At 40.2% G+C, this 236,364-nt stretch overlaps 15 protein-coding genes and 2 long non-coding RNA genes across 22 annotated transcripts; 9 read left to right on the forward strand and 8 right to left on the reverse strand.

Annotated features, from left to right (window-relative positions):
• Window positions 1-2,939: 2,939 nt before the first annotated feature.
• Window positions 2,940-6,621, reverse strand: LOC145432901 (uncharacterized). 2 transcript variants are annotated; one of them, XM_080309734.1, is made up of 5 exons: window positions 6,487-6,621; window positions 6,270-6,404; window positions 5,647-5,751; window positions 4,699-4,828; window positions 2,940-3,311 (listed from the first exon to the last, which is right to left on the reverse strand). In XM_080309734.1, exons 1-5 carry the CDS (start codon window positions 6,619-6,621, stop codon window positions 2,959-2,961), a joined length of 858 nt encoding a protein of 285 aa, XP_080165860.1. In that variant the 3' UTR covers window positions 2,940-2,958. The 2 variants fall into 2 exon arrangements, with proteins under 2 accessions (XP_080165860.1, XP_080165861.1); XM_080309735.1 differs by having other exon boundaries at window positions 5,647-5,739; window positions 6,264-6,404.
• A 5,670-nt stretch (window positions 6,622-12,291) lies between these two features.
• On the forward strand, window positions 12,292-25,190 carry LOC145432916 (GTP-binding protein 4-like). The gene is made up of 13 exons (XM_080309750.1): window positions 12,292-12,469; window positions 12,804-12,974; window positions 14,205-14,308; window positions 15,077-15,314; window positions 16,110-16,394; window positions 17,362-17,482; window positions 17,896-18,041; window positions 19,305-19,491; window positions 20,646-20,812; window positions 21,851-21,949; window positions 24,044-24,148; window positions 24,673-24,810; window positions 24,994-25,190. The coding sequence occupies exons 1-13, from the start codon at window positions 12,422-12,424 to the stop codon at window positions 25,144-25,146; spliced, it is 1,962 nt and encodes a 653-aa protein (XP_080165876.1). The 5' UTR covers window positions 12,292-12,421; the 3' UTR covers window positions 25,147-25,190.
• Window positions 25,191-26,785: 1,595 nt separating this feature from the next.
• On the reverse strand, window positions 26,786-29,059 carry LOC145432926 (nuclear cap-binding protein subunit 2-like). Its single transcript, XM_080309765.1, has 3 exons — window positions 28,692-29,059; window positions 28,379-28,517; window positions 26,786-27,110 (listed from the first exon to the last, which is right to left on the reverse strand). Exons 1-3 carry the CDS (start codon window positions 28,970-28,972, stop codon window positions 27,009-27,011), a joined length of 522 nt encoding a protein of 173 aa, XP_080165891.1. The 5' UTR covers window positions 28,973-29,059; the 3' UTR covers window positions 26,786-27,008.
• A 596-nt stretch (window positions 29,060-29,655) lies between these two features.
• On the forward strand, window positions 29,656-32,959 carry LOC145432925 (large ribosomal subunit protein uL13m-like). The gene is made up of 7 exons (XM_080309764.1): window positions 29,656-29,857; window positions 29,920-30,002; window positions 30,080-30,214; window positions 30,482-30,542; window positions 31,070-31,162; window positions 31,879-32,000; window positions 32,653-32,959. The coding sequence occupies exons 1-7, from the start codon at window positions 29,834-29,836 to the stop codon at window positions 32,675-32,677; spliced, it is 543 nt and encodes a 180-aa protein (XP_080165890.1). The 5' UTR covers window positions 29,656-29,833; the 3' UTR covers window positions 32,678-32,959.
• A 961-nt stretch (window positions 32,960-33,920) lies between these two features.
• Window positions 33,921-67,553, reverse strand: LOC145432918 (uncharacterized). 2 transcript variants are annotated; one of them, XM_080309753.1, is made up of 15 exons: window positions 67,427-67,553; window positions 66,674-66,712; window positions 45,641-45,763; window positions 45,311-45,394; window positions 43,878-43,934; window positions 42,068-42,106; window positions 41,158-41,294; window positions 40,356-40,420; window positions 39,273-39,595; window positions 37,982-38,096; window positions 37,744-37,797; window positions 37,614-37,659; window positions 36,457-36,643; window positions 35,523-35,687; window positions 33,921-35,156 (listed from the first exon to the last, which is right to left on the reverse strand). In XM_080309753.1, the coding sequence occupies exons 2-15, from the start codon at window positions 66,701-66,703 to the stop codon at window positions 34,968-34,970; spliced, it is 1,614 nt and encodes a 537-aa protein (XP_080165879.1). In that variant the 5' UTR covers window positions 66,704-66,712; window positions 67,427-67,553; the 3' UTR covers window positions 33,921-34,967. The 2 variants fall into 2 exon arrangements, with proteins under 2 accessions (XP_080165879.1, XP_080165880.1); XM_080309754.1 differs by having other exon boundaries at window positions 66,674-66,719.
• On the forward strand, window positions 60,399-66,204 carry LOC145432923 (uncharacterized). The gene is made up of 4 exons (XM_080309762.1): window positions 60,399-60,653; window positions 62,589-62,790; window positions 63,513-63,625; window positions 64,790-66,204. Exons 1-4 carry the CDS (start codon window positions 60,485-60,487, stop codon window positions 65,203-65,205), a joined length of 900 nt encoding a protein of 299 aa, XP_080165888.1. The 5' UTR covers window positions 60,399-60,484; the 3' UTR covers window positions 65,206-66,204.
• A 12,865-nt stretch (window positions 67,554-80,418) lies between the features above and the next one.
• Window positions 80,419-96,249, forward strand: LOC145432919 (sodium-dependent glucose transporter 1A-like). Of its 2 annotated transcripts, none has more exons than XM_080309755.1 (12): window positions 80,419-80,607; window positions 84,564-84,655; window positions 85,320-85,497; window positions 85,883-85,999; window positions 86,595-86,702; window positions 88,567-88,698; window positions 90,603-90,737; window positions 92,667-92,809; window positions 93,576-93,713; window positions 94,507-94,600; window positions 94,703-94,836; window positions 95,244-96,249. In XM_080309755.1, the coding sequence occupies exons 1-12, from the start codon at window positions 80,580-80,582 to the stop codon at window positions 95,418-95,420; spliced, it is 1,476 nt and encodes a 491-aa protein (XP_080165881.1). In that variant the 5' UTR covers window positions 80,419-80,579; the 3' UTR covers window positions 95,421-96,249. The 2 variants fall into 2 exon arrangements, with proteins under 2 accessions (XP_080165881.1, XP_080165882.1); XM_080309756.1 differs by lacking the exon at window positions 80,419-80,607 and adding an exon at window positions 84,434-84,453.
• A 2,103-nt stretch (window positions 96,250-98,352) lies between these two features.
• Window positions 98,353-103,118, forward strand: LOC145432924 (solute carrier family 60 member 1-like). Its single transcript, XM_080309763.1, has 4 exons — window positions 98,353-99,256; window positions 100,151-100,328; window positions 100,646-100,762; window positions 102,476-103,118. The coding sequence occupies exons 1-4, from the start codon at window positions 98,972-98,974 to the stop codon at window positions 102,595-102,597; spliced, it is 702 nt and encodes a 233-aa protein (XP_080165889.1). The 5' UTR covers window positions 98,353-98,971; the 3' UTR covers window positions 102,598-103,118.
• Window positions 103,119-104,476: 1,358 nt separating this feature from the next.
• On the forward strand, window positions 104,477-150,102 carry LOC145432920 (solute carrier family 60 member 1-like). Of its 2 annotated transcripts, none has more exons than XM_080309758.1 (12): window positions 104,477-107,348; window positions 107,720-107,802; window positions 110,239-110,416; window positions 110,830-110,946; window positions 111,775-111,882; window positions 112,195-112,293; window positions 116,941-117,081; window positions 127,148-127,290; window positions 129,037-129,174; window positions 129,914-130,007; window positions 149,677-149,810; window positions 149,877-150,102. In XM_080309758.1, exons 1-12 carry the CDS (start codon window positions 107,318-107,320, stop codon window positions 149,961-149,963), a joined length of 1,353 nt encoding a protein of 450 aa, XP_080165884.1. In that variant the 5' UTR covers window positions 104,477-107,317; the 3' UTR covers window positions 149,964-150,102. The 2 variants fall into 2 exon arrangements, with proteins under 2 accessions (XP_080165884.1, XP_080165883.1); XM_080309757.1 differs by lacking the exons at window positions 149,677-149,810; window positions 149,877-150,102 and adding exons at window positions 130,103-130,236; window positions 130,317-130,601.
• On the reverse strand, window positions 134,754-136,868 carry LOC145432927 (C-type lectin BfL-2-like). The gene is made up of 3 exons (XM_080309766.1): window positions 136,767-136,868; window positions 135,388-135,526; window positions 134,754-135,229 (listed from the first exon to the last, which is right to left on the reverse strand). The coding sequence occupies exons 1-3, from the start codon at window positions 136,837-136,839 to the stop codon at window positions 134,959-134,961; spliced, it is 483 nt and encodes a 160-aa protein (XP_080165892.1). The 5' UTR covers window positions 136,840-136,868; the 3' UTR covers window positions 134,754-134,958.
• LOC145432902 (uncharacterized) lies at window positions 145,658-146,843 on the reverse strand. Its single transcript, XR_013912997.1, has 2 exons — window positions 146,388-146,843; window positions 145,658-145,911 (listed from the first exon to the last, which is right to left on the reverse strand). It is a non-coding gene; the product is annotated as an uncharacterized LOC145432902 (long non-coding RNA).
• Window positions 150,103-151,519: 1,417 nt separating the features above from the next.
• Window positions 151,520-170,477, forward strand: LOC145432921 (solute carrier family 60 member 1-like). 2 transcript variants are annotated; one of them, XM_080309759.1, is made up of 12 exons: window positions 151,520-151,660; window positions 153,238-153,320; window positions 155,863-156,040; window positions 156,442-156,558; window positions 160,057-160,164; window positions 160,490-160,588; window positions 162,673-162,810; window positions 165,300-165,439; window positions 168,975-169,112; window positions 169,777-169,870; window positions 169,967-170,100; window positions 170,181-170,477. In XM_080309759.1, exons 1-12 carry the CDS (start codon window positions 151,630-151,632, stop codon window positions 170,265-170,267), a joined length of 1,347 nt encoding a protein of 448 aa, XP_080165885.1. In that variant the 5' UTR covers window positions 151,520-151,629; the 3' UTR covers window positions 170,268-170,477. The 2 variants fall into 2 exon arrangements, 1 of the variants encoding a protein (XP_080165885.1); XR_013912999.1 differs by lacking the exon at window positions 169,777-169,870.
• On the reverse strand, window positions 159,777-162,195 carry LOC145432933 (uncharacterized). The gene is made up of 2 exons (XR_013913004.1): window positions 161,677-162,195; window positions 159,777-159,916 (listed from the first exon to the last, which is right to left on the reverse strand). It is a non-coding gene; the product is annotated as an uncharacterized LOC145432933 (long non-coding RNA).
• An 8,969-nt stretch (window positions 170,478-179,446) lies between the features above and the next one.
• LOC145432903 (solute carrier family 60 member 1-like) lies at window positions 179,447-198,206 on the reverse strand. Its single transcript, XM_080309736.1, has 12 exons — window positions 197,567-198,206; window positions 195,259-195,341; window positions 193,457-193,634; window positions 193,037-193,153; window positions 190,434-190,541; window positions 190,008-190,106; window positions 187,584-187,721; window positions 184,008-184,147; window positions 180,798-180,935; window positions 180,055-180,148; window positions 179,825-179,958; window positions 179,447-179,744 (listed from the first exon to the last, which is right to left on the reverse strand). The coding sequence occupies exons 1-12, from the start codon at window positions 197,595-197,597 to the stop codon at window positions 179,658-179,660; spliced, it is 1,347 nt and encodes a 448-aa protein (XP_080165862.1). The 5' UTR covers window positions 197,598-198,206; the 3' UTR covers window positions 179,447-179,657.
• A 1,574-nt stretch (window positions 198,207-199,780) lies between these two features.
• On the forward strand, window positions 199,781-209,725 carry LOC145459956 (solute carrier family 60 member 1-like). Its single transcript, XM_080338415.1, has 11 exons — window positions 199,781-200,298; window positions 203,029-203,114; window positions 204,991-205,168; window positions 205,224-205,340; window positions 206,023-206,130; window positions 206,240-206,329; window positions 206,755-206,886; window positions 207,320-207,462; window positions 207,791-207,928; window positions 209,143-209,236; window positions 209,595-209,725. Exons 1-11 carry the CDS (start codon window positions 200,274-200,276, stop codon window positions 209,723-209,725), a joined length of 1,242 nt encoding a protein of 413 aa, XP_080194541.1. The 5' UTR covers window positions 199,781-200,273.
• Window positions 209,726-213,321: 3,596 nt separating this feature from the next.
• Window positions 213,322-215,028, reverse strand: LOC145432905 (uncharacterized). The gene has a single exon (XM_080309739.1). It carries the CDS (start codon window positions 214,856-214,858, stop codon window positions 213,449-213,451), a length of 1,410 nt encoding a protein of 469 aa, XP_080165865.1. The 5' UTR covers window positions 214,859-215,028; the 3' UTR covers window positions 213,322-213,448.
• A 4,585-nt stretch (window positions 215,029-219,613) lies between these two features.
• LOC145432904 (sodium-dependent glucose transporter 1C-like) lies at window positions 219,614-234,596 on the forward strand. The gene is made up of 12 exons (XM_080309738.1): window positions 219,614-219,941; window positions 220,470-220,567; window positions 221,426-221,603; window positions 221,711-221,827; window positions 229,441-229,548; window positions 229,754-229,879; window positions 230,589-230,726; window positions 230,787-230,929; window positions 233,006-233,143; window positions 233,554-233,647; window positions 234,156-234,289; window positions 234,355-234,596. The coding sequence occupies exons 1-12, from the start codon at window positions 219,914-219,916 to the stop codon at window positions 234,535-234,537; spliced, it is 1,485 nt and encodes a 494-aa protein (XP_080165864.1). The 5' UTR covers window positions 219,614-219,913; the 3' UTR covers window positions 234,538-234,596.
• Window positions 234,597-236,364: the final 1,768 nt, after the last annotated feature.

Raw genomic sequence — 236,364 nt, forward strand, 5'->3', positions numbered from 1 at the left:
TGGCGCTCTTTCGAGTTGTGCTTTTGTGGTTATGGTATTCAATGACGATCTGAGGTTGGAGTCGCTCTCGAAATGCGGCGTTTGAGCAAGCGTTTTCCGAGTCATGCCGTGGGCACTGGCCAGACTCAAGGCCTTACTCATTCTCTCTTTTACGGTTTGGCCGTGAATATATTGTGGAAATTGCGCTGTGAGCATGTTTGGTGCCTGAATTCACAATTTCAATTAGAATTAAGATTAGGTTTGCCATACGTCTGGCATTTCACCATTGAAACTGCGTCCGGGAGGAATTTCTAAAATATGCGTAAATGTCCGGAATTTTGAAGACTTGAAGTAAGCTCATAATTTTTTCGTAAATCAACCTAAACAATTTATTTTTGGGCCAATTTATGCTACATGAAATGTTTCTTCGCGCTGCGCGCGATTTAGGAACACAAATTTTGGTTTTGATAAGTCATCAGTAATCAATCAATCGATCAGGTTTATTGATATTTTCATCGTTTCAAAAACATCACAAGAGGGCGATACAATGAAAAGATAGGAAGGTGTCGAAACAACTTGGAGTAGCCTTTAAGATCAGACAGCCTAGGCGAAGTAAATAAGAGGCATGCACATTGCACATTGCACACTGAATGAAAAGTAACGCAGAGAATATAAGACGCAAGCGACAAAATGAGATGGTATGTGGCGGAGGGCGAGGTCGGTGTTAGGTCGTGGTCCGGAAATCCTGAAGACTGGCTAGTAATCCAATAAAAGCAGTTTGTGCTTATGCCTGAAGACTTCAGGATGATACATCCAGCGTATAATTCAAATCTGTCTTGACGTAATTGAAGGCAATACTATGCAGCCAACATCACATCCAAACCCGCGGATTGCCAGATCGCGAGCATAATTAACAAAACCGCATGGGCCTACGTCTGCAAGCAGTCATCTAATCTATCGAGTGAAGACTCGAAACCGAGCAACGCTCGAAATCCCAACAGAATCCCAAACGCTCTCTCGAATCGAGCTGGTCATCATTATGACTGAAGGCAATTAGGCGCGACAAGTAGTCGGATGGTGAATTTTGTGATGGTGCCTCATCGTTTGTAGTCACATCCGCGGGGGAGACGGGGGTTAGGAACCGCAACCCCGTCCTCCTGGTAGGCTACTAAGCCACTTTCCAAGCACAGTCTCCCATTTCAAATTGGTCTCTGAAAAGGAATGGCAATGAGTAGGCCTATTCATTATAACTGTCTTCGCCTTGCGCGAAAATCATAAATTAATGGTCTTGTTCTTCTAACACTCAAATGATGCACTGATCATTTTGTGCACCTGGATTTCCTACGCAGTTAGATGTGCAAAGTAGTAATATTTGTTGCTATGACCCCGAAGGCCAGCAGACTAGAATGTAGACCAGGCACGGGCAACATACGGCCCGCGAGGGATTTTGTCCGGCTCGCGGACAGTTTTCCGTCTAACTTGATGTGGCTCGCGGCCACGGTTTGCCGAGATACCCGACTACCAGCCCAAACGTTAAATTTTAGTGACTATATATTATTATATACGTGTGTGCGTCGCGTGCGAGAGTGTAGCTTACGCGTAAGTTCGTCGAAGCGAGAAGACTTGCATTATCAGTATTTACTAGGGATGGTGTGAACGTGAGGTTCACGTTCGCGTTCTGTGTGTGAACCTCGGAACATTTGAGGTTCGCGTTCACAACAGAACCTTGGTAGGTTCTGCACTGTGAACCTTTTTCATATATTGCAATTTTCACTTCATTATAACATCTTTGGTTCAAAGTTATTGACTTTCAACGGCGGGCCACTCTATGCATGGAGCTGGCAGCATAAACATTCAACACTAAACGAGCATGCCCTTGACAATCTCAAAAAATTTACTTGTACTGTTACAAAAGTTTGCTCGAAATATCCAGCTTTCCGTTTGTGCATATTTAGTGTCTCTGTGCTGTGAGCTTAACCCGCAATCGCATGACATCAAGAGCGAAATACACTGTATTTTGGGAGCGAGTGATCCTTATTCAACCAATCAATGAGATTGATATAGTCTTCTGATGTAAAAATCTAGCTGGCGTACGGGGTCAATCTTGACTACATATGTATACTGTATCATAAAAACCAAATCCGTGCGACTAGGGTGTTGGCTATACTGCTGTATAACTTGTTAATGGCGTAATATCGGTAGTAAGTATAGAAACCCATCCATGTGGCAATACTCAGACTCCGAATACATTGTCCGATCAGGTCGAAATTGTTGGCAAAGCGACGCAAGATACTGATTTTACGGGATTATTATATCATTTGATTGCCTCAGTTGATACATTTGGCGACGTTTAAAACGTCAATATGTACTTAAGTACTGAGCTATTATGTGGCCCCGAGTCGTCGCTCGGTATCGTGTATACAGTAGATTAAAATAGGCAATCACCTAATTGAAATATGGGGTTGAAATTAGCAATATGGCGTCACGTGACGTCATGAGATTCACGTTCGTGTTCACACGAACCTAAACCTTTCAGAGGTTCACGATCACACGAACCTGAACCTTTCAGAGGTTCACACCATCCCTAGTATTTACCTCGCACTCGACCCTAATGAATTAGATACCTTGGTAAATGTGGGGTACCCGGCTAATCAAAAGCCTTGAAATCTTAATTAAGGTTTGCACCGTGTGTTAATTGATCAGACAGAAGCATGACGGCGCCTGCATGACAAGGCTGTTCTCAAATCCACATTGCCTTCGTCATTATCGGCGAGAAATGGTTTCGAAGTGACATTACTGTCGAATTACATTCATTAAACACGATTTATTCCTTGAATATGTGGATAAATGGCGAATAATATACTTTATTTTCCTATATCCGGCTCGCAGACTGGGGAGGTTGCCCGCCCAGGGTAGTAAACCACTGCAATACCTCACTCGTATTTCACCAGACACACCGCTCAATTCGATACATTTTATTCACACAGCTTGAAACAGACTGCTGTTCTCCTGCACCCATCTCTTGAGAGACTGCGCCGGCACGTTCTCCAATCCAAAGCCGACCAAAACCGAGGTCACAAACGCCACGGTCAAACTCGACAACGCGCCCTTTTCAACACATTTCCCGATGTACTTCAGCGCCGCGGCCTTCTGATTCGACGCCGGGCTTAATACTGTATCGCAACTGTACAAAATCAAGTCCGAGACCGCGTCTTCAATAGGCGAAGCACCGTAAAGTCCAAGCAGGCGGCCGAAGAAGCGGTAAAGATTTGTCTCGCCGCTGACGGCGGTTCGCAGACACGGGTCTACATGCAGGGAGGGCAGGTTTCCGGCTGAAAAAAATTCGCGTTTCATTCGCTTCCCTTCATACGTCATAGTTGGACAAGCATATAATTATAGTGGTGCAATAAGCAGAGGTGGTCAAAGTAGTCACCGTCGCTACTCAAGTAGAAGTAGAAGTAACGCCGGAATTTCTACTCAAGTAGAAGTAAGAGTGGTGGTTCACAAGTAAGTAAGTAGGTATTTTACGCTTATTTTTGCCTACAAAACTGAAAACTGTCAAGTAGAAGTAGAAGTAGTCTAAAATCATAACTACTTGAAAAGTAGTGTGAGTAGGCAAAATCTACTTCAAGTACTTCAAAAAGTAGAAGTACTTCGTTTCTGACCACCTCTGGTAATAAGAGAGAAAAGCCTGCGTGGGTGACCGATTTCAAAGACTGCTCCAAGTCGTTTTGACACCTTCCTATCATTTTATTCTAACGAAGTCTTCTGGTGTTTAAAAGTGATGAAATTATTAATAAACTGATAATGATGCCGGTGATTCTAGTCTCATTTGTGAAATGTTCAGAGGTGGTCAGTAACGAAGTACTTATACTTTTTGAAGTACTTGAAGTAGATTTTGCCTACTCACACTACTTTTGAAAAAAACGACTCAAGTCGAGTCACCGAAAAATCGCGACTCGTGTCCGACTCTAGTCGAGTCATGACCCGAGTCATTACAACATTGGGCAAAACTAGGTGTGTAATACTTACTTTACTACATGCTTGTGAATCGACATTTCTACTTCCACTTGAGTACTGACGATGACTACTTCTGACCAACTCTGGAAAATTATCAACGGTCTCATTTTAATTCTGGTTCAATTTCTGCGTTTCTCGAAAATGGTACAGGAGAACTGTGTAGTGCAAAACGAGCCAGATTTGCTGTACATGCGAGAATTAAACTGAACTCTAATTTTTTGTTTCTTTCTAATTTGGGTTAATGTAATTCTAGTGCTAATTTAATTTGACAGAAACAAATATGTACATTTTATGCGGACCATAAAGAATATAACACCCTTTATACAGCACATAAAAATAATTTGATATTTCTCGATTGTGCCTATTTCATTGCACTTTTGACAATAGGACGCTCAGTCGATCACGGCTTCACAGAAATATCAGTTCCACTAACGTACACAGATTTGCACTATGATTCGTGCTGCGACAACGCGGCCAATCGAGATTTCAAGGCTTCAACATTGGAAACTACTATCAAAACTATAATTTTTGTTGATAAATTTACCAATATGGGCAAGAATCGCATCATTTCAGTACTCGAACAAATCATCTTTCACTACGCGACTCGAATCATTAGAATTAACACTCTATTCAAATTACAGTACTAAAATCAATGTGCCCGTCCCTACACTATCTGTGCCGACTGTGCGTAATTACAACCTGTCGTCCATATGATGGTAACGATGAGCCGGAAAGGGTGACGGTCTTCGTGCGATACTTGTCGCGTTAAGGAATTGGAAAGCGGCGACTTCACAGACGAGTGAGTGTGAAACTTCCACCATGTAGAGACCTACAATGAAAATAATGCGCTTATTGTTATTCATCCAGCCCGTAGCAGATTCGTACAAACTAATGAATTCTCAAAATACGCTTTAGAACTAGATTACTCACTTTTCAAAACTCACAACTAGAACTACGCAAAAAAGCAGTCAATAAACTAGATTGATAGCTTGCACAAGTGTCTGAATAGTATCTAGAACTAATGACCTTTAAAAATGCACAACTAACTAAAACAAAACTAATCATATTTAATTCTGAAACAACTCATTAACTTTTATATAATTGGAATCAGATCTGTTTTCAAAATCAGTCAGTAAATCAGTGTAAGTCGGAAACGGGAGGGCTTTTGACCCAAAAACTCCATCCCCTGGCTACGACACTGTCAGTCAGTACATCAGTACAAGTTGGAGATGAGAGGGGTTTCGACCCCAAAAATCAACCCCTGGCTACAAGAACATTAGGCTACACAACAGAACACCGTAATCATGATTCTCGCCAAACGATGGCATGCATTTTTTAGTAGTTTGGCAACTGATCTTTTTAGAATATTTTTGAAACGCGCTACTAGAACTAGAACTACTGGTATTCGCTTTTCAAAATCCTCAACTAGAACTACCAACTTTTCAAAGTCCGCAACTGCAACTAGAACTACTATATAATATATAATATATACTGCTACTATAGAGCTATATAGAACTACTCAAAAAAGCCGTAGTTATTTGACCGTCAACTAACTAGACCAGTTGCACAAGTCTGAATAGCATCACAAGAGGATTTGTGTGATAAAAAGAGTCATGAGATCGAACTTGAAACTTGTTCAAATCTCACCTGTTTATCTTCCAGAAGCTTTTTCACATGGCCCAGCCAGCTTGGGGGCTGCGATGGATCAGCCCGAATCACAATATCCAAAGGAGTGTCTCTCTGAAAGCATAGGTTACACCAATGTTGATTCAATAACATGACAGGCATGGAAAAAAGCATTTCCAAATATTATAATTAAACCTAACTTAAACGATCCAGAATCTTGTTCATCCTGACGAGCAGAAGAGCAAGCATAAGAGTCCTAAAAGCAATAGACCAATTCATCAATTTAAGTAAACATACCACTATAGCTATATACCGGTATGTATAGGCTGGCGGTACATAATGTATAGCGGTTGTAGACTCAATCAATCAGGTTTACTAATATTTTCGTTTCAAAACACCACAAAACTGCGATACAATGAAAAGATAGGAAGGTGTCGAAACAACTTAGAGTAGGTACGGTAGCCTTTAAGATCAGACACCAACCTTAGCCTAGGCGAAGTAAAGAAGAGGCACGCCTGTTAAAATTTAGGTCATTTCCGCAGAAGCATATTAGTAATAGGCAATTTTTTCATGTTCTGTACCACGATTTTGCTATCAAGAGGTGGGGTTAAACGTCAAGTTACATCGAAAGTTCTTACGTTGAGCAACTGCTGGATGCAGGACTCGTCAAGAGAAGATTGTTGAGACTCTCCGAGTCTAGACGAAGCGTCTATGATCAAAGAATCTAGTTTCTTTAGCAAATTCTCTTGCCTCTCCTCAAGTGATGCTTCGCTGCTCACCTAAAAGTGAATAAGCACTTGAAAGCTTACTACACAGTGTCATCGGGTGTGCTACCTATGCTCTATGCATGCTGCATCGTACCTTATTGTTACTGTTATTTGCGTTAGGATCGGGGTACAAACGGTTGCTGTGATACATAACGTCTGAAAGCATGACATGGCCTTCCAAGTCGTAATGCCTGTTAACTTCGTACATCGTCCCAATAGCAGCCATCATAAAAATGCTTTTAGTAGGCTTAGCATATTTTGGAAATGTAATAAGAGGACACTTTTTCAGAAATTTGCAACTTGCAAAACCCTTGAATTTTTCCCACTTCGTGATTGGTTGACTAAAAAAAAAAAGGTCATCACCTCCGCTCAGAGCTCAAAATAACGTTTTTCACTCCACATTGCCAGGTGGATGACTAAAAAAAAAAAAGGTCTTCTTTTCGCTCAGAGCTAAAATCACCGCTTTTCCCTCCGAAATACCCGCCGGAGCTTCACTTCTGCGCTAATTTGCGGCATATCACTCGGAATTTCCTCTAAATCTGACCTTAATTTTCAAAAAAGAGGACAAAATCTCAAAAATGAGGACAAAAGGGCGTCCTCCGAGGACACTTTCAAAAAAGTCAAAAAAGAGGACAAATCGTATGGTAAGCCTAGCTTTTAGCAAATATATCGCTTCACCCTGTCGCCGATTTTTTAAAATAAAATCACAGTGGTTGTTGTCGAGGGGTGTCTCTATTTTAGCAGTCACCAATGTCATCATCATCATCATATTTGTCAACATTTTCATCAAATCAAATAACCACAAGGTTTTTATCTACATGTCGCTAGATGTTCCGACAAATTACCCGACATAAGGTTACGCATTCGTGCGTCACAGACGACGCAAATTTGTCGAGAAATCTGTCGGGCAAAATTGTGTCGCGAGGTTACTCGATAAAACAGCAGGGGAAATCGCGTATATCGGGTAACGGAAATGTTCGTCCTGAGATTTTAGTTTGGTTTAGGTACTTCCATGGCTGTATAATTGATTTTAAGTCAGTTTTATAACATTATAAGTGACTTTTAGCACCTGTGGATATAATTATATCATAGCCTTTATAAAGGCTATGATTATATCGTCGAATGGCAATATGTCTAAAGTACCGTACGAAACGAACCTGATATGGAAGAGTCAATTTAGCTTCCGATACAAAACATCCCGCTTTGCCAAACATATTATAATTTAGGCTGTAAAAATCTTTGTTGTAGCATATTTGTGAACTTCAAGTGTTCACTAAGGTTATTCACGTTGAGAACCGGTCCTATTCGGATATACATGGCACATCAATAGGCTGCCTAAAGTTTTACAGTTCCAAACGACTCCTTCATCATCATCATCATTGGTTTATTAGCAATTTTATCAGTTCAATACACCACAAAAAATGCGATACAATGAAAAGACAGGAAGATGTCGAAGCGACAAGGAGCAGTCTATGGAATCTGACACCCACCTTGGCCTAGGCGATGTAAAGAGGAGGCATGCACACTGAATGAAAGTAAAGAAGATAGTATAGAAAAAGAATGCGACAAGAAATAGGGCGGCATGTCATGGGAAGCGAGATCGATAGGTCAGTCGTGGTCCGGTAATCTTGAGGATGGACTGTATTTATTTAGTAGTAATTGTTTGTATTTCGACTTGAATGTGGACATGCTCGTCGACTGTCTGATGGCCGGCGGGATACTGTTCCACACATCAGGTCCGGCATATTTGATGGAGCGATGATCTTTTCGGTCGATCATATGATATTTGGACGACGTGGACGCGCGTGTGTTGTACTTGTGCGCTTTTGATTCAGAGGTAAAGAAGTCATTGAAATATTCGGGGCAACGACCGCAGTGAAACTGATACATAAACTTGGCGATTTCTAGTTTCCGCATATCTTCTATGTTTAGGACGCCAAATCTCTTCAGCAGCGACTTATTGGATGGGCAGCCAGGCCCTTTTGGAGCCCTAGCTATGATTCGGAGTACTTTATGCTGTAGTTTCTGCAGTGGCTTGAGTGCAGTTTTACTGGCAGCCCCCCAACAGAGGATGCCATAATGTAACTTCGATTGGATTAAGGATTTGCGGTGATATGCGTTCTTATCTGCCTCTGACAACTATGCAATGGAAAACATCACATGGATGAATGGTAATAAACTAATTATAAACTGTCGAATGTAATGCAATGTGTAGTTTCGTTGTGACATGTGAAACGGCGAATCTGTCGGGTAAGCTGCAGAGATGAGCGGATTTGAAATTTCTATGTCCTAATCCAATCCAAACCTTCAAATCCAAATCCTAATCCATAACTTTTTCATATTCAAGTCCATGTCTAATCCTACTGGAAATTCAGAAAAAATACTAATTTATGCAATGGTGGGATTCGAAAATTTTCTTTCACAACCAACGATTCACTTGATTCAAGATAACTTAGTAACCATAATTACATTAATAACTGATCTGAAAAAAGTTTGTCGCCATTCGCCACACGACATTTCATCTCCCTAATTTTTCCTATCGTTCGTTGGATTATTTTAATTTTATTTTATTTTATTTTATATTTTTTCATTAGTTATCGACTGTGAAAATTGCTCCTGTCCCGGGTGGCTCGGCTCTGAAGACTATGTCATATCGAGCCTCCCGTCTACCTTGCATGTCGCATTTCACTGTTACATTTTTTGTAGTGTTATGTTGATATGTAATGTATACGAATAAAGATTCTCTCTCTCTCTCTCTCTCTCTCTCCCTAACTAATCAACCTAACTAAGAGATCTATCGACTACTCGGGACCTATCATCTGGAATGCATTACCACCACATATCCGTGAATTGCCTTATAATAGATTCAAAAAACCCCTACTTGATCACCTCTTGTCGTTACACTAACACTGTTGCCCTACCTCGCCCAGACATTGCTTCATTGATCATTTGCCACCATTGTTTAATTTTTTTTTCTATTTTCCTTTCACTAAACATTTCTTTACAGCCAGACTGTTCAGAGTCAAGTGTACCTGTTTGATGCTGGTGTGATCAGACTAGATGACCTTCACGGTCTTATCGATCATTCCTATCTAATACCGAATACTGTGCACGCATATTTTCTGTACCACCATCACTGCCGTTTATTATGTATTTTGGTTCGATGAAAATAAAGACTCTCTCTCTGTCTCCCAGAAAATCTGTAAATCCAATCCAAATCCTAATCCGTTCTGAAAAAAATGTCTAATCCAAATCCGACAAAATTTCACAAATCCTGTTTTTTCAAAACCTAACCCTAATCCATGCTCAATGCTCATCTCTGGTAAGCTGTCGCCATTCGGCGAGTCCCCCTACGTAATAATCATTGTCGGGTAAATATAATCGACATGTAGATAGCTGTAGATAGCTTTACATGATAGTAAAAAATTTCGCGTCCCCCTTATTGTTATATCACAAAATCCAACCGGGATGCTAGCAACCCCAACAGTTTGTTTGATAGTATGAAAGGTTATAACTGTTGATGAGAGAATTAAAAATATGAAATCCGGTGTAATAGAGAAACACGCGTGAATTGCAGGTAAAATTTTTGCAGGAACATTTTTTCAGTTTGCCGCTTCTTCGGGCCCCCTTCAGAGCTTTCACGCCCCCAGGTTGGGAACCACTGTGCTAGTTGATTTCAGTTTAAAAGTATTGTCGTAGTTGTTGTTGTTCAAAATAAGCCATTCCTGTGCCCAACATCACAATTTCCCATTATAGCTGATACGACTTCGGCGATGGTATAATAGCATATGTCTTTAGCTGGTGGAGGATGATGACTTCGAAAATGAAAGGAGCGTGATTATACATCGTTAAGTCATGTTCATATGTCACACATATAACATTATTTATCAACCTAATGCCGGTGCGTACTGCACCTCTGAGATATATAAACACCGCACATCCGGTGGTTTCCAACCTTCCAGGTTCGCGACTCCATTTCCAATTTGAAAATGTTCCGTGGAGCAGCTTAAAATTTGATGAACTGATTACTAATTAAAGGTCGGCATATTCGCTCAGACTTACTCACACTCACGGCCTATTTCGGAAGCTGCGGATTACGTTCAACATCTTCGCGAATCCCAGAATAAAGGCAACCTTCCCCTAGGTTGAGAACCACTATCTTTGAATAAAGCATCCAAACCGCCTAAACCGACCATATGAATATACGGTCATATTGTAATTGCGATTACAATTAGAGTAATTTTTGTAAATGAATGTTATTTTCATTTATTTTTGATCGCAGTTTTTGCGAGGGTGGTAGTCCCAACAATGAAACCAATATAAATGATAGTAAATCGCGCGCGGCGCGAAGAAAAATTTCATGTAGCATAAATCAGTCCAAAAATAATATTGTTTGTGTCGATGAACGAAAAAGTTATGATCAAGCTTATTACTTCAAGCCTTCAAAATTCCGGACATTTATAAGAATATTTTATAAATTACCCCGGACGCAGTTTTAACAGAGAAATTCCGGACGTATATGGCAATTCTAGTGCCTGATGTCACAGTCTTCTTCGATGTTATTTTTTCTTCGTTGGTCCTTTTTTCGAAACAAGTTCTTGCTCTTTTTCATTCTTTATCGGGTCGTTTTTCTGGGCTTTTTTCCGCCGTAAGGAAAACGACGGGGACGATAGAGCCCAGAATATCTAGCTCAGTGAGAATAACCTTAGAGGACGTGAATCGAACCCGGGCAGCCTGCTTGGAAGGCTCCGACGTTCGCAACTACGCCATCTCCCTGAGTAATAAGTTTCAGAGAATAATGGATGGGAAATTATTCTCATAGTTTAGCAGCCTATTTATGAGTACTGAAACCATAGCCTTTCTTAGCAAATGGGCCATTACATACACAGACAACCGATGTTCACATCACTACCTCTTCAAATTTCTTGAAATTTGGTGCACGCACAGATTAGCTAATTCCAAACAGGATGAACTTTATTTTATGAAAATTGGACTTTGGGGTCACTTTGAAAATTGACAATTTTCTGCACATTTTGGGTCTGCACTTCTCAGGTTTTATCAATGAAATATTCAGAAAGGTGTAGCTAGATGTTAGACGACAGTTGAGATAAGGCACTTGAATTTATCTGAAGCTTGTCTGATCGTCTATATTTCCAGGCGAAATTAAATACCCTGTGGGGTATTCTTATAAAATAAAGTTTATCCTATTTGGAATTAGCTCATCTGTGCGTGTACCAAATTTCAGGAGATTTGAAGAGGTAGTGATGTGAACATCGGTTGTCTGTGTGTGTGGAATGGCAGGGATGAGCGGATTTGAAATTTCTACGTCCTAATCCAATCCAAATCCGAACCTTCAAATCCAAATCCTAATCCTAATCCATAACTTTTTCATGTTCAAGTCCATGTCCAATCCTAATCCGATTCCAACTGGAAATTCAGAAAAAAACTAATTTATACAATGGAGGGATTCGAAAATTTTCTTTCACAGCCAACGATTCACTTGATTCAAGATAACCTAGTAACCATAAGTACATTAATAACTGATCTGAATAAAGTTTGTCGCCATTCGCCACACGACATTTCAATCTTCCAGAAAATACTTAAATTCAATTCAAATCCTAATCCGTTCTGGAAAAAATGTATAATCCAAATCCAATCCAAATCCGACAAAATTTCACAAATCCTGTTTTTTCAAAACCTAATCCTAATCCATGCTCATCTCTGTGGAATGGCCCAAATGCAATGGTTATACACCAAAAATTTACCGGCGTCAAAGTATAAATAACTAACCTACGGTAGGTAGGTTAGTTATCTATAGTCAAAGCAAGTACGATGTTGTTTGCATCTCTATTTTAGGGGCGCCCTTCGAATCACGCTTTAGTACCGTCACGCAACAATGAATCTGAAGTGTCGCACGTGTACAGTTCAATATTTCGCAACCTGTGGCCGACGAGATTATGCAGGGGATCTGAATGATATCGCGCTCAGTTTAGAAGTTCTGCTATATTTGAAAGAGAGAGAATAGCGCGATGTCTCTTTACAATTTCAAAAAAATCACGGTCGTTCCAACTTCACAAGTAAGCACACATTTTTCTGAAATGGATTTCGATATTTTATGATTCACGATAGTGACTGTACCAGTGCTGTACCTCTCACTTACTTGATGCTTATGGCTTTCGACCAGATAACTTCTTTGGATGATCAATGTCATAATTTTCTTGAAGACATAAAACGGTGTTTGTGGTATGATATTTCGTGCAATCAATTTTACACTGTGTCAAAGTCAATAATTTCGATTGAAATGACATATTCAAATGTGAAAGTATATATATACAGTTGTGGAATATATATTGAAATTTTTCTTTCCGAATGTTTCCAAATGTTTTGAGCTGATGATGTTTTATTAATCAGGACTTTATCGACATAACACTATCGAAGACCCAGCGAAAGACGCCGACTGTCGTCCATAAAAGTTACGCAATATCGCGGATACGAGGATTTTATCTTCGAAAAGTGCGATTCACCCAACAGAACTATCATGATCGATTAGCGATGATTTTAACGGAGTTTCCCAAGCTTGAGGTAACTTTCCAAGAATGCCTATAATACAATTTTGTTGAAAAATGTATATTGAGAAGTGATACATTTTGTCCTACGACGCCAACCGTCTCCCCTGTAAAGCTTTCATAATTACTTGTCACCCAGACTGGAATCGGTGGTTGTTTTCGACAACATGTTGTGCGTGACAGACGGAATTCTCGCGTGATTTAAAAATTTCATCCGTGTGACGGAAATATTTTGTGCCCTGATTCTATACTGAATTACGGTATTTATTGAAACGACACAACGTGCTAAAATAGACCTGGTATACGCCGGACTAGGGTTACGCCGTATATTCGCTGTTGCACAAATGCCACTCTTGCTTGCGTTCACTGTAAAGCGCAAGCAAGCGTCTCATTTTGGATCTGAACTCTGGTATCGCTTTGTGACGTCAGCATAATTCATTAATTGGCGTGATCTGATATAAATGCTCGCGTGACACTGCGTGTGCCGTTGCCACCGATTCCACTCTGGCTTGTCACATTTAGCTTATATAATTGCACAACAAATGCGTTGGGCAATTCCACAAAATTTCCACGTAAAATCAGAGATTGTCTTCAAGTCAAGACAATATTAACAACATATCGCCGCAGTGGAATCAAAGTAGCTTATATCCAGTTTTCAAATTTTGAAGGTTCATTTGAAAAAAACACTTTTGAAAAAATTTTTCAATTTCTTTTAGTGATGTCTTGGCCATGGTTATGTCGGTCTCAGTGTTTCAAAGTTAATCGGGGCCAATATATGGCTGAAACAAGATGAAAACTTCACGTTGAGTTAATTTTCTCAAAATGTGCGAAACAGACATAAGCTACTTTGCTTCCACTGCGTCGATATGTTCAGTTCAAATCGAAGTTCCTTCCGATAAGCATGAGAATAGCAAACGTCTGTTCACTAAGTTTGACTCATATTGCGCTTTTGCACCATACAGTTCTTAGCATTTTCAGGAACATTTTCAGGAAAACCATAAATTCGATTAGAAGTGAAATGAAAGCATAGGTGCATGTGCATTTAAAAAATTTGGTAGGGGATAGATTTCTAGCATTTTTCTCTAATTAGTTTATTTAAACAACTACAATTATCTATTATTCCAAGTCTGCTTTAGAAACCCGACTCCTTTCAATGAAAATAATTTCAATATTTGAAGTGAGCAAACTGTGGCGTGAATTCTGCTGATGTGCATAGTTTCAGTCTTGTGATTCTCTCTCTTTATAGGACGTGCATCCGTTCTATGCTGATCTGATGAATGTCCTCTACGACAAGGATCACTACAAGTTGGCGCTCGGTCAGATAAACACTGCCAAACATCTTATCGACAAGTAAGATCGCTTATTGGTGCAAAGAACTGATGTCTCTCGCTGCATTTGTGAGCACTACATCCATTGTCACAGTGCTGAAAAAATATCGATTTTTCTTTCAAATTTCATCGACTATCCCATGAATTGTCCCATGGTTTAAAAACATTTGGCTCATTTCCAATTATATTTAACAATTTCATGAGATAGCCAGTGAACTTTGAAATATTTTTTACACTGTCTATACTTTTACAGGTTGCGAGCCAAATTCGGTGTTCACTGCTTTTTAGACAGCCTAATAATTTTATCATCCACCCGACATTTGAGCATGCAACATTTTGGCATGTGACACTCGGCCATGCGCCTCATAACGCCTGACCCTAACCCCAAAATTAATTCTTACCCTAACCCTGGAGTTTTCCGACTACTATTCGTGAAAGACCAATCTTGAAACTAGTACTACGCCAACCAAGTGTGTGCCTATAGGTATAGTTTGAGCACCATCTGAAAATAGTACACTAAGATTAAGCGCTCCCTTTTGTCTCGATTGTTCGAAATTTCATGCCGGCGACGTCATGCTTTGTGACATGATTGTTGACATACAACAAATGTTCTTTCCAATTCTTTACTAGCGTCAGTCGAAAATAATCTGGTTCAATACAAAACTACATTGTCGCGTATTCATAAGGTCTGTCCTTATTTTTTAATGAATTGAATGTTGACCAAGCCACCAAGTTTCATGTCTTGATCCAGGTTAATCAGGCGTTTTGCAATCGTATAATTTCTCTCTAGTGTGGGCCGTGACTACGGTCGCTTACTGAAGTACGGAGACTCGCTCTATCGCTGCAAGCAACTGAAAAGGGCCGCGCTGGGACGCATGTGCACCATAATGAAACGACAGAAGCAGAGCCTGGAGTATTTAGAAGAAGTCCGCCAGCACATGTCGCGATTGCCGAGCATCGACCCCAACACGAGGACGCTACTGATTAGCGGCTTTCCTAACGTCGGGAAGTCTAGTTTAATTAATAAGGTGAGGGTGATCTAATTCCAATTGAATTGCTCAAGTAATTTAGCACACGGTGACGTCAAAACGGTATGAGTGATTTGGAAATTTGTTGAAATATGTACCATTTATGCGATCGCAATGAATGCAATTTGCCTGATCCGACCAATCTAGGTTTCAAGGCTGGCACAGTTTAAAATGGTATTGTAGCGTATTTACATAACATGTCTGCACGATGATGACTTAGTAAAACCGAGATATGATGAGGATCTATTTTTACTGGATCGATAGGCCTGAGTGCAGATTCTCACAAAAATACCTCGACTTCATTAAGGCCGGGCAAAATTGAGCGCCTGATTGACTCGCTTCCGAATCGAGTGCTGTGCGCGAGCATTCGAATGCCGCTTCTTTTAATGTCATACGAGCATGAATAATGTAGGAAACTAGAATATGTACCGTTTATGCGATCGCAATGAAAACTCTGCCAGTTCTACATTCCGGGATAAGTTTGTATTTTTTCGACCAATGGCTTCACAGCTTTTCTAAATTAGATTACATTTAGAGTTATAGCTAAACAGGTTTTAACAAATTATATTGCATTTAAAATTACGGAGTTCCCAAAAACTAGAATTGAATTCAAGTCCGAATTTGAACGGAATTCAACAACATTCGCACTCCACAGTTCTCGTGTGGCGTTCTCAGGAGAACCAGGAATCACGGATGAATTGAAATGAGGGCATAGAGGCATTTCACAATTAACATTAAGAATCGGATTACCTGATCCCGTACATCCCCAGCAGCAATTCCTTTTCCCCTTCTCAGGTCACCAGAGCGGAAGTCGACGTTCAACCGTACGCCTTCACCACCAAGTCGTTATTCGTCGGCCACATGGATTACAAGTATCTCAGATGGCAAGTCATCGACACTCCCGGCATTCTGGACCATCCCCTGGAAGAACGTAACACCATCGAGATGTTGTCCATAACCGCGTTGGCTCATCTCCGATCGGCCGTCATCTACGTGATGGACATTTCCGAACAGTGCGGGCAGCCACTGGAAGCTCAGCTACAGTTATTTAACAACATAAAGCCGTTGTTTGCTAATAAGGTGAGCTGTCTGTGACTAGGGCTGGCCACGATGATTCGACTGTAGTGGTTAGAGATGGTTTTTCGGGTACTGAAATTATAGGGGATAGGAGACCAAGTTGAGACACTTTTCTGCTATTTCAACTCCACTCAAAGAGTAATGCCTTCTGAGGAATAATTTTGGTACCAATGGAATGCCTGTGTGTACTATTTATGACTATCTCTTGAGTTACATTGAATAACATACTTTGGATTTCTTGGCCCTTGAAAATCCTTGCTCAAATGTCTCAACTTACCCCCAGGTGAGGGTAAGATAAGACACAGTGTTCCAGATGAGACACCAAACATGCGGTGCTAACATTGCACTCTACCAGCTCCAGTAATGTAATTTTGTTTTATAATATGAAGTACTATGGTCGGTATGCCCTTACAAACACAAATTCACATAATTGACACAGACTATGAAAGTATAGTTTTTAGCATTTTTCTACCCATCCTCAAATCTGTTTGCCCTGTTAATATGGTAGGACTATAGAATGACAATATGGGAATGACATAAATGAAGGAATCTGTCCATCAGAAAATTGTTCTATGAAAAAATTGCATGTCTCATCTTGGCCTCCTCTCCACTACACGCCTTGGCAGTAAAAGTTAGTCTATGTTGCAAATTTGGTTTCGCTATGTCCTTCAATTTGAGACAACATCGTTTTTAGAGTGCAGTGCCCCTTTAACTCTTAGTGCTAAGGAGCGTATAATTTCAGTACTCGAAAAAATCACGTCTCACTACCCGACTCGAAGCATTGAGCCCAGCCCTAATCGCTACTTCATGACTCGCGATGCACGATGATGATTCATGAAATCCGAACAAAACATGAGGATTCGTTTTCATTTGGATCGATAGGCCTGAGTGCATTTGCCACGTCGCGAGATACTGTCGTGTACGCATTGCTGTTGAACCACGCTGGAGCCGAGTTCTCTGTGTCTTTCAGCCACTTTTTGTGATGGCCAACAAGATCGATATTATTTCGAAAGAAGATTTGAACGCGGAAACGAGTAAAATTTTTCAAGATATTGAAGAGGGCGGCGTGCCCGTTTTTTGGACTAGTACAGGTAACATTTCATCGGGCTAAAGTTGTACCAATAAAAAATTCTCAGCTTCTTCCAAATTAAGATTATAAGTAGAATTATTATATTCACCAAAGTTTGAAAATAAATTCAATCCTGAATTAGGAGGAAATATACAACAAAAAGCAAGTTCAATTCACATCAAAACAGAGTTCGTTCTCATAAGCACGAGAACGGCAGCTGTCGGTGTGCTCTTGAACTGTAGCTTTTTCTGGAACACAGCGTAGAATATCCACTGAAAGATTCGAATTTATTAATATAATATTTCTATATATATATTTAATAGTAAGATAGTACATTTTTAATGCCTAATTCGCTGGAAATCTTTTGTGGCATTACTGTGATTTTGTTTTGATTAATTTCCTAACGTGACGTGTAATGGATTTTGCTTGGTACAGTTACCGGCGAAGGTATCATGGAGTTGCGGGAGGCGGCTTGCGACAAACTCTTGCTGCAACGCGTTGGCGCGAAAATGAGAGGAAAGAAAGTCGGTAACGTTCTGAACAGGCTGCGCGTGGCTCAACCGGCACGCAGAGACGACAAGGTGATCATTTTTTTCCAGTATTGAATTTTTATGTGGAATCAATGTAGCTTACAGTATGTACTTTTTCAAATTTTGAGATCCACTTTTGAAACCTGAAATTTGCAAAATGGACATTAGCTACTTCTATTCTCCCGCAACGATATTTTTTGATACGGCTGTTGGCATACAAAATCTGCGAACCTAGTTTGTGTCGACAGAACGAGTTCTTGTATAATCTAAAAAATAGTAGGCTACAGTGTCAGCCGAAAATATTTGGCTTTATTTCAAAGTAATATGTATATTATTCCATTGTATACCTTGTGGATGTCTGCACGATGATGAATTTGTAAATCTCAGAAATGATGAGGATTATATTTACTGGATCGATAGGCCTGAGTGCAGATTGTCACGATAATATCGAATTCATCAAATTTTGCATCGATCGTCTTCAGAACCGCTGAACCTTTTTCATTACTCAATGTCGGGGCAGGGGCGGCCAACCTGCGGCCGTAGAAGGAAATTTGTGCGACCGTGGACACGTAATTCAATCAGTATGTGTTGGCCGCCGTCGACATGCAGTTGGAATTTACGAATTGACTCTCGAATTTCTTGAGAGATTTTGACTGATCTTGAAATTTTCTTCGTGCTGCGCGCGATTCAATGTGAATTCATTTTTGGATGTTCATATATAGTAGCGGCCTTTCCAATCACCGCCCACAGTACAGATTCGAACAGCAGAGGAAAATGAAGCGCCCCATATTAAAATATGAACTAGCAATTGTGTGCTCCTCAGTATACCGACAATCCTGATGGGAGATCAAGAAATAACGACATGCAACAAAGTGACTAATAACAATTGGCCCACCCGAAGACGCATCATCATTTATAACTTGCCCTAAATTTTTGAAAACACCCCCCCCCCCGTCCATCAACTTCACAAGTCAATCTGGTCACATTGACTAAGAAAGGATAAATGTTTGATAGAAATGTATAAAACACTAATATTTATGACGAAATTCATTAGTGAAACTGAAAATAACTCGCGACTTCGGTGCTTATAGTAAGCCTACACCCGTAACAGACACTTTACATGGGTATTTGGTGTCCAGCTAGCTCATTACGACTATGTCCTGAAATGCGGCCGTGAATGTCAAAAAGGTAGTCCACTTCTGCTCAATCTACCTAATATATATAGAACAATCTTGAGGGTGTGCGTTGCGACCCGTGCCAAGTGACGATGGTTTTAGCCTAACACTTTTTTCACCCCGGTTTGCTGTATTTTAGGCCCGACCTCCGTGCATTCCGGCCAGCGTCCTGGCCCGGCGTGCCGCCGCAGCCAACGGAGAGGAATTGGACCCATTGCTTGGCGACGAGCCGGTCGCCATGGACACGGAAGGAGGGGCCAAAACGAAAAAGACGGAGCGAGATTTGGAGATCGCGATGGAGGAGGAGTATATTCTCAACTTGCAGAGTAAGAGAATGTTGCCTTAGACTAGGACAACTAAAACGCTGCTGTTCGACCTATTTTTGGAGTGGTGCGCCCTACAAAGTTGTAGCTCTGACCGATGCACCCCCCTGTCAGGTCATAAATAGGCTGGGCAAAATCGAGGACCTGAGTGATTCGATTCTGAATCACGTAAAATGCTTTGAGTCAAGTCGAGTATCACTCATTATGATGTCACAACAGAAGGTACTATGTCAAAGTTCAAATATGCACCTTTTATGCCACCACGAAGAACCTAATGCCTGTTATCCGTCACATTAACGATACTTCGGCCAATCAAGGTTTCATGGCTTCATCAGTGGAAAATATAGTATCAAACCAATAATTCTCATTAGCAAATTAACTTTCAGTTGCGAGGAGCGTATAATTTCAGTACTCGAAAAAATCGTATTTTACTACTCGACACGAATCATTGAAATTAATACTCGATTCACGTTCGAGCACTCGAATCATTGTGCCCAGCCATAGTCATAAACTGAGTGCGTCAGCTTCAGTTTCATCTGGCTCCCCGATATCAGCCCGTTACAGAGACTGAATTTGGATGGGCAAAATGTTTCGCATATGCACCCTTGACCCTTGGGTCTACCACGCACACTGGCTGAGCAGCAATGAATTTTTAATTTTAGTAGCGAAATGCCAGTAGTCTTCGACAAAATTTTCAGGTCCTCCAATTTTGATTAGAATTAGAGTAACAGTTGCACGTTTTTTCCAAATAAGGTCAATCCAAATGTAGAGTAACAAATACAACAAAAGTTAACTTTAAGCTTTTCTGGTTTCATGAACTAATTAGTCAAAAATGTTGAACATTGCGGCTCGACTGTTCTATTGAAATTTTATTCTATTTCTTTTGTTGTTACGGAAGTTTTTTGTGGCCCCCATGAAAAAGCCTCAGCCATGCCCCACAGGTTGGGAACCCCTGCGCTGCACAGTTCTGTAGCCTTGTCAGGATAAGCAAACATTGGATTAAAATTCAAACCAAGAGCATAAAACATTCCGCAAATTTGATTAGAATTAGATTACCCACATTTCGCTTCAACTAGTGCAATTAGACAGCTAGAATTATCGAATTCGAGTCGAATTTGTCGGGAATTTTATTTTGTATTTTTTTCTGCCGCCTGCAGAATGGTGGGATCTCAAGAATCCGGAAGAGAAGGAAGACGTGCTGCCAGAGATTTGGGAGGGTCACAATATCGCGGACTTCATCGATCCCGAGATCATGCACAAGTTGAAGGCCTTGGAGAAGGAAGAAGAGGAGAGAGAAGAAGCCGGACTTTACGATAACGACGAGGTGGGCTACTTTGCTCGCTTTGACGCTATTTCGCTATTCCAAAGAATAACATAGCGATCAAAATCAAACCATTTTCGGCGGACACATTCAGGGTAATCATTAGCATTGCAGAAAGCGGGTTTGAAACCGGCACGCCCCCTTTATGATAGTGAAAAATTTCACCCCAGCCTGCCGTGATATCACAAGATACCGAAGGGAGCAATCAGAATGTTTGCAATCCCAACGGATAGTTTGATGGCATTGGGTGTTATGGCCGTAGACGAGAGAATTCTCAAAAAAAAATGTCAGTTCACTGTGGCTTAGCGCTCCCCCCCCCCCCCTTCAGACGCTTCCACGCCCCCAGTTTGAGAACCACCGACTTGAAAAGCCTACATGTTATGCCTCTAAATCTGTAAAAAGATAGAAAACGCCATATGAGTGTCAAAGTACATGAAGTAACTTTGTTACGACGTGAAATTTTGTCGCAGCTCGTCACGAGACTTAGGTAAATCCAATCCTAATCCCTCAAATTTCCAAAATACGGTTTTCTCAAATCCTGACCCGTGCTCATCTCTGTAGCATTGGTAGAGAATTGAAAAGTGCTTTGCATGCCAACAATCTCCGGGATGAAATTTGAATAACGAGGGCGGACAGATGGCTTCAGCTCGATGTACAATTTTTAGATTGTACGCGAACTATTTTTGATGCCATACACTAGGTTTGTGTAGTTTGATAGAAGTCGACTCCAAGGCACATAAATAAACGTGTCTCGCTGAAGCGAAATCCATCGTCTTGTTGGTAAATTTCTGCACAAATAGTATGAATCTTTGAATATTTGTCAATGGCAGAGTTCATAGTCATTGCCTGTTCCGATTCAGGCTTTGAGGGATGAGTCAAGGGCCGTCTTTTCTCTAGGCATTAGACCTGTGTACTAACGAATCTAGGGACATGCTGTTTGGTCCTGCAAACGTTTTGTTTTTCTACCTGCGTAACCACATTGTATCCATATTCATTGCCGTGTTGACTATTCTCAATTCGAATACTTTTCTGTATATCTAGTCTTCTGAGGATGAGGAAACCAAAGAGATTCGACAGCTGGCCGCGAGGATTCGCGAAAAGAAGAAACTGCGAATGATCGAGGGTCACGCAAAGCGAACGGTAACGCTTCCGCACCGCATATCTTTTATAGATTTTTCTCGTTTTCCGGTTGCATGCAGTTCTGTACTCGGAGGTGGGCAGTCAATAGACTGCTTTACTCTTGAAAGAGTTCTTGATTAGCGTTGGCCACCTTGTACTGCTTGCTCGAGTGGATATGTTTGGCTACTCTCACTTCAGCTTGCCAATTTCTTGCGCAAAACTTACGACTTTTAATTCCAAGTAGATATGGTACGCGGGGCCAGTTGAAAATTGCATTTCTAGTTTTTAGGCAAAACTGCTTGCTTTCTGGATTTTAAAAAGTAGACAGTGGTTTTGGGGTGTGTCTACCTCACTTTAACAAGTGAAGTCGTTATAGCAACTGTACTTAATACCATTCCCTGTATCATGATGATTTTTTTTTTCGAAACTTTCATTGATTTGAAGTGTCACACTTCGTCAAGCCGCTTTCTTTAGGGTGATTTGTCATCCTTTTTCAAGATATCACAATTATCCTCCTAGGATATCCAAGTGACCTTCTTTGTGGCTATTTGTCCTCGTAGCTTCGACAGCCACGCGGCTGCACAGTAGGGCGGTTCAAAAATAACCTTTTTTCCTGAATCTTGCTGGTTACTTGATTAAATCGTTAGGTTGCCTCAAAAAACGACGCACACCAAATTTGAATTCATTCCAACCAATATTCGCGGATTTCGTAGAGTTTGAAAATTTTTAATTTGCCTGAAAATGCAAAAAAAAAATTTTTTCCAATTTTCCCTCGATCCATATGAAATTGTTGCGCTGTCTTCAAAAACGATGGAAAACAAATTTGACTCAATTCCAAGCTGCAGAAGCGGAGTTATTCAAGTTTTTTGATGATAATTCTGGGATGATCCCTCAATCAAGGATAATCCCAGAATTATCAAAGAAAAACTGAAATAACTCCACTTCTACGGCTTCGAATTGAGTCAAATTTGTTTTGCATCGTTTTTGAAGACAGCGCAACAATTTCATGGGGTTGGCATAAAAATTTGAAAAATTTTTTTTTTTGCATTTTTAGGCAAATTAAAAATTTTCAAACTCTACGAAATCCGCGAATATTGGTTGGAATGAATTCAAATTTGGTGTGCGTCGTTTTTTGAGGCAACCTAACGATTTAATCAAGTAACCAGCAAGATTCAGGAAAAAAGGTTATTTTTGAACCGCCCTACTGCACAGGCACAACTGAAAAACGCCATAAATGACGCGATATCACTATTTGGACGGCGAGGATCACTAAAAATTTATGTTGGACCTGGTCTTCCGGGAGTCGAGTTTAAGGAAATGACCTTTCTTGCTCAACGCGACATTGTTTCCGGTCAAAATTTTCAAATCACCCGATTTCATGAGTTTTGTGATTTGTAGAAAGTGCCCACTTTTCCAGATCGCAAAATAGGGTAAACCTAACTTTCCGCGACTAATCTTGACCACCTCTGTCTGTATTTCTTCAGCATGATTTCTCGTTTATTTATATGTTTTACGATTTGTCCACGAGTAGCATGCGCTGTGACGAGAACTTGCAACTGATATCGGGTTTGTGATGAGCATGTGGATCGATAGCTGAGATTGTGGATCGATAGCTGAGATTGTTATCAGATATACGCATCATGAACCGGAGTTAAGACAACTAGAACATTTTTTGGCTTTACCAAATGAGATTGGCAATATGATGACAGCTACATTTTTTCAAACTAAGTTATGATTAGAATTACCGAATTCGTCAATGGTAATGGTATTGAATTTAAAATTGGAAGAAATACGACGAAAATCATGTTCACTTCATATCAAATCAGGTTTCGTTCTCATCAGCACGAAAATGACAAATGTCTGTACGTCGACTGTCGAGCTTGGTTTGTTCCGTACGATACAGTCCTTACCAGAAATTAGATTACCAAAATTTCCTAGTTGTCCATGTCTGTCCTGAACTTGCTTTGCTTTGCTCTTACATTTGTTGTTTGCAGAGTTGCCTTAAACACTTGAATTTTACTTGCTTGCACGGTTCTAATGCCGCTTCTTCGGTGTGATTTATCGACAGTTGTTGTTGAATGGTAGAAGAAAACATTCCAGCGTTTGTCGTTGCAGGTTGAAAAGCCGCAAGTTACCAGAAAAGTGACTTCGACGAATAAGACAGCTGGAGAAATCGAAAAGAAAATGGGAGAGCTGGGTGTTGATTTGAGAGGGCGACAGGTATTGTCGCCGTTCATTCTTCGTGTATCTGCTGACGTGTCGACTTCAATCAGTAGCACTGGTAGTGATACTCGCAGCGATATTTGGTGACGAGATATTCGTACAATATTGTTTCCCTATCTTTACTACTTTGGTGTTGAGCTTCTTGGAGGTGCATGACTTTATTATCGAATTTAATAATACGTTCATAAATCCGAATATTTTCAGCGGTCATCGTCAGCAACTAATATGGAATTAGAAAAAACATTGTATATCTACAATCGTATCACAAAATATGACTTTGAATGGTGTTTTCAAGCTTCTACTTTATTTTTACGTATGCGAGTTTTTGTAAATTCAATTTTGCGTTAGTTTGCATCGATTCTGTGCGGTGAATTATAGCAATAGCCCAGTATGTTACAGATAGGGCTGGGCACAATAGTTCGAGTACTCGAATTCAAACAGAGTATTACTTGCTACGATTCGAGTGGAGTGGGCGAATATAATTTCTTTGTATCATGTGATTATACGCTTATTTCTCGCAGGGTCATTTCCGATCTCGAAGTAAAACGCGCGGACTGAAGAGAAAGAGAGACCCGTCTGCCATGGACACTTCCACCACGCGGTCACAGTCCAGGAGCAAGTCTAGGACGCGAGACGACAGCGGCATAAGAGACCCGAAGGTTTGTGTGTCAACTTGTGGAGAAATACTGCCGTTTATCGTACGTGCAGTCGGTGTCGGAAACTTGGTGCTACTTTTTCGGAAGTGCGCGAATCGGTTTTTCGTGCTTGCGCTACGGCCTACTGCTTCTTCGCGCTCCAGTACCTGCGATGACTGTTTTGACCTTATGCATTTCTAACCTCAGATGATGGCCAAGGCGAAGAAGCTCGCGAAGACAGCTCAGCGCAAGATGATCAGGCAGGGCAAAGCGGGAGAGTCCGATCGTCACATCCACGAGAAGAAACCTCGGCATCTTTATTCGGGCAAGAGGGGAGTCGGGAAGACGGACCGTCGCTAATTTATCGCCGCGTTTTCTGTGTAATAAACAGATTTATTATTCGATTCGTGATTTTTCAGTATGTTGTCAGTAGTTCAGTGACTTGGATATGACTTCTCTCGATATTTTGTCGATGGAATTCCTTCGTTGCCCGTTAATCATTTTTGTTAGTTGCATGCAATGATAGGACAAGTAAGGTGTGTGTCCGTTAGGGTTACCTTATTTTCTCTGGAAGGATTCGTATTCAGTGGGAGTCGAGTTGGAAAGATGACCTTTTTTCTTTAGCCAGCCGACTACAAGCTCTTTATGAATTAACCAATTTTTCCGGATTTCACTCCTGTCTTGTAAGTCTGAAAATTTGTAAAAAGTGTCCTGTTCAGATTCCCAAAATATGGTAACCCTAGTGTTAGTATACCCGCAGTTTAGACGTAACGACATCACTTTCGACGAGGTTTAGTGCGTATCACCAGAGTTGTCACAACTCAATCTAACTTCTTTAGTTTTGACTCGAGTCATTCTCAATTCACCACCGAGTCCAAAGTCGAGCAAAGGATCGAGTCTGGGTCATGGTATTATGACTCGAGTCCAAGTCGTTATGTTGACTGCTCAGTTTCTCGTTAAATAAAGTCTTGTTAAACCCACTTTTTATAACTATGTTTATATTGAATGCTTGGCAATTATAATATACTAATTCTCCTCACCTTTACCAGTTTCCGGTTGCATTTTCAAGTAGGCCTACCAGTACGAACAGACGAAATCCCAACAGGGCGGTTACTTGACAATTCTTCGAAATTACAATGAAATGTCGGTCTTGGCCGTCTGAGTTGTGACTTGGCTGGAGTCATGCGCAATGACTCGAGTCAATGGACAGATTGACTCGCGTCGAGTCATTTCCGTATTTTGAAAAAAATGACTCAAGTCGAGTCATCAGAAATCGTGACTCAAGTGATTACAACCCTGTGTATCACAAGATCAGGGGGAGAAGATCGTAATTCCTCACCTGCAGATTTTGAGCATGACATTGATTTCTACCAATTTACGATCTGGAAACAGTCGTGCCCTGAGCTGTAGGTTGATTGAACTCCTATTAAATTCTTCATAGAAGAACTCTGATAACTCCAACCTTCATGTATGCTTATTGCATTTTTGGTTATTATTTTAACCAAGTGAATAAAGCTTGTGAAGAACTTGATAACTTCTGCAACCAAGTCGTCACCAGGGTTGTTGTAACCAATTCACCAGTAAATTCTACTTTACAGTTTTGACTGCAGTCATTTTCACGTTCAAGTCATTGTGTTCACTGATATTCTCAAGAGGTATTCATAATATGCTATCTTTCCTCACTTCACACGGTCTCTGGCTCTATTATACAAACAGCAGTACTGATAGACTAAATACCAATATTGTGGTAGCTTACCATTCTTTGAAGTTACAACGAAATGACTTTTCGAGTCTCCATTTACAAATGATTCGAGTTGTTACAACCCTGGACGTCACTGCTTGTACAGCTGTGAATACTCGACTGTACTGCCAACTGGTGGGTATAATCAGCGAATGTATAAAGTATGTACAAATGGTGCATTGATCCTAGTATTCTAAAATTGTGGGTGATCATTCTTCAAATTCATAAAGGTCGCTTGAACACGAAATACAGTCGCCCTGCTGCGCGAAGTCGGTCATTTATTTCAAAGAGTATCAAAACGTACACACTGTCTGTCCTCGATGCAATTCTAGATTTGCGCACGTGTGGCCGAATCCATAAAAAGTCATCGGCCGTGCTAGAAGAATATTGCAAGTTCTTCTATCTCATAGCGAAACGATGTCGACAAATAACATCTGAGCGGCCTGCGGAAGTGATACGAGTTTCATTTCTCTGTCGGCTATCAGTTTTTGGGGTTGAATTTTGGTGTCTTTTGCTTCAACTGCGCCCTGACACCGAACCCACCGCGTCCTGGGTCGTAGTCAGATCGGTATTCGTCACGCACCTGAAACAGAGATGAGGAAACAAGTGTTGAAACTGCAGAGAACAGACTACTTAAAAGGATTGTAATGACTCGACTTGACTCGAGTCATTGCGCATGACTCGAACCAAGTCATATGACTCGAGACTCAGACTGCCAAGAACAACATTTCATTGTAATTTCGAAGTATAGTGAAGTAACCACACTATTGGGATTTCGTCTATTGGTACTGGAACTTGAAAATGCGACCAGAAACTGCTACAAGTGAGAAAAATTGGTATATTATAAATGCGAACCATTCGTTATCACCAAACAGAGTTATAAAAAGTTGGCTCAACAAGACTTCAACTCGAAACTGAGCAGTCAACACAATGACTTGGACTCGAGTCATAACACGATGACTCAAGACTATACCCTCCGCTCGCCGATTGGACTCGGACCTGACTCAGTGGTGAATTGAAAATGACTCGAGTCAAAACTATAAAAGCGAGATTGACTTGTGACTTGGTTACAACCCTGGACTGCTGGTGTGGTTGACGGCAGAAATGATCAAAAGTAGTCAATGTTTGCACTCAAGTGTGATGTACAGTTCTACAGCGATCTACAACACAGTCAATACTACGGAAGTGGGAGTAGAAAATGAAGATTAAAGTATTCTAGTGTTTAAAAGTAGATTTTGTTTATGTATGGTAGCCTATACTTTTCATAGTCAATCGGAGGTCGCTGGTTTCAAATTTGCAGGGTGCATATATTCAGGATTCGCGCCTGACGCCAAGGTTGTGACCAAGTCACAAGTCAATCTCACTTAAATAATTTCAATATATTAATTTAATAAATCAATTTAATAATACATAAATTGACTCGAGTCGCGTCATTACAAGCCTGCATGACGCTACAAATCGGTAATATTTTCAAAAATAGAATCAGTTACCAGTATAGCCTAAATGACAATGGTTACATCCAATATGGAATCGGTGTCTCGTGCACAGCAAAGATTATACTGACTACACACAGGTGTGACGCTGAGAACCGTCTTGGCACACCAAAGATATACCGCTAAACGTACCGGGATTCCAACCTGGGGTTGCATTCCTGATTGGAATCGCTGGCCTTTTTGCCTGATATATCAGGTGAGCAGCGATGATTTTCCAAGTTGAAGTAATTTAATAAAAAATAATTAAAAAATAAAATATAGTGTGAGCACAGGACGCCGATTCCAAACAGGGTTGCATTGAATATTGATTCAGGCCATTACCACATTAGCAGTAGTATTTACTACTTGTAATACTCACTTGACCGCCAGATTTTCCCCGTCCAAATTGCCTTCCTTCTTTAAAGCCTGCGTCCCAATCTGTTCGTACAACACGGTCATCAAGTCTGGTTCCATTGATATAGCGAATGGCGTTGGCGGCATCATCTCGTCTATAGTATCTGTTAGAATAGGCCCGTGGCACCACAAGTTACATGTGGAGCAAACATAGGATTTTTAAAAAATACGTCAATAGTTCAGACTTGGTATGCCTAAATTAAATCACTGATGATCACATTTAGAGTGAAATAGGCGATGATGCTCGATGCATCAACATGTAAATGTTTGAAACATACTCAACGAAGCAGAAACCGCAGGGGGTTTTCTTGAATTTGTCGAGACCCATAACAACCCGTTTAATATCTCCACATTTCCCGAAGAGCTCGTAGATTTGTTCCTCCGTAGTGTAGTAAGACAAGTTCCCGACGTACAGCGTGCAAGTAGTCAACAATGCCTTCTCTTGGTCCTTCTTTGTTCCCTTGAAGTGTTGATCCCTGTATTGCGTCAAATCTACGTACGGATCTTTCGCGAGTGGCCTCAATATTGTCTTCTCCATAATATCGGATTCCATGACCATGCCTACAGCTATACGACCAGCAGTTACGAAGAATAATGTGATCGAAATAGCAAAACAGAGATATTCTCTATAGCGAATGTGTGTCTCACTCCAAATACATTCTAAATACTAAATTGCGGAACTGGCGGATCTATCGGCTCAATGAATATATTAGAAACATAACGGAATAGACACGGTGATGTCATACTTTGCTAACCAAAAGAATAAATACCAGGCTATTGAAAATTTCTTCCCCGATCAAGAGTTGAAAAGTCATGCGCCAAACACCAGAGATGAGCATGGATTAGGATTAGGTTTTGAAAAAACAGGATTTGTGAAGTTTTGTCGGATTTGGATTGGATTTGGTTCAGACATCTTTTTCAGAACGGATTAGGACTTGGATTGGATTTACCTATTTTCTGGGAGATTGAAATGTCGTGTGGCGAATGGCGACAAACTTTAGTCAGATCATTTATTATTGTACTTATGGTTACTAAGTTATCTTGAATCATTTGAATCGTTGGTTGTGAAAGAAAATTTTTGAATCCCTCCATTGCATAAATTAGTATTTTTTCTGAATTTCTAGTTGGAATCGGATTAGGATTGGACATGGACTTGAATATGAAAAAGATATGGATTAGGATTTGGATTTGAAGGTTCGGATTTGGACTGGATTAGGACATAGAAATTTCAAATCCACTCATCTCTGCTAAACACCGTCACCGTCAGTGTATGGTCCGGTTGTTTTGTACTTTTGCAAGTCGTCAGATTCAGACGGAAACAGTGCTAGTGTGCTACTGCTACAGCATAGTACAATACAAACAGGGTATACCTATACGCGTACCGGCGTACGCTTTGATTTCTAGGTGAGATATTGGTGAGATGTCTCTCGGACGTTCGAACCAGGTGAGAAATATATGATGCATCATAGGCAGTCAATTTTGGTAACACATAACCTTGCTATTCAGCAATGGGCAACATTTTCAAGAGCCTGGTATATACTCAACGCTTATAAGCAACCTGCAGGTGGCATTGCTGCAATTACTGCCAAGTATGCTGGCCTATATTATAGTTAGAATTAGAGTTATCATGCTCATGTAGCGGATAAATTAATGATTTAAATTCCAGATATCTTGAAGGACGACACAAGCCAATTTTCCATCCTCAAAGTGACGTTGGCGACCACGTGGTTATAGTAAACGCTAAAGAAATCGCGTTGTCTGGGAATAAATGGGAACAAAAGACATTTTCTTCTCACACTGGGTAACATAAATATGGCTTAGTACGTTCAGTTTTATCTTTCACTATATTCATGTGATAGAAAGGTTAATTTGAGATTCGAATCCCAAATGATACTTTGAACTCAGATGTGACTGACTTTGTTGCTATACTTGCTATACTGTAATTTTTGCTTAATCATTTCGGGGAAAAGTCATAACTTGATGTGTACAAGCGCAGCATATACGGTGAATATTATATCATTTTCCTACTATAAAAGCAATTAGAAATATTTTCTTGACCACATTTCAGGAGAAGAAAAGGGTTCCTGCAGATGCAAGCCTACCAAATTCATGAAATCGACTCGACGTGGGTGAGATTGATTTCGTATTATATGGTTTTAAATGACATCAGTGGATCGCTGCTGCAGTATTGGATGAGCCAGAGTCCGACTCGAGTCCAGTGTGCAATGGCTCGATATGACTTGTGACTCGGCTGACTCCACGGTAGTGACTTCTTTCCAACACTGGCTTCAGAAACTTCTTTCTCAATAACCCTTGAGCAATGTTCCCTCTAATTTTTCATGCGCCTGTGCACACTCACCAACTCATTGCACGTTCTCTTTGATAAGAGTGCGTAACATAGGGTTGCCACGTCAAGTACAATGTGTGTTGTTGACTAAAAAAAAACTACGATTTTCGTTGATAAATCAACTGTAGTGACAAGGGCCATATAATTTGAGTACATACTCAAAACAACCATCTCTCGCTAACTGACTTGAATAACTACAATTAAGACTCAATTTAGATTTGAACTCAAATCATGTTACCTAGCCCTGGTAGCTAGTAGCTTCTCACTTCCATCACCTTGACTTACCGTGAAACAATGATTTCGATTCAGATCACAAGAAAATATGTGTACAGCGCTCTTCCAAAGACCAGCATGAAACACAGGCGGGGCATGTTCACCCGGTGTCACGTTTTTGAGGATGAAGTGAGTAATCATAATCGTCGTAATCTTTTCTGTGATTTCAGCTCTGGTTGACTCATTCCATTATAATTTAGCAAATTTTTTCACTTTTGTAATGCATACCCTCAGAACTGTCCAATATTTACAAATGTTGTTCTTTTTTGAATTCTAGGTACATTGAAAAAAATGAAAAAATTTCCAGCGGTTCAAAAGATATTGCTATTCAAAATTGCAAAGACATTGAACTGCTGCCCACCACAACTACTATTATGACCAATTATGCAATGGAAAGACAAATTTATTTGTGATTTCGTTGTGGTTAATTTGAAAATCCTATTTTTTATCAATCATGCACTGCTTCAAAGTACATTTTGCAATAACATGGATATTCAATTTCGCATGCCCCTCAATCTTTTTTCTTCTGTAACTTTTTTCCTATGAGTTTAGAGAGAAAAAGTTGATTTTTTTCAATTGTATAATTGGACATTTTAATTGATTCTCCACCATCATTAAAGCAAAAAATATGGATTTTAAAGATTTTTGCATGCAGCGCCACCTAGTGACAAGAAATTTTTTAATCGCATTATCTTCTGAACCGCTGGAAATTTTTCAATTCAATTTTTTTAATGTATCCGGAATTCAAAAAAAGAACAACATTTGTAAATATCGGACAATTCTGAGAGTATACATTACAGCCCTTACTAAGTTATAATGGAATTAACCGGTTGTATTTTGAACAGAACGTTCCTCAAGAAATCCTTGAAAATATCGTGGGAGAAATACCGGCGCCGCGCAGGATTCCGAAATCGATTTGGGATTACTCTGAAGAAGAAGTGAACGCGTTTCCCAAGTTGTGGATACAGTGAGTGGGAATTTTTGGGTTGACATCACACTTTAAAAGAAATACTGGTCACTGGTCAGTCATTAGAACTTGAAAAATATTAGCAGGGTTGTTCGAAAATAACTTTTTACCCGGATTCCGGGAATTCATCGAATAAATTATTAGGTTGCCTAAGAAACGCTGCACACCAAATTCGGCTCGATTTCAACTGATCGACGCGAAAACTCAGGAGTTTAAAAATTTTGAATTTATTACAGAAAATTTTGTATCAATTTTTCAAATTTCTTTGTAAACCCCATGAAATTGTTGTCTGCTTAAACGATGCAAAACAAATTTGACGCTATTCCAACCCGTAGAAGTTATTTGAGTTTTCATTCATAATTCCGGGACTACCCCACCGTGCAGGCTATTTTTTTGCAAATCCAAAATTTTCAACTGCAATAACTTCCCTTCTACCGGTTGGAAGTTAGCAAAAATTGTTTGGCATCGTTGTTTTAGACAGATTAATAATTTTATGCATCCCCTTGACCTATTCTACTTTTTGAAACTGCTTAAGTAGATTTCATTTCTTATGTTTTCTACTTCCACTTAGAGTAGTTTTGATGCGCCTTTCTACTTGTATAGCAACGTTTACTACTCTGAACACCTCTGATATTGTGCCCCTCACTTACAGACCCCATGACTATATAAGAAGATGATCTGCCTGGCTTCTGTGGAAGACGATCTTCACGCAGCAAACAGCTGTAAGGAAAAGTGTACCGGGCACTTTTACGAGTCTATCGTTCATTACAAATGCATTCGCAAATGTCGCCGACCTGACAGAATGGTCCTTGTAGAAGACTCCTGGCCCCGTTTTATCTGGACCGGTGTGTGGCCTGTATTTGGTCAATTGTGGAGAGGAACGATTCCACAATCCTATAAAACGATCTTTTGATATCAGATTGAAGGCAGTATATTGAATAAAAGTTTTTGCGTGCAAAGTTTGATTGCGGAAGGATTCTTTTGAATTGGAAGCGCCGAATTTCCATGTAAATAATTACGATATGTATCTTGAAACTTCAATTCCTTACCAGAAGTGACTATGAGTTTTGACTGGTTTATTTGAGCTTGCTTGCTGCTTTGTAGATTGTGCAATAGGGCTGTTCAAAAATAACCCTTTTTCCTGAATCTTGCTGGCAACGTGATTAAATCTTTAGGTTGCCTTAAAAAACGTCGCAAGCCAAATTTGAATTCATTCCAACCAATATTCGCGGGTTTGTATAGTTTGAAAATTTTGAATTTGCCCAAAAATAAAAAAAACAATTTTTTTCAAATTTTTCCGCCAACCCCATGGAATTGTTGCGCTGTCTTCAGAAACTATACAAAACAAATTTGACTCAATTCCAAGCCGTATAAGCGGAGTTATTCCAGTTTTTCGGTGATAATTCATAAATTATAGACTATATTGAAGGGATGTGATGGTGCTCTTTCAAGACTATCTTCTGCAATTCTAAATTGTCATTGGAAAACAAGAATGTATAAAGTAGACAGGGTTGTAACTGAGTCACGAGTCAATCTCACTTTTATGGCTTTAGCAGGCTTTTTTCAACTCTGCTTGGTGCTACTGGATGCCTTGCATTCATCATACTCTAATTTTCCCCACTTACTAGTACCTGTACCGATAATTCGTTAACTTTACTACTCAATGACTTTACAATGAAACGTTGGTCTTGGCCGTCAGAGTCTCGAGACATGCGCAATGACTCAAGTACAAGTCGCGGCTGTACACAGATTGACTCAAGTCGAGTAATTTTCCGAATTTCGAGAAAATGACTTGAGTCACCAAAAAATCGTGACTCGAGTCATTACAACCCTGCAGGGGAAATAGAGCAATCGCTAAAAACTACTGGAATACTACGTCGCTGCACAGTGGAAATCTATGAATACAAAACATCCACAATATACATATCTTACAAAGTTTATTGTGACACTAAACCATTTTGAATCCGAGTGCAAAAACAAACGCCATAAGCATCCGCTGAGTCACACACAATAATCAAGGCTCGACTAAATAAAATCGTTGGAACTTATTTGTAGTGAGATCACTATAAGAGCCACAAATCGTTTATCAAGAACTTGAGGAAGCACTTCACAATGATCGACAAGTCCACATTATTTCATTGATGATTTGTTAACAATCTACGCTGGTCAAGTGGTCAATCATCAACGTTGCAAGCATGATACATAGGCTACTACATTTCTCATATCATAGCACTGTAAGACTTTATGGTTGCATAATTCTGCGGGTGTTACTGGTAGAGCTGAGCACAATGTTTCGAGTCTAGTAATAAGAGACGATTCTTTCGAGTACTGAAATCATGTGTGCCTTGCCATCAACATCAAAAACTGACTTAACAGTTTCGATAGTATTTTCTGCTGTACAAGCCTTATCGCAGCACACGAAAGATGAACTAGAAAGCCACGCTCGTTAGTGGATATGGTATTTCTACGAAGTGGTGATCAACACACGGCATTGACACAAAGTAGAATGAAATAGGTACGGTCAAAAAGACACAAAACTATCTTTAAACAGATGTAGAGCGGGCACTATACTTTTTGTGGTAGCATGAAAGGTATATATTTCATCTTTACACATATTTCATACTGAATTACAAGTGATACTTTAATACTCGATTACGATTCGAATCACCCGAGGCCCTACCAGATAACTTTGCCAGACAATTGTATTTGCAACACAGAGCGAGTAAATGTAAGTCACAAAATAACGACACGTCCAATGTCCACTTTCAGTTCAAGATATCCAGCACAAGACATATCCATGAATCATGTTTATCATATCAATTTAAAAGCTGCAGGAACTAGTATTACACGGAACATAAACAGAAGTGCAACGTAGCATCGATCAAATCACATCCCATAGTAAATCGCTGTTAGGAAACACCGTATATCATGCAAAAGATAGTAGAGTGAATAGTACAATGCGAAAAGTTACACGTCTTTCTCGATCTTGACTTTGGAAAGATCGAAGAACGACACCGGCGCTTTCGAATCGGACGCGTTGCCCTGTCCAGCCCCGAATGCCCCGGGCACCAGAATGATGGCACCCTCAACTTGCTTCAACGAATAACGAGACCGGTCGTAGGGCAAGCCAGACTCGTCGCGAAGCGAGTCGAATATCTGGAAATAAGTGGATAGGTTGGTGCTTCTTCGGTATACGCTCCGCAACAAAACAAGCGCTCCCCATGACAGCATTAAACGTTTCCCATGAACACGTCAAAATAAATTGTTAGGTAGGGTGAGATCCGAAAAAGGGAACACTTTTGAGAAATTGAGCAAAATGCATGTAGTCTAATTCTCATATCTGATTTTCCTGATTTTCTGATTTGATAAGAACTGGACTTGATTTTTGTTGTATTTCTTTCCAATCATGAATTTTATTCAATTTTTAGGATTTTGAGAAATCAGCAATTCTAATTCCGAGCTGAAAATTTTCTAGTTTTCCATGTTCAACTATGACATCACCATCGTGTAAGCATCACTCACTTGCTGGTAAAGCTGATTGTATCTGGCTTGAATGCCGCTTTTGGTGGCCTCCAGTTCTTTTTTCGCCGACATCAAATCCCTGCGTTTTTCGTTCAGTTCCTCGATGTCCATCTCCATTGACGAGATTGTTTCGATCTTCCTTTTGCGGCAGTTTTGAGCGGCAACCTGGATTTTACGTTGTACATTTATATTGCTTTCACGTAATATCAGTTTTCAAGTGATGACAGCACTACTTCAAGTAGATGCAGAAAGGGAAAGGTCTGAAAAGTACTCAAGTAGCTACAAATATTTGACTTGTCAGGGGTAATTGTGTGCAACTCGTAGAGATTTCAAAAACTCTGTAAATCAACAGTCATATCACCGATCATGACGTCACAGGCACTGCAAACCAGGGTTTTTTGGTGACCCGACTTGACTCGAGTCATATTTACAAATGCGTAAAATGACTCGACTCGAGTCAATTTGTGTTTTGGCTTGACTTGTACTCGAGTCATTGTGCACGACTCGAACCAAGTCATATGACTCGAGACTCGGACTGCCAAGACAGTTATTTCATTGTAACTTCGAAAAATCCACCACACTCTTGGTATTTCGTCTATCAGTCCTGATACTTGGAAATAGGGCAAGAAACTGTTAGGACTGAGGAAAATTACGACATTATGAATGCGAGTCATTCTATGTCACTCGAGCAGAGTTGAAAAAGAGGATTGGACCGGATTGAATTCAAAACTGAACAGTGAACACAATGACTTGGACTCGAGTCACAACACTATAACTCGGACACTGCCCTCTACTCACTGACTTGGAGTTGACTCGGTGGGGAATTGAAAATGACTCGACTTGACTCGAGTCAAAACTATAAAAGTGACTCGGAACCTCGGACTTGGTTACAACCCTGCTGCCAACTGTTAAGTAGTGTAGAAGTAGTCGTTACCTTATTTTTCCCGCGTCTTCGGATGTCCCTCACGAGCGACTGCTGCTCTGCGTTGAGATTGGCTCGGTTCAGAAGCTCGTTGTATTCCTCCACCGGAGTGTTGATGATCTCCTCCAGAGTGAGCGAGATGTTCAGCTCCCTGGCTTTCTTCTTGTCGCGAGACTCGCGCTGCTTCATCTTCTTGATTCTGGAAACGTAATTTAAACTCGGTTTTCAAACTTTTTTGACAGTCTTCATATTTATTGTACTAGTTCATGTCACTATCATGACTAAACGATGTATACATAGTTATTTGAAGAGCGTCTTGGAGGCAGAGAACATCAATAAACAATTGAACAATATATTCATATTGAAATGAACCCATATATTTACGGCTGACATTCGTGATACGGTTGTTGATACACAATGCTGTTTCCAATTCTCTACCAGTTGCTGACGATTACCCCTGACGAGTGTCAGCCGAAAATATTTGGGTTCATTTCAATATGAATATACAATTCAAGCATATAGTTATTTGATTAAAATTCCCTACAATAAGAAGTAGCGCACAAAACCTGTGACGTGATAAGCGTCAGCATCACGATTTTACTAATAATTATAATAATAATACTTAACAGTTTTCAGTTTTTTAGGCAAAACTAGGCCTAGAACGGACTTGGACAATTAGACAATTCTAGTTGTCTAATTAGAGCAAAAAGCCAGTAATCTAATTCTAATCTAATTTAATTTAGGTTTTTCTGAAAATGCTTGTACAAACTACTAATCTAGATAGTTTGGACGGCTTTTTGGGCAGTTCTAGTTTTGTTGTGACTTTTGAAATCCGAGTGGTTCTAGTTGTGAATTTTGAAAATCCAAAAGTTTGTAAAAGTCTGGAACTGTACAGTGCAAAACGAACCAAGCTCGGTGTACAGACATTTGTCGTTCTCATGCGTATGAAAATGAACTTTGATATGATATGAACCAAGCTTGATAGTCGTTGCAGTTCTTTTTAATTAAGAATTTCATTCAATTTCCAAGTTTTTGAGAATTCAGTAAGTCGAATTCTAATCTAATTCGCGAAAGCTGAAAATTTTCTAGCTATCCAACAGCGGGCCGCTATAAGTTGGGTACCTTGTGCTATGTGTGATTGAAGAAGTCAAGGTGACTAAAAATTTTACCTTTCTTGCTGTTGGCGAGCGGTAAGTGGTGTGTTGTTTGTCTCGACTGAAAGCAAAAGACAGGGTTTAATATGTGATAGAGTGAACGCATCTTGAGTTGTCTGTATCTTGCAATTGGCAATACACTTACCGTGTGAGATTTCATGAATGTCGAGGTCCACCTCCATGATTTTATCCGCGTATCCTGGAAATCAAAATCAAACGATAGCAATCAACTTCACATATCACCGACATAAAATTGAATAATTCATATCGAAATAAACCCAAATATTCCCGACTGTCACTCGTCAGGGGTAATCGTCATCAACTAGTAGAGAATTGGACACAACATTGTATATCAACAATCTATCACCAGAACACAGACTTACCGCTATCCAATGATTCTGACTCAGAGCACACCCCCATCGCAGCCTGACTCATAGTTTCCATTCCAAGGGGTGGAGGAACATATGGGGCACTGGCTGGGTCCATATAAGGTCCGGGCTGAAATTAACAATACTGCTATCAGGAATTTCAATGTTTCACTAAACTTTTCTATGAAACTAAAATTAAACTGAGGTTGGATCAAGCTAAAAAGGTCATAAGCTCCAACACAGTTTGTGCGTGCAAAAAAAAACATTCTAGGAGGACCTTTCGTACCTCATTGTAATGGTATTGGACGCAATTCCTATCGTTAACTTACAAGGTATGACACAGTACATTGTTTTAACACAAGATGAGTGATTACGGAGAAACAATGACGGACATCTACACGTAGAACAGAATGCTAAAGAAAGTTTAGCCTTTCAGCATAAAAAGTGAAATTGCACTTAAAAGTGAGCCCTATATGTGAGTGTTACACTGTAATATGGTAAACAGTATTTGTTGAATCGCTTGGTGTCGCAATATGTACTGAACAACTAACTTGAACGTATAACTTTTTTGCGATCAGTGCCAATTGCTGCAGTATAGCACAGCTGAAGTTCATTTAGTACCCAACGGCCAACAACAGTACAGGATTTTTTTATGCATTGTCTCTCTTTACTCATGACCATAAAACGAACTAGTGATTTTCCTTAATTCAGCCAAAAGTGAGAGGAACCAAGGTGTCTTAATGAAGCGGAGGCGACTGTATATATGATTTTGCCTATTTATTGCTGTTAATCAAACTGTACAAAGCAAAAGGATTAAAAAACAACAGACAAACGATAACTAAATTTGACAGGTATAGTTTCATCAAATAATCATTAAAAAATATATCATTAAAATTGGGTTAACATATTTTGAGATCTGGAAAGGAGTACACTTTTCACAAGTTTCACATTACCAGAAAACTGCCGATTCTAAATTTTTATGGGAAATCCTGTTGTGTTGACTAAAAAAAAGGGCAGTTCTTCAGTTCTACTCCCGAGAGACCCGCTCGGACATCCACAGAGTCATTCATGGACATTTTTTAGTTGTGCCTGTCCATTAGCCTGGCTGTGAAAGCTATAAAGGAGGACGAATTCCCAAAAAGGAGGACATTAAGGGGTCCTCGGATGACATTTCAATTTCCTGCAGGACCTAATTATGGTAACCCTATTAAAAATCATCATTGAAAATTTTTCAACGTTGTAATCATTAAAAATTATTTGGAAACATCTTTTTCACCATAAAAGCGCAGCTAAATCAATCTATTACCTGTCTCTGCATGTTATTCATGATGTCCAGCTCCGCCAAAACATCAGTCAGGTTAGTCGTGGGTTCGTCACCGTCCAAAAACCACCCCCCGGGGGCAGAAACTTGCTCCGCGTTTAACGGCGGGGCATTCGGGACGCCGGTCACGTTGTCGAGTTGAAGCAGCAAGTCGTTCTGTTGCTGGGTCATCATCATCTCTGTCAGCTTGACCTCCTCAAGGCTGGCAGGGCTTAACTTGTTGATGGGATCCGTAGGGAATGCGGTGGCATGGTCGCTCTGTTCGTTATAGGGTGGGGTTGGGAAATTGGGGTATGGAATGTTAACGTCTGGAAAATTACATTGATTTAGAATAGCATATTTGAAGAGAGTCTTGGGCTGCAGAACTTGAATTGAATGATATATATTGAAATAAACCGTAATATTCCAGTTTCCAGTCATCAAGCATGTCCGGGTTTCAGCAAATGCAAACAATTTCTACTGAATGAATACTAGTCAGCCCTCAATCACGAACCGACATATCGACATATCACGGCATGTTCCACTTTTTTGTCGCTTGTCCTTTTATATTCTCTTCCTTTACTTTTCGTTCAGTGTGCGTGCCTCCTATTTACATCGCGTAGGCCCAGGTGGGTGACTGATTCCAAAGACTACTCCAAGTCGTTTCGACACCTTCCTATCTTTTCATTGTATCGCAGTCTTGTGGGTTGTGAAATGATGAAATTGTTAATAAACTCATACTGATATTACGTCGTTACGACATAGATTTATTGTTCATTACTGTATAGTCAATTCATGCCGTTTTTAATATCTTTTATCGAGAATCTAGACCCATTTTCAGAAATTGGTTCGAGTAGTTTGTTCTTCCAAACATTAAAAGAGCTTCTTGGAGGTACAGAACTTCAATACACATATGAATAGTATATTCATATTGAAATGAACCCGAATATTTTCGGCTGACACTCGTCAGAGGTAATCGTCAGCAACTAGTAGAGAATTGGAAAGAACATTGTATATCAACAATCGTATCACAAAATATGACGTCACCAGCATGAAATTTCGTATATCAAACAGCAAAAATGCACTTACACTGTTCCTTAGCAACTGGTTTTTGCTCAGGCATCTGGATCTGAGATGAGCCGTTGAAAACGTCACTGAAAGAAATTTCAAAGACTGTTTTTTCAAATTTTACAAAAAAATTGAGTTCATTTGTTCACTCCACACCCATCCATAAATATCGGAATCATATGTAGCTTTCTGAAGAGCTTATAACACCATATTTTACTTGAAAGTTGTAACTCGTAACGACTCGTGTAGCAATTTTTCGGTGACTCGACTTGACTCCGGTCACTATTTTTAACACAGAAAATGACTCGACTTGAGTCACGTTGTATATTGAGTCAACTTGTACTCGAGTCATTCTATATGACTTGATTCATTTCGGTCATATCTGTTTGAATAAACATGTTAAGAAATATATTGAGCATTATCGTGTTAAGACTCGAGTCTGTGAGACATTCAATATCACCCAAGCAGAGTTCTAAAAATGTGAGTCCCACATTACTTGAACTAGAGTCTGAACACTGAACACCATGACTTGGACTCGGACTTAAGAGTCAACACTGTGTCTCCGACTTGGACCTTTGCGCCCTCACTTGAACTCGGACTTGACTCGGTGGTGAATTGAAAATGACTCGACATGACCCGAGTCAAACTGTAAAATTAATATTGCCTTGTGACTCGGAGCCTTGTCACTTGATTACAGCCCTGAGATGTGTACATGCCGCTGGACAAGGAAGGTGCAGATATAGCCTGGGAAGGCTTTCCAAGTCTAAGTCATCCATCCAGTATAATCCTAGTAAGATTGTAAGTCAATAGCGATATGAATTACCTTTGATATTGACTAGCCTGAAACGGCGTATGTTGTGTCATCGGGCTCGCAGACATTTCTTGTTTGGCGCACTCGCCAGAATCAAGAGCGAGGTAAGCTTCAGACAACGTAGCAATGTCATCCCAGAGCTCTTTATTCTGAATTGATTACAAATTTTACATGCGGTGGTCAAAGTGATCATGGTAGAAGTTATCTTGTGAATTTCTACTCAATTATAAGTAGAAATAACAGTTTCAGAGACATGTCAACATTACTTCAAGTGGAAGTGGAATATAAATGGTCTAAAATGCTGAAATAGGTAGTTTCAAAAAGTAGATTTGGGCGAGGGATCGTGTACTTTTAGCAGTTATGACAGTACAAAAAGGTACATCGGTATGAATTTCGAAAATACATTCAGTTACGTTGAGAGGCCTACAGGGATGTTTCACGAAGTTCCTATGACAATTTCACTCATAATAGTGATGAAAACTTATCACAAAACCTTGAGTGTAAAAAGTATGTGATTTTGCTTAAAAACATGAACTTAAAAAATTTGTAACGGATTATATCTATAGTAACAAATGATTGTTTCAGTCACAAAAGTGATGCAAAATTATCACAAAACCACTTTCCAAAATGCAAATTGTAAAAAGTAATTAATTTTGCCTTCCAAGCTGTTCAAGTAGAAGTGAAAATAGTGTAGGCCTGCAACCATAATCACTTGACTCACTTGACCGTCGGTGTTGGTAAAATTACTGGTAATGATTTTGAAAGAAGTTCATGATCCGCAATGTATGAGTTTGACTTTAGAATATAAGAAAGCGTGTAGCGAAATGTGTACACAGTTGCTGAACGCCAATATTTAATTATTAAATCAATAAGAGTGTGCAATTGGAAGAATCATGATCATTTATGGTTTAAATATACTTACTATGGTGTCTGTGTTGTCACCATTTATGAGTTGAATACCCTGCAAAAGAAATAAAAGACCATTATGGCACTTGAACTGATCACGAGGCGAGCGAGCAGTAACTTTCACTTGTCATAACACATCTCTTGTTTAAACAAATTTATTCTTGAATTGAATCCCGTCTTTTGGGTACGGTATTATCATCACAATCCTTTCATTAAATCCACACAAAGCGGCATTCGAACTTAACAATGCCGTTCTGGCTTACATAACTTTGATGCGGGTTCGAAAAAACAGGTGCGCATGCTTGAGTAATACATATCAATCGGCCCTTATCGATTAGTATGGTTGATAAGGTCAGTAATAAGTCCAGCGATTTCACATTTCTAGAAAACAATGTAAAGTGCTACGAATTATCTATCAAACGTCGTGATAGTGTTGAATATTTTGCCCCGAAATTTATGACAAGCACAACGAATGTAATATTCAATTGTGGATTGAAGTTCGGTACCTCCAAAAAGCTATCCAAAAATAACGACTTTGATAATCTTATGTCGATTCAACCAAATCGAAATAACTGAATCTCTGTAGCCTATGCCAAGTAAAAGATGTTTGATTGAGATTAACTTTTGCCCGGGGGCTATAGGCCTAAGAGCAAAATAATAGGCCTACTTTTTGATGTATTGACCGGAGTAGCATTACTTTGTACTACACGTTTCTTGTGCTGCGGTACGACCAATTGAGGTTTACAGTGGAAAATAGTATCAAAACTATAATTCTCATTGATAAATTTACTCTTATACTCTTACTGACAAGGAGCATAGAATTTCAGTACTGGAAAAAATTATGTCTTACTACTCTACTCAAATCATTAGAATTAATACCAGGTTCAGATTCGAGTGCTCAATCTTTGTTTCCAGCCCGACTTATTGCTTGATTAGGGGCAATAACGTTCCCCACCCTTTTGGTAGAGTCAAATTCATCACTATTCCGACTGTTAATTTGGAATGGACGCCTTCAATCGCGAAACTATCTGAGATAATTGTGATTGAGATAAATGTTATCAACAATGTGTAAATGACATAATTGGTTGAAATTGGCGCGTTGTGGGAGTGAATGAACATGCTTTAATCAATCTAAATCAGTGGTTCCCAACCTTTTTCGACCCATCGCCCCCTTTTCAAGGTCAACACCGATCATCGCCCCCCAAATTTTGTGCACCGATAATTGGGCATACAGGCTGTAATCACCGGCGGGTTGACTAAAAAAAAAAAAAAGGTCATCTTTCTCTGCTCAGAGCTGAAAATAACGTTTTTTCTCTCCGAATGGCTAGGTGGATGACTAAAAAAAAAAAAAAAGGTCAGCCGTTTTGACGCGTCATCGCCCCCCTATCGCCCCCTTCGCTATTTTCGCCCCCCGTCGCCCCCTTTGTCTATTTTCGCCCCCCTATCGCCCCCTTCGTAATTTTCGCCCCCCTAGATCGCCAAATCGCCCCCTGGGGGGCGATATCGCCCACGTTGGGAACCACTGATCTAAATCGTAATTCGCCAAGACTTTCTGCAACACAACAAATAGATTAAATACTGGGCGTTTTAGTTTCACTCAACAGGTTAAATCAAAGGAAATGCCACTGATATTTTGACCAATCATCTTGTCATCTCATCTCCCCATGCATACAATATCGCTCTACATTAATCTAAATGCTTCAATATAGTAGGGAATTTTTCTTTATTTACCAGGTAATCATAGAGACACTTTCCAATATTATTATGCGGTAACCATCAAGCAATAAAAATGCAACAATACTCATCAAAGGATAACCGGACAGTACCTGAGGGTCCGATGTAATTCCAGATTCCAAAAATTCATCGAGATTGAATTCAGGAGTCTAAAGAGAAGTTGATTTCTTTGAAAACTTTAATTCGTTCAGTCTCCCATGTTCTAGGCCTAGATTCTTGATTTAACACGTAGAATTTTCGATTGCAGGTTACGTAAATAACAGAAGATAATGGACTTTTTGGCGGTCTATCCACGCCAAAATGCCATGAAATAACACTACTGTACCCGTTGCTGCTAAGTGCTCACTAGGTTTGTTCAAAAATAACTTTTTTTCTTCAAGTGTTACTGGCAATTCAATAAAATTGTTAGGTTGGCTAAAAAATTATGCATAACAAATTTGGCTAAATGACAAGGGTGGAAGCGAATTTATTGGAGTAAAAAATTTATTGATTTGATAAAAAATAGTATTTACGGTTGGAAATTCTTCAATTGTTCATGTTACAACCACCCACGGTAAATACTATTTTTCAAATCCAAAATTTTAAACATCAATAACTTCGCTTCCACTGGTTGTAATTGTGCCAAATTTGCTCTACATCGTTTTTTAGAAAACTTAACAATTTCATGGGTTTGTCAGTAAAATTTGAAAATATTTTTTTGAACATATTTGAGATCTTTTAACTTCAATGGCTTCGCTTCTACAGGTTGTATTTGAGCCAGATTTAATGTGTTGAAATCGCAATAAAATTGAAACAAAAATATTATCTATGAACAACCCTACTGCCCATTGCTCAATCACAGCTTAAATAGTGACAATTGTTGCCCTACTGTGTAACTAGAGGTAGTTAAAGTAGTCAGCTTTCTGCTCAAGTAGAAGTAGAAGTAGCACCATGAATTTCACTCAGTGACCAGATCTTTCAGTAACAAAGTACTTCTACTCTTCAAATTACTCCAAGTAGGTTTTGCCAACTTTAGGGTCACCATATGTGCACATTTAGGAGGATCTGCCCTCCTTTTTCAGCTAAATTGAAAAATACCTGCAGGGACCCCTAAATGTCCTCTTTTTGGGAATTCGTCAACCTTTATAAAAAAAAAATTAGAATCATAGTTTTCTCGTCTGCTAAACCAACTTTTGTGATTTGTAAAAGTGTCCTCATTACCGGATCCCAAAATATGGTAACCCTAGCTTCTTGTACTACTTACTCAAGAGGTTATGGTGTTACACTACTTATACTAATGACTACAAATATGGGAATCTTGAAAATAGATTCAGTCACCATGATACAGGACCTATTTCCCACATAAAAGTGATGCAAACATATCACAAAACTGCTTCCTACTTTTCAAAATACAGAGTGTCAAAATTGAGTAGTTTTACCTAAAAACGTGTTCAAGTAGGAGTGGTTCGATAGAAGTACTTCATTACTGACGATCTTTGTATGCAAATCGGTATAATAGGCTTAAAAACAAGACATATGACGTCACCTCATTGTTGTTCACTGCAGTAGTTACGACATTGGTCCGTGAAATCGGGAGAAACTCTCCTGTCTCGCCGTCAACGATGTAATCCTGAAATGTAACAATGGAAATGAATACTTTATATAAAAAACGTAAATATTATTTAAATATTAAAAAAAAAAAATAGAATAAAAATAAATAAATAAATAAAAATAATCTCGACATTTTCATTGGGGATTGTGGACGTATCAGTTTTACTGTGAATAAAGAAAAATACTGATGAAAATGTTAAAAAGTCGAAAAAAGACTCTGCTGAACAATTACGAGTGGCTTGCAATGGAGGACCGCGAACCTTACCTGAGATTCAAATCCAAACTTGTTCGGAACGTCGACTTCTTTACTGTTCTTGATTGGCTCAAAAAGCGGCCAGTTCACTCCCAGATCTATATTTTGCTGATACAAAGCATTCAATTCCATACCCTGTAACACAGAAAGAAAGCACGTATTATATATGGCACAAGACTTTTCGTGTCGAGTAGTTGCAACACCTTCCTATCATTTCATTATATCGTAATCTTGTGGTGTGTAATCTGATGAACATTTCAATGACTGCCAGACTGATAGCCGAGGTGTCTGGGTAGCCGAGATGGCAACAGCGGTCATTTGGAACAGGTTAGCGCCAGTAAGCAACAAGTTTCGCAAAAGGACAAGATAGTTTGAGGGTGTTACAAATTCAAAGGCGCTTTGGAATTACAACAATCAATGCGTGGTGTTTCAGTAACGTTCCAATCAGGAGCGCAATTGCCTTCATACGTTACGGAGAACTATCCGAATTCGCCGCGTAACTGAAGCCGGTACCTTCAACGCAGAATATAATAAAATTGATAGTCAGCCCTCAAGATCACCGGACCTCCTACTGACATATTGACCTCGCCTATAGAGCACACGGGTCATTCATTTTATTCGCTATAGTATGTTATGTTATCCCTTATTTCTTTCCACCTAATGTGCATGTCTCTTATTTACATCGCCTATGCTCAGGTGGGTGTCTGATTTCAAAGGCAAACTACAAGTCGTTTCGACACCTTCTTATCTTTTTATTGTATCGCAGTGCTGTGGTGTTTTGAAACGATAAAATCGTTCATGAACGGATACTGAAGGCAGAAGCCACAGGATAGAATATATAGATACTAGTCAGCGCTCGAGATTATACCAGACCATAATCTGATATATCGACCTCTAAGATAAATCTTCGCTTAAGTTGTAGTATAGGTAATCTGTGTCAAACTCAAACTATACCCTATTGAATAATATATTAATATTGACATAAACCCGAATATTGTAGGCTGACACTCGTCAGGGGCACTGGTCAGCCACTACATAGTATTCAGGTTTATTTCAGTACGAATATATTATTCAATTGTATACTGAAGTTTTGAGTCCCTATGAGTCTCTACAAACTATATTCTATTGAATAATACATTGATAATGAAATAAACCTGAACATTGTCAGCTGGCACACATCAGGGGCAATCGTCCGCAAATAGTATTCGGGTTTAGTTCAAAATGAATATATTATTCAACTGTACACTGAATTTCTGCGTCTCCGAGAGCATCTTCAAACTATATACTGTTGCCGCACATTGCACATTGTGCCCGATCCATGGTACGAAATATTGTCACACATTTTGAGCGCGATTTTCGTCACTGAGGATATGGGCTACGTTTACCCGTAGGCGGTAATTATGAATCAAAATAACGGTTTGCCAATCGTGCTCAGCGGGACTTGGCTACTTGTCCGAAAATAAGGCATCTAGGAAAAGCACTTTCGACTGTGGTCGTGGTGGATAATCAGGAAACACCGCGGATTAAACGTGTCTCGGTATTGATTTGGAGATTACGATTTAAATAAAGACAACTCGAGACACGACACGAAAGAAAAATATTGCGCGTCTAAAAACGTCACGATTAAAAACACTCAGCCAACGGACGACTATTTACTACAACACGACATTTCGGATGGGCGAGGTTTTCACCTGTGAAAACTCTACAGCAGGGGTCACCAACCCGGTGCCCGCGGGCACCAGGTAGCCCGCGAGGACTAGATGAGTAGCCCGCGACCCCATTCTGAAAATAGGTGGAATAGCAGCATTTACTAATATTCGTCAGATTATTACCAGTGAGCTTTTAGATGTATAGATTGATTGATTCAGCTATTCTTGTTTAAAACACACTAACATGTAACTTACATATATAAACACTTAAAAATATCTTCAATTACAATTAGTAATATATAGATGTATGTGATAGAATCACCAGAAATTCAAGATACGGCGCATTGCCTATACAGGCGACATGACGGAATGCCGTTCACGGTCTTCTTGAAATGGTGGAGGGTTCCGTTACGATAGCTCGACGACCAGGACAATGCCGAAGTAGTAAACAATATTACTATTCGGAGTCAGATAACCGTGATGTACTAGCAGATTTTCAATATCTGTATACCCATTACGTATTGCATCTTTTGGCACAGCTTGTATCGATTACACTCAACGCAGTTTAATATGCCATGCTTGTAACTTTCTGTAATCGTTGCTGCTGTCCGGTATGATGAAATCTTGTCATTTCTGGATGCTGAACAGTTGGAGATTGAAATTGTAACTATGCATAATGACCCCCACCTCAGTCTGCAGCAAACGTTTGGTGCATTATTGTTGATACGGAAAAGTACAGTGGTGTATGTGCAGCAGCTATGAAGGTTGCAAGCGTCTATGGTTCAACTTATCGTTGTGAATCAGCCTTTTCGGACATGAACTTCATCAAAAACAAACACAAAACACGGTTAATTAATGCACATCTGGAATACTAGCTCAGAGTTGCAGTGTCAAGTTAAATACCAGAGTAGGGAGCGCACTAGTTGATATCATACAATGCCAGGCTTCCGACTGACTGCTATAGAAACAGATAACATGATGTCCAGTCATGCCCAGTGCTATGAATATCAAAGTGGAAATTCAGTGTGGTACGGGTAAACGACGGGAGTAAATAGTAGCCCGCCGCTTCAATCATTACGCAAAAGTAGCCCTCGGTTGCAGAAAGGTTGGTGACCCCTGCTCTACAGCAAGTCCGCCGGATTGCTAGTCTGCGCTCGAGATTACCGGGCCAATATCTGACGTCAACTTATTCGCCTACCGACCCATTTCGTTTCCTTTTCATCGGACTTGGAAACTATGCCGGTAATCTAACTCTAATCTAATTTGCGAAAAATGTTTCTATATGCTCTCATTAAAAATCTTAATATAATTTCTGGTTTCCCTGCAAATGCTATACAGGTCAGCCTTGGCAAACGGGAAAATTTTCAGCTTTCTAAATCAGATTAGAATCATCACTATAGGCTACAGCTCTTTTTCAAAATTAGACTAGAACTAGAATGATCACTGTGGCGAGATGATGCACAGTTGCAACGCCAATGGGTTGCGGGTTCGAGTCCGACTATAGATAACTAACCTACGGAACAATGCCGATTTTCAAACTTCGAGGTGTCTTTTAAGGGGGTTCCGTTGCCCTGATTAGATTTTAATGTATATTTGCGGAATCAGTGCGACAGTAGCTTTCAAATATGATCAACTTTATTGAATTTAAGCACGCGGATCGGCAGCCATAGGATTAGCGATTATGTTGCGTTCAGATTGCTGAACAGTAATTACCTACGGGCAAGCAAGCGTGACGACGGGTGTTGCGTATCTATCCGTAGGTTAGTTATCCATAGTCCGACCGAGATCGACTCCAGAATTCCGACCTAGGTTCCTCCTCGCAATCTGATCCGAGCGAGCGGTGTCTTAAAAAAGCCTAGAAGATGGCCGTGCTACAAGTCGGCAGATACGGAATCAAAAAACAAGACAATCGACCAGGTATAAATGATAATTGTAGTCGACAAACAACATGAATAACACACAAAGCGGCATTTCGCTCTAATTAGTCAAATTACGCAACTAGTGGCCAAAATCTGCCACAGAGGAACTGCAGCCTACAGCACGAAACGAGGCAAGCTTGTAACCTACAATGCATAAAATCGCCATTCTCGTGCTTATCAGCATGAACTCTGAATCCCTACGAATAGGGCTGGGCACAATGATTCGAGTACTCGAATCTGAATCGAGTAATTATTTTAATGATTCGAGTCGAGTAGCAAAAGACGATTTTTCGAGTACTGATATTATACGCTCCTCGCTACTGAAAGTTGTTTTATCAACGAGAATTACGGTTTCAATACTATTTTTCACTGTGGTAGCCTTGAAACCTTGATTGACCGCATCGTAGCATACGAAACATATGTTACAAAGTTACGGCCGTTACTGGAAAGACATTTTCGAAGTCGTGATCCTCTCACTACTTTGTCACAAAGTGCAATGAAATCGACAGGGTCGAAGAAATACCGAAGTATGTTTAATGTGATGGATAACAGACATTATAATCTTTGTGGTGGCACAAAAGGTACATATTTGAACTTTTACATATTACATTTTGTTGCGACGTCATAATGAGTGATGCTCGAATACTTGACTTGACTCGACTCGAAGCATGATACGGGATTCAGATTCGAATCACTCAGGTACTCGATTTTGCCCAGCCTTAGCTACGAATTGGACTTGAATTTCGTTATATTTCTTTCTAATTCGCGATTATATTCCAAACTCTAAATCTAATTTGGGAAAACCGTGTAGCTACCATTCCAACTCTAATCCTATTTGAGAAAGCGGAAAATCTCCGTGTTGTTCAACTCTAAAGAGCGTTTTCGAGGTACAGAACTTCAGTATACAACTGAATGATATATTCACCGTGAAATAAACCTACTCTGCGCTCCGCATTACTGGACCACGAGCAGACCTATCTGTTTCGTCGCTGACACACACGCTTCATTTTCATCACCTGTCCTTTTTATGTCATCTTCTTTTACTTTTCATTCGGTGTATAATGTACTGCACGTGCACATACGCTATATTACATGTTGTAGGCCATTTTGGATGTTTCATGGAAAGACTACGAGCCGTTTCAACTCCTTCCAATCTGCTCGATTTATTACAATCTTGTGGTGTTTTGAAATGATGATTACTATTTACGAACTGAACTGATAGCGTCCTCGTGTCTTGCACCAGTCACCTCACCGGTAAAGGGGCAATCCTTTCTCCCACTTGACCCGAAATGCCAAACGCAACAGGCTGAATAAGTCCACACGCATGCAAGGTGCATGCACATTGCATAACTCATTCACACATACATGTGATTAAACACTGCGTAGTGTAATTGGCATTGCCTCGTTGCCGTTATTGATTGCTGTGATTGATTGCTAGTAATGAGATTGACCAGCGTTCGTCATATCCATGACCAAAGCGATGCGTCTTCTGTATGAGCTGTCTACAAACTGGTAGTATTCCATCAATACAACGTACCCCGGAGCAGACTTGGATTATGTAATAGTTCTAGTTGTTCATCTAATCTAAAGCTAATTTGTGGAATGTCTTTACGCTGTAGTTTTAATTCTAATCTAACTTCTGGTTTGCCAGAAAACGCTACATGATAACTGTATAGTTCGAAACGAGCCAAGCTTGGCGTACAGGCATTTTCCATTATCAGGTTTACAAAAATAAACTCTGGTTTTATATGAACTTGATTTTTGCTGTGTCTCGATCTAATTCTGAAATGAAATAAATTGCCAAGTTATTGTGAATTCAGTAATTTTGAATAAACTATTCATCTGTAATTCCAACTCTAACGTAGCTTGTGAATGCTCAAAATGATTTAGAAGTTCATCTCTGCTCGGATTGCTGTATAGTCCCTGCTCGGCGTCAAGCTGCGACCTCGCCCGGCACCAGCTTTTACAATACTGCCTTTTTGAAGAGATATCACAATATTTCGTACACGGTTGATTGATCGATAATATATCCGTGCGGATCCTTTTTCGTACGACCGTAGATATCTAACTCATAGTCAAACACTATCTTTCAACTGCTATTATATCAGGTATGAGAAGTCAAATAAAGCGCTTCAATAGATTGTATTCCAATAGCATGATAATTTCAGAACGGCGCCTGCAGAAATGTAGGTGATAGTTCATCCGACGCATATCCTCAAAGCGTGATCGATGATACTGATTATGTCAACGTTCGGTGGGTGTTGCCGACATTGTGCAGATAGCGGATTCATCCCACTACATTTACCGGCCAATCGCATAACAGTAACGGCATAACGTTGATATCTTACTAGTAGATAGCACGTCAGTGCCGTGTCGATATACTGACCCATGGTCTAGTAGCCCACGATTGACCTCAACAGGGATAGAATTATTGATGAAAATAATTTAATAACGCGAAGAGACGCTAACGACAACGCGCAATCATGTGTGCGGTATCGGGTTAGCGTCGGAGTGATGTCTACAGAGGCTTTTGACCTTTACTGAAGTGGCGAACTCCGGATTTTTGCTCAGTCACAAGACATTTTACCACATTACACATCAAATACAATGCTACAGAATACCTATGCACAAGATGAACTGTGCATCAACAACAGTGTTGCAAAAGTAAATCCATTAAAACATGATTTTTCACACAAAACAACAAGATTGAAATGAATATTTGCTGCGGATCAGTGTAACTTCTGCCGTATGAGTTGGGTGTGTCGTGTGTGTCTTCACCTCAAGCGAACCCTTGGAGTAGCCTACGTGTGAGCCCGGTTAAGAAGCACTGCGTTTGGACATGGTACAATGAAAGACTACAGTTGAGCGATTTTATATCCCACACACTAAACTGTCAAAGGTGGTCAGTAACGAAGTACTTCTACTTTTTGGAAGTACTCAAGTAGTTTTCCTCTACTTCTGGTACTTACTCAAGTAGATCTTTTTTTCGCTACTTCTACTTCGTAATATTTTGTGAACTACTTACTTACTTTTCGCTATTTTCAGTTTGTCAAGTAGAAGTAGTTTAATCCCCAATAAGAAAGATAGCCTAAGGAATTTCGGGGCTGTTTTCACGTAGTACCAACCATTAATTTTCACAAAAGTCATGTAATACCCAGAATTGTCGTTGCGCTTCGCGCACAGTAGATATGGAGTGGCAAATATGTTTTAACGAAAGTATCCCTGAATATAATTTAGATACCGGGTTGCGTGGTCCATCTCAGTAAGTATGGCCGCACATAACGTTTGAGATGGAGGATTCTTTTTTTTTTAACTATCGTTTCGCAATCTAGCAATAACCTATTATACCTAGCAGCCCATGACGTGGAAAAGTGGACTTTGACTTTTTTAACGTTAGACCTGCTTTAGCAGACCACCGTTGAAACTTTCTGGACAATCATCATTGGTTTATTAGCAATTTTTATCAGTTCAATACACCACAAAAATGCGATACAATGACAAAAGACATGAAATATATTTCCCGCCTTTTAGAAGTAGTATTTGTATATTTCTTTCAATTACGAGTATTATACGTTGAGTTCTAATTATAGTTTCAATTCTTTTGTCAGGAAAACATACATGTTGATGTTGAAGTATAAAAGCAAGTGTAGTAATGCCCTATATTTTCCGAAAATAAAGCTACATACTATGGTATTTTTACGATCTGCCATATTTTTAATTAACTAATTGACTAATCGCGCAAAGTGTTAAAGCATCCGACACAACTTCTCCGTATTGTTCTTCGACTGAACTAGGGGCCTTATAATATGGGGGAGGGCGCCATGCCATGATATTCTCTAAAACGGGATGTTCGAGTAAACAAAGAATTAATATGGCATTTCCATATCAATACTATCATTTACATCCCATGATGTGGACGACTGTTTATTTTGTCAAGAATTGACACCTCCTCGTCCTCCTGGGATGCATCAATATGAATCAAGCTCTCTACACCTTCCGCATATCTCAATTTGCAGCTTTTGACAAACCATGTGAACGAATTAAGATCGTTTTCACTACTTACTTACTTGAGTAGACTTAAATTCAGTCAATTCTACTTCTACTTCAAGTAGTTTTAGGTTGCTTATGAAGGAAGTACTTCTCCTCGTACTCGAGTAGATTTTTTCGTCGCTACTACTACTTCTACTTGAGTAGCTTTCTTGACTACTTTGACCACCTCTGTAATCTGCACGGGCTGTACCGAAGACAGCGGTGGTCAGTAACGAAGTGCACTCCAAGTTGTTATGGTTTTAGACCAGTGGTTCTCAACCTTTTTTAGACACGCCCCCCCTTTATGATAGTGAAAAATTTCGCGCCCCCCTTATCGTCACATAACAATCACAAATACCAACCGGGATGCTAGCAGCCCCAACAGATCGTTTGATGACATGGGAGGTTATGACTGTTGATGAGAGAATTCAAAATATGAAAATCGGTCTGTATATAGAGAAACATGCGTGAATTGGAGGTAAATCGCGCAGAGCGCGAAAAAAAATCAGTTGACCGCTTTTTCGCGCCCCCCTTCAGATGCTTTCACGCACCCCAAGGGGGGTGCGCCCCCAGGTTGAGAACCACTGTTTTAGACTAGTTCTACTTCAGTGACGACGATGACTACTGCGGCCAACTCTGACTAGAGACCAGGATGGCCCCTGGAAATAAACGCTGAGCTGCCGCGACAACCGAATATCTCAGCTGTTAAAAGTATTGAAAATCTTCTAATTATACCGCCTTAGAACATCCTTCATATGGCCAACTATACAAGGCCATGAATGGCAAGATTGGTTTTTAACCTGGGTTCAAGCGAACTCCATGGGTTCGATGAGACAGTGTTAAGGGGTTCGGTGGAGGTCAAGAGACAAGCCCGACTCGCACAGCAGTCACGCCACACTGAAATGCAGTAAATACTCAATATCACCTGTCTGTAGTGCGGGAATCTCGTTTTAGTAGCTTAGTACTTTTCACGCTGCTGTTGTTGCACAGGTCATTTTCTGCACCAGAAGTATTCTACGGTAATGTATTAGATGTGTGGTAGACTTTTGTTATTGTGTTTCCACCAAAATTCGGGGTTCACCGAAGGCTTGTAGTTACTAAGACTGCAGAAACAATAGAACTACTTTCTTGTGGGCTGAATACTTTGTCATAATTACATTCTGGGTTGATTCTAATTTTTACAAGTTCACCTGCCCGAGTGCCCGTCTGTGTAAAAACGATCTAAAAGTCGAAGACAGATAAGTTTCAATTGATTTATTAGAACTAATATAAAATCAAACAATTTGTGTTTTTGCGACGAGATGCAATCAATCAGTAAGGTATTACTAAAGCGGAACAGTACATTTTTGTCTCGTATCACCAAATATCAACTATAAACAGCTTCAACGTAACACAACGCAAGGGCACCAGGAGTAAATAGGCGCCTTCTTGCTTCAAAATAACTTCAATCCAAATAAGGGGTTACGAAACGAAAGAGCGATCGAGGCGAACATTTAAATGAGATAGCAACAATATAAACAGAGATGTTTCAATGAAGAATTGACAAGTAGCCATCACTTACGACGTCAGATGGAAGCCTACGGACCAACTATTGTCAGCATCTCAAGTATTTGCGTGAAATGAGCAAATACGAAGTTTCAGTTTCGCTGACATTTGCCATGTGAACATTAACCCGAATCAATCATTCTACGAACCCTTATGTATCAGAAATTGACTTTTTTTGCGAGTAGAGAACTTTCAGAAATATCAGAACTACAGCCTTATTATAGCCTGTCTACGAACCTCTAGACATGAAATTATAAGTGACACAGCAAGACTCAGCACTGTGGTCGAGGCAGTGGTAGTGCTGACGATTCACTCGGACATTCTCATCTCGACAATACTTTCAAATGCAAGACAAACGATAAGAGTGGAAGGAGACATACATCAAGTTACACTTGTAGAAAACAAAGTCATAGAAACGACACAAAAGATCAATGAAAAAATACAAGCTTATCATACACTGATGCACGTATGCAGACGGAAAAGGAAAATAGTTGGACACACACAAGCCACGTCTGAATACACAAAACAAAGTATTCGTTTTCCGAAGAAATATTAGTTATATTACCAACGCTAGTTTTAGCGAGCACTGACAAGCCTTCTCTAGAGGTTAGTGCACGAATAAAGCAGAGGGTAGCATATTCTTACTTTCAGAGAGGACATATACACATCTTTATCTACATACACGGTAACCATGGTGCTGTGCATTACACCCGAATTTGATAGCATATTATTGATTACCTGTAGAATCACAGTCAATACCGTGGTCAGGTTGTAAATGTCATGTGTCACTCTGTGCTACTGATAAACGGATGGGCATTGCTGTGCTATGACAATAGCAGGGCAACAGATTTTCTGGAATTTGTTCGATTATGGCAGTATAATTGAAGCAGCATGAAGGATATGCTTCATTAGAAAGATTCAGAGGGGAATAAATGACCAAACTCCTGTGTCTAGAACTTCTGAACCAGCAGAAACGTAAAGACTCGGGGTGTTATAGCGAAATGAGTGATCAGAGAAGAGATTGAAGTAAAAGTTTTTATATTCGGTTCCGAATCATGAAGGTCAGAATTCAAATCCAAAAATGGCCACTTTTAGGAACTATTATATCATCAGCCAAGCTCGAAAGATTTGTAGTGAAACATCCAAATTGGCAGCAGAGTCATTGAACTTTAGATTATATTGCGTCAAAGATATTGTCAAACCAAGCAATGAGCTGCCATTCATTTCTACAGGCCGTCAAATGACACCAGTAACCAAGAATAGGTCATGGATTGGGTTTGGAAAAGAACATAAATCACAATCGATAATTTTGAGGTAGGTGAAAATTGAAATTTGTTATCCATCAAGACGTATCTATTGGACATAAATCGCTAACTGATAGCTCACCAAGTAAGTCTGGGAAAAATTGAGTATCTGAGTAGCATATTCGAGTATTGCTCAATGCTCATTATGACGTCCCGAGAGTTAAATACACGTAAAGTTCAGTTATGTAGGCCTACCTTTTATGCGACCACAAAGAACATTATGTCGTTCCACATCACATAAAAGATAATTTGGTATTTTTTCAAGCATGCTTATTCCAAAATGACTTTTTTTCTGAAATGTACTGGCTACCTGATAAAATTGTTAGATTACCTAATTTAAGCCTAGACACCAAATTTAGATTAATTCCAACCAGTAGCCGCATTGCTACAGAAGAAAGTTTCTATTTATTATATAAAAATTGATGACGGTGAAAGTCAGTTGCGTATCCTAAAAATTGATACATTTTTTTTTAATTTTCTGTTCACCCCATGAAAGTGTTAGGTTGTCCATAGAAACGATGTGCACCAAGTTTGACTCAATTCCAACCAGTGGAAGCGGAGTTATCGCCGTCGACAAAATTTGGATGGTGGCCAATTCTTCAATTATTATACTATTTTATTCGAGTCCAAATTTTTCGACGGCAATAACTCCGCTTCTACGGATTGGAATTGAGTCAAACTTGGTGCACATCGTTTCTATGGACAACCCAACACTTCTACGGGGTGAACAGAAAATTTTGAATTTTTTTTTCATCAATTTTATATAATGAACAGAAACATTCTTCTGTAGCAATGCGGCTACTGGTTGGAATTGAACCAAATTTCGCGTCTAGGCTTAAATTTGGTAACCTAACAATTTTATCAAGTAGCCAGTACAATTTAAGAAAAAAATTCATTTTTGAACACCCCTAATGTGTAGCTTCACTTTGTACTGAAGGGTTCATATGTTACGATACAACCCATCAAAGTTTTCGCATTGGAAAATAGTATCGAAACCACAATTCTCGTTGATAATTAACTCTCAGTGGTAAGGATCGTGTAATGCAGTAGTCGAGCAATTCCATCTGTCAATACTCGACTCATTACAATTAATTCTCGAATCATTGTGCTTAGCCCTAATTTCAAGTCGAATCAGCAACTATTTGAGATATCAACTCCGCAAGACAATCTATGCGATTGGTCTCTACGCAGTCTATGCACTGATCGCTTCAAACAACGTACAGAAAACAACATACATAGTACCAGTACTTCAGTGCAACGTCATACACCAGTAGCAGCTCACAGTATTACACCACATGGCAAATATCATTAGCCATGAAGTATCCAGGCCGGCGCCTGTTCAATTTTGCAAAAGTCTTGCCTCGCCAGGCTTAATTACAAAGAATGATTTCCCGTTGTGCACCGACTGTCCTCGATATGTTATCAAAGTAAGATACATCGAGTGGTTTGATAACAAATGAGTCGAATGTATCCAACTGTTGACGAGATCTATCTCCTTCAGATTCGTGACAATCAATACCTTCATCCATAGACGATGAAACAGACGACTCGGTGCTAGTTGAGATGTGCCTGGACCGCGGAGGAACAGATATAACACGCGTAGATACTTCATGTCGCGAACGAATTGCGTAACTTGTAGTTTGGGCCGTCACTTGGACTTCTGGTGGGGTGCGAGACGAGTTATAATAATTGTGATCGTGAAGGTGATTATTATTTGTAACTCTCGGCAGATTGTTACTATGAGTTCTATTTGCTTGACCGCGCACAACTTGTTCATAAGATGGCGGAGGGAGGGATGGAAAAAGCGTATCTTCTTCATGGTTTTGACCGGCCCATTCGTTAAACTCAATCATTTCTAATCTAGCTGTTGTTGTTGGATCATCAGCAACTTCGGTTGCTAATTCAGACTGTGTTGAATTCGTGTAATTCTGACTGCTGGAAGGTACAGGCAGAAAAAGCTCTGAGCTTTGGATAGCTTCTGACAGAATATCTGACGTACCCCATGCAGGTATATTATCAATTGATTTAGCGACACCAGAAGCTCCGTTTACAAAAGAATCGTAATCGGAGATGAACTGTTGCCAGTTTAGATCGGAAAAAGTCTGCTCCAAAGTAGCAGTGTTATTGCTTGACAATAAACTGTTGATATCATCTTCCTCCATATTTCCAGGCAAGAAATTATTGAATATATCCAAATTCTCATCACCCACGAGAGGTTGACTGAACCCGCCAACGGCACCATCAGTTGCAGAATTTCTTAATACTTGTAATCCACCGTGAGATAGCGATCCAGATGGTTCGGACATTCCCAATACCATTGTGATAACCCCGTCATCAACGACGGTACTTCTTGAAACACTGGTACGCAGCTGGGGTATAGGATACTGTGACCTAACATCTTGCATTATTCTGTTATATTCATCGGCCAACGGATCATATCCAGCATGAAATGGCTTTCTGAATTGGCCGTTTGATGGCACTGAGACAGGAGTCAATAATAAAGGTCCGTGGCTTGAGCTGTCCGGCAAATCCAGGCCTTGATGAGTTGGAATGATGCCAACGTTTGATTGCCGCATAGCCATAATGATGAAGATGAAATCCATCAAGCCATTGACGATAAGTCCTTTGTTGATTCGATGCATTTTTTATATCTATGTGATTGTATGTTTCTAAGCATTCAACAAAATATTAAAGCGAATCTTGCAAGCTAAGTATAAGAAACCAATGAATTGAGAGTCTGAATAATTCAGGACATTAAAGAAAATACAGCATTAGACCAATCTGTTTTTTAATACGACTTTTTTACGATTATCAATATCTCAATGCAAATGTCTATTAACTGATACCAAAACATCACCTTTGTTCCAAAGCAAGTATTGGTTTATAACAGCGAGAGGAAGTGTCAAATTGTTACATCATAAACAATAGATTACATACTTTGCACCCCTACTGGAATCTCGGTACGTTTTGCCTAATATAACAGGTGAGCAGCGATGATTCTTCAAGTTAAACTTATTTAATAAAAAGAGAAAAAAAAAAACTATTGACTTCGACTCATTGCTATCTTTCAATTTTATTGCGTATCTGGTGTTATTGCGTATCTGGTGGTGTCTTGAAACGATGAACTATATAACCTGAACTGAGAACTAATCCTATATGCCCTTTTAGTCAATAATACCTATGCATTGCATAGTTTAATGCGAATGATGATCCATAACCACCACTATCGATAGCCAATCAAGTTTAGAACAACATTAGTCGTTTTCCTAAAAGACTCAGCTCACTTTCCCCAAATTTCATAACGAATATGAACTGAAAGCCGGGTCGAGACGCTTACGCCTCGTGCCGTTGCTAAACGCAGACGAAAACCGTTGCAAAGAATGACGCGTACTCTCACCAGACCGTGACAGGTCACATGATCAGTCGCGCTCGACTAACAAATGGTGACTTTGCAATCGAAGATTCTAGATTCCGTGATGTCGAAATCACTATATTCCCTTCCCTTGCCGTCGTCACATTAGTTCTGGATTATAGTCGCAATGACATACTACTACGTTACAATACAACGGAATCAAGAAACGTATTACACAGGAACTATGGTAACTAATCGGAATAGGTATAAGGCGTTATACATTTCAGTCCCTGATGTTTTTACGACATATATACCGACTCGTGATACACAATACATACAAACCATATGGGCATATGCATTGCATAACATGAGTAAATGATGTGCATATGCCGCTGGAAAAGGAAGATACGATGCAATATCTCTATCGTAAGTCTTGCACCACCCCTCCATCCTATCCCGGAAATGCTGAGCGCCAAGCGGGGAAACCACATATACCAGTTTTGCTGATCAGGTCTTTGATCTGACTGATTCCGAGCCTGGTCTGAACCAGCCGCGGATTGAACCCAAGACCAACCCATCAATAAGCCGGACACTCGGGCATCTTGTTGCAACGGCGACAACATCAGCAGGATCTCAAACGACGCCCTATCACGGGAAATTTAATCTGTAACGGAGAATCTTTCATTCTCTTTTTTCGATGGATATTACCATCATCTCGGCGATGACGTATATAATATAATATACCAATAATATATATATATATGCATTTTCTTCAGCTACAAATAAGCTGCACCTATGGCTGTACCGATGTCCCAGGAACATTTTTAATCTGCATTTCCGTTGCGGTTGATATTTTAATCGGCGCCTGTAGAACTACAGCATAAGGCATGGCCTGACAGCGCCAAAGATTTTTACGATTCCGTCGCTAAGGCATGGAATTCCCTGCATCGGTTGTCGGTTCTTTTAGACGCGCAATTATGAGCGGCGCCCTTGATACTTTCAAATTGCGCAGATGCCCGAAGCGACGATGATCTGCGTCGGGTGATAGGTTATTAGTTATGACATGGCTTCAGAAAGACCGATCGATGGCGATTGCCGTTGTAAAATGGATCGTATGGTTCAGGACATGCTCAGCGTTTGTTTTGAGTAGGAGCTACCTAGAAGAGATGTGCTATGCTGAGGGAAAAGTAATAACATTACCGAGAGAAGTAAAGAATGTTACTGCAGGTGAGAGAGCTCGTATCGACGGGTTATTTGTAGGGCTGGGCAAAATCGAGTACCTGAGTGATTCGATTCTGAATCACGTAAAATGCTTCGAGTCGAGTCGAGTATTCGAGTATCACTCATTATGACGTCACAACAGAATGTACTATGTCAAGGTTCAAATATGCCCCTTTTATGCCACCACGAAGAACATAATGCCAGTTATCCGTCACATTAACGATACTTCGGTATTTTTTCGTCCGTACCGATTTCATCGCACTTCCTGACAATGTTGTGGGATGATCATGACTTCAGAAATGTGTTATTTCCAGTTACGTTCGTAGCTTTGTACAATGTCTCTTATGCTACGATATGGCCGATCAAGGTTTCAAGGCTTCAACAGTGGAAATTAGTATCGAAACCATAATTCTCGTTAGCAAATTAACTTTCAGTTGCGAGGAGCGTATAATTTTAGTACTCGAAAAAATCGTCTTCTACTACTCGACTCGAATCATTAAAATTAATGCTCGATTCAGATTCGAGTACTCGAATCATTGTGCCCAGCCCTAGTTATTTGTTCACAATTTGCACGATTTACCGTTTCATACTGTCCCTCCTCACAATCCCGTTCGTATAAGCGATGTCTTACAAACGCCTAGGACGAAAGTGAGCCATGCTAAAAGTACGCAGCTCAGGAATCATAATGAAGATTATCGGCATGGCGTAAGATGACCAAAGTATTCGGAACACCATGGACGCTATAACAACAACATTTCATAGCCTACTGACATTCCCAGTTAGTCCAGTGCTGTCGAAGTCGAGAAGGAAGGACGTGTACTGCTTAAACAGAGCTGTGGTAGAAAATTTCTAGCCCCTTCAAATTCCTTTTCTCGAGCACAAATCAATAAGGCATTTCATAACGATCTTTTTATGAACAGCTTTGTTGTCAGCTTAGGGCTGTCAAGCATCATCGACAACAAAACAGGCGTAGGATTTGTCGGGTGCCAAATGCACAGTATTTGTTCAAAACCATATTTGGAATGATGTCAATTGGTTTGGTAGACCGCGAGGTTGGCGTCAATGGTATTCGAATATGCAACTGGGAATCAATAGCCGAAAAGCTACTCAACGCGGATAATTATTCATTAATCATCGGATCATTGATCACAAATTAAAGATTCCATTTGGTCATTGCAATGTATATCGCTACGAAGACGGGCAATTGAGCATACTAATCGGGATTGTAATGACTCGAGTCACGATTCTCTGATGACTCGACTTGACTCGAGTCATTTTCTTAAATACGGAAATGACTTGACTCGAGTAAATCTGTGCATTGACTCGACTTGGACTCGAACCAAGTCATATGACTCGAGACTCAGACGACCAAGCCTGGCATTTCATTGTAATTTCGAAGAATAGTAAAGTAACCACACTATTGGTATTTCGTCTATTGGTATTGGTATTCGCAAATACGACCAGAAACTACTAAAAGTGAAGAAAATTAGTACATTATAAATGCGAACCATTCGATATCACCAAGCAGAGTTATAAAAAGTGGGTTTAACGAGACTTTAACTGGAAATTGAGCAGTCAACGCAATGACGTAGACTCGAACTCGAGTAATAATACCATAACTCGGACTCTACCCTTTGCTCGATGACTTGGACTTGACTTGGACTTGACTCGGTGGTGAATTGAAAATGACTCGACTATAAAATTGACTTGTGACTTGGAGCCTTGCGACTTGGTTACAACCCTGATATTAATATACTACAACGACACGACCCACAACAAATGCGTGCTGATTCATGCAGGCTACATAGTATATCCGGGTATATACGACACATGAAATTATTAAAATATCGAAATTAAATGACGTTACGATTAACACTGATGGATGGATAATTGGATATAATAATAACAAGGACAAAATTATAATTATATTTTTGTTAACAGGAACGTGCTCACGATGTGAAGCAACTTGTTGTTCCGGTCAAGACGAGGAGGAAATAATCCAAGGAAAACGCATCAACTTTGATCCTTGCCCTTCTCATAAAATGTCACAGAAATGCAAGAATCACTTCCAAAGAAAGCTGTGTTTTCAAAATTGCTCCCCGTATATCGGACCGTGGTCGCTCAACGTTAGCGTACCGAGAAGGTAGGCCTACATCATGCTGAAATTTCCAGTGAACACATGTAGGCTAGCCTATTTAAGAGTTGAGGTATTCCCGAATATTTGTAAGGAGTAGTGGTTATAGAACATGCAATAACCTGGAGAACCCTTGCCGTAATCCGCAAGCTTTCGGGCAACCCCCAAGTCTTTGCTGAGTCAAAGTATTCATCTGATGCATGCTCATAGCTTAATGGCGCACAAATGAACAGTGCGTCAACAAGAATACGATTTTCACACAAGAAGAAAACAGTTCAGTGAACATTTATCGCAGATCATCATGACCCTTTCAGTGATCAATTTTAAATGCGAGGCTTCACATTAAAAAGTCCCATCGTATTGTTCGGTCGCAACGCAACAGCGTGATACCAGTTGATAATTACAAATGAACTTATAAATATTGGAGAGACAATCGACGTTTCTGATTGACGGGGTTCAAATTTCGAACCACAACCTTCCCTGGGTACGCCACGCACGACGTACCACCACAACAGTGACAATTCGACTACTGATCATGTCTAATTGCTTGCAGCCAATGATAGCCGAAACAGGCGTTTCATCATGAATCATATCTCATATGTATGGGTTGAGTGTGAGCCTTGACCTACAGCGCAGCCCCTGAGACTAGCTCATTGAACCTCGGTTAAGAAAGACTGGTATGGAGAAATGTTGGGAAATGCATGAAACGATAATGTTTGTTATTTGTTCAGTTCGACTCGTTTTCAGTACGTTCCATTGTGCCGATCTCAATGCGAGCTGTGGTGGGAGAATTGCAAACACGACTGGGCCAACAAGGAAAATTGGTATCCAGGAGAAAAGGAAGGTGATGAGATGAATTTCATACGAGTCTTGGATTATAATTGAATAGCATATTCACATTCACATTGAAATAACCCGTATATATTTTGCTGTCAGGGATCATCGTCAGAAACTAGTATATAGAAATCATCAACAATCGTATTAACGATACATCGGCAATTTTCATGACGTCATACGGTAGTAGGTCAGTGCAATATAATCTGCGATTGCCAAACTGAGAATATTGATCTATCTTTTAAACAGGTGTCCAGATGCAGCCTTTCTAGATTATTTCGTGCCCAATGATAGCAATTACTGTTGAAATAAACGATCCGAAATATTGGAAATGCGCCTCAAGCTAGATACCATACCTCCTGAATATTATTATTTATATTATATTATTATTTAAAACATATGGAATATTTTCGGTTGACACTTATCTGAGTCCGCAACTAATAGAGAATTGAAATCAATATAAAATGCTCTTTTCAATTCTTTACTAGTAGCTGACAATTAGGCTACTGCTGATTATATTCGGGTCATTTCAATATAAACAATGAATATATTATTGTATACTGAAGATCTGTACAACCAAGAGTCTCTCCGTGTAAATAACTACATTAAACGTACACAAGTGTTGACATTCTCACAGAATCGCGCAATGCCGAAGGCTAATCATTTAGTGACGAAGTCAGATTATTATCGATTGATGCAATTAGATAGAATCCGGCTGCATGCGTCTTCATTGCTGCCTATTTTGTTGATACTAATAATTCATTAGGCTATTTGTGATTTGAGTATGCATATTGCATGCCTCTTTTTATCAAGTTTTTCTAATTTTGTTACAATATTTAAGGGCCTGGATGAGAATTTGATCGAACGTGACTCCTTCCATTCTTTCATTACATTGCAATTCTTCAAGTATCTTCAACTGATAAAATTAGTAATCAACTGACACCGCTACATAAGTTGGAATGTATTATTTGTGGAACTGATCTGTAAATTCATAGGTGGAAAATAAGTGTGTTTATCAGATTCTTACCTTAGCCTAGGATGCGAATCAGCATCAGGTATACGGCACATTTAGCAACCAAATTGTGCAATTCCAATTAACAGCCATCATGTAAATTAAACCAGATTGTGTTTGCGTAAGGAACAAGTAAGAGAATAACGCAAACTAATATTTCAGAATATGAAGAAATCAAGTGTGAGACCGTCGCAAAAAAGTACAAAGACTCCACGTATTTTTGCGAACACGCCTTCGATCCGTTCGAGTTCGTGGTAGTTCCTGATTACACGAAATGTATTTCCCTATTCGGAGACATAGATGATAATCGCTACGTCGCGATGGCGTATGCAAAGGATACCGTGCTGGAAAAACTCCATAAGTCACAGAACACGCCGCAGAGCAATTCGCCTCCCACTACATTTCTGGTGTTGTGCTTTTTTCTCGGCGGTATGATAGCGGCGATTGGCTTCGTCTTGAGCTGCGTGTTTCTAGCGAAATGCAGAAACAGGGCGAGGAGGAACAACTCGCAGCAATTGCTGTTTCAAAATCGAGACGATATGGAGATGCAGGAATCTGAACTCAGTTCGATAAGCTAATTTTAATCTGTCAAACGTTTCTATGTTCTCATTTGAATTCTATCCGAATTTATACCTTTCCTGAAAATACTACAGGAGATCTGTATGGTGCGAAACGAGCCAAGGCTCGGTCTACAGACATTTTCCATTCTCGTGCTTGTGAGAATGGGCTCTGGTTTGCAATGAACTGAACTGGTTCCATACTATTACCGAGAATGGACATTACCGAGAATGGCCAATGCCAAGAATGTAGCTTAATGTAACGGACGTTATCAATAAATTTATACCTGAGAATCGATTCCGAACGTAGCAACGCCGTGATGCACACACACGACCTGTTGATATGCATAACATGCCTGCATTGCATATATTGCATTCTCGGTAATGTCCATTCTCGGTGGTGTCCATTCTCGATAATGTCCATTCTCGGTATTGTCCTTCTCGGTAATAGCATTCTCGGTAATAGCATTCTCGGTATTGACCGGACACCAACTGAACTTGACTATTGTTGTATTTCTGTCTAATTCATAATTGAGTTCAATTTCAAAGTTTATTGAGAATCCGGTCATTCTAATTATGATCGATTTTGAAAAAGAAACCGTGTTACAATGTAGCTGTAACTGTAATTCAAATCATGTAAGGAAAATCTGAAAATTTCCTAGTTCAACTCTCGTTGTAGGCGTGCTCGGCGAATAAAAAACTTCCAGTACATTCCAGATCCTATACAAATATACTATTCCTATTTATGGTTTGCTTCGCGCATTTCACTTTTAAAATCCGAGGTGCAGTAACACCATCAATCGATAAAATGTTTCTGTATCGCGCCACAAACGCAGGTTTCAAGTTTACGTAATCCGCATACGACCCATATACTGTAACTTACGGACCCATCAACATGTTGGAAATCTGGTCCTGGTTTGCGAACTAGGTTAAGCTTGATACCGTTTTCACTGTTGGCTCGTAATTATAAATGTTTAGGTTTCAGTTCATTTCTTATAATAAGATATGTATTTCCTGCAACTGGACTAATTTTGTGCGGCATTGCAGAAATGCAATGGGTATTTTCACAGATGAGCAAAATTGAGTCTGCCTGAGTCTGCCTGTCTGGACAGTGGACACAGGTAAACGGATACACACGTTAGAGAAGCATTGCAGTGCACATGTAAATGCTGTCTATCGGGACTGTGATTCCAGCTAATATAGACATTTCACTCAGTTTAAAGAAACGGATTGTACACAGTCTTCAGTCCTCGTTAAAGTACAGCGATACGATGTGGCTACCAAAGCACCAGAATTGACACGATATATACACGATACTATAACTATCTATTTTACTACATTCTTCCCTGACATTTCATATGGCACCCAAGAACATACTCGACCACCGTCTCTATACCGTCTATACAGAGACAGTAACCACAAAGACCAGAGAATTAGCTATATTTTACAAGTCATATGCAATATGAGACAAAATTTAAGCCACACATACCTGGCTCATAAGGTCCATTTCCATATTCATGGGTGAATTCTGAAAACTGTGCATACAGAATAATGGACGGTAAATATGATGTGGTACAACGTAAAATTATATCAATACGAGTAACAAGAGCTGACTTAATTAAAATCGGCAGTCGAGATCATTCAACCGGTTTCTATGCCAATTTGAAGCAACGCCTTGACCGATCACCGATATGAACTCTGTTTTTGAATACGGCATTGGGCACAGAGAGATTTGAACTAGACATTATGATTTCAACTTGTTCGGCAGTTATAGTTCTATCGTGAATTCGAAAAGTGGATTCTAGTTTTCGAATCAGCCTATTTAGAGCGAAATACTGGAAATCGAATTCTAATCTAAGTTTTGAAAGGTTTCTATGCTTGATATCTAATCCTAATCAATTTCTGTTTTTTTTTTCGGAAAATGCTGCATGAGAACTGTGTTCTGCGAGACGAGCCAAGCGTGCCGCACACACATTTGCCATTCTCGTGCTTATGAGAATGAAGTATGACTTGATATCTACTGAGCTTTATTGTTTGTTGTATTTGTTTCTGATTAGGAATTTTATTCAATTTCCAAGTTTTTTGCGAAATCTGTAGTTCCAAATTCCAATCCTAATCTAAACTGAAAAAACTATGCAGCTATAATTCTAAATCTAATATATATTGGAATCGCTAAAATTTATTTTATAGTGGTGCAAATTTGGTGATGATAGAAAGAAAGACAATTGATAAGATAACTCACCTTTCTACCGCGCACTTGTTATCGATATCTGAATCGCCAACGTTTCTTCTGGTACACGATGGGGCTCTTTCCTTTTGCGGTGGGCGAATGAGTTTATTTTTTCAATTCAAGTGAAATCTATATCACTGAGATAGAAAGTACCACAGATATTATAATAAGTCCGTAGATTAACGTTGGTAAAACTCGAAAACCTATACGACTCTACAAGACTACATGAACCTCGCATAGACAAAAATCTTAACACAAAAACTTTGACGATTTTCCCCTAGAGAATATCCACGTAATCTCATTAAACGGCAGGCCACCAGGAAAGAACGCCTCACATCCATGGTCTTGCCGAGGTCATGATACGATGGACCAGGGGTCACCAACACGTGGCCCGCGGGATCCTATTTCGCGGCCCGCGCTCTGATTTTAGATTTCCGAAGAACGCTAATTAAAGCATTTTAAAATGCTGAAATTTACTCCAGTTTCAAAATATTTTTGTTGTTGTTTCAAAATAAGCTATTCTTCTGTGCTCAACATCACAATATTCCTAACTAGCTGGAACGACTTAGGTGATAGCAGCAGCATTCCATCGAGGGAGAATCAGCTGATATGAATTGGCAATTGGGCATGTTGTCTTGACGTGCGATAGCCCAGACACTGCCAAGACCGAGACGCTTTGAAAAGATCGAGCTTCACGAGGAGATAGTCTTTCAGCTAGTATCGTGTATCGCTAACCGCCCATATAGATTCATTAGTCGCTGAAAACCGTTGCCAGGCATCGTACCCAATTCATAGTTCAAAATAAAATGAAATTGATGATCATGATATTTTTGTTGAATTTTTATTTATTTAATAGAATATTATTTCTTTCTTGGAACTATGCCCGTCGCCCGTGTTAGAGAACGCAGCGTTGTACTGACATAAAGATATGAAAACGTGCACCATGGTTGCTGAATGTGTGGCCTATTGTGTCTCGATATTGCATTCTTGCGGCCCGCGGCCTCTACGAGATTTGAAAAGTGAAAAGTATGCACGTTTTTCTGTGCGCGGCGACCTAGTCAGTAGTGCGCGGCCGCGCACGCGCGCAGCTCAGAGGGAAAATTGCCCACGACCCGTTTTGAGTTGACGACCCCTGCGTTAGACCTATACTTCTCAATCAGAGGCATTTTTATAATCTGCATCGCTCAGTACTAAAGTTACGCCGCACGACATCCATAAATCATAGCCGAAAATAGTCAGGTTTATTTCAATATGAGTATATACTATTCAATGACATATGCCAGTTCTGTACCTCCCAAATGTCTCTTCTGATATATAGTTACAACAAAATAAAATATATAAATTACCTATATTTGACTCAACGAATTCCCAAATGAACTGAAATATTAGGAAAGCGAACACCCCCCAACAAAATGGAGGCATTTTAAAATGTGGTCGATAGGTCGATAGCGTTGCTTCGACAATACAATTCGCCGGACGATTTAAAAACTACAAGTACTCATTGTAAAACGATCCCGTAGACTTTGAGAACGTCGGGGTGAACGAGGGGACAGAGTATGATATTCCACGAAATCAACTGGGGGCGACACGCAAACGTGTCGCCCCCACCTATACGTTGGTAGGGGATTTGCTGAATAAGGAATCCGCCAACTCTGAAATGGGACTTGCTATAACAATTAAAAGCCCCCTACCAATCATCAAGGGGTAGGCCTATTTGTATATCGTACGTGCGCGACGGCGCGTGTTTTGTTTATGCGTGCTGTGAATAGTCATAGTCATTGCCACGTTTAGGCAGTGACGAATCACATCATTTTTTCAAGGTGCTCAAGTAGGTTTTGCGTACTTGCACTAATTACTCAAGTCGTAGAGTAGATAAGATTTATGACTACTTCTATTTAACAGCCTTTTGTCTATTAGGCAAAAATAGGCATGACATATTATACTCATACGATTATACTCTGACATCCTCTGCACGTAAGCTATAAGAATTAGATCAATATTTCAAGTCTAGTAGTCGTTCTCCAACTCTCAACTATACCGTGCCTCGACGTCACGAAAATCGCCGACATTTTCAAGCTCCAACGGCCGACGCCGATATTTTTTCAAAGCGTGATGTCGACTCGAAGTGATAAGCAAACTCAAAATCGGTTCGGATGCTAATCAAGTAGATAATTTCTAAATTTTATTTAGTAAGCGAAGTAGCCTGCTATACCTACACTCCGTTCGACATCTTACGGACTACGAAAATCCGGCAAATCGGCAAATTTCCCAAAGGAAACGCCAACAAGGAAGCATATAGTCCTGCGATTTTGGGAAGAGTCCAATATGATACGTGATCGGAATCAAACTAATATAGCACCATTACGTAAAAGGCTTTGATTTCGCTAAGCGAAATTGTCCTATCAAACCTCTACAACACAAGCATCGGATGCAGTTCGCCTCAGGTCATTTTCAAGTCGTGCAATGATATGCCGCTTTCGATACAACGTCAGAGGAACAGCGTGGGGTTAGCTTGGAGGTAATGGACATGTGCGCGATGAAATGATTCGATAAACATTTCCAGGAAACGTTGATACAGACTACAAGAACTGTCCGACATAGTTTCAGCTAAATTTCAGTATCAAGCACAACGAATTTGGCATGTTAAATGCGACACTTGGCGCCCCCAAATCATAACCTACCCCTTAACCCTACTACACCATCTAATCCAAACATAAACTTAAATACATAAATACACACATACCAAATGTCACAATTCACCGTCATATTCAGTGAAAAATTCATTTTCAAATTTATCATTACAACATGCCGATTAACAAAGTGACGGAATCACTTGGTAAACCAAAACAGAACTGAAACCACGTTAGATTTTCAAAAATGTCACGGGACGAAATGCAAGTGCAATGTCTACTTCAGGTCAATTTTGCGTACTTGCAGCACTTCCTCAAGCGGTTACGTTTTAGACTACTTCTACTTGTACTTGATAGTTTTCAGCTTTTTAGACAAAACTAGTCCTAGGATCCTTCATTTTTACTTTCTTAAAAATCGCTACTTCTACTTCTGCTCGAGTAGAAGTTTATGACGTTAGTCATACTTTCACTTGAGTAACGGCGATGGCTACTTTGATCACCTCTGTCGAAGTGTACACACGAGGTATGGGTGATATTAATCTTCTATGTACTGTACTCTGTACATATGTTTGGTTATCGTTTCAATTCGCTCTGAATGCATCGGAATCTGCGAATTGCTTTCTGATCATTGCATCTACTGCATGAACATGATAATTGATCCCGTGGCCTGATGCTTCAAAGATATCCCGTACTTACCGAAAGATTTTGTTTGTCGACGCTCCAATGAAAAGATTGGAACAAATGCTGCGTTGAAGCATAAAAAGAAACGAAAACTGCCGATTTTTAGCATTAAGCAGTTTTACCTAAAACGCCACTTTGAAATTCCTTTCAGCTCAGATATATTACGAGATTTTGAAGGTCTTATACGAGACTCTCATCTTACTGTCAAATTGCAATGTACCTATGGTAAGTTTAGACAGTCGTCGTGTTGCACTTTGGTATCCACATCAGGTCAAACAACCGTGAAGGATCTCTTGTGATCACTGATCATGATCAGCTACGTGCACGTAACGTATCGCCCAATCCCCCTCTGACTAAGTGTCAAATATAATACCTCGTCATATGCAATTGCAATTATTTCAACTCGATTTCCGAATTGGTCACAATCATAATCATTATCAGAGGCTTATAATTTTGGTCGGTGCTTCGACGCATCTTTTCGCGGCGTATGTTAACGATGATTACGTTATCAACTTACTAGGCCAAAACGGTCAGATATCCTACTGTGTGAGCCTTGGAATGTTGCATCTGAAGTTAAAGGCCTCATATGCAATTCAAATAACTAGTGTATACGAGCTGCAACCTGCATTCGACTGGAGCAGTCGAGGTCTTTACATACACGTTGTCAAGTACCGAAATATCCGCTTCTGCATGTTCTTACAACAATCTAATTTAAGATGTTAAAGTTCTGAGGTAACTGACGGTTGTGCCTTGATACTATTCGTTACGCAAACCACAGCGAAAGAAACTATCTTCATCAGTAAAGCTCACACATTCATAACGCTACCTTCTGCAGAAACTACAGTTCACCTCACAAGCCTATTTACACAGAAGCCTCCATTTCGCTGAGCAAGGCTCGAGCGTTTGTTGTTTTCTCAAAAGTGACTGCGTCATGTGACATCACTCCACTCACACTATACGAAAAAGAATTTCTCCGCTGTTTCTTTATGTTCTGAAACGCAGACTCTATACTCGCGCTACGGTTCACAGTCTGTCAGCTTTCGTATATGTACGAGTCGAGTGTGTGTGCGCGTGCGCGTACGACTCTACCGCGAGTCAGACGACATTCGAATAGGAATGCATTCGCATGCAGTATTGCTGCAGAATCCATACAACAGAATCAAAATGTAATGAAACATGTATGCCTCTTCTTTACATCGCCTAGGCCCAGGTGCGTGTCAGATTTTACAGACTACTCCAAGTCGTTCGACATTTCCCCATCTTTTCATAGTATAGCAATCGAAGTTACATTATGGCATCCTCTGTTGGGGGGCTGCCAGTAAAACTGCACTCAAGCCACTGCAGAAACTACAGCATAAAGTACTCCGAATCATAGCTAGGGCCCCAAAGGGGCCTGGCTGCCCATCCAATAAGTCGCTGCTGAAGAGATTCGGCGTCCTAAACATAGAAGATATGCGGAAACTAGAAATCGCCAAGTTTATGTATCAGTTTCACTGCGGTCGTTGCCCCGAATATTTCAATGACTTCTTTACCTCGGAATCAAAAGCGCACAAGTACAACACACGCGCGTCCACGTCGTCCAAATATCATATGATCGACCGAAAAGATCATCGCTCTATCAAATATGCCGGACCTGATGTGTGGAACAGTATCCCGCCGGCCATCCGACAGTCGACGAGCATGTCCACATTCAAGTCGAAATACAAGCAATTACTACTAAATAAATACAGTCCATCCTCAAGATTACCGGACCACGACTGACCTATCGATCTCGCTTCCCATGACATGCCGCCCTATTTCTTGTCGCTTTCTTTTTCAATACTATCTTCTTTACTTTCATTCAGTGTGCATGCCTCCTCTTTACATCGCCTAGGCCAAGGTGGGTGTCAGATTCAATAGACAACCTAGTCGCTTCGACATCTTCCTTTCTTTCATTGTATCGCATTTTTTGTGGTGTATTGAACTGATAAAATTGCTAATAAAACAATGATGATGATGATGATTGTGCTTTATTGATTGGACGAAATTTTTAATCATAAACTGAACTGCACATTCTCGTTTGTTACAGTAGCTGCCAATAGGCATATAGCAATCTTTTGTAGTGTTTTGAATACATGAAAATGTTAACATACCATTGAACGACACTTTTAGGCATTCGTTATTGTCGCTTGACATTATCTTCTTTCAATCTATCAATCAGTTTTATTAATATTTTCATCATTTCAAAACATCACAAGACTGCGATACAATGAAAAGATAGGAAGGTGTCGAAACAACTTGGAGTAGCCTTTAAGATCAGACACCCACCTTAGCCTAGGCAAAGCAAGAAGAGGCATGCACACTTTCATTCAAGAGCTTCTTGGGAGGTACAGAACTTCAATATACAATTGCATAGTACAGTGCTTTTCAACCTTTTTGAGCTCCATTCGCAATTTTTTTGTAAGATAAATTTCATTCGCACAAACTAACCGAAAATTGTTATGCAAAAAGAAAATGAAGATACTTAACAACATTTTGTTCATATGTGCAACAAATTGGCTACTATGTAGCTTAAGCTACCAAGTGTCTCATTAAAAAGGCAACTTTTTTCGCTCGTTTCGATTTCAACTATTTCACTAAAACCCTTCTCGGCCAAACAAGTTGCTGGGTTTTATACAATAACATCTACTAGTGCTTGGATGGCCAGTTCTTAAAATCTGTTTCGCACTCCTATCCAAAATACAGCGTATTTTTCGAGAGTGAATAATGCTTGCTGGCAGAAATCGTTTTTGAGAGCTGACACAAAGGTCCCGGAGGTTCCAGTATGGCGAAAGGGTGAAAAACTCACATGTTTGTGTTGCGGCTTTTGCCTTATGTCTTGGAAAATAAGGTCCAAAACGACCAAGGATGCTCCAACTTCTGTTTTGTTATTTTTCCGATTTCCCATTTTCTGTCTCGCGAGTAAATGAGAAGCTGAGCAAATAATCTCACGATACCGTGTGCTCTGCTCTTTAACTCAATCTAACTTGAGAATTCAAAACAGTTTAATAACGGTGAAGCAGCTTTTTAGACTACCACCAAAATCTGAGTTTTTGTGGCATCTCGCGATCCTAACCTCACGCATGAAAAGGAATTCATTTTTTAATATTACAGTAGTATGCTACGATTTTATTACGGACATGAATGACATACGGTCATTTTTGGCCAGTTATGTTTTTGGGACCGCGCATTTTATCAGCGGTTTGTTGGCCAAAACTTTACGTTTTAATGTGCCCCGACGCACAAGGGGTTGGCCTCGAAATGAATGAGTCTCAAAGTCATGAACTCGCTCGTTGCTCACGCCTACACTAGTTCATCCCAACGGCATTCGACCATGTTTTCCAGAAAAACCAGTCGGACAAATCTTATCATGAATTCTCATGATAAAGCCATATTTAATGCGTGTCTCGCTCATTGGGTACAGTGCCCAACACAGTGACCTTCGATATGTAAAAAGACTAAAATCTATCGAAGGATTTTTGCAATAAAGTAAACAAATATTTCATACATATTAACAGATAGCTCTGGCATTGTGTCGAGCTTAAGTCTTGCAAACTTGCAACTTGCAAATGTGAGTCTGTTATGATGGTATTTACTGCTGTCATCGTGCCTCGCGCTAATCGAACAGTTATTACAAACGTATGATGATTGTTTAGCGAAGGAAAGCAGAAAGTAAATTTGACGTCATTTCTCCAGCCTGTCGCAGGCTCAGACGGGCTGATATACTATTTGTCTGCCACTACATCAGCTTCCAAACCAGGCTTTCGGTTACGTGATAATTATAATGCGAAAATATTAATTCACTACGGCTTGTGCGAGCCACGATTAGTGTTGTGTCGTAAGTTAAACAAGTTTTTACAATTGCGTCTCAACTACAACAGTTACACTGCCCTTGAATTTCCTATTCACGTCAGTAAATATTCACAATTATTCATGATTTTCATTCGCACTCATCCTGATTTTTCATTCGCACCATTCGCACCACCTTCGCCATTCGCACTGCAATTTTTTTCATTCGCACAAGTGCGAACCGTCACACCGGTTGAAAAGCACTGGCATATTTTATTCATATTGAAATGAACCCGAATATTTTCGACTGACACTCGTCAGGGGTAATCGTCAGCAACTAGTAGAGAATTGGAAAGGACATTGCATATCAACAATAGTATCACAAAATATGACGTCACCAGCATGAAAGAGAGAGCGTTCAATGTATATTTTTAGGTGGTACACGAACTCCTTTTGTTGACAGAGTTTTGGTTGGTATATTTTGATAAAAGTCGACTCCAAGGCACACAAATGGAAATGTGCATGCTTCCTCTTTACATCGCCCAGGCCCAGGTGGGTGTCTGATCTCCAGAACTACTCCAAGTCGTTTCGACACCTCCCTATCTTTTCATTGTATTGCAGTTTTGTGGTGTTTGGAAATAATGAAAATATTAATAAACTGATACTGAATTATATAGAAACATCAATTGCTGTCAGTTCATTTCATGCATTTCATTTGTAGGAAAACTCATCAATTTAAAGCGTTACAAATTCCAAACGCAACTTGCGGATGTCAGTATTTATTTATTTATTGAAATAAACCTTCGTCTGCTTCCGCAATGATGGTCGCGAGTGACGAGATGATAATTATAGTTGAACAATTGATAACCAGTCGGAACTCAGCTCCAGACATATAAAAAAATAATTCCGTCGAGAGAGGGCGCTAAGTCGCATTAGCAACAGCCATCAGTGGTGTTGGTATTTTGCTTGTTGAATATCCGAACGCGCCAGACGGCTTGCATACCTCAGGAGAAATCTGCAGTGTGAAAACTGTCAAATAATATGTCACCCTGTATTAAAATATGTCGTGGAATAGCCATATTTAGCCACTATGGAGAACAAGTTACGCGCTACGGGTTCCTGGGTCCACAACTAGAGCTCACGAAAAGCTACCTGACTGGGAGATATCAAATGGTTTCGATATCCAACACCTTGTCCTCCCCCCACCTTGTTACCTGTGGTGTTCCGCAAGGCTCAGTTCATGGACTGGTCCTTTTTACCTTTATATGTCAATGATATCTTTGAAACCTCATCATCGAATACCACACTGTTCGCTGACGATACCGACCTCCTATCTCACGCATCTACTACCGCAAGCCTGAATGCCGTCACCCCTGATCAAATGCCCAAAGTGCATGAGTGAACGTCCCATGATAGCCTTCGGGGTACCGCTGCGAAATCCCAATTATTCGTCGTGAACTCCTGCGATAACCTAACCGCTGACATCGCTGGCCAACCAATTTCCAACGCTATAAATGCCAAATACCATGGTGTTTTACTGGATTTGGACATGTCTTGGAAGAGTCACATACAATCAGGGTTGCATTTAAAACAGACAGTGTTTTAAAACACTTTGTTCAAAAATGTTTTTTTTTTAAGTTGCAAAATTGTGCCATAATTGTGTAAATACTTTCCAAAAAACATGTTTGAAGAGCTTCTTGGAGGTACAGAACTTCAATATACAATTAAATAGTATATTCATATTGAAATGAACCCGAATATTTTCGGCTGACACTCGTCAGGGGTAATCGTCAGCAACTAGTAGAGAATTGGAAAGAAAATTGTATATCGTGTAACATTGTATATTGTGATACGATTGTTGATATACAATGTTCTTTCCAATTCTCCACTAGTTGCTGACGATTACCCCTGACGAGTGTCAGCCGAAAATATTCGGGCTCATTTCAATATGAATATACTATTTAAAAAACATGTTGCATGAGCCTACGGACAATTACAACCAGATATAGCCGACGTATATCGATATGGGATGGTTGGAACTCTCAAAATAATTTCATTCAGTGTGAATGCCTCCTCTTTACATCGCCTAGGCCAAGGTCGGTGTCTGATTCCAAAGACTATTCCAAGTCGCTTCGACGCCTTCCTATCTTTTCTTTGTATCGCATTTTTGTGGTATATTAAACTGATAAAATTGTAAATAAACCAACCAACCAACCAACGCGTCTAACACAAAATACATGAGGAAGGAATTGCCATCGCCGTGTAACAGCTCCGTTGTGGTCTCTGTCCTGCTGAATCTGATACAGACCGGGGCGGCCAACCCGTGGCCTGCGGGCCAGATGTGGTCCACGAGAAGGTTTTGAGTGGCCCGCGAGGCAATTCTCGAAATTAGTTATAATATCACAGAAAAAATATATTACCGAGCAAAGTTATTGTGAACTTGCGAGGCCAACCGAAAATTTGATTAACCTGATCGAGATGATATGTAGAAAGGCGCCGAACGCTAATTTTCCTTAGGTATGCGGGTTCGATGACGTCACAAAGGAATGACGTCTTAATTTGACGGAATTGATAATTAGGGTTAATGTAGCATCAATTCATGAGGGTTAAGTGCATGCGTAAATGCCGATTATACATTCGCCTCGTGTTAACGAACTTGCGCGTATGATAAGCTTGTCAACGAGTCCGGAAGTGCCGTAAATTAGCGAGTCCCTGATCGCTCGCGAACAATTAAATACGACTCTTATCAACGCGTATTACGTAACCTGGGCAACGATTTGCGCAAGGCAAAATTTTCGAGTTGTTATGGAATCTGTTCTATAATGGCACCGATTTAAGGTTGCTCAAACCTTTCTCGTCTTTTACAACTCAAGCCTTGACACACATCTTCTGATAGTTATGTTTAAGAATTAGCGGAATTCAATTACGCATGCACGGCGCCCGCACAATCGCACATGTCTGCGGACGTTCGATGTCATTCAGTTTAGCGATATCACTCTTTAATCACCATCGCTAATCAGCATACATCTAACGGCATCGTCTCCAAGCCATCGAGAGATTGGAGCAAACGCATGCCAGGCTAGAGACGCGATAGTTGGCCACTGGTCAGGGTCACTTGTCAGTGGCCAGCGATGGTATCTTCCGTACCAGGCCTGTTGCAGATGCGATTGTGTAGGCAAGCGATGGTATTGTGCGCGCCAATGCAGATGCGATAGTGCAGGCTAGCGATGGTACAGTACGCACCGGGACTACTGCTGATGTGATTTTTCAAGCCAGTGAAACTAGGCTTGTTGGAGACGTGACAAATCAGGCAAGCGTCCCAAGCGACGATTGCCGAGCGCACGGCAATCAATGACATAATTTCGCGATCATCTCAGCGGGAAATCGCGTCGCGTTACATTTTGCACAGACGAATCTCGCTAATTGGCAACACGCTTCTTGCTAATTGGCCGCGCGCAGTGGGTTACCTCGCTCACATAAGCGGCAGCAGGTAATGTCGTAAACGGAAATACATTGAGATTTGTTCTAAATAACACAATCGGGGTTTATGCCAATTCATGCCAAACCGAATTCTAGGTATGCCGCATACCTAACAAAATGTCTAGGTATGCGTGGCATAGGGGAAATGTGGTACCGATGGATCACTGGGACCGAAAATACTTTGAAAATTCTCCATGATAATTCCATGATTACACTTCGTGAACATGTCTAAAATTGCATGCTGTCAAAATCTTTCCTCACATACAAAAAATTTGGACGTGCGCGAGCTATGGGGTCTCTTACAGATGTTTTTTGTTTTAGGGGGTGTAAACTAAATTTAAATCGACATATACATTTTTCTTTGTAACCTTCAACAAGAGCAAACCAGCAATCATTTTTATTGTGAAGTGTAGGGCTTGTATCAGGCTATATAATGGCACCTATTATTTTTTCAGTACCTTCCTTGAGTGGAATTTTTTTCGATTCATGTATAAAATTCGTAGGGTGGGGACCGATGATACAATGGCCAAATCAAGCAAAATAATCAAGTGTACTAATCATGAAACAAATGAAACATGCCTACGTACAGAAAATCTTCATGTAATAATTGCATATGATGCTTTATCGCTATAACGAGGTATTTGGAAGTCACACTGTCGATTTTAGGGCAATATGTATGTACCCTCAAATTTATAAGTTCGAGCCAAAATCAAAACGTGATTTTATGGCAACATTTGAGTTAATATTGATTCTATTTTTTGACGGTTGCGACCAAACATTCTTCTTTGGCTTGCTGTAGCTTAGATTACAATACTGAGCAAGAAAAGATGTCACATTTGAGTTTTTAGGGTATATGTGTCATAGGTCCCCGGGTCGTGTGCCATTGGACCCACCGGGTGGGGACCGATGATACGTTCGAGCAACAAATTTTGAACGTCCATAAATATTTTTTGAAAAGACGAATATTCATGTATATGTGCGCGATAGGTAGAGCTTGTATCAAAGTGCTGAGCCAGTAAAAGATCTGCTGTTCTCGGCTGAACATTTTGGGGCCAGCGATCATTTTCCAATTTTTGATCCATCGGTACCACATCTCCCCTACCTTGCATACCCAGGTTCGGCGCCTAGTAGAACATTGATGACTAAAATATCGGTTCCGGCGCATTGCTGTAGCCAGGGGCCATCCACATTTTTCGTAGATCTTCGTATATGACCATTGACCAATGACCATAAAGTAGAATATTTTGTGGCATATTTATTTGATTTCTTTCTTTTAGTATTGGTTCCCCCTTCCTGAAAATCAAAAATTAAAACTACTTTCAATTTGCAGAATTGATTCTAACCACATTCGCAATTATGAGAGAACGTGTCGTCCAACATGCACTCGCAGAAACATCGTCAGCGATGAAACCTTAGCACAAAATAATAGACGCATATTCGTCGAAATCGTCGATATTGATATGTCCAAGGGCCGATCAATCCCGTCCTTGCCAAATTAGCTCAGTGGTATACAGAGGCGACCCGCAATACACGCAAGTAACATTATTTTTGACAGAATTCATTCATTACCCTTGAAAAAATGTAGCGCATCGCGCGGCTAGGCCACGGAGTTTTCATGTCATACTTATTATCGATTTTGATGCGTAGTTAAGTCCTGTTTTCACCGCTACCTAATCTGGTTCGCTCCTTTCCGACGACTAAAATTTAGTCACCAACATTCCAGTGGCCCGCGTAATCATTTGTAAATCTCATTTGGTCCTTCGGTCGAAAAGGTTGGCCACCCTTGAACCTGCATAAAGTATCATACACGTGCGGCCTCTTCGTCGAATTGCCACAGAGTAAGCGCGAGTTCTAGCAAAACGAAACATCCAATCAAGGTGGATGGGCTCTATGTGAGGTACCGTGTTCCCTTATAGACAGAGGTGGTCAAAGTAGTCACCGTCGCTACTCAAGTAGAAGTAGAAGTAACGCCGGAATTTCTACTCAAGTAGAAGTAAGAGTGGTGGTTCACAAGTAAGTAAGTAAGTAGGTATTCTACGCTTATATTTGCCAACGAAAATGAAAACTGTCAAGTAGAAGTAGAAGTAGTCTAAAATCATAACTACTTAAAAAGTAGTGTGAGTAGGCAAAATCTACTTCAAGTACTTCAAAAAGTAGAAGTACTTCGTTACTGACCACCTCTGCTTATAGATCAGACCATTCTCGTATGATCATTGACCACCTTCAAGTCTAAATACAAGCAACGTTTGCAGAGTATGAATGATGTAGCAAGTTAGTCGTTGTTAATTTACATGGATATTATAAATATTTGCTTCGCAAATCACAACGTACGTAATGAAATCACTGACTCTGTGTGCTCAATTGCAAGTGTGCTTGGAGCAGTTGTGTTAACCGAGATAGCAAACACGTTGGGATTTGCTCTCTATAAACGTATTACGACACATAGGAACACATACGCTCAGTGCAGAGGCCAATCAGATATACATTTCAGGAGCTTCGCATTGTCCCGTCACAGAGATTTTCTTTCATTTATAAAGTTCTCAAAGGAATCTCGGTAGAACAGAAATATGAAAGATAAGGATAAAGGAATAACAGGTGAGAATTTTTCTCTATTAGCGTAACAGGTATCGTAAATCCAAATATTATCTCTATTTCGACTCACATCGTAGTCTTACTTAAACTTAACCTAAGTTCATATTATTTTCACGATTTGCGCCAAATGCCACAAGTTGTTTGCATTTCCTGGCGCAGGAATGGCATTGGGGTTAATCCATATTATTATTGACTCAAAACATGGTATTCTACTAAAATGATATAGCGAAACTTTTTCAAGTCTTGGTGTTAGATATTTGACACTTGTCTATCCTCATGCCCGTATGGCTGACCATGGTTCTTGCGTACCTATACATCAGTGGCTATTAATCGTATGTGTCCGTATTAGTGTGCGGGGAGGGAGGGATACTTAGATGGAGAGGACATGTGGCCCTGGGGTCGAAAAGGCCTACTACTAAATCTCGGGTTTCAAGTTGGACAGGTAGACCTACATACCTGACATGGGGTGATTACTTCATGAATGTAATCGATTGCGATTACGATTACTTCTGAATCACGCGATTACGATTACGATTACAGCAAAACCAGGAAGTAGTCGATTACGATTACGATTACATTGGAAAAGTAATCACGATTACTCACGATTACATTTATTTTGCATCTTAGTAGTTATATTGGAAGACAATACCTGGATTGCGCTGAAAACGCCTAGTGAGAAAACAACTTCATTTTAAAAAGATGCGACATTTGCTTGTTACGTCATAATGTACCCATTGCCCATTTTATAAAGGACGATTTATCGCACCCAACGATTTGCATTCTTGCTAGGTCCGCAACTCCCGCACCCAAAATTCCTTAATATGGTTGGGAGCGTGCTCGGAGGGGACTCAAAAGTATTTCGTAAACCAGCATAAATTATAGAGTATTTTCGAGAGATTTCATTGACTTGAAAATTCTCTTTGAGTTTTGCGATTTAAATGTCTCTAGATAGCTTGATTTTGAAATGCATATGTGTCCCCCTCAGGAAATGAAGCATGCATAATTCATAGTAATACGCAATTTTTGTGCCAGTCAATACCGCGCCCCATAGCACCAAAAGACATATGCAGTTTCGGCCAGCATGCGACTCCACGAAGAGTACTACATTAGCCAAAACTTAGGGTATATGTGTCCATTGTCAATAGCCGCGCTGGGTGGGCGTGACTAACAGTCCTGTCCTTCCAATCTGAGCCGATGATGCAAATGCCACTCGGACACCCTCAGAACATTAGACATGACAATTTGTGTGTGCGTCTCACGCAAGTTTTCCTTTTAGTCTGCTACGTTTAGGCCACTACAATATCTTTTGACTATACAACAGACCGGAGGTCACGAATTAACAACATATAATAAAGTAATTATTGCAAGATACCAGACGTTATAATTATGAATTGCGCGCCTCCTGCTCTTCAGGTAAATCTAACAATCGGGGGTTGAGATAGGAGTTAAAATGCCATATAATGCAATTACCAATATTATTGACGAAATTAAATCTTCAACTTGAAAATTGACTACCCAATGGGGGACCAAGACCAACGTTTAGAGTGGGGTACTATTTTGCTGTTTTGATCATGATTCTAGCTACAACCCACGCTGACATGGTATATAAGCCGATTGCTATGACGGCAGGTCCAAATGTTCAGTAAAGAATTGTGAAATAGCGATTGGCGTCCGTTTTGAGGAGAATAATATGAGAATAAGAAAAGGTGGACATAAAATTCTGCCTTCAACTTAATACAGATAATGCAATGCAAAGTGCCATTACGAGAAACGGCAAAAACAAACGGCTCGGTTATGATATATATCAGCAGCTGTTGATTTTTAATGCTTTGTTGTGGAAACAGTAATGTTTTATTTGACGAGTTGGCCTACAAAAATTTTTACCTCTGTCTTGTGTACGTTCGTACCACATGGGCCTACTGCTCGCCAAGCAGCAACGGTCAAACTGCGTTTAACTAAACATAATCAAACACTAATACAAAAGCTGCTATTTTAAACTAGGTCAGTGGTTCCCAACCGGAGGGAATTCCCCCTTGGGGGAATTTTGAAATTTTTAGGGGGGAATCTGGCTTCATGAGGGTTGTATCGCAAGATACACTGGGTTAACAAGGTTTTTAAATTTTTATGGTATAACTGTCAAGTATGAAACTATAGTTCTTTACAAATGTATTACACTGGGTTAACAAGGTTTTTGAATTTTTATGGTATAACTGTCAAGTATGAAACTATAGTTCTTTACAAATGTATGTTTCTTTGGCGGATTTTAAGCTAGGTGGATGTTTAAATGTCTTCCGTACATATTACACCCCCTGATAAAGTGAGGCTCACGAGAGGATTTCGTTAAGCCCGTGACAGCCTTTCGGCCAAATTGCTACTGAGCAGGAACAAGTCAAGCTGAATTCAAAACAAGGCCGCTGGCGAAAATGTTTGCCTTTTTATGCCAACATATGAGCTAACGTGAAAAACATACCAAATTCATCGATTCTACTCAAGGTCATAGCAAGCGGACTTAGTGATTTATTTTTCGTCAGCGGCTACCCGACCGGTAAAAACAGGTCAAATTTAGCTGTACTTTACAAAAGTTGTAGTGCAGTCCGCATTCGACATAGCTCGGACATATCCGAATATGTTTGGCCATATATTGCTCAGTCAACAAATGGTTGTGCGTTAAAAAGCACCGTTTTTTGGTCACATGCAACTTTTTCTTTGGGGTGGGGTGGGGGGGAAATGTATATTGATAACCCGATTTACAGCACGGTGGGTGTTCTTACAATCACACAAATGTACATCGGATATCTAATTACTATGTGTGGATACTTCTTACGCAAAGACGAGGAAAGCTAATAGGCTACTTCTGACGTAATAATGAACAGTGGCATTTGAAAATCAGACGTTTGTGCTCTCAATAACGGGTGTATTACCTCTTTCTTGTTCACTAATGTTCAGTTTATGACACAGTCCTTGTACAAATAAAAAGTAATCGTTCTTTCACAAAGAAATCGATTAAATAAGGGAAGTAGTCGATTACGATTACGATTACTTCGGAATTTTTTCGAATGTAATCGATTGCGATTACGATTACTTGAAAATGCTGTAATCGTCGCAATCGATTACGATTACTAATCGCGATTACCCCATGTCTGCTACATACTAGCAATTAGCCTAACTAAGAGATCTATCGACTACTCGGGACCTATCATCTGGAATGCATTACCACCACATATCCGTGAATTGCCTTATAATAGATTCAAAAAAGCCCTACTTGATCACCTCTTGTCGTTACACTAACACTGTTGCCCTACCTCGCCCAGACATTGCTTCATTGATCATTTGCCACCATTGTTTAATTTTTTTTCTATTTTCCTTTAACTAAACATTTCTTTACAGCCAGACTGTTCAGAGTCAAGTGTACCTGTTTGATGCTGGTGTGATCAGACTAGATGACCTTCACGGTCTTATCGATCATTCCTATCTAATACTGAATACTGTGCATGCATATTTTCTGTACCACCATCACTGCCGTTAGTTATGTATTTTGGTTCGATGAAAAATAAAGACTCTCTCTCTCTCTCTAGCCTATATACCCGCAGATTCCATTGTAATTCAAACAAGAATTTGCAATTATTATTATTATTGGTTCGAATTATGACATCATACTAGTGAAAATAATCCTCATAATCTCTTATATGATTATTTTTAAAACGATAAATTTCACCTTCATATCTCAGGCCATAAGTTATTAGGACCTTAATTTAGTTTGGAACCGCTGTTGTGTTAAGGGGGCGCCCAAGAAAAAAGGTGACGAACCACTGGTGTAACGTGTATACTGCATATCACAGTAATATCAAGGTACTTGTTTTATCTCAAATCATAGTCGCCCAAATCTACTTACCATCCTCGGAAAGATGGTCGTCAAATTCACCACGTCTAGCATTGCAAACGACCTTTTTCTTTTATAGATGGCTCAACAGCAAAAAAAGATGACTCAAAGAAATCTCGAATCTGGGTCGCGACAATGGTTGGGATCATATCACTCGCCAGGATTAGTCATGTAAGTAATCTAGGTAAACGAAGCCTGGTTTTATCTGCCAAACTCTTGAGGGGTAAATGCGTTTCGATTAAAAATTGGCATAGACTTAATACTGATTCGTTGCATCTAGCAATTATTTACCGGAATCGTTTACAGTTAACGCCTAAGAAACAGAGAGATCAGATTTATTCTCGTCTGCACAACCCGAGGTGCGATACAACCTTCAAGTAAGGTTATCTAGTCTGCACCACCGTGATTTTTATCCTCCATGCTATCACCGAATGCTGAGAGGGGTAGCCGCGCTGACCCGGCCGGGGATTGAATCCGCGACCCACTTTGAATCTCGAAGTCTTCGACAAAATTTGAGAAATGACGGCTGATGCATTCAATTAATCATAAACGAATACAGTAACACAGAGTAGGTCGCGACAGTATGTTTAAAATAATGGTCACCTGCAGTTAAGGAGAATATACCTATACAAAGAAGTAAAGAAGTAAAGTGCAAGCGACCGTACGAAACAGTGTAACTAGTGGCATACTCACAGCAAACCAACTAAACTAGGGTAGTGATGCTTACCAACATTTACAATGTAACGCAAAGCCTAATTACTTAATAATCACTGCCGCAGATTACAGCAGCAACAAACGGAATAGCTTAATCTCCAAATCATTGTTCATTATACAGGGCCTATTCATCTCCATTACTGGGCCGACGTTGCTTTTCCTAGCGGAAAACGTAAATACAGACGTTGCAAAAGTTTCCTACATATTCAGCGGACGCTCGGCGGGGATTCTGGTCGGGGCTGCAATTTTCAGCGCCGTTGTGAACCGCTATAAGGAATTTAACCCACTGCTGAGTTTGGGTGAGTAATTATTGGCAAACTAGATTAGACTAGAATCAGAGTCAATGAATTCGCAAAAACTTGGCAATTGAACTAAATTCCCGATTTGAATTAAATTCAACAAAATTCAAATTCAGTTTATATCATCAGAGTTGATCCTCATAAGCACGAGAATGTCAAATGTCTGCACCAACCAAGCTTGGCTCGTTTCGCACTATAGGCTACATTTCTCCTGCAGTATTTCCAAGAAAATCATAAATTAGATTTAAAAAAATGGGAGCGTAGAAACATCTCCGAAATTAGATTAGAATCATATTACCAGAATTTCGCCCTCATTAGCCTAATTAGACGGCTGGGGTTTATGATAAAGCGCGCCTAACCTTCGAATACTTCCGGTACATTCCAGGAATTGGTCTCGGCGTTAACGGGGTGGTTCTGTTTATTACGCCGTTCCTGACGAATCTCTGGGGGCTTGTGATCGCCACTACCGTGGGAGGATTGATGTTCGGTTACCTGGATGCAGGTTTGAGATCGGTCGTATTTTTTAGCCTTAGATATGGTGAAATGTAGAGTCCGAAGTGGTCTGCAACGAAGCAGGTCTACGAAAGACGGTTTGCATACATCTATGTGGTTATGTACTTGACAATTTAACTTTGTGCCAAAATTAATGACTTTTTACACTTTAGATTTGCAAAGTAGAAAGTAGATTAGGGATATGTATGGATCGATTGAGTGAAATTATCACGGAAACTGCGCGAATAAGCACCTGTATCACGGTAACTGAATATACTTTCGAAAAACGCACCTACTTTTCATCAGTGATTTTGTGCCAGTCGCAAAGACACATCCTGCAAGTTCTAAGGGTGGCAAGATAGCGTAGTGGTATGATCCACGGCCGCGGGTGCGAGTCTGACCGAAGCCGACTCCAGAATTCCTACATAAGTGTTGGAAGTTTATTTAGGCTCCACCTCGCCACCTGATCCGTGCAAGCGGTGTCTTTAAAAAGCGTAGAATTGGGCCATGCTATACAAGTCGCAGGTACAGCGTCCAGCACAGATAAACTTCTCCCGAACAGATCTATTGGATGATATTTAAAACGGCAAACTTGAAAATTGCAGGCATGCAAGCGGTTTACTTGCGGTTGTGGGGAGAAAAGGGCTCTCGACCGTACATCCAATCGTTTCATTTCGGATTCAGCGTTGGAGCGGCACTCGCGCCACTCATCGGTAAGCGCAGTTACCGTCTATGTCGGAAGCCCAAACCCAGAAGAATACACATTATTTGCTCAAGCATATATATTTGTATATAGCAATGGTTCTCAACCCTCAATTACGTAACCTGTCGAACCCTTACCCTAATCTGCACTCCTTCCGATAACCCAAAATTTTAGCCGAGTCACCAAGCCAAAACTCTGCCACATTACCAGGCCGTGTTATTTTTGGCATATGCCAAAACTGCCAAAAATAACTTATTTTTGGCATTTTTCGATTTTTATTTTTGGCAGTTTTGGCATCGTCCTCTAAATTGATAGTTTCAGCCTCGAATTAGTCACAAAAACGCTTTATTTGGGCTAGTTTGTCAAAAGACACCACAAAATGTGCAGCATCCACGTATAATCAGTGCCAACAAACACAGAAGAAAAAACCTAACGATTTCATTGGTTAATTATATCAAACGATACCACAAAATGTGCAGTATCCATCGGAATCGGTGCCAATAAGCAAAAGAAAAAGAAAAGCCTAACAAACACGCTCAACAGCTGATTGTCACAGTTGTTGAATAGACTTAAGTCGTTTGCACTGTAGCAGTGCTTCCAAACTCAGGTCAGCTAAGTTTCTCCTAAATTCATTTCTTGCCCAGCGAATCTGGGAAATATCGGCTTCATCAGTAGCCGCTGAGGGAAAGAATGTTGCCAGTCATCCACAAAAGGTTTTCAGAGCTTCAAAATCTTTGGAGGGCCGAACCGGCTTCCATGCATCATGAAAAGAGATCACTTCACCAGTGCCATCGACCTCATCGCGGAAATAATTTTCTTCCTGATCCTTTTCCAGGAGTTTCCTGTGTTGTCTCTCAACACATTCTATGTAGTAGCCCGACTATCATTTCTCCTTTAGTCTACCGATATATTTTCGGAGGACATTTTTTCACTTCAGGTGACTTTAATATTACCAACTCGCATGAAGGAGTCCTGGGAAGGTTAGCTTGTTTAAGAACATTGACGCAACAAGACTGTCTGGCAAAACGAGACTATGCAGCTCAGAAATAGCCAGACAGTCTGTTGCGTCACAATGTTCAACTCGATCACAGTGCAAAAATCGTGGTTGATTTCGGGATTCCAGTTCCATGAGCAGAATATAATTTATATTTTAATAATCAGTACTGTGGCCGCTTCTCATTGATACCCGTGTTATCAGATTTAGCGCTCGACAAGCCGGTCAAAAATGGTCGTAAAATTGCCTTTGGACAAATGGAAAGTATGACGTAAACCAAATGCAGTCAGCCGTTCAATCTCGCTGTGCCCACACCATTTAGGACACCATGCTTTCACCCCTAATGGGTGGGCTGGACCCAGATTAAGAAACCTGCCTTTCACAAACGCTCTTCTCGCTTGTAACGCGGTTCTGTTAACACAACACCATGAACGAAATACACTATTTGGCAGGCCGTGTTATTTTTGGCATATGCCAAAAATTGCTTATTTTTGGCACTTTCAAATTTTTATTTTTGGCAGTTTTGGCATCTGGCTCCTGAAATGCCAAAAATAACACGGCCTGCACATTACTCATAATCTAAAAAACAACACTCTAGAATACTTGTACGCAAATTGATCTGTGTAATGTGCATCAACCACAGTGTTAAAAGAACAATCCATTGAACATGATTTCCCAGCAAAACCAAAATATGATATTGAATATTTGCCGAAAATCAGCGTGACTTCTGATGAAAGAGTCCGGCGTGTGTTTTGGCCTCCCTGTTTTAAATAATAAATAAATAGAAAGTTGAGAATCGGCTTGTTTTGTAAATCACATGTCACATGTCACGTGCGAGTGTGTTTGTTGGTGATGATAACTTTGGTGAAAATATTTCCAGCCCAACCATTCTTGAGAGAAGCGAGCCTGACAGACTCGGGGAGCACGTGTCCCGATTCTGGAAACCAAGCGCTGGAATCGACGACTGTCATCTCCGTTCCCGAAGTAAACACAACCGCTGCAACGCCGGAAGGTATATGCACAATAGGGTGGTTCAAAAGAGATTTTTGTGAAATTTCACTACCTACCCCACGAAATTGTTAGATCGCCTACAATTGAAACGATCCATAAAAATCTGGTTGAATTGCAACACGAGAAGAGAAGATATTACAGCAGAAAATTCTGTACTTACTGAATATAATTCTTTTCAAAGGTCACTGACGACTGAAATTGTTAGGTTACCTAAAAAAAACGATGACGAATTATGCTTAATTCCAACCCGTAGAAGCGAAGTTATCGTAGTAGATGATTTTGAATTTGCAGAAAATGGTATTCAAGGTGGGAAATTCGTTCATTTAGATACGCCGACAAATTGTTGTTCACCACCTATGAACGAGAAGAAATGCGTATTTAGATGTTTCGATCTTTATATTTCCTTTGAATAGAGAAGCATTGCCGTATATTTGAAATGAATTCGACACCAAGCATATTTTATGAAAAGAGAAAGTCACCGTGATATCGTCATTAACCATTTCACCTTGGAAAGTTATTTTAGAACAGTGATTCCCCACCTTTTTGTCTTCATTCCCCACTTGAGATTTATTCTGAGCCTTCATTCACCACTATTCAAAACTTTTGTCATTACGGAGCACCTATCAGCTTGTTTAAGTACACAATACACACAACCACACGCAAGACAATCGCCTATAACTGCAACATAAAACATATTGCGAACCGATACCCGTAACCCTCAAAATTTAGCGAAAGCACGTCATACTGACCGGGCCGGATGTGTTTGTGACGCCATCATTGGTTATCCGTACAACAACACGCAATATAATTTTCGATACATACATTCCAGAGCAGTTAGCTCGTAACGGTAGTTGCGAATGTGTCTCCGTAGATATGTAGACTGCCTCCGTAGATATGTAGAATTCCCCACCGGTTGGGAACCACTGTTTTAGAACAACCCTCATCCACAATCTTGAACAAATATGCGACTGTGATTGACGATGGACATTGGATGAGATCCAATTAATAAACCCTGAGTTTCCGAATATTGACGGTGTATAGGATTATGTTGCTATTCTAAAAAATGTTATTTTCTCGATTAGTGCAGGGGCTCCCATCCAGGGGTTTATGAGTCTTTTTCAGGGGGAAGACATGAAATAACGTGAAAATGTCTCATCTTCATGACCACCCTAATATAACAAACGAAATAAATTGAAATCTAATAAAAATAATATAGTACAACAATAAAGTAAACTTCTTGATCTCGAGTTTACTTTGTTCCCTCCGCGGCCAATCAGCAAGAAAGACATTATCAGAGCAAAACTAGCTTAACCAACACATTAACTGAATATGTCAACCAATTAATGTACTCAGGTTCAAGTTTATTCATAAAATTTCATCGTTTCAAAACATCACAAGACTGCGATACCATGAAAGATAGGAAGTGGCCGAATGACTTGGAGTAGGCCTAGTCTTTGAGATCAGACACCCACCTGGGCCAAGGCGATGTAAATAGGAGGCATGTACAGTGTACACTGAATGAAAGTTAAATAAAATAATATAAATGACAAGCGACAAAATCAGGTGGGAAGTGACGGTATGCGTAATCGATATGTCAGGTCGTTATCCGGTAAATGGTGAGGTCTGACTAGCATTCCTTCAGTAGAAATTGCTTGTTTTTCGACTTGAATGTGGACATGCACGACGACTGTGATATAGCCGACACTATCGCCTTTGTAATGTGTTTATCATTGGATCTATACCGTTTACCGTATAAACTATCGATTCTTAATTGTCTTTCAAAATGTTGAGAAAATAGAGTGACCATTGATTTTGCAAGGTTTTCTAAGGTGGTCACTGTGTAAAAAAGTCAGGAATCCCAGATTAGTGCTTTAACGATTTTCATATGTATACTGACTTTTGCAGACTTTTACTTCAATCCGGTTAATTGGTGTTTCGTGATAACCGGAACGTATACCATCATAATCGCCATCATCATGTCAGTTCTTGCTCTCATGAACATTGAGGGCAAAGTGGCCTCTCACAACGTGGAGACTACAGGTGAGTTTTACGCCTCTGCAGTGTTCGAATAATAAAATCGAGCACAGCACGCGCATTAATAAGGATGGCGTCAATCACTGTAAGGTTCTGATTCTATATGTGAATATGTAAACACAATTTCTAGGAATTAGAACATAACTGTATATTTTAGATTGACAAATCTTACCTTTTCAGCTCCGCTTAGAGCAGGGGTTGGCAAACTACGGCCCGCGGGCCGCATGCGGCCCGCAACACCGTTCTGTGTGGCCCGCGTGAGTCAAAAGAAACCTATTAAAAATATTGATAAATGCTTACTAAAAATCGAATTGCATTAAATTTTTTAGCATATTTCACCATGATATTTTGAAGGAAGTGGTTCTCAAACTGGGGGGCGAGGCCCCCCTAAGGGCGTGAAAGCATCTGAATAATGGCGCGAAACTGAGATCAACTGAGAAAAATTTACACCCGATTCGCATTTGTCGCTCTGTATTTAGTATGAATTTCATATTTAAAAATCATCCAAAGTCGCAGCCTTCCATGTCATCAAACTACCCGCTAGGTATGCTAGCATCCTGGTTGCGTTTTGTGATATGTCGATAGGGGGACGCGATATCTTTCACCATCATAAGGGGGCATGTCTTGCAAAGTTTGAGAACCACTATTCAAAAGTAAATACTTCCTATATTATTTTTTATGTTTAATGTCTGGTGCGACAGCCCGACATTAAAGCTCACGCAGTTTGAAAGGTTTCAACTGCTAAAAATCACAGAAATCCTAAACGAGATTGACGTAATACGGATCACGGGTGTGATTTCAGATTGGCCACTCCAGTTTTAATTTTTTCAGTGATGTGGTTATAAAAAACGATTCGCGCTTGTGTTAGGTAGACTCGTTCTCTGTATGCGTATAATTATGATATTTATATTTTATCTACACACACTAGAAGCGTGTTTGAATCTAACATGCTTATGATGCCGTCAGCATTGTGTGTCCTGGAACTGAAACAAAAGTGGAATTAGCAAATCTATGAACAGATCGCTGCTGACAGATTTAAATTTCAATCTTGTTCTAAGAATCGGGACCACCGACTTTCATCTCTATAGTTTTGACAAATTTGGTTATTGAGGTCTGTGAAATCTCGCCACTTTTTCTGGCGCATGTACGATATCATCAAAGCAATGCTTGGTTTGTGTTAAATAAGCATCTCCATGTCCTCACTATATAATCAAATACCAATATTGCGTTTTCGTTTATAATCCCATTTTATATAATGCGGCCCGCGAATGGATTCTGATGTTGAATGCGGCCCGCGAGATCAAAAGTTTGCCCACCCCTGGCTTAGAGGAATTAGCAAAAAGCCGTCTTGAACTGTTTGGAATTGTGGTTTGATGAGGTTCAATCTCGTTTTCCTCTCTTTCCATGCACGTCCATATCTGCATAAAATATGGCCGATGTAGCAGCGGTTAATCAGAGTCAGAGTCGAAAAACTAGACAATGTCCAGTATTTTCAAATTAGATAAGAATTTGAATCACCTTATACGAAAAACACAACAAAAATAAAGTTCAATTCACATCAAATCGCAGTAAATTTTCATAAGCACGAGAATGACAAATGGTAAAAGTACGTACACCAATTAAGATTGCCGCGTTTCGTATACTATGCAGTTCTCCTGTAGCATTTTCAGGAAAAGCAGAAATTAGCTTGGTATTAAAATGAGAGCATGGAACATTTCACACATTAGGTTATACCGACATCTTTCCCTAATTATTGTATTTAAACATATAAAAATATTATAGGACTATGTCTAGTTCCGCTTTTAAAGCACTGGTGCGTAATTTACCACCAAGAATCATGCATCCACTACGCGTATTTATCCAGATGACAGGACGCAGAATACTTGCAATGTTGTTACTATTTGCACCCAACTATACGGCCGCCTTGTATTTTAGAGTCGCGACCAGAAGAGCCGCTTAAAGATGTGTGGGTGTTCTTCATTCCTCTCTGCTTTTATTACTTTTGTTGCGTATCGAGCGAGATTGTTTACCAAGGATATATTTACGTAGTAGCGCTCTGCTCTGATCTAGATTTCGATGTAAGTGAATATTGAATAGTATGTTCATATTGAAATGAACCCGAATATTTTCGGCTGACACTCGTCAGGGGAAATCGTCAGCAACTAGTAGAATTGGAAAGAACATTGTAAATCAACAATCATATCACCAATATACAATGCTCTTTCCAATTCTCGACTAGTTGCTGACGATTACTCATGACCAGTGTCAGCTGAAAATATTCGGGTTCATTTCAATCTGAATATAATATTCAATTGTATATTAAAGTTCAGCACCTCCAAGAATCTCGTTATGCGAATATTAGCAAAGAGACTCTTATTTTGTCAAGAATGTAGTAATTATATCCTACTTAATAACGGTGAATGATTAACCGGGGACCCTCTTGCTCTTATAATATGACAGAATGACCAGAATTTCGAAAAAGCATAAAAAGGCCATGTTAAAATATTCCCGCGAAATATCTTCGAGTTATTATTATCCCCTATGCATCCGACTTGTTTCTAAATGTTTGTCATGAATACTATTTCTGCTCGTGAAATATAACACCGATAGCTTGATTTGACTCTTTCATACAAAGTTATTGTGCGGCCTATCAGTACACTATAGGCTACCCACTGCTGCAAAAACATGAGAATTTTCAATTGGAGGAAAGCGAATATGAGAATTAAGTTTTTACTCATCATCTTTCAGACTTGTTACGAACTTGGCCAGTAAAAGTTTCTCTAGTTAAACAATATTTAAAGCAACTGTATTGTTAAGATTTAGTTAATTCCGACCTCTTTGTAGACCGACCAGGCGTCTCTCCTAAACTTCACTTTCTGGACTGGGTTCATGATCGGTCGAGGTTCTGGTATATTTTTGTCGAATTACTTTAAACCCGGCACGATAATCGTTTGCGATTTGATTGGAACTACAACAGCGCTGGTAAGCGAATCTCAATGTATGCTTTAGTTTGTATATGCCATCTATGCTGCGACATATATGTGTGTCCAAGTTTTGAATTTATATGTTATATGCATTCTGACAGACAGACAGACAGAATTTTGTTTCCAAAATAAGAGAACTAATTCAGTGAAATGGTGGACATCGATACGACCATTGGGTCATATAAGTCATATTATACATTCATATACATATGCTTATGCAATAACGATATATTTGAATGTAATATGCATATTATGTATTTATATATCCTATATATGCGTATCTATACACTGTCGACACCGCTTAATTCGGACAATTTGGTTCCACCTACGTGTTAAATTCTCCATATACCAATCTGTTCTACAAGATGCGCACTGCGCACGATTGTATCCAGTTCTAATCGACAATGAAGCTGGCATGGCTTTGTATGAGTTCATTGTAATCCCTCATCCAGTGTTTAATCGAACGAAGTAGGCTACTGTTTATTGTGCCATAACGCACCGATAGCAATTGCGACCGTGTATCCGAATTAAGCGGATAAGTGACAGAATTAACCGCAGTTTATTACGTGCAATTGTTACTTTTGTCCCATTCCTGAGCATTTTGACCGAATAAAGCGGTTGTCCGGGTTATCCGGTGTCCGAATTAAGCGAAGTTGACTGTATCTGATTTGGCGAATTACTGGTGCCATTCAAATTCTACGGAGCACGTAACCAAACAAATGGCATACAATTCTACGGTTCGGCGATTGCTGATATAACCTCAAGATGTGAACTTGTAATCTCAAATCTAGACGGTGATGAGCATATGGGGTGAATACATACCATTGGTGACGTGGTTGGTGACCTTTTTCCATGGGCTTTGCGTCGCTACGCTATATTCAACTGGTAAGTCCGGATTGACTTATTCTGTTGGTTAGATTATGGTAAGATATTGAGTCGCAAGACTCAAGCAAATTCGGAAATTTCAATAATAGCAACCTACCACAGGAGTGTCCTGGACGTCGCAAGTAACAAACATGGCTGTCACCTATATATTTGTTTACAACATTGGAAATGCGATTGGGGCAATGACTATGATGCCGGCAGGCGGTGCCCTGGTGGAGAATGATCCATTTTCTGTAGTAAGTTGACTTGTACGTCTAAAATCTATATTTTGGTATCACGACGCACAGACCAGACTTGGACAACTAGACAATTCTCGTTGTTTCATTAGAGCGAAAAGCCGGTAATTTAAATATAATGTAATCTCTGAAATGTTTCTATGCTCTCAGTTTAATTCTAATGACATTTCTGGCTTTCCTGAAAATGCTGCAAGAGAACGTTATCGTGCGAAACGACCCAAGTACAGAAATTAGACATTCTCTTGGTTACGATAACGAAATCTGATTTGATTTGAAATGGAATTTAGTTCAATGTTCAAATGTTTGCGAAATCAATAATTTTAAATTCAACTCTTGGACATACGAGTGCTATTGTTGTGCTAGGTATTACATTACATTATAATGATATGAATTATCGAGATATTCAGATGTACCTTGTCAACGGAACTTGCGCAGCTAACATCGTATTCTTCGGATTGATGGCATTGATTAGCAAAAAACGGAAGCAAAATTCTGTTACCGATATTCTCGCAATAAAGAGAGAAGAACACAACGCTGGATACGAAAAAGAAGATTCCGAATTCGATATTGCCACCTCATTCTAAAGATATATGATTTCGACTCTGCTCGACGAATATGAGATTCAAACTAGGAAGCTGGTCCTTTTCATATAGAGCCCCGATAAGATAATATCAACGATGGGTTTCCTCATCTGAATTAGCTTTGTCAGGAAATATCATCTACAGCTGACGGGCTTCTAAAGCACTGCAACCACGTAGAATGTCTGCTGCATAATGCTTAAGCAATGCTTATATATATATCTGTGCTATGTATTTCAGTAAGATTACTAATTACATCATGTAACTGCGGCATACGTGTAGTTACTGAAGTAATATTCAGCAGTTAAGAATGGTTTTCAAATCGCTGGTAAAGACAAAGGACAGTATTTTACAAAACAGGCCAGATTCTGATTCATGAGGTTTCATTTCAAATATATTCAAAGGTTTTCCTATAACCTCAGATGCACCAAAGCTATTTAACAAAATAGATGTTGTACTCCAATGGACAGCATGTAATATGGGCTATTAGCGGACTATTATGCATAAATGCTGTTAACATAATAATATCAAACTCTATGTTAGCCCACATCATGATATATGAAGTCGCGTGTGCTGTGCTATGCTATGGGCAATCTATGAATTTGTGAAAGATGTTCTTAATATATCTTTCGGACGGATTCAAAACATTCATTTCAGAATTTTTCATGCTGAATAACTCATCTACTCGATTCGTCCGCACTACACGATCCCTGACAACATGCCAGTAACATCCACGAGATAGTCACGCAGAATTTAAAAATGTGTTTATATGAGCAACATTTCGTGTGATTTATGTCGTAATTGTAGTGCTGATAAACACCATCATTGATCATCATATGTTTAGTCGTCATTTCGGAACAGCACCAGGTCCTAACACCGAGAAGAAATATTCAAGAAATGAGGAGAATTGAAATTAAACTCTCTAATTACAGTTAGAACGTATCTTGGAGGTACAGAATTACATTATACAATTGAATAATATATTCATATTTACATAAACCCGAATATTTTCGACTGACACTCGTCAGGGGTATTCGTCATTCGTCATTCATCGACGAAAAAATTCCATAGGTGGTCAGGTCACAGAAGTAGATTCTATTGATGGCTCGCATACTCACAGCAATTAATCTGAGGCGGCTGATTTCGAAATTCCAACGTGCATTTTAACGATCAACGCAAAATGCCGTGACTGGTTGAATTTGGTTGAAATAATCTGCTCTGCTTACTTTAAGGCGGAAAGTTACTGAATCACGTTACCAGCGAAGTGGTGTGGTCAGAGAGCAATCAATGCATTCACGGAAAGACATTTGTAGAGAGATGACGAACGCTGTCACTGTTTATCACTATTTACATCGGACATTAACATTCATTGAAACGGGAGCCCCGCAGACCCCCATTTCGCGTTATTATTAGCAACTTAATATTAGTGCGACATATGGAACGGAAGGTGTCCAAACAACAAGCAGAATTCTTTGGAATAAGACACCCACCTGGACCCTGAAGTGTCAATAGAAGCATACATGCTAGATGAAAAGAAATAAGGTATAAGACAGTGCTTCTCAACCTTTTGTCTTCGCGGACCCCTTTCGGACCGTCATGGACCCCGCGGACCCCCACAAAGTTTAGTTAAAATTGAGCTGAATTATCTTGCAATCGTCATATGTCTTGGGCAAATGAAAACTGTAGGTCAGTGATAAGCAGCAATAAAATGATCTCTCTTGAACAAAAGATCATACTATTTCATGTAGAAATTTGGTAGACTTCTATTATTTCAAAGCGAATTCTGCAACTGCATTTTTTTTAAATACGTGGTAGTGTCTTGAAAATTCGATTTGATATAAACGAGTGTCGAAATCCAATTCCATAAATATAGGTCGTGGCGAATGTAATAATAACGCGTAACGCTTCCGACGACAACTCTGGGTAGGGTATGATCGCAACAAATATGGCAGCAAAATTGACAAAACATTTTTTAATGAACATATAACGTCGAGCCTGGTCATTTCTATCTAGCGGCTTATCTGGAAGTTATTATGGAAAAGGGTTGAGTATATCACAGGAGAAAATGGATTTTTGTAAACATTTCAAAGTCACCGTGATTGACCTTACTCATCCAACTTTTCCCCACAATTCTCAACAAAACATTTCTAAACAGCAAAATGCTTGTCTCGGAAGGCTATCGGCTATTTAGCAATTAAAATGAGTCTGCATCGTAGGATATTTCATCTCAGTTGGCCATTCTATTCATGTGAGCTCTGGAGTGTTACTAATAATAAAGCGAAACTGCCTCGTTCTTTTCCGAATTAAAACCATACAAATTAGGTTATCAACTACCTCGAGGCTTTGTGGGCCCCCTGAAAATGCTTCGCGGATCCCCGGTTGAGAACCACTGGTATAAGATGAAAATGAATAACGCATGTGTCGATAGGCGAGATTGACATGTCAGATCCGCAATTTTGTGGTCTAGATCAGTGGCTCCCAACCTTTTTCGACTGATCGCCCCCTTTTCAAGCTCAACACCGATCATCGCCCCCCTAATTTTGTGAACCGACAAATGGGCATACAAACTGTGATCACCGGCGGGTTGACTAAAAAAAAGGTCAAATTTTCGGCTCGATGTCGAATTTTACACTTACTTTTGCAACTAAATTTTCGTGGATTGACTAAAACAATTTCTCCGATTTTACTCCAATATAGCCGTTTTAACGCGTCTTCGCCACCTGTCGCGCCCTACGCTATTTTCGCCCCCTGTCGCCCCCTTTATCCATTTTCGCCCCCTATCGCCCCCTTCGCCATTTTCGCCCCCCTAGACCGCCAAATCGCCCACGTTGGGAACCACTGGGCTAGATAGTATTTACAGCTGTGAAGCGGTTAAAATCAAGAACCGTCATACGTTGGCAGTGTTACGCCAGCGCGATTTAATCCGATTAGTCTGTAGCGATGGATTGAAGGACTGCACGACTTCGGTAACTTTTCGCGATTGATATGATATTTATAATCAGCGGATGATTAGCACACTTGATTTAATTGATTAGTTGGATTCATTGATATGTGCTTGCAATGGTCCGTGAACATGTAAGCATGCGACACAACGACATGAGAAACTTAGGAATACGACACTAGGGCATGCGACATTCGATTCAGAGTTGGAAAACTAGGGAAATTTTCAGTATTTCACACTATAGATTCGAAGTATGACCACATAATTTTCTCCATATTATATTAAAATTAGAAATACTGAATTCGCAAAAACTTGGAAATTGAGGTAAATCAAGAACAAGGCATAAACACAACAAAAATCAAATTCGGCTCGTATAAAATCAGAGTTCATTCTCACAGGTATGAGAATGGTTGATGTCTGTACAACATGCTTTGCTCGTCCTCCTGTAGCATTTTCAGGAAAATTAAAAAAAAAACAGATATTGGATTATTATTAAAATGAGAGCATATAAAATCATTTCACAATAAATTAGATTGGAATAAGACTACCTGCATTTCGCTCTAATTATTTCTAATTCTGATTATAAAGTTGATTTAAGTTTTGGTTCCGGTTATGGATGGGGTTAGGGCTAAGGTTAGCGCCAGCGGTAGTTTTGCTGTTACAAACTCACATGCTCCAGGGCCCGTTGTTCAACCATATCGTTTTCATCGTGTCGTACGCTCCAGTGTTCGAAGCTGTTGCATTATCATTCGCTGCATACTCATGTGGGGCGTGTGGGCTGCCTTTGATCGATAATTTTTGGCAATCACTCTCGACAGATCTGGAAGCAAGCCAAAGGAACACGAATACTCGATGGGTGCTGACGTACGTGTCAATAGCCTCGCTGATGAGGATGTGTCACGTAGGTACAGAATATCTTTCCGAACGCTTCGAAATCACCTTCTCGAGGACTTGGCATAGAACAGTGGTTCTTAACCTATAGGAACCTGCAGAACCCTAAAGTTAATCTGCAAGAATCCACAAACCGCCTTAATAGAGAAGAATGGCAATAAACTTTCAATACATAACTATAGAATACTAGTGAACAAACTGAACTACTCAGCAATAACATTGCTATAGGAACAGGGCCATTAAACAAGATTGATGTTCGAATAAAATAAAATGATGATATTGAATATTTATGGCAAATTATCGTGACTTCTGCTGCGTGAGTCGTGTGTGTGTGTGTGTGTGTGTCTGTGTCGTGACCTCCTGCGATCCCCATAGACTCGCTTAACTAATCCGTGCTTATAAGAATCACTGCAACAGACAATCGGTCGTCTTTTTGCCTCACTTGGTATTCGTCTCAACCCCAGATTTGAACGGATACGTCGTTTGATCTCATATAACTGATATCCAAAGCTAGTCAAAGTATCCATCGTTAGTACTCAAGTAGAATCGACGTAGTAAATTTCTATTCAAGTACAAGTTGAAATAGTGATTTCCAAGTAAGTATTCCAGGCGTAGTTCTGCATAAAAACACTTACAACTATAGGGTTACCATATTTTGAGATCTTAAAAGAATTAAAGGACAATTTATTCACTTCATATACTTTATACACAAAATATTAATGATTACTCCGACAAGTAGAAGTAGCCTAATTCTTTACTGACCGCGTCTGCGGGTATCTTTGCGATTTCGGCACGTTTCGAAAATCGTTTAGTAGCCTACCTCATTCTGAAAGTTTTGTTCATTGGTGCTGCTTTTTGTTGAATATGTAATGAAGGCAAGAAAGACCGATTGTGATTACTTCAGGGCCTCTTTATTTCGATTCCTGGACCGACTCTTCAATTTTTGGCGTTGATCACGGACTCCACGGTCGAGAGAATTTCCGCAGTTTTCAGCGGGATGTCGATTGGAGTCTTTTTAGGAGGGTTACTTTACAGCGTGCTCGTATCCAAGGCCAAGGACTTCAGGCCCATGTTGACTTTAGGTAAGAGATACAACGACCTCGAATTTTGTGGATCGATGACTACACGACAGCCCAGAGCATTGTCATCAAGTAGAATGAAATCGGTATGGCCGAAAAAATACCAGAGTATCATTTATGAGAAGGATAACAGGTATTATATTCTCCGTGGGGGCATAACGGCACATATTTGAGCTTTGTCGTAATGTACTCTGTTATGACGTCATAATGAGTGTAACTCGATTACTCGACTCGAAGCATCATATACGTGATTCAGAAACGAATCACTCAGGTACTCGACTTTGCCCAGCCCGAGCCGTGAACAGCAAATTGCATTTCAGGCCTTGCAACGATGATGCTCGGCTTTATCATGATCTGTACACCGTTTATCCGTTCAACAGTTCTGCTAGCTATGTGCCTCACATTCGGAGGAGTCATGCATGGATACGGCGGTACCGGTAAGTTTGACCTCAACGCCCCCAAGATACGCCTTATAGAGAGAGAGAGTCTTTATTTTCATCGAACCAAAATACATAACAAACGGCAGTGATGGTGGTACAGAAAATATGCATGCACAGTATTCGGTATTAGTTAGGAATGATTGATAAGACCGTGAAGGTCATCTAGTCTGATCACACCAGCATCAAACAGGTACACTTGACTCTGGACAGTCTGGCTGTAAAGAAATGTTTAGTTAAAGGAAAATAGAAAAAATTAAACAATGGTGGCAAATGATCAATGAAGCAATGTCTGGGCGAGGTAGGGCAACAGTGTTAGTGTAACGACAAGAGGTGATCAAGTAGGGCTTTTTTGAATCTATTATAAGGCAATTCACGGATATGTGGGGGTAATGCATTCCAGATGATAGGTCCCGAGTAGTCGATAGATATCTTAGTTAGGTTGCTATTGGGTGGGGGTAAGTAGATGTTTCCTTTAGACGAGGATCTCGTGTAATGGGAATGGACATGTTTAGCAGGTATGAAAAAGTCATCAAACACAGGAGGCAGACTATTGGAAAAATATTTGTGAACAACTTTTGATACTTCGAAGCGATATAGTTCATCAACTCGCAAAATTCGATGCTTACGGTAGTAAGGCGATAAATTGGTACGTAAAGGTACAGATGAGATCAGCCGTATCGCACGGTTTTGCAGGGTTCGAATTCTGCACAAAAATGTTGTGCATGCATTTCCCCATACTAGGATTCCATATTGCAGATGAGAGTGGAAAAGAGAGAAGTAGATGGTTCGTAGCACTGATCTGGAAACCAAAGATTGGAGACGGGTCATTATTCCCACACACCGAGCTAGTTATAGTTAGAGGTGGTTACGGTAGTCACATTAGTATTTGAGAAAAAGTAGCGCCTTTAATTTGTACTCAAGTTACAAATACTTACAAGTTACTTTGCGTCTGAAAAGTACTGAAATAAGTATATTTTCATTAAGTAGATTTCGTCGAGACGTCGAATTTACTTTTAGTAATCGATTTAAGGTGGTTACTTTCGGAATTGCATTGTGCGTTTTCACGATCACGCAAAATATCCAACGACGAAATAAATTAGATTTTTTGAAAATACGATCAGTTACGGTAGTGAAGCGCTATTTCGTCCAGTCTTTATAACATATCCCAAAGCGACTTTTTACAAAATGCTATGTGCAAAAAGACAGCTGTTTATCCTGAAACTGTTTAAGTAGAAGTTGGAGTAGTAAAAAAACAGAACCACTCTATAATAAGAAGTGCAAACAAACAAAACCTGAGTATACTAAATAATAAATATATATTAAAATATATATAAATGTGAAAGTATCTCTAGACGTACCTGTCGACAACCATTGCCTTTAGTCGAGTCTAGTACCTCGGAGGATTACAACGCACACGCCCTCCTTTAGGAATATCTGTCCTCACTTTTCAAGAAATCAAAAAGGTCCCCCAAGGACGCCCAAATGTCACCCTTTTTGGGATTCGTCCTCCTCAATAGCGGAATACGAAGTTCGACGGCAGTGACGACAAGAGTGTCGTCGTTTTCGGATCTCGAAACAAGGCAACCCTATTTGATCAGTGTATTGAGTGGTGCATTGGATTCTCAATTTCGTTTATTGTTTCACTGTAGTAGGCTGCATGTTACCAATAAGGCGGTAAACGAACTTACACATAATAATTTTGATCGACAGGCATACAAGCCGTGTATTTGAAGAAATGGGGAGATATCGGCTCGCGTTCGTTTGTTCAACTACATCATTTCTCCGGGGGGATCGGCATGTTTCTGGCGCCACTTATCGGTATAATGCTATGAAATACGCCAATGAACCGAAACAAGCCATTGAACTATACCTTAGAGCTGGACACGGCAATTCGGTTGCTCGAATCCGAAGCGAGTATCAATCGCAATGATACGAAATGAGTAGAGACAGGCCATCGATAGAAATTATACGTCCCCTTTCTCCAGAAGTTATTTCACCATAGAGAATTATAGTCTGCATACCTTCAACCCGCGGCGAGACCTTTAAAACCTATAGCTACTTCGCATCACAACATCCAACTGCTTAAAGCATTCTCATGGAATGGATATTTTTGTGAAAAAGTGATCGATTCGCAGCAGCGTTACGAATCGCCAGGAAAGGGATGGCGTGTACGCGAACCTTTTTGAAAGGTTCTGCGTGAACGCAATCGTGAACCTAATGACGTAACGTGACGTTATATTTCTCATTCCATTCCAACCCTACATTTTAGTGAAGTGCTGAAGTAGTTGATTAATGTACTGTACACGATACCTAGCGACGACTCAGGCCCTTTATGCCACAATGCTGAAGTACACTATACCAGTGGCTCTCAACCGCCGGTCCGCGGACCGGTGCCAGTCCGCGACGACATTCCTCCTGGTCCGCGAGGTACATTGCAATTTTATACTTCAATTACAAGATGTAATGTTGAACGCTTGTCCAATGATAGAATAATTAAAAAATCAAATTTTAAAATAATTCAGAAGTTCGTGAGGTATCATTAGGGCTTGAAACATGTTCGATTTGACTTAAAGTTCAAGACGTGTTATTTGACGAGCAACAAGTACAGAACAGGCACGAACTGACTCATCGCTAAACAGCGCAGTTTGCGCGATCATTCGTTTTCGATTCATTCATTTTGTGTTGGACCGTAACTGGGGCACCCGAAACCGCCCAATTGGAGAGGGGTCGAGCTTTAAAAGTGCCGAAAATTAACTTGCAAATGAACCTAAATCATAGCGTATTTTTCTGAAACTTTTTGCAACATTTTCAATTACTTTTCGCGCTTTGCGCGATTTAGTGTCACTAAATATCTTGCTTATTAGGTGCCCTTCTCCGAGATATAGGCCTACGCATAATTTATAGAAATAGGCATTTCGGCGTCAGCCATTACCGCGTCACGACGTACCAACCCCTAATGAAGTATAGGCTAACACGGAACTCCGAAGTGTGTGCCGAAAATTCGGCGGCGAGAAAACCAATTCAGTCACGAATGATCGATAATATTCGGTATTGCTGCGATTAAGCTACATAAACTCTCTGCTTACACCGAGTAGAATGAATGTGGTCACAAGTACAGGTGAAAACATCCACCGAACTGTAGGGTGTGGGGGTGAATCCCCAGGAAGTTGGGCTTATCTTCCAGTGGGGGACCAAGACCAACGTTTTTTGGGGTGCATGGGCTAACGAAGTTCTTTTGCGGCCCGGATTTCCGGATGGCCAGGATAGTAGCTGCAAGGTGTTTTCCTGCGGCACACATTGTATTCGTATAGTTGCCAGAGTAGCGTATGCGTCTGATGGAAGTGGGCAATGAGCAAAGTAGCACGGCAAGGTGCTTGGTTCGACTTGGTTCGAGTTGGCGTGATCGTTTAAACCCACGGCATTCGGCGCGAAAGACTGTAAACTGTAAACTGCACGTTTATCTGGATAAGGCAATTCTATCTCGACTCAGCAGACTGACTACCATAAAATTGCATGGATGCTATCATAAAGATAATTAATTACGATCAAAACCCTTTAAATGTCACCCTCTAGCACCATATAATTGCAAAAAACGGTTGCATACTTTACATGTTGGCTTCATTTCAATTTTCGAAGTGCACCGGTCCGCCAGACATTTTTAAAAGTTTTACCGGTCCGCGAGGTGAAAAAGGTTGATAACTACTGCTATACATCAAAGATCTGTTTCATGTATATCCACAAGATCAGTCGAATCAGGAACTACCTATCTGAGGATGCATGCAAAGCCATAATACTGTCGCTGGTGATATTACGGTTTGACTATGGAAATGCTCTGCTTTACGGGGTAAACCAAAATTGCATCGACAAGCTACAAAAGATCCAAAACATCGCTGCTCGTTTGGTAACTCGGTCAAGGAAACGTGATCACGTAACGCCAATACTCAGATCCCTTCATTGGTTACCTGAGAAATTTAGGTCTGAACACGAACTTCTTCTGTACGTCTTCAAATGCATGGAGGGAAGTGCACCAACGTATCTTCGTGAGCTAGTGTCAATGTATAATTGCGGAAGAGCGGTATGTTCTCAGTCGCAAAAACTCTTATCAGTTCCAAGAGTCAGAACATCGACCTACGGCGAGAGAATCTTTTCTTCCTCGGCCGCCATTCTGTGGAACAATCTTCCATTTTCTATCAGACCATGTGACTCGCCATATGTTTTCAAACGCAATTTCAAGACCGTTCTATTCACACGAGCGATCGAACCAGTGTAGTGTTCATTCCGCCCTACAACTATGCACTCCGTCTTTTATACATATCGTTTACTTTTATATTTTATCGCCTTTTATGTACAGCGCCCTAGCGTAGTAACGATATATTGTTATATTCGGCGCTCTATACAAATTATTATATTAATATTACATTATTATTAATATCATATAGGGAGGGGTGCCTAAAAAAGTTCTAAAACCACTGTTTTAGAGTCTTAATAGAAGAACGTGGATAGGGATTGAAGATAGCTAAAATGTATCATGTTTAACATTGTTTCGAATCATGACAGCTAATAGATATTTGTTAAATTAACTGTCACTTTCTCATTACCTAATATCAACACATTCACTGGGCATCATTTTTAACAATATAATTTAGAAATATACAATTAAATACGCGGAAGAACATAACTAAATTTTTCACTCGGCCCGCCAACGTATTGATTTTTCTCATTCGGCCCGCGAAGGAAAATACTTTCCCACCACTGCCCTAGGGTGTACATTTATTTTTAAAGGGTGTACCACTAAGGGGGGTGCACTGGGTTGTATCGGATCCGCATTAAAATGGACCAATGACTAGCTATCCCAATAACTAGTCAAGTTTATGCTTCAGAATATGTTGACCAGGAGTGCAATATCGTAAAATGTCCGTACCAGCTGTTGGCAGCTTGTAAATTATATTCATTTCGTGATATCATAAATAAATGCTTCCCCTCATCATATACAAGTTAGTAAATGACTTATTGGATTCTTTTGGATGGAGGTAACATGTGTTCAGCTCTGTCTATAACGATTTCTGAGGAAACCGCGCCAAGAGCTCAGACATTTTGATTGGTACTTGCCGCGAGATGCTTATAAATAGCGCAGTGTGCATAATTGCAGGGGCGCTGCCCTAGGGTCTCGCGGGATCGAGTTTGAGAACCACTGTGCTAGATGATGGTCCGGTAACATCGAACCCTGATTAGGAGTTATCATTTTCAATACGTTGCAGCCTTGCTCATCCATATTTCAACAGGCCGCGGGTGGCCAACCTGCACACATACGGTCTCATGCAGCCGTTAAACGTGAGGCGAGATAGCGTAGCGGTATAATCCATAGCTGCAACACCAATGGGTTGCGGGTCCGACCCAGGTCAACTCCAGAAGTCCTAAATAAGTGTTGAAGGTTTATCTAGACTCCTCCTCGCAATCGGCACCAAGCTCTATCTATCGCGGACATTTACCTGAATATCTGCCTTTTCAAAAAAAAATTATGAACGTACAAAATTTGTTGCTCGAACATATCATCGGTTCCCACCCGGTGGGTCCAAAGGCACACGGCCATGGGACCTATGATACACACGCTCAAAAACTCACGGCGATTGCGGTGACTTAAATAGCCCAGAAAGTACAGTGAGCTTGAAAGCCGCAGCAAAGATCCGATTTATGATGAACGACTGATTTGTGGAAGACGGAGTGCAAGAAAAGCCGCCATGGAAAAATTGCATTGAATTGTTGAAATTGCCATTGTGGCAACGTGGTGGAGCCTCTTAAGGCTATAAGCACCTCTAGCCTGGAGCAGGTATAACTACTCGGAATTGACAGTAACAGAAGAGAAGCAAAACGACATAAAGACAAAATAAATTATGTGATAATATAATTGTTTGCATAATCTCATCACACCATACCACGATAGCGAAACCACCGAGATAAGCACGTGTATGTTGATTGTCGAATCCCGCGCATTGATCAAGGAAACTGCTACAGAACAATGTAAACATCCTGAAGAATATTGATATGCTTTTTCCGTTCATATAGCTGCAATGCAATTTCAGCTTTCAATTATACCGAGCAATTTGCTGGAGTAAAAGAATCGACAGTACCTTTATGCTGACAGGAACATTGGGATTATAATTCAGTGGATAGCAAGGATTTACGCGCCAAATTGACGAATCTGACAAGATATTGATGCACAGAGAAAGTTGTTATGAAGGGAAAATGACATTTGCTACCATCTTTTATTATTTTGTTACAGCCAGACTGCGCTTAGACAAGTGTATTTGACTGATACGGGTGTGATCAGACCAGTTATCGTATCGATCATTCCTATCTGATACCGAATACTGAGCATGGGTATTTTCTGTACCACCATTATTGTTGCCTGTTTGTTATGTATTTCGGTTGGATGAAAATAAAGACTCTCTCTCTCTCTCTCCTATGTTATGTATAAGCATCCGTTACAGTTACTGTCTACTGACTGAGTGATTGGTTGGAGACACAGAACAGATATTTCTCCAACATTGCAGCATGCATGAAAAGATTACATTACTGGACAATGGTTAGTGCAATGTATTTGAGGTCTGATGATATGTACGCTTTTTTGGTGTGCCTGACTTGGGTGTTGAGATATACGCCTACATAGGTGAAGATTATCACTGTGTACAACGACTCGAGTACTCGGACCTAGTTGGTATTATCGCAACACGCGAAGCAACGCATGCTAGTTGAAATGACATATTCGTGATAGTCGTGATCAACAGCATTGACACAAAGTGATATGAAATAGATATGGCTGGAAAATAATTCCAATAAATCTTTAATGTGAAGTAAAACCGGCATTATATTCGTTCAGGCACTTGATTCAGCCCAGCCCCAGATATAGACATAGAATGTCATCGTTGAAAGACTGAATATATTAATTTGTGACAGATCACCGTGAAAGGCGAGATCAGAAAAACCTTGTGTGGGTCGTGCTATTCGTAACGGTCTCATCGCTCGCCATGAGTTGTGGTGTGAGTATTACGAATTCGAATGGTTAGTCGTAATTGGGCTGCCCTGTTGATGCATATGCGTCTGATCACAGTCAATAAGGATAAAACCCGCCCAATTACCATGAACAGATGGTTTGCACACAGTATTTGAGAATCGTGTGTGTATATCATCAATGGGTGAAGATGAGTCAAATACACCATACTATATCGATATATTTCCCCAGGGACTATCGTGGATTATGTTTTTATATGCCACCGTAAGATGTCCAAAAAAGGAGTGACACTCAACCTGAGCCCACCATACACCCCTGGGCTGGGATATATCTCCATAAAGATTGGCATATGCGACTCGTTTTCACCCATTACAAGGGTGTCAAAACACGATTTGGTACCAGAGACTTCAGTCTACCTGTTTTAGACTCCACGTTATCGTGGAAATCCGATAAATACACCTATATTCGACCCATGGATCTGCGGTGCATGTAGCTGCCACACAATAGTACAGAGCGCATCAAAGTAGAATGTATGGCAGAAGAGTTATTATGTATGCTTTTCATTGCTAAGGTAAGTGTTGAAACTCGAGGTACACCAATAGCTAGAAAAGCGGTTGATAGGTAGCCTAATTCGGGTCTTAATAGAGAAATCATGGTATTGTAGTGCACGTTTGCATAGGTATTATAGGCAGAGTTGAGTAATGTTGTTGCCCAGGTCATGAGTATTTCCATCCCTAGGAAGGATGACGATCAAATTTCGGGGCTGTTTCCACGGAGTACCAACATTTAATATTCATAAAAGTCAAGTAAAGCCCAGAGCCTTTGTTGCGCTTCGCGCGCAGTAGTTATGGAGTCACAAATATGTTTTCACAAAAGTATTATTGAATATAATTTAGGTACCGGATTGCGTGGTTCCGCTCACACCGCATTGTCACCCATATCAAATGTTTCAACACAGTAAATATGACCCACCATAACGTTTGAAACTATCGCTTCGCAATCTAGCAATTACCTATCATATCGCAATCTAGCAGCCCATGAAGAAACAGCAACAAAGACGTTATTCCGATTACGAGAAACCTGCATTGGCGCAACAAAAGAAGCCTTCAGATATCGATAGTGACCTAAAAAATATGTTTTACTGTATTTTACCTATATGTAAGTTATTTTATTTTAATAATCCCCGATTTCAGCCTTGAAAAGTATTGCATTTGCAAATTACATCAAAATCATTTTCACGAGGCTATTTCAATGTCATTGACTCATTTCCAAGCAATCAATGCGACATTCATTTTTCATTAATTAGCAGTTCCACTATCTATACCAGTGGTTCTCGACCTTATTGTCCTCGTGGACCCGGACCCCTTTTGGATAGTCACGGACCCCCGCAGGTTTAGTTCAAATTTAGCTCAATTATAGTGCAATCGTCATCTGTCTTGTGCAGATGATAACCGTAAGCTACTGATAAACAGAAGCAAAATGAAATTTCTTGAAAATAACATCATACTATTTATGTAGAAATTGCGTTGACTTTTATTATTTCAAAGCGAATTCTGCAACTGCATTTCTTGACAGCCACGGTCCTGTCTTGAAAATCCGCACCTTCGATTTGATATGAACGAGTGCCGAAGATCCTTTCCACACAGATAGGTGATTGCATAACGCGTAACACTCCCGACGACACATTCGGGTGTGATCGCAACAAATATGGCGCCAAAATTGACAAAGAAATTTTCTAATGAAAATATAACGTCAAACCTGTTCATTTGTACGTAGCAGCTCATTTTGAAGTTATTATGGAAAAATGTATGTATATCACAAAAGAAAATGGATTTTTGTAAACATTTCGAAGTCACCGTGATTGACCTTCCTAATTCAACTTTTTTATTTTTCCCACAATCCCCAACAAAGCACCACTGAACAGCAAAATAATTGTATCAGTAGGCTATTGGCAATTTAGCAATTAAAATGAGTCTTTCTGACCATTCCGTTGATTTCAGTTTTACCAGTAATGAAGCGAAACTGCCTCGTGATTTTCGTAATTCAAATAAATACAAATTAAATTTTCAACTATTTTGTAAATTTAGAGGCTTCGTAAACCTCCCTGTTGAGAACCACTGATCTATACTGTATTACAGGCCGTAATGAAGATGTAAACCCGAAAAAAAACATCATGTACCCTGCAGGCATGTCTGGAACACGATCTTTTGTCATTTACAAGTGTCGAAATTTGCTGCCGGAAAGATCATATTTGAAAAAAATGGTCGAAAATTGAATTTAAGATTGCACGGCTTCCACCGGTCGGAATTGACCCAAATTTGGTGTGTAGCGTTTTTCCAGGCAACCTGACAGTTTTATCATTAAGCAAGTTGAATTTGAAAAAAGAGAGTTACTTTTGAAACAACCCTAATGTACACTCTTTTCACTAAGAGAGTAAAGGACATTATAAGGACTGTCTTCACAGGGGCTTTTCATGTCGATTACCGGACCAACGTTGCAATTCCTGGCGGTAAACACGGATTCAAGAATCGATCAAGTGTCCGTAGTACTCGCTGTACGATCTGTCGGAGCATTTGTTGGAGCTGTCATTTTCAGCGCTCTTTCGTCCTCTATGAATAGATCACATCACGTATGGAGCTTGAGTAAGAGACAGATTATGAACAGGGTTGGACAACTAGAAAATTTTCAGCTTTTCCAGTAGTAGATTTACTGAATTTACAAAAACTTGTGAATTGAATTAAATTCAAGAGGACACTTGAATTCATACCAAATTGGAGTTCACTTTCTCAAGCATGAGATTGGAAAATGTATGTATATCAAGCTTGGCTCGTTTGGCACTACACAGTTCTCGTGTAACATTTTCAGGAAAACCGGAAATTAGATTAGTTTAACCTGAGAGCATAGAAACCTTTCAGAATTTAGATTAGAATTTGTCTACCGACATTCCGTTCTAATTAGTATAATTCGGCAACTAGAATTATCTAGTCGTCCAAGTCTGGTTATGACTTATGAGGACCTGATAAGCACGTCGTTGACCTTGAACTAATTCTTTCAGCTTTCACTTCGCTGGCACTAGGCGCTCTGCTGACTGTCACTCCGTTTCTTCACTCAAGGGCACTGCTTGGAGTTGTCGAAGCCGTCGGTGGAATCATATACGGGTACTTCCTTTGTGGTGAGATGCAGCACTTAGAAATGTTGGCCATGTACCGACTATAAAGGTGCGCTCCTCTCGATTGATCATTTGTGTGGTGAATTCTTGTGCGCGATTGTCTCGTCCTTAACATTTAGTTAAACCAATTATGACTTGATTACCTGTCTTCTTCTCTATATATTGTCTCACTCCTAATTTCTCGTATTTTGTTACCTTATAGTTGCTGACTCGACTCGAATGCCCTAAATGTAGTAACTCTGCCCAAAAAATACTCTTCCTTATTTTATTAAAGAAATTATTGGTGGTTCCCTCAAGCTTCGAGTATGGTTTGTAGAAGAAAATGCCTGAATGCACTGTCTGCTTGCCCCATACGTATGACCATGTAACCAACAATTGATTTCCAGTTAAATTCGGCTGAAGGTGAGCGGAACCAAAGATTCCGAATCACACGAAGTCGACTGTATGCAAATAGGGATAGTTCAATTAGTAAAGGTACCTCGTATATCGCATGTGTTTCGAAAAAGCCCACATTGATATATTATTAATATATATTCATATACATAAATGTTCATATTATATGGGATATGTTGACGTACGCAGTAGATAATAGCGTACATTTGCATAGTATTGTCACCGAATACCGCAAGATTGTGGATGATCCTTCACAAAGCGACATCACAAGCCATTATCCGTAACATGCACATAACATCTGGCATCACGAAAAGCATGCAGTCAAATAGTCACAGTGTGTCGTATGCATAATCGCATACTGAATGCAAATCTTCGTAATAAGCATGCCGGGTAGTCAATTACCGAGGGCTTATTGGGGCCTATTATTGTTCACTGCAGGTATACAAGGTTTGTATATGAAGCATTGGAGTGAGGCTACATCCAGACCATTCGTTCAGATAACAAACGTATCATTCACTGTCGGAGCATTTCTTGCACCAATCATAGGTACGAATTAATAGCAATATATATAAGATCAGGAAACTCTTACTCAAAATAACTATATTGTTTTACTACAATGGATGCTGTATTAAAAGCTATTTTCAAGTTTTGCACCACGAACCAGCTATTTTCCTACTCAACATGAGTGGATTGGTAATTTTCCATGGGATGGTTTACAATTCAGGAAAGCTACAAATATATACGCCATTTTTTTCTGAACTAGGTCCAATTTATCATTATCACGTGTATACCATTCGCTTTGCAAGTGTGATTGTGAGTGGACTAAAATGATTTCAAAAATATTTTATCATATTCAAGCGAAGCCATTTCTCGAAATGGAGAGCCGGCATCACACCAACGCCAGGACCTGCCTCACCGACTCAAGGAATTCCGTGTATGACACGAACCATACTGCAGGTTTGTAGTATTTCTCTCCGACATTAATTTGACAGAGACGATCAAAGTAGATGTAAATTTCTACGGTTATTAAAATTATTTTATTCTTTATTCATAGTAAAATTGGTAAATACACACATAATCCGGTGGGCAACCTGTCCCCAAAAGAAAATGACGAGATTGGAGTATAAAATTTCAGTAATACAGTCAAATTGTTATTCCTATGCAGTACTTGAAGAGGTCAGATTACAGAATTGCAGTAGATGAAGAATTGGCAAGGGTTATAGAGCAGAGGTAGAGATGATTGAAAATGAAGAATCGAAATTACAAAAATTATGCTGTGATTCACAAATGTAATTTTAGTCCTGTGGTGCATGCAAGGTCTTCCGAAGAATATGCAGAGTGTCCAATAGCGTGATATTGTGGATGATGTCGAATCGAACGTTACCCGGGATATGTTGGATATGTCTCATGAGTTTTTTGCTTACGACTCCTGTAGCGCCAATGACTATCGGTACAATGTTTATTTTGCATCGACACATTTTCTCACATTCGATTTTTAGGTCTGCGTAATTCGATTGTTTTTCTGATTCTTTTTGTAGTATATTCTGATGAGCTAGGACGGCCAGTTCAATGAATAGGCATTCTCTTTCCTTTTTTAGTTTGATTATCATATCCGGGCGGTTGCTCCTGATTTCGCAGTCAGTCATAACTGGTACATCCCAAAGAATGTTTACTTCGTCGTTTTCCGTCACTGGTGCAGGGTTATAATCATACCAATATTTTGGCGAAGTGGTGATGTCAAATGTTTGCATGATTCAAGTTGAATGTTGTGACCTATCCTGTTGTGTCTCCATGTGTATTCGTTAGCTGCAAGGGCGCCACAGCCAGACATGAGATGTGCTACAGTTCATTTTGGTTCGGGCACATTCTGCATTGGCTGTCCGTGTTTTGCTTCAGAATTCTTTTGCGATAGTATTTTGTAGGAAGCGATTGGTCTTGTGCTGCGAAAATGAATCCTTCGCTTGCCGGTTTCAGGCCAGAGCTGGAGAACCTGGTCCATGGTAGCTCATCTACATGGGGCTGTGAAGTTAACTTTTTGTGCCATCCATGAAGACAGAGGCATCGACTTTCATATCGTTTGTCTCATTTTGAGTGTTGCGTTTGTGTATTGAACTCGTGCTGCTTTTGCTATTGTTGTGGGTTTGGCAACAGTATGTTCACTTGTTCAGCAGTGTACAGTAGGGTTGTTCAAAAACAACTTTTTTTTTCAAATTTCACTCGCTTACTCATAAAATGGTCAGGTTGCCTAACAAAAAACACAACTTGCCTAATTTGGGTCAATTCCGACCAGTAAGTGCCGTGCAATCTTAAATTGAAATTTCGACCATTTTTGAATTTATTGTATTTATGGTGAAAAATTTCGACACTTCGATATGAAAAAATATCGTGTTCCAAGCATGCCTGAGGGAAAGTGATGCTTTTTACATGCGTTTACATTTTGATAAAGGCATGTGATCGAGTTTGGATGATGAAATTGCTAATATATGAAAAATGAATATGACACAGATAATCTAGAACTACATTGAAAGAGCCCCGTGAAAGCGATAGTGATATACATCGCATATGAATACTTTCAGCACTGAAAATGAGTTGCTAAGCAGGTACAATGCAGTAAAATATATTTCCTCGACTAGAGGCGATATCTTTTGTCGCACCAGTGTGAATTTCACGTAATCAGAGCAAATGAGCTTGTGGATAACAGCACTCCGCAATAAAGCGCATTGTCGTATTACTAGGCCAAGTGTAGACTCTAGACCAGTGCTTTGCAACCTGTGTGACGGTTCGCACTTGTGCGAATGAAAAAAATTGCAGTGCGAATGAGGAAGGTGGTGCGAATAGTACGAATGAAAATCCGGATCAAGTGCGAATGAAAATCGTTAATAATTGTTGATTTTTCTGACGTGGAATAATTCAAATAAACCTAATAGCAAATTTAGGGTCTGTGTAACTTTTGTAGAGGCGACGCAATTATAAAAACTCGTTTAACTGACCACGCACCAATATCGTCGAAGACCGTTAGGATGAACTAGTGAGGGGTGTGCAACGAGCGACTTCAGGCCTAGTGAGAATCATTCATTTCGAGGCCAACCCCTTCTGCGTCGGGGAACATGAAAACGTAAAGTTTTGGCAACGAACCGCTGATAAAATGCGGTGCCAAAAACATAAGCGGCGACAAAACCTTGGTCTAAAAATGAGCGATGCTGGATGGCCAAATCTTTTAATATGGATATGCTCCATTGTCGGCACGAAATAGTCCCGTTCTTGCGATGTGCGTAGTCATAGTACATCTGTGACTCGCGGAGGAATTTAATCCGGCCTAATTTGAAATCGCGTGCATCAGGGATGTTTTGCAGACCTGTGTTGGGTAGAATTGTGGTGTGCACGTTCTGTATGTCATACATGTCCGCAAAATCGCGGCACACAAGTGCAATATTAAAAATGAATTCGCTTTCATGGGTGAGGCTCGGGTCTCGAGATGCCCCAAAAACTCAGATCTTGGTGGTAGTCTAAAGCTGCTTTACCGTTATTAATTTGTTGTGAATTCTCAAGTTAGATTGAGCTAAAGAGCAGAACACACAGTATCGTGAGTTTATTTGCTCTTCTCATATAGTCGCGAGACAGAAGTTGCAGTAACGTATCGTAAGATAGGAAGCTCTAATGTGCCTACTCTCCTCGATCGTTTTGGCACCTTATGTTCCAAGACATAAGGCAAAATCCCCAACACAAACATGTGGATTTTTCACCTTTTCGACAAGCTGGAACCTCCGGTACCTTTGTGTAAGCTATAAAAACCTATTGCAGCCAGCAAGCATTTTTCACTCGCGAAAAATACACTGTATTTTGGATAGGAGTACAAAACCCATAACAACTTATGCTTGGCCGAGAAGGATTTCCGTAAAATAGATGAAATCAAAACGAGCGAAAGCAGTTGCCTTTTTATAGAGACACTTCATAGATAAGCTACATTAGCCAATTTGTCGCACATCTGAACAAAATGTTGTTAAGTATCTTCTTTTTCTTTTTGTATAACAAATTTCGATTAGCTTGTGCGAATGAAATTTATTTTACAAAAAAAGTGCGAATGGAGCCTAAAAAGGTTGAAAAGCACTACTCTAGACAATTGTAAGGAAAGACAATGATCAATAATCTGGAGATTATATTTTTATCCGATCAAGACACACACAATGCGATAAGACACCATGCGATGTAATGAACACCTAGGAGGATGCCGAACGACGCGCAATTGCGGTGTCTTAAACTGACATCCACCTCGGCCCAGCGCCCGAAGTGACGGTTCATTTTCAATGTTGATCTTTATGCCGTTCTAGCTCTTCCCGTTCCTTGCGAGTGTTTTCTTTCATCGGGTCTTTTTTCACCACCAAGTCTCGAGGATGATATGAAGTGGCTCAGAAGACTTAATGATATGAGGAAGATATGTCATCATTATTATCAACCAAGTGGTAACATGACATACCTCAATCATCCCATTGTTGGTTGACGCGAGTGCACTACGGTACATATAAATGGCCTATGATGATTCAGAACCGCTAAAATTCGTGAATAATGCCTCAGCACTCGTAATTCGCCTCGTGGAGGTATATAGGAGTCGTGAAAAGCAAATATCATAACGCATTGCGAACAGAACAGCCAAAACGCCGTCAAATCTACATCGTCACGTCAAATTAGCAATTTCATAATCTGAACTCTATCACAGCCCAGTATAAAGATGGAAACCCGTTAAAAAAGCATTACTTTCCATTCAGGCAAGCCTGGAACACGATATTTGGTCATAGAAGTGTCGAAATTTTTCACCGTAAATACTATAAATTCAAAAACGGAAGAAATTTCAATTTAAGATTGCACGGTCGTTGATTGTTGTTAGGGACATTGGTTACAACCCTGTCAGTGGATTAGTCAATTTATGCCGAATGATGAGCGCCATGCAATCTTCGGCAAGGAATGTCCGGGAAGAGTCATATCTTTGACAATGAAACATTATATGGCCAACTGTTTCCGGGACACACTCCACGGAGTGGCAACCAAGCTTGAATAGGTGTGCTGCTGGTCAGCAGCGGCGTGCGGATTAGTATAAACTATTCAAGCAGATGTAGAAAAGTAGTACTGAAGGAAGTAGCTCCACGAACTAGACTCGTTAGATGGGCCGAATACTTTCAGCAGGTTTTAGGAAGTGGTGAAAGTGTACTTTTGAAATTACAAGATTTATCTTCGCTACTGACAAAAAAATGGCTAATTACATTACAAATTGGTGCAATCTTTGGATAGATATTTTATTCTTTTATAACAATGCCACTACTAAAAATGATGCAAACTCGTCTCAAAACTATTTTCTATATTTGAAAATACAAAGTGTAGAAATTTTGTAATTTTACCAAAAAAGTACTTGAGCACTTGGGGAAGTAGCCTATTACAAGTAGCCAGTAACTATTTGATTACTCAGAAAAAGTCGTAGTGGTACTTGGTTACTGGTGCTCTTTAGTTTAGCGTGAATATCTTGTATGCCGCTCAATCTGCGACATGTATAAAAGATGTGCGCACAAAAATCCGTATACAAATGATCGCGATTGATGATATTCATGATTGCAGCGGAAGCAGATACGTTCGACCCCGTGATTTGGTCCTTTGTCACGATTGGCGCGTACGCCACACTCGTAGCCGTAATCTTCATCGTCCTTGGGTTATGCAACATTGGGAAGAAGATCTTCCAAGATCAAAGGATTGAGATAGGTAAGACCAGGGTTGCCTATACAACAAAAATCAACTTAAAACAAACATGTTTAAAACAAGGTCCTTGTTTAAAACAGGTTTTAAGCCAAAACGTCACCAATATTCAATTGTGACGCCATAGTGAATTCACATTGACAACTGAAAATACAGGGTAAATATGGCTCCTTTGACGGAATATCTGTTCTATAGCTGTTGGACCGACTAAAGTGGGGAAGTTTCGACCATCCCATGTCGATATACCTCGGCTATTTCAGGTGGTTATTGTCCGGGGGCTCATACAATAAGTACTTTAGAAAGTGTTTACACAATTATGGATAGTTTTACAGCTAAAGAAACACTTTGTTTTTTAAAGGCATGTTCTAGGGGGGCGAAAATGACGAAGGGGGCGATAGGGGGGCGAAAATGGACAAAGGGGGCGACGGGGGGTGAAAATAGTGAAGGAGGCGATAGGGGGGCGATGACGCGTCAAAACAGCTGACCTTTTTTTTTAGTAGACCCACGGAAATTTAGTTACAACAGTGTCAAATTAGGGTTCTTGCAATAAAGTTGACCTTTTTTTTAATCAACCCGCCGGTGATTTCAGATTGTATGCCCAATTTTCGGTACACAAAATTTGGGGGGCGATGATCGGTGTTGAGCTTGAAAAGGGGGCGATGGGTCGAAAAAGGTTGGGAACCACTGTTTTAAACAACGTGTTTTAAACAACCATTTCTTTTAAATGCAACCCTAGGTTTTACGCTCATTTCAAATTATGGTATCAGAATTTCATCGAAATGCAACATTCGGCGATTTGACAAGTTACTGTACAATGTACATGCTGATGTATAGCCTACGGCAGGGGTCGAGAACCTTTTTCGTCCGAAGAACCATATTTGCCCTATACTTAGTACTTCAGCTCTCAGAGAGCTATACATGTCAATCAATTGTTACGTCACAATCGATAGTTCGTGACGTCATGGTAACAGTAATTCGAACTTAATATAACATGGATTCCTTCATGTGCGTCATATATTTTCTCAGTAAAAACTCGTGTTAATCATGGTGGTTACCTTATTGGAGCATGTGAAATTTGATTTACATAGATCTTTTGCAAGTTACAGCTTTTTAATCACATTACAGTGAGAGCCATATGGTATTTTTCGAAGCTTAAGACGATTAACATTTCCGACAGTAGAAGTGGGAATCTACTATTGACACGTTTATTACAGTGCGTCTATTAGTGTTGCATGGTATTACTGATGGCTTTGTATACTGGGTGATAATTGATGAGGTTAACCTTCATGTAAAATTTGAGACTTTCGTCAGTTATACGAGATCGTAGGTTCGTCTTGATCAGGGATTTTCAACCTTTTTGCTATTCACGGCCGCATTTCGATTACGTGATTAAGTATAAAGCGTACGGCCGCATTCCGAGGTACAGTCATTAGGGATAACCTGGACGTCAAATACCAATGTTAAATCGGCTATACTTGGGACTTCGCGTCGCAGACAGCCCTTGTGGTTTCTGTGCCATCATAATTTTCTTGGGAAATATCTTGCATAAGAAAGATTTTGACAGAACAGATTTTAGCAAAATGCCCAAGCAGGCTTATTATACCGTACCCACCGAAATCGCGAATATTAGGGGTATTAAAAGTTACTGAAAATAGTGGTCTAATCGCTCCGAGCGCATAAATTTTCATCTTTATGCATGGATTTCGTCGATAATATTGATAGTTACACAAAGCATGTATTTATATCAAGTATTTAGTCCAGTGGTTCCCAAACGGTGGGGAATTCAATGGTTTCTGGTGGGGAATAGACGCATTTGTTAAAAATTCATAGAGGACAGTCTACATATTCAAAGAGACACATGTGCAATTTCCGTTACCAGTTATAACTGCTCTGGAATGTATGTACCAGACATGGGGTGATTACTTCACGAATGTAATCGATTGCGATTACGATTACTTGTGAATCCCACGATTACGATTACGATTACGATTACAGCAAAATCAGGAAGTAGTCGATTACGATTACGATTACATTTCAAAAGTAATCACGATTACTCACGATTACATTCGTTTTGCTTCTTAGAACTAATTTCAGAAGACATATTGGAAGACAATATAAGGCTTGCGATGAAAAGGTCTAATGAGATAACAACTTTCTTTATAAATCATACGTCATCTGCTTGTTACGTCATAATGCACCCATTGCCTAACTCTACGCAGGATTGTTCGTCGCACCCAACGATTTGCATTCTTGCCAGGTCCGTAACTGCCACACCCCAAACTCCCCAATAGGACCGGGAGCGAGCTCTAAGGGGACTCAAAAGTATTTCGTAAATCAACATAAATTGTTATAGAGTATTTTCAAGACAGTTAATTAACTTGAAAATTTTCTTCGAGCTTCGGGATTTATTGTCTCTAAATAGCTTGATTTTGAAATGCATACCTCTCCCTCTCAAGAAAAAAAAGCAAGCATAATTTATAGCAGTGGTTCTTAACCTTGCCACCAGCGCCCCCCAAGGGGCGCTGGCGATTTTGAAGGGGGCGGAGACGCCCAGGGGGCGATATGGGGGGCGCTGGGCTCAGGGGGGCGAAAAGGGGGCGCTGAAGAAAAATGGCTTCGCCGTAGATGATGTGATAGTAGGACATATCCTTAATGAGTATTCAGAACAAATTAACATTCCACAAAACATGTCAAATCCCGAAATTTTTGGTCGCGCTACGCGCCGATGTTTGCTGCATATGTAGTAGGCCTATGTAGTGGGTTATTATAATTCATATAAAACGAATTGCGCGTACTTTTAGATCGCCAATATTTCGTTATTTATTACACTTCCGTCACACTGGCTAGGGTTATTTTAAACAAAATGTTTCGAATTACATTATATCCCGCAGTGCATCGCGTCTGAAAATCGAAGAAGGCACTGTATGTCACTTTTGATTGAGAGTGGGAGCCCCTTGTACAATGTACATAATATAAGTTTTGAAGCATTGTGCACGAAATGAATAACTAAATATACTTGTATTTGAGAGCTACAAAATTAAATATCTAGAATATTTCTTCAGCATCATAAAGGATGATACTATCTCGTGTCGTGGTTCACAACCTCACATTAACGTTATATAATATGAGTTTATTTGTTTGGAATAAATTCATGTTAAAGTTAATAACTGGGTACAGTACTAAATTCAATGTGAGCATATGCATCCAATTCTCAGTTGACTTACTTATAGTCACGCAAAGCACTAAGACAAACTCCAATACCATTAATTTTCCGTATTGCTAATCGCCGATGTGAATTTGGGAGGGTTCGAACCGCAGGGTATGAGACGTGAGACCGTACCCGATTGTTGATATACCAACCTTGATTTGACCCTTAATATACCGCAAACAATTATAATATGGTTTATTATAGTCGAATGGTCCTCGAGCGCGATTAAAGCGCGAAAAATTTCCAATACCAAATTCCCAAAAAGAGCGACTGAACTTTGACCTCTTACCAAAACCGAAACTTCTGCAACCCAAACCCCTAATCGGGTAGCTCGAATGGTGCCCTAAGTTATTTCGGTGAATGAACATAAATTAAACATTATGTTTTCACGACTCCCCCACGAAAGAATACGCATAATTATACAAAATGAAAATTGGCATTTCGGCGTCGGCCTGTACCACGCCACGATGATCGAAGACATATCAAGTTCCGGTAAATATGGGACTCTGAGAAGTGTGTCAAAAAGATCGTCGGCGAGAAAACCTTAGCCGAAGAGGATTGCCCGTATGTTGAGCGTAAACTTCGATATAAGTCTATAATTTTCCATAGGTGCTTAAATCGCTCGTGCCGAATTATCATGTCGTCGCATGTTGAGCAGTGTTGGGATCAAGTCACTACCTTCGAGTCACGAGTCATCTCGAGTCATTGCACATTTTGACTCGAGTCAAGTCAAGTCAATCGATTTTTTAAGGTAACTCGAGTCAAGTCAAGTCGAGTCAAGTCACGGGTCAAGTCACAATTCAAGTCAAATTGAATCTTCGAAGTATCAGTGATGATTCAAAGTCATAGCATTTTGCCAGATGCGTGAAAGACAGATTAATCGGCCATTTAGCTTGAATCAAGTAACGAATATGAAGTTAAATATACAAGCAAAAAGGCGATCTATCGCACATGCACACGTAGAACTGCTAATAAAATACGTGACTAGTTACATGCTACAGTCTGTTATTATCAGCCAAAATAGACGATCGAATACGAAGTTTCGAGATGTTTAAACAAATTGATATGGTACAATACACTACCCAGCTACACGTCCGTGAGAATATAAACGCATGAACTATGTTCATTCGGTTTAAATCTTACAGGAGGGTTGATAAAGGTGAGCACCGCTTAATGTAGAAGCGGCGAGTCGACTAAGAAACAAATACGTTTCCACTAACCTACTACGACAACATGCACCTTAATCATTTCGTTTGCGTTCAATTTATTTGTGATGTAACAATCGAGGACCAGAGAAACCTACAATAAGTGAATGACTGGTTGCTCTCACAAGTGCCACCAGCGTATCGCGAATAATCCGAACATACACATGATGCAGTGATTTAGTCAACACCATTTACATATTAATGACTTGAAATTGGCTCGTAAATTTTGTTCCGAGTCAGGAGTCAATCCACATTTCTGAAGCGTCGAGTCACGTAAAGTCATTTTTTGCAAAGTGACTCGAGTCAAGTCAAGTCATGACTCGAGTCATCCCAACATTGATGTCGAGACACCAATTTCGAATCGTATGCTTACTTTAGTTTAATGCGTTTATGCGTTTCAATATCTTTTGACTATATAGCGGACAAAATAACAATTTGTAACGAAATAGTTTGTACCAACGGGCACGCCGGAATATGTTTAATTATTAATTACGTGGCCTTCATTTTCCAAGACAACAGCTCACTCAGCGCTACTGGTAATTCTGATTACGTGGACTGAGACGATAAAAAGTTTATAGCGACATATATATGCAATTACCACCTATTTATTCATGCATTATTGAAAATTTTTGCGCCTATGGTGACCAGGCTACACACACTTTGCTGACCATAGAAATCACGCGACGGGGTTCTTGGGAGTTAAGCCCCAGAAGTTTGGTTTATCCCGCTATATGTGCGCAAGACAATCGTTTTTTAGGGTGGCTGACGAAATGCTGTTACGGCCCTCCCACTTACCCATTGTCTTTATTACAGTCCTTACCATATGTGGGGGGAAGGGGGGTTGGGGGGGCGCTAGAGCCCGATAATTTTTGAAAGGGGGCGCTGGAGGAAAAAAGGTTAAGAACCGCTGATTTATAGGAATAGAAATTTAGGTGGCGGTCATTACCCCGCCACGACACACCGAAAGACGTATGCAATTTCGGCCAACATGCAACTCCACAAAGTGTGCTACCATAGAATGACCTTTGTGCCAAAACTTTGGGTATGTGTCCATTGTCAATAGCCGCGATCTGTGGACGTGACGAATAGTCCGGTCCTTCCAATCTGAGCCCCAACAATGCAAATGCCACCCGGGGCACTCACAGAGGAATAAAGACATGACAATTTGTGTGTGCGTCCCACGAAAGTTTTTCAATGAAGTAATTATAACAACATACTAGATGCTATAATTATGAATTACGTGCCCCCAGCTCTACCGGTAAATCTGAATGAATAGCAACATGATGCAATTACCAATATTATTGACGAAATTCAGTCATCAACTTGAAAACTGACCACCCTATGGAGCCCCAATACCTAGGGTTGTAATGCCTCGAGTCGTGATTTTTTGGTGACTAGACTTGACTTGAGTCATTTTTTCTAATACGTAAATTGACTCAACTCGAGTCAATTTTTGTATTGACTCGACTTGTACTCGAGTCATTTTGCATGACTCGAACCAAGTCACATTACTCGAGACTAGAACAGCCAAGACAGACATTCCATGTAACTTCGAAAAATAGTAAAGTTACCACATTATTTGTATTTCGTCTATCAGTCCTGATACTTAGAAATAGGGCCGTAAACTGTGAAAAATGATGAAAATTACTATATTATGAATACGAGCCATTATATATCACTAGAGCAGAGATGAAACAAGCGGGTGGAACCGGATTGATCTGAAAACTGATCTGTGAACATAACGACTTGGACTAGTACTCGAGTCAAACACTATGACTAAGACTCGACCCTATACTAACTGATTTGGACTCGGACGTGACTTAATTGAAAATGACTCGACTTGACTCGAGTCAAAACTATCAAAGTGAGATTGACTTGTGACTCGGAACATTGTGATGTGGTTACAACCCTACCAATACCAACGTTTGGAGTGGAGGACGAATTACTGTTTTGGTCCTGATTGTACCTACAACCCACGCTAACATTGTGTATAAGCGGATGGCTATATGGCGACATGTATAAATGTAGAGTCAATAATTGTGAAATAAAGGTTGTTGCCCGTTTCAAGTAGAGTCATATGAGAATAAGATAAAGTGAACTTAAAATTCTACCTTCGACTTAATACAGATACTGCAAGCTGCCGTTACGAGAAACGGCAAATAACGACTCGGTTACGATATATATCAGCAGCTGTTGATTTAAATCATCGTAATGTATTTTATTCGACGAGTACAAAATTTCAAATCTTTGTCCGGTGTACGTACAAATACATACGTATGCTACATACATGAGCCTACTGCTCGCCAAGCAGCAACGGTCAAACTGCGTCTAAGCATAACCAAACATCAATGCATAAGTTACTATTTGAAACTAGGCAGACTGGTGATTATTATCTTGCTGCGAGGTAGTGGCGTCTGGAGTGTATTGATAACCTGATATACAACATGGCTTACGCTGTTCCAACAATCACACAGCAATGTACATCGAATATATATTTACTACGTGTGGATACTTCTTACGCAAGGACGAGCAAAGCTAATACTTCTGACGTAATAATGAGCAGTGGCGTTGGAAAATCAACCGTTCGCGGTATCAATAACCTGGTATATTATCTCCTCCTTGTTCACGAATGTTCGGTTATGTCATATTCATTGCACAAATAAGAAGTAATCGTTCATTCACAAAGAAATCGATTAGATATGTGAAGTAGTCGATTACGATTACGATTACTTTGGATTTTTTTCGAATGTAATCGATTGCGATTACGATTACTTGAGAATGCTGTAATCGTCGTAATCGATTACGATTACTAATCGCGATTACCCCATGTCTGGTATGTACCGAAAATTATATTGCGTGTTGTTCATAAAACCTCGTTTTTACCTCTGGATGGCCAATGATGGCGTCACAAACGCATCTAGCACGACAAGTTTGACGTGATATAACCATAGTGTCCTATATGGTGTCGACACAAGCAAATCTCACGCCTCTGTGAAATTGATTCACGTCACAATTTCCATTTGGCTACAGGCAGTTTGACGGTCATTTTTGACCGGCTTACCGAGCATTAAATTTGGTAAAACGGGTATCAATCGAAAGCTGACTCTGCACTGATTACGAAAATATAAACTTTATTCCGCTCGTGGCCCTGGAACTCCCACAACCAGCCTCGAGTTTTTCATTGTTATGGAGATTGGCATTGGGACGCAACAATGCTGTCTGGCTCTTTTGCTCTTAAGCTACTCTCTCGGTTCGCCAGACAGCATTGTTGCGTCCCAATGCAAATCTCCATAACAATGAAACATTCGCGGCTGGTTGTGGGAGTTCCAGGGCCACGAGCGGAATAAAGTTTATATTTTCGTAATCAGTGCAGAGTCAGCTTTCGATTGATACCCGTTTTACCAAATTTAATGCTCGGCAAGCCGGTCAAAAATGACCGTCAAATTGCCTGTTGCCAAAGGGAAATTGTGACGTGCATCAATTTCACTGAGGCGTGAGATTTGCTTGTGTCGACACCATATAGAACACTATGATATAACGCTTTCGCGAAGATACTGGTATCGGTTCACAATACGTTTTATGTTACAGTTATAGGCGATTGTCTTGCGTACTGGTGTGGCTGTGTGTCTTGTGTAGTCAAACCAGCAAATAGCTGCTCTGTGATGACAAAAGTGCTGGGTAGTGGGGAACAGGACCGTAGCTGCCGCACCCCAAATCCCCCGCGAATTAATCTTGCCGAATATCTGATTATCGGGTACCCTTCCCCCACGAAAATACGTAGAATTTATAGAAATGGAGACTTCGGCGTCGGCCATTACTGCGCCACGACGCACCAAGGCATATGAAGTTACAGGCCATGTAACATGCAACTCCGAGAAGTGTGCCAGAACGATCAGCAGCGAGAAGACCTTGGCCGAGAAGGAATGCCCTTGTGGTGACCCAAAACTTCGATATATATACGACATAGGCCTACATATATGTTTAATTGGCTAAATGGCTGGCGCCGAATGTTCCTGTCCTGGCGATCTGAACCCCACAGGACAAATGCCATCCCGCAGGGAAAAATTATTTGCCAGTAAAGCAATACCAATTTGAAATCGTGAGTGCCTTTTAGTTTTGGCGATTTTCATATCTTTTGACATAGCAGATATAGGAGTTAGGAGGTCACGAAATAGCATAATGTAACGAAGTCAATCTACCAACGGGTCCGCCCCAAGATGTTCAATTCCTTTTTCAACACACCTCACTCAGCTCTACGGACAAATCTGATTACGTGAGCAGAGAGAGGATAAAAAATCGATAGCAAAATATATGCAATTCCCTATCATATTGGCCGATTCAAACACGTATCACATAAATTTTCCGCGCTTCGCGCGTTTAGTCGAGATGAGGCGGCGCACTAAACAGTAGACCCAATGTTGCTGATTAGTTGCAGGGAAAAAGCGTACAGGCTCAGCGGGGCTGAGGGGGTTCTGGGGGCACAAGACCAACGATTTTTGGGCGGGGCCGACAAAGTGCTGTTACGGTCCTGGTGGGGAATGAAGGCTCAGAATAAATCTGAAGTGGGAAATGAAGACAAAAAGATTGGTAACCACTGTTTAGTCTTTCTCAGCGTACCTGATCAGTGATCAGGTATTCCGTGTCTTCCGTGTCCGTGACTTAAATTTCCTCAATTCAAATTGCATTGTGACGGCCGCCAACTCACGCTAATTTAATTATGCGTATACAGCCTCATAATTTTAGGTCTACGGCCGCAGGTTGGCGACCCCCGGTAATGATGTTCTTTGTAAATGCGAACATCCGTGATCACATGCGTAGGCGGAGTCAAAAATGGTCATTACAGCAGTACATAATGTAATTGTGAATGTCACTTTCACGGCTGACTTGTTATACAGGCGTCACCATGTCTGCTATTCAGTTTTACCAATCAACGTATCGTGCAATTCAAGATTATTTCGAGGCGGGAACATGGAATTCGCGAGTGATATTTGCCGCCGGCACAACAGCAACTTAAATGTAGGGGATTTTGAAAATGGGGATCCGATCCCTTAACCCTCAATACGTCACTGTCTTGGCCTGTCAAAGACATATTTAATTGTTTATACTGGCACGAGAGTAATAATCATTCTGGCCGTGATGACAATTTACTAACAAGTCACTGCAAAATCAAAATTTGGCAAAGAGCCATATCTTATACCCAAAAGAGCAATATGGCTCGCGAGCCACAGGTTCCCGACCACTGGCCTATGGGTTCTGGCCATGACCTGGTTATTACAATTTCAGAGCCCACTTGAACACCTAGAAGTAATTCTAGTAATCTGATGAGACTAATTCGAATGAAATGCCAGTAATATAATTCCAATCTATTTTATCAAATGCATCAATGATTTCATTTTGATTCTAATCGATTTTTTTTTCTTTTCCCTAAAATGCTACAGGAGAACTACATAGTGATAAACCGGCCAAGCGTGATGTAGTGTACACCGTACATACATTTGCCATTCTAATACTTAATACAATGAACTGAACTTGGTTTTTGTTGTAACTCTTTTGAATTAGGAATTTAATTCAATTTCCATGCTTTGGCGAATTCAGCAATTCTAATTCTAATTTAATCTGGAAAATACAAATTCTTTTTAGCTGTGTGATTCTATTTCAGAGGCGACACAAATGCGACCATTGAAAGAAGTTTGGGCGCTTTTCATACTCATTGTCATGTATATGTTCTGCAGCGTAGCAAGCCGTGGGGTTTTTCAAACCTACATTTACTCTACAGCAGTGTGCTCAGCGTTAAAGATGAATGTGAGTTCCAGGCTACATGTCAAATATCCGTTACATTACATGATAATGTATGCTTGATAGCAAAGTATGTTCGTCGGTCAGAGGCGCTTTAACTTTTTGGACCGTGACCCAAATCTGAGGCGGTATCGCATCTCCGTCGTCAAAGCATCTCGATGGTGCAGGAGAAAACTAATACCCCTTCTCTCTCCTCCTCGTCATCTCGTCCGTGTAAGCCAGTGGTTCTCAACCTTCTGGTCTTTGCGGACCCCTTTTGGATCGTCACGGACCCCCTCTACTTTTAGTTCAGATTTAGCTCACTTATGCAAATGTCATATTTCTTGTACAAATATCAACTGTAGGCCAGTGATAAACACGGTTTTTGATCTTGCTTGAACAATAACTCATACGACGAGGTTGCAATATGAAATCAGTATATGATCAGCTGAACAACTTAAGACAGACGACACGATCCAGAGTGCAGTTAAACCGACGACGATAGAGAACATAGAACACAAGGGTATAAACTACAAGCACGACACACGAGGAATTCATGTTTGGCGGTAATTACTAATCCACAAAGATAGGTGGAGCAAATGTCATAATAACAAATAACACTTCCGACGACACCTTGAGTATGATCGACAAAAAATAGGGCAATAAAATTCATGAAGATATTTTTTAATGAACATATAACGTCCAGCCACGTCATTTTTATCTATCAGCTTGCTTATCTTGAAGTTCTTATGGATTGATCGGTATTTATATCACAAGAGAAAATGGCATTTTGCAAACATTTCGAAGTCACCGTGATTGACCTTACTACTCCGATTACACAATCCCCAATGAAACATTTTGGTTTGGGCCAACCAGCGATGCTCCATTTTGATCAATATTTTCTCGCAGCCGATATTTTCCGAACCATACTCTGCGCAGCCGTATGTTGGCCAACTCGTCATGTCTTTATGTGCCCGGAGCGGAAATGGTGCGCCTCGAAATGCCTGTGTATCATATTGCTGTACCCGTTCATTGCACACCCCTGCGCTAAAACATACAAATGGTCTTCGACGTTGTTTCCCTGATAAACTAGTGTCGGAAAAATCTTCAAACCAAACCAATTTTTGTTCAAGCCATATTATAGTAACGGCCTCTCTTATTGGCTATAGTACTCGGCACAGTGATATCGGATATGCAATAACGATTTACAGGAAATCGCGCGAATACTTTTTGTTGTTGCAAGTAATGCAATAAATACTACATACATATTAAAAGATCTCTCTGGCGCCGTCGCGAGCCAAGATTATACGCTTCGCGGCCCACACGATTGTGGTATCCAGTGGATGTTCAATATCATTTGTTCTGTAATTTTGTCAAAAATCCACAGAAATTACACACCGGCGATTAAGTCGTGGGTCATTATCATTTCAACGTGGTTCTCTTAAATGAAGTTGTCAAAATTTCGAGCAAATCATAGTAATCAAATGTTACAGAAATTATTAGTGACTTTCACTCTATTGAAACCTCATCTGACGACGGAAACAATTATAATAAGCGTCACTATCCTGGAGCACGATGCTAGGTCATGCGAACAGAAATAATGTGCCACCGTAAATGCTATTATTTTATGGGTGCAGGTAGAAATTACAAATTGGAAACGAGAATTGATTTGCGGCCACCTAGTTATGTACAAACACTACGCCAGTGAAACTTCGAAGTGAAATAAAACTCTTTTTGAACAGTACACCCCTCACGTCCCGGTTATATTTCCAGGTGCGAAAAGCCTCGTATCTGAACTCGCTATACTGGGGCGGGAATATAGTCGGCGGTGTTTCGGGTGTACTCATGTCGCGTTATTTCAAGCCACATTTGATGATTCTGTTGGATTTGGCTGGGATAAGTGCATCGGCGGTAAGAAGGCTTGAATTCTCATGCACAAATGATAGATTGAAACTTTTACCGTGACAAGATATATCGAAATATATTTCAAAGATAAGGGTGTATAACTGTATATAGACCACCCCTAACGCAAAACGATATTGAAAATTCGGTTTATTGACCGTCGATTTAATCGATTACCCCTGACGAGTGTCAGCCGAAAATATTCGCGTTCATTTCAATATAAATATACTATTCAATTGTATATTGAGGTTCTGTACCTCCAAGAAGCTGTTTAAATCGTTTGTGTTAACAGTTGGTCTTATGTTGGTCATCTCGGCGATTTTTGTGACATCATGTGACATTATATGGGTGGATATCACATCCACGTTTAACGGTGGATTTTCACGGTCGAAATGAGGTGGAATTGCGTTGTACACGGTGGAAACATCCCTTCAACCTCATATCCACCCCAATATCCACCCTTAGTTTTCACAGTGTGATTCATTTAGTGACGCATAAACGCACACCACCAAGAAAACTAAGAACTAAAGTATAACCTACAGTCACTATAATATAACGTAATAAGCAAGTAGTTGGAAATTAGGGCAGAATGCGACCGCGGGCCGCATTACCATGTCGCTGTAAGACCAGAAACTGTTGGTGGGCCGCATGTTGCCCGCCCCTGCTTCAGCCCAACATCGATGTTATGATGTTATAAATTTTGAAACAACACTTTTTCAAGACATAACTAGCTCATTTATGATTTTAGATAATTATGAGTATTTGGGGAGAAGAGAACGAAGTGGTGATGTGGATATTCACATTTGTGCATGGCTTCTCTGTGGCCACTCTACGACCCAGCGGTAACGTTTTCTATTACATTGATACTATGTTGCTGCACTCGGTTTGTGCATTAACATAGCACCGCGATAGTGGGTTCATAATTGTCACGTTTTAGGCACGACCTGGTCCAATCAAGTGACTAACATGACAGGGAAGTATATGTTTATATTCACGGCTGGGTTGGCGCTTGGATCGTCTGTGATGATTCAAGTTGCTGGGGCTTTGTTTCAGAGAAATCCATTTTCAATGGTGAGATATTGAGTGTGTCTGCACATACAAAAGTTTGACGAGTCTTTACATCAATATTCAAGCTTTTCTCCTTGAAACAGGTGTACGTGGTAGCCGGAGTATCATTGTTCCACATTCTAGTTTTTACATTGATGGCCGCCTACCGAAAATACTTGTTGGAAAAATAGAAATCTCCCACAGAACGCAGAAAAATATACACCCGAACAAGAGCTGTGTGGATCAGGAGTGTCAAACTCAAGTTGCCGGATTCAAACCGTCAGATGGCTCGCGGGCCAAGCCAGGCAAATTAAATTATTCGAAATTGTTACGTCAAAATTTCCATGCCTCCGTTTTTCACTTGAATACATTATTATAAAGTCTGTGTACGTGATAGTATATTTACTACATCATGTTACGGATTGGAGGGGTATATTGTTCACACCTTTATTCGCAAACAATCGAATTGGCAAAAGCACGATGACTGATTTGTGTGTTTTTGATATTCCAGGTGCTTCGACTGTATTGGGCATGTTGCAAAATGAGGCTGCACAAGTGCACAGTGCACAGTGTACACAGCCGGCTAAAATCAGCGTATAATTGGGAGTCCTATAGCTGGCGACCCGAGAGCACAAATCTAATCAACTGGTCTCAATAGAAAGCTATTGTCGCAGTAATTCCGAAAACACAAATTAAAATTTGAGAATGGCTCTGGAACCACTTCGAAATATCCGTCAAGACCGATTATTCCGAACAATCGGAGCGCCGCAACACAATGACCAATTGGCCATGATAATGGAAATTGTATCGAGCGATTATTCGGAACAATGCCGATTTTCAGTGTTTTCAGACTTCGGGGTGGGTGGTTCTGTTGACCCTAAGCTATAAAATTGTATTTCCGTAATCAGGGTGGCAACAATATAGCTTTCGATTAAAATCAGTATTGTTAAATTGGAGTTAGCTGCGTAAATTGACCGATTTAAGAGGCTGGTGCGGAGCAGTTTGATCGTAATGCAACTTACTTGATTCGGCACCATATTTATGCTCGACTGCTCGTGTCTGAAACTTTGTCTGACCATTGGTGTTTCAATTGCGAGCTGTGAGAGGAGCTTCTCAGAGCTCAAAATGATTAAGTCTTATTAACGTTCTACCTACCATAAATAATGATCGGCTATCAGCTCCATCCATTCTTTCTATATAAAAAAAGGGACTACGTTCAAAAACTTGATTTTGAGGATATTGTCGCTGATTTCGCTTCGGCGAAAGTCCGAAAAGTTCAGTTTTGAGGCGGCTATTGATTTTTTTATTTGCCTAATACAAGGGGCCAACCTTTTCGGCGAAAGGGCCACATGACATTTGCGAATCATTGCGCGGGCCAATTGGATCTTGAATGTTTATGACCTTTCTTTAGTCTTCCGATAGGAACTCATTTGGCAAAGACAGGATTATTCGGCGCTTACAACGGCTTCATCGCCTACCATCTTTCTGCAAGTGCAGATGCGAAGTCGGATGTTGGACGACATGTTCTCTCATAATCGAGAGTATTGTCAGACTCAATTCGGTAAATTTTCAGGAGGGGTACTAAATACAAGATCTTGAGTGACAATAAATCGCGCTAAGTGCTGAGAAAAATATCTAGTCAAATAAATCTACCACGAAATATTCTATTTTAAGGTCATATAGGAAGATATACGAAAAATGCGGCTGGCCCCTGGCTATGCCAATGCGTCGTAACTGATGCGTGAGTCAGCAACAACCCAAATTTCGCGGTCAAGCTAATCAAATTTTTGGTTGACCTTGCAAATTCACAATAAATTACATACTTTGTTGCGCCGATAGCAGACGATATATGTAAACGTGATAAATTACATGGAATATTTATTATTTTATATGACAGCTAATTATCTCGCGAGCCACTTAACCCTTTGCGACCGGCGGTCCATTATACTGGACCGCGATTGTTTAACACGGAGGAGTCGTTATTTATTCTAAGATAGCTCGACCTGCATTACTTTTTAAACTGTAACAATCGATTTATATGGATAGTTATTATGAATACGCATACATAAGACCATGAACAACCTATTATATCAATGTATATCCTTCTTGAAATGCAGATTGAACACGCAAAAACGTTTCCCGCAAAATTGAATTTGTAATTCTGTTCGCGTGAATGAACGCCTGGAATATAAACTATTGTATCTTCCGTTCTTGACGTCATATAACCAATTACAGTTACACTTGCCAATTCTTCATCTGCTGCAACTCTGTAATCTGACTTCTCCTTGTATAGCATAGGAATAAAAATTGGAATGTATTACTGAAATTTTAAAAATTTACTCCAATCTCGCCATTTTCCTTTGGGGACAGGTTGCTCCCCGGATTATGTGTGTCTTTACCAGTTTTACTGTGAATGAAGAATATAATAATAATAATTGATAAAACAACGTCAATGAGCCTGCAATAAGCTCACAGGAAAGTCGGTAAGATTTGAATAAATGCGTTTGAAAGTAGCTGCCCGTAGAGTGGGCGTGGCCAGCGACCATAGAACGGCGAGAAGACTAATAACCACGAAATCACGGCTCTGATGATTGGTTAATCAGCTTCGGCTCGCGGGCAAATTCCCTAGATTTTGATGGCGCCGCGGGCCGCAGCACCAATAATAGTGTTATTTAATGTATTTCCAAGTAGGCCTTATTTGACGAAACCTTGCAGACTGGCATTGACTATTTTGAATTTATGCCTGGCACGAGTAAAATCACATGTATTTAAATAAAATTGTTGTTGTACTTTTTCAAAAGAATTAGTTATAGACACCATGCTTGAATACAAATCCATCATGAATTTGTAAAAGCTATCGCGGTATACTTTTGGAGAAAGAGGTCATTTGACGTGCCACAATTATTGGAAGAATATTTTAGAAGTTAACAAAGATTGATCTGATACCAATACCACAGCATTGGAGTAGTGTAACCCTAATCCGGGTTTCCAGTATACTCCTGATAACTAGGCTGTTGATCAAGTCATTACCAAAATCAAATTATATCTGCGTTAGATATGCCTTCGAATATTGGAACAGAACAATAACAACTTGAATATAATTATTAATGTGCCATAGTAATGGAAATGTCTAATTGCCGAAGAATTCATTGGTGTTACAATTGTTGAGCGCGCCGCTACTTTACTTGCCACTTTTAATTGGCGATAATAACATGGGTAAATATACCCAAGATGACGTAGGATGTAACTAACTATACATCAAGAGGGCAACAGAATGCAAATAGTTGCCATCATACCGACCTGCTCAGATAGCTATAACTAAACACGCTACGCAGCGACCTTTTGATATATTACTGTTTTTCGTAACAGTTTGATAGTTTGTTGCGTACAAGGTTGTACCAAGTCACGACATTCCGCGTCACAACCTCACAAGCCCTTCTCTGATTGTAACTTTAAACTCAAGTCATTTCTGTTTTATAACCAATTCAGTCCGGGTTGATGTTGTTGATTGCGGTATTTATGGTGTTTGTCGACTCTTATATGGTCATTTACACCAGACCAATTTTCTTCCTTTTTATTCCGTAGCTGTCGTCTTGTAGCACGGCCCACTTATAGGCTTTTATAAGACACCGCTTACACGGATGATATGGCGAGGAGGAGCCTTGATAAACCCCCAACACTTGGGTAGGAATTCTGGAATCGACCTTGGTCCCACTCGAACCCGCAACCCATTGGTGTTGCAGTTGTGGATTAAACCACTACGCTATCTCGCCACTTTCAGTCCGAGTTCAAGTAATTCTGCAAAAGGTCGCGTCCAAGTCTAAATCACAATTTTCAGTCGCGAATCATGAACAGTAGGTCATGTTTTACCATCATAAACAGGTAACGTGACGTAATAGCCGAACTTCCACTACATGGTAACTTTTGAAAGTGATGTGATAGTGAAGTTTGATGAGTAATTTCAGGTTTTTGGAGTAGGTTTCGTTAGAGCAAATTACGTGTTCTCAAATCTTTAAAAAGATATGTGGCAGTTAGATATCGTCAAATACTTCAAAATCCAAAATGCCGACGCGGGCCGCACAAAATGATCTCGCGGGCCGCATGCAGCCCGCGGGCTACGTGTTTGAGACCACAGGTTTCTAGTTTATCCTGCGTATCATTTATTAACTGCTTTTGGTTTTCAACGCTATTTGCGAACATTGGTATTTCGTGGTGTTGAAGATTAGCATGGTATGAGACATCACGCTCATATTTACTGAAATCATCTTATGCATATTTCTTCTGTTTCGCGCGACGCGGTACTGTCAATTACAAATCGTTGGTGACAGTTTCCGTTATCAATTGCGACATAAAACTTAATATATTTGCCAGATATAGACAGCGTGAATTGTAGTTTAAATTCCCCATTAGCGAAATGGTATATTTTGAGGCATGTATATATTGATACAGAAAGCACATGATACGCTCAGCTATAGCAACCGATTCGCGTGCTAACTCTGAAACGTTCCTTTCGCCAATCTATGACCATATGAAAAACCAAATAGCTCTCACCAATCACGTTTTATTGTCAACCAACGTAAAGGGAGCATGCAGTGTGGTCGTTAAAATATCGTAATTTTCGTCGTGAATGTAGATTGTAGATTGTAGATGTGTCGTGACTAGCAACACAATTCCTTTCCGAAATAGTGAGACAATCACACACTGAACAAATTCTAGATTACGATTCCGCCACACTGCCCGGGCGTCTCAGGCCTTCATCTCACAAATGTAGGAGTTGGTCGTACTACGACATGGTGAATCATTCAGGAAAAGTTTGCTGGAGGTTGTCGTCCAGATTTGACCGCAGCTTTCGCCTCCTGATGTGTCGTTCGGTTCACCTACATTCCAAGCGGTAGTAGCGTGATTCCAGTCTTTATAATCGATCCAACTCCATCGATTGTTCATTTTGAGTAGACCTACCCAAGGCAGGTTATGGCCGTCCCATCCGCCACTGACAAAGCGATTTTGAATGATATATCTGAATCGGAGATAATTTTTTTAAGCAGCTGCTCTTGCGGGTTTATACTATGTGACCTGCTGTCGAACTACGAGTAACCAATATATTGGGTAAAGTATTCAGAGCATACATGTTACAGTTTTGTACCAATTCCAAACTTTTATACGTCCAACACTTACTTCACTGCGGCAGGGTCACGCAGAACTTCAGCAGCCAACCTGCCTCCCATCAAACTGCATTCTTGCTGGGCAGCTCGGCCGGTGATAGGTCCAGTAAATACCTGGAACTTGTAGCCCCCGGAATTGATCCAACCCGAGTCTGAATCGAAACAGGTCGGTATCTCACACACCAATATTTACGGATAAGGGCGAAATTCTGGTGTACAATTCAGCACCAAATCTTACGGCGGGACCGAGCCCGACAGTGTAACAATATCCCGTCGTCTCATGCAGAGCAACTTTTCGCCTTATATAATCAAATCACTTATTTAGATATCGAAAAATATCGCCACACATACGTTAACGTACGTAATCAATAATCCAATATAATGCACTCTACGAACAAATTGCATCGGACTATGTTAATTAGGATGGTCATCGATTACTATGCCGTCTTGACCCTTGATTAGATTTCTCACGATTGTTGGAAACTGAGTGTGCGCTGTAGTTTGTAACAATACCGGGCCTAAGAGTCAGTGTTTACCAATAAATTCACGCTTCGGTAAAAGTATCACAATCGAGTGCCCCTGTTCAGCAACATCGCGTAAAATTTGGTGTCGCATGCAATGCACTTGAAAGAAGGCTACTAGCTGCCGATCGTTAATTTTAATAAGAGTCGAAGCTACGCAATGAATGGCTGCAACTATTTACGTGATAGGTAAAGCATGGTTGCATTGTGATGGCTTTTGTCATCCAAACATATGATTTATTTCCGTCGCTTGGATTTTATCATATTCACTCATAAATGTTTGCAAACTATGACAAAGCGCTGCAATTTTGACGAAAAGGTTTTTTTTGGTGTACACTGGAGTTGGATCGATTGTAATTTGTAATTGAGCTGAACGTATTTGATTACAGTTTTTCATGCAATTGTAATTGTAATTGAAGCATTTCTATTTTTTGTAATTGTAATTGTAATTTGATAAAAAAATTGCCTAATAACAGTTTCGATTACTTTGTTATTGAAACCTGACAATCACAGCATAAAATAATTAGCCTATTTACATTCTATGCGTGCCTCGTTAACTAGATAATTCAGCCGTGCAAAACTGTTTTCCATACTTCAGTAGCAACAGAAAACTTGATGAATTAAAAAATAGGCTAAACCAGTCGTTCTCCGTGCAAACAGAAATTATTTTCCGCGCTTGACGCGATTTATCTCCATTTCATAGTTATTGCTCTGTATATAGTTCTAATTTCATATTGGAGAATTCTCTCATGAACAGTCATAACCTTCCATACCATCAAACTATTATTTGAACACAATTAAAAATATATGAACTAGTTCATCGGGAATAATCTGTATCTACGTGACGTCAATAATATAGCATAGAACTCACCGCCCTCGACGTTTTCGCACGTTATGGCGACGACTAACAACATCAATGCAAGACCTTTGATCGTGAAAGACATTTTTCGTTGTACTCGGTTAGAATATTCGCTAAAAGTACCACAAGGAACACAATTATAAGAAACCCCAAATTGTGGATATGACACAGTAAAACCGTTTTTGTGAATCACAAATGCGAAATCCAACTCGGGAAACATTCAGTCCTGCATCTTCTGCAATCGTAAAGGTAATACATTTACAACCACAGAAGATATTGATTGAGTGACCCGCGCTTATCACGAGACACATGCTCGCTTTCTGCTCTGAACAGTCTGGAGCATGTGCATGTGACATTCATCTCATCACCTTATATAGGCATATAGTTACAGCCTTTTTCCTTTAGTCTGTCGTGGAAATTTTCCACATATTGCTATAATTACCAAAAATAAGGAAGTTGCAACAATTTAGCATCCGATTTAACAGCGAGTGATTTCAGCGTCACCGAAGATCACTATACGAAGAGTAACGAATAACTTGCAAAGCTGGGAAAATAGAGTAGAAAAATGATTCGATGGCGAATCGAGTATGGTACTGTAGGCTGTGTGTTGAGGCCGGTGTTCGATTACCACTCACTCTTACTTAAAATCAGTATACTGAGAACATATATAGCATAATCGAATACAAAATTGAATTTTGAGAACGTCGATTGGAATACTACATTATTTTGATTGTGAATGTAACAATGGCTTATTTCGTCACGTACGAGATAGCCAATGTCTTTCGGCGCTGATTCCTAACTATTTTTGATCATTTCAGCGGGGCCACTCTGCGACCTTGTCTGAGAATAATGTTTGATCTGCATGTGATGGATAGAGTAAAAAAATGTTGTTGAATAGTGTGAGCGAAATATAGTGCCGATTGCGATTGCGAAGAAAATATGTTGAAGGGAGGGCGACACTCTGCAACCGCCGGAGGTACTTATCCAGAGGAAATGAGAAGAGGTGGTCAAAGTAGTCAAGAAAGCTACTTAAATAGAAGTAGAAGTAGCGACGAAAAAAATCTACTCAAGTACGAGCAGAACTACTTCTTTCATAAGCAACTTAAAACTACTTGAAGTAGAAGTAGAATTGGCTGACTTTAAATCTACTCAAGTAAGTAAGTAGTTGTGAAAACGATCGTAATTCGTTCTCATGGATTGTCAAAAGGTGCAAATTGAACTATGCGAAAGATGCCGAGCTTGATTCATATTGATGCATACCAGGAAGTATTCAATTTTCGACAGCTTAAGCATTCGTCCGCGTCATGGGATGAAAATGATAGTATTAATATGGAAATGCGATACTAACCCTTGATGTACTAGAAGACCCCGTTTTAGAGAATATCATGGCATGGTGCCCTACCCCATATTATAAGGCCCCAAGTTTAGGCGAAGAGCAATACGTAGAAGTTGTATCGGATACGGTTTCAACACTTTGCGCGATTAGTACCGTAATTTTCCGAATATAGTACGCCCCCGTGTATAATACGCACCCTTAAAATGGCGTGTAAATTCTGGGGAAAAGCCTGTACACTTGTATGGCACTCACCCTACATTCCCAGTTCAGTACATTCGCAGTACAGTTTTAGTATTCGATGTCATTCTGTTTTGCGATGTCACTATTGAACAATCATGACATAACGATCGCTAATCATTGGATGCAAATTATAGTATTGATATGGAAATGCGATACTAATCGTCTGTTTAATAGAACAGCACGTTTTAGAAAATATCATGACATGGCGCACTTCCCATATTATAAGGCCCGTAGTTTGGTCGAAGAGCAATACGGAGAAGTTGTATAGGATACGGTGTAAACAGTTTGCGCGATTAGAAAACGTTTAGAAAATATGGTGCATCGTAAAAATGCCATATTGTCTAGCTTTATTTTCAGAAATTAAAGGCATTGCCAGACTTGCTTTTGTGCTTCAACTTGTATGTTATCCATAGACAAAAGAACTGATATTAATTGGAGCTCAAAGTATATGATAATGGGAATTAAAACTCAAATATAAATGCTACTTCTAAAAGCGGAAAAGGTATTTCACGTTTTTAGTCCAGAAAGTTTTAAAGGTGGTATGCTAAAACAGCTCTAAAACTAAAAAAAAGTCAGAGTCCACTTTTCCAGATTAGGACACGCCATGGACTGCTAGTATACGGTATGATAAATAAATGCTAGATTGCGAACATCAGTTTCAATCGCTATGATGAGCCATATATACTGTGATTAAATATTTCATATGGACGATGGGCGACAATGCGGTGTGAGCGGAACCACGCCAACCCGCTACCTAAATTATATTCACCAATACTACTGGTTATTCCGTATCCACTGAGCGCGAACCACAACGAAAATTCTGGGCTTTAATCAACTTTTACGAAAATTAAATGTTGATACTCCGTGAAATTGCCCAGTAGGGCTGTTCAAAAATAACTTTTTTTCCTGAATCTTGCTAGTTACTTGATTAAATCGTTAGGTTGCCTTAAAAAACGACGCATACCAAATTTGAATTCATTCCGACAAATATTCGCGGGTTACGTAGAGTTTGAAAATTTTGGATTTGCCCAAAAACGCAAAAAAAAAATTTTTCTCAAATTTTTTTGCCAACCCCATGAAATTGTTGGGCTGTTTTCAAAAACTATGCAAAACAAATTTGACTCAATTCCAAGCCGTAGAAGCGGAGTTATTCCAGTTTTTCGGTGATAATTCTTGGATTATCCACCAATCAAGGATAATCCCAGAATTATCGAATAAAAACAGAAATAACTCCGGTTCTACAGCTTGGAATTGAGTCAAATTTGTTTTGCATAGTTTTTGAAGACAGTGCAACAATTTCATGGGGTTGGCAAAAAAATTTGAGAAAAATTTTTTTTTGCGTTTTTGGGCAAATCCAAAATTTTCAAACTCTACGTAACCCGCGAATATTTGTCGGAATGAATTCAAATTTGGTATGCGTCGTTTTTTAAGGCAACCTAACGATTTAATCAAGTAACCAGCAAGATTCAGGAAAAAAAGTTATTTTTGAACAGCCCTATTGCCCAGGCTATCTTCCTGATTGGAGGATTAAGTACTTCTACTTGACAAACTGAAAAGAGCGAAAAGTAAGTAAGTAGGTCACAGAATATTACGAAGTAGAAGTAGCGAAATTCAGACCTACTTGAGTAAGTAGCAGAAGTAGCAGAAAACTACTTGAGTACTTCGAAAAAGTAGAAGTACTTCGTTACTGACCACCTCTAGAAATGAGTAACCAAGTACTTTCACTTTTCTCCGAGTAATCAAATAAGTTTTGCATATGAGTAGGTTTACTACTTATAGGGTTACCATATGTCCTCTTTATAGAGGATTTGTCCCTTTTTTTTCAATAAATTGAATATGTCATCGGAGAACGTCTAAATGTCTTCTTATTTGGGAATTTGTCCTCTTTTTGCCGAAAAAGTGTGAAAATGCGCGCAAATGGACTCCGATATAGCGAACGCCAGAGTTGGTAAGACCATCAACGAAAAATACGGTGCGGTGGATATTTCAGGAGCAGGGATGGGAAAGATGACCCTTTTTAATTATTCAACAATCAACACCTCTCAAATGGGATAAAAGCGGGTAATTAGGAAGTCGAGTCAAAAAGAGGACCTTTTTTTAGTCAACATCACAGGCGTGTCGTATAGCACGTATATTTTTTCCACGTATTTTGTCTGTTCTGATACGACTGATTGAGGCTTCAAGGCTTGTTATATGGGAAGAAAGATCGAAACTATAATTTTCGTTGCGAAGAGTTGTTACCCTTGGCATTTTGGTGCATATACTTCTGGCGGCTTAATCAAAGAAATCATCTCCCGCTGCGTGACTCGAAAGATTACAATTAGGGATGGTGCGAATCCTTCACGGAATTGATTTTTATGATACAATAAACAAATCAGATCAAGATGGATCCCATACACCTGATATAATGTTTACATTAGACAACTAAGTATTCTTTATATCAATTTTATTGATTGGTTGAACAAGCACAATTCGCTGACCATACCTGCATTTGGTGTATCTTGGTCTTGATGCTGTTTGATTGTGGGCCAAGCTCACTGCAACGAGTCACGAAATACTCGCAAACGTAAAGTTGAATATTTCGGGCAAACATGTGTAACAAAGCAAGTAAAATACTTGAAATTGGCAAGGCTTGTTTATTGTCGAATTTATTGTTGTGCTGCCAGTGCCATGCGGAGAGTGATCAGAAGTTGAAAGGCAGAGAATTTCAACCAAAGATATTATAATGACGTGAAAATTGCAATAAATGAAAACGCTTTACAGTAAGAACCTACCAAGGTTCTTTTGTGTACGCGAACATCTAAATTTCTGAGGTTCACACACAAAACGCGAACGTGAACCTCACGTTCACACCATCCCTAATCATAATATATACTCGATGGACATTATGGTATACTCGAATCGTTGTGTGCAGCCTTAGTGACGACTCGTAGCCAAATATATGTAATTAAATTTAAATATTTCAGTGACACATAATGTGAGAGACATGGGAACGGCTCATTCGGGTTAAACATTGGATAGGGCGTAGGCAACTACTGATTATTTTGAGTAATGAATACAGTTAGAACGAAAGCAGCCGTACACTTTCCTCTAACCACCTAATTAAAAGCCAATGACACTCCAAAATTTTAAATATACATACACCTTCAATATATCTAATGGGCTTGCAATCGTATTCTCTGCATTTCATCGCAAGGGTTTCTAGTTATTGGAACTCTTTTTTTCATCGGCGACATGATCCTGGTAGACACGGACTCCCAACTTTTAGTGAGTAATGAGCAGATTATTTCTATTACGTTCATATGTCACATGCATAATTCCAAAGACCCAAATTTCATAAAGCTCCGTATGCTAATTTCCGCTAAATTGACGATGGTATTTATTCGTCATTGTAATTTGAGACTTCAAGGAAATGAAGAGCTCATGGGATCGTTAGCATCAATTGCTTGATCTGCTTGGCAAGGCATGATGCCGGAGGGTTGTCCTACATTTGGAGTATTTCCAAAATGCTGCGTTGCAATGTCTCATTCTATAGATAACTGATAAAACAAAACATCACTGTGCCTGCAAGAAGCTTAGGCTACAGGAAAGCCGATAATATTTCGATCAAAGCGTTTGAAAGTAGCAGCCAAAGAGTGGGTGTGCCACCGACCACGGAACAGCGCGAAGACTAGTAATCGTGTAATCACGGCTCTTGATTGGATAGTCGGGTATGTCTCAATGATGACGACGGCGGAGGCGTACTGTTTAGATCACGATGGATCCCACACGCCTGATAATTGGTCAAAAGAGTAGATGGCAGGCACAAGTCAATACATCAAATGAAATGTGAATCAAGTTAATCAATCCAAAAACAAATTGCAGTAACGTGACTGGCGGTCTGTCTAATATACGAGACGTGTAGTTCTCAAGCAGCCATGCATTCAGTGAAGACCAAGCACAGAAGCACCTGCGATGTCGTCGCACCTTAGTGGCGCCATAGAGCTACCGCTACATCTCCCTTCTAGGGACAAGCACAAAAGCAGAACAAACACATACAACGCAAGCAAAGAATGAAGACAATAAACAATCCGAATTGAGGCAGTTAGCGGTTCACACATGAGGCACGGTACAAAAGTATGAAGCAATTGGTAGGCAAGAGGTGAATGAAGAACACAACATATTTATATAGACTACTCGTATGATTACATCAGTACTCCTCGATGTATCTGCGAGGTGCGCTTCTGTTCCGATCCGACCGCCGGACTAGCGGCGCCTCATGATGGTCATCGCGATCGACACTGGTAACGCTCGAACTGCTATCTCCCCCCTGATCGGGAAATTTGAAGAATTCAGCTGCCTCACTGGTGGTGATGTCGACGCCTTCTTGCGGGGTATTCTGCATCTGGTACCTCCGCACTATTCGACGATTTCATCTGAAGGTGCCAAGGCCAGTTCTGAAAACCAAGGATCTGGGTTGAGTGTCAGTGTCAAGTTTTTCCACGACACCTTGCGACTTGCAGTCCGGTATCCAGACTCGATCTCCCACCCTTGAACTCATCTCCAGGTACTACTCTGTGTCTTTTGTTATAGTCACGAGTCACTCTGCGTCGATAAAATCTGCTTCGGCTTTCTTCACGGCGGTTTGGTCGACAGACTTGGGCAGAAGATCATCTGGATGACACGGTACTCTTGTTCGGAGTTTGCGGCCCATGCATGCCCATGCTGTAATTAATCAGCCTTACGATTCCTATCGTTATATGCCTTCCTGTCGTTATATTAACAGCGCAGAACCTACCAAGATTCGTTTGTGAACGTGAACCTCTAAATTTCTGAGGTTCACAGACAGAACGCGAACGTGAATCTCACGTTCACCCCATCCCTATAGTAGTACTACATCAGATATTTGTATTATAGTCTTTGTTAAACTATTAAATTGCCTATGCATTTTGTATATAACGGTTTTGCATTGGCGCTTTCGCCTCTGTGGATTACTACATATTTGTCTATTTTCCCAGAAAAAATATGAATTTAGTGTCTTTATTTTTCCTTCTCACCAATTTGGTGGCGATGCCACCGATTTATATTAATAATGAGTAGAGTTAAAACAAAACATAGCGCTAGAATAGTTACAATGTGCTATCTATGCATGTTCGACATTTTCTGTCTTTTGGGCGCAAAGTCAAAGTATTCCATATCGATAAATCTCAATATTTTTGATAAACATATGCTCGATAATACAAGCTTATTTTCATTTATACAGAATTGCTTCGCAGACCGGATGCCGTATGTTTCACACCCATTCTTTAACCCGACTTATAGCCACAATTTATGAAATTGTGAGCTGCTAAATAATGCAGTCAAAGTAATGAAATGTTTTTGGCAGCATTTAATGTTTGACGCAACTAGTCTAAATGGAGTTGGGATGGGGGAGATGACCTATTTATTTTATTTTAATCAGCGGCTTCTGAAATTGTGGGGGTATGCACAATCCCCGCAAAAGGTAAAGGATCTGTGATCGGAAAATTCCAAGAACCCCTTATGTATAATGGGTTGAAATATACGGTAGGGCGTACATCTCCGATATATCCACGGTTTTGTCGATCTTTTTCTCCGCAGTTAATCGCATGATAGTATGGTTAGTAAAATTATCATCCCCCGTGGTAACAGCAAACTCACAGCCTGCTAGACACGGATTCCTTGTGTTTAATGAGCAGCCGTATTACACTCACATGCCGCATACCTTACTCCGAAGACCCTCTCATTACAAAGAGCTACAGCTCATCCTAATTTCCTTGTAATTAAAGATTCTGTAAATGAATGGTTGTCATTTGAGACTGCAGGAAATTAAGAGATCATGACGTTCGCATCAATTGCTTTAGCTGCACAGCGGGACATTTTGCAGTTGATGGAAATTTACAGTGAGATATAGCGAGGTTCAAATAACGAACACGAACATGAACAGAATGTTTGCAAAACGACTAGTATTACTTTCATGACTACATTCATTGCAGTATAATTTACTAATTCGAAGACTTTTCGTATGCCCCTTATCAAGAATTAACGGCACAATAAGAAGCAGATACAAAGATATTCAAACGAAACTTAATTGGCCAACTAGGACACCGGTTCGGTTTATTAGCAATTTTTATGAGTTCAATACACCACAAAATTGCGATACAATGAAATGATAGGACGGTGCCGAAAAGACTTGAAGTAGTCTTTGAAATCAGACACCTACCTTGGCATAGGCGATGTAAAGAGAACGCATTGCACACTGAATGAAAAGTAAAAAGAAGATAGAAGTTGAATACACAATTAGGGGTTAGTCGTATATATTATTCGGAAATTTTAAGATTATATAGAAACACATTCTGCCGTCATGAATCAGGATTGGTCATTTGACTCCAATACAGACAAATGGAATGCAGATGGACAATTGGACATTTGTCAATCACAGTGAACATTTCGTCAATGTTATGACTGACCCAGACCGGATAGTTCATTAGATGTGGCCGATTAATGATATGAGTGTTTGTGACCAGGTTGTAGGAACCAGAGTCGCCCACTTCTCTGCAGCAACGAACAAGCCGAGAACGATCAATCGGTTGATTGACTGAGCTAATGGATTTGGGAACATACCGTTTCACCCGCTGTATAACAAGCAGATGCAAAATTAATGGTGATCACATGCGAAGCGAAAAATATGCAGCGCGTACCAGTAATGCTAAATTGCTTTCAATTTTTGGTATACTCTATAGTCGGGCTACCATATTTTCGTGGCCTGAATTCTTCAGTACAGGGGTAACCAACCATTTCGAAATCAAGTGCTACATCTAGGGTAAATATTAATGCGAATGGCTACCCCTTATTCTCGCCGTTTGCCCATGTATGACTGACTTTCCCAACTTTGAAATTATTGACCGGATAGAGATCGGATTCACACATGCTGATAACGTCGGATACGGATCGTTGTTTTTCTGTTACCGCCGGATGATTAGAGAATAGTGTGCAGGATTTAACTAGATCCATGTGCACTGTAAAAAATAAAAACCTCGATTTACCGCGAAATGTTTGGAAGCACGGTAGCCAGACATTTCGTGGTAATCTAACATTACCGTTAGTCAATGTAAATTTAACTTACACTCGTCCGGTAATCTCACTATACACGCCAGACTGTAATGTTACAGTCACCTCCGGTATATCTAATCTACATGTTCTCCTGTACATTTGCGATCGAGACTGTCATTTTACCGCCTACCTACCTACATGCTGTCCCTGTAAATCAGGATTACATACCAGCTTGTAAATTCACGTACATCCATACCTATCGCAAAGCAACTCGATGCAAAAATATCGCAACATTTTCTTCACATTTCCAAAACGACATTGGAACAAACTGTATATTCATTCATGATATCACGAGGAAGTGGTTATCGATGGAAAAATATTGCTGCTGGAGGTCTAATTCTTCTTTAGGAGACATGCAGTAACACGAGTAGTCTCAAGAAAACGTGAATCAATTCCACCACCGGCCAAACTTCCAATTGTTTCTTGTTCTCGTTCTCAGTCCTCCTGTGTAAGTAGTATCTTGCAGTTCCACTAAAAAGAATTCATGCGTAAGTCGCTATCTAAAGCAAAGTTCCTAACCTGGACAGTGGACATGACATTATAAAGACTAAGGCAAATAGGCTAACAAAAATATAACATGTTTTGAAGTACCGGTACTGGCACATTGTGTGATGACGGCTCCGCCTTTTACATGATATAGCAGAGATTCATGACTTCATCTCTGTATTGAAGCAAAAGGTTCCTAATTTAAGGTGGCATGTGTGGCAAACAAATCCAGCAGCGGATGAAAACATATCTATGCTATGGCCCGAAAATGACATTACCAAGCCAACAGTTTCAACCCCTCCGCAGCGGAGTATGTGGTCACTATATAAGTCGACAAATATCCCAAAATAGAACAGAGAATGCGGCGAATGAAATATATCAATCATCTAATCTAAGTCATCGAGGGCTGGTGTGCAGAGTCAGATATTCACGGTAACAAATACTATGTAGTACTGTATTACCTTTTAAGATGCGTATTCCATTCAGCATTCCTAGGAATCTTCAACGATCGTGTCCACTTTCTTCAAGCACAAAAAGCTTCGCTCCACCCTTTGCTCAAATCTCACTAATGGCCACTAGCCAGACGACACTCGAACGATTTCGAAATAAATGGTATTCATCCGATGACACATGACACCAATAATATTTACTGGCCACGTTATAATGTTTGATCTGGGTCGTTTTTTCTATACAGAGACATTTATCATTGCATGTAGTCCCTTTTTTCATCTAATTTCGTATAAATTGATATATATTCCATGTGTTGTTCACTACTTACTGTACTTACCTAACCAGACGCTGCTTGTGATGTCACAGTTGTGCGTTGGTTGTTTACTACGAATCTCAGAAAAAGCAGTCACCTAATGTATCCTATTACAGGTCGCCTTGTCCGCCATTAACAAATGGTCAGCTGAGCATGCGGTGCTAATATTTCTAGTTTCCCCGAGCAATATTACACATCCTGAACTAATTTTCTAACTTATCAGCCTTATCCGTGACAACGAATGTAACCAGCGAGACTGGCCGTACAGCCATTGCCTTATAATATAATATGGCTACGGTGTACCACATTAGCTACGATTGTCAGTTATTTCTTGTACCCTACTAAGCTTAAATCGATACTAGGGCCAACAATCTCGGTATGACAGACCCCAGTCTCGCAAACGAGGTTCAATCAGGTCAAATCACCTCTAGAATGATATATCAGTAACATTCAGTTCTACGTATACATTGGCTGCAGCGATTTTGAAGCTAATCAATTTTGCCAATAGCCCGGTAAACTGCAGTAACGAGTAACTGTCAGTAATTTTGCGAAGAAATTCTGGTAACCTACTTTACAGCTATATTAAGGTAATATTACATATCAAAATGTAAAATGACAAGCTACGCACAGTAATTGGCTGCGACCGGTAATTCGTGGTAAAATTTACAGAGATTTACCAGTAAATCTACCAGATTTTTTACAGTGTGGAGATTGGCAGAGTTATTTTATTTTTGGCCGGAGCCGAATTGGAGCCGGATTCGATCAAAAGAAACAGGATTAAGTCGGACTTGGAAATTTGGCGACATGCCTACACTATAGATGATCACTCTTATGACCACACGTATCGAAGGCTTTTATTAACCGAAAATAGCAGATCTTGTTTTACATAGATAATTAGGCCTACATAGCGTTCCCTTACAGCAGTGGTAGTTAACCCTTAGTAACCTTCACGGAACCCAAAATTTTCGCTGAGTCACAAAAACAGGAATTTACCACAAAAATACATCTAACTACACGGGGAAGCGAGTGGCGCAATGCGCTGCGCTAAGCGATACCGTCACGACACCAATGGTTGTTGGTTCGAGTGACGGCTCCGCCCAGTCTCTATGTCTTTGAGGTTTATCTGGGCTTCTCATCGCTGACCTCCCTGCGTATGCAGTGTCGTACGAAAGGCCCTGATTGATCAAGTGAAGTCGAGCTTTGAAAATCGGCAGCAAAAGACCCATGAGGACGCATGCAGGGGAGAGAGAAAGATGATGAATCGATGCATGACTGGACGTCGTCTGAAAAAAGTACCATAGTGAAAGACCAATGAACATTACAACTTTCATTATCATGGCGCAAATAACCTGGTTTTGGCGATAAGTGCCAAATTGTTCACTGAAACAAACAAACAAGCATCTAACTACATATTTAATACATTGCTGCAGATCACTTATGCACACAATGACTTGTGCATCGACAGAGTGTTAGAAGAATATAACCATTTATTGAAAGTCAGTTGAACTTCTGCGGTTCCCATTCAGACACCAGTTCAGATATGCGCGGCTTCACCTTGGAAAGTGACATCGTATTGTTCGATCGAAATGCAACAGCATGATAACAATTGCCTAATTAAAAATGAGCTTATAAATATTGGAGAGAGTATTGGCATTTCAGAAGGTAGGGGTTTCGATTCCGAACCCTAACTTCTCCTGCGCACACCAATACACACAACATACCACGATGACAGTCACAATTCGACTACGGATCGGGCCTGATTGCCTGCAACCAATGATGGCCAAGACTTATATGTATGAGTTTAGTGCAGGGGTGTCAAACATACGGTCCGCGGGCCGCATACGGCCCGCCAGACGATTTCATCCTGCCTGCGAAGCAAATGTTAGTAGATTGAAAATTCTTATATAATCCAGCACATTTGTAGCAACTGACTACGGTGTTGCGGTAAAAAGTGCACACTGAGTTCAGAGTTTTATGGAAAAATGGACAAAAACGTAATTATTATACAAGCGAAAACGCCAATGCGGAACAGCTATTTGCAGTTTACTTGAAAAATATTAATATTTCTAATATCTATGATCGCACTGCAGTCTCACTTCCCATTCCCACCCTATCGGTTCCCGGACTTAAGAGAAACCCGACTTGCGATTTAATGGTAATCACCCAACTTCCAACGTCCGCGTTTGCAGTCAAATATCTTGTATTGTATTCCTTGGCTCCATACGCTTGGCTAAAGCTAGTTTACGACTACGGCAATGGGACCATAGAAAATATGCCAACTTATATCGTCGTTTGTGCCTCAGTTTTATCCGTTCTCAACTGTATTCACCTTAGATTACTAACATTCGGATTAGGTTAGTAATCTATAGTTCAACAATCTATAGAGTCATACTCTATAGTTCAACCGAACAATCATCGTGTTTTTGCCAATTCTATTGCGCGCGAATAAAGGTGTTGCGACTATAGCTAGAATAAGACCCCTATAAGCAGTGTAATATTATCTATATATTGCGACGCAATTTGATTTTGACACCCCTTGTTTAGTGTGTCTCTTGACCTCCTCAGAACACCTGAAATATCGGTTAAGAACCACTGCCTTACAGTTGAAATGGATGGCTCAGATCAACCTACCGTACAGAATCTGATCCGACCGCAAGACGATATCCATTGCGACAGCGACGAGATTTGCAGCATAGTTGCTAAGACCCTGCCAGGGAGTATGTACCACTCTACCCTTCGATATTGTTGAAAATGTAGCCAAGGCTAATGGTACGCCGTACTCTGATGGAAATAGTTTGAAGGATGTGGCGACTGGTACAGCAACACCGATAATGCAATATCACCCCACTGCAGTCAACAGCGCAATATTCACAAGGAGGTAGCTTGGAAGACATTCGCATGCTTATCATTGTAGTAGGAAGTGTTCTTGTGTGCACGGATTTTGCATTAACGTAGCACCAAGATAGTTTATACTTTTCACGTTTTAGGCATGTCCTGGTCCAATCAAGTGACTAACATGTCAGGAAAGTATATATTTATATTCATGATTGGGACAACAGCGGGTTCGTCTGTGATGACTCAAGTTACGGGCGCTTTGTTCCAGAAAAATGCATTTTCAATGGTGAGATACCGAATGTATCCGCATGTATGAAAGTGTGAGGGTCTTTAATCGTTCTCCTTGACACAGGTGCACGTGGTTACCGGAACATCAGTCTCAAACGTTTCAGTTTTTACCCTGATGGTCGCCTACAATAGATGTGTTTTGGAAAAATAGAAATTTACGACGCACCGTGCCGCAACCTCAACGGGAGATGTGTAGATTCCACTAAGCTTGTAACTTGATACTTCGGATTATCGTCTGAAAATTGATTCTGCTATCGCGTTTACTGAGCTAGACGCCCTTTACCTGTTCATTGAACAATTGAATATTCTGCGGTTTAGATCAATTAAAAACACAATTCAAACTGCATTGGCATCCATGAGGCAGCATAAATATATCTCAGTGGTGCATTGCTTCCCCATTGCGTCGCGCCTAATTGGCATGGAAAGCATCTTGCAATTACGCAGATTGCATTCCTGCAAGCGGGACTTGCTCAGAATTTCAGTTACTGTTTTGTACCAGGAGTAAATGCCGGGATTTCTATTTGAATTCAGCGAATGCCCATCTAAATCATGTTGTGGTGTTCAGATATTTGTACGAGACTACAAACGACTTGACGGCTGATTAACAGGTTACATCCCTAATCGAATTGGCCAACGGCAGACTTATTATATCAATTGCTGCACATGATGGTTCGATTCTCGGCTCTACCAAGTTTCCACGTGACTAAGTTTTCTCTGGGCGCCCCATCGCCGACCTCACTGCGAATGCGGTAACTTAAATAGCCCAGAAAGTGCAGTGAGCTTGAAGGACACAGCAAAGATTCGATGTATGATGAAGGACTGATTTGTGGAACAGGGAGTGCAAGAAAAGTCGCCATGGAAATATTGCATAGAATTGTTGAAGTTTCTGTTGTGTCATGGTCGTGAAGCCTCTTAAGGCTAAGCGCCACTGGCGTGGACGTGGAGCATGTATAATTTTGAGACTTGCACTCGGAGATGAAGGTAATAGAAGAGAAGATATAGACGACATGATGACAACAAGAACGAAGTGATGATATATTTTTTGCATAATCACATCAAACCATACCACGACAGCGCAACCACCGAGATAAGCACATATATGTTGATTTTTGACTCACGCGTAATGATCACGAAAACTGCCAAAGAACAATAATAACATCCTGAAGGATATTGATATTCTTTTTCCGTTCATATAGCTGCAATGCGATTTCACCTTTCAATTATAGCGGGCGATTTGCTGCAGTAAAAAATCGACAGTACCTTTATGCTGACAGGAATATTAGAATTATAATTCAGTGAATAGCAAGGATTTACGTGCCAAATTGACGAATTTGACAAGATATTTATGCACAGAGAAAGTTGATCTGAAGGGAAGAATGACATTTGCTACCATCTTTTATTATTTATTTTTTAATTTATTTTTAACTAAATTTCCTTACAGCCATACTGTGCAGAGACATGTGTACCTGATTGATACGAGTGTGATCAGACTATTTATCGAATCGATCATTCCAATCTGATACCGAATACTGAGCATGGGTATTTTCTGTACTCCCATTATTGCTGTCTGTTTGTTATGAATTTCGGTTGGATGAAAATAAAGACTCTCTCTCTCTCTCTCCCTCTCTCTCTCTCTGATAGCGTGCGTTGTGAAAATGATACCCGAAGTCTAGGAAAATGACTTCATAAGACGATATCAAATGATTGACACTTGTAATTTTATGTATAAGCATCCGTTACAGTTACTGTCTAAATTCAATAAATGAACTAAGTGATTGGTTGGAGACGCGGAACAGATATTTCTCCAACATTGCAGCATGCATGAAAAGAAGACATTACTGGACAATGGTCAGTGCAATGTATTTGAGGTCTGATGGTATATACGCTTTTTTGGTGTGCCGGATTATAGCGTTGAGATATACGCCTACATAGGTAACGATTATGGCTGTGTACAACGATTCGAGTACTCCGACCTGAATGATTTAGGTCAGCGGTTCTCAACCTTTTTTGACACGCGCCCCCCTTGGCGATGGTCAAAAAAATCTCGTCCCCCTGACCCCCCTTGCATTTATCGTCATGTCAAAAAGAGCACATCATACAATACAGAGGTGGGCAACCTTTTTGCTAATCATGGCCGTAATGCGTTTACTTTTGTAGATTAAGGCCGCATTCCAGGGCATAGCCGCAATGAACGATCTGGACGCCAAATACCTATGGTGAACTGTCCATATCCATTCCCGTTGAACTCCGAACTATTCTACTTTTCACAACGGCCTATTGTACGCACCGAAATCGCGAGTGGCAATGTTATGAATAGTTGCTGGGAGCGGATATTGTCGCACTAGGCGCGAAAATTTTTCAGAGTCGCGAATGAATTGTTATTTCATGACGATTCCCATTCCGGCCCAGATTAAGAAGGGCGTTGCTGCATTAAAATTGGAAAATGATGCCTCGTTGAATCGCGCAGGGTGCGAAGAAAATTTCAAGATTAATTAAAATCTCTCGAAAATTCGGGAGTGAATCCGTAATTGAAATTTGTATGTCTACGGCCGCCAACAAATACTAATTGAATTAGGCGGCGACGGCCACACAAATTCCCTTCTACAGCCGCATGCGGCCGTACGGGCGAACCCTGATCTAATAGTATACATACTGTATATTTTACGCCAATTTTGAATCCGCATTCCAGTTGTTGAGTCTTTTACATTGCTGACAAATTTCCCCAAACTTGTTTTGAAAATGACATCAATTAATTTCAAGGTAGGTTGCACTGAGACTAATTCTGATGCTGGTAGTGACTACAGAGAGCACGGCGTCGTTATGTCCTGTCATGCTAAATTTGATCAGTTGTGGAAATGAATTAAATTGTGTATATTTATAGCCTAATTGAGGGCGAAACCGGGCAACCTATATTGAATTTGAGTCTGTCTTAGGCAGTGCAGTTCGTCAGCTATTAATAACAGCTACCTAGCGCACAGAGAATCACGCTACTGCCAAAGCTATAAAGGTTGAGAACCCCTGATTTAGGTAGAGTAATCAGAGGTGATTGTTTTCGAGAACTGAAATGATACGCTCATTACACTAACTTAAGAGGGAGCGTAATTTATTAGCCACAATAATAGTTTCGATACTATTTTCAACTGTGGAAGCTGTAAACCTCGATTGGTAATATCACAACATGCGAAACATGTAGTATAAAGGTACGCAACGCATGTTAGTTGAAATGACATTTTCCTTAAGTCGTGATCAACAGCATTGACACGAAGTGTTATGAAATAGATGTGATTGGAAAATAATTCCAAATAATCTTTATTGTGATGTAAAACCGGCATTATATTCGTTCTAATGCACCCAATTCTGCCCATCCCCGGATATAGAAATAGACTGTGTTCGTTTCAACGACTGAACGTTTTAATTTGGGACAGGTCATCGTGGAAAGCGAGATCAGAATAACTGTGTGTGGGTCGTGCTATTCGTAACGGTCTCATCGCTCGCCATGAGCTGTTTTGTGAGTATTACGAATTCAAATGGTTGGGGAGTGGAAATAACCTAAATCATCAGACCTGGACTTGCTCATAGTCGTGATTGTGTTGTACTGTTGACGTGTGTGCTTCTTATCACGGTCGACAACGATAAAACCATGGACAGATGATTTGCACACAGTAATCGACAATCGTGTATGCATATTATCAGTGGGTGAAAATGAAGCAAATACTCCATTCTTTATCGCGATATTTCCCAGGGGTGTCGTTGATTCTGTTTCTATATAACACCCGAAATGACCCAAAATGAGGGTCTCAAACTACCGAATCCACCATACAACCCTCGGATATACCTCCATAAAGGTTGGCATGTGCGACTCGTTTTCACAATTTGGAAGGGTGTCAAAACACGATTTGGTACCGGAAACTTCAGTTTACCTATTTTAGTCTCAACGTTAGCGTAGAAATCTGATAAATACACCTATATTCGTCCCATGGATCTACGATGCATGTAGCTGCCGCACAGTACAGAGCGCACCAAAGTAAAATACATTGCATAGAAGCTTAATGCTTTTCATTGCTATGGAACGTGTTGAAACTCGAGATACCCCAATAGGCGTAGAAGCGGTAGATAGGTAATTCAGGTGTTAATAGAGAAACCATGCTATTGTAGTGCACGTTTGTAAATGTATTATACGAAGAGGTGATTAATGTTGTTGCCCAAAGTCGTGAGTATTTCCGTCCCTAGGAAAGTTGACGATCAATTTTTGGGGCTGTTTTCACGGAGTACTAGCATTTATTATTCACAAAAGTCAAGTAAAGCCCAGAACCTTTGTTGCGCTTGGTACACAGTAGTTATGGGGTGTCAAATATGTTTCCATTAAAGTATCCGTTTGTATAATCTAGGTTTTGGATTGCGTGGTTCCGCTCACACCGCATTGTCGCCCAGCATATCAAATATTCCATCACAATAAATATGGCCCACCATAACGTTTGAAACTTTACTGTTTCGCAATCTAGCAATTACTTATCATATCGTAATCTAGCAGCGCATGACGTGTCCTACTAATCTGAAGAATCGGACTTTTGGAACGTTACACCTAATTTAGCAGACCACCTTTGAAGCTTCATGGACAAAAGACACGGAATATATTTTCCACTTTTTAGGAAAGGCATTTGTATTTCACTTTCAATCGAAAGACTTTGGTAGCTTTCACACTCTATTTAACGTCCACTGGCGAATGAATACAACTTCATTAGTTACACGAGCTTTCGGAGCGCCGCTCCTTCATCAGGTGTTAAAGCGAAAGTAACGCAACAAGAGCAACGCCAAGAGATTTTCAATTTGAACATATGCATATCATGACATCATAGGGAATCACAGCACCGTGATTACAAGAGGACGCGCCAGGCACAACACCAAGCGTCATTTTACTTCTAGATCAAGTAATGTCGTTTATTTGATCCGCTGTCGAAAACGATGTACGAATGCATGGTAAGTTGGAGAGACCAGTCAACCTCTCCATTAGAGAGTAAATGGTCGCCGACATGATATGTTGAAAGATAACAAATCTCAGCCTGTCGGTGATAATTTTTCTTTTGCTGGGCACTCGGAGAACGACATGACAATCGATGTATTGGTCGGGAACATTAAAGACTCTACCCTCCGCAAGCCTACTGAACAAACATATATTGATAAATTTGATACTTCCGACTAGGGCTCAATATAGGTAGAGGATGTATGCTCTCACAACACCATGAAGTGCTTGACTTGACACCTTTTGTACATGTGAATTAGCCTATAAACACCTTATCGAATCCGATTTTAGGAGCTCAACTCACTATTTGCATTTCAAATGTAAACTTGATAATTAGTGTATATGACGTCATAGAGTATGCGACTTTCACAACATACACATTGAAGTATAAAAGCAAGTGTAGTAATGCCTCTGTTTTCCGAAACTAAAGCTACACTAAATGGCAATTTTACGAACCACAATATTTGTTATCAAGGTATTACTAATCGCGCAAAATATTGAAACCGTATCCGATACAAGTTCTCTGTAATGCTCTTCAACTAAGCTTTGGGCCTTATAACACGGGATAGGGCGCCATGCCATGATATTCAAGTCTTCGAGTAAACAAAGGGTTAGTATCGCATTTTCATATCAGTAATATAATTTGCATTAAATGATGCTGAAGAATACTTCTTCTGTCGAAAACTGACACCTCCTGGGATGCATCAATACGAATCAAGCTCTATGCACCTTCCGCATAGCTCAATTTGTAGCTTTCGGCAGTCCATAAGAACGAATTGAGACACTTTTCAAACCTACTTACTTATTTGAGTAGATTTAAAGTCAATCAATTCTACTTCTACTTGAAGTAGTTTGGGGTTGCTTTTCAAGTTGCTACTTGTACTCGTATTTGAGAGGATTTTAGCGTCGCTTCTTATAATTCTACTTAAGTAGCATTCTTGCCTACTTTGACCACCTCTGGTGAATGTATAGTTTGTATACTCTTCTCACTTAAAGTACTGTAGAGGGATTATAGGGAATGTCTTCATAGGGGCTTTTCATATCGATTACCGGACCAACGCTGCAATTCCTGGCAGTAAACACGGATTCAAGAATCGACCAAGTGTCTGAAGTACTCGTTGTAAGATCTGTCGGAGTATTTGTTGGAGCTGTCATGTTCAGCGCCCTCTCGTCCTTTATGAGGAGGTCACATCACCTATGGAGTTTGGGTAAGAGACGAATTATAAGCAGGATCAGACAACTGAAAACTTTTCAGCTTTTACAATTTAGTTTCGGAGTAGATTTACTGAATTTGCAAAAAAAACTGAAAATTAAATTAAATTCAAAATAAAACTTGACTTCATATCAAATCAGAGTTGATTTTCATAAGCATGTGATTGGTAAATGTCTGTGCAGCAAGCTTGGCACGTTTGGCACTTTCCCTTTTTCCTTTAGTATACTCAGGAAAACCAGAAATTAGATTCGATTAATATGAGAGCACAGAAACATCGCCAAAATTTGATTTGAATTTGACTACCGACATAAAGTTCTAATTAGTTTAATCCGACAACTAGAATTATCTAATGAGGACCAGATAAGCACGTCGTTGATTTTGAATGAATTATTTCAGCTTTTGCTTCGCTGGCAGTAGGCGGGCTGCTGACTGTCACGCCGTTTCTACATTCAAGTGCACTCCTTGGAATTGACGAAGCCGTCGGTGGAATCATGTTCGGGTACTTTTATTCTGGTGAGATGCAGCACTGAGAAACGTTGGACAAAGTTATATTCAAAACGAATTGAGCTGTCCCTGGAGTGGCGAGATAGCGCGGTGGTATAATCCGTGGCTGTAACACTAATGCGTTGCGGGTTCCAGTCCGACAGAGGTCGGCTTCAGAATTCCTTTACCTATGTGTTGTAGGTTTATCTAGACTCGTCTTCGTCACCTCATCCGAGTAAGCGGTGTCTTACAGAAAGCCTAGAAGTAGGCCGTGCTATAAGTCGGCAGTTACGGAGTAAGAATGAAGAATATTGGGTCGGTATAAATGACTATAGTAGTCGACAATCACCATGAATACCACAAACAAACAAACAAACTCTCTCTGTAACTCTCCGGCAGTCCTCTATTTAAAAATAATGTGACGCTTTAGATTTCAAGATGCTCGTAGGTACAGAACTTCAATAAACCCCTGAATATAATGTTTATATCCAAATAAACCCGAATTTTTCGGCTGTCTCTCGTCGGAAGTAACAATCAGCAGCTATAGTAGATATTTCAAAGGGAAATAGTACATAAACAGTCGTATCACCAAATATGACGTCGCATGCATGCAAATTCAAAGAATCGAGACGGACAGATATGGCTAAACGCCACTGGTTCCCAGTCTTTTTGGATATCGGAGCCGCATTTGAAACTTCAGAGTACGTACGGAGCCCCATGAAAACACGAAAATGGATCGGTAGCTAACCCACCTCTGGATCTAATCATCCAGCTAATCAACAAGCATGCACAGAGCCTTCTATTAATTCTATATCGGTTATTTTAGCATTGATAGTCGCAGATTGGCGAGTGCTATACATTGAAATAAACTGAATATGCATACCACTACTACAAAATAGAAAATACTATTATGTCGTTATGCGGTAGCTTTTCGTACAGTCCAGCGCTTAATGCCCAAGTTTGCGGGAGATTGTACGCTAAGTAATATTGGACTTATTGCAATTGATACTTACCTATGAGCCGTTATTTTGATGTTAAAAATTGTGTCGAAATTTAATCCTCATGGAGACGATATATAAAGGTGGATGACCAGTAGATCTCACGATATATCCTTGTCAGATGGGTATTCATCCATGCGTTTGACCCTATAATCTGCATGAATTCTCTTTCCCGGTTTTAAGAACCGACCTTGGACGACTTTAGACATAGGTAATATCCATAATTTCAGCATTCATATACATAGACTGACTACAGCTATTTATAGAAACAAACAATAACTGTCGTCTATTTTATTTTTGTGGCATATATAGATGTCCATTAGAGCAGCCAGAAGGCTAACTTGCAGTATATTGAGCGTAAGCCGTCGGTTCGACTCGAATACACGAAATCTAGTATTAACTCGAAATATTCTACTTTATTTGCTAAACGCAATTATTTGTGGTTCCCTCAAGCTTCGAGTATGGTTTGGAAAAGAAGTTGTCTGAATACACCATCTGCCTGCCCTATACGCATGGCCATGCAACGATGACGAACAATTGATTTCCCCACTTAATGGGGCATTTCCACTTCATCCTGAACAACAGATGCGATCAAAATAACTCGAAACTGTGTCGCTGCTATATGATTTACTATGGGACTGGACTAAACATGGACCTAATTTGGTCTCTTGACGTCCAACGAGGATGGTGAAAGTATCCATATCAATATAAATCACCAGTATCGATATCAAATAGCTGTTAGCCGACGAAAATGATGCTGTTTCTTGGCGTCGGCTTTCGTGACGGAAGTGCTGAAATTATGATTATATCCATATCACCATCTGTAATGGTTCTATCTACACAAAGAAAAATACTATGGCGGAAACCCAATTGATACAAATAGCCTCACCATATCCAAGAATATTAAGCGAGAATGCTAATGTGAAACTTGCAGATTGTACAACACAAAAATGAGCTCGCGAGCATTGGTCATTCTTGATCATCGAGTTCGTACTTGAAAATCTTGAAGGTTTTAGCAAGTTCGTTGCGCCAACAACATAATATGTTTCAGATACGTAATATTTATCAGATACACATCTAATAAGAGTTCGGGTAGCGAGCAACCGACAATAGTCAATAATTGTCCACTCTGGCCTGGCTCATAATCATCCCTGGCTTTACTCAGCTTCACTGATATACCCTTCTGGGTTCAATGTCCAACAGCTGTAATTCAGTCCATAGGCAACACACCATAATGTCAAAGAAGAAATTGAAGAGACTGTACTTAACAAAGTACCGGTACAATATTTGATGGATTTATCATTGGAATGCTGGTTGCTTTTCACTAAGTAGGCTATGCTTCTTAGTTTTCTTGGTAATGGGTGAATCACTGTAGATTCAGCTAGCCCTTTTCCAAATTGTTTGATTGTCATAACCAGATGCCGTGACTGATGACTCTACGGTCTATTCTTTTGCCACAGCTTTTGCCTTTTGGCATAGACTTCTGCAACCACTTTCATTGAAAACAGATGAGACTGGCTCTCTCTTATTGAAGTTTCATCAGCTTCATCCTAATTCAAACGTTTGATTTTTATATGTTGTAGAACCTCACAGCAGCAACTGCACATTGCATGATTTTCCATAACGCACAACACTCATGGGCGAACTGATTTACTGCAGGGGAAGCTGGATAAATCATGTTGGTGAAATTATATTCTGCAGAAAACTTTTCCAGGGCCAGGCATCCATACCCCTTCTTCGTAAACGGAACCATCCTCCCGATAACTTTCTGTTTCTAATTGATGCATCTTTTGAGATCAAATGAACGTCATCCCTACACAATTTGGAATATAACAACAGCAACAGCAATGTAAGCTGCCAGGATGTCTATGTCCATCACGAGGTCAAGACGCCTAGAAGTAGCATCATTCTAGTCGCTAAAGCAATTTGATATCCATATGGATGATTTATATTGATATGGAGACTTTCACCATCCTCATTGTGTGCCAAGAGACGAAATTATGTCCATGTTAAGTCCATACAGCAACAAAACAGTTTTGGGTCCAGTTATGTTTATCGCCCCTTAGTTCAGAATGAAGTGGAAAGGCCCCATTCGGCTGAAAGTGAGCAAAGTGTCCGAATTGCACGAAGTCAACTGTATGCAAATAAGGATAGTTCAATTAGTAAAGGTACCTCGTATATTGCACGCGTTTCGAAGCTGTCCATATCGTTATTTAATTGATATGTATTCATATAAATGTAGGCGAAATGTTCAAATAAATATGGGATATATTACTGTACGCACTATAGATAATACATTTGTATAGTATTATCTTGTCACCGAATACCGCGAGATTGTGGATGATCCTTCATAAAACTACATCACAAGCCATTATCCGTAACAGGCGCATCTGGAACCAAGAAAAGCATACAGTAAAATAGGCACGCACACATTTCGTGTGTCGTATGCATAATTACATGCTGAATGTAAATCTTCGCAATAAGCATGCCGGGTAGTCGATAAACAAGATCTTGTTTTTGTTCACTGCAGGTATAGAAGCTTTGTATATGAAGCATTGGAGCGAGGCTACAGCCAGACCATTCGTACAGATAACAAACGCATTTTTCATTGCCGGCGCATTTCTTGCGCCGGTCATAGGTAAGAATTGATACCAATATATATACAAAGAGAGAGAGAGAGAGAGAGAGAGAGATCAGGAATCTCCTACTCAGAATAATTAAAGTTTTACTGCAATGGATGTTGTATTAAAATCCATCTTCAAGTTCTATACAACGAATCAGCTATTTTCCTACTCAAATTGAGTATGGGTAATTTTCCATAATTCGCAGATGGCATGGTTTAAAACTCGTGAAAGATTCAAATTTAAACGCCAATTTATCTTTGTCACGTGTATACCATTGTCATTGCAAGCATGAATGTGAGTAGAGTAAAATGACGTCAAATAATCATTATTATATTCAAGCGAAACCATTCCTTGAAATGGAGAGCCGACATCACACCAACGCCAGAACATGCCACACCAACTCAGGGAATGCAGTGTATGACACGAACCGTACTGCAGGTTTGTAGTAGGCCTATTTCTCATCGACATCAATTTGGCGGAGGTGATCAAAGTAGTCGTAAATCACTACGGAATATCATTTCTATTATTATTAATCGTGAGTTTCAAGTGTGCGCAACCGAAAAGAATGTTTTTCTAGGATTCCCTTTCCATGCTATATGTCAGTGATTGAAAATAATTATCAACCTAAATATGCTTGTTACAAGAAATGATACACTCCGCGGCAGAGTTATTGGATTAGTCAGTATGTAAGCCTTATGTCGAGCGTCATGTAAGCGTCGGCAAGGAATGTCCGTGGAAAAGTCATATTTTTGACAATGCAGCAGTTTATGACCAACTGTTTCGGGCACGTAACTCACGACAAAGAGTGGCAGCTAATTCTGAATAAGTGTGATGCTAGTTTGCGACGTGCGGATTGGTAAAAATACTCAAGCGGAAGTAGAAACGTAGTACTCAAGCTGTTCGAAAGTTGTGGAAGTGTACTGTTGAAATTACAAGATTTATCTTCGCTATTGACAAAAAATATCTAGTTACACTCAGACATGGGGTAATCCCGATTAAAGTGATCGTAAAAAATTAAGACGATTACAGAATTTTGGAGTAATCGTAATCGCAATCGATTTAATTCGAAAAAATTCCGAAGTAATCGTAATCGTAATCGACTACTTCCCATATCTAATCGATTTCGTTGTGAAAGAACGATTACTTTTTATTTCTACAATTGGGTAAATAATTATATGCATGATTGAAGTGTATTTATGAACAAGATATCCGTGAACGTGTCCAATTATGATAAATCTAATACCCCGAGATACAATTCTGTTGATGTATTTTGGTTTAAAACAGTCTTCAGCGTGTCAAAATAACAAGTAGATTGAATTTCTGAACTTCATAGTACGACTGTGCCGATTTTTTACCCAGCTCATACAGCGGAAATATGAGATTTTTGTCACAACAGCTCCATGGATTATCTCCCAAAATAGAGCCAATTCGAAAAAACCAAGGTCATATCCGGAATCAGGGCCCTTCAGAACCCCCAAAACCTCTCTTACTTTGTCTGCCTAAAGATATGTGCAATCGACACATACCCAATGTTTCGGCAAAGGTCTTTCTTTGGTAACATACATCGCGAAGTCGCATATTGGCCGAACCTTCATATGTCTTTTGGTGTGTCGTTGCGTGGTAATGACCGGGACCGAATTGCCTATTCCGGTTTTTTTTTGAGAGAGAGGGAGAGGTATAAATGCACTTCGAAATCAAGCTATCTAGAGACATTAAATTATGAAGCTCCAAGAAAATTTTAAAGCTTATGAAATCTCTCGATAATAATATTTACGTTGATTTACGAAAAACTTCTGAGTCCCCTTCGAGCTCGTTCCCCACTTCATTGAGCTGGGGGTACGGAAGCCACGAACCTGGCAAAAACGCAAATCGTAGGGTGCGATAAATCGTCCTCTATAATGTTGGGCAGGGGATACATTATGACGTAACAAGCAAATGACGTATCATTTATAAATAAATTTTCATCTCATTATGCGTATTCAGCTCAATCCACATATTATCTTTACTCTCGTAAGATTAGATCTAAGAAGCAAAATAAATGTAAACGTGAGTAATCGACTACTTCCTGATATTGCTGTAATCGTAATGGTAATTGAAATCGCGTAATTCAGAAGTAATTGTAATCGCAATCGATTACATACATGAAGTAGGCTAATCACCCCCATGTCTGTACAAATTGATGCAATCTTCGGAAAGGTATTTCATGCGTTTATATAACAATTCCCCAACTAAAAATGATTAAAACCTGTCCCAAAACTATTTTCTACGTTTGAAAATTCAAATTCTAGAACTTTTGTAATTTAACCAAAAAAGTATAAGTGGATTTTATCTGGAAGCAGGAGCACGTGGGGCAGTAGCCGTCTGTAAGTAGCCAGTTACTACTTGATTACATGGTTACCGACCATCTCTTAAATTTACCGAGAATACCTTGTGTGCCGCGGCATCTGCAAACAAGTATAAAAGATGTGTTCAGAAATATTCGTATACAATTGGTCTCGTATGATGATATTTCACGATTACAGAAGCCGATACGTTCGACCCCGTGATTTGGTGCTTCGTTGCGATTGGCTCGTACGTGACTTTGGTAGCAATAATCTTTATCGTCCTTCTATTATGTGGCATTGAAAAGAAGATTTTCCACGATCAAAGGAAGGAGATAGGTATGACGCTCATTTCACATTGTGGCATTATTTCATCAAATGTAACATTTGAAGATTTGACGATTTACCGTACATGTTGATTTAGCACAAGGGTGCAAACCCAAATGACGTCGCCTGATTCAAACCTTCAGATAGCTTGCGGGCCGCACCAGTCAAATGATTGCAGAATAGTACCTCAAAATCAACGTCCTTGTTTTTCATATGAATACTTTATTATCAAGCATACACAATAGTATATTACATCATATCATGGATCAGAGGGGTTTAATTCTAGCAACACATTTATTCGCAAACAATGAAATTGGCAATGGTGCGAGGATTGGGTGGATAACTACAGTTATAAACCGATAGAACACTGACTCTAACGATGATATACATTGGCATATTCCTCTACTGCCTTTATGTTGATCGTATAAAGGCGTCAAACCTGCGAATGCGTTGTAAGGAATGAAAGGGTTTTAGCTGTAAACGCGAACACCGGAACTATCTTCTAGTTCATTGATATAATATCGCGATTCGGGTGACTCAGAAGGCAAGCATTAGTGCGACCACAGATATTTCAGTTTATTCTCTATGTAACCTGCATATAAGGGTTTCGGATTGGCGTTTTCGCTTTTGTGAATTACTCGTTTTGTATTATCAATTTGTCAAAAAACTCTGATTTCATTATGCAACTCATTGCGTTATCGTAATTTGGAGTCAATGTCAGCGACTTGTTCCTAATGGAGACTAGAAACCGCAACTCCGCAATCTGGTGGTTATAATGTGATCTATGAACATACTCGACATTTGCTGTCTTGGGGGTTATTTAATTGAACTATATTTCTGGTTAAAAACCTCAACGTTTGTCAGAAATGTGCTGAATAATACACGCATTTTTCTATCTACTCCAAATTGCTTCGCGCAAGCCGCATGTTTGACAGCCCTGATGTAGCCAATCCGTTCCGGCCATGACATGGTAATTACTATTTCAGAGCACACTTGAAAACATGGATATAATTGTAGTAATCCTATGAGACTAATTAGCGCGAAATGTCGGAAATATAGAATTGATCTAGTTTAGGGTTGCCATATTTCTATGACACAAATTCCGGACACTGTTTAGCGCCCACTAGAGGATTTCAAAATGAGTTATGACGTCACACTAGCAAAGCTTTGCTCATAGACCAGAGGTGGTTACGATCCGGTTCAGGAGTATGTATGTGGCTATGTGTTGTTTAACCGGGACTCAAACCACATTTTTCAGCCCCTTCCCACCCAAATAAACAATTATTTTTAGCCCATCATAGGTTAATCGATGCAACTTCTGGGGGGATGGGGGGAGGGTTGCTATATAATTCTTGTTTGTATATGCATCTGGTCGTTAGATTTTTTGAATGAATTATGTCAATAATATTGATTGTTCCATATATTCCTATATAGCTACTATAGTTACTATACTCTCCGCCCACATGATCAGAGTTAGTGGTAGAGCTGGCGGAGGATGATGAGTTCAAAAATACAGGGAGCGTAATTGTACATCGGTAAGTCATATTCATAAGATTGTTTATCAGCCTTATGCCGGTGCGCACCACGGAGCGTTATAAACACCCCATATCCAGTGGTTTCCAACCATTTATGGTCATGACTCCATGTCCAATTTGAAAATGTTCCGTGGCGCGGATCAAAATTTGACGAGCTGATAACTAAAAGAAGTCAGCACCTTCGCCCAGACTTACTCACGGGCTATTTTGAAAACGTTCATCATATTCGCGAACGCCAGAATAAAGGCAAACGACCGCCAAGTTTGGAACCACTATCATTGAATATAGCATTCAAACGACCTTTACGACCTCTAGGAGAATAATGTTCTCCTATGTTGCGATTACAATTAGGCTTATTCCAGTAAATTAAGGTTGTTTTTATTTATATTTTATTGCACTTTTTGCGAGGGTGGAAGTCCCCATCTTAAAACCAATATATGTGATAGTAAATCGCTCGCAGCGCGAAGAAAAATATCATGCATCAGCATAAATATTCCCAAGAATAATGTTTTCATGTTAATTTACGAAAAAATTATGAGCCAACGTCAAGTCTTCAAAATTCCGGACACTAAACATATTTTAGAAATTCCTCCCGGACGCAAGTTTGAACAGTGAAATTCCGGACATGTCCGGAAAATTCCGGACGTATGGCAACCCTAATCTAGTTAGTAAAATGCATCAATGCTCTTATTTCAATTCCAATCAAATTTCTTCTTTTTTCGAAAAATGCTACAGGAGAACTGTATAGTGGGACACGAGCCAAACTTGATGTGCATACATTTGCTATTCCAATGCCGATGACAATGAACTTTGATTTGATATGAACTGAACTTGGTTTATGTTGTACTTCTTTTAATTCGGATTTTGATTCAATTTTCCAGTTTTGGCGAATTCAGCAATTCTAATTCTAAATCCTATCTAATCTGGAAAATCGGAAAATGTTACATTTCATCAACTCTCTTTCAGCGGTCAAACAAGAGCGACCAATCAAGGAAGTTTGGGTGTTCTTCATACTCGTTTTCATGTATATGTTCTGCGTATCAAACCTGATGGTTTTTCAATCCTTCATTTACTCTACAGCAGTATGTTCAACGTTGAAGATGAATGTGAGTTCCAGGCTGCATGTCATACATAATGTGTGCTTTATGTAAAGCATTTTCGTCGTTATATATCAGTGACTCTTAAACTTTTTACACTGCGACCCAATTCTGAATTTTAATTGCATCCCGCGAACCAAGCCTCACACAGCAAAGAGAATGCACTTTTAACACTAGAATATGCTAGAACGAGCAGACAACAGCTGTATGCAACGCAAAGATGTCTGACGCACGCGATGTTAAATTTGGGTGCATTGTCTTCCGCTGGGGGTCGCACTTGTACTGCATTTATACCTCCGTCTACTCAGACAGCAAGGGGATATTCTGTGTAAAATATTTTGACGAACGGACAAATCAATCTCGAAGGTTTTGGCCAACCAGCGACGCTCAATTTGCACCTAGATTTTATCGTAGCCGATCATTTTAGAACCACACTCTGCCCAGCCGTATGTTGGCCAGAACGTCATGTCTTCAAGATTCCCGGCGCGGATATGGTTCGCCTCGAAATGCATGTGTATGATATCACGGTGGCCTATCCGTTTATTGCACACCCCTACACTAAGACACACCATTGGACTTCGACAGTGTTTTCTATAGAGAATCTAATATCGGACAAAATTACAATCCAATCCAATTTTACCGATTCACATGAAATCACGCGAATAATTCTTTTTCTTGCAAGAAATTCAATAAATATTACATGCCGGTACATATTGAAAGATCTGATTGGTGCCGTCGCGACCCAAAATTATACCCTTCGCGACCAGTACTTTAAGACCCCCTGGTATATTATATATAATCCGATTGTGGTATCCAGTGGATATTTGTAATAACATTTGTTGTCTAATTCAGTGCTTTTCAACCTGTGTGACGGTTCGCACTTGTGCGAATGAAAAAATTTACAGTGCGAATGACGAAGGTGGTGCGAATAGTGCGAATGAAAATCCGGATCAAGTGCGAATGGAACTCGTGAATAATTGTTTACTTTTCTGACGTGGAATAATTCAAATAAACCTAATAGGAAATTTAAGATCAGTGTAACTTTTGTAGTTGCGACGCAATTGTAAAAACTTAATACGACGCACCACTTATCGTAGCTCTCACAAGCCGTAGTGAATTAATATTCCCGCACTCTAATTATTACGTAGCCAAAAGCCTGGTTTGGAGCTGGTGTAGTGGCGGTATAGAGATCTATACAATCTCTATAGTGGCAGACATACAGTACATCAGTCCGTCTGAGCCTGCGACAGGCTGGAAAAATGACGTCAAATTGACTTTCTGCTTTCTTTCGCTAAACAATCATATTTTCGTGATAACTGTTCGATTTGCGCGAGGCACGAGGATAGTAGTAAATACCAGCATTACAGACTCATATTTGCAAGTTACTGTAACGCAAATTTTTACCCGTTCAAGGGTTATTAAGGTATGGACCGCAAAGGGTATAATTTTGGGTCTACACGGTGCCAGAGCTATCTGTTAATATGTATGTAATATTTATTGAATTTATTGCAAAATAATCTGCAATCGTTTCTACATATCGTAGCCAATAAGCGAGACACGCATTAAATGTGGCTTTATCATGAGAATTCATGATAAGATTTGTTCGACTGTTTTTTTTTCTGGAAAACATGGTCGAAGACCGTTGGGATGAACTAGTGTAGGGGTGTGCAACAGGCGAGTTCAGGCCTATGAGACTCATTCATTTCGAGGCCAACCCCTTCTGCGTCGGGGCACGTGAAAACGTAAAGTTTTGGCGAACAAACCGCTGATAAAATGCGGTGCCAAAGCCAAAAACATAAGCGGCGACAAAACCTCGGTCTAAAAATTACCGATGTTGGATGGCCAAACCTTTCGAGACGGATTGAATATGCTCCGTTGTCTGCACGGAATAGTCCCGTTCTTGTAATCGGAGTAGACAGTGGTACAACTGCGATACGCAGAGTAGTTCAATTCGCCCTAATTTGAAATCCGTGCGTCAGACATGTTTTGTAGAGCTGTGTGGGGTAGAATTGTGGTGTGCGCGTTCTGTATGTCATACATGACCGTAAAATCGTAGCATACAACTGTAATATTAAAAATAAATTCCTTTTCATAGGTGAGGCTCGGGTCGCGTGATGTCACAAAAACTCAGATTTTGGTGGTAGTCTAAAAGCTGCTTTACCGTTATTAAACGGTCATAAATTCTCAATTTAGATTGAGCTAAAGAGTAGACACACAGTATCGTGAGTTATTTGCTCTTCTCATAAACTTGCGAGACAGAAATTGGAGCAACGTATACTCAGGCAGCGAGCTCTAATGTGCCTACTCTCCTTGGTCGTTTTGCACCTTATGTTCCAAAGAAATAAAGCAAAAGCCTCAACACAATCATGTGGGTTTTTCATCCTTTCGACAGACTGGAGCCTCGCGGGACCTTTGTGTCAGCTCTCAAATACGATTTCTGCCAGCAAGCATTTTTCACTCGCGAAAAATACGCTGTATTTTGGATAGGAGTGCAGAACAGATTTTAAGACCTGGCCATCCAAGCACTAGTACACGTTTTTGTACAAATTCCCAACAACATTGATTGGCCGAAAAGGGTTTTAGTGAAATAATTGGAAGCAAAACGAGCGAAAAAAGTTGCCTTCTTTTTGAGACACTTGATAGCTTAAGCTACATAATAGCCAATTTCTTGCACATCTGAACAAAATGTTGTCAAGTAGGCCTATCTTCATCTACTTTTTGTATAACAATTTTCGATTAGTTTGTGCGAATGAAATTTATTTCACAAAAAAAGTGCGAACGGAGCACAAAAAGGTTGAAAAGCACTGGTCTAATTTATTTCGTCGAAATTTCTTTGACATGGCGATTACGATATTAGCATTATTATCATTTCAACTTGGTTTTCTCAATAAAGTTGTCAAAATTTCGAGCAGATATGAGTAATAACATATCCCATAAATTAGTAGTTTTTTGATTGACACACAATTGGCGCTTTTAACAACTAGGGTCATATGCACCCGCGCAGTAAACTTCATAAGGTCCTTTTTACGCTAGTCTTGCGTCCTTTCCCTGGTCTTATGGCTGCCATGTTTCAAAAGTTCGGCTCTCTCTTGCTCTGGGCTTTTCAAGGCGCTGCATTTACAGCGGGATCAGCGATGAGGAGCCCAGATAAACCTCCGACACATAGAAACATGGGAGAGCCGAGACTATAAATTAGTAGTGGATTTCACATTAGTATATAGAAACCCCATCTGAAGACGGAAACAAGTATATTAAGCGTGACTATATTCTTGTCATAGGCATGCCCGGAGCACGATGTTAGGTCATGGCGAACGGAAATAATTTTCCACCATAAATGCTATTATTTTATGAGCTGTCGAAATTTCAAATTGGAAATGATCACTTATTGGCCTTGATGCTGCTTAACTATGTAGTTTGTTTCCTAGCATATAAATGTCTACATGGAACAGAAAAATGAGATATGTACGAATTATGTTTTTAATCACTAAGCCAGTGAAACTATCTCTCTGAACAGTACACGCACTCGTCCGGGTTATAATTCCAGGTGCAAAAAGCCTCGTTTCTCAACTCGCTATATTGGATCGGGAATATAGTCGGCAGTGTTTCGGGTGTACTCATGACGCATTATTTCAAGCCAAATCTGATCATTGTATTGGATTTGGCTGGGACAAGTGCATCAGCGGTAACAAGACTTGAATTATTATGCTCAAATGATAGATTAAAACTTTCACCCTGACAAGATATATCGAAATCCATTTCTAAGATAAGGGTGTATTTACATACCCTAAACGCAGAACGATATTGGATATTCGGTTTATTGACTGTCAAATAAATCTTTTGTGTTAACAGTTGGTCCTATGCTGGCCATTACGGCGACGTTTGGTTGCAAATTCCTCCATCACATTTCTCCTTTACATAAATATGAGATCAACACTGCCATCCCAGCTTTTCAGTCAATAAAGATCGCTTACATTTAATTGAGGTCACAAATATGTAGCATACAGTATACCCGCTGATTAGCATATTCAGCAACTTACTTCAATAACCCATGGCTCAAATCGTGTTAGTACATGCAACGTTGGAGTGGGTTGAGTAATAACATCACGTTCGACGAGAGGTAGTGCGTTCTGATATGCATTTGTGTTCGCACATTATGTGGAGCGACTGAAACTGAAATATTTCGTAAATTGTCTTGACTCCATTCACTTTACAAATTCGCGTGACTTGACTCGAAAAAACTGAAATGACTTGACGGTGATGACTTCAGCCCGCCACCGATGTTTTGATGTTATAAATTTTGAAATACCAATTCTTTTCAATCTTAACTAACTCATTTATGATTTTAGATAATTATGAGTATTTGGGGAGAAGAGAACGAAGTGGTGATGTGGATATTCACATTTTTGTTTGGCTACTTCATGGCTACTGTACGACCAAGCGGTAACGTTTGAAATTACATTGATAACTATGTTTTTGCACCAGGGTTGTGCAATAACATAGCACCGCGATAGTGAGCTTAAAGTTTTCACGTTTTAGGCATGGTCTGGTCCAACCAAGTGACAAACATGACAGGAAAGTATATGTTTATATTCTTGGCTGGGTCGGGGGCTGGCACGTCTCTGATGACTCAAGTTACTGGGGACTTGTTTCAGATAAATCCATTTTCAATGGTGAGATGACGAGTGTTTCTGCATGTACAAAACTATGATGAGTCTCTATATCAATATTCAAACTTTTCTCCTTGAAACAGGTGTACGTGGTAGCCGGAGTATCTTTGTTCCACATTCTAGTTTTTTTATTGATGGCCGCCTACAGAAGATACTACTTGCAAAAATAGCAATTTCCGACGGAACGCAGAAAACTATGCACCTGAATACGAGATTCGTAGATTAATTGAAGCTTCCAACTGATGTCTTGGAACATCGCCTGGAAATTGATTCGTGGATGACAGTTCGCTCGCACTGGTAATTTTATATTACCGATGACTCCGTATATGTTTGTGATCTAATAGGAAATTACGCACGAAGACATTTGGAGCGTAAGCTAATATTCGTGATGCGTTCATATACAGCTAATGCCTTCATCCATAGACGTGGGGCCTATATCAACAGTTATCAGCAGATCTTGTACAAGAACAGGGATTGATATCCACTTCCGTAGTCGTTTAGACTTTAGATTTTTAGAGTCAGATTTACAAATATGACCCAAAATTGCGTGCGGCTGATTCAGTTAGCGACTTGTTTCCTATCAAATCAGCACTCTTTACACGGTTACGCAAGAAGCTACCATAGCAGTGGTTCTCATCCGGGGCTCCGCGGACCCCTGGGGGTCCGTGAAGCATTTTCAGGGGTTCCACGAAGCCTCTAAATTTGTGAAATGATTGACAACCTAATTTTTATTTATTCTTTATTTAGGAAACACGTGAGCCAGTTTCGCTCCATAGTTGCTGTAACTTTACGACTCACATCATTCATATGGTCCCGTGATACGAAACATCCGACTGTGCAAACTAATTTCAATTGTAAAATTGCCAATAGCCTGCTGGTGCAAACATATTACTGTTTAGAGATGTTTTGTTGGGGTTTGTTGAAAAATAAAATGTTGGAGATAGCAAAACCAAACAGGGTGACTTCGAGATTCTTGCAAAACATTTTGGATTTGGAGTTATCAGTCTCTGCAAATTAGTAAACAGTCGTTTGAAATAGAAATTCCATAAATTTTTTCGTAATCTGTCCCAATGAAGGAATCTAAACCTCGCGACGAAATCCATTTTCTTCTGTGATACAACCATTAATTAACTTCAATATGAGATGCTTGATAGAAATGACTAGTTAGAAAAACGAGAGAACTGTAGCGTTGACACGGAGATAGCGAAACAAAACAAGTTAATGCGCTATTTTCAAATTATACATCAATTCTTTCTGTTGGCATAGGCTAGGTTTACTCATAATGATGATGGTGTACTCAAGAACAGACAAATGAAATATATTGCGACTCTTAGCCAATATATATAACATTTCCCCCTGATAATTAGCAGCACATGTATGATTTTCGAGTATGTATGTATGTATTAGGGATGGTGTGAACCTCTGAAAGGTTCAGGTTCGTGTGAACGCGAACCTTTTTAAAAGGTTCTGTGTGAACGCGAACGTGAACCTCATGACGTCATAATGCTAATTCCAACCCTAGATTTCAGTGAGTTGATATATTAATGAGAACAATAGGCTACTTAGCGACAACTCGAACCACATTATGCCACAATGCAGGAGTAGGCTACATACTGACTTTTTAACCGTCACCAAATGTACCAAGTGGGGCAATCAAATGATATAATAATCCGATAAAATCAATATTTTCCGTCACTTTGCCAAGAATTTCGACGAGGACTTGCGGGAAAATCTAAGCTTACGCCCTAACGGTATAGGCCAGACCTGACAATGTATTCGGCACCTGAGGATTGGCACATTGATATTGAGCAGAGTGTAAAACGGGGTCCTATACTTGCTATATTACCCCATTAACAAGTTATACAGCAGTAGCCAGCATCTCAGTCGCGCGGATTTGGTTCTAATGATACAGTAAACATGACAAGTCTAGATTTTTTACATCAGAAAACGATATTAATCTCCTGGATTGGTTGAGTAAGCATCATTCGATGAATACCTGTAGTGTATTTCGCTCGTGATGTTGTGTGTTTGCGGATCAAGGTCACAGCAGATAGTCACTAAATATTGACAAACGGAAAGCTGGATATTTCGAGCAAACTTTTGTAACAAAGCAAGTAAAATTTTTGAGATTGTCAAGGTGCATGCTCGTTTAATGTTGCTTTTTTATGCTGCCAGCGCTATGCACAGAGTGGCCCGAGTTGAAATGCGAAAACTTTGAATGAAGTGAGAATTATAATACATGAAAAAGGTTCACATTGCAGAACCTACCAAGGTTCTGTTGTGAACGCGAACCTCTAAATTTCGGAGGTTCACACACAGAACACGAACGTGAACCTCACGTTCACACCATCCCTATGTATGTATAATTGGAAATGGTGCGTATAACTGCAAATGGTTTTTTGCACCATGCCACTTCAAAATCAAAAGTTCTATACTATAGCATATCTAGTGTCATACTTCTCTACCAGATAATATGACAAATTCAATTACTGGTGCACTGGTATAAGGGCTAGAGAGTAATAGTTCAATTTCCATTGGTACGTCATGATACCGCGCATTGTCCTGCAAATGTTGTCGATGTCGATCGTACTTTCTACATTCAAGTAGAAAGTGGGCTACCGTCTCGGGTACTTGGCAATCTTCGCATAATTTTCGAGTAAATGTTTGCCGATAGAAGTAAGGACTATAGGCTGGACGTGATATGTTCATTGAAAATTCACACCCACAGCTGCCGTCGGAAGCGTTGCGCGTTAATATTACTTTGGCCTAAGTGTGGAAATGGATTTTCGACACTCGTTCATATCAAATCAAAGACGCGGATTTTCAAGACCATAAATACAGCTGGAAAATTCCCTTCGAAATAATAAAAGTTTACCCAATATCTACATATAGCGTGCTCTAATTTTCCAGTAAAGTCATTGTGTGCTTGTTTATCACTAGCACGCAATTAATATTGACATAAGACAGATGATGGTTACACGATAATTGAGCTAATTTTGAACTACAACTTGAGAGGGTCCGTGACGGTCTAAAAGGGGTCCGCGAAGACAAAAAGGTTAAGAACCACTGCACTATAGGCTAGGTGGGTGTCTGATTCCATATACTAGTCCAAGTCGCTTCGACATCTTCCTGTCTTTTCATTGTATCGCATTTTTGTGGTGTATTGAACTGATAAAAATTGCTAATAAACCAATGATGATGATATCCACAATGGAAGGAACATGGAAAATACAGAACATGTAGCCTACATCATTATGGCAATGTATTTGCTCTGCACTACATGTTGACTACATGTCGCTACTACAAGATCCATACTACACTGTCGGTTTGTGCAGTCGATAGCGCATTGTATAACTGCGTTGGGATTGTCGGATTGAAAGCTAACAGTATGTGAGGCAGATCCATCGGTGTCTCACATGGTCATTTTAGTCTCTTTATGCGCTGTCATTGTACATAACAATGTCGAATTTTGCGTTACTTTACACCTAAATGGTGTGGGCACAGCGAGATTGAACGGCTGACTGTATTTGGTTTACGTCATACTTTCCATTTGTCCAAAGGCAATTTTACGACCATTTTTGACCGGCTTGTCGAGCACTAAATTTGATAAAACTGGTATCAATGAGAAGCTGCCGCAGTACTGATTAATAAAATATAAATTATATTCTGCTCATGGAACTGGAACCCCCAAAATCAACCACGATTTTTGCATTGTGATCGAGTTTAACATTGTGACGCAACAAACTGTCTGGCTATTTCTGAGCTGCATAGTCTCGTTTTGCCAGACAGTTTTGTTTCGTCAATGTTCTTAAACAAGCTAACCTTCCCAGGACGCTTCCATGCGAGTTGGTAATATTAAAGCCACCTGAAGTGACAAAAGTCCTCCGAAAATACATCGGTAGACTGAAGGAGAAATGATAGTCGGGCTACTAAATAGAATGTGTTGAGAGACAACACAGGAAACTCCTGAAAAGGATCGGGAAGAAAATTCTTTCCGCGATGAGATCGATGGCACTGGCTAAGTGATCTCTTTTCATGATGCATGGAAGCCGGTTCGGCCCTCCAAAGATTTCGAAGCTCTGAAAACCTTTTGTGGATGACTGGCAACATTCTTTCCCTCAACGGCTACTGTTGAAGCCGATATTTCCCAGATTCGCTGGGCGAGAAATGAATTTAGGAGGAACTTAGCTGACCTGAGTTTGGAAGCACTGTTACAGTGCAAACGATTTAAGTCTATTCAACAGCTGTAACAATCAGCTGTTGAGCGTGTTTGTTGGGCTTTTCTTTCTTTTTTTGCTTATTGGCACCGATTCCGATGGATACTGCACATTTTGTGGTTTCGTTTGATATTATTAACCTATGAAATCGTTAGGATTTTTCTTCTTCTTATTGTTTCCTGGCACTGATTATACGTGGATGCTGTTGCCCCGATTTCAATGACTTCTTTACCTCTGAATCAAAAGCGCACAAGTACAACACACGCGCGTCCACGTCGTCCAAATATCATATGATCGACCGAAAAGATCATCGCTCTATCAAATATGCCGGACCTGATGTGTGGAACAGTATCCCGCCGGCCATCCGGCAGTCGACGAGCATGTCCACATTCAAGTCGAAATACAAGCAATTACTACTAAAGAGATACAGTCCATCCTCAAGATTACCGGACCACGACTGACCTATCGATCTCGCTTCCCATGACATGCCGCCCTATTTCTTGTCGCTTCCTTTTTCTATACTATCTTCTTTACTTTCATTCAGTGTGCATGCCTCCTCTTTACATCGCCTCGGCCAAGGTGCTGGGTGTCCGATGCCATAGACAACTCCCAGTCGCTTCGACATCTTCTTTTCTTTTCATTGTATCGCATTTTTTGTGGTGTATTGAACTGATAAAATTGCTAATAAACCAATGATGATGATGATGATGCTGCACATTTTGTGGTGTCTTTTGACAAACTAGCCCAAATAAAGCGTTTTGTGACTAATTCGAGGCTGAAACTATCTATTTAGAGGACGATGCCAAAACTGCCAAAAATAAAAATCGAAAAATGCCAAAAATAAGTTATTTTTGGCAGTTTTGGCATATGCCAAAAATAACACGGCCTGGTCATATACGCAGCAAAATTCGACTGAGATGCTTTAAATCAGCAACGAAGTGACGCTCCGGCGGGTATTTCGGGAGATGAGCGGAAAGTTGACATTTTCATTTTAGTCAACCACTCGACGATGTGAGGGGAAAAACTGTATTTTGGGCACCGAGCGAGAAAGTTGACCTTTTTTGTGTGTTTTTTTTTTTAGTCAACCGACCACAGAGTGGGTAAAATTTACTATTTTTTGAGAATTCTCCTGCGGTTTTGCAAGTCTGAAAATTCTGAAAAAGTGTCCTCTTTTTAGATTTTCAAAATATGGTAACCATAGGCAACGATATCAGGCAGATATCGTCTGGGGTTAACAGTACACTAGTAAAAGGAAAGATCTTACCGTATTGTAAACCCTCTTGCATGAACACTAGGGTTGTTCAAAATTTGGAAAATGTTTGGAATACTACATATCCATGGCTTATTCTGTAGATTAGTGTTAAAAAACAATAATGGGCCTGAAATAAGCTCGCAGGAAAGCCGGTAACATTTGTCTAAATGCGTTTGAAAGTAGCCGTCGGCGAGTGGGCGGGGCATCGATGAAGTGGGCGGGCAAACAGAAGCCAATAATCTTGATTGGTTGAGGCCGGTAATAATAAGCTACTGATTGGCTGACAGACCGACTTTGTGAACACTGATGGTAACGATTTCTGTGTGTTGTTGCGCAGTCGTTTCTGTTGATGGCATTGCAGGCATGATATGTCGCCTTTGTTAATGTTGTCATCGAGAGTCCATAGTACAACATTGCAACCCCCTAAGTTATTATCTACCTGCAGAATGTGTATAACAGTGTTGCTATGTATTGCACAGGTGTTCTAGTAGTTGAGACACGAATAAACTAGATGCATGCATCTTGCTGCCTTCGACCTTTCCAAAACTTACTGATAGTCAGTGAAACTCAAAAATTTCCCACCATTAGTCAACAACTCAGTAGTACTTGTTATGTCTAGTCGACGTCTCACCAATTGTCGAACGGATATTACACTTGTTATTCACGATTGAATGAAGGCAAAAAGCACTATTTACAACAGACATTAAAAAAGTACGCTGCAGGATCAGTGTTGCATTGTCAGGCACCAGTTGCAGATTACAGGCTTTTGATTAGAGTTGACTTCCTGCTGTCTCCAACTGTCTTCCTATGCTGTTCCACAGCTTGAAGCAGGCTGTCTCTTTGTTGTTCATTGTCAGTCAAGATTGCAGCATAGTCTGTGCTTAGCTTTACACCTCGTTCTGCGGTATCATTAACGACTTTGACAGAATTGATGTAGGAGCTCATTCTGGTGTAGGAATCTGATAAGTTCCAAACATCAACCAATTGAGTTAGCCACGCCCCAGAGCATTCAAAAAGATCAAGCCACGCCCCAGAGCATTCAAAAAGATTAAATATGTACCACGGCTGTGGCCCAATAAAATCAGACAAAGTAGTGTCCTTGTTGATATGTACAGTTGCACTTAGCAAGGCCGGGCCCCTTCTGAAACTTGAAGTTCGCTCTACCTGCAGGAGCGTCTTTCCCATATTTTCTCGGGTTTCAAAGCTTTCACTCGGCGAAAACAAGGCATATACAGCGGTTTCCTCCGCGTTATACCAGTCATACTTTAAAAGCTGTTACAAAGCAGCTTTGGAAACTGGTGATCATGTTCCTTGTAACTCAACATGTCCTGGGTGAATCTCAAGTCATTACCAGCTGCATCACGACAGATGCTGGAATCAACCCAAGCAGGTATATAAAAGTGAACTAAAAACAAATGGAAGCGATGCAGTAGTTCCACTTCTTCAGATTTGCAATGTAACTGATAAGCCCACATCAACATCTTATGAGCATACAAAATTGTGCCCATCCATCTTGTATGGTGTGTTGCACCAGGCTTATGATGATGTATATCTTCACCTGCACCGAGATGAGCCAGAGCAATAGTCACACATTGTCTCTAGTCATCCTTTGTGAAGAAATCTTTTCTGGTCAGTAGCAGCTTGAAGTTATCAATTGTCATTGCTGCTCGTTCTTTAAAACAATGAACACTTGCTACTCGTGTCGCAATCCACTAATTACCTGACACGAACAACAGACCTCCGCACTCGAGAGTAGAAGTACTTCTTCCATAAGCCACAAAAACTACTTGAAGTAGAAGTAGAATTTACCGACTTTAAATCTACTCAAGTAAGTAAGTAGTTTTGAAAACGGTCGTAATTCGTTCGCATGGACAGTCAAAAGATGCAAATTGTGCTATGCGGAAGGTGCAGAGAGCTTGATTCGTATTGATGCATCCCATGAGGTATCAATTCTTGACATCACAATAAGCATTCTTTCACATCATGGGATGCAAATTATAGTATTGATGTAAAAATGCGATACTAACCCTTTGTTTACTAGAAGACCACGTTTTAGAGAACATCATGGCAGGGCGCCATACCCCATATTATAAGGCCCTAAGTTTAGGCGAAGAGCAATACGGGAAAAATGTATCGGATACGGCTTCAGCACATTGCACGATTAGTATACGTTAGTATATTAACGTTAAATACAAATACCGCTTCTAAAAAGCGGAAAATATATAGCATGTCTTTTTTTCATAAAGCTTCAACGGTGATCTGCTAAAACAGGTGTAACGTTAAAAAAGCCGGATTGTCCAGATTAGCAGGACACGTCATGTGCTGCTAGATTACGATATGATAGGTAATTGCTAGATTGCGAAACGATAGTTTCAAACGTTATGGTTGGCCATATTTACTGTAATGAAATATTTGATATGGGCGACAATGCGGTGTGAGCGGGAAAAAGCAATCCGGTACCTAAATTATATTCACTGACACTTTCGTGAAAACACATTTGTCACTCCATAATTACTGGGCGCGAGGCGCAACAAAATTTCTGGGCTTTACTTAACTTTTATGAATATTAAATGTTGGTACTCTGTGAAAACATCCCCGAAATTCCCTCAGGCTATATTTCGTATTGTGGGATAAAACAACTTTCATTTGACAAACTGAAATTAGCGGTAAGTAAGTAAGTAGATCACAAAATATTAGGAAGTAGAAGTAAAAGTAGAGAAAAAATATCTACTTGAGTAAGTACCGGAAGTAGAGGAAAACTACTTGAGTACTTCCAAAAAGTAGAAGTACTTCGTTACTTACCACCTCTGACATCAAGTTCCATTCAATGACGATATGCAAACTATTAAATAATAAATATCATGATACCTACATCTGTAGCGAAGATTCGGGCAATATCTCTACGTTTTCCGGGGCATAATGCGACAAATTGTGCGGGCCAATAACGCTATAGCTAAGACCACGCATAAACCCGAGACGTGAATGTGTGGTTTGATTAAGCAAAACGTGCATGCCTCATTATTTTATCATACTGGGTGGGTATAGCCGAATTCGCCAAGGTCGAATGAACAGAGTTGTACGCGTCTTGTGGCGGCAACCAGCGTGTTGACTGCTGGATTAATAGTGGTTAGTATCATGTTTAACCATTGTATTATGAATTCAATGTACACTTTACGAATTGCAATACAATGAGACGAAACGAAGGAGTCGAAATGACTTGGTGAAGTCACACTTCCCCCTTGGCCTCAAGACAGGGATCAGATTTATTTTCGCCTGCACCATCGAGATGTCTCGACAATGGCGATGCGCTATGACATTTAAATAAGGACTTCTAGTCTGCACCACCATTTTCTTCTCCATGCTATCCGTGAATGCTGAGGGCCTAGATACTAGCCGCGGTCCGTGGATGCCAGTTCTCGGGTCTTCGGTCTGAACTGGCTGGGGATTGAATCCACGACCTGACGATCAATAAGCCGTCCGTATCACCATTACGCCATCTCGCCCGAGGTTTTCATTAGCTGATAAGCAGGGACGGCTCGCGGCTAAAATGGATCTTTGCGAGATGCAAGATGCTAGGAAAGGTGAATTTACATCAGTTCTTTCATAGTTCAAGTTGCAGATTTTGAAAATTGGGTAGTTTCAGTTTTAGTTGCGCTTTTTGAAAATCCAATAGTTTGTACAAGTCTAAGTGCATCTTCGCACTCTCTAGTAATCTTATGGTAGAGTGAGTTGTCGAGTATCAGCAAGACTCTGCAATATAAAGTCTAAACGACTTCGGAAAGGGAGATTAGTCCCTGTTCTTGTACAAGATCTGCTGATAACTGTTGGACCCCACTTCTTTGGAAGAAGGCATTAGCTGTATCTGAACGCATCACGAATATTAGCTTACGCTTCCAAATGTCTTGGTGCACAATTTGCTATTAGATTACAAACATATATACGGAGTCATCGGTAATATAAAATTAATAATGCGAGCAAACTATCATCCCAGAATCAATTTCCATGCGATGTTCCAAGATATCAGTGTGAAGCTTATATTAATCTACGAATCTCGTATTATCAGACAGTTTTCTGCGTTCTGTCGGAAATTGCTATTGTTCCAAATAGTATCTTCTGTAGGCGGCCATCAATGTAAAAACTAGAATGTGGAACAAGGATACTCCGGCTACCACGTACACCTGTTTCAATCATAAAAGTTTGAATATTGATGTTAAGACTCATCATACTTTTGTACACGCAGAAACACTCATCACCTCACCATTGAAAATGGAATTATCTGGAACAAATCCCCAGTCACGTGAGTCATCACAGACGTGCCAGCCCCCGACCCAGCAAAGAATATAAACATATACTTCCGTGTCATGTTAGTCACTTGATTGGACCAGACAACGCCTAAAACGTGAAACCGTTAAGCTCACTATCGCGGTGCTATGTTATTGCACAACCCGGGTGCAAAAACATAGGTATCAATGTCATTGCAAACGTTACCGCATGGCCGTACACTGGCCACGAAGAAGCCAAACAAAAATGTGAATATCCACATCACCACTTCGTTCTCTTCTCCCCAAATACTCATAATTATCTAAAATCATAAATGAGTTAGTTAGGACTTGAAAAGAATTGTTATTCCAAAATTTATAACACCAGAACATCGGTGACGGGCTAAAGTCATCGCCGTCAAGTCATTTCAGCTTTTTGTAGTCAAGTCACGCGAATTTGCAAAGTGAATTGAGTCAAGACAGTTTACGAAATATTTTCAGTTTCATTGGCCCGACATAAGGTGCGGACACAAATGCATATCAGAACGCATTATATCTCGTCAAACGTGATGTCATTACTCATTCCACTTCAAAATTGCATGTATACTAACACTATGAGTCATGAGTAATAGAAGTAATTAGCCGAATATGGTGATGACCGAGTATACTGTATGCTAAATAGCCTATTTGTGTGACCATAATTAAATGTAAGCGATCTTTATTGACTGAAAAGCTAAGATGGCAGTGTCGACCTCATATTTATGTAAAGGAGAAATCTGAAACAGGAATTCGTAACCAAACGTCGCCGTGATGGCCAGCATAGGACCAACTGTTCACACAAATGTTTTAATCGACAGCCAATAAATCGAATTTTCAATGTCGTTTTACGTTTGGGGTACAAGAGTTCGATACATCTTGTCAGGGTGAAAGTTTTAATCTATCATCTGTGCATAATATTTCAAGCCTTCCTACCGCCGATGCACTTGTCCCAGCCAAATCCAATAGAATGATCAGATTTGGCTTGAAATAACGCGACACGAGTACACCCGAAACACTGCCGACTATATTCCCGATCCAATATAGCGAGTTGAGAAACGAGGCTTTTCTCACCTGGAAATATAACCCACACGAGTGGTTGTACTGTTCAGAGAGATGGTTTCACTGGCATAGTGATTAAGTACATAATTCGTACACATCTCTTTTTTTGTCTGTGCCATGTAGACATTTATGTGTTAGGAAACATACTACATAGCTAAGCGGCATCAAGTCCAACTACCGATCATTTCCAATTTGAAACTTCGACCACTCATAAAATAATAGCATCTATGGTGGAAAATTATTTCTGTTCGCCATGACCTAACATCGTGCTCCGGGCATGCCTATGACAAGAATAGTCACGCTTATTATACTATTTCCTTCTTCAGATGGGTTTTCTATACACTAGAGTGAAAGCCACCACTAATTTATAGTCTCGGCTCTGTCATGTTTCTATGTGTCGGAGGTTTATCTGGGATCCTCATCGCCAAGCCGTGTTATTTTTGGCATATGCCAGAACTGCCGAAAATAACTTATTTTTGGCATTTTTCGATTTTTTTTGGCAGTTTTGGCATCATCCTCTAAATAGATAGTTTCAGCCTCGAATTAGTCACAAAAACGCTTTATTTGGGCTAGTTTGTCAAAAGACACCACAAAATGTGCAGCATCCACGTATAATCAGTGCCAACAAACAATAAGAAGCAGAAAATACCTAACGATTTCATAGGTTAATAATATCAAACGAAACCACAAAATATGCAGTATCCATCGGAATCGGTGCCAATAAGCAAAAAAAAAGAAAAGCCTAACAAACACGCTCAGCAGCTGATAGTTACAGCTGTTGAATAGACTTAAATCGTTTGCAGTGCTTCCAAACTCAGGTCAGCCAAGTTCCTCCTAAATTCATTTCTCGCCCAGCGAATCTGGGAAATATCGGCTTCAACAGTAGCCGTTGAGGAAAAGAATGTTCCCAGTCATCCACAAAAGGTTTTCAGAGCTTCGCAATCTTTGGAGGGCCGAACCGGCTTCCATGCATCATGAAAAGAGATCACTTCGCCAGTGCCATCGATCTAATCGCGGAAAGAATTTTCTTTCCGATACTTTTCGAGGAGTTTCCTGTGTTGTCTCTCAACAAATTCAATTTAGTAGCCCGACTATCATTTCTCCTTCAGTCTACCGATAGATTTTCGGAGGACTTTTGTCACTTCAGGTGGCTTTAATATTACCAACTCGCATGGAAGAGTCCTAGGAAGGTTAGCTTGTTTAAGAACATTGACGCAACAAGACTGTCTGGCAAAACGAGACTATGCAGCTCAGAAATAGCCAGACAGTTTGTTGCGTCACAATGTTCAACTCGATCACAATGCAAAAATCGTGGTTGATTTTGGGGGTTCCAGTTCCATGAGCAGATTATAATTTATATATATTTTATTAATCAGTACTGCGGCAGCTTCTCATTGATACCCATTTTATCAAATTTAGCGCTCGACAAGTCGGTCAAAAATGGTCGTAAAATTGCCTTTGGAGAAATGGAAAGTATGACGTAAACCAAATGCAGTCAGCCGTTCAATCTCGCTGTGCCCACACCATTTAGGACACCATGCTTTCACCCCTAATGCCCGGCACAAAAACAATTTTATTCAAATATTTGAGACTGTGTGTTTTTTTTCGTGTCAAGCGTCAATTAAATTTCCACGATGTTTATGGAATGCCTGCATTCAAAGTCCCGTCAAATAAGGCCTACTTGGAAATTATACATTGAATATCCCTGCTATTGATGCTGCGGCCCGCGGCGTCATCAAAAACTAGAAAATGGACCGCGAGCACATTTGAGTTTGAGACCTCTGATTTAGGACACCAAGCTTTCACCCCTAATGGGTGGGCTGGGCCCAGATTAAGAAACCTGCCTTTCACAAACGCTCTTCTCGCTTGTAACGCGGTCCTGTCAACACAACACCATGAACGAAATACACATTGAGCAGACCGTGTTATTTTTGGCATTTTCGAATTTTTATTTTTTGGCAGTTTTGGCATCTGGCTGCTGAAATGCCAGAAATAACACGGCCTGCTCATCGCCGATCCAGCTGTAAATGCAGCGCCTCGAAAAGCCCAGAGCAAGAGAGAGCCTAACTCCTGAAAGATAGTAGCAAAAAGACCAGAAAAAAAACGCAAAACAAGCGTTAAAAGGCCCATATGAAATTTACTCTGCGGGCGCATATGACCAAGTTGTTAAAAGCGCCTATTGCGTGTACGAAATTTTGACAACTTTACTGACAAAACCACGTTAGATTGACAATAACGCCAATAACTTAATCGCCATGTCGGAGAAATGTCGAGACAATAAATTACAGAACAAATGTTATTACAACTATCCACTGGATACCACAAGCGGGTTGTACATAATACGCACATAATATATCTTTTAATATGTACCGGCATGTAATATTTATTGAATTTCTTGCAACAAAAAGAATTCTTCGCGTGATTTCCTGCGAATCGGTATTGCATATCCGATGTCAATATGTTAACTACAATAGCCAATAAGCGCGACGTATAGAGAAGTCGTTGTCGTTACTGTTATGTGGCTTGAACAAAAATTGGTTCGGATTATAAATTTTCCCGACATTCGTTTCTCTATGGTAAACACAGTCCAAGTCCAATGGTATGTCTTAGTGTAGCGCTGTGCAATGAACGGCTAGGCTACCGTAATATGATACACTGGGATTTCGAGGCCAGCCATTTCCGCGCCAGAGTGTGGTTCAAAAATGATAGGCTGCTAAGATCTTGGTAGAAATTGAGTGTCTCTTGTTGGCCAAACATTCGATATTGATTTGTCTGTTCGTCAAAATGGTTTACACCGAATTGCCCGTCTTTGCGATCTGAGTAGACAGGGGAACACAATGCACCCTAATTTTAATTCGTGTGCGTCAGGCATATTTGCGTTTCGTACAGCTGTTGTCTGCTCGTTCTAGCTTATACTAATGTTAAAAGTGAATTCTCTTTGAGGTGGGAGGCTTGGGTCGCGAGATGCAATTCAAACTCAGATGTGGGTCGCGGTCTAAAAAGTTTAGGAGCCACTGAAATATACCGACGAACATGCTTTGCTATCAAGAATACATTATGTTCGACATGTAGCCTGGCACTCACATTCATGTCCAACGTTGAACATACTGCTGTAGAGTAAATGAAGGATTGAAAAACCATCAGGTTTGATACGCAGAACATATACATGAAAATGAGTATGAAAAGCACCCAAACTTCCTTGATTGGTCGCTCTTGTGGGGCCTCTGAAAGAGAGTTGCAGAACAGGAACATTTTCAGATTTTCCAGACTAGATAAGAATTAGAATTGAAATTGCTGAATTCGCAAAAACTAGAAAATTGATATAAATACCGAATTAAAAGATGTACAGCATTATACAAGTTCAGCTCATATCAAATCAAAGTTCATTATCATAAGCATTAGAATGGAAACTGTCTGTATATCAGGTTTGGATCGTTCCGCACTAAACAGTTCTCCTGCTGTAGCATTTTTGGGAAAAGAAGACATTCAAATAGAATTGAAATGAGAGCATTGATGTATTTCACTAGATTGGAACTAGATTACCGGCAATTCGCGCTAATTATTCTCATAAGATTGCTAGAATTATATCTATGTGTTCAAGTGTAATGTCATGGAACCGGAACCGGAACCGGAACCCAAAGGCTATAACGCGGGCGTCAAACATACGGCGCACGAAGCAATTTCGAGTGGATTGATTCAGCACATTTCAAAGAAACGTTAAGATTTTTACTAAGAAATACTTCAATTAAATAATCCCTCAAGATAGCAGATGTCGCGTATATTCAGGGATCACATTATAACCACCAGACTGCGGAGTTGCGGTTTATAGTCACCATTAGGAACAAGTCGCTGACATCGACACCCAATTACGAGAACGCAATAAATTGCATATTGACATCAGGGTTCTATGACAAATTGATAAAAAAATCGTGTAATTGACATAAGCGAAAACGCCAATCCGAAACCCTTATATGCAAGTTACATAGAGAATAAACTGAAATATACGTGGTCGCACTAATGCTTCCCTTCTGATTCGCCCGAATCACAATATAATATCAATGAACATGAAGATAATTCCAACGTTCGTGTTGCAGCTGAAACTCTTTCATTTCTTAAAACGCATACGCAGGTTAGACGCCATTATACGACTAAAACAAAGAAAGCATAGAAATATGCCAAGTTATATCGTCGTTGGAGTCACTGTTGTCTCGGTTTATAACTGTTTTTTAGCCGCCCAATCATCGCATTATTGCCAATTTCATTGTTTTCGAATAAAGGTTGCCAGAATTAAACTCCTATGACATGTAATATGTAATATAATCAGGGTTGCCATCGACATGGACCCAAAAATAAGGACAGTCAAAATTTAGATTGGCATGAAAAAGCGTTTTTGTACATACGTTGTATTTATTCGAGCCGTGGCATATCACATTCCATACTTTTCGCCAGAAACAATCCAGCAACACCTTGTTATTAGAAAGTGCTTCATGGATCTCACGACAGCTTATAGGTCTAGGTTTACTTGAGCCGAAACAGCACTTCACCCCCCCCCCCCTCCATAGGGTGATAAACCAACGTTCTTCACCTCGTTGTGATAAGAGGCGTCAACAAAGATGGAAAAATGCCGTACACCAAGTTTAGACAAATTCATTTTTGGGCGCATGGAGCAAGAACCCCACTACAATGCTTGTACTCTTGGTCCTGGCCGGGGAAAACTTATTTGCGACGTTGGAGTCAGGGAATATTGTTTTGAACAATTGCGATGTGCAATTGTTGGTGAGGAATGATAGCTGGTGTTTGACAGTATGGAATGCCCCTTTACCCTCTGCAGCAGCTGCCTTGTAGTTTGTGGTCGTTGGTGCTGATCGACTTGTGGAAAAATTATTCACAGACTGTCTCAAATTAATCATTATGACACACTTCTTGTGTTTCGGGGTATCAATGTGAGTTGAAATTGCGGTCTTTCCTATGGCCTCCAGGTTAATGTCACTATTGCCGATATTACAACGTGAGAAACCTTTCAAGTTTCGTAAGATACCTTTGAATTCTCTCTTACAATCGTCATGAAAAAAGTTTTTGCGTCTGCGCATTTTAACTAACCAGATTTGGCCTTATTAGTAGCTAAAACTATGTGCACAAGTGCAATATAATTTAGAAAATTTGTCAATGATTTATAGCTTTACTACTTTTTAACCAATTTGTCGACTGCACTGCGCCTTTTTTCACTGTGCAACAAATGCTGCCTTCGCCACAGCTCGAGCTTATTCTGATGTAGACCGACTGCGGCAGCTTGGTGCAGACGAAACTGCTATACCACCACTCACCAGGGTTGCCAACTACTGGAAGGCTCTCGGAGCCAAATATATTGTAAAATAGTGCCAAACTGACTGAAAAAGTGCCAAATTATCTCAATTGTTCGAAATGACCATATATTTAAAGAAAAATGAGCTTCAACATTCCATTTAAGCTTAAATTAGGCTACAGAAGGAAGATCGTACACCTTGGCGGAATTTGTTTTGCACTGCGTATACAGGGTTGTCAAGTAAATTTAAATATGCAGAAGTCCACAATTCGGAAACAAAAGCGGCACGAAAACGAGCAGCACAAACTTTACAATGGATCAGCTCGCTTAGGCATCACGAATTATAAATATGCCTTAACGATCTAATCTTAGCCAGTGTTCGTTCTTCAATGTTCATATGTACGTACAAGAAAGGGAGACCATGTCTGGTAGCCTAACTGCTGAATGATAGTTGGAATTACACACTGGATTTTTCCATGGAGAGCAGATAAAATGATCTTCGACCTATTTCCATGTACACCACGGCAGTTTTTAGCAGGCCATGTGTAGTGTGTACTGTACGTATGGCAGTGCAAAATAACGATTTATAATAGGACGTATGACATGTATGTCCCTACTGAACTTATATATTTCTCTAATTAACGTCAATTACTTCCTTGTGTGCACGAGCAAACAGCACTTTAATATAATGATATAATGAACTTTTACCAAATTTTGATTGTGGTAGTTGAAGAAAGTCGAAAGCCCCAAAATAGTGCCAACGTGCCAAACTCGAAGTTCCGGTGCCAACCCACGTCAAAATGAGCCAAAGTACAGAAATGCAACTCACTGCCCTAGCCCTCACCAGTTAGAAGTCAAATCTTCTGGTGTGTAAATCTTGAGAGTTCCTATCATTTTTGATGTCATAAAATCTCGACGTAAAAGCATAATTTTAGAATATTATGCAACACTACCAGAGAAAAACGATCGAAGTTCTTCAGCGTTTTAAAATAAGACAAAATAAGGACGCAAGTCGAAAATAAGGACATATCTTAGAAATAAGGACAGTTGAATTTTCTAAGACGTGACCCTTCAAAATAAGGACAAATCTTAAAAATAAGGACGGTATGGCAACGCTGAATATAATACTATCGTGTATGCTTGATAATAAAGTATTCAAATGAAAAAGAAGGACGTTGATTTTGAGGTAATATTTTGGAATCATTCGACTGGTGCGGTCCGCGAGCTATCTGAAGGTTTGAGTCCGGCCCGCGACGTCATTTGAGTTTGACGCCCGTGTTCTACATCAATATTGGCAAATCGCCAATTGTTACATTTCGATGAAATTCCGATACCATAATGTGAAATGAGCGTCATACCTATCTCATTCCTTTTATCGTGGAAAATCTTCTTTTCAATGCCACATAATAGAAGGACGACGAAGATTATTGCTACCAATGTCACGTACGAGCCAATCGCCACAAAGCACCAAATCACGGGGTTGAACGTATCGGCTTCTGTAATCATGAAATATCATCAAACGCGACCAATTGTATACGAGTTTTGTGCGCTCATCTTTTATACTTGTTGCAGATGGAACGATACACACGATATTCTCGCTAAATTAATGAGATAGTCAGTAACCAACTGCTGTACGACGTTTCCGGAGTAATCGAGTAGTTACTGGCTACTTGCAGAAGGGCTACTTCCCCAACTGCTTATGTTTTCATATGAAATGTGCTAGTACTTTTTTCGTTAAATGACAAAATTTCTACACTAAATTTTCAAAAGTACAAAATAGTTTTGAGACAGGTTTGCATAATTTTCAGTTGGAGAATTGTTATAAAAACGCATGAAATATCTTTCCAATGATTGCATCAGTTTGTAGTGCACTTAGCCATTTTTGTCAATAGCGAAAAAGATCTTCTAGTTCCAAAATTACACTTCCACTTCTTTCGAACAACTGCAAAAAGTATTCGGCCTATCTATCGAATCTACTTCGTGATGCTCTACTTCCTTCAGTACTACGGTTTTACTTCCGCTTGAGTATTTTTACCAATCCGCAAACTAGCATTACACCTATTCAAGATCGGTTGCCAGGATGCCCAACATACGAGCATGCGACACAAATGAAAAACGACAGTTGAGCATGGGACACTTCAGCAGGGCACTTCATAACCCTAATACTAACCCTAACCCGAGACATAGCCCTGGAATTAACCCCCATATATATACTTACCCCAAGCCTTACCCTAACCCAAACCGAAATCCAACCCTAACCCACCCCTAACCCGTAATTTAACCCACATGCTCATGCGTCACATGCCCAATTGTCGCATGCCGAAGTGTCGCGTGCTATAATATCGCATGCTCATATTTCCGTGGACCGCTTCCCACTCTTTGAAGCTGCAGGATTTCAGTCTCTCCGGGAAGTTGCCTTTGGTGGATTTGGAAGATTTTCTCCCCTTCTGATACCTTCCCGTCATTTTGTTAACGATGGAAGTGTCTTTGCCGTTACTCTAGCCTTGGATAACCCTGTCAGTTTCCAGCGTTCTCACGCATGTTGCGGCTACTTCGAGAACGTCGTCAAGGGATGGATAGGTTTGTGTTAGACAATGCCGTCTCACATCCGCGCGCGGCGTTTCGTCAATGATGAGATCAAGCATTGGCTCGTCAACATAGCTCTGATCACAGCCTTCTCTTGAACGCGTGAAGTGCAATCTTTGGAGATTCCGCGTAGAGTAGCAATCCAATCGGCATACGACTGTCCTGGTTTCATTTTGTAATTGTAAAATTATTACCTGGCTGCTTTTACATGAATGGAGTCCTTGAAGTGTGTAGACAGCTTCTCAGTCAACACGTCGAAGGATTGCACACTGACATCAGCAGCACCAAACAAATTACGTAGGGGCGAGTACGTTTCAGGTCCAACCGATGAGAGTAGACACGCTCTTCTTTTCTCCATGCAGGAAATGCCGTAAATTGCTAGGTGGTGGCTGAATCGTTGCAGATATTGGTCACGTTTCTACATTGATTTTATGAACGAATCAAACTTGGGAGCGGTAGCTTCAGATGTTGACACACCGGACTGACCCTCTGCGTTAATTGCGCCATTTCTTCTTTGTGCTGAGCATTTTGCTGCTTCATATCTTATTTATGCTGTGCCATCTTTTCTTTGAGCTGTGTGCGTTGTCCCGCCATCATTTCCTGCTGCTTCTCGAGAAGCAGCATACGTGACTCCATGATGTATGTCAGTCGCAGAAATAACTATGAATCCGACTTCTGACACCAAATGTTGTGCTCTTGATTTTTTTTGAACAATAACTCGTACGACGAGGTTGCAATATCAACTCCAGCAGAATAACTTCGAGGCAGCGACACGATCCAGAGTGCAGATTAACAAAAGACCAGTAGACAACAGAACACAGGGTATAAATACGAAGCACGACACACGAGAAAATAATGATTGGCGGTAATTACTAATCCTAGACAAATAAGAACCAAACGATACCAACGTAAAATGGACGAACATAACACAACCCTCGCGAATTCTTCATCTACCGCAATTCTGTAATCTGACCTCCTCATATATTGCATAGGAATAACAATTTGACTGTGTTACTGAAATTTAAAAAAATTACTCCAATCTCGCTATTTTCCTTTGGGGACAGGTTGCTCGCCGGATTATGTTTGTATTTACCAGTTTTACTGTGAATAAAGAATATAATAATAATATTTCGTAGAGATTTACGGCTACTTTGATCACCTCTGCCAAATTGATGTCGAAGAGAAATACTACAAACCTGCAAGACGGTCCGTGTCATACAGGGCATTCTTTGAGTCGATGTGGCATGTTCTGGCGTTGGTGTGATGCCGGCTCTCCATTTCAAGGAATGGCTTCGCTTGAATATGATAATGAATTTTAGACGTCATTTTAGTCAACTCACATTCACGCTTCCATTGAGAATGGTATGCACGTGATAAAGATAAATTGGATGTACCTAAAAATGGCGTATATATTTGAATCTCTCCTGAATTGTAAACGATGCCACCTGTGAATTATTGGAAATTATCTATATAATCAATTTGAGTGAAAAAATAGCTGGTACGTTTTACAGTACTTGAAAATAGATTTTAGTACAACATCCATTGTAGTAAAAAAATCCATTATTTTGAGTAGGAGGTTTCTGATCTATATAGGCTCTATATATATTGGTATCAATTCTTACCTATGATTGGTGCAAGAAATGCTCCGACAATGAAAAATACGTTCGTTATCTGTACGAATGGTCTGGCTGTAGCCTCGCTCCAATGTTTCAGATACATAGCTTCTATACCTGCAGTGAACAATAATAAGATCTTGTTGATCGACTACCCGGCATGCTTATTACGAAGATTCACATTCAGCATGCAATTATGCATACGGCACACGACATGTGTGTGTGACTATTTTACTGTATGCTTTTTCTTGGTGCCTGATGTAGCTTTGTGAAGGATCATCCACAATCTTGCGGTATTCAGTGACAAGACAATACTGTGCTAAGGTTGCCATACGTCCGGAACTTGTCGGGCATGTCCGAATTTCACCGTTCAAACTGCGCCCGGGACGAAATTCCAAAATATGCATAAATGTCCGGAATTATGAAGGCTTAAAGTAGGATCATTTTGTTCGTAAATAAATAAAACAAACGATACTAGTTTTGAGCGGATTAATGCCGCTGGAATTTTTCTTCGCGATGCGCACGATTTAGGGTCGCATTCATTGATTTTAGTATGCGAACCACCGCCCTTGCCAAACATGCAATCAAAAATATATAAATTACCCATAATTTATTGAAATAAGTCTACTTGTATTCGCAATTATAGGAGAACGGTATATTCCTAGAGACAGTTAAGGCCGTTAGATGCTCCGGACAAAATTACTGGCTCCAATCCTGGGGGTCGTTTGCCTTTATTCTGGGTTTCGCGAAGATGTTGAACGTAGTCAGCTTCCAAAATAGGCCCTGAGTAAGTCTGGACAGAGGTGCTGACTATGCTTCAGTAATCAGCTTATCAAATTTTGACCTGGGCCACAGAACATTTTCAAGTTAGAAATGAAGTCGTGACCATAAAATTTCAAAAACCACTTGATGTGCAACCTGCTGGAGCGGAGTGGCATTTAGGCTCATAAATTCGTGTGACATGACAGGACTTTAGCGACCAGATGCATATAGAACCCGATAAGTTGCATCAATGACCCTATGGTGGGATCAAGATCAGTATTTATTTGGACGGGAGAGAGTTGAAAATATGTTGCTTTGGTCCTGGTTACAAGATACAACCACATAAATGCAGCTACCTAACATTAAAGTGGCTCTTGATCCGTATCATGACCACCCCTGCCCTATACCATACAAATGTATAATCTATACTGCGTACAGTAACATATCCCATATATATTTGAACATTTATATATGAATATATATCAATTACATATCAATATGGACTGCTTCGAAACGCGTGCAACATACGAGGTAGCATTTACTAATTGAACCATCCTTATTTGCATGCAGTCGACTTCGTGTAATTCGGACACTCTGTTTCCGCTCACTTTAAGTCATTTTAAGCGGGAAATCGATTGTGTGTTATCGTTACATGGTCATGCGTATAGGGCAGGCAGACGGTGTATCCAGGCAACTTCTTTTCCAAACTCGAAGTTTGAGAGAATTACAAATAATTTTGTTAATCAGATAAAGTAGAGTATTTCGGGGGCAGATTTATTACTAGATTTAGTGTATTCGAATCAAACAGACGGCTTACGTTCAATATACTCCAAGCCTTCTGGCGGCTCTGACGGACCTCTAAATATGTCATAAAAATAAAAATAGATGATAGTTGTTGTTTGTTTCTATAAATAGTTGAAGTGTTTATGTATATGAATGCTAAAATGAGGGATATTAGTTATGTTTAAAGCCGTAGAAGGCCGCTTCTGAAAACCGGGAAAGAGAATTCTTGAAGACTAGGATCAAACGCATGGATCAATTCTCGTATGACAAGGATATATCGTGAGTTCTCCTGGTCATCTACCTTTGTATATCGTCTCTGTGGAGAGTTAATCTCGACACAATTTTACTAACATCAAAATAACGGCTCATAGGTAAGTATAAATTGCAATAAGTCCAATAATAATCGGCGTAAAATCTCCTACAAACGTGTGTATCAAGTGCTGGACTGTACGAAGAGCTATCACATAACGACATAATAGTATGTTGTAGTAATGATATGCATTTTCAGTTTATTTCAAAGTATAGCAGTCGCCGATCTGCGTCTACCAATGCTAAAATAACCGATATAGAATCTATAGAAGTCCATGTGCATGCTTTTGAATTAGCTTGATGATGAGATCGTGAAGTGGGCAAGCTGCCTATACATTTTCGTAATAAATAGCCGACTGTAGTGTTTTTATGTGGCTCGGTACGTACTCTGAAGTTTGAAATAAGGCTCCGAATTCCACCAAGGTTGCGAACCAGTGGCCTATCTGTTCGTCTCGATTATTATTCGAATTTGCATGCATGTCACGTCATATTTGGTGATACGACTGTTCATGTACTATTTCCTTTTGAAATATTTACTAGCTGCCGACTGTTACCCCCGACGACAGACAGCCGAAAAATTCGGGTTTATTTTAATAGGAACATTATATTCAATGGTATATTAAAGTTCTGTGCCTAAGTGCCCATTGAAATCTAAAGCTTCACATTATTTTCAACCAGAGGATTGCCGGGAGTTACAGGTAGAGTTAAATCCGTTTTGAACATATCTTTGTCCAACATTTCTCAGTGCTGCATCTCACCACCATAGAAGTACCCGAACATGATTCCACCGACGGCTTGGACAATTCCAAGCAGTGCCCTTGAGTGAAGGAATGGCGTGACAGTCAGCAGAGCGCCTAGTGCCAGCGAAGTAAAAGCTGAAATAATTAATTCAAAATCAACGACGTGCTTATCCGGTCCTCATTAGATAATTCTAGTTGTCGGATTAAACTAATTAGAACTTAATGTCGGTAGTCCAATTCTAATCTAATTTTTGAGATGTTTCTGTGATCCCATATTAATCTAATCTAATTTCTGGTTTTCCTGGGAATGCTACAGGAGAACGGTATAGTGCCAAACGTGCCAAGCTTGGTCTTAATTCAGTAAATCTACTTTTAATCTAAATTGTAAACGCTGAAAAGTTTCCAGTTGTCCGACCCTGCTCATAATCTGTCTCTCACACAAACTCCATAGGTGATGTGACCTCTTCATAGAGGACGAGAGGGCGCTGAAAATGATTGCTCCAACAAATACTCCGACAGATCGTACTACGAGTACTACAGACACTTGGTCGATTCTTGAATCCGTGTTTACTGCCAGGAATTGCAGCGTTGGTCCGGTAATCGATATGAAAAGCCCCTGTGAAGACATCCCTTATAATTTCTTCTGCAGTACTCTTGGTGAAAAGAGTATACATTCACCAGAGGTGGTGAAAGTAAACAAAAAAGCTACCCAAGTAGAAGTGGAAGTAGCGACGCACAAATCTACTCAAGTGCGAGTATAAATTTTAAAAGCAACTTCAAGCTACTTAAGGTAGAACTAGAAATGACTGACTTTAAATGTTCTCAAATATGTAAGTAGTTTTGAAAACAATCTCAGTTCGTTCTTATGGACTGTCAAAAGCTGCAAATTGAGCTATGCGGAAGGTACAGAGAGCGTGATTCGTATTGATGCAACACAGGAGGTGTACATTCTCGACAGAAGAAGCATTCTTTCGCATCATGTGAGACAAATTATAGTAGTGATATGAAAATGCGATACTAACCCTTTGTTTACTCGAAGACCCCGTTTTAGGGAATATCATGACATGGCGCCATACCCCGTTATAAGGCCCAGAGCCTAAACGAAGAGCAATACTAAGAAATTGTATCGGATACAGTTTCAATACTTTGCACGATTAGTATTCCTTAATAACAAACGTTGTGTATCGTAAAATTGCCATTTAGTGCGGCTTTATTTTCGGAAAACAGAAGCATTAGCCTACTGCACTTGCTCTTATACTTCAATATGCCTATGTTGTGCAGACAAAAGAACTGAAAGTAAATAGAACTCAACGTATGATACTTGGAATTGAAAGGGAAATACAAATACTACTTCTAAAAAGTGGAAAATATACTTCATGTCTTTTGTCCATAAATCTTCAAAGGTGGTCTGCTAAAATAGGTGTAACGTTAAAAAAGCCGGATTCTCCAGATTAGTAGGAGACGTCATGGACTGCTAGATCACGATATCGTAAGTAATTGCTAGATTGCGAAACGGTCATATTTACCATGATGAAATATTTGATATGGACCACAATGCGGTGTGAGTGAAACCACGCAATCCGGTACGTTAATTATAGTCACTGGTACTTTCGTGAAAACACAATTGTCACTCCATAACTACTGTGCGCGAAACGCAGCATAGGTTCTGGTCTTTTCTTGACTTCTATGAATATTAAATGTTGGAACTCCGTGAAAGCAGCCCCGAAATTTGATCGTCATCATTCCTTGGGACGGAAATACTCATGACTTTGGGCAACAACATTACTCATCTCTAGCTATAATACATATGCAAACGTGCACTACAATAGCATGATTTCTCTATAAAGACCTAAATTATCTAACTACCGCTTTCAGCCTATTGGTGTATCTCGACTTTCAATACTTTCCTTAGCAATGAAAAGCATACATAATCAGCTTCTGCAGTGTATTCTACTTTGATGCGCTCTGTATTATTGTGCGGCAGCTTCATGCACCGTAGATTCATAGGTCGAATATAGGTGTATTTATCAGATTTCCACGATAACGCGGAGACTGAAACAGGTAAACTGAAGTTTCCTGTACCAAATCATCTGTGCCGGGTATGGGCGGGTTTTATGCTTATCGACTATTATAAGAAGCACACACATCAACAGTGCAACACAATCACGACCACGAGCAAGTCCAGGTCTGAAGATTTGGGTTATTGCGACTCTCCAACCATTCGAATTCGTAATACTCACATAACAGCTCATGGCGAGCGATGATACCGTTACGAATAGCACGACCCAAACAAGGGTTTTCTGGTCTCGCCTTTCACGGTGACCTGTCACAAAGTAAAATGCTCAGTCGTTGAAACGATGACATTCTATTTCTATATCTGGGGCTGGACAGAATTGGGTACCCCAGAACGAATGTAATGCCGGTTTTACATCCCATTAAAGATTAAATGGAATTATTTCCCAACCATATCTATTTTATGTCACTTTGTGTCAATGCTGTTGATCGCGACTTTAGGAAAATGTCATTTCAACTAACATGCGTTGCGTAGCTTTGTACTTCATTTTTCGCATGTCGTGATATTACCAATCGAGGTTTACTGCCTTCCACAGTGGAAAACAGTATCGAAACTACTATTCGTGTTGATGGATTAGGCCAGTGCTCTTCAACCTATTTCGTCATGGTACACTCTTTTAACTTTCATTCGAAACTCATACACCCCTGACCACATGACACGCTGATTCCGCAGTAAGCTTAATCCAGGGGAGTCGAACAATTTCGCTAGTCACAGACATTTTCGATTAGATTAGATATATAGCATACAGCCGTCATGGCATCTCGACGTCATAGTCACGATAAATTAGCTTCTGCAAACTTGCCGTAGGCTTGGGCTACTATATCTATGCACCAATACCGGCAGTTCAAATGCTAGGGAATGTTATATGGATTCCTTTTCTACTTGAAAAAATAATTTCGTCGATAATGCTGGTTGTTTCATATAATACTGTCAAATATTTATTCATTCTTCGCCCACGTGATCAGACTAACGAATAGAGCTGATATAGGAGGTGTCTTCGAAAGTTTTGGGCACAGAATTAATGATGGTGCATATTCCGGTTTATTAAGTCACTTTGTTGCATGTTGCTATTTTTGACGTCCCATCAGGATTGCAGGTATTGTCGAAATCTATATTGGAATCGCCCAAACGTAGCAGAAAATAACCTTTATTGGTGAAACGCACACAATTCTGTCTGATATTTCTTTATTGGGTGCATCATTTTCCTCTGCGTTTTGATTATGTATGGTGTGGCGCAGAATACACAATTATATTAAAAAAGGAAAAATCACCTTGAATCGCACCAAGCGTGAATAAGATTTTGAAGTTTAATTAAAATCTCTCAAAGATTTAGGAACCAATTCGTTCAATTCAAATTGCAAATTGACGGCCGTCAACACACGCTAATTTAATTATGTGTAAAGGGCTCGCATAATTATTGCTAAACGGCTGCATGCGACCGTACGTACGCCTGCAGGATTCCACATATGGCCTGGTGAAATATTGATGAACAAGGCTGCAACGTATTAGGAATGCGAAATACTAATCAGGGCTCTAGGTTACCGGACCACCACCTAACACAGTGTCGCTCAAACTCGACCCATTACCAATAAACGATGAATCAATGAGGTTAAGTATTTGCTTATGTACCACAAAAGGAATGTTATTTACAAGCTGCGTGCAGCTGATATGAACATTGCACTATACTGCATAGGGTTACCGTACGTCCTCTTCTAAGAGGATTTGTCCTCTTTTTTGACTTTTTTGAAAGCGTCCTCGAAGGACCCCCTTTTGTCCTCTTTTTTGAGATTTTGTCCTCTTTTTTGAAAATTTAGGTCATCTTTAGAGCAAAATGCGAGTGATATGCCGTAAATTAGCACAGCAGTGACGTTCAAACGGTATTTTGAGCTCTGAGCAAATAGATGACTTTTCTTTCAGTCAACCACCCGGCAAGGTGGAGGAAGAAACGGTATTTCGGGCTCTGAGCGGGAAAGTTGACCTTTTTTTTTAGTCAACCGATCACAAAGTGGGAAAAGTTCACCGATTTTTGAGAATTCTTCTCCGGTTTTGCAAGTCTTAAATTTCTGAAAAGTGTCCTCTTTTAGATTTCCAAAATATGGTAAGCCTAATACTGCACAACCTGTCAACATGTTCTGAGGCATTAACATGCCTATTTATTGTGATATCTAGTCAGTGGTCCATTTCAATGCGGGTCTGGTACACCCCAGGACACCCCATCTGAGTGGTACACCCTTTTATAATTTTGGTACAGCCCAGAGTGTACGAAACATCCGGTTGAAGAGCCCTGGATTAGGCTCCCTCTTAAGTTAGTGTAATGAGCGTATCATTTCAGTTCTCGAAAGCAATCACCTCTCATTACTCGAATCGTTGTACACAGCCATAATCGTTACCTATGTGTGCGTATATCTCAACACCAAAATCAGGCACACAAAAATAGCGTATATACCATCAGACCTCAAACGCATTGCACTAACCATTGTCGAGTAAAGTATCCTCTTCATGCATGCTGCAAAGTTGGAATAATATGTGATCTGCGTCTCCAACCAATCAGTCACTTCATATATCGGGTTTAGACAGTAACTGTAACGGATGCTCATAGTCATACATACGATGAAATTAGAAGTGTCAATCATTTAATACCGCCATATGAAGTCATATTTCTAGGCTTCCGCTATCATAGTTACAACGTACGCTATAAGAGAGTGGTAAAGGGAGTCTTTATGTCCATCCAACCGAAATACATAACAAACCGACAGCAATAATGGTGGTACAGAAAATAACCATGCTCAGTATTCGGTATCAGATAGGAATGATCGATACGATAACTAGTCTGATCATCTGATCACACCCGTATCAGTCAGATACGCTTGTCTATGCGCAGTCTGGCTGTAACAAAACATGGTTAAAATGAATTTAAAAAATGAAATAATAAAAGGTGGTAGCAAATGTCATTCTTCCCTTCATATCAACTTTGTCTGTGCATCAATATCTTGTCAGATTCGTCAATTTGGCGCGTAAATGCTTGCTATCCACTAACTTATAATTATAATATTCCTCTCAGCATAAAGGTACTGTCGATTTTATTCCTCCAACAAATTGCTCGCTATAATTGAAATCTGAAATTGCATTGCAGCTATATGAACGGAAAAAGCATATCAATATTCTTCAGGATGTTTATGTTGTTCTATGGCAGTTTCCTTGATCATTACGCGTGCGTCGACAATCAGCACATGTGCTATCTCGGTGGTTGCGCTATCGTGGTATGGTGTGCTGCTATTACGCGTACAATTATATTATCACTTCCTTTTTATTACTTTCATGATATCTCTTCTGTTACTTTTAATTCAATGTGCATCACTCATAGTTATACATGTTCCAATAAGCCAGTGTTGCTTATACCCTTATGAGGCTCCACGCCAATGGCACAATTTCAACTGTTCAATGTTGACTTTTCCTGCAGTCCATCTTCCACAAATCAGTCTTTCATCATACGTCGGATCTCTGCTGAGGCTTTCAAGCTCGCTGTACTTGCTAGGCTATTTAAGTTACCGCAATCGCAGTGAGGTCGGCGATGAGGAGCCCAGATAAACCACCGACTCATAGAGACTTGGTAGAGTCGAGAATCGAACCAAACACCATTGTTGTCGCGACGGTGTCGCTTATTAGCACACAAATGCGAGGCTTCGTCTTGGTAAGTGTCGCCGCATTGTTCGGTCGAAACGCAACTAGCGTGATACCAATTGCTTAATCTAGGCTTACCATATTTTGGAAATCTGAAAAGAGGACACTTTTCGGAATTGTCAGACTTGCTAAACCGGAGGGGAATTCTCAAAAAATGGTAAATTCCTTCCACATTGTGGTCGATTGACTGAAGAAAAAAGTTAATCCCTCTCGCTTAGCGCCCAAAATACAGTTTTTCCCTTCACATTGTTAGGTGGTTGACTAAAATTTAATAAAAAAAGGTCAATTTCACGCCCAGCTCCCGAAATACCCGCCGGAGCGTAACTTCGGTGCTGCAAATCCTCTTAAAAGAGGACGTATGGTAACCCTAGCTTATTCACAAATGATCATATAAATATCGTAGATGGAATTGACACTACAGAGGGACGATTGCGATTTCGAACCACGGCCTCAACGGCGTACGCCACTCCACACAGCGAACCACTACGACAACTTGCAACCAACGATGTCCAAGACGGTGCGTCACATTACAAATCACAGGTATGAGTTTCTGTATTAACCTCCAGGGAACCGCTGACACTGGTTCGGGGAACCACTATTGGTGCTTAGAACATCGGTAAAGAACCGCTGTAGAGGCGTCTATAGTCCGTTTGAGACGGATGGCGGGGATTCTATTTTAATCTTCGGCCATTGCACTGGCTCATATGCAATATTTTTCTGTTATAAGTTTGTAATGTTTGTCTTTAGTTCTGCTTAATGCTGATTGTAAACTGAGGATGTCCCATGTTTGATCAATTTTGGATTTTTAATAATTTTGGATGAAGAGTGTATAACAGCGCTGGCTGACTGACTTTGCAGATACGTACAGGTTACTTTTGTCAGGTAATATCTGCTCTTGAAGTTTCGGAAATATCGAGGAAGACTCAGTTCTCATTCCTCAATGTTTGACTGAAATGTGTCTGTGTAAGATATTGACTGCTTGACGAGCATGCGTTCAAATGATGAATAGGACATTGCAACAGTATTTTATGCCGTGGATATTTGTGGCGGAGAGTCGACCGGTATGATGACTTCCAGTGCAGGAAGCACGGATTGAATATATCACGCATCATCAAATAAAATAGGCCTAATCCAAGTAGAGATGTTTTCTTTAGTACTTCTTGCGTGACACCTAGCTTTGTATCTTCAGGTAAATTTAACTTCATTGTCGTACAAGGCAGCGGGCATGTGGTTCCACTGTCACAGGTTAGTCATGATTAGTCCATACTTATACGTGGCAATAGGACCCCTATGGTGGATTAATCATGGCAGAAGCAAAACATCGATACGAGTATTGTTAGAGCAGGCTATAAAAGTAGCCGCTTCGCCGAAATCTGCAAATTTACAATCTATTCGTTTCTGCAAGAGTAGGAAGCGATATAAAAGAATTAGGTGATGAATCAATAAACATGCTCGTTAATCTTCTTCAGACCAATTAAATTAGTTAACTTGCATTTGGATATGACTGAGAAGAGTCACTTACTTGGTAAGTTACGAAGTCAGTGTGTAGACACACGACATATGGACACATGAAGCCTACAATGCAGCCATGGGTTATCTGGGTGCAAATGGGTTCGGTGGTGATATTTTCCCAATGCTATCTAGATTTGTCAGCAAACAATTCGACATGAGGTGAATGAGACAAAATATTAATTCGCAAAAGTTCCCCACTCCTGTTCAATAATTATTTACTCAATATCTGACTGTCCTCCGTACAGTCAGTCATGTAGAGCAGTGGTTCTCAACCGCCGGTCCGCGACGACTTTTCTTCCGGTCCGCGAGGTGTATTTAGATTTTATACCTTACAATTTGAAGATGCCAGATGTTGAAGGCTTGTCCATTGGAAAAATAAATGAAACGTCAAATTTCAAACTGATGCAGAGCTTCGTGAGGTAAATTAGGCCCGGAAACATGTTCGATTTGACTTAAAGTTCAAGCTGTCTCCGGTGACGACATGTGAGCGACTCGCTAACCAAGAGCTGACTCGCTAAACCGCGCGATCCGTACGATCATTCGTTCTCGATTCATTAATTTTGTGGGTGGCCACTGGCCAGGTATCGCTGTAATCAGGCGTTTTCGTGCAGGGCATTGTACTCGTAACAGGCTACGTCTGGTAGTATAGTGGGAAATCAGCAAGATAGCTCGACAAGGTGCTTCGTCCTACTCCAAAACGCTTCATCTCTGGATATTGTCAGAGATAAGACTATTATTACAATTTGCCCGGTCTGTTCATGCACGGCAGTCGGCTCAAAATTAGCCATGTTTATCTGGGCAAGTCAATTTTACCTCGACTCAGCACTCAGCAGACACTACCGTAAAATCAAATGAATACCAGCATAAACATATTTAATTACGAACAAAATCCTCACAATTTCATTCTCTAGTACAGGGGTGGCCAACCTGCGGCCGTAAAAGGAAATTTGCGCTGCCGTGGACACGTTTAAATTTTTACATTAGCATGTGTCGGCGGCCGTAAACATGAAAATTGAAATTACGAATTGTCTCCCGAACTTTTGAGATATTTTATTTAATATTTAAATTTTCATCGCGCTATATGCGCGACTCAATGCGACTTCATTTTTTCGATTTTAGTCGTAGCGCCCGTTGCAATCTGAGCCCCGCAGTACAGATGGGAACAGCGGAGGAAAACGATGCACCCCATATATAAATAACAATCTGGAATCGTGCGCTCCTCACGAAATAGCAACAGGCTCAAAGTAACTATTAACAATTGGTCCACCCAAAGATGCATCCATTTGCTCTAAATTTTCGAAAACACTCCCTCCATCAGCTCTACCGATGGATCTGATCACTTTGGTTGAGAAAGAATCAATATTTCACAGTAATATGTGAAACTACGAATTTTAATGACGAAATTCATTTGTGAATCAGAAAAAATTTTCGCGCATGGCGAGACCATAACCGATCCCAGTTGTTATTCATAACATTATCACTATGCCGGGATTTCGATGACTATAGTAAGACGACATGAAAAAGTAGATTAGTCCGTTGTTCACCAGTAATTGACATGGACTTGGACGTGCACAGTTTAAAATGGGTATGGTGTCCAGTTAGTTTATTGCGACTATGTCCTGGATGCAGCCGTAGGCTGTATAAGTAATCGAAATGCGGTCGTGAATAGCAAAAAGGTTGGCCACCCCTGCTCTATAGTACCATATACTTGCAGAAAATCGACTGGATACATTACATTTGGTGTTGATTTCAATCTTTTAAGGTTTACCGGTCCGCCAAATATCTATTGAAATTTTACCGGTCCGCGAGGTGAAAAAGGTTGAGAACCACTAATGTAGAGCATATAATCAAGTGTCGTCTGAGCTCAGTGCGAGTGGAATGATGCTGGATACGAGGACAGCATACTGCAATCTCGTAATCTCATTGGAGTAGTTGCATATTTGGTTGTTTTATGTTATTTTGTGTGAACTGTAACGGTTAGCTTAATATTGTGAATATATTATAGTCCTTTACAAATTTGATCAATTAGCTTGTGTTGTTGATGAAATGATTTGGCTTGTGATGCAAAAGACCTTTGTTGTTATGTACACCTTGATATGATTTTATTGGTAAATAATAATAAACACTTGATATAATGATAAAACGATGTTTATGTTGAATGCAGACAATGCTGGCAGGTTTTTTTGAACAAGCATCACAAACGACTTGCCTGCCAGAAGTTTCGCGAACGGCTGACGCGTGATGTCGAGTGACCTCGATACCACCTAAATAGATGGGGTGGAGCGGTACTATTCGTGAAATGTTCTAGCTGCAGTTTCAGAGGCGTATAACTGTATTCAACCGGCCAATTATCCTAGTTATGTCAATTCCATTGCTTGCGATTAAAGGTGTCGCTAGAATGGAGCCCATTAATGGTAGTAACATAATATCACGTGTATAAGCTTGGTAATAAAGTATTCAAGTGAAAAACAAGGGCATGGATTTTGAGGTAATCCGACCCGCGAGCCATCTGAAGGTTTGAATCCAGATTCCAGCCCGCGGCGCAAGTTGAGTTTGACACCCCTGGTGTAGAACCTACCAAAGTTCGTTTGTGAACGCTAACCTCTGAATTTCTGAGGCTCACACACAGAACGCGAACGTCAACCCCACGTTCACACCATCACTACTGATAACCCAAGTTTCGACAGGCATGAATACAAAAGGTAAGGATTTGGGTAGCTCATTTTGTTCATTCTCTCAACAGAGTCGTCTAATCAGAGTTACATCAAGAGACATGTTATTTGGGCTGCTGTTTGCGTGAGTGTGGTTTCACTTGCAAGGATGTGCTTCGTGAGTACTGAGTAAGCTATCTGTTGCATACACTTACTCTTACACACACTCACTCAATCAAAATCACATACGGCTCGTCAGCTATATATGCCTATAGGGTTAATATATTTCGGAAATCTGAAAAGAAAACACTTTTTCAAAATTTTCAGAATTTCAATACCGGAGGAAAATCCTGAAAAAATGGTAAATTTTTTGCAATTCGTGGTCGGTTGACTAAAAGAAATCAACTTTCTGGCTCAACTCCCGAATACAGTTTTTCTTTCACATTATCAGTTGGTTGACTAAAAAAAATGTCAACTTCCGGCTCAGCTCCCGAAATAGCTGCCGGAGCATTGCTGGAGTGCTAATTTACTGTATCTCAGTCGAATTCTGCCCTATATTTAACCGAAATTCAGAGGACAAATCCTCTTAAAAGAGGACGTATGGTAACCCTAGCCAGGCGCGTATCCAGAGCGCGAAAAAGGGGGGGGGTTGCGTTACGAAATTGGCTATTATGACGTCATCATTATGATCACTCGTCTACACGCCATGGCAAATATTTACGATATTGTATAGTTTAATAATAAAAAGAGATTCGCGGTGAGTGGGAGATGTACGAATACGATACAGACATTGCCTGAAAATCGCGTTTCTTGCACGGTATGATTGAAAGAAATTCGTAATTGCTCACATTTAGTCATGAGCCAGCAAACGCCGTCCGTCTCCAAGCGCCTAGTTCCGGCCAGAGATGCGCGATTTTGTTGGGTTTTGACGATATTATGCGCACGGTCGGTAGTATCGCAGCGGACGAACAAGCGCGGAATAAGGCGGTAGCATAAACGAGGGCGATCGCAATCGCCACATAGAGGTGTGGTGTGAACAGTACGTCGTACACAAATGTGTGCTTTTCGATGGCTTTGCTAGCCGTTCGGCTGAAAGTGTAGTACGCGCGAAGGTAATTAGACCTTAATTGCAAGTACGCAAGTCAGTCAATTAATACAGAGTACACACAGGGATAATAACTGGATCGGCAGAGAAACTTGTCAGCCGATATAATTACCGTAGGTTAACTTTACTACTAGGCCTACTCAATTCTCCCGTTCAGCAACAACACAGGCCTGTATTTGGACGCCAGCAAGCCACCTAACAATCGGGAACGTGGATTGCTAGGCTTGTATTTTGAAATGTGAATGCCAATCGAAAACCATTTCTCGCCAATAATCGCGAAGACAATGTGGATTTGAGAATAGCATTGTCGTACTGGTGCCGTCGTGTCTGCGTCTCGCTGATCAATTAACACGCCGTGCAATTCTTAATTAGGATTTCAAGGCGAGCAGGTGCAGCGAATTCGCGGGCGATGTTGATTGCCGACAACTTCGTCTTTGCAATTACGTATCGCGTCGGCCAATTAGATTAGATTTTCCTAAAATGCGTCTCTCGTTTTAGCAAGGCGAGAGAGAAATCGAGGGAAGAAAGTTGACAACGTCAGCAACTACCGCTGAAATGTAGCTGAACAAGCGCAGAATTCGTATGGAATTAGCGAAATATAATGACCTATTTTATCCTTTCGACTACTAATTCGACGCATGATTCCAAGATTTGGTATGGGTTTTGGTCCCCTTAAATAACATTAACACGTCATATTCGCCTTCTCATACGTAAAAACGAATATGTTAAACTAGTAAATTAGCAAATATTAGAGGCTATATTTTACATCAATTTTTAGGATTTTGAAAAAGGGGAGGTTCCGACCCCCTAAACCCCCCCCCCCTGGATACGCCACTGACCCTAGCTATAAATATAAATATCATGGATGCCCTAGTCGTAGCATAGTTAAAAAAAATCTCCCATGTTTTGCCTCGTGTATTATTATCTAGATAAACTATGTTTAATACAGGGATTATGTGCCGGCCTAATCGGGCCGACACTTCAGTATTTGGCAGCCAACACGAATTCGGGAGTGGATAAAATTTCCACCGTAATTACTGGAAGGTCGATTGGAGGCATTGTGGGTTCATTGACATTCAGCTTTATTGCTACGAGAATGGAGAGTTCCAGACGGTTTCATAGTCTAGGTAAGCCGTTGATATAATCGACATTCCGTTTTCGAAGTTCAATTTACTATTTCAGCGGTGGCGACATTGTTGTCTGGCTTGTTGTTCATTAGCACGCCGTACATGCGCTCGATAATCACGTTGGTACTAATTCAAACGCTTGCCGGGATCACGCATGGATACTTCAATTCTGGTGATTATGATGTAGCAGAAATCTGATTCAGTCGAAATAATCTCACCTGCTGGCTCAAGCCTGTCGTAAAATATGAATACTCTTAGATACAAGTATCATGTATTTCCTACTTATTGTATAAATATTAATTTCAATACTAATATTAAAAACAAGAATATTCTTGATGATACTGCTAACTAATATTGTCGTTTGCCCCATACAACAGGAGGTAATATCGCAATCAACCGACAAGATAACGTAATGGTTAAGCGTCCGGCTTCTCGGTCAGTAGGCTGTAGGTTCGATCCCCGGCCCGGTCAGACTTGTTGGTAACGACTTCCCCGCTTGGCGCCCATGCATTACTGGGAGAGCGTGGAGGGGTGGTGTAAGACTTAGAAAGCCGTACAAGGCTATATCTGCACTTTCCTTGTCCAGCGGCATATGCACATCATGCACTCATGGTATGCATGTGCACAGATCGTGTGTATGTCTATCATGAGTAGGTGTACATGCCGCAAAAACATCAAGGGCAAAAATAAACTATACGTCCTTTCCTATCTTTTCATGGTCTTCGGCTTTTTAATTGGAATTTTGGTACTTGCGTAATGCGTATGCTGTTTATTTGTATGTATAGTAACATGTCTCAAATCATGTGTCCAGGTTTTACCACGTCATCAGTAACGGTGAATACCTTCCGCTCTAGGAATACAAGGATGGTATTTAAGCAAGTGCGGAGAAACACGATCCAGATCGTTCATTCAACTACATCAATTCTCGTTAAGTGTGGGGACATTTCTTGCGCCACTCATTGGTGAGATCATGGAAAGCTAGTCTTGTTTACTTTTGCCATAAAATGCACATAATGTACACACCAATTCTATTTGTTATGGGTTATATATGTATTATAATTTCTTTTGCAGCCAAACCGTTTTTGGAAATGGAAAGTCAGAACAATCGAAACTTGAGTACGCTTACACCGGACACTGCGATCGAACATTCGCAGCACTCTGGTACGTTACGCGCGCAAATCCACCCCGAATGAAATAGAAAGCATAGGAATAATTCGAGGCTCATCCGACACTCCCCTGCAATTAACGTCAGTTGCAGTACTGAACCATAAATCCGGGTTTACCAAGATACAGCATTTCGGCCCCTCACTGTAAAGAAGAGGTAAGGAGCAGCTCCATTTTACAGTGAAAATTATGAGTCAAAATGAACGTCACAATATAGTCGTGACTGCACATGTTTCGCATCTATATTCTTAGACTAGTAGCACATCTATGGCCCAGAGTTCATTGACACTATCAATTATCACTCTAAGAGTGAGACTGTTCCACTATTGAATGTTTACGTTCGATAGTTCCACATTTCATATTTACGCAATAGTATACTTGATATATTTCTTGATACCGAATGAAAGCGATTGTATTTGCAGTCTATTTTGACCCGGTCAGCTGGTCCTACATCACGATCGGTGCTATCGCTACATTTGTGTCCACAATTTTCTGCATCGTTGCCACGTTCAAAATAGAAAATATGGTCGCGGAAACAGCGGACATGAAAATCGGTAAGAAAAAAGGCTATGCAACAGAGAGTTGAAAAACTAGAAATTTTTCAGCTTTTCCAGATTAGATTGGATTACAATTAGAATTATGGCTGCATATTTTTTTTAATTGGATTAGAATTAGAATTATTGAATTCGATATAAACTTGAAAATTGGATAAAATTCAAATTAGAAGGAAGTATAAAAATCACGTGCATCTCATTACAAATCAGCTTGTACAACAAGCTTGTCTCGTTTCGAATGATACAGCCCGCCCGTCGAATCTTCAGGAAAGGCAGAAATTATATAGAATTCAAATGGGAGTCATTTCACAAATTAGATTAGAGTTAATTGCATTTCGCTCTATTTAGACGTACAGAACTTTCTAGTTGTCGCAAGTCTGATGTAACAGAATAATTGGCCTACATAACACATGCAAATTATCTGTTTCTCCAGGTGAGAAATCGGAACAGCCACTGCGGGAAGTTTGGATTTTTATCATGCTAGTCGTGATGTACATGTTCTGCTGTGTTTCTGGCTTGATTATATACCAGTCATTCATCTACTCTGTCGCCGTGTCTTCCGCTTTGAAAATGAACGTAAGTTGTTCAAAAAAGCTCGCGCTGCATATTTAGAAGACCTTCTTGTGTAGTTTACGCGAGTTTCATTGTCTTTTATGACGTCACATTTCCCTCCGGCTAGCCTGTTAAAAGTGCATCAGGGCTAGCAGAATCGGAATCCGGCATTGACGAATGAAGTTTTGGTGTAACGCAAATGATATCACTAACAATCATGCATGTATTGCTAGGCAGCTATATAATCTGCCTTTAAACTGAGAAATTTAGTGGTTTGGTGAAGCCTACCGCAGGTTGGGAAATCGTTCATTTGAAACCCTCAACCTTTTTTATAATTGTGGTTCATTCACAGGAAGGCAAAGCGGCAATACTTAATTCTCTCTATTATGCTGGATACGGGGTTGGATGTGGCTCAGCAATACTTGTGTCTAGATTTGTTAAACCGTCGAAAATCATAATCGTGGATCTCATCGGGTCCTGCTCTGTATCGGTAAGTATGAGCCTGTATTCTCTGGATAAGAACCGACCTCGACAACCGTTTTTACTAATGTCTTGGATGTTGATTATAGTTATTCCATTTAATATGTTGCATGGCATGTTTATGACTTAAGGTTTAGCGTAATAGTACTGAAGCACTAATGTGAAAAAAGGTTGGAAGCGATTAGGATGAATTTTTTATTTATTTATTACATGGCCAAGAAGATAGAAAATGGGGCTAAAATGTCAGATGGTGGATGCTGCTGCTAGCAAGTATTGTACAAGGGCTTCTCATATTTAGGCAAGGATAAAACGGGACGTCCATTCCATAATATGTACATTTACCCAGTATAGTAACGTAATGAGTCTGATGCAACCCCTCTTCAAGCACGGCTACAATGTTACCTGCGATAACTTTTATTTACGTCTCTGGAATGCTACTGTGTGCACTTGGCGAAGAAAATAAAGGCCTAGCTGAACCTATTGGCAAAAGTTGCAAGAAGCTTCTCTAGGCCGCGAAGTAAAAACAGCAGCTTCATGTAGCCACACTTTTCAAGATTATCACCTCGTTCATAAGCGTAACCGCGATGCACCAGTGCAGAAATCGAAGTCTGTACTGACACATATATCGAGCACACTTCAACCGGACGTAACTGTTTCCTTCAGAAACAAAACAAACAGGAAACCAGAGACGGGTATATTTCATTACAAAACCAAAGCAGGAAGATATTGTTGATTGTAAGATAGTATTCCATAAGGGTATACCAACAAGTCGATGATGGTGCGTGCATTTTTTTTTAATGTGATGGATCTTGCATTGGCCAAAATGCCGATGCTGTAAAATATACAGATCGAGAATTACTCGCAAGATCGCAATACGAAACTCTCAGCTGATGAGCTTTGCGATATGTCAGCAAGATCTAATAATGGTGATGGGGCTAACGCGGATCTCGAACCTACCCCAAAATCTCAAAGAACATGCTCAAATACCAATTGCGCACCAGAACGACCCTGATCTGTCGCACCAATAGCGATCTGCGATAAGTGTTGCAAAAAAGTGTGTTTAGAATATTGCACGTAACAGTGTCAGCAATAAACAACGATTTCTGTAGAGCGTCGATCTTTGTGTTGATTTTTAGCCTCCTTGAATGCAATGAATCGGACAAAATACAACATGCGTCGAAAAGTCACTTGGTAATTCTAGTGTTAATAAGTATTTTCGTTTAGATAATCATGAACGTGTGGGGAGAACATTCCGAACCAGTCATGTGGTTTGTAACCTTCGCGATAGGCTTCTTTGGTGCAACATTGCTTCCTAGCGGTGAGGCTCTACACTAATTCTTAAATTCATTCATGTACTACTTTTCATTTGCATGCTTCGGTGGTAATTACTTGAATATGGCACAAAAACCTTTTCTATTCAATCAGTTCATGCTACTCAATCTCGTTAGTACTGATGATTTGGAGTGCTTTCATCTAACGATCGCATGACGCTACGACATGTGCACTGGCATAAATTGAAATTTAATCAAGCACAACGAAAACGAGTGTAGCTGATTGCGAGGTGAAGGTCGCCGATCTGTGATTTAAAACTACTTTTGTTGCGACAATAAAAATGCTATATCTCTCTAAACTCAATACCGTGTATTGCTGAAAGTAGCTGTACGACGGATTTGCAGGAATATCATGGTGCAACGAAGTGACAAACATGTCCGGGAAATATATTTTCGTTTATGTTGTTGTTGTTGTTAGTATTTTAAATATGGTGTTCGGCTACTATGGCCTTTTACACCAGGTCTCAAGAGTCTGATAATCCATTAGGGTCACAACTGTCTGCCGGTGAGGATAACGAATTCAGCCACTGGCAGTATAATCCGTGGGTCTGATAACAGTTTTTTGAGCTGAAACGGTATGCCTAGATTCGCCGCTGTAGTCTTCAAGTGATCGCGGTGGGTCGAGTAGTGTTCGCAATCAATTAAAAAGTGGTCGACCGTCTCGTTGACATCGCACGCATCGCATAAACCCGTGTCATGACACCCGATTCTGCGAAGGTGCCAGTTGAGTCTGCAGTGGCCCGTTTGCAATCTTATGAGAATTGATGAGATTTTTCGTGAAGATATGCTGCAGCTTGGCATGATTGTTTGCGAAGCAAATATTTCGCGATATTGCGAATATTCATCTGAGTCCTTGAATTCATCATTCCATCTTTGCTCACAGTGTTTGGCGATTTGCAGTCGTACTTCCTTGATTGACAGCGAGATTTGTTCGACGTCACGAGCTGACGTTGGGCACGCTGCGTTTCTGGCTAGCTGATCAGCCTGCTCGTTTTGCCCCACTCCACTGTGCCCGGGAATCCATATTATATGCGTAATTATGTTGCTCCGCGACAGATTTCTGCAAGACAGAATAATTTGAGTGATTAAAAAATTCTCATACTGACGATTGGCTATGGCCCAAATAGCACTCAGACTGTCTGAAAAAATAGCTAATTCACACTGTGGGCGAAGATTGTTTTCAGCCCACAAAAGACCCTTTATTATCCCGACAAGCTCCGCAGTAAATACGGACACTTGTTGTGGGAGAGCGACATTAAAAGAGTACTTAACACTCTCGACAAAGAATCCTGCGCCACATCCGTGGTCGTTTTTAGAGCCGTCACTGTAGATCCTTGTGTGGTTCCTATATTTTTCATTAATGTACTGGTTGCAAGTTAGTTCAATGGCAATAGGGTGGTGTAAATTGGCAATTTGCGAATACAAACTGTCGTCCACACATATATAAATATCATCCCATGGGGGATTAGGCGGGGATTGTATGCGGTGAAGATGTAGCTCATCTAGCCACCGAAGTTTACTCAACATATTGAATGTGATGAATTGCTGAGAGTCCGGAAAAATTTCATGCCATGATTGAATTATCATGTTACGGCAGGGGTGATTTTCTCTTGCTCTAATGTTACAGCGATATTTTAGGCAGGAATACAAGTGTCTAATTTTTACGGGTTGTTCCCTGCAGGAGTGCTGTAGCGCATAGATAGGGGTACTATGCATAGCACCGCTGCATATCCTGAGCGCGGCATTCTGGATTGTTTGTATAGACCTCAATACGTAATTTGGAGAGAATAAATAAGCTTCTTGTCCGTATTCAATAACTGATCTAATCAAGGACCTGTAAAGAGCTAGCAGGCACTGTTTTGAAGCACCCCAGGATGTACCTGCTAAAGAGCGAAGAAGGTTTAGGCGCTTAGTGCATTTTTCAACCACCATTCGGGAATGGCTTCGGTAATTAAGTTTGGAGTCAAAGATTACCCCCAAGTATTTATATTCCGGTTGAACTTGCACGGGAGAGTCGCATAGCCGTAAATTTATTTCAGGGGTTTTTCTCCGCCGGGTGAAAAGGACTGCCGCTGATTTCTTAATGTTGACTTTGAAACCCCACCGTATGCACCATTCCGAAACACCGTCAAGTGAATTTTGAATTTTACTAGCGAGTTCCGAGATTTGTAAATCCGACTCCCATAAACAGACATCGTCGGCAAACAAGTTGACACTCGATGCAATAACATCAGGAAGATCGTTTATCATGATTGTGAACAGCAACGGGCTAATTACGCTTCCTTGGGGTGTGCCATTTTCTAATTCAAACGTATCAGACAACGTGGTACCAACGCGAACTTGGAATGTGCGTCTGCTAAGGAAAGAGTATATCCAATTAATTATGTGACCAGATAGCCCAAGCCTTTGCAATTTGAAAATCACTCCTTCCCTCCAAACCATATCGTACGCCTTCTCAAAGTCGACAAATACAGCTAATACTGATCTCTTGTTCCAAATTGACTTGTATACCTCATCGTGAAGAGACATAATACAGTCAGTGGTGGATCTTCCTGGTCGGAAACCACTTTGATTGATGTTGAAAAAATTTCGATCTGTGAGCCACCAATTCAACCTATTTGCTACAAGTCTTTCCATAATTTTGCAAAGGTTGCTGGTAAGGGAGATTGGTCGGTACGACGACGCCGCGTTGGTTGGTTTACCCTGTTTTGGCAGAGGAATGATTATGGAGTGTCTCCAAGAGTCTGGGCACCGTTGAGATGCCCAACATTTGTTTATTGATTCGAGCAGTTTAACTAAGCAATCTGTGTCCAAATTCAATATCATCTTCGAGCATAGTCTGTCTTGGCCTGGAGATGTGTTTTTTCTAGGTTTCAGGATTTTTTGGAACTCTTCCCAAGTGAAGGGAGAATTAATATCTTCACCGTCTATCATGTTTTCGTGCAATGCACACCGAACTTCCCTTTCAACCTCGCACCTTCTGAGAATGTGTGAAGGATCAAGGTTACGGTTGCTACTGGCTGATGCAAAGTGCCGAGCGAGCTCATTTGCTTTGTCGATGTCTTCAGTCAGTATTCCATTGGAGGAGTCAAGTGATTGAATGTGACTCCATGTTTTCGAGCCAGACATTGATCGAATGGTCCTCCAGACTTCTGACAATTTCGAGTTGTTCGTGAGTCCGTCGCAAAACTTCCGCCAGAAGTCTCGTTTGGCTGAGAGTATCGTCTTCCTTGCTAAGGCCCGTTGCCTTCGGAATTCAATTATTTCCGTCTCGTGGAAAGTTCTTTTCATTTTCAAGTACGCCACCCTTTTGAGACGCGTAGCTTTTGAACATTCCTTAGTCCACCAAGGAACGCATGTCCTTTTTGATGACGGTTTAGTCAGCGGGATAGTTTCAGTGGCCGCTTTAATGATCGCGTTAGTTACTGCGTCAATAGACAATGCATCAGCCCCGTCAGAAGCGGATGAAAAATATTTGTGTGCATTGTCTTTAAATTTGGCCCAATTTGCATTTCGGAATGACCAAGACAAGACGTGGGTCTCTTGACACTTCACGTGGAAGTTGGATTCACTAGTTATTATATAATGATCGCTTCCCAATAGTTTATCCGTCACAGAGGTTGATATCTTGTGACTGACGTCTTTCGAGCATATGGTAAGATCTAACAGAGACGTGGAACCAGGGTTCGGTCTCGATAGGTTCAATCGCGTAGGCACCGTCGTATTGTTGACAACAAGTTCCATATCATCTATGATATGATATAGATGTCGTCCGTTCCGGTTTGAAGAAGAGGCGCTCCATAGCGTGTGGTGCGCGTTGAAATCGCCAACGATGATACTTTTCGCGCTACGTCCCGAGAAACAGCGTTGCATGACTGGTCGTGATACAACTCGATTCGGTGGAATGTAGACGTTCATAATAGAAATATCGCCTACTTGGATAGCTAACGCTTCTACTGGATCAATGTCTCCGATGTTTATCTCGCTGAAATTTATCCCACACTTTATAAAGAGACAAATTCCTCCACCGTGGATATTTCGGTCTTTCCTCAATAAATTGTAATTAGTAATCTTCGGCGTGTATTTGGATACAAGATGAGTCTCTTGTAACGCAATGATATCTGGTTTCGGGTTGGTAGTTTCGATGAAATGCTTAAACTCGTTGATTTTGCGGTATATTCCCCTACAATTCCATTGTATTAAAGAGAAAAGGGCGTCCGTTGACTGGTACTCGCAGTGTTTTCTGTCATGTTGCTCATACTGAGGTCCATGCATTCACTATTTATTTCCTCTGCGGCTGCAGAGTGCATGGTCGTTGTTCGCGATGACGTGGACTCGTTAGGAACAAATCTCTGTACTTCTTGAGGCTGTCGCATTGCAATTTGCGGGCTAGCAGGTGACGATATGGCAGTTTTATTGGTTTGACCTTCATCGACATTGTGGACTGGCGTGGGCATCGGTATACCGAAATTCTCTCCGGCGGACTGAGCGATAATTGCGTCAATTTGCGGAGCTTTTCCATCCGCCATAGACAGTAGCGTGTTCTTCATAACCTCGGCTATAAAGTTGAAAAATGTTGCCAAGGGGATCGTGATGTTTCCGTCGCTAGTGACCGCGAGAGGTGAAGGTGCGGAGCTTTTATTCATGACAGTATGGGGCGATTTCGCAGCGTTCAATATGTTCGAGGTTGAAGCACTCGCGCGATGAAAATTCTTATTAGGTTCATACACTGATCCCGGCAAAGTAGGAAATTCGGAATGCGATTGGATATCAGGAGCCTGTGCTTCTCGCAGATGCAGCTGTCTCGCCTGCCAATAATTGATTTTTTGATCAGTCATTATTGCGTTTATCTTCGCCTCTTGTTTGTACCGTGTACATCCGCCGTAACTCGCCGAATGAGCCGCTCCGCAATTAACGCAATACGGTTCATTTGAACATTTCTTGTCTACATGCCTCATCCCACATCTGGTACATCGCTGAGCACTACGACAGTGTTTGGACTTATGACCATAACGATTACAATTGAAGCAACGGGTTGGGGGTGGGTTATACGGACGTGTCCTAAATCTAAGAAATCCGATATTGACTATAGGCGGTAGTATGGTTGAACCAAAGCAAAGCAACACAGATCTACTAGGCTTTGATTCTCCGTCGGATCTATACGAAAACCGGCGCACGTACACTACGCGTTGATCACCCAAGATCTGTTTCAAATCGTCGTCTGACATATCCAAGGGTACATTAGCAATAACTCCACGAACCTCCGGCGCTCTCACTTTATGGACTTCGGCGCGAACTTCCACTTTTTTGTCGTTATCTCCAAGATTATTGCAAGCCAGGAGATTAGATAGCTGTTTGGCATTGCTGCACTTAACCCACAAATCACCCGATGGCAAAACTTTGATGTCACTATAAGGCCCCCCAAGTACACGATGAAGCCCGTTGTTAATGGTAATCGGGTTATATTGACGTAAAGGTTTCGTTATTCCTTTGACCACTGCAGCCAAATTAACTTCCGCGACTACAGTATCACTAGCCATCCCTTTAGACGCAGGACCTTCTAAAACATCGCTAGCGGAACGCTTTTGTCCGCCGCTTACGCTAGGCATCTGATGCCAAATATGTCAGTTGACGAACTATTTCTATATTCACTATACTGTTATAACAACAAATATAACGACTACACCTGGTTTAGAGACGTAAATCTCTTGTCGATGTCGCAGCAGTCGTACGTTCCGTTGATTAGGATTGGACGTCCTTCCTCGACGACGTTCACCACTCGAATGATTTTCGTTTATAACACGGGCGCAGCTATCGGCGCATCAGTGCTGGTCCCACTAGCAGGTTTTCTTTACCAGGAAAATCCGTTTTCAGCGGTGAGTGAACTTAAGTTGCTGTACAATACGATACTTATCTGAAACGGGTAATGCTAATATATAGGTAGGGATGGTGTGAACGTGAGGTTCATGTTCGCGTTCGGTCCGTGAACCTCGGGAATTTAGAGGTTCACGTTCACAAACGAACATTGGTAGGTCGACATTTATTGCATTTCGACTGCGAGCCACTCTATGCATGGCGCTGGCAGCATAAAAAATCAACACTAAACGAACATGCACCTGACAATCGCAAAAATTATAGATGCTTTGTTGCAAAAGTTTGCTAGATATATCCAGCTTTCCGTTTGTGAATATTTAGCGACTCTCTGCTGTGAGCTTGATCACACAACATCAAGAGCGAAATACACTACATGTAGGTAGTCAGCGAATGATGTTTATTCCACCAATCAATGAAATTGATATCGTTCTCTGATGTAAAAAAATCTATCAGGCGTACGGGGTCAATCTCGATTTCTGTTCTGTTCTGTTCGGTTTATTAGCAATTTATATCAGTTCAATACACCACAAAAATTGCGATACAATGAAAAGATAGGAAGGTGTCGGAACGACTTTGAGTAGTCTACCGAATCAGACACCCACCTTGGCCTAGGGCAGAGGTCTCAAACACGCGGCCCGCCAGAGCATTTTGTGCGGCCCGCGACGGCATTTTAGATTTAAGAAAGGCTTAAGTGTCACATATATCTTTTCAGGTTATAAAGTAAAAATTCCCTCTTAAATTGCTCCGAAAGCCTTAAACTATTCATCGAATTTCACTATCACATCAATTGCAAACGCTACCGCAGTGGAAGATTCACTATTTCGCCACATGTCCAATTCATGATGACAAAACCTGACCCTTAGACGATTCGTGACTGAAATTTGTGAGTTGAACTTGGACATGACCTTTCTTAGGATTAGTCAGACTCGGGCTAACTCAATAGCAAAATGAAAATGACTCGAGTGGACTAGGAGTGACTCGGAATGCCGTGAATTTGTTAGAACCATGGACGCAAAAAACTAATCGCGTGTCAGGGGAATAGTAATAAATCAGAAGGTCGCAGCTTGGTATTTCGTAACTGAGCAAGTAGTTCTGGCAACCATTGGCAATCTGTTAGTTACATCTTCGGTCGCTAAACCATGTTAAGGCCACTTAAGGGTACCGAGTACCGTAGTGGTACATTCCAACGATGTAACAGCAATTGGCCGTTCGGCGTTCCGACATTTCAATCACTAGGACACATTCAATAATATATTTATATTATTTTCTGCTCCTATATATGAAGATATTGGGCCATGAGATTATTAGTCTATAACTTATCAGAAGTATACTCGAATCCTGGATTGGAATTACTATGCTCAACTTGAAAATGTTTTTATATCTGATCAGTCTCTATTATCAATCTGTTGAATTCAAAATATTCATTGTAGCTGAAAAATTATAACCCGATAGCTTTTATGATGGCATCATATATTTGTCCGCCCATCAAGTACAACAGCAATTATATTCAAATAGTTATAAGTGTGATGATTCTTTTTGTGCCAGTCCTAAATTGATACATGAGTAAATCACATTTTGACGATGTGTGTTTACTCTCAGTCTGCTGGATCGGCTCACTCTCAATAGGACAATTCATTCCCGCCAAATAAGGCCTACTTGGAAAGACATAGAATACCCCTATAAATGCTGCGGCCCGCGGCGTCGCCAAAACTGGAAAACTGGCCCACGAGCACATTTGAGTTTGAGACCTCTGGCCTAGGGCCTAGGCAATGTAAAGAATAGGCATGCACACTGAATGAAAAGTAACAGAAGAGAGTATAGAAAAGCAAGCAACAAAAAATTTGGTGGCATATCACGAAAGGCGAGATCGATAAGTCAGGTCGTGATCCGGTAATCTTGATGACGGACTGTAGTATTTCATATGTTTATTGTATCATAAAAACTAAAGCCGTGCGATTGAGGAGTTGGCTACTGCTGTATAACTTATTAATGGGGAAATATCGGCAGCAAGTAAAGAAATCCGTTTTACACTCTGCTCAATATTAACGTAGCAATACGCTGACGCCGAATATATTGTCCGGTCTGACCTATATAGACTGTGAAGACATAAGCTTTTACTCCCTTGCATGTCCTCGTCGAAAGATATTGGTTTTATGGGATTATTATATCATTTGATTGCCTCAGTTGATACATTTGGCGATGTTTAAAACGTCAATATGTACTTCAGCATCGTGGCATTATGTGGCCCTAGCTGTCGCTAGGTATCGTGTACGGTAGTTTAATATATAGTCAATCACTTCACTGAAATGTAGGGTTGCAATTAGCAATATGAAGTCACGTGACGTCATTAGGTTCACAATACCATCCCTGCTAATAGGGACCAGTAGTTTTACTTATATTTTATGTGGAATAACGCTATCATGTCGAATACAAACTGTGACACATCAAATTTGTAAAATAATTTCTCAACTTCATCAGATGTATCTCGTGACTGGAGCCAACATTGCGACCGTCGTGTTTTTCGCTCTGATGAATGTATTCAGACGTTACGCGCGAAAGAAACGCGGAGAAACTCCTTCCTGAGAGTTCGGAACACGCGACTGTGTGTAAAAGCCAAGTTCGAAATGGAGCGTATTCGAGTGTCGTTGATCATTTCGTAGAGTGTGAAGTTGATATTTTATCACATATAAAAACTGGGCCTATCCCGCAACTGCTGCGTATACTCTGCGAAATAGGCAGACTTATTTCGTCATTGATATAATCACAGTCTCTCACATGTGACAACAATAGGATCAAAAGGCAACTGGTCTTCCATTGCATGTCCCCTCATAGAAGTTCGTAAGTTTGTTTTTGGTTTGGCTGTAGACCTATTTGGATTCAGCGAGGGATATGTAGAGTTCAAGATATTCCTGGATTCAGCGATCCGTTCTAAACATTTTGTATTGTTTAGTATCGTATCATTCGTATGTATGCTTCTACGATTATGAGAGCGCAGGTAGTGGAGTTATCTCACGGGTTCATCTTAAGTTGACAGTCGTCCATAGTCGAGGTACTGTCTTCCAAGAGCGAACACCTAACTGCACGAAGGAGTACATTCCCAGATTTACCGCGTAAGCCCCTTCGGCATATACACCTAGTCACCTATAGCTATGTCAGTGGTTCTCAAAGTATGAGGCGTTCGAATAACACGAATACACACCAATAGGCTGGTATGCATTCGATGTTCTCCTACTGCAAATATCGTCCCCTTGGTAACACTATACGTCGATTGGCAGTAACGACTAACGAATCAGCTTATATGACCTCCATTGTTGTTTTCAACGAATAGCGGTACTACCAACCATAGGGAGCCAACTGGATTATTTTGGAAAAACCCAAACGCGAACAAAACCTCGCGTCACTTTAGAAATATAACAGAACGACAAACGGAATGCTGCGCATTGTATTTTCGGATAACTTCAATCGAGAGAAATTTAATTATTGTCCATATTTCTTTCTCAAATGACTGCCTTGCGAAGTTGATACGAGTACCAACTATATGGACAGCTGTCGTTACAGCAGCACTAGCGCAACTATGGCGGTGCCAAATGACGCGCTCTCCCCGATCTTTAAAACCGCGTGAGGCTATTTTCATAGGCAACGTCACTGACAATCTGTGAAAAGTCAAACCCGCAATTTTCGTAGCAGATTACCGGAGTGCAATGAAAGGATATTTACTGTTGTCTAAATATGTTGCAATTAATAATAGCCGGTAGGAAAATGAACTGCAGGCTGACATCAGCACAAAATCCACTGCTTTTGCGTAACTTAAATGTACTGTCGTGAGCACGAAACATTGCTCTTATGCAGTTTATTAATTCGGCTTTAATGAACAAATACCTTCAGTGCAAGAAACAGATAGTGGTAGACAGTTTCCAATCAATACAGCCCAAGCCAGTATTACGACGAATGAACAAAAAAGAGCAATCCTAATCACTAAGAAACTGAATCAGCCCCAAATTAACACCAAATATACAACATATACACATAATATGGCAATAAGGTCCGTCATGGAACAAGTTCGGCCTCATATATCATGGAACCAACACCAGGATTCTTTCTTGGGCGTGTATCCGTCAGCGAATTATGAAGGTTGGTAGGCCTATATACCGAACACGACCCATTCCTATATTATAAACGCGTCTACTGTAAAATAATGCTAGTTGACGAACCTAGTTTTATTGCAATAACGATACAAATACACGTTTTATCCATTAATGACCACTGACCACGCTCGTACACGCTTCGAAGCGGATTTATGAGAAGTCGCGCTTTATCAAATGCATTGGCCTACAAACAATGCACAGCTTATATCAAACAGTGATGTTTGTAATGCTAACACGCATTATACACAATTGCAGTTACGTTGAATCAAGTCTGCTGCCGTATACTGTTGTGTGTGTCGGTAAGAACGAACGATAACGTTTATAGTCCGGACCAGGGCTACTGAACTATTTCTTAGCAAAGGTCTAGTTATAAAAGTTTAAAATTGGCTACGCTCCGTTATAACTGCCATAGAAATAACTTGCAACTGTTAAATACTGAGACTGATAAGATCAGGCATCAAGACTGAACGGTCCATATTCGGACCTAGGTCCGTCAGTTGAGTAGCCCTGGTCTATACTCTACTATTAGTGCAGAGTGTGCGAAGTACTGTATGAAATAATTCACAAGCAAGTATCGCTTCAGATACTATTCTGAGATATTGCAACCGAATTTCGTATGCAAGAAAAAGAAAAGACTGGATAGGAATGGATGAAAAGAAAGAGACCGTAGAAGGTTATTTATTCGATAATCCATTTCAATTCCATTAAGCCCGAATGCATGGCAAAAAATTACCACAGGTCACGATAATTGCCGTTCGCTATATTCTCTGACCAATTTAAACCGCAAGAGGTTGGATATTCAGTTATTATTGATCCCTAATGGAGTTATCATAGCTATGGGCAGTATGTCTTGACCCTATTCATCATCGCACCCCTTTGCATGGAAACACCAACCATTTGACGCCACCCCTTCTCTACCACATCATAGAAGTAGCATAGTTGCAATCGTACACATAATGGGTGAAGCCAGCATGACAGTTGAGAGTCACATAGATTTCAACAATAACATCAGGACATGGATCCCCAATGACGTCACAATTCCTGGCCTAGTCCTTTGCCAGTTCCAGCACCTTAAAAAGACAGCATTATGACTTGAGTTCTTGAATCGCAAAGAAAGTAAATGAATACAACTTAGTAATTTCACTGTGTAAGATATAGCCTATACTTCGCGTATATATCGGCACCTATACTATATTTTCAGGGTCATATGGATCATCCATAGATATGGCGGAAGTCAAGAAACGAAAGGGATGGGTGGTAGCACTGGTTGCATCAATTACGCTAGCGAGGATAAGTAATGTGAGCCTCACACACTGGGCCTATATGCCATATATGATGCAATGTTATGATTGGTCAGGTCATGTCATGCTATCTATTCATGAAAATCCGACCAACTAGCCCGAACCAGAAGCTAATTCCTGAATCGATACATTAAGCGCGTATTTATCCACCTATACAAGGATTAATCGTATTTAATGTTAATTTTAAGTTTGAATCATAGAAACCAAAACAGTATTCAATGAATTTATTGATGAAATCATTCCAGGAAACTCTCTGCGGGCCGATCAAAATAACGTCGTGGGCCGTATGTTGCCCGTCCCCACCCTTATGTAAACTCAATTATAAGATGAACTATGCAGTTTAGCAAAGTCGGTTGACAATAGATGCCTATCGACATCAACACTCAACAGCTATATGGAGCATTTACACTATTTCGCTTACCCGCAGTGTTCTTATCATCGCAGCAGACTTGGACAACCAGATAATTCTAGCTATTAAATCAGACTAATTAAAGCGAAATGATGACAATCCAATTCTATAATCCAATTTTGTTGATTGTTTTTATGCTCAAATTCCAGTTCTAATCTGATTTATATACTTTTCCTGAAAATGCTACAGAAGAACTGTATTGTGCGCAAGGAGCCAAGCTTGTTGTACATGCACTTGTACAAGTAGCCTACAGGCATGTGCTATTCTCGTGCTCATGAGAATAACTCCGATTTAATATGAGATGAACTTAATGAATTTCCAAGTTCTCGCGTGTTTACTAACCTTACTCCAATTCTAATCTAACTCGGAAAAACTGTGTTGCTCCAATTCTAATTTTAATCTAATTTGGAACAGCTGAAAATTTTCAACCTGTCCAACTCTTCACAGGGCCTGTTCCTCTCAATTACTGGCCCCACTCTCTTGTTTCTGGCCGAAAACACAGACTCAAGCGTGTCGCAAGTGTCAAGCATGTTCAGTGGAAGGTCTGTTGGCATGTTAACTGGAGCGATATGTTTTGGAGCGGTTAGCAATCGCTTTCCAGACTACAAGCCGCTATTCACTTTGGGTAAGAATTCCTTGGACTCCTCAGATGTGCCTGATTTAAGCATCCGCGCACTTACGAACGTTGTGCATAGCTTATAAGTTTTGAAAACGTTGCCGTATACATTCAAGGTATCGGACTTGGAATACACGGAATTGTAATGATACTCACGCCATTTATGACATCACTGGCGGGCCTTGTGACTATAACGATGGTCGGTGGTTTAATGTTCGGATACATCAACTCAGGTTTGATTGTGATTGTGATTACAGTGCATGCTATCTTGTTTTAAGGCAGAGGTCTCAAACACGCAGCCCGCGGACCGCGAGAACATTTTGTGCGGCCCGCGAAGGCATTTGGGAATTTCAAGTATTCGACAATATATTCCAGTGCCACATATCTTTTTCAGATATAAGAACTTGAAGTTCCACCTAAAACTGCTATAAAAACACTGAAATCTCAACAAACTACACTATCGCGTCACTTTTAAAAGCTACCATGCGGTAGAAGATCAGCTATTACGTCACATTTCTCGTTCATGATGATAAAACATGACCCGTTGATGATTCGTGACTGAAAATATTGTGATTTGTTTTTTTGCGATCTTTGGTAAAATTACTCGATTTCAGATTGACTGGGTGGTTAAATAAAAAGGACTCGAGTTAAGTCGAGTCAAACGTTAAAATCGGAGAAGGACTTGCGACGCGGAACGGTGACTTGGCAATCCTACGGACGTAACAATCTATGAAACTGTGGCGGGGAATAGTAATATATCAAAAGGTGGTAGCTTGCGTTGCGTAGGGTATATATTGCTATCTAATCAGGTCAGTAGTGCAACCATTGGCAATATGTGACCCCCGTGATGTAAAGTAGGTTACATGCTAGGTGTTGTCTGATCTCTTTATCCATGTTATGATCGGTGGCGAGTAAGGTAGTAGTACGCTCAACAGCTGTAACACCAATGAATTCATGGGTGATTGGACATTTATACTCTTAACCATGGTCCGTAGACCCCTTTGGGGTACGGAGCACCACACCGTGGGGTACGAGATGCATTGTGGAACTAGGCCTATATGCTGGGGAATATTTTCTTGACCAATTTACTCAACTGGAAAATGGTCTTCGCGCTACGCGCGATTTTACGTGCATGGGCTTTCTAATTTTAATATAGGTGCAGTCAGAAATTGTGTTGAAAATGAACAGGGGCTACGAGAAATCTTATTGGAAGCACGAGGGGTACGATCGCTAAGGTTAAGAAACAATGCTATTACTATGGCTCAATAATGATTATATTCAAGTTGTTATCGATATGTTCGAATAATAATCGAAGGCAAAATCTGAAGCTGATTTAATTTGACTTTGGCAATGACATAGTAGCAATCAGGGCCGTAACAGCACTTCACCAGCCCCCCCCCAAAACGTTGGTCTTGGGCCCCCCATATGATGATGAACCGAACTTCTGGGCGGCTTCGCCCCCAGACCCCCTCAGGCTATTCGCTATTTACCGCTACTTACATATCATCTACATTGAGGGCCGTTTAGTGGGTCAGCTTTTATAACCTAAACGAGCCAAGCGCGAAAATTTTCCATCATTCATGATTCAATCCGTCAATATGATCGGGAATTGCATATATGTTGCTATCAATTTTTATCCTCTCTGCTGACGTAATCAGATTTACAGGTAGAGCTGAGTGAGGTGTGTTTGAAAAGGTAGGATGCCTCAATATTATAATTAAACATCTTAGGGCGTATAGCCGTTGGCAGGAACGAAGCAGCACTTCCTCAGGCCCCGCAAAAAAAATCTTGGGTCTTGGACTCCCATAGGGTGATAAACCTACCCCACATCATCTTGTTCGCTCTTGCCAGGAAATGAGTGGTACTGTCGAGTGAGCCAGCGCGAGGCGCAAAATTTTTCGAAAATTCATGATAAAATCGGTGAATAAGATCGGGAATTGCAAATATAATGCTATCAACTTCTTGTGCTCTCTGCTCAGGTAATCAGATTTACCGGTAGAGCTGAGTGAGGTGTCTTGGAAACTGTAGGGCCCGTTGATATAAATCCTTAACAGGATGTTATTTCGTGATCTCCTGTCTGCTATATAAAAAAAATATATAGAATTGCCATAACGTAGGCTAGGAAACTGAAAAACGCACACGATTTCAAATTGGTATTTCTTTACTGGCATATAATTTTTCCTTGCGGGATGGTATTTGTCTTTGTATTTGTAGGGTTCCGGTTTAAATCATTTTGCCTCTGATTAAAATCGATTTTAATCGAGTAATTAATTCAAACCATGATTTTTTTGATTTTTTTGGTTTTTTTACTCATAATAACAACAACATGAAAAACAGAAAATGGGATGAATGACGACACTGTCAATCAAGGTGATGAAGGATAACGCTTAAACTTTCATAATGTGGGGCTGTGAATCATCATCCACATAGCTGTAAACGTTTAACCTGCGTGGTAATGATGGGTCGTTAGAATCATTACTGATCCGTTCTAGTAGCGACGAAACATGTTGATTTATCTCGGGACCATCCATAATAGTTGCATCTTCATCTTGATTGATGGATTGGTCTCTGCCAGTAAACTGTTGATATTCACGAACTCTTTACTGCTTTGTTAGTACCATAGTCCATGAAGTGATCTTTCACTCGCAGCATTACTTCAAGATTTGCCTGTGGCAAGCAATCACGACTATTGTTTGCAGTTGCGGCCGCACATGACTGATGCCCCGCACAAGATGCAGCATGTGCAACGGCCGAAAGGCGAGTCTTGAAAGTTCTGGAGAACACCGGCATGATCCATCCAGAATAATGCTGGCTGATGAATTAGATATGGTACCGAAATACTCGATTCTTCTTCGAAAACTCCTAAAAATCGAGGGAAGATAAGAGACATTCGGTGTGTGTGGAGTATACACAATTATACTCACCAACTTTACAATCATAATCAATCCAATCCAGCGTTCGATTATAGGTTACCAGCAGACCAATCATTGCATTATGGTTCCATCTTCGAAACAGAAACCAATCATTTTGCCAGGTCTCGAACAACTCTTTTGCGATTCATGTCCAATGTCCAAGCCACATACTCTAACTCATCTTTGACAACATCAGACTTTATAGTCCGCACAAAGAGCAATAGTCTTTTTAATCTCGAGCTTGAGCCACATCCAGCTTGATAAGAAAAGGGCAGCAGAGGTATTGTCAAGAGATGGCTGCAAAAATGCAAGATTTTTAATTCAGACATGCGATTAGTCAAAAAAAGTTTTGAAACCACTGGTCGAAATCTTTTCTTTCTATATGTTTTGATGTCGCTATCAGTACTTAGTTATTCTATGTAATTGAAGCTTGCTTGTTTTGAGCACAGTATGCATGTTTAAGTCAAAAATCAAGTGCCATATTGCCTCTCTCTTTCTGAAGTAAAATTAAATGTAAATGGCAATCTCACGAGCTACCATATTTTTGGTTAACATATACAAGCGGGATTGTCCAATAGATGTTCGCCAATGGCAAAAGTTATGGCCTTTGATTGCTCAGCATAGAGCTTGAGGGGATGAGGCAAAGGTGAGATTTTCGTCGAACGTCGTGCGCATGTTCTGATAAATCTAGCCCTAGGGACATGCTATTTTACGGTATCCGTTCCTGTTTATCATCATTGGTTTATTAGCAATTTTATCAGTTCAATACACCACAAAAAATGCGATACAATGAAAAGACAGGAAGATGTCGAAGCGACAAGGAGTAGTCTTATGGAATCTGACACCCACCTTGGCCTAGGCGATGTAAAGAGGAGGCATGCACACTGAATGAAAGTAAAGAAGATAGTATAGAAAAAGAAAGCGACACACAGATTCGTTTCTATTTTAATCTATAACCAGTATTCAAGCAGCTATATAAATATGAATCACACATAATGACATGGTATCTTACTTGCACTTGTGTTCACATCCCACAGCCACACAGCTAGCTGGCCCATCGTTCCAACCCACAATAGCTGCAAACTACTTTTTGCAACGCTTAGGCATCAGAGATGAGGGAATCTTTCGATAGAGACTCCGGATTGCGATTCCTTTTCGGTATCCCACGAGTGCCTCGGAAATAGCAGCAGCATGTCGTAGACAACTATCCACAGCACAAACGCTAACATATTGATTGACTATAGATTGACTACCGCTCTTTGCTCTTTTCCCGCCTGTCTGTCAAATAGCTGAACCATAACGGTGCCGGTGACGAAATACTGCGTCCGGTTTATATAAAACGCACATGATTGTCCAATAATAGACCACATTCACGCATCTCGTCAGATAATTTGAAAAAATCGAAAAAATCAATAAAATCAAAATGGTGAAATTAAAATCAAAAATCAATGAAAAAAACCTGATTTAAATCACACTGATTTAAATCAGCCTGATTTAAACCAGAACCCTATGTATTTGTCGATATGCCCATTTCTATAAATCTTGCGTATTTTTTCTTGCGGAAAGAGTACCCAAAAATCAAGAGAATTGGCGACTTGAAATCGCGCAGGGCACGAAATTTTTTGAAAAAGTTTCATAAATTTTCGAAAAATACTCTATAATTTATGCTAATTCACAAAATAATTTTGGGCCCCCTTCGAGCTCGGTCCCCCCCCCAATTGGAGGGTTTGGGGTGCGGCAGTTACGGGCCTGGTAACAATAGCCTACTTATCACGACTATATCATAACCCGGATCAGGCTACACCGCTCAAATGCTCTGACATCAGATCAATCTTTAGTATATTTTAAAATATTCTACATAAAATTGTGGCACGTCAAAGGTCCACTAGCTGCAATATTATAACCCGACAGTTTGACGATGTCATGAGCAATGCTCCCTCTAACTTTTGACGCATCTGCCCAGACTCACCAACTCACTGCGCAGACCCTTGCACAACAGTCCGTAACGACTAAAAAAAAGGTCATCACTTCGGATTTTTTTGTGCGCATCTTAGATTTTCTGTACGCAGATACCTTGTCAGCACTGCACATTTGCGCACGTGGCAGCTTAGAGGGAACATTGTTAATGATGCATCCTCTCGCATGATGTCTATAACTCATTATTTGAATAAATAATGCCCGGCATAAAATCAATTTTATTCAAATATTTGAAAATATGATTTCTTTTCCGTGTCAAGCGTGAATAGTACAATAGTAAATTACATATTTATGATGTTTCTGGAATGCCTGTCTTCAAGCTCCCGTCAAATAAGGCCTACTTGGAAATTTTGCGTTGAATATCCCTATTATTGTTGGTGAGGCCCGCGGCGTCATCAAAACTAAGAAATTGGCCCGCGAGCACAGTTGAGTTTGAGAGCTCTGTTTTAAGGCTAGGAAAAACCACCTATATTTATGCATTTCTTTGCCATTTCTTTCTCATCGTGGTTATGTCTTGTGCTGTATATGCAATAAACTCAGCGGCGATTGCTATAATCACGTGTCCTGAATAGGAACTGATATTTCGTTTCAAACTAACGCCTTTCAGTCTCAATTAAAAAGCCTTGAAATAATCTCCATTTGATTTTCTTCGAAAGGAAATTGCTGTCTCCTATCCAGTGTCCGCAGTGGCGGCTCGTCCTATAGGGCAACTGGGGCATTGCCCCACCTAAAATTCTCTTCAATGACAATTATTTACCATTTGTAGACGTACAGCAATCAATATATACCGAAATCACAGCGAAACCCGCATTATTCTTGTGCTTTCTCTTGTAAATGCCCATACGTAGCGAAGTCTCCGCGAAAATCGAATCCTCTTCTGTGTTTTCGCTTTGTGAATGCCTAGCCGGGGCTTGCCCCGGTAGCGCTCATTACAAGCTTTCACTGTCTGTTCTCTCAAAGCAGCGCACAATAAAGAAACGGTGATTTACTCTCTCCTATTCATAAAATTATCGAGCAAGTGGGGCAACCTTGCCTGGTTGCCCCTAAGGTGTGATGTAACAATCGTATCTATATCTGAACTCGGTTACCGTCATATGCGTTGAGTCGACCTTTGCTGGTATAGGTAGATTTTGACGATATTTCGCTCCATGATAATTGTTGAAACTTGGTATGTTATGTCATGAAGGTCGTATTTAACACTGCTCCAAGTTTCAGGATTGTTACTTAAAGTGTAGAGTAGTAATTTCGTTTCCAAAGTTGACTGTGTGCTGATCCGTTATTTATCGCGAACAGATTTTACTCAAAAGCGGGTATTGGTCTCCGTTGGTTTTGATGATGTTTCATACCGAAATCGGTCATCACATTTGGCATGGTTAGTTGTGGTGTTAGTATCGAACTCCTTTCCAAGTTTTAAGTTTATCACTGAACTATGTGGGTGGTAATTCGGTTCCCTAAGTCGAGTGAGAGCTTACTCGCAATTTATCACTAACAGATTTTACGCAAAACCGGTATCGGTCTCTATCGATTTTAACGATGCCTCCATACCTACATCGGCCTTGAGCTTTTGGACGGTATATCTTGATTTCAGTATCGAACGCTGTGCCAAGTCCTGAGGTTAGCACTCAATGATCAGGGCAGTAATTTCGTTATCAAGGTCGCGTATGGTAGAGATGTATGCTGATCTGACACATAGGCCTAAGGCTGACTACGGCATTGCGGATTTCACGCAAAAGCCGGTGTTGGTCTGTGCTAATTTTAACTGTGTTTTTTACTGAGATAGGTGATGAGATGATGATCTCATGAAACAGTTTACTAAGATTCTCGGTTTGCCTTCAAATATTCACTTTATCTTATATTCTCCAATGTCAATTTCACCGTGGAATTTTGGCGTTCGAGCCATTTGCTGACAATCCCATGTCAAGCGCGTTAGCTAGTTCGTTTTCGATGACGGCTAACAGCTGATCAATTGTTCAGCCTATTCCTCAATATATTTTAAGCAAAATTCATTATTTTTACGCAAGATTCGGCCCTTATCAGCCTGGAAATTGTCCATTGATCTAATCGTACACGGGAGGAAAGCTCACTCCTACCTTTTTCTCAACGTATTGCGATAAAAAATGAAAGGCTGAGGTATAAGCGAGGATAAGGGTGCCTTGTTATACACTCCTACACTGCTGGTGCCAAGCGACAGTGTCTCTAGTTCGACTGAAATTGGGTAACGTGATTTGAAGCATGTGGTCTACTGCAAACGGTGTCTCGATATTACCCGATGGTCGACAATGCTCGGCTCGAGTTGACTTGTTTATACTCCAATACATCTTTTCCCGAAGTAGTAACCGCTAGTGAACTATCAAAATTCCTATGGGTGAAAAATCGCTGTCTATCAGCTTTACTGCAGTGATTAGGCTCGACGCGTTTTAAATGTGCTCACTGCTCACGATTCTCAACGCTCTCATTCTGGGTATTCCAGATTTCAATGAACTCGTGAACGTCATCAAAGATTTTGCAACCATGAAATCACGCCGCCCGCAAGAGGCCTACTGATACAAACGTTAAAATATGCAGAGATGAACTACTGTTCTTCATATTTCTGAAATAAGCAAGCCTTGTTAACCATACCTAATGTCTATATCCCATTCAAACTGCGTGTGACCACCACGAAGTCACATTTTCACGTTGGAATACACTATTGTGACATCAATAAGACAATTAAAATCGCGTACACCCCTTGCCCCACCACCCGATATTGCCACGAGCCGCCACTGAGTGTCCGCATTTTTACTATTAGCGTATTTGATATAGTTGACAGTGCATATGAACCGATATTACTTGAGTAACGAGGAGTATCAATAAAATATGACATATTGCAGAAACTTACTGTTATACCTTTGCTTTGTGAAGAGTCGTACTTTTTGCAAATATTCCTGACTGAGACTGTAAACAACATCATTTCGCAGGGTTACAAGCGGTTTATTTAAAGCTTTGGGGTCCAGAAAAATCGAGACCGTATCTCCAATCTGTTCACTTTGGATTCAGTATCGGCGCATTGCTCGCGCCCATTATCGGTAAGTCATCGCGATGTGTATAGTCGTCATGATGTTAACTACACTGATATTTACGGTGTTTCTATATGTCTATTGTTTGTGACGTCACATTATAACAGTTAAAGTGCGGCGGTTTAGCTTCTGGGCTAATCTGTGAAAGAACTGCTGGGATGCATCTCACCCACTGCATTAGAATTGAGAGTTTTAACGAAAGAGCTTTTTTCAGCAACTCCTTTCCTCGTGAAAGCAGACGCGTCACAGGAAGCAGGGACATCATGTCCAAACGAAGAAGACATTCTATTTACTACACCCCTCACCTTACTGAACGCGACAGAAGCAACATCGCCACCTGGTGAGATCCGATGTTGAACTTATTAGCGAAGGGGCTCTGAAATTGCGGTCGAAGAACACTTTGAGGGCCTGCGAACTAGTTTTAGGGGGTCCTTCAGGAATGACGCTGTGAGTGAGACTTTACCTTATCATTATAATAACTATAGTTCAATTATTTTAGGCACGGAATAGCTTAAATAGAGTCGAGCACGATGCGATCGCCTTTTCGTAGTCAGAGGTAACTTTCTAGACATAGCCTAAATCGAGATGAAGATCCTTTTTCTATAGTCATCGGTGTCTGAAAATCTGTGGGTACACGCAATCGCACACACAACATGAAAGGGCTCGCCGTCACAAGCGTTTAAGAACAGCTGAATTAAAGCACAGTGCTGCCCAACTATTCGCGAATTGAATCGGAATCATAACTTAAGTTCAAATGTATCAGTGTCGACATTAAGCATGAATTTCTTAACTAAAGTTGTTTCGTAGTAAATTTCCGTGTCGCCATTTCTGTCATTTACAGAATCAATTTTATTCATAGGTCTAAATGAGCAAAACACTAGTAAGCCAATATGTAAAATAACTATGGATACGTGAAGGGATTCGAATGGTAGGCAAATTTTAACCTATACACAGTTTTTCGAGTAAAGACTAGAATAATTGGATGAATATTACGCGCAGACACCCCTGATCACAGTGTTCATGGTAATATATTATTTTTATTGCTGTAGTTACGGAGCAGATCAATCCAGTCAGTTGGAGCTTCATCATAATCGGGGTTTACACGATTTTCGCGTCACTGCTACTATGTGGACTAGCCCTGTGCAAAATTGAGGAGAAAGTGGCTTCACACAACATCGAAAGAAAGGGTGAGACATTTTAGTGTGGCCAATTTGAAATCAGAGGTCTCACTTAACTCTTGCTGTCAGAATCTCGCCCCGAGGAACCGATTAAAGACCTTTGGATGTTCTTCATACCTCTGTGTTTCTTCTACTTCTGCCTCGTCTCTAGCGAAATGCTTTATCAAAGTTACATATTCTCTGTGTCACTTTGCTCAGAGTTGGAGTTCAGTGTAAGTAAGCATTATATAATTGGATAAGTGAAACTTCAGTCCGTGTTGTGAATTTTCTGATGCAACATTCGACTTTCTATGGGGACGCCTCGCTCAAATCTCAACTTTGTGCAATGTTACAATTAGGGCCGGGCAAAATCGGATTCCCGAGTGATTCGATTCTGAATCGAGTATTCGGCAACATGTCGAATATTCGAGTATCACTGATTATGACGCCACAATATTAATGATGTAGAAAGTTAAAATATGTGCATTTTACGCTACCACAAGGAATACAATGCCCGTTATATAATATATTAGTGAGTATTTGATATTTTTTCGACTGTACCTACTTCATTGCACATTGTGACAATGCTATGGCTTGATCATGACTTCGCAGTAGGGTTGTTCGAAAATAACTTTTTTTCCCGTGTCCCGTGGATTTACCGATTAAAATGTTAGGTCGCCGAAAAATGCTGCTTCCCAAATTTGGTGTTATTTGAGTTTTCAACCATAACTTTGGAATTTTCAACCGTATATGCTATTTTTGCAACTTCAAAACTTCAAAACGATAACTTCGCTCCTACGGCTTTGAATTCCATGTAATATATTTTGCGTCGTTTTGTAGACAGCTGAACAACTGAATTGGGTTGGCAGTAAAATTTGAAATTTTTTTATTTTATTTTTTATGGTAATTTCGAAAATTTTAATTGGCTCTGCGTCGGCATGCACTGGTTGAATAGAGCCAAATTTGGCGTGCAGCGTTTTTTTAGGCGACCTAACAATTTAATCGGTGAATCTCCGGGATCCGAAAAAAACAGTTATTTTTGAACAACCCTACTTCGCAGATACGTCATTTCAGTAACGTGTGTGGCTTTGTACTACTTGTTTCGTATACTGCGATACGCCCAATCGATGTCTACAGCTTTCAGCATTAGAATATGGTATCGAAACTATGATTCTGATTGATAAGTTAACGCAAGTGGCAAGCGGCATATAATTACAGTACTCAAAAAACTCATCTTTTACTATTCGACTAGAATCACGAGAAATGATACTAGCGTCACCATACTTCGAGATCCGGAAAAGAGCGGACTTTTTAAACAACTTTGAAAGCTGAAATACCGGAAAAATAATATGGTTGACTTCAAAATTTTTCGACCAATAATACCTGTGTTGACTAAAAAAAGAAAAAAAAAGAAACAAAGGTCATCCGTTCGACTCGACCTCCGTTTTGCCCGTTCTTTACGAAACTCAGTCGTATGCTACGTCGATGTCGCGGTTTCTAGAAAAAGAGGAAGCATTCCCAAACAAGAAGACATTGATGCGTCCTATGAGGACACAATTTATTGAAAGAATCCTCTGAAAAGAGAACGAATGGTAACCCTAATTATTACTCGATTCAGACTTGAGTGCTCTACTGATTCATTGTTGCCAGGGCTAGTTACAATTGCTGATTATTTCACTTTCTCATCATGCCCTTCGCAATTCATTGCATTCATTTCATGTGCTTGACCGGCGTGACTTGTTAGTACTATCTATCGATCATTATCTAATGAACTGTTTGAAGTATGTACGGCAACGTGCGAATCTGAAACGCTATATTAATAATGACAGTCTTTTTAATACAGTAGACCTATTAACTAGTGAATGCATGTTGGATCATGTCATTCAATATGTCATGGAAACAAGGCGTTTTATTTAAATGTTTATATCTCTGAATTCGTAGTGGTTATGTCTCCGAATTGGATGTGTGCCTACAGATCACTCAAATATGCCTGTGTATGCCTCTGTCGACGATTTTTTTTTTTCATCATTCTAATATTTCTTGGATCAAAAGTTCGTGCATTTCTCATATGCATGCTATGGTGTGACGCAAAAGGCTTTATTGTGAAAAGCGTCACTATCTTTTCATCGTTTTTATCAATAATAATAATAATAATATTAATAATAATAATAATAATTTTTGGGAAACACTTGACAAAAAATATTACCGCCAGGGGTACATTCTGCTACGCTTGCACAGTAAGGGAATCCATTATTTCGACAGTAGTGGGAAATTTATTTATTGATTTCACTATTTCGAGTTATTTTCAGGCAGAGCAAGCTAGTCTGCTAACTTCTGTTTTCTGGACCGGTTTTGCAATCGGTCGCGGAACTGGAATCATAACGTCGAAATATTTGAAGCCCGCCACCATCATTATTCTCGATCTCATAGGAACTACGTCAATAATAGTAAGTTTCGTAATACTTTTATTCTGGGCTATATATTTACACTCGAATTTCTTTTTCCTCAAGCTTGATGAAAACAAATAAAAAAAGGATGTAGGCCTATATTAAAATATCACTGTCAAAATATGTTGTTATTTACTACATATACATTCTTTTCGTATTTTGTGATTTCATAATGACATTTTTGACTTGATATTAATGCGGCCGCGCAAGGATCGTTCGTTATGCTCCGTTCAAGCATTTTGTGATCATTGGTTTAAATTTGAATAAAATCTGTGTGCCTGAACGTTTCGAAAGCAGTGTAATGACTAGCATTTATCTTATAAAATTGAAATCTATGTAAGATGTAAAGTGATCGTATGATTATATTTTTATGAATATCCGTTACGTCCACTTTTTGGCTACTTATGCAGACGCTGATGTGCATATGGGGGGAGCAATCCGCCATATTGACATGGATAGTGACCTTCATACATGGACTTTCAATCGCTACCATGTATTCAGCCGGTAAGCTTTCGACATTTCCTAGCCTTTGAGATCAAGTTAAGTATGAATTACCCATGAACATGGATTGTGAAGATGTAAATAATTTTCTGTTTTGACATTATTGCTATTGCTTACTATGTAGAAATGATCCAATTTATCGTCTTTGTCATGCATCCAGACGCATGCATGGTTCAACTGCAAGTACAGAGTTTGTGGTTCCTATCTTTCAAGGTAACATATACAAAGGAACGTTAAATACTCAGATATATCAGTTATTTTCTAGATTGTATCTTCTTCACAAATGCCCCAACCAGACTTGTGCAAACTACTGGATTCACAAAAAGGGCAACTAGAACTATATAAGTATACTAAAAACAATAGTTACTTGACCATCAAGATTGATAGCTTGTAAATTGTAGCCTACATTGTACAAGCCTGGCCTAACGACATTCATTACATACCGACCCCCCTGTTCGCATATAACCATCACGTAAGAACCCTCCATCTAATATATCCCGCTTTATTTCAGGGGTTTCTTGGACGTCGGAAGTCACAAATATGGCGGGGACCTACATATTTGTATTTTCCATTGGTGGAACCGTGGGTGGATTCTCAATGTTGCCGGCAGGAGGAGTACTTTTTGACAAAGAACCCTTTTCTGTGGTATGATGCTACTAATTACTCAATAATACACTCGACAATGGTTCGAACGTCCTTTCGTTCTTTAGATGTATCTCATACTCGGATGTTGCGTCTTTAACATCATATTTTTCATCTTGATGAATGTCATCTGGAAATGGCGCATACGTCGCGGCATTGGATATCAGCCCGAACAGAACCAGCAGGATCAATTTAAAGGCAATTCGAACGCAGGATTTGAGATTGAAGAGTCCAAATACACGGAGTTTTAACAAATACCATATTATTGTACTGATGCACTACGACTATAGTATACCACGCAGTGATATTTCCTCAGGGTGAATTTATTGTAGCGTGTGAATCAAGCTATCAATCAATCAATAAATAAAAGAAAATATAAATGACTGCTGCGTTGTTACACTACTCCAAGTCATTTCGACACTTTCCCATATCTTTTCATTGCATCGCAATCTTGAGGCGCTTTAAAATGATGAAATTATAATAAAATGAACCGGGGGAAAAATTTCGGGTTTCGCAGTACATAAGCCGGATATAGTTCCTAGGAGATATATCATGGATCTGCGTGTAGGGTTGGGACTTCGGGAACAAATTTGAAATCCCGGGATCGGGATTTCCCGGGATTTGCGCTTCTCAATCCCGGGATTAGTAAAGTAGTAAAATACACATACAAGCTACACACACAACATATATTACTTGTAGTGTTGACGAAAAAACATGCTCCCGTGAATACGAATGAAATCCAGCGACCGAAGGCCACCCGGATAATGAGTGTTTAAATTCATGTACCGCCTGTTTCGTGTAGAAAATGATTCGTCAAATGTGATCGAAAAACATCCAATGCTGCGTTTCATTGCCATAAGCTTTCTTCCGCACACTTACGGATTTATTTGCTGTGCTCGACCACCAAGTCATGAGCCCGTATGCGACATCTTGACAAGTCACAGCCATAAGCCTTGAAGGCCCGACGAATTTGCTCACTTTGGGTAATTGAAGAAATGTTGACCCGTTCACAGCAGTTAACTTGTTAAGAAATTCATCGAGGAGAGGCTTATGAGTAGTGTTATCATCTGGGTTATAGACCGCCCCTCAGGCTATTTAGAATGTAAACACTCTCATAATATAAGTAACCTCGGACTATGGCCGGTCCATGCTTCCGAGAAATAAATAACATTAATTATACGTTAGATGATACTTTCCTTAGATATTCTATTATGTGTATTTAGGACCAATATTCTAATATGTGTATTTGGGACTAATGCGACTACTTCGAAAACGCGTACTGAGCAGTTTTTGGGAATATGAATTCTGGCTTATTCTTATGTGAATTTAGAACTTTGTATTTTCGCGGATCAATAATAAATTAATGTTCATTTATTTCGAAAAAAGAGCATAATACATCAGTAATAGCGTTAACGTCACAATCGAATAATACTCATCAACGTTGAACTATTGCCGCGGTTTTATGTTGATTACGCTTTTCGTATCTTCTAACACTTTACTCAGTCTCATAGAAATAGCATTGTATAGTGTACGATTTTATTTCGAAAAAAGAGCATATCAATGATATCGTTGATCGTTATTGCGTTATTACGCGCGGGAATGTTTTTTTATGCTTATACAACTCAACGAATACCCATCGGCCTGCTTACTACATTTTAAAGATTCTCTCCGCTATTGTGTATACAAGAATATACTTCTCTTAGTAAGCAATTTCTCGTGAATTCCGAAGCACATTGACGTGTGTTAACTTCTGTATTAGGTTATAATATCATTTTCATGTCTGATAATGTTACTTGTCAAGGTGATACAAACGTAAGCTCAAACTACTTTAAAATTTAAAGTCTTACTGAATTTTATCTAAAACTGAAACTGTCAAGTACCGATAAAGCACTCTAAACTCTAGTCACTTTTTACGTGGAGGGAGTACATAGCGAAGTACTTGTACACTTTGGAGTACTCAAGTATAGGTTTGGCCTGATTGCGCTATACTGAATGAAGTGATTAACTATTTACACTGCATCTACTTCTATTTCAGAGTTTTACGGTTTTCGAGCGAACAATACCTTCAATACATACTT

The sequence above is a fragment of the Botryllus schlosseri genome, chromosome 2, assembly GCF_051294905.1.
Source record: "Botryllus schlosseri isolate E-star chromosome 2, Bs_hap1, whole genome shotgun sequence".
NCBI lineage: Eukaryota > Metazoa > Chordata > Ascidiacea > Stolidobranchia > Styelidae > Botryllus > Botryllus schlosseri.

Bases quoted from the DNA above. Each gene is read 5' to 3' on its own strand.
- LOC145459956 (XM_080338415.1), top strand. From the start codon at position 200,274: ATGACTGAGAAGAGTCACTTACTTG. The intron at 205,169-205,223 runs GTAAGCCGTTGA...TTACTATTTCAG, and splicing joins CAGACGGTTTCATAGTCTAG to CGGTGGCGACATTGTTGTCT. The intron at 205,341-206,022 runs GTGATTATGATG...CTTCCGCTCTAG, and splicing joins GCATGGATACTTCAATTCTG to GAATACAAGGATGGTATTTA.
- LOC145432901 (XM_080309734.1), bottom strand. From the start codon at position 6,621: ATGATGGCTGCTATTGGGACGATGTACGAAGTTAACAGGCATTACGAC. The intron at 4,829-5,646 runs GTGAGATTTGAA...TTTTCATTGTAG, and splicing joins AGCTTCTGGAAGATAAACAG to GTCTCTACATGGTGGAAGTT. The intron at 3,312-4,698 runs GTTGTAATTACG...AATTTTTTTCAG, and splicing joins TACCATCATATGGACGACAG to CCGGAAACCTGCCCTCCCTG.
- LOC145432921 (XM_080309759.1), top strand. From the start codon at position 151,630: ATGCATGAAAAGAAGACATTACTGGACAATG. The intron at 160,589-162,672 runs GTTTGTAGTAGG...TCACGATTACAG, and splicing joins TGACACGAACCGTACTGCAG to AAGCCGATACGTTCGACCCC. The intron at 165,440-168,974 runs GTGAGTTCCAGG...TTATAATTCCAG, and splicing joins GTTCAACGTTGAAGATGAAT to GTGCAAAAAGCCTCGTTTCT.
- LOC145432904 (XM_080309738.1), top strand. From the start codon at position 219,914: ATGGATGAAAAGAAAGAGACCGTAGAAG. The intron at 221,828-229,440 runs GTTTGATTGTGA...ATCATTTCGCAG, and splicing joins GTTCGGATACATCAACTCAG to GGTTACAAGCGGTTTATTTA. The intron at 233,144-233,553 runs GTAAGTTTCGTA...CTACTTATGCAG, and splicing joins TAGGAACTACGTCAATAATA to ACGCTGATGTGCATATGGGG.
- LOC145432924 (XM_080309763.1), top strand. From the start codon at position 98,972: ATGGGGTTAGGGCTAAGGTTAGCGCCAGCGGTAGTTTTGCTGTTACAA. The intron at 99,257-100,150 runs GTAGGTACAGAA...TGATTACTTCAG, and splicing joins CGCTGATGAGGATGTGTCAC to GGCCTCTTTATTTCGATTCC. The intron at 100,763-102,475 runs GTAAGTTTGACC...TTTGATCGACAG, and splicing joins GCATGGATACGGCGGTACCG to GCATACAAGCCGTGTATTTG.
- LOC145432916 (XM_080309750.1), top strand. From the start codon at position 12,422: ATGTCTCTTTACAATTTCAAAAAAATCACGGTCGTTCCAACTTCACAA. The intron at 17,483-17,895 runs GTAACATTTCAT...TGCTTGGTACAG, and splicing joins CGTTTTTTGGACTAGTACAG to TTACCGGCGAAGGTATCATG. The intron at 18,042-19,304 runs GTGATCATTTTT...GCTGTATTTTAG, and splicing joins CGGCACGCAGAGACGACAAG to GCCCGACCTCCGTGCATTCC.
- LOC145432905 (XM_080309739.1), bottom strand. From the start codon at position 214,858: ATGCCTAGCGTAAGCGGCGGACAAAAGCGTTCCGCTAGCGATGTTTTA.
- LOC145432927 (XM_080309766.1), bottom strand. From the start codon at position 136,839: ATGTCTTTCACGATCAAAGGTCTTGCATTGATGTTGTTAGTCGTCGCC. The intron at 135,527-136,766 runs GTGAGTTCTATG...GTTTCGATTCAG, and splicing joins GTGCGAAAACGTCGAGGGCG to ACTCGGGTTGGATCAATTCC. The intron at 135,230-135,387 runs GTAAGTGTTGGA...TCTCCGATTCAG, and splicing joins CGTGACCCTGCCGCAGTGAA to ATATATCATTCAAAATCGCT.
- LOC145432920 (XM_080309758.1), top strand. From the start codon at position 107,318: ATGCATGAAAAGATTACATTACTGGACAATG. The intron at 110,417-110,829 runs GTAAGAGACAGA...TAATTCTTTCAG, and splicing joins ACATCACGTATGGAGCTTGA to CTTTCACTTCGCTGGCACTA. The intron at 111,883-112,194 runs GTACGAATTAAT...ATCATATTCAAG, and splicing joins ATTTCTTGCACCAATCATAG to CGAAGCCATTTCTCGAAATG.
- LOC145432919 (XM_080309755.1), top strand. From the start codon at position 80,580: ATGAAAGATAAGGATAAAGGAATAACAG. The intron at 80,608-84,563 runs GTGAGAATTTTT...TTTCTTTTATAG, and splicing joins TAAGGATAAAGGAATAACAG to ATGGCTCAACAGCAAAAAAA. The intron at 94,601-94,702 runs GTAAGTCCGGAT...AACCTACCACAG, and splicing joins CGCTACGCTATATTCAACTG to GAGTGTCCTGGACGTCGCAA.
- LOC145432903 (XM_080309736.1), bottom strand. From the start codon at position 197,597: ATGCATGAAGAGGATACTTTACTCGACAATG. The intron at 190,542-193,036 runs GTGAGATGCAGC...TGTTCACTGCAG, and splicing joins GTTCGGGTACTTCTATGGTG to GTATAGAAGCTATGTATCTG. The intron at 184,148-187,583 runs GTATGACGCTCA...ACTCTCTTTCAG, and splicing joins CGATAAAAGGAATGAGATAG to AGGCCCCACAAGAGCGACCA.
- LOC145432925 (XM_080309764.1), top strand. From the start codon at position 29,834: ATGTCTCTCGGACGTTCGAACCAG. The intron at 30,215-30,481 runs GTAACATAAATA...ACCACATTTCAG, and splicing joins ACATTTTCTTCTCACACTGG to GAGAAGAAAAGGGTTCCTGC. The intron at 32,001-32,652 runs GTGAGTGGGAAT...CCTCACTTACAG, and splicing joins TTTCCCAAGTTGTGGATACA to ACCCCATGACTATATAAGAA.
- LOC145432923 (XM_080309762.1), top strand. From the start codon at position 60,485: ATGACATGGCTTCAGAAAGACCGATCGATGGCGATTGCCGTTGTAAAA. The intron at 60,654-62,588 runs GTGAGAGAGCTC...TTTTGTTAACAG, and splicing joins AGTAAAGAATGTTACTGCAG to GAACGTGCTCACGATGTGAA. The intron at 63,626-64,789 runs GTGATGAGATGA...CTAATATTTCAG, and splicing joins GTATCCAGGAGAAAAGGAAG to AATATGAAGAAATCAAGTGT.
- LOC145432918 (XM_080309753.1), bottom strand. From the start codon at position 66,703: ATGAATATGGAAATGGACCTTATGAGCCAG. The intron at 39,596-40,355 runs GTAAGTGCATTT...GTAATTTTCCAG, and splicing joins ACCAGTTGCTAAGGAACAGT to ACGTTAACATTCCATACCCC. The intron at 37,660-37,743 runs GTAAGTGTATTG...TTTTGCTTTCAG, and splicing joins CATTCATGAAATCTCACACG to TCGAGACAAACAACACACCA.
- LOC145432926 (XM_080309765.1), bottom strand. From the start codon at position 28,972: ATGGTCATGGAATCCGATATTATGGAGAAGACAATATTGAGGCCACTC. The intron at 28,518-28,691 runs GTATGTTTCAAA...CTATTCTAACAG, and splicing joins TGCGGTTTCTGCTTCGTTGA to ATACTATAGACGAGATGATG. The intron at 27,111-28,378 runs GTGAGTATTACA...TCTCTGTTTCAG, and splicing joins GGGGAAAATCTGGCGGTCAA to GTGCGTGACGAATACCGATC.